Here is a 288,358-nt window from a genome sequence, read left to right on the forward strand (position 1 = left end):
TCATTTTCGCAACGGGTGAAGAACACTTTGGGAAAGTTCTTTCCGTTTAACATGGGAACGGCAACTGGCGGTGAAGTAGACACACGAGAAGAGGATGAAGATAAAAGAAAAAATGAAAAAGACTGAGTCTCAAGTGAGCCTAAGCAGTTCGACTCATAAAAACGAGGCACCCGTAAACATGGAGAATGGCTATTCGGACCAATTTGGTGCGTTCAGAACCGCAAACACAACTGTGAGTGGAATACAAAAATCGAGAGATTTCATGACAATAGCAAATTTGAACATGCAATCAGGAACGACTAGGGTCACCGGATCAGGTACCACACTAGGGGAACTAGAGGTGGAGTTCAAAGGAACTTCGAGACATAGAAGAACAGCGCGAGTTTGGGCCATTACTAAACTGCCTGGAACGAACAAGGTGACGCCACCACTAGAGACTCCATCGATGGACAACGTAGCATCAATGGAAGAGGCCTTGACCAGAATTGTGGATAATTTGCGTGAGCAGAATGAACAGGCTTCAATCAGAATGAATGAACTTGAAAGAACAGTTAATGTTGAGAGATAAAGTCTACGGGAGGAAATAAATCGAAATGGACAGGGGCTAGTAAAAGCAAAAAACGCTTAAAGGAGAGGACAGATAAGTATGCGAGAGGCTGAGGAAAGATAGAAACGATTTAGAGGTGACCTCGAACAACTTCGGAGTCAACAAGAGCAAGCTCTTGTCACTCTCGATACAAGGATACACGCGATGATGGAAAGGCGGACTCAGGCTATAATGGACAGATTAGACGGTCTCCTGGGAAACATGAGTGGATCGAGAAACAGGGGAGGCTAGCAAGAGCCGAGAGTGAACTTCATTGAGCATTCAAACAGAGGAAGGAAGTATGGGTCCACAAGACGAAGGGGTAATTCATCCAGCAACGCCACTGGGAATAACCGGCCTAGGAGTCCCGCGAACATCAGGGGAAGCTCTACTGGCAGATTCTCATGCGAGTGGGAGAAGTGACTCCTCAAATTGGAATCACACAAATCAGGGAAGAGCTCAGCCGAGCGACTCCGACAGAAAGAATGTAAAAGAGCCTCAAAAAACAGATATGGACGGTCAGACAAGATTTTCTCGGGATGCAAGAGCGATGGCCACAGCGATAAAACCGCTGAGCAGGTCCCTGGAGACGTTCCTCACAAAATTGTCCAGGACCAATGAGCGCAGCGAGAAGTCTAAAAGAGTGTTCAAAGTCCAAGATGTTATAAGGATGAATCCGACGGTTGTCTAGGTACCTGGATAGAAGCTGCATTTTGAGGCAGAAGACTTGCAGTGTCTTGACAAAAAGACCAGAATGCAGTGTGCTCACCAGCAACTTGGAAGGGGCAGCCCTGAATTGCGTGATGGCGAAAAAACTTTACCAGCGGGTTACTGCCGAGAAAATTTTCTTGATACTGTTGAAACACTTTGGCTCGGGAGTGCAAGGACACTAAGCAGTAATGCGCTTCGAGAAACAAACGCAACGTGAATATCAAATCATCGACAAGTTCTAAGATGACTTAGAAATGCTGAGAAGGCGTAGTCAACCGTCGAGTCAAACAGCAGGATGAACTTGGCAGTAGCTTCAAAGTTCCTTGATGGTGTGAAGAACAATGAGCTCATGACAATGTTAGCGACGCACAAAACACCTCTTTCAGTCAACGAACCTACACCAGAAAAACTGCGACTGAAGTCCAAGGAAAATTTGTTGCTGAAACCTCCGATGAGATCAGGTTCTTACAAAAATAATTACAGAAATTTTAACAATGGACCTGCAAACCAGGGTAACAAGTGGTTCAAGCCCAGGGATGACATGGACAAAACACGCTCTTGTGCATACTGCAGTTTCACAGACCATCATGTATCAGCATGCCCGACCTATAAAAAGGGCAAGGTTTCTTTTGCCACCTGGAGAGTCATTTTAAATCAGATTGTCCACAATTCTGGGATGCTGTGCCGGACACCAAGCACCCAAGGCATGAGACGGCTTTGTCAGGCGTTAAGGCCAGCAAGGCACGCCTAATGAGCGAGACGGAAGCACGGAGGAAAGAGAAACCGCAGGAGCTGGCTTAAAAAAAAATGCAGTTCGTGCTAGAAAAAGGAATGGAACGGAGCCTGAGACCGCTAACGACTTTAAGATTGATTATAAAGCAGCGGCAAGAGATACCCTGAATAGAGTTCAACAGGAGTTGGCTACAAAGGAAAAGGAGCAAAAACTCAAGCTCGAACTGGAGAACGAGGGAACTCAAGATCAACTCAACGCCTTTGAAGCATCCGTAGTGGAAGAAACGAAGGTTGCGAGCAGTTTGAGCACGAAATTGAATTTGATTTCCGGTCAGACTTTCGGGATGGTGCCGCAGGGAAGCAAGATACAGTCGATAATCTCGGTGGCGGTAGTCACGATTCTAAGCGAACCTTCAGAGTTCACCATGATGCATCTGGACAATTATGAAGATTGTCTGAGACAAGCAGAGCCACGCACTGAATCAAGAGCTGTGCGAGCCTTGTTGAGAACGGGTGGCACTCGAACGATGAGAATTCACGGCCGGTACGTGGAAGTCTACGGACCATATCAAGTAGTGCTCAACATGGATGGGATTAGTTTTTACACCAAGGGTTACGTCAAGACGGACACTGACCAAATAAAACAGATATAATTGGGTCGAGAAGAGCTGAAGTTCCCTAGAATTGTTCAATACGCCACGATGGAACAAGTTGCCGTACACATTGGATACGAAGCAGATGTGACTGCGCATCTACTAGACACCGATGGAAAGAAGATAGGAGTAACAACACTACTAGACACAGGAGCAGTAGTCAGTGTAATTCCGATAAAACGTGGGAAAAGATGAGTCTCACCAGGTAGGAACTGATACCGACGAACTCAAGATTGGCAGCCACCAATCGCGGAGTCATCTACCTGGCTGCGAGAACTCCCATAACAGTCCTCCAGATGGAAGGACAGAACCTTTGGTTGAGTTTTTTCCTGGCGGAGAACCTGGATGATTCGGATCAGTTCATTTTGATTTTGTCAGGAATTTTGACGTGACGATTAACCTTAATAATGGACTGATAAGGATTAGAAACCCAGACAGGAATTATGTTAAACGACCAGAAAATATAATAATGACTGATGAGAATAAGATACCAAGTTTTTTTTTTTGGGCAGAAAGGTAAAATTACAGCCTAGGCAGGCAGTAGTAGCGATCTTTAGAATAATAAAATTAAAGCAATTGAGTGACAGTAAGCAGGTTTGCATAATACCGAGCCCAACTAGTCAAAGTTCAGCCGAGCCCCACTGGATACAACGGTTTCAATCCAGCGTGTGAGGAAAATTGGATACTCTTTGCCAATGAGGAGGACTATGAAGAAACGCCTAACCTGAAGAAGCATCCAGTAAAGAACTGTTCAACTCACACGAATAATGATCTGCTTTTAAAAGGAATGATTGAATTGAAATCTTTATTGAAAATGTTTTCATTGAGATCTGCAACAGATGACGGCTTATCGCGCTGCTCAAAATTTCCAGAACGCCCCTAGTCATATGATTTAATGTCCAACGAACAAATTCCGAAGGAAATTGAGTTTTGAAGAGGTAAGATAGGTGAAGGAGAGTTTGAGTTGCTAAGGGCAGTGTTAAATCAGATCAGAACGCTTTTTTTTTCTTCAAAACTTAAAACGGATTTTTGTTGTTGTTAATTCGTCGAGCACGGGGAAGGAGCAAGGCGCATGACACTGCATAATTCGAAGACGTGCTGAACGAAAACAGAAATTCCGCTCGAGTACAACATGATAGAACCCTCGAAGTCACCTTGGGCTTGTGGTGTCGTCTTAGCCAAGAAGAAACGAGGACAGCTGAGATTCTGTTGCGACGTTCGCTACCTAAATGCGGTGACCATAAACGATGCTTACCCTATACCAAGCTTGGACATGCCAACTTTTTCACCAGTTTGGATCTGGGTTCTACCTACTGGCAGGTTCCCTTGCGGAAACAGGATAGAGAGAAGATCGGATTTGCGTGTGAGTTAGGTTTGTACCAGTGGAAGAGGATGCTCTTCGGCTTGTGCAATGCGACGGCAACATTTCGGAGACTCATGGCTCAGGCCTTGGCTAGCGTGACAAAAAAGTATAAGAAACTCGTGACGTTCTTTGTGGATGATGTAGTGATAGCGACACCCACCTTGGCAGACCACATTGAGAGTCTTGATGAAAATTTTGACTGCATGAGGAGAGCTGGCTCGAAATGCGAGATCCTTAGGCACTCGATAAAGTACCTGGGAAGGAGGTGGATAATCATGGCGTGAGGCCCGACCCCGTTTCACCGGAGGCCGTGTTAACGTGAAAAGACCCATAATCAAGTACACAGCTGATTAGCTTCCTCGGGTTCGCAAACTATTATTGAGAATTCTTATTTGGGTACGCAGACAAAGTCTACCCGATGCAGCAGCTGATGCGCAACAAAGGGAAGGATTGTAATGAAAGAGCCCAGAAAACCGTCGAGAATATAAAGCGGGAGGTGTGCGAAGCGCCAGTGCTAGGCGTGCCTACAGAGAAAGGCATGTACGTTCTCGATACTGATGCTTCAAGGGTAGCCATTGCCGGAATAGTGCACCAGGAGCAAGAATGGAACGGGAAGAACAGTTCTCCGCCCCATTGCATACGGCAGTAGGGCGTTGAGCAACACTGAGATGAAGTACCCTAGAATTGATCACAGCTCCTCCAGAATTGGTCAAAGCTCCACTAGAAGAGCTGAAGGTCCCTAGAATTGGTCATAACGCCATGATGGAACAAGATGCTGTACACATTGGATACGAAGCAGATGTGACTGCGCATCTACTAGACACCAATGGAAAGAAGATAGCAGTAACAACACTACTAGACACAGGAGCAGTAGGCAGTGTAATTCCGATAAACGTGGGAAAAGATGAGTCTCACCAGGTACGAACTGATACCGAAGAACTCAAGATTGGCAGCCACCAATCGAGGAGTCATCTACCTGGCTGCGAGAACTCCCATAACAGTCCTCCAGATGGTAGGACAGAACCTTTGGTTGAGTTTTTTCCTGGCGGAGAACCTGGATGATTCGGATCAGTTCATATTGATTTTGTCAGAAATTTCGACGTGACAATTAACCTTAATAATGGACTGATAAGTATTAGAAACCCAGACAGGAATTATGTTAGACGACCAGAAAATATGATAATGACTAATGGGAATAAAATAAGAATTTTTTTTTTGGGCAGAAAGGTAAAATTACAGCCTAGGCAGGCAGTAGTAGCGATCTTTAGAATAATAAAATTAAACCAATTGAGTGACAGTAAGCAAGTTTGCATAAAACTGAGCCCCACAAGTCAAAGTTCAGACGAGCCCCACTGGACACAATGGTTTCAATCCAGCGTGTGACGAAACTTGGATACTCTTTACCAATGAGGAGGACAATGAAAAAACGCCTAACCTGAAGAAGCATCCAGTAAGGGACTGTTCAACTCACACGAATAATGATCTGCTTTTAAAAGGAATGATTTAATTGAAATCTTTATTAAAAATGTTTTCATTGAGATCTGCAACAGATGACGGCTTATCGCGCTGCTCAAATTTTCCAGAACGCCCCTAGTCATATGGTTTAAAGTCCGACGAACGAATTCCGAAGGAAATTGAGTTTTGAAGAGGTAAGATAGGTGAAGGAGAGTTTTTGTTGCTAAGGGCAGTGTTAAATCAGATCAGAACGCATTTTTTTTTCTTCAAAACATAAAACGGATTTTTGTTATTGTTATTTCGTCGAGCACAGGGAAGGAGCAAGGCGCATGGCACAGCATAATTCGAAGACGTGCTGAACGGAAACAGAAATTCCGCTCGAGTACAACATGATAGAACCCTCGAAGTCACCTTGGGCTTGTGGGGTCGTCTTAGCCAAGAAGAAAGGAGGACAGCTGAGATTCTGTTGCGACTTTCGCTACCTAAATGCGGTGACCATAAACGATGCTTACCCTATACAACGCTTGGAGATGCCAAGTTTTTCACCAATTTGGATCTGGGTTCTACCTACTGTCAGGTTCTCTTGCGGAAAAAGGATAGAGAGAAGATCGGATTTGCGTGTGAGTTAGGTTTGTACCAGTGGAAGAGGATGCTCTTCGGCTTGTGCAATGCGACGGCAACATTTCAGAGACTCATGGCTCAGGCCTTGGCTAGCGTGACAAAAAAGTATAAGAAACTCGTGACGTGCTTTTTGGATGATGTTGTGATAGCGACAACCACCTTGGCAGACCACATTGAGAGACTTGATGAAATTTTTGACTGCATGATGAGAGCTGGCTCGAAATGCGAGATCCTTAGGCACTCGATAAAGTACCTGGGAAGGAGGTGGATAATCATGGCGTGAGGCCCGACTCGGTTTCACCGGAGGCCGTGTTAACGTGGAAAGCCCCATAATCAAGTACACAACTGATTAGCTTCCTCGGGTTCGCAAACTATTATTGAGAATTCATAATTGGGTACGCAGACAAAGTGTACCCGATGCAGCAGCTGATGCGCAACAAAGAGAAGGATTTCGAATGTAATGAAAGAGCCCAGAAAGCCGTCGAGAATATAAAGCGGGAGGTGTGCGAAGCGCCAGTGGTAGGCGTGCCTACAGAGAAAGGCAGGTACGTTCTCGATACTGATGCTTCAGGGGTAGCCATTGCCGGATTAGTGCATCAGGAGCAAGAATGGAATGGGAGAACAGTTCTCCGCCCCATTGCATACGGCAGTAAGGCATTGAGCAACACTGAAATGAAGTACCCTAGAATTGATCACAGCTCCTCCAGAATTGGTCACAGCTCCACTAGAAGAGCTGAAGGTCCCTAGAATTGGTCATAACGCCATGATGGAACAAGATGCTGTACACATTGGATACGAAGCAGATGTGACTGCGCATCTACTAGACACCGATGGAAAGACGAAAGGAGTAACAACACTACTAGACACAGGAGCAGTAGTCAGTGTAATGCCGATATGGCGTGGGAAGTGATGAATCTCACCAGGCAGGAACTGATACCGACGAACTCAAGATTGGCAGCTACCAATCGCGGAGTCATTTACCTGGCTGGGAGATCTCCCATAACAGTCCTCCAGATAGAAGGACAGAACATTTGGATGGGTTTTTTTTTCCTGGCGAAGAACATGGATGATTCGGATCAGTTCATATTGATTTTGTCAGGAATTTCGACGTGACGATTAACCTTACTAATGGACTGATAAGGATTAGAAATCCAGACAAGAATTATGTTAAACGATCAGAAAATATGATAATGACTAATGAGAATACGATACGAAATCTTTTTTTGGGTAGAAAGGTAAAATTACAGCCTAGACAGGCAGTAGTAGCGATCCTTAGAATAATGGATCCCGAGCCCCAATAGTCAAAGTTCAGCCGAGCCCCACTGGATACAACGGTTTCAATCCAGCGTGTGAGGAAACTTGCATACTCTTTGCCAATGAGGAGGACTATGAAGAAACGCCTAACCTGAAGAAGCATCCAGTAAAGAACTGTTCAACTCACACAAATAATGATTTGCTTTTAAAAAGAATTTTTGAATTGAAATCTTTATCAAAAATGTTTTCATTGAGATCTGCAACAGATGACGGCTTATCAAGCTGCTCAAATTTTCCAGAACGCCCCTAGTCATATGATTTAAAGTTTGACGAACAAATTCCGAAGGAAATTGAGTTTTGAAGAGGTAAGATAGGTGAAGGAGAGTTTGAGTTGCTAAGGGCAGTGTTAAATCAGATCAGAACGCATTGTTTTTCTTCAAAACTTAAAACGGATTTTTGTTGTTGTTAATTCGTCGAGCACAGGGAAGAAGCAAGGCGCATGGCACTGCATAATTCGAAGACATGCTGAACGGAAACAGAAATTCCGCTCGAGTACAACATGATAGAACCCTCGAAGTCACCTTGGGCTTGTGGGGTCGTCTTAGCCAAGAAGAAAGGAGGACAGCTGAGATTCTGTTGCGACTTTTGCTACCTAAATGCGGTGACCATAAACGATGCTTACCCTATACCACGCTTGGAGATGCCAAGTTTTTCACCAATTTGGATCTGGGTTCTACCTACTGTCAGGTTCTCTTGCGGAAACAGGATAGAGAGAAGATCGGATTTGCGTGTGAGTTAGGTTTGTACCAGTGGAAGAGGATGCTCTTCGGCTTGTGCAATGCGACGGCGACATTTCAGAGACTCATGGCTCAGGCCTTGGCTAGCGTGACAAAAAAGTATAAGAAACTCGTGACGTGCTTTTTGGATGATGTAGTGATAGCGACAACCACCTTGGGAGACCAAATTGAGAGACTTGATGAAATTTTTGACCGCATGAGGAGAGCTGGCTCAAAATGCAAGATACTTAGACACTCGATAAAGTACCTGGGAAGGAGGTGGATAATCATGGCGTGAGGCCCGACCCGGTTTCACCGGAGGCCGTGTTAACGTGGAAAGCCCCATAATCAAGTACACAACTGATTAGCTTCCTCGGGTTCGCAAACTATTATTGAGAATTCATAATTGGGTACGCAGACAAAGTGTACCCGATGCAGCAGCTGATGCGCAACAAAGAGAAGGATTTCGAATGTAATGAAAGAGCCCAGAAAGCCGTCGAGAATATAAAGCGGGAGGTGTGCGAAGCGCCAGTGGTAGGCGTGCCTACAGAGAAAGGCAGGTAAGTTCTCGATACTGATGCTTCAGGGGTAGCCATTGCCGGATTAGTGCATCAGGAGCAAGAATGGAATGGGAGAACAGTTCTCCGCCCCATTGCATACGGCAGTAAGGCATTGAGCAACACTGAAATGAAGTACCCTAGAATTGATCACAGCTCCTCCAGAATTGGTCACAGCTCCACTAGAAGAGCTGAAGGTCCCTAGAATTGGTCATAACGCCATGATGGAACAAGATGCTGTACACATTGGATACGAAGCAGATGTGACTGCGCATCTACTAGACACCGATGGAAAGACGAAAGGAGTAACAACACTACTAGACACAGGAGCAGTAGTCAGTGTAATGCCGATAAAACGTGGGAAGTGATGAATCTCACCAGGCAGGAACTGATACCGACGAACTCAAGATTGGCAGCTACCAATCGCGGAGTCATTTACCTGGCTGGGAGATCTCCCATAACAGTCCTCCAGATAGAAGGACAGAACATTTGGATGAGTTTTTTTCCTGGCGAAGAACATGGATGATTCGGATCAGTTCATATTGATTTTGTCAGGAATTTCGACGTGACGATTAACCTTACTAATGGACTGATAAGGATTAGAAATCCAGACAAGAATTATGTTAAACGATCAGAAAATATGATAATGACTAATGAGAATACGATACGAAATCTTTTTTTGGGTAGAAAGGTAAAATTACAGCCTAGACAGGCAGTAGTAGCGATCCTTAGAATAATGAATCCCGAGCCCCAATAGTCAAAGTTCAGCCGAGCCCCACTGGATACAACGGTTTCAATCCAGCGTGTGAGGAAACTTGCATACTCTTTGCCAATGAGGAGGACTATGAAGAAACGCCTAACCTGAAGAAGCATCCAGTAAAGAACTGTTCAACTCACACGAATAATGATTTGCTTTTAAAAAGAATTTTTGAATTGAAATCTTTATCAAAAATGTTTTCATTGAGATCTGCAACAGATGACGGCTTATCAAGCTGCTCAAATTTTCCAGAACGCCCCTAGTCATATGATTTAAAGTTTGACGAACAAATTCCGAAGGAAATTGAGTTTTGAAGAGGTAAGATAGGTGAAGGAGAGTTTGAGTTGCTAAGGGCAGTGTTAAATCAGATCAGAACGCATTTTTTTTCTTCAAAACTTAAAACGGATTTTTGTTGTTGTTAATTCGTCGAGCACAGGGAAGAAGCAAGGCGCATGGCACTGCATAATTCGAAGACATGCTGAACGGAAACAGAAATTCCGCTCGAGTACAACATGATAGAACCCTCGAAGTCACCTTGGGCTTGTGGGGTCGTCTTAGCCAAGAAGAAAGGAGGACAGCTGAGATTCTGTTGCGACTTTTGCTACCTAAATGCGGTGACCATAAACGATGCTCACCCTATACCACGCTTGGAGATGCCAAGTTTTTCACCAATTTGGATGTTGGTTCTACCTACTGTCAGGTTCTCTTGCGGAAACAGGATAGAGAGAAGATCGGATTTGCGTGTGAGTTAGGTTTGTACCAGTGGAAGAGGATGCTCTTCGGCTTGTGCAATGCGACGGCGACATTTCAGAGACTCATGGCTCAGGCCTTGGCTAGCGTGACAAAAAAGTATAAGAAACTCGTGACGTGCTTTTTGGATGATGTAGTGATAGCGACACCCACCTTGGCAGACCACATTGAGAGACTTGATGAAATTTTTGACTGCATAATGAGAGCTGGCTCGAAATGCGAGATCCTTAGGCACTCGATAAAGTACCTGGGAAGGAGGTGGATAATCATGGCGTGAGGCCCGACCCGGTTTCACCGGAGGCCGTGTTAACGTGGAAAGCCCCATAATCAAGTACACAACTGATTAGCTTCCTCGGGTTCGCAAACTATTATTGAGAATTCATAATTGGGTACGCAGACAAAGTGTACCCGATGCAGCAGCTGATGCGCAACAAAGGGAAGGATTGCGAATGTAATGAAAGAGCCCAGAAAGCCGTCGAGAATATAAAGCGGGAGGTGTGCGAAGCGCCAGTGGTAGGCCTGCCTACAGAGAAAGGCATCTACGTTCTCGATACTGATGCTTCAGGGGTAGCCATTGCCGGATTAGTGCATCAGGAGCAAGAATGGAATGGGAGAACAGTTCTCCGCCCCATTGCATACGGCAGTAAGGCATTGAGCAACACTGAAATGAAGTACCCTAGAATTGATCACAGCTCCTCCAGAATTGGTCACAGCTCCACTAGAAGAGCTGAAGGTCCCTAGAATTGGTCATAACGCCATGATGGAACAAGATGCTGTACACATTGGATACGAAGCAGATGTGACTGCGCATCTACTAGACACCGATGGAAAGACGAAAGGAGTAACAACACTACTAGACACATGAGCAGTAGTCAGTGTAATGCCGATAAAACGTGGGAAGTGATGAATCTCACCAGGCAGGAACTGACACCGACGAACTCAAGATTGGCAGCTACCAATCGCGGAGTCATTTACCTGGCTGGGAGATCTCCCATAACAGTCCTCCAGATAGAAGGACAGAACATTTGGATGAGTTTTTTTCCTGGCGAAGAACATGGATGATTCGGATCAAATCATATTGATTTTGTCAGGAATTTCGACGTGACGATTAACCTTAATAATGGACTGATAAGGATTAGAAATCCAGACAAGAATTATGTTAAACGATCAGACAATATGATAATGACTGATGAGAATACGATACGAAATCTTTTTTTGGGTAGAAAGGTAAAATTACAGCCTAGACAGGCAGTAGTAGCGATCCTTAGAATAATGGATCCCGAGCCCCAATAGTCAAAGTTCAGCCGAGCCCCACTGGATACAACGGTTTCAATCCAGCGTGTGAGGAAACTTGCATACTCTTTGCCAATGAGGAGGACTATGAAGAAACGCCTAACCTGAAGAAGCATCCAGTAAAGAACTGTTCAACTCACACGAATAATGATTTGCTTTTAAAAAGAATTTTTGAATTGAAATCTTTATCAAAAATGTTTTCATTGAGATCTGCAACAGATGACGGCTTATCAAGCTGCTCAAATTTTCCAGAACGCCCCTAGTCATATGATTTAAAGTTTGACGAACAAATTCCGAAGGAAATTGAGTTTTGAAGAGGTAAGATAGGTGAAGGAGAGTTTGAGTTGCTAAGGGCAGTGTTAAATCAGATTAGAACGCATTTTTTTTTCTTCAAAACTTAAAACGGATTTTTGTTGTTGTTAATTCGTCGAGCACAGGGAAGAAGCAAGGCGCATGGCACTGCATAATTCTAAGACATGCTGAACGGAAACAGAAATTCCGCTCGAGTACAACATGATAGAACCCTCGAAGTCACCTTGGGCTTGTGGGGTCGTCTTAGCCAAGAAGAAAGGAGGACAGCTGAGATTCTGTTGCGACTTTTGCTACCTAAATGCGGTGACCATAAACGATGCTTACCCTATACCACGCTTGGAGATGCCAAGTTTTTCACCAATTTGGATCTGGGTTCTACCTACTGGCAGGTTCCCTTGCGGAAACAGTATAGAGAGAAGATCGGATTTGCGTGTGAGTTAGGTTTGTACCAGTGGAAGAGGATGCTCTTCGGCTTGTGCAATGCGACGGCGACATTTCAGAGACTCATGGCTCAGGCCTTGGCTAGCGTGACAAAAAAGTATAAGAAACTCGTGACGTGCTTTGCGGATGATGTAGTGATAGCGACACCCACCTTGTCAGACCACATTGAGAGACTTGATGAAATTTTTGACTACATGAGGAGAACTGGCTCGAAGTGCGAGATCCTTAGGCACTCGATAAAGTACCTGGGAAGGAGGTGGATAATCATGGCGTGAGGCCCGACCCGGTTGCACTGGAGGCCGTGTTAACGTGGAAAGCCCCATAATCAAACCCACAGCTGATTAGCTTCCTAGGGTTCGCAAACTATTATTGAGAACTCATAAATGGGTAAGCAGACAAAGTGTACCCGATGCAGCAGCTGACGCGCAACAAAGGGAAGGATTTCGAATGTAATGAAAGAGCCCAGAAAGCCGTCGATCATATAAAGCGGGAGGTGTGCGAAGCGCCAGTGTTAGGCGTGCCTACAGAGAAAGGCATGTACATTCTCGATACTGATGCTTCAGGGGTAGCCAATGCCGGATTAGTGCATCAGGAGCAAGAATGGAATGGGAGAACAGTTCTCCGCCCCATTGCATACGGCAGTAGGGCATTGAGCAACACTGAGATGAAGTACCCTAGAATTGATCACAGCTCCTCCAGAATTGGTCACAGCTCCACTAGAAGAGCTGAAGGTCCCTAGAATTGGTCATAACGCCATGATGGAACAAGATGCTGTACACATTGGATACGAAGCAGATGTGACTGCGCATCTACTAGACACCGATGGAAAGACGAAAGGAGTAACAACACTACTAGACACAGGAGCAGTAGTCAGTGTAATGCCGATAAAACGTGGGAAATGATGAGTCTCACCAGGTAGGAACTGATACCGACGAACTCAAGATTGGCAGCTACCAATCGCGGAGTCATTTACCTGGCTGGGAGAACTCCCATAACAGTCCTCCAGATGGAAGGACAGAACCTTTGGATGAGTTTTTTCCTGGCGAAAAACATGGACGATTCGGATCAGTTCATATTGATTTTGTCAGGAATTTTGACGTGACGATTAACCTTAATAATGGACTGATAAGGATTAGAAATCCCGACAAGAATTATGTTAAACGACCAGAAAATAAGATATTGACTGATGAGAAAAGGATACCATTTTTTTTTGGGCAGAAAGGTAAAATTACAGCCTAGGCAGGCAGTATTAGCGATCTTTAGAATAATAAAATAAACCAATTGAGTGACAGTAAGGAGGTTTACATGGTACCAAGCCCCACTAGTCAAAGTTCAGACGAGCCCCACTGGACACAACGGTTTCAATCCAGCGTGTGACGAAACTTGGATACTCTTTACCAATGAGGAGGACAATGAAAAAACGCCTAACCTGAAGAAGCATCCAGTAAAGAACTGTTCAACTCACACGAATAATGATTTGCTTTTAAAAAGAATTTTTGAATTGAAATCTTTATCAAAAATGTTTTCATTGAGATCTGCAACAGATGACGGCTTATCAAGCTGCTCAAATTTTCCAGAACGCCCCTAGTCATATGATTTAGAGTCCGACGAACAAATTCCGAAGGAAATTGAGTTTGAAGAGGTAAGATAGGTGAAGGAGAGTTTGAGTTGCTAAGGGCAGTGTTAAATCAGATCAGAACGCATTTTTTTCTTCAAAACATAAAACGGATTTTTGTTGTTGTTAAATCGTCGAGCACAGGGAAGGAGCAAGGCGCATGGCACTGCATAATTCGAAGACGTGCTGAACGGAAACAGAAATTCCGCTCGAGTACAACATGATAGAACCCTCGAAGTCACCTTGGGCTTGTGGGGTCGTCTTAGCCAAGAAGAAAGGAGGACAGCTGAGATTCTGTTGCGACTTTTGCTACCTAAATGCGGTGACCATAAACGATGCTTACCCTATACCACGCTTGTAGATGCCAAGTTTTTCACCAATTTGGATCTGGGTTCTACCTACTGGCAGGTTCCCTTGCGGAAACAGTATAGAGAGAAGATCGGATTTGCGTGTGAGTTAGGTTTGTACCAGTGGAAGAGGATGCTCTTCGGGTTGTGCAATGCGACGGCGACATTTCAGAGACTCATGGCTCAGGCCTTGGCTAGCGTGACAAAAAAATATAAGAAACTCGTGACGTGCTTTGTGGATGATGTAGTGATAGCGACACCCACCTTGGCAGACCACATTGAGAGACTTGATGAAATTTTTGACTGCATGAGGAGAGCTGGCTCGAAATGCGAGATCCTTAGGCACTCGATAAAGTACCTGGGAAGGAGGCGAATAATCATGGCGTGAGGCCCGACCCGGTTGCACTGGAGGCCGTGTTAACATGGAAAGCACCATAATCAAACCAACAGCTGATTAGCTTCCTCGGGTTCGCAAACTATTATTGAGAACTCATAATTGGGTACGCAGACAAAGTATACCCGATGCAGCAGCTGATGCGCAACAAAGGGAAGGATTTCGAATGTAATCAAAGAGCCCAGAAAGCCGTCGAGAATATAAAGCGGGAGGTGTGCGAAACGCCAGTGTTAGGCGTGCCTACAGAGAAAGGCATGTACTTTCTCGATACTGATGCTTCAGGGCTAGCCATTGCCGGATTAGTGCATCAGGAGCAAGAATGGAATGGGAGAACAGTTCTCCGCCCCATTGCATACGGCAGTAAGGCATTGAGCAACACTGAAATGAAGACCTTAGAATTGATCACAGCTCCTCCAGAATTGGTCACAGCTCCACTAGAAGAGCTGAAGGTCCCTAGAATTGGTCATAACGCCATGATGGAACAAGATGCTGTACCCATTGGATACAAAGCAGATGTGACTGCGCATCTACTAGACACCGATGGAAAGACGAAAGGAGTAACAACACTACTAGACACAGGAGCAGTAGTCAGTGTAATGCCGATAAAACGTGGGAAATGATGAATCTCACCAGGTAGGAACTGATACCGACGAACTCAAGATTGGCAGCGACCAATCGCGGAGTCATTTACCTGGCTGAGAGAACTCCCATAACAGTCCTCCAGATGGAAGGACAGAACCTTTGGATGAGTTTTTTCCTGACGAAGAACATGGATGATTCGGATCAGTTCATATTGATTTTGTCAGAAATTTCGACGTGACAATTAACCTTAATAATGGACTGATAAGGATTAGAAACCCAGACAGGAATTATGTTAGACGACCAGAAAATATGATAATGACTAATGGGAATAAAATAAGAATTTTTTTTTGGGCAGAAAGGTAAAATTACAGCCTAGGCAGGCAGTATTAGCGATCTTTAGAATAATAAAATTAAACAAAATGAGTGACAGTAAGGAGGTTTACATGGTACCAAGCCCCACTAGTCAAAGTTCAGACGAGCCCCACTGGACAAAACGGTTTCAATCCAGCGTGTGACGAAACTTGGATACTCTTTACCAATGACGAGGACAATGAAAAAACGCCTAACCTGAAGAAGCATCCAGTAAGGGACTGTTCAACACACACGAATAATGACTTGCTTTTAAAAAGAATTATTGAATTGAAATCTTTATAAAAATTGTTTTCATTGAGATCTGCAACAGATGACGGCTTATCGAGCTGCTCAAATTTTCCAGAACGCCCCTAGTCATATGATTTAAAGTCCAACTAACAAATTCCGAAGGAAATTGAGTTTGAAGAGGTAAGATAGGTGAAGGAGAGTTTGAGTTGCTAAGAGCAGTGTTAAACCAGAACGCATTTTTTTTCAAAACATAAAACGGATTTGCGTTGTTGTTAATTCGTCGAGCACAGGGAAGGAGCAAGGTGCATGACACTGCATAATTCGAAGATGTGCCGAACGGAAACAGAAATTCCGCTCGAGTACAACATGATAGATCCCTCGAAAACACCTTGGGCTTGTGGGGTCGTCTTAGCCAAGAAGAAAGGAGGACAGCTGAGATTCGGTTGCGACTATCGCTAACTAATTGCGGTTACCATAAATGATGCTTACCCTAAACCACGCTTGGAGGTGCCAAGTTTTTCACCAATTTGAATCTGGGTTCTACCTACTGACAGGTTCCCTTGCGACAACAGGATAAATAGAAGATCGGATTTGTGTGTGAGTTCGGTTTGTACCAGTGGAAGAGGATGCTCTTCGGCGTGCCCAATGCGACGGCGACATTTCAGAGACTCATGGCTCAGGCCTTGGCTAGCGTGACAAAAAAGTATAAGAAAGTCGTGACTTGCTTTGTGGATGATGTAGTGATAGCGACACCCACCTTGGGAGACCAAATTGAGAGACTTGATGAAATTTTTGACCGCATGAGGAGAGCTGGCTCAAAATGCAAGATACTTAGACACTCGATAAAGTACCTGGGAAGGAGGTGGATAATCATGGCTTGAGGCCCGACCCGGTTGCACTGGAGGCCGTGTTAACGTGGAAAGTCCCATACTCAAACACACAGCTGATTAGCTTGCTCGGTTTCGCAAACTATTATTGAGAATTCATCATTGGGTACGCAGACAAAGTCTACCCAATGCAGCAGCTGATGCGCAACGAAGTGAAGGATTTCGAATATAATGGAAGAGCCCAAAAAGCCGTCGAGAATACAAAGCGGGAGGTGTGCGAAGCGCCAGTGCTAGGCGTGCCTACAGAGAAAGGCATGTACGTTCTCGATACTGATGCTTCAGGGGTAGCCATTGCCGGAATAGTGCATCAGGAACAAGAATGGAAAGAAAGAACAGTTCTCCGTCCCATTGCATACGGCAGTAGGGCGTTGAGCAACACTGAGATGAAGTACGTTGCGCAAAAAGCATAAATGTTTGCGGTAGTCACGTTAGTGGAGAAGTACCGCGCTTCTTTAGGGAGCGCTCCCTTGAAATTGTGAATTGACAACCGCGCCTTGTCCTGGTTGAAAACCTCTTCAATAGAGCAGAGTTAAATTGGTCGTTCGATAGTTAGGTTGAATTGCTACCTTATGATATTCGAACACAGGGTGCGTGACAAGCACCAGAATGAGGCAGTCTCAGCAAGAAAATTGAATTTCACGAAAGATTGGAACAGAAGCAGACCAATAAGGCGGAAATCAAGGAAGCGTTCTCGTTTTTAGGCAACAAGGATTATGAAGCGCTTACCTTCATGAGATGGCTGGATAAGTCAGGTCATCCGATACCGGGACACACTGAATTAGTGTTGGAAAAAGCGGTAGAAATTAAGATTTCATCCAAGAAGGACCCGGTGCCCTTGGATCTGTTGCTACGTTCAAACCTGGTCCGACAAGAACTGTCACGCATGAATATAATCAGCATCTCAATGCTGGACAAAACAGTTTAGCTCACACCAGATGTGATGCGGATTCTAGTTGGATTATGGGACAAAGAAGTGACTAGAGATGATCCTGAATGGGCAGCAGCCATGGCATTGTTGACAGTTAGTGAGAAATTACGGATTAAACCATCAAGACGCCAGCACAAAGAAAATGAAAGGGATTGCAGGACAGTAGTTCAGCAACTAGTTTCCTCATTTCCTCAAAGCGTTTAATGAGAACATCGTAGAAGACGTAAAAGCAGGAGATCGGGACTCAGATGACAGTCATTCTCGAGGCGCTTTACCAGAACAGTTAGAAGCCGATTCGAAAAACTCAGAGCAAGAAAATTTGGCCGGGAAACGAAAATTAAAGGAAGCGGATATGCCGAATGACAAGAACAGGGGGTTAAAATTTTGTCCGGGAGTTTGAATGGATAAGTAGATCAATCACAACAAATCTGCAGTGAAGACATGCTCCACAGTAGACTCATCTGTCGAAGACACCTCGAGGAAATCGGAGATTGACAGGTACTCAGACAGGAACTCGAGCACGGGATCCAAAATATCAGTGTTGGCGATTCACACATTGCTGGTGGAGACTCGGGCTGAAAGTTTTCTATAACGCGGCAGATGACTTGAAGATGATAACCGTGTCAAAATGTTCGATGAGCCGTATATTGCAGAGAGATGCGGTTAGGATTGACCCAGAACCATTCAAACAGGAGAAAAAGCCATTCGCAAAGATTTGCTGTGTTATGAAGGTAGATGAAGTACATCAACCCGATGAACTAAACGTCACTTTATTGTCAGGAAGACATACTTGAAGGCGAGATACAGACTCTCGGACTTACCAAGAGTGCAGAGAAATGACCGTATGACAAGTAGCTTGAAAAGGTGGATCGAGAATGAGGCACCAGACAGGAGATCTGGAAGAAAATGATAGTTACCGGATCTTCAGACAGTACTGTTTGCATAGAGAGGGACGCTTATATCTGAATAAGAATGGAATAGTTGCGTGCAAGAAGACAGAAGAGGACAAGCTGCTCTGCAAATATAACGCGATAGTGTTGCCGCAACTCAGACGAATTATTATTCAGGTCACTTGTTCAAATGGGCCATCAAGGGATTGATAAAGTGTACCAGAGGATCGTGAAACACTTTGAATGGCCTGGGATCAATAAAGGATGCGAAAAGTCGGTGACGAAATGTCTGTCATGCCAACAAGTGGAAGTTTCTAGGAAATCACGATTCCCATTTCAGTCAATTGAGTCGCCTCAGTTCAATGAAGTGGTAAAAAATGATCATCAGAAGTTATGTATGACGGACAGTGGCAATAATCAGGAATAATCAGGTCTTGGTGATGATCTACCACTTCACCAACTATGCAGAATCCGTACCCCGCTTAACGGCCTCAGCCAAAGAGACATGCGATTTTCTGATTAACACTTGGGTAGCTAGACATGAAAGCCTGATGACGTTCCAGACAGGCAATGGAGCTGTTTTTATAGGAAAGCTTACAAAAGAGCTCGTGAGATGTTCTCAGGTTGCCGAGGCTCATTGTACAAAGTACCATCTCCAGACGAATGGCTTAGTAGAAAGACAAAATCGGACTTTGTTGTCGATTTTGAGGGTCGAATGTTCCCGATACTTGAATGATTGGGACAGATGTTTGCCACAAGTATTGGTAGCCTACAACAGTACGCAACACTCCAACCCAGGAATTAGTCTGGTGCAAAAATTTACTCATTAGAAGACTACGTGTGGGTTTTTCAGAACGTCATCCCACAAAAAGTAACAAAAAAACTCCTAAAGAATTGGAGAGGGACATTTTTGATAACGGAGGTACATCAGGAGGGACTTTTTGAGGCTCAGTACTGGCCGAGCTGCGCACTTTGCGAAAAATAACCAACTTAACCCATTCGCAGAGGACTGGTCTATATATGTAGACATGAAGGAGGGGACATGATAGACTTGAAAAAGATAGCAAAAGATCTAGCGGCGTCTAGAGGAGATATCGAGAGGTTCTAAAGAAGTCTCGCAGGAAGTAGACATTGTCTATGATCAAAACAACGGATGGCTCGACGATCGGTCTAAGCCTGAAGTAGAGTTTGACGACGAGTAACAGCAGCTATTCCAACAAGAATTGACAAACCTGCGCGTCTTGGACTGGTTGAACGAAATAACGTCAAACTCAAAGGAAACCAGTGTCACGATACAGAACAAAGACCGCGAGAGCATGAAGTACGTAAAGAATAACAAACATGATCCTTACTGGGCAGCCCCTGTTCATTCATGCGTCCAACCTCAACCTAATACCTGGTATGCGATCGCAGGCGACATCGATGGATGTTTTTGCCCGGGGAGTGGGGGTAGGGCTTACCCACAATGAAAAATAATTTTGAAAAAAAAATTGCAAGAGAAACAGAAAGTTTAGAGGCGGAAACAGATGAGGACCATAAGAAACCACAAGAAGGAGAATAAAAGAGTCATAATTTAATCTGCCGGGTGAATACTCGAGTAGAATATTACTAACAGATAGCGATTTTTTACTTACGGATAGGATGTGTGCGATAGCTATCACCTCGGATATGATTTATAGAACAGCATTAGCAGACAACTTCAGAAAAGAGTACTAGAAGAGTTTTTATGGAAGCAAAGGCTAGGAATAAGGGGTGTAGCAGCTTTGCCACCGGCGGCCACACAAATACCAGGGAGCACACATCGACCCTGAATATTTGGTTTTGTCCCTGAAGAGACGAAGAGACTTCTTAGTGGAGAGGAGAGTGAGAGAATTCGCACTTCTGGTCTATCAAACAAACAGAGGACGACTGCATCCTTGGGAGCTGTGCGCACTGATACGCGTAACTTTTTCAAATACCAACCTAGAAGTATAACTACATAAGAAATGTTATTTGAGCATAGGTTGATTGTAGGTTATGTTATGTGTTATGTTATTAGGATCTTGGGTTTCGAAGAAGTAGTGACCACGAATGCTCAAACAATAACGTTCGGAAAACTTCCAAGGCGTGGATTGTCCAATCTTAGATCAGTTTCCAAGATTTTAGATTGAACTGAATTTAATATATTTCAAGATCGTCGCAATCTTGAAATCCGCCGGTTTTTAAAATAGGTTTTTATGTAATTTTGGAGCAAGTTTCACAGATGTGATAGTCATAACCTTGTTTCTATTGCCTGATTGGTCGATTTATTTTCTAAATTTCAACTTGTTATCGAATCCAATTAACGGAACGAAACAGAATGGAAAATTTTGACAAACTGATGGATTAAGCCGATGTCTAAGTGGGGCCAGTCATAGACGAGCTCTATCGTCGGCTACTGGAAAGAGACTGTGCCCAGGGCGGCCCAGAAATAGTCATGTTGACGGCTGCTCTGACGAACATCCTAGAACGCCCCACGGAAGTCTTGCTGATGGCAGCTTGAGGTGAGCAGGGAGTGTTGGACCCACCAAGTCTGCGATTCATGAGTTGGAGGAAGAGAGCACTCTCTGGAAGCGACTTAGCGCATGAACCTGGGGTGAGAACCGCAGGAACGTACCAGCCTGGAGAGATGCCTCTCCAAGCCAGGCCTAGGCCCGGCTTGAGGAGTAGACATCAAGCTTTCCATCAAAAAATGGTTAGCGAGGCTGCCTCGTTTAGCTCCCAGTTGAAAGCTGCTGTGCCAGCCAAAAAAGCCAGAGTAGAAAAAAAACTACAGACGAACGAGACAATGGAAGATTTGAACGAGACGAGAGACGAGTTGGACCGAGTGAGAAAGATCTTGGCCAGAACTCAAGAAGATAGAGGAACTCAAGAAGATAGAGGTAAAAGAGACTGTTTAAGGACTGAAACAAGAAGAAAGGAGAGGAGATAAAATACTTGAAGCAGGAGTATAAAGAGCGATCTGAACGGTTGCGCATAACGAAAACGGAACAACCCTTACCTGCAGGAAATGTCCACGTGGGCAGTCACTATGGGGCTCGTGACGCCTCGCAAGTTGAGTCAGACAAAGGAAGTTCAAGTCCCAACGGCTGACTGCAGCTCATGGAACAATTGTTGATACCGGCAGAGTAGAGCTCTCCTCGGAAGTGATAAAGAAAACAGGAGCTAGAGCTGCTACGACAACGGAGCCAGAAAAAACCTCCACCAGATATATTAGGAAAAATGCCAATGAGAAAGTGTTACGGGTGCTTGACAAACAGAAAACAAACCAGATCAAGAATATCTGGACGGGAGTCCCGGACGCAGACATGCGAACATGTTTTATTAGATCTACCTGGAGTCCGGCAATGAGCATGCAACAACCATCCCTCGGCACGTCACATTTGATATTGGGCGATAGTCCTGTGAGAGCGTTGCAGAATTTGGGAACCTCGTGGATTACTATGGTAATAGCATTCGAAGGTGCCCAGCTATATCGAACAGCTGAGTTGCTGAGTCTGCATAAATGTAGACGTGATAATTTTGATAGGCATAAGCTCAGATTAAGAAGAAGGTCGATGGGAAGCAATGCTAATGTGCAGTTGCGCAGTTGATTTGCCTTCCCAATACTCCAGCAAACCAGTGTTGGGCAGTTGATTTGCTTTCCCAGGACTCAATCAAGTAGATATGGTGTTGGGCAGTTGATTCAGTTTCCCAATACTCCAGCAAACCAGTGTTGGACAGTTGATTTGCTTTCCCAGGACTCAAGTAGATACAGTGTTGGGCAGTTGATTTAGCTTCCCATTACTCCAGCAAACCCGTGTTGGATAGTTGATTTGCCTTTCCAAGACTCGACTAGATGTAGTGTTGGGCGGTTGATTTAGCTTCCCAGGACTGTCAGAAACTCGTGTAAAATGCCGCCACCCACCGAAATTCTTACCAAAAAAGTATCTAAAACGTCCTGCCCTCATCCAATCAATTGCAATCAAAAAAATTGATTGGGTTTCTTATACCTGGTTATGAATAAAAATTACTTTGAATAAACTCTGACCGTCTTGAAAATATACCAACTTTTTTTGAAACTTCCCATTAAAAACTCAAAAGAGTTATGACTTTTCAAAAAAAATACATCAAATTTTCAAAACTGTCGTTCCGAAAAATTTCTCTGATACCTGGTCGTCCACGTGGGCAGTCACTATGGGGCTCGTGACGCCTCGCAAGTTGAGTCAGACAAAGGAAGTTCAAGTCCCAACGGCTGACTGCAGCTCATGGAACAATTGTTGATACCGGCAGAGTAGAGCTCTCCTCGGAAGTGATAAAGAAAACAGGAGCTAGAGCTGCTACGACAACGGAGCCAGAAAAAACCTCCACCAGATATATTAGGAAAAATGCCAATGAGAAAGTGTTACGGGTGCTTGACAAACAGAAAACAAACCAGATCAAGAATATCTGGACGGGAGTCCCGGACGCAGACATGCGAACATGTTTTATTAGATCTACCTGGAGTCCGGCAATGAGCATGCAACAACCATCCCTCGGCACGTCACATTTGATATTGGGCGATAGTCCTGTGAGAGCGTTGCAGAATTTGGGAACCTCGTGGATTACTATGGTAATAGCATTCGAAGGTGCCCAGCTATATCGAACAGCTGAGTTGCTGAGTCTGCATAAATGTAGACGTGATAATTTTGATAGGCATAAGCTCAGATTAAGAAGAAGGTCGATGGGAAGCAATGCTAATGTGCAGTTGCGCAGTTGATTTGCCTTCCCAATACTCCAGCAAACCAGTGTTGGGCAGTTGATTTGCTTTCCCAGGACTCAATCAAGTAGATATGGTGTTGGGCAGTTGATTCAGTTTCCCAATACTCCAGCAAACCAGTGTTGGACAGTTGATTTGCTTTCCCAGGACTCAAGTAGATACAGTGTTGGGCAGTTGATTTAGCTTCCCATTACTCCAGCAAACCCGTGTTGGATAGTTGATTTGCCTTTCCAAGACTCGACTAGATGTAGTGTTGGGCGGTTGATTTAGCTTCCCAGGACTGTCAGAAACTCGTGTAAAATGCCGCCACCCACCGAAATTCTTACCAAAAAAGTATCTAAAACGTCCTGCCCTCATCCAATCAATTGCAATCAAAAAAATTGATTGGGTTTCTTATACCTGGTTATGAATAAAAATTACTTTGAATAAACTCTGACCGTCTTGAAAATATACCAACTTTTTTTGAAACTTCCCATTAAAAACTCAAAAGAGTTATGACTTTTCAAAAAAAATACATCAAATTTTCAAAACTGTCGTTCCGAAAAATTTCTCTGATACCTGGTTGTCACGCATTATTTCTATTACTGTCGTTGTTCTTGGGTAGTTACATTATTAGTCTCTAATAAGTTTTTTTTATCCCCCCACCCCATCTGGCCAAGACCACCTACCTTGTCTGGAGTCCACTATGGGGTACCTTCGCGTTCCAACGCTTGTTTTCAATCTTTAGTGTGGTCAGAATTGACTCTGGTTAATATAATGTAACCAAATCGATGATGCCATTGTGTGGTTACGGTATGTAGGCCCCCTTTTACAATTTGCAACCGCTACCTGTTATCTTAACCAACTCCCTGTCTAACTTCCTCCCTATCAAACAAAAAACCCTTAAAGCACGATGGGTGCTAAACCACACTATACAAAAGCCGTAGAACATGTTTCCAAGCTCTGTTCATGTAAAAACGTTGGCTGAAAAACTGTGGGTTTCCGCTTATTCACCTCTATATCTATCTCTATAGTATCAAATGGAATTTAACGATATCCGTTTGACCCAAAAGCACACTCCGGTGATCCCCTCTAGTGGTCAGACTGCGCTGGTTACACTAATGGTAGTTTCTTCCTAGTAGCGTCTTCTCTTAATTCCCAGATGTCGGTCTTTCTAAGCTCTTCACTGTCTCACTGGTCACCTCTTCCAGTGAAGTCTCCCAGTGGTTATCCCAGGTTGCAACGCAATCTGAAAACCCTTTAAACGCCTCGAATTTGGGCATCTGCTAAGTACTTGCTACTTTGATGGAAAAGATCGGTCTTATTGTAAAACAGTAAAAGAATACTACCAATTAATATAAAAGTTTGATCCACCTAATCTGGAAATCAAAGTCATTGTCCATTTTAACTTTTTATGGTTTTTCTTCCTTTTTCGTTTTTTCATTCGCTTTATGTCTTTCAATAATTCTGTGTTCCTCTAGTGGCCCCCCATACTCGGTTAGCTAAGCCTCGTATCCCAGAGCGCACCAAGCAAAATTTCTCAAGTTTACGCAAAAAGCTATCGTGGTACGACCAGAAGGTGGACACGTTCCATGTGAACCATACCACCGGTTCTCTAGAATGGGCGTCTAACACGGAGCTCTCCAGTGAAGTCTCCCAGTGGTTATCCCAGGTTGCAACGCTATCTGAAAACCCTTTCAACGCCCCGAATTTGGGCATCTGCTAAGTACTTGCTACTTTGATGGAAAAGATCGGTCTTATTGTAAAACAGTAAAAGAATACTACCAATTAATATAAAAGTTTGATCCACCTAATCTGGAAATCAAAGTCACTGTCCATTTTAACTTTTTATGATTTTTTCTTCCTTTTTTGTTTTTTCATTCGCTTTATGTCTTTCAATAATTCTTTGTTCCTCTAGTGGCCCCCCATACTCGGTTAGCTAAGACTCGTATCCCGGAGCGCACCAAGAAAAATTTCACAAGTTTACGCAAAAAGCTATCATGGTACGACCAGAAGGTGGACACGTTCCAAGTGAACCATACCACCGGTTCTCTAGAATGGGCGTGTAACCCGGAGCTCTCCAGTGAAGTCTCCCAGTGGTTATCCCAGGTTGCAACGCTATCTGAAAACCCTTTAAACGCCCCGAATTTGGGCATCTGCTAAGTACTTGCTACTTTGATGGAAAAGATCGGTCTTATTGTAAAACAGTAAAAGAATACTACCAATTAATATAAAAGTTTGATCCACCTAACCTGGAAATCAAAGTCACTTTCCATTTTAACTTTTTATGGTTTTTTCTTCCTTTTTGGTTTTTTCATTCGCTTTATGTCTTTCAGTAATTTTTTGTTCTTCTAGTGACCCCCCATACTCGGTTAGCTAAGCCTCGTATCCCAGAGCGCACCAGATTTCCAGATTTTTTGTTTTTTCATTCGCTTTATGTCTTTCAATAATTCTTTGTTCCTCTAGTGGCCCCCCATACTCGGTTAGCTAAGCCTCGTATCCCAGAGCGGACCAAGAAAAATTTCACAAGTTTACGCAAAAAGCTATCGCGTTATTCTTTTATTGTAAAACAGTAAAAGAATACTACCAATTAATATAAAAGTTTGATCCACCTAATCTGGAAATCAAAGTCACTGTCCATTTTAACTTTTTTTTCTTTTTTTCATTCGCTTTATGTCTTTCAATAATTCTTTGTTCCTCTAGTGGCCCCCCATACTCGGTTAGCTAAGCCTCGTATCCCAGAGCGCACCGAGAAAAATTTCACAAGTTTACGCAAAAAGCTATCGTGGTACGACCAGAAGGTGGACACGTTCCAAGCTAACCATACCACCGGTTCTCTAGAATGGGCATCTAACCCGGAGCTCTCCACTGTGTTCGATCCCGTAATCCTGATGTCGTAGAACACGCAGGAGCACCATTAAAACAGTATGTAACAGTCATCCGTCCGAGATAAAGAAAAATCAACCTTATAACCATTGGCTCAAGGGCCAGGAGCTTCATCTCTTGTGTTTTTGTACCCCATTATGTCGGAGCCATTTCGGTTTGCTTAAACCATGGGGCTAGAAAATCGTGTTACAGCTTAAAAGCCACTACCAAATTACTCCCCCCCACTCTAGAAATATAAATGGCCCATGGCTAGGTCTCCAAATACGTAAAACAAGCGAACGCCGTTCAAAACAGGGCTGGAAACTCGAGTAAACCATTAGTTTCTAAAGGACAGTGGACCTCTGATCCATTTCAGATCAATGAACCTAAAACGCGGCTTATCTCATCATTACTGTGTGAAAATACACGCAAGAAAAAAAATTAAGTTCTCACATAGTGACGCGACTCTAGAAATAAGTAAATCATGTATATAAAACAACTCTAGAAGTCTTAGAGAATAACTTGTTTTATTTCAAGAAATTTGTTGTCCTGGACAATTGGGCAGCTTCACTCGTCTACCTGCCCAATCCACGTTCTCGCTTGTGCAACTATGGCACTCTCGTAAGATTTCGCTCTACTCGAATTGATGATTTCAGTATAATTGCGAATAGCAATTTTACTGTAGCAGCAATTCCGATCAACTTTTCCGCAATTATGTCTGGAATCTTGTGATGTTTTTGATTTCTAACTTCAGACGCCTTGACAAACCCGCGCTTGGCATGGTGGATTCAAATTTTTTCTAAAATTGCTGTTTCTTCCAAAATCAAGGTCAAACTTCAGGATATGACCGACCGACACAACAATAGTTATATGATAATAATGTAGCCCTGATTTTAGGAGTGACCTCGTGGCCTGGGGATACTGAGACCCAGCCATGAGCTGACTTTTTCTGCTTGTAATTGAGTTAATTTTTGCAGTTTGGTCGATAGCCGTAAATTATAATGACTTTGTCGATCCGATGTTGATAGACCACACATTCAACTGTCTTTGGTAGAGATGGTCAAAAGCATGTGAAGCTGTGTTTAGACGATAGCCAATCATTTTAGTAACCAGCTTTGTTTTCCGTCGGTAAGTACTTGCGGGCGAATGTTACAGAAAAGAGTGAAATTGTAAATTTTCGTTTGATTTTGTCGACTAGTGTAGGTCTGGTTTGTTTCCTGAGTGTTTATATAAAAGAGTTTACAAATGTTTGGTCACAGTGTCTTTTGATTTACAAAGAATTGGAAAAATGTAGTCGCTTAGTCGCTTTTAGCCTAATTGTTGTGATAAACTTATTCAATAGATTTGTTATGTTTGATGTTTGTGCCTGTATGTGGAGCGCCCTCTGAGGGATTTTAGAGACAGGTCTGTCAAGTGGCTTTCTGTGGGGAGGTGGGAAACTGGAACTGGCTTGAGGAGTCTGGTGGTGCGCCGCTGGACCTACTGAGCTCGGGTGAGATTGTTCCTTGTTTTTGATTTTTATATTTTAAAATTTAAATTAATTTAGTTGTCTTTTTTTTTATTTGCTGATTTGTAAAATTCCCACTAACCGCTTATCATGGGTTAGTTCAGTCCCCTAAATTCCAGTCAAAATCCTTTTTTTTACCTTTATGCTGCGTCAAGATGAGGACAAACAACAAAGAGTGTACAAGCAAAGATTGCTTAAAACCTTCAGGACTGATAAATTGGATTAGATGTGATTGTTGTTCTAGTTGGTATCATATCAGTTGTGTAAATATTTCTCTTAGCGACACTAAGAAAACCCAATGGTTTCAGTGTCCTTTATGCGTTGATGTAAAATCTGCTAATAAAGCAACAATAGGTAATGATTTAGTGCTAGACAATTATGTTAATACAGCCATCTCAAATGTCCGAGTACTCAAGAGAGTACCAAAAGAATCGCGTGTTCCCTTGGCGGAAAGTCTGTCGGACAAAATAAAGGACATCGTCTACAACGTAGAAGATGTTACAAAATGGCTAATTTTTTTAACGTCGTTCTTGTTTTTTTTGGAGCAACAGAAAAGAAGTGGACGCAAACAGACCACAAGCATGAGTTCTTTGATAAATAAAACAATTCGAACAAATGACGTGTCACTTCCAAAACCCCATACCCAAGTTTCAAGCCCGCCTCTGAGTGACCTCGAGCAGAAAATAAAGTTAATAAGTAGTAAGCTCGATGAAGGAAATTTAAAGGGAGGAATAAGGCTAGCTGCTTCGGATGACAAAATAGCTCCTTTTTCAACTGATAACTATCAAAAAATGTTGTCTAAGCACCCGCAGCGAGCCAAATTTGCAGCTCCAAATCCAGAAAAGTTGGATAGTTTTTCTGTAACCGATTTTGTAAAAGATCTTGTTAGTAAGTCGAATGCCAGTGCAGGACTTAATTTTCTGAAATCGCTTACTAAGCTGATAAACCTCATTGGAGATGGCAAAATACCCGAACCACTAAGACCTTTCGTTTTTGGCGCAAAGCTTATCGCCCTCATAAAGATAGACGGAGGGTTGAGACTGATTGCCATAGGCAACATGCTGAGACGTATCGCGTCTAAATGCGCTGGAAGCAAGGCCCTCTCCAAGCGACAAAATTTTTTCGGAAACGTACAGGTAGGATGCGGTACCAAACGAGGAGCAGAAATAGCTGCGCACTCGTTTCGAAATCTAATTGAACGCGACGACAATCCAAAACCCACTGTTCTTTTAAAACTAGATTTGAAGAATGCTTTTAACTCTTTAAACAGAGAAACAATGCTGAATCATGTTAATTCAAATCGCCCCGAATTGTATAATTACACCCATTGCGCGTATGGTAAACCTAGTTACTTTTTTTTACGGAAGCTCTGTCATAATGTCAGAAGACGGAACTCAGCAAGGTGATCCTGAAGCCCCACCCCTTTTTGCGGAAACAATTCATACACTAGTCAAACAGTTGGAGTCGAAAATTAACATCTGGTATTTAGATGACGGGAATTTAGCCGACGACTATAAGGTAGTACTCCGGGACCTCAAAAACATTCTGAAATCGGAACAAATTTACGGCCTGAGCTTAAACACTGAGAAGTGTGAACTTTGTTTTTTTGGGACCGACTACTAGTACACAGTATAATTCAATTTTAACACAATTTCGAAAAATATGCCCCAAAATAAAAATAAAAACAAAAGAAGAACTCCTCATTTTAGGATCTCCAATCGGCGAACTTTGCCGAAAAGAATTGCTCGACGAAAAAATTAAGGAGCTTGAAAAAATCTCGGATGTCATTGACAAACTAGACGCCCATTATGGTTTTTACCTCCTGAAAAATTGCTTTAGCATGCCAAAACTCCTATATTTTTTGCGTACGAGCCCTTGTTTTTTGCAAAATGGTTTTTTGGAACGCTATGATAAATTACTAAGAAATTCGTTATGCAAGGTCACTAACGTGAAAATGGATGATAACCAGTTTTTACAAGCAGTTCTTCCGGCAGCCATAGGTGGCTTGGGCGTTTCTTCCGCTCGTCTACTCGCTTTACCCGCTTTCTTAGCCTCAGCAGTAGGAGCAAAAGATGCCTTGAGCGAAATCTTTGGTTTGAAGCATGTGGATGGAACCTATGATGATGCGCTTAAACGGTGGTTTGACCTTGGAAAAATTGAAATGGCTTCGGAAAATTAAATCTAAAAAAATTGGACGGAGCCAATTTTTGACAGCGAAATTGCAGACTTGATTTTACGACTCGAACCAACGGACGTAAAAAGGTTCAACGCGTTCCAAGATAGATTTGACTCCCAATGGTTGAACGTCATCCCGTGCAAAAATTTAAGGTTAAAACTGTCGAACCAACAACTCAGAATTGCGATAGGACTGCGATTAGGATCAAAAATATGCGAACGGCATAGATGCGTGTGCGGAAAAGACGTTACCGAGGATGGTTGGCATGGTCTTTCTTGCCTCAAAAGTGCAGGGAGATTCTCTAGGCATTCAAACCTGAATGCCCTTATAAAGCAGAGTCTATCATCTACTCACATTCCGTCTGTTTTAGAACCACGACACCTCTACAGGACCGATCAGAAGCGACCAGACGGTTTGACGCTCGTTCCATGGGCTGATGGTAAGCAGCTCTTGTGGGATGTAACGGTAGTAGACTCCTTAGCTCCTTGTAGGATTAATGCCGGGTCTGTTTGTAACCCTGGTACGGCTGCCGCTGAAGCGGAAGAGCGAAAAATTGAAAGTATTAAGATCTTATAAATGATGGATATCTTTTTCAACCGCTAGCTTTTGAAATTCAGGGCGCGGCCGGCCCCAGCACAGAAGTTTTTTTGAGCAAGCTTTGTAAGAACCTAAGCATAAGCACTGAGGAACCCAGAGCAGGCAGTTTTTTTAAAACAGAGAATCTCCCTGGCAATACAGTTTGCGAACGCCGTTTGCGTACTCGGAACAAAAAATGACAAAATAACTTTCGACGAAAATTTTTACTTGTAACACTTGTATATTATATTATCTCGTGTCGAGTTGCGTGTTCTTATTGAAGAAACGTAACCCGTATCGATTTTAATTGAAAAAGACTTAAACACTTGTCATCTTCTTTTATCATTATCACTTCCATATCTAAAAAATTCCAAGGATTTTGACCGGAATACATGATGAAGGGACTCATGACTGTAACCTCGGTTACTATGATACTTTTGACCTTCTGATTACCAAGAAAAGACGTTCATCCTTAATTTGAGAATTAGGCGAATTGAGAAAAAGCAAGTGTTGTAAATTCGATTACCAGGATAATGTCTGACCTTCTGATTTACGATTTCTAGACTAATCATGTTATCTTTGAAACGAGTTTGTCGTGCTCCGTTTGTAGTGACGCGGAGGACTGTTTTTCCACGGGCCAATGCTGGAGTCAAACCTTCTGTCGGTGAAAATGAACCTGTAGGTCACACCCATCAGAAGTTTGGACCCGAAGACAATCGACAAGCTCGATTCCTATTAAAAGAGAAACAAGTTAATCCAAATTTTGCTATTGAAATGGTAGCTGAAGTACCACCTATTGAAATCGACGGTAATCACGTTTACTGTGACGGTGGCGATCCGGCTTTAGGACATCCGAAAGTTTATATCAATTTAGATAAACCAGGAGCTCATGACTGCGGTTACTGTGGGCTTCGTTACGTCATGAAAGCACACCACCATTGATGAACTCAATCAAACTGCAGACTATTAATAGAATTTTAGTACAAAAATGATTTTGCTTTGTCTCGAGTTGGAATAGCATTGGTCAAGAAAAGCTTTAAGTTTCTGCGAAGCTTGTGTTTACTTTTTGTTTTTCAGAGTGTTTATAATGTACATAAAATGAATGGGAAAGAGAACTTTAAGCAGGAAAGGCAACAGCCTTCTGAAAGTGGAGATGCATTAGGTGATAGATACAGGTTTCAAACTACCTCAACCGAGGCTTCCGGTAGTGGTACAGTTGTTGAAAGTAGTGATTCTGATGCTAATATTAGATCGCAGTGTGTCGCCTCCGTTCGGAGAAATTACGTTACTGATAACGGGGCTTCCTCTGGGCCGCTCAACATGAGTATACTTTTTGTAGGTCTGCTCGAGGTAATTTTGGCTAAAGTCGAGTCTAATAAAGCTGTTCGCGAAACTTTACTAAAAGTTATTCTAGAAAAACTCCAAGAATCCAAAATTTTTCCAAACGTATCAGAAGTACTTGATGACCTGAAACCCCTTCGAAGGCATTACCTGAAAGGTTTCTGGAGAATTATTCAGGAAGCAAGAAAAAATATTACTACCATTGTGCCATTGGGAGGTGCTCAGTCGAGTGCTATAGACTTACAAACTCTCTCATTGCCATGTCCCAAAGATTGGTTTACAGACTATTTAAACGCGTCTCGATATGAGAGTAATTTTGAGGAACTTGGAGTTTTAGGGAAAGGAGGCTTTGGAATTGTTTACCGCGCAAGAAACAGAGTTGATTTAACTCACTATGCCGTAAAGAAAATTTTTCTGAAAGATGTGAAGCATGAAGGGAAGCTGAAGATCATGCGAGAAGCCAGGGTGCTAGCAACACTTAAGCATCCGAACATAGTTTGCTATCATGGTGCTTGGATGGAATTTGTTGCAAAATTGCCAGGGTGTTTCGCTGGAATTTCTCGGAATACAAATTTATCATCAGAGGTGGAATCAAGTTCTGCTCTTTGTTCTTCAAATAAAAAGAATAAAACTTCCGCAACGACTTCAACGTCAAATGGAAATGCAAACGATTCTAATGTTTCCGATGAATCAGAAGGTGGGATTGTTTTTGGCACTGAACCAGCGTCTGCCATAGAAACTATTCAAATTGATCAAATTAAAACAGATATGAAACTCGAAGTTATTGAAATTACAAGCGAATCAGATTGTGAAAGTTCTTCTATTCCTTCCGAAGTTCTTAGAAAATACTCGCAACCACTCGAGACAAGGCAAGCAACTGAAAATCAGTCGAATGGAGGTGCTGGAAGTACCTTCAAGTCTAGTTTGCATGGTAGATATAGAAGCAGCCCCTCTTTCAGCAGATCTTTCAGTTGTCCTAACTCTGTTGATTTGGACAAAGTCGACAAACCAGCAGACACAAATTGTTTAGAAGTTGCTGCTTTGCGTTACTCGAGTTCACAAGAAATTTCAGGATGTTTCGCGCTTTTCATACAAATGGAACTTTACGACGCAAGCTTAAAGCAGTGGGTAAATCAGCGGAACGTACGAGCAGCAGAGTCTAAAAGTTCATGGTCGTTCGTAGAGCACAAATCAAATTTGCATATTTTCAAGCAGATCACAAGTGCTTTGAGCTACATACATAGTAAAAATGTAGTGCACAGGGATTTAAAGCTGCAGAATATTTTTATTGACCCGAAAAGCTTGCACATTTGGGTGGGTGATTACGGATTAGCGCGACATATCGACGAATCCTTTGAAGATAACTCAGAGGAAACAAAAGCAGAGGGAGAGATTCTTCTGAAATCGGAAACCAAAGTATTGGGTCTTTCGGACGGAATCGGATCCTATCCGTACGTGGCCCCTGAACTTTTGAATGGCAAAGGAAGTTACACCTCAAAAGTGGACATGTTTAGTTTGGGTATTGTTTTATTTGAGCTTTACAACCCGTTTTCAACTTCTATGGAGCGGGCAAGAGTGATCGAGCAGTTGAAGAAAACTGGGAAGGTTCCGGACCAGTCTATCAGCAGAAATTGGCCGACCGTTTGCAAATACATTGAAAAATTGATAGCGTTGGACCCGAAAGAAAGGCCCAGTGCAGATAAACTACTAGGTAAATGTTATAATCACAGATTTCATTTAACTAAATTTGACTAGAGATATATCGCAAGAAATCTGTTGTCAAGTTTATACAATACAATTAATTGAAGAGCAAACAACCGAAATCAGAAGTTAATTATGAATTTGTATTTACTTTATTTTGTTACGACTTCGGAAGAAAGTGAAGAGTATTTATGCTCGGGGTGGTTTTTTTTCTATTCAGGCCAATTTGCTAAAGATGTGGGGCGTTTGATCCATGGATCTTCTTGGGCCTCGCAGCGTTCGCACACCACTATATTATCCTAACATGAGTCTAGCGAAACTGCTCGTTTTCTACTTTGATGCTGAAAGTGTAACGCGCATTTTTTACGCGTGGCGTATTATCCCGCACTACCAAATCGTTCCTAACTGAGTTGAATCAAAATAATTGGCGGAGGCGTTGCATTGAGCAGAATGATCTAAGACCAGAACTGGTCTAAGAGCAAAATATTCACTTGTCTAATCACTTTTATAAGCTGAGCGGTAAAGCACATATTAAAATTGTCAATATAATCAAAGAAACAAATAGATGTGATTGCTCAAATGCTTTTGAGTTCCGAGATATCACGTTTGTTCAATATGTTTCAAAATTTTTTGAAAAAGTCTATGAAATAAAAAAGAACTGTTCAAAATATGACTGTTCAACGCCTTTTACTTTCTTAGGTATGATGTTTTATGATGTTTTTGAAAATTTTCAAAAGTGTTACATTTCATATTTGAAATCGTCGTTCCTTTGGTGTGGGTTTAAATTTTACTGTTGGGTTTCTTGTGATATTTTAAAAATTTTTGATGAAACTTACAATGACATGAAAAAAAGAGTGATTTTTGACATTAGTTACGCTGGATTATGAATCCATTTTATAAATTTGATGATTTTGCTAATAAAATTGTTTCATTTTTAAAAATCTGGAACGTGCAGTTTTATGCTGTCGGCCATTGCGGGGTTTCCTCGTTTTTGAGGTAAAACTACGCAGATCTGAAACCCAGTAGTTATTTCAAAATAGTTGAAATTATTTTTATCCTTCAAATTTTGAAATCAGAAGCGTTGTTGGATTTCCCCGTCTTTTGTCGTGGTTGCATTCATTTGGTGTTTTTTTAAAATAAGTATATTAACAACTTTCACGTTCACTTATCTGTTTGAGGCACTGGAAGTGCGTTAAAAGCAAGTTATACTTTAATTGAGTTAATTCATCTTTATTTCCTTGGTAGTACAGTGCTGATTTAAATTAACCAGACAAAACGCGTTAAACTTGAAATTTAAAACCCGTTTTTCTCAAATTGGGTTGAGTTTAGGTGAAAACTTATGAAGACAAAACTTGCTTAAAATTTTAGCAGAATTAATATGGTGTAATTTATTTTGCGAAATTCGGGCCCGAAATTTTACCCCAAAAATGGGTCATTTTGGCTTTTCTTAGTTAATCAAAAATTACGCCAAAAATACCCAGTCGATCACAGACATAATTATATCAAAGTGAGCCTCTTACGTTGCCCACAAACTTTAAGAAGGACATAACCTCCAAAAAATTTTATAAAGTATTTTTCTTTTGTTTGATAGACAAAAAAGGTCGTTTTTACTATATAAAATACCAACTTTTTATTTAAAAACAATTTTTAAACAATTTGCAATTTTTTTTGGAGAAAATACCCTTCTTAAAGTTTGTTGGGCTACGTAAAGGGCTCATTTTGATATAATTATGTCTGTGATCGACTGGGTATTTTTGGCGTAATTTTTGATTAACTAAGAAAGCCAAAATGACCCATTTTTGGGGTAAAATTTCGGGCCCGAATTTCGCAAAATAAATTAAACCATTTTAAATCTGCTAAAATTTTAAGCAAATTTTGTCTTCATAAGTTTTCACCTAAACTCAACACAATTTGAGAAAAACGGGTTTTAAATTTCAAGTTTAACGCGATTTGTCCGGTTAATTTAAATCAGCACTGTAGTTCCAAAAATTGTTTTTGTCGGTTAGTTCAATCAATATAAAATTTGTCTGTTTTTCTGCTCTTAAACCATTCTGCCTAATGACTGTCCGCCATAAGTGGTCTTTTCAATTAACTGCTTAACTCAATCTTTAGCTTTAAAAATTTGATATCAGCTTAAACATCAGTCAACATTTCATTAACCAAAAACTATTCGAGACTAATTAATAGGCAGTCGTTGTAGGAGCATTCAGGGCTTTGCCTTGATACGAGCAGTTGTATTCATGCTTCCTAAGAATGTTTGCTCTGAGTATTCAATAGCAACGCTACTGAATAATTCTTGTTGAAAAGAATTTGTCTTATAGAAAGTGCAATTTTCTTGTCTGAAAAGAGAACAGGCGGATCTAATGAAAAATGCGATGAGGACAATTTAACAACTTTGGCCCGTCAGTTTTCCCGTTTGAAGTCGGAACATCATCGTTTGCGGAAAATTATCTGCAGAATGAAGAACAGAGAAATGCTAAAGAGGAAAGAAAATTTGAAACTGAAGCTACAAGTGGCCAATTTAAAGAAGCGCGTCAAATGAAGCTTCAAACATGTGGTCTGTGAGTGATGAAGCGCAGTTCTTATAGTTTTGTCCTGCAGAGATTGAGCTTGGTCTATAAATCCTGTTCTCTGTAAGATGTTACGAAGTGATCTTGTTTTGGGATTTTAAATTTTTGAAAGTCTATGAATTTTACTTCTATTGATCCGTTTTTTAAGCCGAGTTAAGTCATGGTAAGAGATGATATGACAATACGGCAAACGCATACATTTTATATGCCGTTTTTTGGGTAGTCTTTTTTCCTCGAAATTTGAAAATGCACGATTAATGCATGATTGTTTCGACCACTCTTGCGGAAGGCCGGAATCATGGCGTGCTCTTTCGCACGAGAATTAAGTACCTTTTAATATGCTTAAGGCTATCGGTGTCGAATGTCGCGCTTCACTGAAGACCTTCATCCGGACTGTCCTGTTTTTATTCAAAGGAAGTATGTTGTGATAAAATGGGTGCGGCTTTGACAAACATGATGTAATCTTTTTGAGGTTTTTTGCCGATGTTTCTGCATGTCAGTACAAATCGTACAAATGAAAGCTCCTGGGGTTTTGCGTCTTCTTTATCTGTTTTGTTTTTGAAAGACAGTTATTTTATTTTCAGTATATTAATTGTAAAAATCTCGTCCTCAAATTGACAATAACTCGAGGCTAACTTTTTTCAATTCGTTTTTTTTGTCTGTTCTGAGTTCAAATCAAAAGTATGAGAATTCCAAACTTTACTCCAGGTGATTATTTTTTGATGCTTCGTTTCTTCCATATTTTTGCGTTAACAGTTTTAGCTTTCCTCTTCTTTTACTGCTTTCAAATTCTCGAGTTAAAAAAATTGACTTTTTTATGGACAAAATCCAGATTTTGATTTCAAATACAGCCGCCTGCAACAAGACCAGTGCGTGGGCTGCAAAGTGAAATTGCAAATGTGAGACTGAATTAACTCAGTTTTGCGAATTGGTTCTCTCTTTCATAATGGTGGTATTCTTTATCTCAGTGTTGAAAAGCTTTGCAAAAACTTGCATGGAAAAACTAACTGTAGTCAATATTTTGCCCTTATATAACCTTGGCGATTGTGTTTGTCGACTTTTTCCCCCAAATTAACATTATTCAAGACAAGTGTGCGAAATTTATGGTGATGTAGTTTTTATGACGTCTATCTCTATTGTATCTATTATATATTTTAGTTTGGGATTCGCTATCTCGCCATGTTTAAGCTTTTTCGACGTATTTTTCGCATCTGTAACGAAAGAATTTTTTCACATTTAAGCTATACCGTATCTTCCAAAACGTAGAAACTTTTTCGAATTCCCAATTTTAATTGAGCATTTTGTTCACCAAGTTTGAAATTAGCAACGCAATAGTAGCATGATGTCAGGGTTCACCAGGGGTTGCAAATTTGGCCTTTAAATACGAAAACCCAAATCCTTTTTGGTCACGAGATACGATGATTTCTGTGATTTTTTCAAAAGTTTTCAGATAAGTTTTTGAAAAATTAAAATTAAAAATACCCAACCCCGTAATTGGGCGTTGTCAGGGTACTCTCAGGAATTTCAAATCTTTCCTTCAAATTTGACTGCTCAAATATGTTTATGAGGACATGGGAGTTTTCGAAAATTTTCAATGTGAAAATCCTTGACAAATCTGAAATTCTCATTCCAATAATGGGGTGCTGCCATTGTGATCTCAGGAAATGAAAATTTGGCTGCAAAATTTGACTGCTCAAATCCTGTTATTTTTCAAGATATGATGACGTTTTTCTGATTGTTTCAAAAATTTCCAGAAAACATAGATTTATTAAATAAGAAGTTGATATTCCCAACCTTGTAATTGGGCGCTGTCAAGGTACTCTCAGGTTACCAATGTCTCTAAGTGTAACGGCTCAAACTTCTTTAGTTTCCGAGAAATGACGAGTTTTATGGTTTTTCAAAAAAAAAAATTAATTTAATCCTTAGACAAATCTCAAATTCTCAATCCATCATTAGGGTGATCTCAGAAATGCAATTTCAGTCGCTATATGTTTGGTCAAATCCTCTTAGGCTTTGAGATATGACGTTTTACGATTTTTGAACGTTTTGGAAGATAATTTTGTTGAAACTTATGACGTTTTTTGTCCGAGATATGACGTTTGTTTCCGAGATATGACGTTTTTTAAATAATTTTCAAAAAAATATCAGAAGTTTTAAATTAAAATAACTTCTTGAATTTCAACGCGATCGATTAACGCTCGTTGTATAGAAATTAGCTGTTTTTTTTTACTAGGATAAAACTTGATTTTGCTCTAAAGAAAACTAGTTTTGGATGTTTCCTTAAGCGCTTGTTTGACGAAAAAGATTTTCTTAAAAATTTAAATTATTGTGCAAAAAGATAGAAAAAAGATTTATATTTTTTTTTCGTTTTTTGGTTCTTTATTCCTTTTTTATAGTTATTTACTTTCATTGATGCCTAATTTGACATTTTTATACGCGATTATGTAGTACTTGAATCAAACCCTCCTCTAAAAGCGTCTTCTATTCGAAAAACAGTAAAAAAAAATCTGTTTTTTTAACGAATATGGTCAGAACATTGTGCTACTTGCGCAGCAACCGGCTATCCTTCATCAATTTTTTTAAAAATATGTCATGCGCTATATGGGCCTCATCTTTTCAATTATATTGTTACTTTTTTTGAAATGTAAGTGATTCACCCCTGTGTTGAAACATCTATTCGACCTTTTTGAACTGAGGTTCACTTTTTTGCTCTTGCGATAAGCAATTGGATTGTAATGAGGTAGTGGATTTTTCCTGTGAACAATTTCTCTCACAGAAATAGTTCACATCCTGCTACTCTTCTATCTCACATCTCGGAACTTATCACTGCTGAAATGGTTAATTTTTTATTCAAAATAAATATAAAATAAAATACAAATATAAATGATTCAAATATAATTACTTGCTGGCAAAATTGTGTTTGCCGATTTTAAATACAAGCTCGGGTTTATCTTAGTTTGCTTTATTCATTTTTGACTGATTTCTAAGAGAAAACAGATTTAAATCTTTACTTTTGGGGCTTTAATCTAAACCTTTTCAGTTTTTCTGTATCGTAAGTCATTAGAAGCTCCGCTTTTCCTTATTGCGAGATTTTTTCACGGTTCATTTTCTTCTTCGTAATCATGAACATAAAAAACATCAATAGGAATTGAATAGTCCAACTTTGAAAAATCTTTTATATTAAATGATAGTCTTAATGCGCTTTAAAACAATTTTTCAATTTTCTGTCGCGCAGTTAGTGTTCTGTAGAGTCGTTAGTGTTATCATTTCTAAAACGAGCGATCTAAAAGAAATAAACTCTCTATTGTCGTAGAACAGTCAAATTTAAATTAGGAGCGTCGCATTTTCTAATCAAGCTGCTCGAATGAGTCGATTTCTAGAACAACTTGAAAATATTCAAAGTTTTGTTGCACAATAGCATGGTTGGAAAATAGCTAAAGCCTTTTGCGGACCAATTTGAGCTTCGAAATTGATGTTTTTGTTCAAAAAAAATTTGTTTGCTCATCCGCCTGCTCGAAAAAGTTTAAATTATTTGCGACTAAAATCAATAAAATCAAGCTATGAAATCAACTTGAAATATTTTGAAGGTGTATTGCTCAAAAATTGCTTTGTAATTTTATCTTTTCGCTAACCGATCAACGACGAACCGAAAAACAAAAAATTTCAGTTCATTATTTCAGTGCTCACTAGCTTGCTTGAAAAAACTTAAGCGCTTTAGCGAAAAAATTAAAGCTGTACGCCCAACCTTAATTTCTGAATTTTATTGGTCAAAAAAAGGTGGCTTGAAAAAGACGTATACTTTTTGCGGTTCGATTCAAGCTTTCAAAACAATTTGACATTTTTCAATTTTTTTTTCGAGCATGGGTAGCTCGCTTAAAAAATCTTGAAATTCGTAAATCGTTTTGCTGCATACAGGTTTTTGACTTAGTTTAATTTCATCGCTTAATTAGATTGCTAAGAAAAACCGTTTTTTTCCGAACCGGTTTGTTCAATGTTAAATTTTTCAAAGTTCCGTTGCTTGAACAGCTAACTTTGAAATACATTGCCTTTGAAGTATCAATCGCCTTAATAGCCTGCTTTTAAAATCTTCAAATTGGATTGCTTGCTTTGAAAGTCGAGCTTTCTTCAAACTCTATTAGTACATCTTGCTTAGAAAAACTAAAATTTTCGGGAGCTGATCTGCTCTTTGAAATAACTTGACTATATTTTAATAGCTTAAATAGCTTGCTCAGACTGTTTCGAACAAAATGTGGACGGATTCACGCTATTAATCAATTTGAAAAACTTTGAAATCACCGCTTGAATGGCTTGCTTAGCAAAATTTACACTTTTGCCAATCATTCCAGAAAAACTTAGTTGTTGCAAACCGATTCTCTCTATGAATATGAAGTATAAAGTTTAAATTGACTTTTAAAAAATTTAGATAAAAAAGTTCAAAAGAAGTATTGGCGTGCTCAAAAAGCCTTATCTTTTGCGAGCCTTTTTGCTCTAAGAAATAATTTAAATTCTTTCACAAATTTGAATAACTCAATAGCTTGCTTAGTGAATCATCCGTTTTGCGAATCGATTCACGACATGAAAGAACTAATTAGTTCAAAATTCTTCACATGAAAAAGTTGATGAGAAAATCTGAAGTTTCGTGCAAGCTGATTCGATGTGCAAACTAACTTGATACATTTTTCAAAGTTTCATCTCTTGAATAGCTTGTTTAGAAAAATTTGTTAAGCAGATTTTTCGTGAACCAATCACTCAATGAAGTAACTTATTTTCAGCTTCACGGTTTCAATTTCTCACTAAGAATTGAACTTTTGCTGTTCGATTCACGCTTTTTCTTTAATTTCATTTTTTCAAAAGTTTCAATGCCATTCGATTCACAGTATGGAATAACGAACGTCTCATATTTGTTTCATTGCCTCAATCATTTTTGCCTCAACTTAATAGGATTCGTTCCAGTAGAAAGTTTCGCAAATTTCAACCCTTGATTGGTCCGATCAGAAAGATAAAAACTTTGCGAGTCGAAGTACCTAATAAATACTTTGAAATAATTCATCGTTTCGTCGCTTGAAGACCTTGCTTAGAATTTTTTTTCTTCGCCAACCGATTCGTTCTATGAATAAGATTGATTTACCTCAAAGTTACAGCGCTTAGTGGCTTACTTGGAGAAGTTGAATGCACCTGGAAAGCGTCAAACTTTTATAGCTTGAGTAGCTTACTAGAAAGAACCTTATCTTTTGCGAACCGATCCACGCTATATGTTAGCTTCAGATTTTCCAAAGCTTTCAGCGCTTTATTAAATTTCTGCCGATCGATTCACAGGATGGAAAAACTTCAAAAGTTTTGTTGTTTGAATCGCTTGCTTGGAATAACGTTTTTTTCATGTGAATCGGCTCATTGAGAAGTCAATTGAATTTTTTGAAAGCTTAAACGATTTTTTAAAATCGATTTAAGGTATGAAATAACATGGAAAGTTTCAAAAGTTTAATTGCTTGAACTGTGGCTCAGAACAGTTTTGCGATTCGTGATATCGAGCGGATTGGTCAATCGAGACGAGCTAGTTTTGATTAATACGATTACAATTATTTCAATGAAAAAAAATGAACTTAAACAATTTGGAAAGGGACGGAAAGGTGCAAAGCTCTGCTTCGCCTATGTTTGTTTTGTTCATCGCAAATGATACGAAGCCCCACTTAGCATATCTACGCTTTGATTTAATTTTTTTAGTGCTTTTACTTGTTGTTGCTCTCCGCTGGAGAAGGAGGGGAACTTAGTCTTCTGGCGTGTTTTACTTTTAAATTTTTTTCCAAGCAAAATCAGGTACTACGAATAATCATCGGAATGGACCGAGTGATATATCACATTAAAGATGTACAATAGTAAGCTTCGATTGCAAATTAAGCTGTGAAAACTTAGTTTTACTTCAGTAAAGTTAAATTTTTGAGTTTTTTTAAGCGCCCTAATTTGAAGTTTTTTCAAATCCATAATTTTTTCGAGATCTATGATTACTGGTTTTCATGCCTTAATAGTCAATTTTCGCTCAACTAGGGTCTTTGACTTAGAAAAAAAACAACGACTTTTAAGAAAAAAATCTTAAGGCCAACTTTTGAGTAAATTTTGAGTACCAAGCTTTCCTTCGAGTTCTTTTTGATATGTGCTTTCGTTGAGAAGCCTGAAAACACGCAATTTCAGACACATAGGCCCTTTTTGACAAAAGAACAAAAAACCGCAAAAACCACTATGGCTCAGGTATACTTGAGCAAGTGCCCAAAATGACTCCAAAAATTAGGAAATTGTCAAAAAAAAAGATTTTTTCATCGATCTTCTCGTGCAAAAACCTGTCTGCAAAAACACGTCCTCAATTTTGTAGGGCGAAGCAATTTAATTTATATTTATGGCTGGAAACCTCTGTGAGAATTTTGTTGAATGGTACTTCTTTCATTCTCTAAATCTTGTACTTGTTTTTGCTCTCCGCGGAAAAAGGAGAGGAATTTTGTCTTCTGGCGTGTTTTAGTCTTCATTTTTTTTGCACGCAAAATCAGGTACTACATGATCATCGGAATCGGCTGATGATATATCACATTAAAGACCTAGAATAATAGGCTTCGATTTCGAGTTAGGCAGTGAAAACTTAGTTTTACTTCTGTAAACTTAAGTTTTTGATTTTTTTTAAAGGGCCTTAATTTGAAAATTTTAGTTTTGCTTCAATAAAATAAAATTTCTGAGTTTTTTAAGCGCCTGAAGATTCTAAAGATTTTTATCCATGATCGTTTTTTCGAGGAACTTTGTTAGCAAATCTGCCTAAATTACAATTACTATCGAATCTGCTAAAGTTATAGGCTTTACTTCAAATCCTCCCTTCATACCACGATTACAAAACGACCAAATTTGGAAAAAACTACAGATTTTGGTTTTCTTGTATTGTGGTCGGAACTTTCTGCAACCGGTTATCCTTGTTAGTATTGTATCTCGTTCAGTATAGTTTTTTTTGCTTTGATTATCGTTTTACTTGTTGTTTTCAGGTTATCTTAGCTTTGACCCGCAAAAAAAACAACGATATTAGCAATTTCTCATTTTCGGAAAAAGTTGTAACGAACATTGTGAAAAAATGTGATTCAGGTTTTAAGTACAAATGCCACTGTGTTGCAAAAGAGATGGATTCGTTACTAGATACTGTATTCGCAGATGCTTAACCGATGAAAATGAAATAGACCTTAACGGAGCTTATCTAGCTACCATAAGGGCGAGAGTCGAAGAGTTTTCTGTTTAGTTAACATTTTTAGTTTTTAGAGTTATCTATCCGTAATTTAGGCTTTAGAACAAAATGCTTTATAGATCTAACAATTGTCTAGATCTCACAGTTGTATAATACGCTTATTTAAAACTTCAAATCGAATGGCATTATTGGCAGCATCTGTGTTGGCAAAATGGGAAAATTTAATTATTATTTGCCATGAGAGGAGTATAATGAATAATCATCCTAACTTCTTGCAATTGCAAGCGGCATTTACCGATGTTTTTTGTTTTAACTTGGAATCTGATTTTTTGAGGTACTTTGGTCGAATTTCTTTGTATGAAAATGTATTGACCAACTTGCTGGCCTGATCAAATCTGATTTCTTGCTGAAAGAATTAACTTATATACGAATAATCTGACTGCGTTATTACGTTTTATTACTGTTTTGCACATTTTATGCACACTTGTTTTAAAGTGTATTCAGCTCAGTCCAGCATATTCATTTGTTCAGGCGCTCAAGTTCATTTCAACGAACTTACGTTTGTTTAAAAACGGGTGAGTGGTTTTTACTATGCTTTTCTTCTTGTCGATCGAAATTTTTACTTTTTTTTGCTTATATACACCATAGGACAAGTAAACGCAAGCTAGGGTTCTTAATCTCTAAAAAGTCTATCTTGAAAAAATTTTTGGACAGAGATTGGACAGAGTTTAAACAATTTTCATTATGGCCGAGAGCAAATGATCCAGGCTACCATGTGCGAAAGATGCAATATTTTGTTTCAAAGGCTTGCCAGTTTTTCCTTGCCTGAAATTGCCAGTTTTCACAATCCGTTGTAACTTTAGCCAACTGCATGAATTCTTTCTCAAATCAGCGAAGAGAAAAATGTCCAAGACATCTGAAACAGTTTCAATAAAAAATTGAATTGCTTTGCAAGTTAAAAAAAAACGTTCTTGAATAAGCTGCTTCTTACATTTTCACACCGTTGAGAACCCTTACTGCGGATGGTCACAACAGGTGTATTCAGACGTGAAACTTGTCTCATTCACAGAAAAAAGTCTGTCCCTGGGCTCTGTTCTTTCATGCTAGGCAACATGGGACTTTTGTTGTATAATATTGGTAGTTCAATAGCATGTATTCTCCATTATATTAGTGACTAGTGTTTGGATTCTGTAAGCTCCAATGGCACTGGTCTGTACGGCAGTCACATAATTGGGCGTCTGAGGATGGAGGTGCGAATCCCGTAGGAGTCACATATTTCGCAAAACTTATTCACTTGGTTTTTTTGCCTTTTGATCTTTATACTCTTTTAAAGCTTTTTCTTGGAGATTTTTTGCTTGTGTTTTTGAAGTGCAGCTTCGCCTCTGTGTGAAAAACATGTCATTTGATAGAACCCTGTAATCAGTGATTGAAACTTTCGTAAAGGATAGCTCAGATCATTTGCTCTCGGCCGACATAAACATTTTGTTTAGTAAATGTCTAAGATGTTCCTTGAAAAAATGCATATAAGAAAATGAAATCCAGAGTTTGCGTTTAATTTTGTCTACTAGTGTAGCAGTAGTTTGAGATTTTAAATCCAACCTGCAATCTTCAAAAGTTTTGAAATGTTTTCATTGCGTAATTTCAACTGAATCTGTATCAAAGTGCACAAGTTAAGGCATTGTTGTTTTATTGGCTTCACGGTGGTTTGTTATAAATTTGAAGAGTCTCAGTCGAGAGTAAGACCCTGTAAATTGGAAACTGAGAGGTTAAACTGGATTAAAAATCCCAGATTTCAATAACTTAGTTATTCCTGTACGCCAAGACTTAAACTCAAACTGAACACGATTTTCGACAAGACGAATCATGTCATTTGATATATGATATGTTGGAAATGTTTTTCAGATAGATTTTAATTCACTGAAATAATGGCACAAAAATACATCGGAAAATTGGACGAGATCCTCTACCAGCAGAGTAAAATGACCCCCTACTTCGAGAAGCTGGAGGCAAAGACGGGTGTGAAGCGGACATACTGGGCTCTGGGCTTCGGCGCATTCCTGTTGCTCTACATTGTGTTTGGATACGGCGGAGATCTGATCTGTAACTTGATTGGATTTGTCTTCCCTGCCTACAAGTCCATCAAGGCCATCGAGACTGAGGACAAAAAAGATGACACGCAGGTGCGATAAAGCAGTGTTTTAAGGGATCATGTTAGTGATTGAGACGTGAAAAAAATTGAAGCGTTTCGGTCTGAAGACTAGGTTAAGGATATGTGAGTTGGTGAGCAAGCAGCTAGTTTCATACAATTAAAAATGAGTAGAAAACAATGTAAAAAGAGTTTTGAAATCAATTGGTCCATTGTAAGTGAGATTATAGGTTTATAGTATATGTGAGCATGTATGTGGGTGTTGTTTGCAGTGGTTGACGTACTGGGTGGTGTACTCTTCGTTCATGATAGTGGAATTCTTTTCCGACATCCTCCTCTCCTGGTTCCCCTTCTACTTCCTCGCAAAGGTCAGTCGCCGCCTTCTCTCTTCGTAGACCTATTCATTACAAAATACTATCAAAATATAACTGACAGTTCGGACTAACAACTCTTACTTGATCGAAGACTGTTTTCAAATCAATCTTTAGCATTAGACTTTTTCTACACGTTTTTTCCGTATTTGTCTGTCATCTTATAGATGTAAATAAATGTTTTGGTATTAAAATTGTTTTAAAATTTTTGACGTCTGAAGTTCTAGTTTCTGGATTCATTGTTACAATTTTGCTATTTTGTTTGTGAATAGTTCTCATCTATAAAATGGTTCGATTTGACAACTATTTCCTTGATTGCAGCTGGTGTTCCTGGGCTGGTGCATGGCTCCCTACGAGTGGAACGGGGCTGACTTCATTTACAAGCGGGTGCTGAAGCCATTTGTGAAGAGACACGAGAAACAGATCGACTCATATATCGAGAAGGGAGGACAACTCGCCAGCGAAGGTCAGAATACTAATCGAAAGATAGGTGGTCATCAAAAGGCAATAGATGTTCATTCGAAATTGCAAAGTGCGTTTTGAACGTTTTTTGAAAACCTTTTGTTTTGTAACTGACCGCGGTTCATGCAAAAACATGGAAGCTTTTGAGATTTTTTCTTATAGATTCATTTTAGTTGAAAAAGTTTGATACCTTGCTTACCACAATTCTTTTTCTCTGCTGTGCATGACTACTTTGAATTTTTTGAAAAACTGTTTGGAGAATAAATGTAAGAAACGTGACTGAAAAGACTAATTTTATAGACTAATTATGAATCTAAATCACGGAGTGGGCGAACAGTATTTTCAGTGTTGTTTGCAATCAGGTTGATTTTACTTTTGCAGTACTGATGCGAGGTGAGTGCCTAGCAACGTGACCAATTATAAACCTCTAGTTGAATCGGTATTGGCCAGTCTGTCCATTTCCTAAGGAAAAATTACGCTATGCTATGCCGTTTAAACAAAATTTAGGTTTTTTCCTTCAATTTATTGGTTTTGCGGCTAAAAGTTGTCTTGTGTGGCCAGTCTCAGATGTAATTTTAAAAATTCGTGGTTTTGGTTCTGAATCTGTTGTAATGTTCTATCCAATTAAATGCGCTTCATATTGGGCGTTGTTTCAACGGTTTTTCAAGGATGCGTGGTTTTGTTTCAGGAGCTCACCTAGCCGCAGATTTGGGAACGAAAGCTGCCACTGAGAAAATGATCCACGACGCCATGAACAAGGGCGACGAGGAGAAGAAGGACGAGTGATTGAACAAATTCTATAAAAACTGGCTCAATTTCAATCTATGTCAAAGAAAATTTTCAACTGGTCTCAAAAACGAAAGTAATGTAGCAGGAAAGAACTGGAAACGATCGAAAGACTTATTCTGCGTCAATATAAAGAAATATTATTTGGGCCTGGAATCTTAATTTACCGTCATGGTAACACAATTTGCAAACCCCACAGATGGAATTATTCGAAATGATAGTGTAATTTACGATAACACAGAAATAATCAACAAAATATTTCATTTCCATCAAAATTGAACTTTTGGTCTACCCCAGCTTAAGTCTTCTTTCGCTCAATGAATTGTATAGCTAGCTAGAGGAATTTTTCTTGCGTTGTTGCATCTTTGTAATAAATCATTTTATTTTGAATGCAAATAGAAATGCATATTGTACTTATATTTCTGGGAGTAATGACGCTTTATTCTATTTTTGATCGATCTGTTTGGGCACGGTATATTTTATTATTATCATTATCAATTTACTATCCGGCTGTACCTTTGATTGGAGAATTACGTTTTAAAGGCAAATTGTTTTGACAAAAATTTCGAGGCGAATCACAAAAAAATACTGTCGAGAAAACGTACTATATAACGTGAATGCTTTCTTTACCTCACAATATCTTACAATTTTCCGAATACGTGATAATTTGAATTTATCAAATATGAATCCAAATTAACTGTGCTTTTCTTTCAAGAATATCAGGTATGCGTAGGCTCAAATTAACCTGAAGAAATAACTTCACAACAGGAAGGATACGGATCTCCTTACGAAACCCCCGACCCCAGTATGATAGGTAGTAATGAATGAATAGCCTGCCTAACTATGAACTTATCTGACGGTTAAGCAAAATTTAATATTCAAATACGCAACGAGTTTCTCCGTTTATAATGCAGGGGGATTAATATCGAGATCCATGGAAACTAACAACTTGATAAAATGTTTTGAACGATGAATGAATTTTCTGCTGGTTTCTATCTATCGGCTACATACTTTTATCATATGTGCAGGGAATCATTTGGTAGCGAAACTAATAATTGAGTTTGGATAAATAATTATTATGATAACTAATGCTTGAGTTTGTGTTGATATTAATGATAATTAGATTAGAGTTATAGTGGATCTTCACTTTATCTTATCCATATTTTCGTATCACCGAAGGTACAATCATTTTCGTAATTCTGTCTTCGATAAAGCCAAAAATGATGTTGATGTATTATCAGAAGATATTATGGTGATAGGGTGTACTCGATTAGAAATAGTGGATAGTGGAAACATACATTTGATGTGATCTTTGTCCCTTTAAAAATGAACTTTCGTTAAAAAATTTTATTCGCGGCAAAGGTCATGATAAACTCACTCATTTATGTGCCTATATTTAGTTTGCTTATTTCACTCTAACTCTTTAACATTTGTACATTTACAAAAATAATATCTTGTACGATTGTACTATCGATTTCAATAATACCTTCAGTACTCGAAGTTTTGCCGAGATGATCTCATCATAAGCACCACATCATAAGGGCGGAATACTTATAACTAGAGAAGCAAAAACTGCAGTTGCGAAGTTCAAACTTGCATGAGAACCATTTAATGAATGATACTAGTTTGCTTACTCGGAACTTAGGTAAGAAAACAATTGCAAACTCTTCTCAAATCATAAATTTTGTTTTTCATCGAGTAAGTTGTTGCAACCAGTTGTCGATTTTTTTGGAGGAAGGATTGGGGCAGACGACCACCTCCATCTCAGGGGTTCGACGCCTCTCTACCCAATGAGTTTTCCCTTGGATAATATTGTACGACATCTATTTTAAGCTGATGCTGATTGAGCCTAGAAATTTTTTTAATGTGGCCCTAGTATATATTTTTTTACCTTTGAGGAGAGCGCAAAAAAACGATTTTTTGTTGAATCAAAAACTTCCAAGAATGCTTAAAACGTGTCGGTACAGAAAGTTATCTCAGAATAGCATTGTGATAGTGTTTCAGAGCAATGAACCTAGAAAAGACTCTTCTATAGGTCTTAATTTTTTTGATTTTTTCAGCTCAATTTTTATTTTTCACGGCCTGATTTTTGATTTGTTTTTAAGTTCAGCTTATTTCCATTATTAAAAGAAAGCCAAAATCCACTATCGAACAGCGAAAAAGTAAAGTTCACAAAAAACGTGACCGAATTCTTATTTCGAAAGTTGTTTTTACACTTAAGAAGCAAAGTGTTTTTGTACAATTTTTTTTCCAAACTGAGTAGCAAATATTGGTGCCACTTTTGGGGCACCTTTACAGCTTTTGGATAGCATGTGCTTTGACATTTGATTAGTGAAAAGTTAACACAGCTGATGCATTTTTAATGGTTAAATGAAAGGGACCGAAAAAAAATGTTTGTTTCAAACAACAGTAATAGGATTAAAAGCTCGATTTCTGAAATTTTCCAACTCAAAATATTTCAACGTTTTTTGAAATGCATAATTTATACATAGTTTGACTTTATGCCTTCCAATTTATTACATTCAAAATTGTGTCTTTTTTTGTATTTGGTGCTACTTTTGCTGCATCGAATTGGCAATTTAATAGCATATGTAGCGAATTTAAATTACCTATTCGTCCAGTTTTCTCAAATTGGGTTAATTTTATCCAAAAGCTTTAATCGAATTGTTCCCTCTGAAGTAAAATTTGGTCACGCTGAACTTAAAATTTGGTCACGCTCAATTTTGATTTGTTTTTGCTCTTTGGTTTTTGATTTTTTTTAGAAGTTCAGTTCTTTTCTATTGTTTAAAGGAAGGCAAACTTCACTATCGAACTGCAAAAGTGTCAAGGTCACGAAAAATCTAATCGACTTCTAGTTTCGAAAAATGATATTAATGTTACGATCTCCCGGAAGAATTTAAAGCTTACATAACTTGTCCAGTTGTCTCAAATTGAGTTAATTTTATCAAAAAAGCACCAATCGTAAATTGTTCTTGAAATTCAAAGAGCTTTAAGGGCACACATTTTTTTAAATTCGAAAGTTGATATTTGAAAAAGAAGTCCTTTTTTTGCGGTGCAACTAGCCAGCTTGATGATGCTTTTTTGAACATTAGAGTAGCAGAATTTTATAGACATTTCAGGACTCCAATAACAAGAATTGAAAGAGCTCGAAAAGGGTAGTATGGTATGACTTCTGAATGTGCGATTCATTTTTTTTCCACCAAATAAGTTTTGCCAGCAGAATAAAAAAACGATTGTGGCAGTTTTCTCACTAAGTTATAATTTTCCCCCCTTGCGATAAACAAGGGTATTACAATCGAGTACAAGACTTTTTTGCCCGTAAACAACTTTGTCCAAAGGACTCATTGGACTCCTGATGTACCTTGGTTTAAAATGAATTCAAATTTTGTAGTGCCTCTTGCACATTTAGCCTGGTGCTTCGAATACGCTTGGGATGGCAAAGTTTCTGGGTTCAAATCTGACCTGGACCTCTTTTTTAAACGTTTAATTTTCCAGATCAAAAAATTCTCGCCTAATATTTAGCCGCTTGTTTTGTCGGCTTTGTTGACACATCTAAGACTCGTTTATTTTAACTTCCAAGAATGCTTAAAACGTGTCGGCACAGAAAGTTATCTCAGAATAGCATTGTGATAGTGTTTCAGAGCAATGAACCTAGTAAAGACTCTTCTATAGGTCTTAATTTTTTTTTGATTTTTTCAGCTCAATTTTTATTTTTCACGGCCTGACTTTTGATTTGTTTTTAAGTTCAGTTTATTTCCAATATTAAAAGAAAGCCAAAATCCACTATCGAACAGCGAAAAAGTAAAGTTCACAAAAAACGTGACCGAATTCTAATTTCGAAAGTTGTTTTTACTCTTAAGAAGCAAAGTGTATTAGTACGAAATTTTTTTTCCAAAATAAGTCGCAAATATTGGTGCCACTTTTGGGGCACCTTTACAGCTTTTGGATAGCATGTGCTTTGACGTTTGATTAGTAAAAATTTAACACAGCTGATGCATTTTTAATTCATTAAATGAAAGGGACCGAAAAAAAATGTTTGTTTCAAACAACAGTACAATGATTAAAAGCTCGATTTCTGAATTTTTCCAACTCAAATTATTTCAACGTTTTTTGAAATGCATAATTTATACATAGTTTGACTTTATGCCTTCCAATTTATTACATTCAAAATTGTGTCTTTTTGTATTTGGTGCTACTTTTGCTGCATCGAATTGGCAATTTAATAGCATATGTAGCGAATTTAAATTACCTATTCGTCCAGTTTTCTCAAATTGGGTTAATTTTATCCAAAAGATTTAATCGAATTGTTCCCTCTGAAGTAAAATTTGGTCACGCTGAACTTAAAATTTGGTCACGCTCAATTTTGATTTGTTTTTGCTCTTTGGTTTTTGATTTTTTTTAGAAGTTCAGTTCTTTTCTATTGTTTAAAGGAAGGCAAACTTCACTATCGAACTGCAAAAGTGTCAAGGTCACGAAAAATCTAATCGACTTCTAGTTTCGAAAAATGATATTAATGTTACGATCTCCCGGAAGAATTTAAAGCTTACATAACTTGTCCAGTTGTCTCAAATTGGGTTAATTTTATCAAAAAAGCACCAATCGTAAATTGTTCTTGAAATTCAAAGAGCTTTAAGGGCACACATTTTTTTAAATTCGAAAGTTGATATTTGAAAAAGAAGTCCTTTTTTTGCGGTGCAACTAGCCAGCTTGATGATGCTTTTTTGAACATTAGAGTAGCAGAATTTTATAGACATTTCAGGACTCCAATAACAAGAATTGAAAGAGCTCGAAAAGGGTAGTATGGTATGACTTCTCAATGTGCTATTCTTTTTTTCCCACCAAATAAGTTTTACCAGCAGAATAAAAAACAAACAGTTGTGGCAGTTTTCTCACTAAGTTATAAATTCCCCCCTTGCGATAAACAAGGGTATTACAATCGAGTACAAGGCTTTTTTGCCCGTTAACAACTCTGTCCAAAGGACTCATTGGACTCCTGATGTACCTTGGTTTATAATGAATTCAAATTTTGTAGTGCCTCTTGCACATTTAGCCTGGCGCTAACGAATACACTTGGGATGGCAAAGTTTCTGGGTTCAAATCTGACCTGGACCTCTTTTTTTAACGTTTAATACTCCAGATCAAAAAAATTCTCGCCTATTATTTAGCTGCTTGTTTTGTCGGCTTTGTTGACACATCTAAGACTCGTTTATTTTAGCCGTAAACAATTTTCACTGCAGTTGCTTTTAGCATTTTAAGCATCAGGACGAATCAAAATATGATTTTCACATTGGTTATAAGTTTACCAGCTCGATTTAAAATTGCACTTTTTTAATATTTTTTTATCGGCTTAATAATTTTCTGCTTAATTAATATCGAAATAATAGCGTCTTATTGCGTCGTTACGACCGAAGTTGTTTTTGTGCACGTGTGTGCTCTGAGGGGAAACGGGACTTAACATTTTTATAAGTTTGGAGTATTTTGAATTTTTTCGGGCTTGAAAGGTTTCTGCTCAGGTATTTGTGACTTTGTTACCGCTTGGTAATTATAAGTTCAAATCAAATCAACCATCCGGCACATCTTGTGTAGAGGCAAAACAAAGGCTTGAGACGGCGGGTCGAAACAAAGGAATGCGGGTCGAATCCGGTCGGGCCCTTTTTTGCAAACTACAGTTTTTGTGCTTTTTCGGACTATCGTCCGTCTGTTGGTTTTTGTCGGTTTGGTTCCCGTAGTTCGATGGTTAAGCTTTTTTCCAAGCTGCTGTAACCTGATCCTCATGCTTGAGACTACAAAGCCCGGGAGTTCGATTCCAGTTGAGACCTATTTTTTTTGCTCCTAGAAAATTTTGGCTTATGTAGATTATTATCTGTCTGCTTTTTTTTATGTCTGCTTTGTTTCGTAGAAAATACTTTTTTTCTTGATAACTGGCCTTCTTTATAGCATTCCCAAAGCTCTTTGTAGAATTTCTAGGGTTGCAGGCAATTTTGTTCCGGATATTTTGGGCTTTGTTGCAATTTTTATAGAACAAAAAAAGGTTTTTAGAGCGTAGTGAGTACTCTTAGATAGGTCTTGCTGATCTCTTTTTCAGGAACAAGTCTTAAAATTTATTCACTCAATTTTGATTTTTCGCGTTTTAACTTATGATTCCTTTTCAAGTTAAGTGCATTTCTATATTTAAAAGGAGGCAAACTCCACTATCGAACAGTAAAAGTGTAAAGATCACGAAAAACGTGATCGATTTCTAGTTTCGGAAATGGAAATTAATTATCAGATTTCCCAGCAAAATAAAAGTTTTGCCTATTGATCCAGTTTTCTCAAATGGGGTTAATTGAACAAAAAAATGTCTATCATAAATTGTTCTTTAAATTCAAAGAATTTTAAGGCGATCTATTTTCTTCGAAGTTCAAAAGTTGAAGGTTTTTTGAAAAAAAAAAAAACAAATCAGTTACTTTTTCAGTTTCCTTGCGTTCATTACTCTTTTCCAACAATCAGTTGGCTATGTTTTGAATTTTTTTTCGTTTGATTTTAATCGTAGTCATTCATATTTGTATCGCAAGTGGTGCGAAGCTCAGCTTCGCCTCTGTGTGAAAAATTTTCGAAAGCCAAAGAGATGTAAGGTGATGTAAACTTCATCTGAAATTTTTTTGATTCCTTGAGTTCATTAACTTCAAGTTCATTATATTGAGTTCTATTTTTTATAGTCGCATTCGTAGTGCTATACTACAAATCTTCTTAAAATCCAGCTCGCAAGTAAAAGGGCTCATTTGTTGGCTTTTTTTTGCTGCATAGCCTTAGCAGTTTGATAGTGTATGTTCTATCGGCTTTATTGATAACTAGTGCTTGCTGAATTTCAAGCGACGCGACTAAGGTAAGAATTCGAGGATGTGAGATTCATAAATTCCAGGTTGGTGGTTCAATTGTGGCGATTTTTTTTTTATTTTTCAAGGCTTTTCTTTCTTATTTATTGCAGCTCTCGCTCTCCCTTGTATTTGCGAAGTGCAGTTTTTACTTGAAGGGGGGGGGGCGGCTTTTCATAATTTTTTCGAAAATTTTGGTTTTTTTTAGGTCCGCAAAAATGATTTTCCGAGCTCTCCTAAAGCATTAAATGACTGTTTTGGCCAAATTTTCTAAAAAAAAAACAGGTCAAAGAAGCCGTTTTTGGGCAATTTTTGGAAAATTTTGACAAAAAATTGCGTTTTTTTTTGGCGCGCGCTCCCCGTCAAAGTTAGTATATTTTGGCGCCGAAGGCGCCTTTAAAAAAATTTTAGTGTCGGTCGGCCAAAAATGGATTTCTTAAAAAGTACCAAAGGTGGGACCCTTTGGGTCGGCAGGGGGTCGAATCCCTGAGGGTAGGGGGCGTCCTCCTAAATCCGCCCCTGCTGGAAACAATTAATTTTAGATTTTTATTAAATGCCTCAAGACTATGTAAAATTCCTCCTCAGCCTGAAGTTGCGTTACTGAATCAACTTGGTCTGAAATAAACATCGAAATGTTATTTTGCATATGAAATGATGTAGGTCTCAGTATCATTGCATGTAGCTTAAAATAGCTCACTAATCGTAATTTACGCCCTTTCTGCATAGCAGAGAAGGATGGAACGTTTGGCGATCACTCTTTAATTTGTAGTTCAACATTAGATTGAATCAGCGGACATGAGGGAAAAAAATAAATTTTTTAATAATGCATCTCTGGCCCTAGCTCGTTAGTCATCAAGTTCAAAATCATATACTCAATGACGCCCCAGTATTATTTGAATGAGAAACTTGACTGACTATACTGAGAGCTGAAAGTTTGTTGAACGATCAGAAAAATGTTGATGTTTTTACACCACTGGAAATACTTTTTGTTCGCGTGCATTTAAAACTTGTGGGGGTGCATCTAATTTATTGGAAACAATTTGGCCTTGTTGCTCAATCTTCTAATTTCAATTTTTCTCCTTAGTGCCGGCATAAATTCCAACCCCGAACACCTGCTCTCAATCTAACCTAAAATTGCAAAACGATTGCTGTATCTAACATTTGTATCGTATCAGATTGCATAGCAATTGCCATATCTAGCAATCTAACCTCGTTTCAAATTTTGTGTAATTGCCATTCGTATCGTATCAAATTCAAACCTTTGTATCGTATTCTAACATTCATAGCGTATCAAATTGCATAGCAATTGTCATATCTAACATGGTATCAGATTTTTCACAATTGCCGTTTTATATTAACAGTCAATGAACGTACGGATTCATCACATAGGTCGCTTTAATTTTGTGGTTCATTTTTTTTTCAGGAAATTTATTTCTGTGAAAATTTGATAATGGTAGGGTGGCCACGGTATCAGTGCTGTCAGTGCCATATCAGTGCCAGTTTTTTTTCATCGCGCTTCTCTACTGAATCAAAATCAAAAATCGATACAGGCTTACACAGTAAAAGAGTGTTTTTTTTTTCAGGTAGTATGAGCAGCTGAGAAGAAGAAATTAGTTGGGTAAAAAAATTGCGTAAAAAAATTGGGCCAATGAGTTCGGCCAATGAAAAAAAAGTTGGGTAACAAAGCCAAAAAAGGCTATTTTTTCAAAAAATGTCAGTGTCTGGCATAAAAATTCAGAACGACTCAGATCTTTTTTTGTTTCCTTGCGTTCATTGTCTCTTTTTCAACCGTCTGTTGGCAATATTTAATATTTTTTTTTGCGTGTTTAAGAATTTTGGGTATATTTAATATTTTTTTGTGTGTTTAAGAATTTTGGGTATATTTAAGATTTTTATGATCATTCGGCTTAAATCCGTTAGGTGTAATGCATCGTTTTAGTTGCAACATAATACGACGCTTAAAATGTAGAAAATGGAGATTTTTGGTAACTGAAAGCTGGACATTGACTTTTTTCGACTTGTTTTTTTTTTGTTTATTTTGACATCATTCGAGATATACGTGTGAAATTGTTGACATTTTTTTCAAACTTTTTTTTTCGATTTAGTGGCTTTCGTGTCATTTTCTATCGAGATTCCAATGCCATGTCTGTCTGTGTGTGCGTGTGTGTGTGTGTGTGTGCGTTGTATCGCAAATGTTGCGATACTTTGCTTGGCCTCTGTTTCTGAACTGAAATTCAACTTCTCTATAGCCAGCTGAATGTATCTTTGTGAGTTACAGACGCTTTTGTGAAACATTTCATATAGTCTCGCTGAGGCATGGCCATTTGGTTGTTTGAGGCATATATGGGCACTCGATGGTTTGCATATTTGGTTACCTAGCGCACTGCATGTCACATTTTGGACTATTCGGATCTTGGGGTGTTTTTTCTTGGTACTTTTCTATTGTTTGGACTTAGTACGTTTAGTTTAGGGGCATACCAAGTTCAGCATCAGGTCAAGTTACCCGAAATAACTTTCCTAATGGATTCCACCAGTTTGAAGGAAACTTTTTGTGGTACAAATTTTCTATTGTTGTTAAATCTTTTTTAACCTTCAAGTGACTCCATAGTCGCTGAGGTGTAATATTGATTGGATTAGTCTCAATTTGAAAATGAACCGCCGTCTAAGCAAAAGCTAATTGGTTTGTTGACTTTGTCTAACCGTTTTTGTTACCTGTTATGCCTTAAATGGAAAAGAAACAATACACTCTGCTTATTTCCTTTCTGGTATCCGCCTCTTAATACCCAACGCGGGAGCAATATTTGTTAAGTAGCTCTAGAGACTGGGAGGGTAAATCGCAGCAGCACCATAGCAACAGCTATAATAGAAACGAAAATAAAAACGCCAGTTCACCTGCTAGTTTCCAAATTACCTCAGCAAGGTAAGTACTTTTTAACTGTAAACCAAGTTGATTAATATTAGCAGTTAAACACCAGAGAAAGTAAGCAAAACTGACTGCATTAATATTGGGTTTTTTGATTTCTGTCAGTTAGTTTTGTTGAATGGGTTTGATGTGTTACTGAAAACAGTGAGAACTGGCTGTTTTTCCTCGGTTCAATGGTTTGAGTTTGTCGGTTGAAGCGTAGCCTAATTTTTCTCGTAGATAACATGGCGTAAAATAAGCCACTGAAGATAAATCTTTAATTTTATGTTCATAAGTGGATTTATTTTAAGAATCGTCATTGGAACCAAAATATCATTTTTTATCTGTTTTCCTATATTTGTGTTGATTGTAGAATAATCTGGCGGAAAATAAGCAACTGAAGATAAATCTTTGATTTTAGTTTCCTAAGTAGATTTATTTAAATAGTCGTCATCTGAACCAAAATATCATTTTTATCTGTTTTCCTAAATTTGTGTTGATTGAAGAATGAGCTGGCGGAAATTAAGCAACTGAAGATAAATCTTTAATTTTAGTTTCTTAAAGTAGATTTATTATAAGAGTCGTCATTGGAACCAAAATATCATTTTTATCTGTTTTCCTATATTTGTGTTGATTGAAGAATAAGCTGGCGGAAAATAAGCAACTGTAGATAAATCTTTATTTTAAGTTTCATAAGGGGATTAATTTTAAGCATCGTCATTGGAACCAAAATATCATTTTAATCCGTTTTCCTATATTTGTGTTGATTGAAGAATAAGCTGGCGGAAAATAAGCAACTGAAGATAAATCTTTGATTTTAGTTTCATAAGTGGATTTATTTTAACAATCGTCATTGGAACCAAAGTATCATTTTTATCTGTTTTCCTATATTTGTGTTGATTGACTATATTTGTATGATTGAAGAATGAGCTGGCGGAAAATGAGCAACTGAAGATAAATCTTTGATTTTAGTTTCCTAAGTAGATTTATTTAAATAGTCGTCATCTGAACCAAAATATCATTTTTATCTGTTTTCCTAAATTTGTGTTGATTGAAGAATGAGCTGGCGGAAAATGAGCAACTGAAGATAAATCTTTGGTTTTAGTTTCTTTTTTTATGTAGATTTATTATAAGAATTGTCATTGGAACCAAAATATATAATTTTTTATCTGTTTTCCTATATTTGTGTTGATTGAAGAATGAGCTGGCGGAAAATGAGCACTTGAAGATAAATCTTTAATTTTAGTTTACTGAAGTAGATTTTTTTTATAAGAATGGTCATTGGAACCAAAATATATCATTTTAAATCTGTTTTCCTATGTTCGTGTTGATTGAAGAATGAGCTGGCGGAATTAAGCAACTGAAGATAAATCTTTAATTTTAGTTTCTTAAAGTAGATTTATTATAAGAATCGTCATTGGAACCAAAATATATAATTGTTTTATCTGTTTCCTTTTATGTGTTGATTTAAGAATGAGCTTCAGTTTTATTTTTTTTGCTGTTAAGAGATTTGAAAAATTCTTTTAAGGTAAGTTGGCGATGTTTTTAGTCATTGGCACGCTTGTGTCAATCAGCTAAAGGTTGGGTACCTAGTAAGTTACGTGTTGTTGACATGTCGTATGTCATAGAACATAAAGGAGTCGTTAATCCTCTTGCTATTCTGTTCTCATATTTGCGCTTGCGATCAGCAAGCGTTATCAAATCGGATTATACTTTTTTTTTCTAATTAATAACTAGTTTAACAAAATCACTGGAATCATTTTACCTTTGGTTCATTTTAAATGAAAAGCCAGTGGTTAGTGCATCGAGCTTGGCCTGGAGGTAATGCAATTGCCTTTGAAACCTTATGTCACGGGTTCGAATCCCGGCCGGGTCAGGTTATTTAGTGTCTGTAATTAAAAATTCTGCAGGGAAAAATTGATTAGTCGGATTTTAGTTTTTCGGCTTAAGCGGGCGGAGGATTTGAAGAAAAATTCGAAATTTTATCGACCTTTTTTTTCAGGTTGACCTATTTGATTTTCTGAGCTCTCACAAACTACTTCGAAGACCTTATTTTTCTGCGCCGCAGGCGAAATTAAAAAAAGAAAACAAGCCCAAAAATGCTTTTTTGGGAACTTTTGAAAAATGTCAACCAAAAAATGCGTTTTTTCGGCGCGCGTTCCCCCTCAAATGTAGTATATATTGGCGCCAAAGGTGCCCTAAGAAAAAAATTTTTCCGCCAGCCAAAAATGGAGATTTTAAATTAGTACAAAGGGGGGACCGGTTGATTGGTATATTTGCCGTTTTTTCTTGGTTTTTTTTTTCCGCTTGAAAACTCTATTCGACCTGAATGATTTTGGCTCTTGTTTTGTCAGCTCAGTGAACTTAGTTTGGGTTAGTCTCAGGATAAAAATTAAATATCCGTATTTTTAATACATCAGGTCGGCTGATAGTATAAAATTTTCAAACTTTTTCATCGCTTAAAATTTTTTATGACAATAATTTCTTTTGACACTTGGTTTCGATTTAATTGGCGTCTAACCACGTGTTGTTGGGTTATTGGATGCGCGAAAAATACTAAAAGGTTGCTGAATGCTAGTGTTTGTGTGCTTAGTCTGTTTTTCCGAGATTGAATTTTTTGTATTTTCAAAAAATCTGTTGAATTTATTATGACAACCATTTCTTTAGGCAATTTTGTTTTCGGATCGACTGGACCCTAACTACGTGTTGTTGGCTTAGTGGACACTCAGAAAGTACTTACATATTGCGTAATTGTGGTGGTTGTGTTTCTCGTTTGTGTTCGTGATTGAATTAAGTTTTTTTCCACTTAGTTATTTCCATCTCACTGACCATTTTGTAGCTTGAAGTGGTACGCATTAGGTACGTTTTTCGATGCTTTGAGTTAGAGATGCTTATATATGGGCTTTTTTCTGAATGATTTCTTAAAAGGAGTTAATTGCAGTGTTGTCACTAGTACCTACACTCCTAGAGACTTCAAATTCTTTATTTTTGTTCCGACCATTGAAAATGGGGAGGAACTTTTTATTCGTGTGTTTTAGTTTTTTTTGTTTTCCACGCAAAATCAGGTACCACAAATAATCATATTAAAGCCCTTTCAGGCGTGATTCAAACGACACTTAAAAAATCCGAAATCTTTTTCACGGTGTTGCGAAATACCGGTTTAAATTTTTTTTGATTTTTTGTCTGATTTCGAGCTAATAAGATGACCGTGTAGGCTTATAGTAGCTAATTTAAGCCGTGAAAACTTAGTTTCACTCAACTATAGGTAGTTTTTGGAGGTTTTACCGCAATTCGGGAATCAAAAAGTTAAACATTCAAAAAATTTGAAAAAACATTTGAAATTTTTTCAAAAGTTTAAGAAGTTTTTTTTCGCTTTTCTAGTCATTTTTCTTCAAAAAACTGTTTTTTCAATTGACCTATTTTTACTATGACTCTCAAATATGCCTTATTTCCAGTTTTTTGTTCAGATCTTTTTTTATCAAACATGCAGAAAAAAACGACACCTTTGTATTTTGTATTTTTAAAGACCGTGGTCGGAACATTCTGTGCTACTTGCAAATTAACCGGCTATCCTTGTTTTAAATTAGACTTCTTTCGGCTCATATCTAGTGGCTAACTTGCCTCCCTGCTTCGCTTTTGCCATTCCGCTATTACCTAGACAAAGACACTCGCCTTGAAATCTGAAAAATGTTTAATATTCGCCACAGACCTGTTTGATGAATGTCATGTCTTTGCTGAAAATTTTTCTCGTTAGGTTGATAAACCGTTATTCTTGAAAATGTTTTTTATGCAATCGTGAGCATGTCTTCTAATCGGGAACTAGATTTTTTCCCGTAAACAAAATTCCCCGTAAATAAAGTTGTTTTAGTAGTGAACCTTAGCAACTCCGAGGCTCTTCCCATTTGTTCTTGAGGTAACGCAGTTGTCTTTGTACCCTAAGGTCTTAATTTTTTTCAGTATGTATGAAATTAATTTTTTTCCGGGAAATTTTAAATTATCGTATCTTCGTATGTCTGCATATGTTTTATCGGCTTAGTTGTCACATCAGATAAATATCTTGAGCTATCAGCGTTTTCTCTCGTAAATGCAAGTGTTTTGATTTACCTAATTTGTAAAAATTAATAGCCTTGATTTTGTATATTTTCCTTGGTTTTCTTTTATTATTTTTTAGCTTTGTTATTTTTTTTGGAAATAATAATTGTATCAATTCAAGATGTCCGAACAATTCAAGATGTTGAAATGTTTTTTGCTTAAGTACTATGAAAAATAGCGACAAATAGTTTTTTTTGGTAAATAATTTTTTTGCTCACCAATTTAATCATTCAAATTAAAAGGTTTCAGTTTCAGTTAGCTTGCTTCAACTGAATTTTCAGCGCTCGTAAAGCTTGCTTGAAACAGTTAACAATTGCGCACCAAAGTATTCTTTTAAAACAAATTGCTTGTTTCATGGCATGGTAGCTGCTTTTCTCTAACTTGTAATATAACGTTTTTACACTAGCGTAAGCTCAGTGTTTTATTAAGAACCTCTTTTCTAACCTAATTCGCAAATAGTCGTGCCATTTTGGTGCCTCCTTGCAGCTTTTTGATAGCATGTGCTTTGATGCTGTGAAGTTCAAATAATAATAAGTTTACACAGTTGATGCATTTTTAATTCCTCAAATGAACCAAAAAAAGCTATTTGTTTCAAACAACATAACAATAATTAAAACTCGATTTCAGAAGTTTTCTAACTCAATATATCTCGCAATTTTTTGAAATGCATAATTTATACATAATGCGGCTTTGCGATTTATTACATGCAAAGTTTGTGTGGATGACAGTTTGTGATATTCCATATTATTACTTGCTAAATTGTGTCTATTTGTATTTGATGCCTTTTTTGCTGAATTGCTTTGGCAATTTGTTAGCATATGCAGTTGCTTTATTCGTGACTAGTGTTTGTCGGTGGTTAAGCGTGAGTGGGTAGTGCGTGAGACTCAAAATCTCCTGATTGCAGTAGGTCGCAGATCGAATCCTAGACCTAGCCGAGTTTTTGCTATCTCTATTTTTTAGGCTTAATTCGAGGCTTATTTCTATTTTTTATTGTCTTCTCTATTAGATTTTTGTCATGTTGTCCGTAGTATATGCGAAGCGAAAATTCGCCCTTCTGATAAGAGTAATGAACGTTGTGAAACTCTTATATAGATCTTGATTTTTTTGTTTTTTTTCAGGAAAAAGTTTTCAAATTGGTCACACTTAAATTTAATTTTTTCGCGTTTTGGCTTGGGAACTTTTCAAGTTCAGTGCATTTGCATCGCTTAAAAGAAAGCAAGCTCCATTATCGAACAGCAAAAGGGTAAAGGTAACGAAAAACGTGATCAACTTCAACTTTCGAAAGTGGAATTTAATTATCAGATTTCCCAGCGAATTAAAATCTTTACCTACGTATTGATCCAGTTTTTTCAAATTATTTGTGTCATGAAAAAAAGGTTCATTGTTAATTGGTCTAGAAATTCAAAGAGGTTTAAGGCCATCTTTTTTTTGTCTTCGAAGTTCGAATGATTTCCCTTTCAAGTTTTTTGTTTGCAATGAGATTTTTTCAAAAAACAAGTCAGTTTTTTTCTTTCTGCGTTCATTATTCTTTTCCAATTGTCTCTTGGTTTTGTTTCAGGTTTCCATCGCTTGATTGCGTTTCTTCAGCAAAACTTATTTTTTTTTTACTATAGAAAAATCTGGCGATCAAAACAGTTCGAAATATTTCTAGTTTTAAAAAGTCTTTCGTGCAATCAAAATAAATCTATATTTTCAAAGCGTCGTACCTAGAAAGCTGGCATTAAAAAGTCTGATTTTTATCGAACCAACATTCAACCTATTGAATCAGTAAACAACTTGAAAGGTTTCGGGTTTAAAGCTTGATAGCTTGCTCCAAAATCTTTTAACTTTTTGCACAGCAGTTAAGATCTTCAAATAAAATGAAACTTATCAGAACTTTTTTTGCTTGATAAGCTTGCTGCAGAAAATTTTTTGTTTGCAAACGAATACTAGTTTTGAAATTTTTGCATCACTTGAAACTTCCTTTATTTAAAACCATTTCAATCCATTTTCAATATTTTATGGCGTAATCGTTTGTTTAAAAGGCAAACCTTCTGCAAACCTTCGGAAGCAATGCAACACACTTGGGTTGTCCAGGTTTTCATTTTTTGAATAGCTTGTTTCAAAAATTCAACTGTTCATGCCAAATTTTTTCCAGTCAAGAATTTAATTTTTCAATTTTCAAGTGTGTGCACTGTTGATTTTTTTGTTAAATAAAAATAATTTTTTTAGGTAAATGGAGTTGCTTGTTTTGTGTAACTACTACTCTGAAATAGATCGATAGAAACTGTTAGTAGGTTTGATTATCCTAGTTTATAAATAATAACGTTATTCTGGAATGTCTGTTTAAACAGTTTTTATGTTTTTAAATGTTGATGCAATTAGTGAAGAAACTATACAGGTCGTGATTACTTTTTTTCTTTATCTCTTCATGAAGAAGTCTTAAAAGTTGTTCACGTTCAAAATTCATGTGTCCACGCTCAAGTTTGAAATCTTATATAACAAATGAAAGTCGGATTGCGCTATGGACGCAATGTTAAACTGAGCACAATCCTTAAGAATTATCAGGAGTCAATGTTTAAAAGGCTATCAAGCTTAACGTTTTAGAATCATCCAGAGGAAGATGAACTCGATCAAACTTCAAGGCTAGACAGAACCTGCATGAAAAGAATCACTATGAAACGAATCACTTAAAAACAGCAACCTCAATGCAATGAAAAAAAAATTCGAACCAATTTGGTCTACGAATTAATTTGGAATAGTTCAAAGTTTAGTAGCTTCAAAAGCTTGGAAAAGTTGAAACTCTTCGCGAACCGATTCAGTCTATGAAATGAAAATGTCGTAGTTTTCAAAGTTTAGAATAGCTTCAACGTTTCGAATAGCTTGCTTCGACAAGTATTTTTTTGTGAACCGATTTGTTTTTTTTTTGAATATCTTGAGTTATGTCAAATCTGTGTAGCTTGAACTGCTTGCTTTGGAAAACTTCAACTTATGGCAAAAACGAATCGGTCTAAGAATTAGCTTGGATTTTTTTGAAGTTAATTGCTCCATTAGCTTGCGCAAAAAAATTATTAAAGATTCGATTAAAAAACCTGAAGTCGCCTGAAAAACTTCAACAGAAAATCAATTTGCCATCCGATTTACTTTTTGAACTAACTTATATATTTTTTAAAGTTTCATAACTTTAATAGCTTGCCTAAAAAAACTTTACTTTTTTGCGAATTGATTCGCTCTGTGAAACAAGTTGAAATATTTCAATGTTTTTTTTTCGCTTGAAGAGCCTCCATATAAAAACCTTAAGTTGTGCCATCCGATTTGCTTCATGAAACATTTTGAAAGATTTCAAAGTTCCATAGCTTGAATAGCTTGCTTAGAAAAAGTTCAATTTTTCGGGAACCGATTCGTTCTATGAAACATAAAGTTTTTCAAACCGTTTTACGATATGGTTAACTTGAAATTGTTCAAAGTTTCTTTGCTTGGATACCTTGATCAGAAAACAACTAATTTTATGCGAGCCAATTGGTTATTGTAGGCGGGCTTGCTAGTATTCTTTTAATAATTTGCGCTCAAGTTGTGTTTGTTGTGAAAACCAAACAATGCAAACGAAGACAAAGTACAGAGGTTTAAAGAACCTGCCGGGAGTTTTTAAAAATAGTCGTTGAGGTAACTGGAAAAAGTAAACCAGAAAAAGCAAACGAAGACTAAACACCGAGGCTAGAAGGAAATGCAGGGAATTTTCAAACCCTAAAGAGCCAAAAGAAGGTTTTGACCTTTTGATGACCGATAAGTTGAAAGCTTCAAAAGCTGTTTTTCATTAGCTAAAAAGATGAAGCAAGAAGCAGTGTAGCAAGGAAAAGACGAAAAATATTGATGTCAGTTTTTTTTAGAGAAAATGTTAAAATAGATGAATTTTGTGAGATTTTACAAGGTTTTGAATCTTAATTTTATATAGATTGTTTCAATTTCAAATATGTTTTCTTGAAGATTTCAATCAACGAAATTGCTCCAGTAACGAAAGAATTTTTTTAAAATGTTTTTGAAAAATCATTTTTCCACCCTGTTTCAGAACTCAAAATTAATTAGGATTCTTAAAAAGGATCAGGTTTGTTACCAGAAACGTACTGATCAGTTTTAGTTTTTGTTGTAGTAGCCACGCCCAACGCCATCGTCTGCGGGATTTTGTGAGGTAGCTTCTTGCTTGCGTTTTGTTCTGTTTCTTGGTTGCCATTGATATCCAGTACTTCATCTCCATAGTAGATGAATGTTGATTGGGTTTCCGCTAGTCCCTGCCAGTTCCCTTGTCCCCGGCCGAATGGTTTGGTACCGTTTAAGCACTGGACTCGTTTTGATATTTGTGATCCATATTTCGAAGTCAGCTCTTCGTCGTTGTCGATGTGTGCTGTTTAGAAGTCAGCTTTTTTTTTCGTTATTTGACTGAGATTGGATTCATAAGGGAGTTCAGCTCTCCCGCTCCCTCGTGATATCAAGTTTGAGGAATTCAGTAACTACGACGGGATGAAGCCAGAGGTCTTCAGTAGTCAGGCCAGTCGGGATTCGAGTGCAGTTGAATGCATGATGGACATCGTGCGGCCTCTCATTACAGTCTGGACAGGAATTTTGTACCCCCTTTTTTACGGCTTAGGTTTGAGTTAGTGAGAAGACTGTACACGAAGTGGAGTTGAGCAAGCCGTATGCGCGCTATCAGCGGTAATTCAGATTCCATGTCAGATATTTGAGGCGGTACACGTTCCAAGAGCACTGAAGGCTTGAGGTAGTTTTTAACCTCGTTGTAATGGATAACCTTCAGAGCTTGCCATTAGTTTTTACGACTTATTAAACCGTCATCCAGATGTTGCTGGGTTTCAACTCCGTAGGTGGCGCGGATGGTGGGTTTGATGAGTCGCTCGACTGGATGTTGGGTTGTCTGATAGTCGGAACGTTGACTCTGGTGACATTCGACAAGAAATTTTTTTGCCAGCATATCTGTGAGTATTTACAGGCAAGACTTTTGTTTCCCTGTGAAGGTCATCAATATTTTTCATCTTCACATAATCAGTTATTGTTCTAAGGGCAATGTTTTGTTGAACTTGGAGGTTGTTCCAGTTTGTATTTTTTTTTGATAGAGACGAGATTGGTGCTTCATAGTTAAGCGTACTGCGCCCGAAGGCCTTGTATGTCACTGTCAGTGTTTCTTTGGAACAACCCAAGTCATTGCCGGACAATTTTTTTTAATGAAATTACGCTTTTGTAATTTGTCTGTGGTGGTTTTGAACTGTTCATTGAAACTAAGTAGGCCGTTAAAGACCACGCCTAACAGTCTGGGTTTTGACTTAAGCCGACTAGGTACTCTGTTAATTTCAAGCTTGGGGTCAAAGGATAATTCCATAGTCCAAGTTGCAAAGATGGTTGATGATGACTTGTCGGCGGAGAGTTGCAAGTTCCCATTGGTGAGCCAGCTGAGCAGCTCTCCTAGGCACGGCGTGATTTGGCCCTTAAGTTCATCTACCTTCGAATTTAAAGCCATCAGAGTTATTTCATCACCGTAAGTAACAATTTAAACCCGATCTGGCTGGAGGGGGAGCTTGCTCATGTAAATAATAAAGAGAATTGGTGATAATACTTCTCCTTGTGGTACCCCTTGTTTGACTTTTTTGAGTTCGACTTTTTATTCCGATACTCAACATAGGTGAACCGACCCTGTAATTATGAAGTTTTCCAGCGTTTGGTGCTGTTGAACACATCCGCTTTCAAAACATCAGTGAGTAGTATGTTATGGTCAACCGTATCAAAGGCGGCGGTGAGGTCAAAGGCTACTAAAAGTGTACAATCTTATGGTTTGTGTTTGTTGTGACCTAGCTCGATGTTGTAAGTTATGATTTTCAGAGCTGTTGTTGTTGAATGTTCGACGCTGAAGCCATGTTGGTGTTCTGCTAGGGGAAAATTGAAAAAGTCATTTAGCAGCAGCCTTTCAATCTCCTAAGCAATTAGGAAAAGTATTGCGATCGGTGGGAAACTTTTGGAATCATCGACCGGTTTACAGCGGAATAATCCTTACTATTTTCCACACATTTGGTATGGTAGGTGATCAGTTTTTTTACTTCCCGCTCTTGGTGAAGTTTTTGAAAAAATGAATTATACAGAAATGTACTAGTTTTTCAGGGCATTAAATATCGGACAGAATACTCATTTTGGCTTCAAGGAAGATCAAAGTTCAATTGACGCCGTAGTGTCACCTATTGAAAAAACCGGATTTGAATGGGGCAATCCAAAGAAAACAAGAGTCTTTTTCTTATTCTTGTAAATTTTGGTCATGGTCAGTCATGTACAAATTCTAGGGCCGCGTGATCCAACTCTCAAACTGCTGACATATTACTGTGAAAACAGGACAGAGCTTACGTATCAAAATAAAAAAAAATCATCTATACAAAAGCATCTGTTGGTGTGCCGCAAGGATCAGTGATAGGTCCGATTTTTGTCTATTCAAGTGATTTTTGTCTCAAAATACAAAGACCTATTTCTTGGCTGATGACACCTAAATGTCAACTTCAGCATCAAGCAGCCTTGTATGAAATTGAGAATATGATAAAAAGAAAAAGGTTTAAAACGTAGTTTAAAAGGTGGTTTTTGAAGTGAAAATTTGTCGAACTGATATTGTTAACATGAGTTAATAAGGCAATAAAAATTAACAAAGATATGATCTTCCTACAGCACGTTTATTTATATTCACGGAAATAATTGAATAGATTTTGTGGTTTGGTCTATCAAATGCTCAATAACAAACGAGTTGCAACGACCCAGAAACAAACAAACTTCAACAAAGTGCTTTTTATTTGGACCTAACTGTGTATTGAATCCAAGAAGAAATTCAAGAAATTTAACAACCTGTGAAATTTACATAAAATCTTACTTCATATAAGTAGAAGAAAAATGTTCTGTTGTTTTAAAGTATTTTTTGCTGTGAATTTACCTGAAAATTTCCTAAACGGCCGCGAACAAACTGAACCACCTTTTGTAATTCTTTTTAATCAATGGCAATCTAATGAACATATTGAACCAGGGGCTGATCTAGGATTTTCTCAAGGGGGGTGGGCGGATTTTCAAAAAATTTTTGACAATTTTGACGACCTTTTTTTTTAGGTCGAACAAATTGATTTTTCGAGCTCTCCCAAACCACTGTTTTTCCCCTATTTTGGTTATTCAGCGCCGCAGGCAAATTTAAAAAAAACTGTCATAAAAGCCGTTTTTGGGCACTTTTTAAAAAACTTTTACAAAAAAAATTGGCGCGTTTTTTTTGGCGCGTGCTCCCCCTCAAAGGGAGTATATATTGGCGCCAAAGGCGCCTTTAGAAAAATTTTAGGGTCGGTCGGCCAAAAATGGATTTCTTAAAAAGTATCAAAGGGGGGACCCTTTGGGTCGGCAGGGGGTCGAATCCCTGAGGGGGAGGGGGCATCCGCCCCCCGCCCCCCACCTAAATCCGCCCCTGTATTGAACAGCTAGGTAAGCTAAGATCTCATGATTGTCTTGAATTTTTCTCTTAGTTCTTCCGACTTTAAAAAAAAAAGAATGCTCTTTTTTACATTTTTGTCATCACCGATAAAAATAGAATGGAAGCTTAAAAGTTTTGGATATGAAATAAATTTGCGCTCATAGACATCTGAAATTGGACCAGAAGGACTCAGGCTGACAACGATTGCTCAGGATAAAGTTAAATGATTGTAAATGCGGTTTATAACAAGCATAAACGTTATTTTAGCCTGAAACTAACGTAATGATTTTCATTATCATGATTTTGTTTGCAATGCTACTGTGAAATATAAAACCTTGTTTAGGCGCTAAGTTTTTCATAAGGATTCTAAATTTCATTTTTTTTCTCCCCCACAAAACGACGAAACAATCAACAAAACAAACTTTTCAAAAATCTTATGAGAAACGAGTAATTTTTGTCAAGGTGACACGCCATGAATTGTATTTCGCAATTTTTGAGTGCACCTTGGCTATTTTCAATTCTTTGCGCATAAATAATAATTTGTTTTTTTTTTTCAGGAAAATATTGGTTGGTTGGTATTAGTACAATGGGAGTAGGAGAGGTGGCATACGCCAATTCAAACTTAGTAGTTACTACGGTGAGAAATGAAACATGAACTTCAAATTAAAGTTCGTATGGTGCTTTGACGGAATGAACCGACAATGCCTTTGTGAAAGCTTGCTTCAACGTTTGTTTAAATACAACATGACGTTATATTAAGCAAGTTTTTGTGATGCTGTGCTCATATTTTCTTTGCAACGTTTTGCATTACTTGGTAAGTCGTATTAAAGTACACTAGTGTATATTTATTGATCTTGAGAGCAAATTTATACGCTCTTTCTCACCGGAAAAATTCAATAGTTGCTCGTGTTGGTTGATTTCATTAATACTACGAATTATTTGACCGGATTTCAAAGATATAACTGTTTTTTTTTTGGATGGTAAGTCTCATTGCAGCTTAAAATATGCATATATTCTGACTACTAATTCTTTCTACAACCTATAATTTTTTGAGGTTCTTATACACTAATTTTTACTCACAAAAAATAAGCTTTTTTGAATTATTTTCATCAATTTTTTTTCGCTGAACTCTCATTATTGTTCCGACTTTCGATACAAAAGTAACGGAATATTTGTGCTCGGGGTGTATTTTTTTTCTTCAGACAAATTTCGACTTTTTAACTAGCCATTTTTGACGGAATTTTTTAATATCAGTAAAAAGGTATTGTTGTCCTGAGCTTAAATTTGAAAAGATATTTTACCTGTGATCAATTTTCGTAAAGTTATGGGGGTTTAAAGATTGGCATTTTGGCCAATTTGGGACAATTAACGCGCGATATATTTCGCGCTATTAACGCGTAAGCGTAGATTTAATCCGTCTTAGAAATCGTTCTAAATTGGTTGAAAGAAGCTTATTTGCCATAATTGATTTGTTACTACAAGCTAAATTTACCACTTTGTACTTTATATGGCGTGTGGGGGGTGGTGATTTTCTTAAAAGGCAGTCGGAACATTCAGGGCTTCGCCCTGATACGAGCAGTCTTGTTTAAGTTCTGGACTCTTTTTTTTGCTTCTGAACTATATTTTTGGTGTTCAATTTAATTTTGTCAAGCACATTAAAAGTTAAGGATATCTAATTTTCCGATCGCGTGAAACCTTCCATCTAGTTCTGACTTCGAGTCTAATTTCATATTTCCTAAAGTTAGTGCTCCGAAAATTCTCAGTGTGGGAAGTAAAAATGGCCGATGGTGAGTTTTTCACCGGAATATCAAGCAGCTCCGAGCAAGCTTGTGAATGCTTGAATTTATTCGAAATCGAAAAACTTCTTTCAAAAAGTTTTCTCAATGTCGAGAAAAACTGATACGAGCATTCTGCGCTACTTGCACAGCAACCGGGCTTACAAGTTTTTAGTGTGATTCATTGGTTGTTGTTCCGACTTTCGATACGAAAGCAACGGAATATTTGTGCTCGGGGTGGGTTTTTTTTTCTTCAGACAAATTTCGACTTTTTAACCAGCCATTTTTGACGGAATTTTTTATATCCTTCGAAAGGTATTGTTGTCCTGAGCTCAAATTTGAAAAGATATTTTACCTGTGATCATTTTTCGTAAAGTTATGGGGGTTTAACGATTGCCATTTTGGCCAATTTGGGACAAATAACGCGCGATATATTTCGCGCTATTAACGCGTGAGCGGAGAATTAATCCGTCTTAAAATCGTTCCAAATTGGTTGAAAGAAGCTTATTTGCCATAATTGATTTGTTACACGGAGCGAAATCTATCTTTTTATACTTTGTATGGTGTGTGGGGGGACGATTTTCACAAAAAAAAAATCAAATTTTAGAAAATTATTTCATTTTATTTTTTCTTACATTTATTTTTTTTAATGTTATTACTGCTCCATAAAACCTTAAAAGGCAGTCGGAACATTCAGGGCTTCGCCCTGATACGAGTAGTCTTGTCTTATTTTCAAAACATCAACTAACATCAAATCCTTTCATTCAAAATCATTGAGAAATCCCTTATTACTGAATAAGTTTTTTAGCATTAGTTTTCTTTTTATTTTCCCCCTCATACTCCTGTATGTTTAATATTTCTTGCGACTACTTCATTAAGTGGATAGTTTATTGCTGACGCAGAGTGTGTTTTTTCCAAGGTTTTCCTCTTGTTTTAAGATATTTCTGAAAGTTTAAAATTTTGAGAAGTGCACAAAAACATAGCTTTTGATTCAATTTCATTTTTTCCAGCCATTAATTTTCTCTATTACCAGAACTTTATTCTCATAAATTTCTGGGTGTTGCACTTGAAAACCAGGTAGAAAGTTTCGAAGAGTTCTTGGAAAAAATTTTTTTTGGTAAGTTTCAAGTTTGTTTGACCGTTGAATAAGCTCTTTTTTGATCAATTTCACTGGGAATCATTTTGTTTTCAACATTTTTAGAGGCTTAAAAACGAAAACATTGTTTTTGTGTATGAATTACGATTTTTTTCTTTAGTATTTGTGAAAAATATTTGTCTTCTTTTTATATCGCAAATAATGCGAAGCTCTGCTTAACCTCTGTTTCAGGTTTTCTGTTTGTAATTCTATAATTATTTGTAGTAAATTTAAATGATGATCGACTGTTTTTTGTGGCTAAGCGGAAATGTTTTTGTTTGATCATTTTTGACCATATTTTTGTACACTAACTCAAAACGACTTTACTGTGACTTGGTGTTCTTCTCCGCCTACTTAAAAACCGGAACTGACTTCATTTTACTGGCACTGTGAATTTCGTTGAAACTAAGAGCATATGCGGTTCCTGATGGTGCAATATATTTTTCCAATCAACTTTCCATTTTTTGTAAAGTACAACTGCAAAAACATAAATTATCTCATTTCGCAGTACCCTGTAATTGAACTCAATCCAAAGTTATTTCACTGTTTGAATGATATAGTTGTTTTTAAAGGCCAGATGATTGGATTATGGATGAAATTACAGCGTCAGAAAATAATGATATTGGTATGGATAAATCCACTGTGATGCTACCATCTGTCGCAAGTGACATTGATGTATTAACAAATGATGTTAGTAGCGATTCAGAAAACAACCATCAATATTCCACAGGTAAAGATGGCGATAATTCGATTACAGGCCAGAGTGAATCTGGGGAAAAACTGAACTCAATGGAAGGAAAATTGAACTTGATCGAAGGAGAAGCCAACCGCAATTCAAGTGCAGGGGATGTGAAAGGATCAATTGAACAGCACGTGAACAACATGTCTGATGGTAGTGAGAGTATTACTGATGGACGGGAAACGGAGGAAGTGTTAAAACAGAAAGAACCCAGTTTGAATACGAATTCTGAGTTTGAAGAGTTAGGGATGCCAATTTCACCAATTAGAGCAATGGCCAAAAATGGTAAGTGCTTTCCAAATCATTATTTTTTTTAGCGTGGTGTCTCTGAAAGGCTATTTTGTTTCAATTTGAACTGTAAATTTGTCCCTGAGAAGAAAGGGGATTTTCAAACATAAAATTTTTCATTTTAATTTAGTGGGTTCAGTATTTTAGACATATAGCATATCATAGTTTGAATAATCACAGACGTTTAAATCGGGTCACATTGTCTAATGACGTTCTCGCAGGCTCGAAACTAATTTGATAAGCCTGAAATTAAATTATTTTTGTTAATGATTATTATTATGATTATTATTATTATTATTATTATTATTATTATTATTATGATTATTATTATTATTATTATTATTATTACTATTACTACTGTTATTAAGGTTATTGGATCTACTTAACAATTGCCCCCCCCTTTTTTTAAGAAAGGGGGCAATTATTTAGTAGATTAAAGTAACGCAATTTTGACCAATCAGATTGCACTTAAATTCGAATTTTGAATAAAAATCTCTAGTGCTATTTACTGCTTTTATTAATAGGGTGACAATTCTTAAGCAGATACCAAAGGGAGGGCAATTGTTAAGTAGATCCAGATTATTTTTATCTTTATTATGGTTGTTATTATTGTGAATTTTGAAAGCTTTTTTGTTAATTGGAAGCCTAAAGTTGGATAGATCCAAAAAAAATTGCTGTCTGATTGCCAATTTGACCAACTTCTTTATAGGGTGTTTTTTGCGAAGAGGACAAATACGGGCGCCATGCTGTATGGCATCTCTTAGTTTTCAGACTTTTTCAATTAAAACAAATAGTCCGTTTTATCCCTCTGATAAAAATGATAATTCTGTTTTTCCAACCTTTTGCTTTTTTCTTCAGTCCACTTGCGTCTTTTTCTTGTGAAATAGCACTGAATATTTTGTTATACTAACGATTTATTCACATAGCCAACATGGATTCAGCGCCTCCTTAGCAGATAAATATAAAAGCCGAAACCACATATGCCTTTGAATCAGAATGGAAACCCTATAACCTGATAGTCTGTTAGTTTTTCTAAATTCAACAGCGCGATTTTTTTGTTGACGTACCTTTGATATACACAACTTAAGTGTTCATAAAAGTTTAATTAAGGTCTAGCTATTGCTTGAAGGCTATGCCAATTCTCTATTCTGCAAGCTGGAGGCTGATTTTTATGTAGGCTTTCCTTGTAGACATTTCCTATTTTTCTAAATGCTCCACAAGGAATTGGTAAAAATTCGCATACCATATACTACATCAATGGGATTTAGCGAGTGTTTATCAAATTTGAACTATCTACTGGAGTTTGGAAGCGTTCAGCTGAAAACTTTTAACTATGAACATGGTCCAAAGTAATAAATCGTAACGCAAATTTCCTGTGTCGCTTTCAAAATTTTTGTTTTATATCTATTTTTGTGCTGTTTTGCAACCTAAAAATGCATTTCAAGCAGCTCAGGATTGGTTTTGATTGATTCTATTTTTCATCCCGGAATTGAATCAAGAGCTTAAAAGCAGAGCCAGATTACTAATTTATTTTTTATTGGAACGGTTCTTTGGTTTGTTTTTTAAATGCCTTGGTACATTCCCTCAGAGTCAGACGAATCTGTTTCTATTACAGATACCCCAACTGAGCCTTCATCTGATTTTGTGACGTCAGAAAAGACTAATTTATCGGTGGATTCCTCAAAAATGATCCCAAATTCGGCCAGAAAAAACATGGAAAATCTGAACATGATGTCGCCTTCAGATTTCGAAGCAACTCTAGCAAATGCTGATTCAAAAAGTTGCAATGAGCCGAAAGTTCATTCGGATACCACACGAGCGGACAGTGTGTCAAGTGGCATCTTTTCTCTAGTATCGGCTGATTCGACTACCAACTCGGCATCCCTGTCGCCCGCTTCTTCCACGAGTAGTGTTGAAATGATGGATCTGGAGCTGAACAAACTGAAGACTTCAACTAAATTCTCCTATGCTACTTTGGTGGCTGTTTTACTCGGTGACACATGTCGGTGAGTAATTATGCGGTTCGATTATTAATCCGACCGATTCACGCAGTGAAGAGAAAAAACTATGTCGTAGGGTCGTTCTTCCGCCCAATTTTAAGCACCTGAATGGAATTTCGTTGGAAGTCAAGTGTGATATCATTTAAGCCCCATTAGTCGTGATTCGGGTTTCAAAAAAAATTAAAAAAGTTGCCTCAGTATCAATATAAATTGGTCTGCATCTTTCAGGTTTTCAGACATTTTCTTGAAATTTGATGGCAGACTGCTGAACTTTTGCTGTTTGATAGCAGATAGCTCATTTTTGCTGCTTGTTGCAGAACTTTTCTTGAATTTTCTCACAAAATTATGGTAGTCGGAACACACTGTTAGCAACCGGTTCTGCTCAATAATTTAAGTAGCCGATTTTTTTTCAATTTGAATGATCACTATTGTTTGTGACGCAGTTTGAAGCTTTTGCCAGCCCTAAAATATAAACTTATTAACGTATCAGAAATGTTCTCCGCAACTTGAATGCTAGATACGTGCCTGTCTTTTTGCCGTTCATTTAGTGCTTAGCTCGGATAGGTCATAATTTTTTTGAAGACGTGATTTTGCGATTTGTTTTTTTTTTTCTTTCTTGTAATTTAATTATCAGTTAATAATTCAATCTCGCCAATTTACAATTTCTTGGCGAGATAAATTTACAATTTACCGGTAAATTTACCGGAAAATCGGTAAATTTACAATTTACCGATTTTCTTGGTGAGATTGAATTGTGATTGAATTCAGGCTGAAAGTGGACAATAAAGAGGTACTTCTGCCGAGTGGGGAGGAGTGTTCTAAGCTGCACGAGAAGTACTTGAGGGAGTTCCTGCATGGCTTGAAGAACCACCTGGAACTACCGGAGAGCATAGAACAGACACTCTACTCACACGCACTTGGTTGGCACTAGTTATAGCTAATATCCTGTACCACCTGAGTTCATTGTACGGTCAGTGCAAATGTACTGCGGCTCCGTAAAGGGTCATCTAAAACGCCAACTATTCATAATTTGATTTATTTTTAACTGGGTAATCCGGGCGTGTAGCAATTAGCATGTGTTAATTGCATCAACTGAGTGTGCTTTCAGACAAAAAGCAAATATGCCTAAAATTTTAAGTAATTTCGAAAACCACTTGATTTGCTAGGGGAGTTAAAAATTCACTTTAACTTTATTAAACATTTGGCTGTGTTCAAAATTGTTAAACAAAACGTGAAATAGCGAATCTTCTAAGTACATTATTGATAATGAGCATGCTAATCGGCTCACATGCTAAAAGGCCGGTCCCGGAGAGGTGGGTATTCACAAGTACCAAAATGATAAAAACTTTTCATGAGTAAAAATTTAATTTTGGGTACATTAAAATTTCTGTTAAGTGCAAGATGTTGAAATAGCAAATTTGAGTAAACAAAACGCGAAGTAGCGAGTCTTCAAAATAAATTCTTTAACATGGGCATGCTAATCGACACTCATGCTAATAGGCAGGTCCGATCCCCGATAAGTTGGCTGGTTGAAAGTTTTCGCGCCCTTACACTTGTTATGAGAATACCCAGACCTCTACGGAAAGTAAAATATAAATCTTTATTTATTTTTTGTTTATTAACCGTTTTACAGCTGCATCGAGATTAATTGAAAGTTCCTATTGGAAAGATAATTAGCTAAGACATTCTACGCACGGTGTAATGGCCACCTGTTTTTAAAGGATACGTGTTGAAATGTTTTAAGTTAATAACTAATTGCTTGTTTAAAAAGTTGTGAACCATAGAACACTTTCTTATTTTGAATGTTTTCATTTTCAGAATCTTGTTCGACTGCAAAAGGTAACGAGGGCTTGAAAATTTATAGAGCTGCGGTTTTAGTTCTGACTTTGCAGATGTAATCAACTGAACTTGAGTTTTGGGTTTTCATCCGTCCTTTAATTCGCATATTGTCGCAGTACAAAAAGGTCGCAAGTTTTAGTTTTGAACCGACGAAATGAGCGAAACTTGAAATACATGGCTGAAGTCGGAACTAACGATAGATGGCGCTCTTTAAAAAGATCCTACTGAAGCAAAATTAGAAAAGAAATTGATAAGATGCGTGTAAATTAACTTCATTGCACTAGCCAGCTTGCGAGCATAGTGTATTAGTAGTACCCTACTTTTTTCCAACCTAACTCTCAAATAAAATTGTTCAATTTAGTGGCACTTTTGCTTTAATCACGATCTGTAGCATTGGAAATTTCATAGCATCTGTTCTCTGCTTTCTTTGTGGCCAGTGTTAGGAGATCGCTAAGCGTCCGTGACCGAGTGGGGAGGACGGCAGACTCTTTATATCGAGGTCGCTGGGTCGAAGTCGTCGCGTAGCAACAGTTTTACGAATTTGATGCTTATTTCTAATTTTTTGTGTTCCACCTTATAGAGCTGATTTTTTTTTGTCGTTTTCTTGCTGGTTTTTGCGAAGCGCAATTTCGCTTCTGTGTTAAAATTTTATATTGTCTTTCTTATTTTACTTCGCGCTGGAGTTCAGGAGATCGCGCTGTTGTTATTTTGCTTTTAACAGAAAATTATATTTTTTCTACTCCAGATTTATTACATGGAAGTCAAATTACACGCGCGAATAACAAAAGCACGAATAGCGGGTAAAATAGGGCTTGATTTTCAGTTTCACAAGTGCTTTTCAATTTCTAGTTATCCCAGAGAAAAAAATCTGCCAATCCAATTATCGTAATTTGGGTAACTTTTATCAATAAAGTGACAATCATACCAAACCTTTAGAAAATCAGTGTCTTAAGGCAAATTCGATTTTAAAAAATTGTCATTCCTTTTCAAAAAACTATGATTCGGTTTTTTGTTTTCTTGAATAGTGCGTCAGATTTTGAGCAGTTGTAGCAAGATCATATAAAAAAAACAGAGTTAATTCACATTTTTTGTCGCGGCTATGTGGTCGTTAATGAAGTGTCAATGAACAAAGTGAAGACACAAATTTAGATTGTGTGTTTTTTCATGAAAAATCTTAAAAGTTGATCATGCTCAAATTTTTTTTTTTCAGTTTGACATTTGATTCATTTTTAAGTTGATTTGGAATGAATTTGTTATAAAGAGTTTCAACTCTGTTTTTCCAGTACTTGCAAAAAAACGACAGAAGCGTGAAAATAAAGAAAAATCCTCAGCGAAAAGTCAAGTTATGTTCTAACAATTCATACATCTTTTTATTTAACCTTGCGATAAGCAAGGGTATTGCAATCGGGTACTAAACTTTTCTCCCGTAAACAACTTTGTCCACAGGATCACTCCTAGAGGACCTCCTCTTTACTCTTCTAGAGGATCTTCATTTCTTATGTTAAAGCGTTTAATTCTTAATTGTTCACTTCTTTACTTCTTAAGTGCAAGATCTTCACGGCTTAATTTGCAAGTGCAAGTATTATTTATTCTAGTTTCAGGGTGGAATTGAAAGTATAGAAAAATTATAAAATCTTTCTTCTAGAGTTAACTTTCAGCAAGACATGGGAAAATTTAATGTTTGGCAGACCTATTTTTTCAGTTTAAAAAAATTGATTTATTTTATTTTGTATTTTTGTGTTGTATCGCAAGTGGTGCGAAGCTCGTCTTCGCCTCTCTATTAACAACTCAAATGATCGATTCGCTAATTTCATCGGTTCTAAACAAAATGGCAATTTTTTTTTTGCTCTGCGACTGTAGCTAGTCTACGAATTGTATTCAATGTAGTTATATAAATGCGAATGGATCTCAGCTGATTCTAAGAAAATTACGCATCAAAAACTTCTTATTCACGAAATGTTGGCACGAACGTAAGATGGGTATTAATAGCTCCCAAATTGAATAGCTTCCCTTATGCATTGAGTCATGGCCATTCATAGCCATTCCGTCGCTTAGGCATGACCGCAAATTGCAATAAAGGTTGAATTTCATTCGCTTATTTTATTTATGCTGTTTGAACAGTAAACACTTAGTTCAACTGTTCGTTGTCAAAAAGAATAATTTTGGGACTCATGGGTCTGATTTTGCTTACCGGGAGTTATGAAATTTGATATCTATGGGAATTCGCCGCACAAATTATCCTCTGCAAAAATCCTCCTTTGGTTGCTAGTTTTGATTTTCTTAGTCCCTGGAGTGCCGGAATGTTGGTGGGGTCGTGAGTTTGGAGCCTCCATTTTTTGAATTATTTTGAGACATTTTCCCCAAATTTTGATTCCAAATTAAAAATTTTAGTGGAGGATGGCATGGCTATCATAGAAGATTACGTGCAATGTATCCTTATGGATCCCCATTTTGAGTTCTTGAAAGAGCAGAAAGCGTCATCCTCAACCAAAACTTCTGATTCACAAGCTGATTTGACATCAGCAGAGAAGAAGGAAACGTCGTCAGCTGATGATTCAGGTTACAAGGCACAGAAGGAAGATAATATGTCATCGATATTGGTTCTAGATTCGTTGCAGGTTTCAATGAGGAAAGGAACCTTCGATGCCCGATCAAGAGAGGTAGGTTTGCTTCGTTTAAAATATTCTGGGAAAAAAAGGGTTTATATCAGTTTTGCGTTGACTATCTTATCTCCAGTTCTCCAATTTTATTTAACCAATCAAACAAAAAAGAACACATTACAAAAATCAAGGTTACGTCGAATAATTGTTCGGTCAAAAGGAAATTTCAGCATATACATTCTGAAGTTTTAATTACAAGCCTTGGTGTTTTTGTCCCGATTTGTTTTTGGTACCGTAGAGCCAGAACTAGTTAACGTGTAATATGTCTCTTGTGCTGAATGAAAGTGAAGCAGAGTGAGCCGGTCGTTAGTTGGCATATCGTCTGTACTCGATAGTTAAACAGTGTTTTTACGCTCGCGATTAGCAAGCGTTATCAAAATGGAATATAGTCTTTTTTTTTCTAGTTAACAGCTAGTTAACAGAATCATTTGATAGCTTGCTTTATTAATGAAGGTAATTTTCAGGAAAATGTTGGACCAGTAGTGTGGTAAGGAACGGGGATATGTCGCGAAGGATCAAGAGTTCGAATCCGAGACCATGCCAGTTTTTTAACTCGATTAACGTAATTCAGACTCTTACATAGGTCGCGATGATTGTTTTTTGTTTTTTTTTGGAAAAGTCAGTAAATTTGTTCAGGCTCAAATTTACTTTTTCGAGGTTTGACTTTTGATTTTTTCTAAGTTAGTTCAAGTCCTTTGGTAAAAGGAAGGCAAACTACACTATCGAATGTAAAATCACGAAAAACGTGATCAACTTCTAATTTTGAAATGAAATTTAATTATGGGATTTCCCAGCGGACTAAAAATTTTATCCAATGATCCAGTTTTCTCAAATTGGGTTAGTTTTATCAGAAAATTGCTATTTATAAATTTTCTAGAAATTCGAAAAGGTTGAAGGACATTATTTTTTTCTTCGAAATTTGAAGTTTGAGATTTTTTCAAAACTTAAGTCAGTGTTTTTTTTGCGTTCATTTTTTTCCAACTGTCAGTTGGCTATGTTCATTACACCGAAGACTTTAGTCAAGGTGTTATGGTATCGTGTAACGGTTTTTTTTTTAATGTTGTCTGTTGTCAAGTGTCGACAAATAACGTCCACAGTTATCAATTATCATGTGGGCTGGACTATATCGCGCTATGTCACGTGATTGCGTATGTTTGTTTCTTTATTTGTTCATCTTTATTTATTTAATTATCTGTTCTTCTATTTATTTAATTATGTTTAGTTTGCTTATATTTATTTATAATTTATGTATGTACATATTTATTTTTGTTTATTTTTATCACGTGTTTTGTTTATTTATTTAATTATTCTTTCTTTCATTTAGTTTTGTTTTTATTATTTCTGCGTGTGTATTTATTTAATTTATTTATTTTCATTTATTTATATTATGGGTCTGTTTGTTTGGTTATTTGTTCATATATATTTTTTCATGTCTATTTAATTATTTGTACATTTCACTTTTGCTTTTATTTATTTATTTATTTATTTATTTATGTATTTATTTATGTATTTATTTATTTATTTATGTATTGATTTATTTTTTTATTGCTTATTTATTTATCAGGTGTGTTTTGTTTATTTGTTGATATTTATTTCTATATTTATTTAATTATTCTTTCTTTCATTTAGTTTTGCTTTTATTATTTATGTATGTGTATTTATTTCATTTATTTATTTTCATTTATTCATATTATGGGTCTGTTTGTTTGGTTATTTGTTCATATATATTTTTTCATGTCTATTTAATTATTTGTACATTTCACTTTTGCTTTTATTTATTTATATATTTATTTATTTATGTATTCATTTATGTTTTTATTTATTTATTTATGTATTGATTTATTTTTTTTTTGCTTATTTATTTACAGGTGTGTTTTGTTTATTTGTTGATATTTATTTCTATATTTATTTAATTATTCTTTCTTTTATTTAGTTTTGCTTTTATTATTTATGTATGTGTATTTATTTAATTCATTTACTTTCATTTATTTATATTATGGGTCTGTTTGTTTGGTTATTTGTTCATGAGATATATATTTTTTCATGTTAATTTAATTATTTGTACATTTCAGTTTTGCGTTTATTTATTTATTTATTTATTTATTTATGTATGTATTTATTCAGTTTCTATGCCTTCGGTGTATTGCGCGTAGCGCCTATGTTTATAGTTGCAAGTTTGCAAGTATTCTTCATTGTGTTTGTAGGGGACCTGAAACTTTTTTACAAAATCATTTTTTTTCGCTCAAGTGGTGTCTGCTCAAAAATTGTCGGCTTTGTTTTCGCTTCGTCAGTTTTGTTCCGTTGTTGATTTTAAATTCAAATGTTTTGCTTGGCATGTACTTTTAATGTTTTTTTATGTTTGTTGTATCGCAAGTAATGCGAAGCTCCGCTTCGCTTTTGTGTTAAAAAAATATCGACTCTTCGACGGTTGAACTATTTGACAAGCCATTTTTTTCTTGATCTAAGTTCTTTTGAATTTTTTTGCGTTCAATTTCATTATTGAATTTCGACCAATTTCTGGTTCTGAAAATGAAAAAGTGTTAAAGACAAATGAAAAAGGTTCATTGGTACCAATTTGATCAGTATTGTTGGACTATAAATAAATAAAAAGTTGCATAAGTTCCATAAACTGTCCAATTGGTCAAAGACTACCAAGTCGTATATGTTTCAGCTTTTTTCGATCCTAATTCTGCTTGCAGCTTCCTGGCAGCGAAAACAGGCGCTAATTGTTTTGAATAAAGTTTCTACCTCTTTTGACAAAATTGCAATACAATGGCGCGACTGAGAAGGTCACTATTTTGCTGCTGTTTTTTTTTCTGTTTGATCATCAGACAATAAGTTGAACTATTTGCTGACTGAATATGCGACAGATCAGAATTCGAGTTCAATAATTTTGCGACTTATCGGACTCATTTTCTATTCTGCGCTTTATGAACGTACTGAGAATCTAAGGGCGTACTGAGAACTCACGTGTTTCTAAAATTGTTAGAGCTCTTTATAATTATGTTTACCTTCGATTTAATCGTTTTTTTTAGAGAAAAAATTGAGGCAACTTTGGTAATTAGTGTACTACTTTTGTTGCTCGCTAAAGTTTGTTATGCCAAGTTCGGAGAGTAGTTTTTATGTTTTGACTGATCGAAGTGACAGTTAAAGAAGTATTCCTTGTTTTTCGTGTCAGTGTTCACAGCTTTATAACTTCTTGAGTTCTTGTTAAAGGCGAAAGCAAGTGTCTTGTAACTACTTTTTTTCCGTAAACAACTTTTCTTACATCTGAAGTTGAATTTGAAGTTAATTTTTTTTAGTGAACCAAAGAACCTTCGAGACTGCTTCCCACTTGGCCTAGAGGTAACGCGGTTGTCTGTATGCACTAAGGTCTTGGGTTCGAGTCCTGGCCGGAACTTGTTTTTTTGTTTAGTATTTATCTATTTTAAAAAAATTTCCGGGAAAAATTGAATAGTCGGACTTTTGTTTGTCTGTTTATATTTTGTTGGCTTAGTTGCACCCTAAAGAGTTTTCTTGTGTGGTCAGCAATTGTTGTCGTAGTTTCAAGGATTTTTGTTGTATTCCTGTAATTTAAAAATTAATATCCCTGACTTTGTATATTTTTTTTTGTGTGTTTGTTTCATTCGGCTTGAATATTCTTCGCTTATGTTTTTTCGGCCTAGTTACCTTGATTTATGTTGCTTCAAGGGCAAAAAATGATTGCTAAAAAATCAGGTTGTTTGTCTTACAAAAGTTCAAAGTCTTTAAATTTAATTGTGCAAAAACTTTTCAGGACAACGCTTATTTAGGTCGTTTTCGGCTGAATGAGTAAAGAAGTAAAAAAGTAAAGCTATATTTTACGCTGTTTGTTGTTACTTGACTATTTTGTGTTTTTTTTTTTCACTTTTTCGCAAAATATATATATTTTTTTGATTTCGTTATTCTTTCTCAGTCAAGAGATGCGAAGTTCTGCTTCACCTCTGTGTAAAACTTCGTTTTGAAATGGATGTTTTTTTATTATAGAGAGTTGCAAAAAAGTTGCAAAAAAATATTATAGAGAGTTGCAAAAAAAATATATATTTTTTTGATTTCGTTATTCTTTCTCAGTCAAGAGATGCGAAGTTCTGCTTCACCTCTGTGTAAAACTTCGTTTTGAAATGGATGTTTTTTTATTATAGAGAGTTGCAAAAAAGTTCGGACAGACAGAATTAGTTAAAAAGAGCAACTGTCTAGACATCAACGGAAATTAAAACTGAAATAAACATAACATCGAAATTTCGACATTTGAACTTGGTCTGACAAAAAAAATTGTTGAGTAGATCCGAGTTTCGCTCAAAACCTATAACCACGGCGGGCAATTGCATCCGAAGCGTCGAACTGTTTCATAGTAAAATCTGGATGTTCTTTGCAGTATTTAAAATTGGCTAGCATAATCATCGGATAATCGACGATCTAGCATTTTGAACTTGGTCTGACAAAAAATTCAAGGTTGTTCGGCTTCAAATTTTGCATGCAAAAAAGCGTCGAAAAGCTCTGATTGCTCTTTTCGAACTTTTTGCTAGGTGTGTCCGAACTTTTTGCTAGGTCTGTCCGAACGTTTTGCTAGGTCTGTCCGAACTTTTTGCTACTAATTATAGTACTTGTATACTGAACTGTCTGTATTTTACGATTTTTTCATAAAAGGTTTATCTTGCCTCTAAGATCGTAACAGATATCCGTTCCTTGAAATTTTTTGGGGCTCGTTTTAATGACATGATGGCGACCGATTATTACTCGAGCATCGATTGTGTCATAGTAGATGTGTCCATTTTTTACCTAGTTTGCTATTTCATTACTGTTTGTGTGCAAAGTTATTGTTGCATTGATTGTTTGAACAGCATAAGTTATCTGCCTGCTATATTATAGTTAATGCCAAATTGTTGGCAATATCGGTGACCTTTAATACCGGAATTTAATTGGTCAAAAAATGGTTGTTTTAGGTTAATTAGATATTTTGATATGACTTTTTACGTGCTCAAATAAAAAAAGCATATTCAGGCGTCTAATTGAGCAGTTTTAGGTTCAGATTCGTTGGCTGAAAAGGATATTGCCAAAAATTTGACATTAACTTTAAATTGCTATCCTTGCTGCGTGGTTTGTTAGTCTAGGTAGTGTGAATTAGTGGAATATGGGCCTAATGTAGAAGTATTAGGCGTAAGTTGCCAGTAGTGAGTTGTATGTGGTGTCTATGTAGCGGCATGTTGAGAGTGCGAGCTCCAAATTTTTTTCAAGGCCTAGTTTTGCATCTAATTGCATTATCATGCCTTTCTATTTGCTCATTTTTCCTCTGGGCGCTCAGCTAAGCAGCTTAAAGGATAAAAATTTGAAACGGAAAGTATAAGCAGTAGTGTAATTGAAATAACGTGCGAAAAATTGTTTTCTACGCTGTCGAATTTAAATTTGGAAATGTTTGTTTCAGCTGTGCATGCGTTTGAGCAAGTCGCTCGGATTCTCCCAGGCAGACTACGAGATACACGAGGCATCCTTCGTGGACTTCATGCAGAGTGCAGCTGAACAGTACCAGATGTCGACTGAGGAGAAGAAGGCACAAGAGGCATCCAAGAAGAAAAGCAAGAGGAAAAGGTAACGCTCTCAACAACACTAGGATCTTTCACCCCGTCTCCTACCCGCAATTCTACATAGACATTTATTTTTTTGTCTAAGCAGTGGTTTTAAAAGGCGGTGTATGCAGTCAAAAAGTTTGAAAACTTTACTGCAATTCTGTAGGGCTCCCGAAACTATGAACTTTTGAGTATCTAGACTACCTTTCCATCGAATTAGATCCATAGACCGCCTTGGCAATCATATTTAACCAACTACTGCCTTCATAATTATTTGTTTTTCTAAAATTTTTGAGTATGAAAAATGACGTTATTGTAATTAGATTTTGCTCCAGGTATTTTGCGATTGGATTGGCAGCTGTGGGAGGGGGAGCACTGATTGGATTGACAGGGGGACTGGCGGCACCCTTCGTCGCAGGTACGATCTCTAATTGTGATATCTTACACACCTTTTGTATGGCAGCTCATTTTGTCTGATTTCTTCTTATCTGCGGACTTTTAACGCTCATTTTTGATAGAAACCTGCATTTACTGCTTTTTAAGTCCCGCTTTTTTAGATTATTATTTTTTCCCATTTTCTGAATTGCTTCTATGTCTTAGAAAAGATCTATTTAGCTTGAGCAGGTGTTTGAATTTAAATGTATAATAGTCGAAGCTATTCGTTGGTTTTATTTGTGTTTGTGAAATAGTAACCTATTACTAAAATTCTTACTAAACTGAAACTAAAATAAGAACTTGAATCCAAAATGAATTATCAGATTATTTGCTGAATGAGTTGTGTAACTTGTCTAGTTTCAAATGAAAACGTTACTGATCTTTCGACAAATAACAAAAAGTGAGCAACTTCAGTTCAACTTCTTCATCAATATGGCAAATTTGGGATACCTGTCTCGGCCTTGACAACGCAAATCTCATTCTACTTAAACAACAATGTGTAAACATTAGCCGTCATATTTCGCCCTCTAGCAAAAAATTCATTCAAATTGAAGAAAGTTAACGTAACTAAATGTAAACAAAACTGCTTCTGTCAGAGCGAAGCCCTGATTGTTCCGACTGCCTTTTAAGGTTTATGGAGCAGTAATAACATAAATATCATTAACAAATTAAATTTAAAAAAAAACATGGAAAATTTTTTTTTCTAAAAATTGAAATTTTTTTCCATGAAAATCATCCCCCCACACGCCATATAAACTATAAAAGAATAGATTACGCTCCTTGTAACAAACCACTTATGGCAAGCAAGCTTCTTTCAACCAATTTAGAACGATTTCTAAGACGGATTAACTCTCCGCTGACGCGTTAATAGCGCGAAATATATCTCGCGTAATTGTCCCAAATTGGCCAAAATGGCAATCTTTAAACCCTCATAACTTTGTGAAAAATGATCACAGATGAAATATCTTTTTAAATTTAAGCTCAGGACAACAATACTTTTGGAATGATATTTAAAAATTCCGTCAAAAATGGCTAGTTAAAAAGTCGAAATTTGTCTGAAGAAAAAAAAACACCCCGAGCACAAATATTCCGTTACTTTCGTATCGAAAGTCGGAACAACAAGACTACTCGTATCGGGGCGAAGCCCTCAAGGTTCCGACTACCTTTTAAGGTCTATGGAGCAGTAATGACATAAAAAATTTTAAATGTAAAAAATAAATCTCCGCTTACGCGTTAATAGTGCGAAATATATCGCGCGTTAATTGTCCCAAATTGGCTAAACTGGCAATCTTTAAACCCCCATAACTTTTTGAAAAATGATCACAGAATAAAAAACATATTTTCAAATTTAAGCTCAGGACAACAATAGCTTTAGAATGATATAAAAAAGTTCAGTCAAAAATGGCTAGTTAAAAAGTCGAATTTTGTCTGAAGAAAAAAAAATTACGAAAGTCGGAACAATAAATAGTTTTGTTCATAAGTTTCAGTTCTTCTTAGTATGCTTTACACTGCGAGCTTGAGAGCGTAGTATATTAGCACGAACCTTCTGTTTTCCAACCTAACTCGCAAATAAAAGTGTTCATTAAAAGGGTTCACTTCTATGGTGACACTTTGCTGTGGTTACGATCGGTAGCATCGGAAATGTCATAGCATATGTTTTCTATTTATTTTGTTGCTATTGTTTGTTTATTAAGCGTCTGTGGCTGAGTGCGTGAGACTCATAAACTCTCAGTCGCTGATCGCATCGATATAGAGCTGCTTTCCTTGTTTGTCGTGTTCTCGCTAGAGTTTGCGAAGCGCAGCTTCGCCTTTATGTTAAAATTAATCGCATCTTTCTACGGGTTGAAGGCGTGGGGCCTATTTCTTTTGCCGATGCAGGAATTTTTGCATCTCTAATGCTTGATGATTGTGAAGATTCTTTCGCCTCAATGATTGTGAAGATCCTTTAGCTTCCTGGTGACCTAGAAGATGTAGATGTAGCGTTGTCATCTTGACCCTGCTGGGACATGACTGGGCTTGACTCTGGAGTGGCGGGCTTGGATGGTTGGGAGAATATGACTGGACATTCTCTGAGGTGTATTTCTTTGTTCTTGAAGTTCATTAGCGGACGACAATAGAACCAACTTTGAAAGGTCTGAGGTTGTATGTACAATGGGCTTTGTCTACTCTTTCAAAAAGCTGGTTTTTTGATAACCTGTTTCAGAGAAGATTTGTTGTCCTGGCTTATACGGTTGCTGGCTCTCGTTTGGCTGCTGAGTACTGATATGGGCCTAACTCGATGTAGGCTTCTCGGTTGGAGAAGATTCGGCTACTGGTATAGGGAGGAATCATCCCTCATGAACTTGATGAAGATCGGTTGAGTTCTACTACTGGAGCTGATGTGTGCCTCTGGTCGATTTAGGATCGATTGCGCTGAACTTCGAAGTTAATTGCATAAGTGGAGGCGGGTTTGATGTGCTTGACTCGCCCATAAGTCCACGTTTTGGGTGCCTTGTATGAAATTCGGGTGTGTTCCCCTGGCTATGTGAATGATATTTCCGGAAATTTTTTGACCTGTACTGCGAGGGGCTTCGAACTTTGATCTAAAACTGTTTGACAGTTTTTCCTTATTCTAATGGATAAATAATTTTTTTTTTCTGTTAACAGTCTCTTTATGTGTTATATGCGTGCTATTTGTGACTTTTTGAACTCATTATTGCATATTTTAAATCATTTTTACCCCTATTTCCGGTCCGAAACTTTCTGGAATACTTCTACTTTGGCTCACAATTTTAACTGCGTTTTGTTGAAAGTAATTGCTGAATATTACTATTTGACAAAGATGGCCCAAGTGTGCCTGAAAGGATTCTCATTGTTCCTGTCGTGTGTTTGTTTCGGAGTGATAGTGCTAGCACCTGACTTTGGTCCATGAGCGTCCTCAACGCTTTGACTGATTCCTGCGACAATATCTCCTTTTGAGCGATATCTATCCATTCTTTGGCTGTTTTAGTTAAATTCCCTAGCGCCTGACAATGCGGGGTGTCTGATCTTACTTTGAACCGGGGCGAAACTTCTCCGTGCTTGATTGTCCCTATCGAATCATTTTTACTCTAAGCCCAATTTCACAGGCTACTTGCCTCGGTCGCTCTTCTAGGGTTAGCTTATCTCTTGTGAGTTTTTCTTGATCTAAATAATTTTTCACTTGTATGTCTTCACATTTGCCCTGAAGTATCGAGAGTAAAACAGCCAGTTAAAGAGAAGTGACGCAACTTGTTGTGTGGGTTTTCCTGGCGCGAACAAAGAAATATGTAAAATTTGGCACAATAATGGAGCTCATAATCGTTTTTATTTCAGTTTTCTGTGGTTAAAACCACTATTCAAGGGTATGAAAAAAACTAAATAAATAATTTTCAGTGTCCGAAAATTTTAAACGTCGTTTTGTTATAGTATAGGTAGTTGTAAACAACCTTTACATAGTTAAATCGTTAAAACTACTGCTAGCGTTTAAATAGTATTAATTTCTGTGGCGATGAAAAAGTAACTTGCTCCTCCTTAGGTGGCATCGGGGCTCTGATTGGGGGCGCGGGTGCTGCTTTCATGGCGTCCACTGCGGGACTGGTGGTGATCACGAGTATCTTCGGCACTGGAGGAGCGGGACTCGTTGGCTACAAGATGAAGAGAAGGGTGGGAAATGTGGAACAATTCGAATTCACTTCTCTCTCGGACAAAGTTGGTTAGATTATTTGAACTGTTCGTACATGTAAAGCGAAGTCTATTACGCAGCATCGTTATTCTACAGCGCAATTTTGATGCATCCCAATTGCGCGCCAAAATAACACTTTTAATTTTTCAATTATTATGAAACCATTATGACGGCATAAATTATGCTAGAAAATTATGCAGATCAATAACTGTTTTAATTTTCAATAATTATGAAACCCTTTTGAGAGCATATTTATGCTCCAAGTTACACATAGCATAAAATTGTTTCTGATTGCTGAATGGTAAGTTTCCGAGACAATGGGAATCACATCGATTAAATGCAGTCAGTGAACGGGCGCCGTATTCACTTGTTTAAAATCTAGATGCAACGTGTTTGATGTGTTAAGGTCTACACGTGGCCATCGCGATTCCCGGCTGGTTGCGAGAGGGAGAGGTCATTTCTCAGCAGTGGGCCGCCTTGGACATATCACCCGAACAGTACTGTCTACTCTGGGAAACCAAGTTTGTTCAACCAAGTTAAATTTTAAGGAGGGCTGCAAACTCTTCAAACAAACATTTAAATAATTTTGGCTCCTCTGAATTCCCGAGGAGCTATCAGTAGGCCTTAACTTGTGTGTTTAAGGATAGTCCATTAGTATCGTTTCCCACACTTTCGAAACTGAGTTATTTGTTTGGTGAGCGAAGCTTTTTTGCGACTCGAAGCCGTCTTTTTATACATCTAGATTTTTCACGTGTTACAACTACTGCAGCCGAAATGGACCAGGCTGTGGTAGATCTGAAGCTAGAGGTCAAGAGAGCTCATCCTCCCACACTATGATTATCATGACCGGGAGTCGAATACACGATCTGACGTTCTGAAAGTGAACTCCTTACCGCTATGCTAAGTGGTTTCTAATGCTCTCTAGCTTAGTAGGATGCTCAGAATGTTTAATAACTTATTCGATTCTTGCTTTAAAGTCGACTAAATGCAAATTTGGTTGTCCAGAAACAGTACGGAAACTATTATTAGGCTGTATGCAATTTTTCGACGACCTAAGACGAAAATGTTGTTTTGAAAAGTTTTTTGACGGAATTCGGAGACAATTTGGTAATTTGGTGTTGTTGATTGGCTGCACTGGATAATTTGACAAAAATTTGGTTTTGGAATAGCTAAAAACTTGATACAGTTTTCGAACTCCTTTTACGTTGATCTCTCCTCTAGGTACCTGTTGGAGTTGGGATCCAGTCTGCAGTACTTGAAGGACATGGTGGTCAATGCGGCCATGAGCCAGGCTCTGAAGCTCACTGTGCTCAGCAGTGTCATGGCAGCCATAGCATGGCCAGCAGCTCTCCTCAGCGCATCATCAGTCATTGACAATCCATGGTGAGCAGAAACAAAGTCGACGCACTGATAATTTAATAATCTCGTTGCATAATCAATAAAGTTGACGCAACTATGCTAATTCGTGTCTCGATTCGATACGTCGATTGAGTTGTTGCAACGCTCATTTTCGCCTTTTTATCTTCTTGTCATGATACTTCACTTGTGATAAGTTTTCAATCGTCATTGCAAGGCTCCTCTGATATGAATTAGGACAAAAACAGAAGGTAGGAGCGTTTTTTTATATATTTCGAAAAAATGGAAGTGTCGTTTCCTTTTTAAAATTTCATAGGGTAGGGTACGGATTCTATTTCATGCATTTCTTGCATTTCTTATTCATCCTTCATTTTATCTTTTCCACTGTTGTTCAGGTCAGTGGCCAATAGTAGGTCTGTGCAAGCTGGTAAGCAGCTGGCAGAAGTGCTGCTCACCCGGCAACACGGCTGTCGTCCGGTCACGCTGGTAGGGGTCAGTCTGGGCGCCAAACTCATCTACCAATGTCTCGAAGAAATATCATCCAGAGGTAGATTTGTTTATTCGATATTCTATGGTATATAAAAGTGATTTTTTTGTATAATTGATTGAATTTAACGCCATATCCGGTCAGTTTATTGAGTATAATGAAAGACTTGTATAACCTAAAATCGTAAAATCCAACTAACGTATGACGTATAATTTTTTTTTTTCATTTTTTTTCTGTTTTTGTTCAATATGAAAATTAACGTTGTCGGTTATGCCTTGCTAAGTTTCTACTCGATAGCATAGCTCTTGAATCATGAATCACGCCAATCACTAAATTAACATTAATTTGAAGAACAGTAAAAAAAATCTATTTTGTTTTTATTTGGTCGGAACCTTCTGTACTACTTGCACAGGAACCGGCTAGAATACACTAAACCCCACATAAAAGTAATTATCTGCCTATTGAATTATTTAGTACAATAGAATGATGGGAGCTATGAGAGGGTTTGATACTCTGGATTTTGGTTACTCTGGAGTTCCTGTTCAAACAGGGGTTGTGTTTCATCTAAATTTGAAGTTGATATTTTATGATTAGGTGCTTCTGCTTTGGGCATAATCCACAACATAGTGCTCATTGGTGCTCCCTGCAGTGGCCGGCCAGAAGACTGGGTCAAACTGGCTCCTCTCATATCAGGACAAGTGAGTAGTCGTTCTCATCCATATCCTCATCACACCTCACTGGTTCGTTTATTTCGCGCGGTGTCTCACCTAATCACTAAAGAGAAAAGGTGTTGATTGAAGGCTGACCCATATCTTTGACCCATATCTTTTTGTCCCATATCTGGTTAACACACAATCTATAGTAGTTTTTGGCTGCTATCTGACACCTGCATTTATAAGTGCGATTATTTATTATCTTCTGCAGCATGCAGTTTGTGGTTTAATTTCACTGGTAGTAGGTGTTCTGTGGCATAGCGTATTTTAAAGGAACATATTTTGTTGAGCACTACATGTTCTTCAGGTCATCAATGCTTTCTCACAAGGCGACTGGATGTTGAAGTTCATCTACCGCTCCTCCTCTCTAAGGGCCAAAATAGCAGGATTAGGACCCATTCCACTGGAGCCAAAAATTGTCAACATAGACCTCACAGAAGTCATTCAGGGACATCTGGACTACCTGGAACGGATGCCAGAAGTACTCTCATTTTGCGGGGTCAAGTGCAAAGCGGTCAAGCAGATGCTGAACAAGTTTTCACTTAGTGGCAAAAATTTGGCGTTGGAGTCAGGCGAAACAGCAGGTTCTTCAGCATCAAAATCAGAAAAGGAAACCTCAAAATCAATGAGAAACTCCACTTCTTTTAGTAATGCTAAAACAAACAAAACGACTGATGGCAGCGAAAAAATTGTGAAAAGCAGTTCTTATAATTAGAGACATATACTGTTTCATATCCATAAGTTTGCCTCAAATTTATGGCAGCTGTAAATTCGGCCTATCTACGTGTAAAGATAGTTAGAATCGGTTTTTATCTTGATGGTGCTGTATGCTCAAGTTCAATGTTAATATATATTCTTAATAACTTAATTCAATTGCCCTAGCGATTAGTAAATGTAATGCAACCTGGTTCTAGAATTTTTTCCAGCTAGCACAGTTTCACAGAATTCTCTAGCGATTGAGTACATGCTTCATTACCCTTGTGATAGTAAGGTTATTGCAATCGGTTAGTAGGATTTTTTCCGTAAATAACTCTAGGCACAGAATGGTCAAACTTATATATGGTAAATTTAGGTTCAGTTCTTAATTCATTCTAATTTCTTTGTCTCTCCGGCACACTTGGTCTGAAGGTAAAGAATACGCGTGGGACCTTGAAAGTTCCTGATTTCGAATCTGACAGAACTTGTCTTTGTTTCAAACAAGAAATATTCTGTTTCGCAAAAAAAAATTGTCGGCTCATTGTTTGTCTGCTTATATTTTGTCAACTTAGTTGTCATTGTTGTAGAATTGTTTTTTTTTACATAATAGTTGCTTTAAGTGTTCTAATTTACATCAAAAACCTTATGCTGCCCTAATGATTTCGGCGTATTTTTTATTGGCTTAGTGATCTAATTTTAATTCGTTTCAATGAAAGCAAAAATTTTTTGCTCACTTTGAATCGCACAAAATGCTAAAAATCTTATTAGAAATTCTTTCAAGTTTTTCATGACCAGGTTTTTTTCGGCTGTTTTGGTTTTTTCTTCTACTTTACTTTCGGCTTGATAGGTTTTGACCTATATTATATCGGATCGGTTTAATGGCCAGTTTTGCTTCTGTATAATAAGTTCAAATCCAGGTCAATAAGTGCAAATAAATTCAAATCAAGAATAGCCAGCTGCCTTGCAAGTAGCACAGAAAGTTAGAACTTCACTAGTTAGATTTCTTATCTGAACAACTGCTTCAGCGATTTTCAAAAACTGATAGCAATGGAAAAACTGGCTACTACTGTGCGTCTTTTTTATTCTGTTTCCACCTCACTCCAACTTCAACTGCTTTCGATAATTTGAACTGGGGGTCTATTTTTGAAGAGTTTTTTTTGAGTTTATAACTGTTTTTTGGAAGTTTTGACTTTTCTCGAAACCTACCCTGCCAAGTCTGATGTCGAAGTTTTTGCATAATGAATCGTTTTTGAAATCTATTCTACAACAGCTGATTTACCCTATTTTTGTAGGAAGAAATTAATTGCTTTTGCAAATGTCAAACTTTTGAAACATTGACTATTTATTAGACAATTTTTGATTTTCTCGAAAATTAAAGCGTTAAAATTTAGGTTAAGGGTTCTTTCGAGATACCCGTTTGTATGTATTCTCTCTTTTTGGGAATTTTCCAAGGCTTCTACAAAATTTTTGGCCTCAAAAAGGCCAATTTTTTTGACATTTTGGAAATATTTGAAATTTTTTGAAGTTTGCTCGAAAACTACCCAGACAAATCTAGGATTTAAAGCCTAATCAAAAAAAGATTGTGCGATCTTTCCTATAGAAACGGCTACACCCTAATATTTAAGTTGAAAAAATTGACAGTTTACGCGATAAGGTCAAAATTTTAATCATTTGACTTTTTTTGTGAAAACTTTTTGACTTCTCTCAAACTACCCTACCAACTTCTAAATAAATAGTTGAATAGACGAATTTTTTCAATACATAGGCTGGTATGCCCTGTTTTCAGAAAAATCAATTTGCTTATTTTTGGAACCGTTTTTCCGAATGGTTTTTACTATTGTCAAAAGTTACTCCAGCAAATCTGAGACTGAAAGTGAGCCACTTTTGTTTTAACCATAACTATTTATCTACTGCAAAAAACAGAGTTTTGTTGCAAACTTTGCCCTGCAGAAGCTGCTGTTCCTTACTTTATGAAAAAGTGTTAACGTCCTTATTAAAATACCAGTTTTCGAAATGTTTACCAGTTTTGCAAACTTCACTATTTTCGAAAACTACCCTGCCAAATCTGAGGTTTAGATGTCAATTGAAAAAACCAGTGCTGATAATCTTCCTTTTTTGTGTGCCTCTTTTAAGTGCTTCCGCGATTTTAAGTTCAAACGAAAAAAAAATATATGTTAATTTCTTTGAAGCAGCTCTGCTATTTTTTTAGAACGTTTTAAATTACTTTTGAAATTTGGGTTTTGTTTTTTTTCTCAAGTACTGCTCTGCCAATTCCGAGTTTAATAATTTATCTTAAAAAAACTATCGACAAATTTTTACTGCATAATCCGTGTTACCTAATTTTAGTAGAAAGGTAGGTATTGTTTAAGACAAATCTACTTCGAAGTTTTTTTGTTTTCAGTAATTTTTTTAGCTTTTATTATTCAAAATACGCTTAATTTCATTATAACATGTTTCAAGTTTGCAATTTCGAATTTTAATTTTTTTCCGGACAGTTAAAATGAATACAGCATATCAGCTTACATTTATATCAGCGATTGTTTGATTTCCTTCGCAATTCACTCTGAACAGCTAATCTCAGCTAATTGAATCTGCAGGCAGAAATTTTATTTCAAGAGCATGAGATTTTCAATTTGGTCCAGACGGGAGACAAAAATAGTCCACATTACGAGGCCAAACTGTGCATTCAGCGCACTGTAAGCGGATTCAGCAACAAGTCCAAATCATATCTGTCGCAGAATCCGCAACCTTGCTACATTTCTTTGATCTCCTTTGCTGTTTTGGATTCCACAAACAAAAACCTAAAAAACTAATTTTCAAAATCGCTCGGAAAATAGGCGAATTTGCGGAATCCGCAACATTATTTGCGGAATCCAGAACAATTTGTGGAATCCACAAACAAATAATGCGACATGTGCATAGTTGAATTGAGCTGTTGCGGAATCCGCAACTGTAAGTGAAATCCGCAAACTGTAAGTGGAATCTGCATTTTGTTTGCGGATTTCGTTTACATATATGTATGTGCTCCCAAATACTGAATCTCAATTACAAAATCTCAAATACTGAATCTCAATTACTGAATCCCAAATACTGACCTAATTCGGCGATATGTCAACCCAATAATGAATTAACCCAAATACCGAATTCACCTAATGAATTTATTGGGTGTTGTAATTCCAAAACTATGATCCTAAAAACTGCTTGCAAATACTGAAGTGTGACATCCATCGATTTACTTAACCAATGCTTTAAGATTTGTTCGTGGATTCCGCCGGCAATGGTTAAGTCCTTGCTTTTAAATTCCTCAAGTGCATATGCAAGTTCAGTAATAAACAAATTTCTGAGTTCCTTTACAGTTTGCTGATTCCGCTTCCAAGTTTTGCGGATTCCACTTACATTTGCGGATTCCACTTACATTTTGCGGAGTCCACTTACAGTTACGGAATCCAGAACAACTAGCTATATTTGATGGTTGCGGAATCCGCAACAGGTTAAATGCGCCGACAGATTTTACGTTACAAGTATATGTACGCGGAATCCACCTAAATATTGTAAGTGGAATCCACTTAGATTTTGGAACATGTTTAAAAACTTGTCTCTGGAATCCAGGAACGAACAGACACAAAATTAAGCGCCCATCCAGTGCACAATTTTGCCTCGAAATGCAATTGCTTAGTTCTTATCAATCGGCCAACAGTTTTTCTATTCTGCATAACAACAAATTCAAAAGAGTGTTTGTTATGAAAAACGATGTTCTTTTTCGAGAATTGATCATTTTTACACACTTTATTTGTTTTGGCAATCTTATCAATTTTCATCAGAATGCACAATGTAAATGTTGTTAAAGTTTTGAGTTATAATATTACATAAATTTTTTGATGTTTTTCGATTGAGTGAAACTCTGAATAATGTGGCGTAGCAAAAAGTATGCGCAAAAAAAGGCCGTATGTGCTGCTTTTTCTTTTATCGTAGTGTTAATTAGTTCATATTTTTCCTACTCCTCTTTCACTTTTCTTTTTTCAGTAGTCCAGATTGAATTCGTACGTATTTAATTAGAATCGCTTTATTTGAGTGACTCCTAATGTTTGCAGTTTTTATCAATAAAATAGAGTTTTATCGAGGTTAATTGGTTAAGTTCATAAGGTTTTTAAAAAAATTGAAGATCAGACTCATCATCAAACGCTGCCGAAAAATTTCTCGTTTTTCGTGGACTTCGTAAAGTTTCCTGTAGAGATCAGATAAGTTTGTATTGGGTATATTTAGGACGACTGAAGCTGGGGAAAAATCGATGAATTTAATTATGAATTACAAAGGGTTGCACTGTTTAAAGAACGGGTGAAATGCTGGACTTTAAATCTCATTTGATTAGGTTTTCAAAACTCTGTTTTATATAACGACCCTATTTTTCATTAAGACCATATATTTTTCTATAACTCATTGACAAACGCGTTTTGCCTGTTGAAACTTATTCAATTAAAAGTCGCTGGATTCAAGGGGTGTTCAAAGGAAGCTAGTCATTTTTTGTCGCTGGAATTTAGATTCCTTGTAGTTTCAAAATCTGTCAAAGATTCTCAGAAATTATCGTTCGATTCTTCAAAAATACTAAAATACCATGGAATTGCAATATAAGTGTGCCAAGTTCAGCAAAATGGCTAAAATGCACTGACAAACTCTGGAGTCCGGCGAGTTTTTTTAAATAAAAAATATAAGTACTTCATTAGACACAGCACTTGGAATTTAAAACAAGCATGACTCAGCATTTGCCTGCAAATTTTTTTTCTCTGGATTCTAGAATTTTTCTCGTTAGCCAAAATCAGCGTAGGGTTTTATCAATTGTCCTTTGATTCCATTATTGTTCCGACTTTCGATACGGAAGTAACGGAATATTTGTGCTCGGGGTGGTTTTTTTTCTTCACAAATTTCGACTTTTTAACTAGCCATTTTTGACGAGATTTTTTTTTACCATTCGAAAGGTATTGTTGTCTTGAGCTTCAATTTGAAAAAGCATTGAGAAAGCAACCAGATTTGACGTATTGACGACTGAGTGTTTAGAAAAACGATTTTAGGCAGAAATTTTTGAACAGCTTCTTTTATGCACATTTAGTAGTAAGTTAAGTAAGTTAAATCCAACCATCGTGACATAGAAAAAGTTGTCAGCTCTGGTAACGAAAAAGGGAGTGTGTGATCTTCGTTTCGTATATCCTCCAGTGAAATTTCGATTTGAGTTTTTGGTTTTCCAGATTTATACTTCATAAACTTTGGCACGCTTCTTGTTCTTTTAAGTTTTTTAGCTTTTCTGATTATTTTGTGCCGGTTTTCGCGCAAGGCAGAATTCTTTCTTGTGCTATCTAAGTTGCAATAGTAGAAACTTCTAGGAGAGAATGTAGATGAAATGTCGATCGGCCTAATTGCTCTGGGCGTCCACTCTTCTTCCCTTGAGATAAGTTTCGAGCCAGAAGGAATTTCGATGCTGTTGTTTTCATTTTTGGACAAGACAAAAAATCTAAATTCTTTTCTTGCTGCTGCGGCTATTAGAGAAAATGATAAGATTATTGGCACTGAAAACACCAAACCGCAGCTCTTGCCCAAGAGCCGAACTTCCAGACAACTATCCAATAAATTACCAATCATCATTATAGCAAAAGTCAATGCGACGTATAATTTAGACGGCTTGAAACTTTTTTTCTCGTTGTATCGACATAAATACAAAGCTGCTACACTTGGTACATATATAGACCACTGGTCTATTCTAAAATGCACGGGCGTCTGGCAGAGTGACGCAGTTGAATGAAGGTGAGATATTATTAAGAAAAAAGGGTTGCGATGGTTTAACCCCTGATGGTTCAAGGTTCTTTGAAATTGGCTGTTAAATGTGTCAAACCTAATAGCTGGCATGGTAGGAACGGTAGTTTCAAAGTCCAAGAAATAAATTGCATCATGCAAAGATATCAACTTCCGATGATCAAATCCCGTTGGTACTGTTATATAATTGATTGCAATCTCCAAAATTAAAAATCCCAAAGTGTACAGTAAAAGGGACCAAAATGACATAATTTCAATATGTAAAAGAAAAGCTATTATGATTATACAATTATACAAATCGGCCAAAAAAATTCCCAAGTCTTTTCCTTCTAGTAGATAATAGGAGGTAACGAATAATCCGCCGATGATAAAACTAGGAATTAATGCCAAGGAAAAGCGTCTGCATTTTGAGAAGTAGCAGCGCAAAACCCGAGTGTAATTAACCAATCGGATCCACAGGAAAAAAGTCGAAGCTACAAGTGCAATTCCGAACGAAGCCCAATATATGTATTTCATAATAGCCACAACAAATCCAGTTAGGACAAAGATTAAAGCGAAGGCGACTAGAAGACAAATTACGGAGATTATGCCTAGCTTTGCTATGTAGATTGTAATCGGACAGTCAACTGAATTTGAATGTTGGTGATACGGGTACTTGATCCTGCCCTGCAGAAAGTAAAACCTGAAAAGATGATTTCATCTGAATTTTAAAGTTATGAAAGAATTGAAAAGTTATGATGTGAAATGAAGCGAAGTTACGCTTGAAGTTATAATTTTTAGTTTTCGAGATTTTGTTTCAAATTTAAGTTTTGAAAATTATGGTTCATGAATTAGACATTGTAAAGAAATGAACAATTGTGCAAAAACTCTCTATTTGCAGATTTTTTTTTCATAATTTTTTTTCTGATTTACTTTTCATTTTCTACGTTTTCTTTGATTGTGCACATTACATTTAGTGAAAAGATTATTGGCCACGCACTTGGATTTTATATTCAATTTAGCTGAAAACGGCAATTTGAAATAAAAACAGTTTCCACGACTTTTCCATCGTGCTTATTTAATATGTAACAAAGTTATGTATACTTATATGTTGTCTGCTTACAACCGTATTTTTGATAGATTTTTGTTAAACTAGGGACAAGTAGCAAACTTTTTCCTATTCAATTTAGGTCAATGGATACTAATTTTAGATGCCCTTTCCCGAGGAAATAACAAGCTCTGTTCGAGGGTTTTATATATCCGTAAAAATTTATGAACTTTCAGCGCATTTTTTGAAAGAATTTTCAGAATTTTACACTTGTTCCGACTTTCGAAGATAACGGAATATTTATGTACGGTGGTTTTTTTTTATTCAGTCAATTTCCACCGATCGAAGTACTAGTTTTCGACTAAATTTTTTTCAACCCCATTGACGATAATGACTACCTGAAATCAAATGTAAACTGATATTTTACTTCCAGTCATTTTTTGCAAAGTTGTGGGAGTTTGAAAATTTCCAATTTGGCCGTCCTCTGGACTAATTCATGTGAGTCTTGAATATTTTGTTGATAATGCGGAAAACGTTACGCAAGTTGTTTATGCGTGTCGAAAAACCCCGCAAAAACAAACGCGATCCAATTTTAATTGAGGCTAACTAAATCGGATTAATTTCTTACGACTCAAGTTTTCACACTTGATCTTTCATATTGTCCAAATTTTATAACTTTTCAATATTTTCTTTTGCCATAAACTATAGGATATGGGTGAAAGGGCAGTAGGAACGTTCATGGATTTGCAGTCTTGTTGTTCCGACTTTTGATACGAAAGTAACGGAATATTTGTGCTCGGGGTGGGTTTTTTTTTCTTCAGACAAATTTCGACTTTATAACTAGCCATTTTTGACAGAAATTTTTTATATCATTCAAAAGGTATTGTTGTCCTGAGCTTAAATTTGAAAAGATATTTCACCTGTGATCATTTTTCGTAAAGTTATGAGGGTTTAAAGGTTGCCATTTTAACGCGCGAAATAATTCGCGCTATTAACGCGTAAGCGGAGATTTAATCCGTCCTATAAATCGTTCCAAATTGGTTGAACGAAGCTATTTGCCATAATTGATTTGTTACAAGGAACGAAATCTCTCTTTTTGTACTTCATATGGTGTGTGGGGGGATGATTTTCATTAAAAATTTCAAATTTTAGAAAAAAAAATTTTCATTTTATTTAATTTCATTTAATTTTTTTATGTTATTACTGCTGCTCCATAAACCCTAAAAGGCAGTCGGAACATTCCGGGTTTCGCCCTGATACGAGCAGTCTTGTTCCATTAGAAAACCGATCAAATTTGGGATCTAAATGATCGAAAGTTTTTACACTCGAGTTTGTGAGCGAGTTGCTTTTTTCTGTAAAAAAAAAACAGTCGTAAAGTGTACTTGCTTAAGGTCAAAGTCAAGCTTAAGTCAACAGTTAACTTACACCCGCCTGTCATGAGTGCCGACAAAATACGCTATGAGAGTCGTCCCCAATTGAATGGAAATTTTCGATCCAATCGCAATGATACTAGACCACGCCTCTCTCTGGAACCTGGGATCCGCAAACTTAGCTTTGACCATCAACGACTTCTTAAGTTTTCCTTCCTTCCTGCTCAACATAAAATCGCTTATATTGTTTGTGACGGATGTTGAATTGCCATCAAAACAGATTCGAAATGTAAAAATAGCATATGTTAACTTTAGAGCGGCCATTTCTGACTGTGTCTCCAAATAGGGGTAGAAACTGCAGTCGGCATCTGGAATTAAAAAGTATATAGTTCCTTGCATGTGTCGATTTTTGGCTTGGTTTTCTGCGAGAATGTTGACCATTTCCGAAATTTTTATGGGGCTTAATGCGACGATGATGTTCGGCATTGTCTGTATTTTCTTGTCTCGAGTCGTACTCCTGTTTTGTTTGGGAGCATTCTGTAAAAAAAGGTCCAAGGATCAGTTTTTGCTTTTTTTTCAGGCCCGAGGACCAGACTACAAAGATCTGAAACTGAGGATACTGACTATTTTGAGGAACATGGAGCTACATTTGTGACCGTGATTTAAAATTCCACACTTTGTAATTCACTATATTAAGACTTGGTTTAAAGGAAAAATTCCAAGTTACCACTACAAAATTGAAACATATCCAAAGAATGCATGCAAATAATTGAAGAAAAAAAATTCATTCAAAAGCTAAAAACAATAAAGACTTTACAATCTGAACAAAACAGGACGAACTCGATTAACTTTCCTTTTTAAAGACTTAAATTAGATTTTTCCATTTTACATGGAGCGCAATTTGATGTCTTGTCTGTAGGTCACTGGGTTCCAGAGACAAGTCTTCAAACATTTTCCAAAAAGTAGGTGGATTCCAGTTACAAAATTTTCGTGGATTCCGCGCAAAAAAAAACCAAAAACTCAAATTTTGTCGTCACATTAGTCACATTTGTCGTCGCGGATACTTTCTAAAAGCGATTACAGCTACTTGTTCCGGATTCCACAGGTGTAAGTGGATTCCGCAAATATAAGTGGATTTCGCTGAAAACTTCTGGATTCCGCTGACCACATGCTGATTCCGCTTGCAATTTCTGACTCCACGACAGCGTAATTTTAATTTATATATGTATTATTATTTGTTTCTGGTGTCCACAAACTTCCAAATTCCGCAATTTTTTTTTGCATATTCCACAAATATTGTTGCGGATTCCGTAAAATCGCCTGTTTTTGAAGCTATTTGTCCGTAAAATCTAAAACTGTAAAGAAAATCAAAATGAAATAGCAAGGTCGCGGATTCCGCGACAAATCTGTTTTAAACCTGCTGAGGGATCTGCTGACTTTTCTCAAAACATGCAGTTTGGCCTCGAAATTATGTATAAATATGCAACTATTTACACACACACACACACACACACACACACACACACACGCATATATATATTTATGTATATATATGTAATTACAAGGTCAAACTGTATACTTTGTGAAATGTCAGCGGATTCCGCAGCAGGCTGAAAAGAGGTGTGATAAAAGAATCTGAACAAAAAACTAGAGCTGAGGCGAATTCGAAAGTCACAGTAAAAAAGTTAATTGGAAAACAAACTTTTTTTAGAAAAATGACTAGAATTACAAAAACAAAATTTTCAAAATTTTTTTCAAGTTTTTTTTTGCAGATTTTTGATTTTCCGATGTTTTGCTTTCAAAAAGGCGCTAAAATACTCTTCGAGCTAAAAGGCGAAAAAATTTTGCTTCAGTCGAATAAATTAAATTTTTACCGTTTAAATTAAGCTTTTATAATTTTTTAAGTGATTAAAATAAACTATTGTAGGTCTGCTCGCTCACTCGAATTTAAACGGAAAGTTTTTAATGTCGTTCGAATCACGACTAAAAAGACTTTAAAATGATGTATCACTCAGCTGTCCAATAATTTTTTGTGGTAGCTGATTTTGCGTGGAAAAGAAAAAAAGAAGAAAAACTTAAAAAAAATCCGAATACAAAGTTGCTCCCCATTTTTCAAATGGTCGGAACAATTAAATTTACTGTTTATAACACGCTGCTTTAGTTTACTTTTTGGTTTTGCCAGGTCAATTTGTTTCGGTGAAATCTGTTCATAGTTTCCCATAGAACATGACTACTGTTCGTTTTTGACTTTTACTTTTGTAGCAAAAAAAAAACAAATTTATTTCCCCGCATTAAAAAAGCAAGATTACAACTATAATTTTGCATTGATTTTGATAAATCATTCAGGTACGAAATATTTAATTTCTTTTTTCATATCTTGAGATCCTCAAGTTTGGTTCATTTAAAGGCTCTCTGTCATAGAAGACCCCCCAGCCTAGTAGCAAAAAATTAAAGACCCCCACACTATGATTTTACCCTTATGAGGTAGTTTGATTTTATCATTATGGTTATACTTTACTTGGGACTACAAATGGATGAGAGGACAGATAAGTTAAAAAACCCAAAAATTTCAGTGGTTTCGCCGAAGTGTTAAACGCGGATTGGCTGAATCTGAGAGAGAAATTAGACTGTGTTAGTTGCCTTTCAGGGAGCGCAGTGTCTAACCGGTTTTATTTTTTTGTAATATATTTCCCCTGGCGCTCCCATTTTTTTATAATGGGGTCCAGGGGCGAAGCAGGCGTCGCATAACTGCAAATCCTCTTGAGTTGCTGTATCATGCACGGTCACTTCGCAGAAGGTCCACTGGTCAGTCAGCACCTGGGAGCCAACCAGGTGCCGGTGAGTCCAGAGGATCCAGATGAAGATCTGAAATTGTATTTAGGGTTTATTTCTGCATTTCTGTTTATACTGGAGAAAGAACGTATCGCAACCAAACAGTTTTCAAAACTGATAAAAATCGCTATCAAACCTTGTATTCAGAAAATCGATTCATTCCTTGCGTGAAAAAAAAATCGCTGGAAACATTTTTTTCTCTCACTCATGAATTAACAGAAAAAATTGAGATCTGACAGACAGTGCGCCCCTTAAATCAAAAGAACAAAATTTGTGTATTTTGATCCGAAAAAAAAAAATAAGTACTGAAAATTTTCATTTTTTTATTTGAGAAATGCAGCTTCACATCTTGTTTTCTCGCACGGCGTAGAAACTTGTGCAAAAACTGCTGTAAAATTTTCAATAAAAGTCTTAAAAAATGGGCTTTTTTAGTTATTTTTTTTTGAATTTCTCAAAATTTTTGCAATTTTTTCAGAAAAAAACTAGGCATATCACTATCTAGGGGCAAAAAACTAACATAGTATTATCAATTTATTTATTCTGTTCACAAAACTTTCTCTCATTTTGTTTTTAATTTCTCCAGCTGCGTTACTTTTTTCTCCACAATAAAATATTCATGTATGGTGGAAAAGCTCTAACTGAAAAATGGAAGCAAACAGAGGGTTTATACTTTCAAACGCTTTTGTTTTTCAAATCTAGAATTTATGTCAGAATATTGCCTTTTGCGTAGAAACATCGTGAAAAAGCAGGCGCTCTGCTGAAAAAACACTTCACCTGTTTATATAAGCAAATCTCCATTCAATTAGTTGAAATCACGACAGCTTTGTTAATTTACTTATTAAAATGTGTTCATGTTTAGAATTAAGTATTATATAGTGCACATTTTAATGTTGCATTGCGCTACTTGGGCATTCGTTTCAAATTATTCGGTAGATAATTACCACCCACACACTTTAAGTTCTCAAAAAGAATTCAAAGTGAGATGAAGGTTACGGCAAAGTGTACACTTTATAACGAAGGATGCTTTAGTTGAATTAGGATTAGTCAACTTGCGTGAAATTTATTGTAGGAACAAAACTAGTTAATCTGCAGCGTGCATTGAATCGGCGTAAAAAATATCTTTAAATGCACGCTCGCAAATGAGCCTTACAAGATTGTTTGCGAAGACCAAATGTGTCTGTAATGCCTAATTAGTCTGCATGTCAATTTTCCTGACAATCGGACAATGTGAACAGTAGTTTTGATTCTAAAAATTTGCAGGTGGGGAGAAAAGGAAAAAGAGCCGTGTATAGAAAGGACCCACTGATGCAGTTTTTTTCAAAATGAATTAATATAACACAAAAATGTCAATCGTAAACTTTTCATGATAAACGGAAGTTTTACTGTCAAACTTTTATTTTGAAGTTCGAAATGTACAAAAATTAAAAAAAAAAATCAGTCGTTTTTTCAGTTCTCTGCGTTCATTGACTCATTTCTAACTGTCTTGCGTTGAAATAAATTCGTTCTGGCTACAATTTAGCATGAAACTCTACTCTGTTTTTTAACTGAATTGAGAAAACAAGTCGAAATCATTCATTGAAAAACATCAGAAATAAAACACATAGGATATATAATCAGTAGAAAACTGTCAGTCAGACATCTTTTTCTATCTTCACGTTCAAATGCCATTCAGTTTTTTTCTCGCCTACTAGCGTCTGATGGCATGGTTTTCTGTTCTTTACATAGGAAAAACTGAAAATTCCAAAAAGCAATAATAAACGTTTACAAAAGGATTGTATGCTATCTGTTACTTAATATATTTAATAAACTACTTTTTATGTTTTTATGACTGATAAAAAATTGGCAAAATAATCAATTGATACTCCTCAATACGAGGCCAAACTATGCACTGGATAGGCCAACATTTGTTATCTGTAGGTAACTGGAACCCAAAGACAAGCGTTTAAAGATATTTTAAAAGGTAAATGTATTCAGTTTACAAAGTTACAAGTTTGTCGGCACATTTTTTGTCGCGAACTCGGCATTGAGTGACCATAGCTAATTGTTCCCGTTTTCGCAAAAACTATGCGTTTCCTCAGGTGTACTTGAATTCTAGGTTTTGCTTATCATATTGAACTACAGCAAAATTGGCGTTAACAATTAAGATTTTTAGCCCAAATTTTATCCTAGCAAATAAGGAATTTAAAAGCAGGGCTTTCACTTTTTTCAGTGGAAATCAATAAGCAATTTTAAGTTTTGGCCTAAAAAATCGAAGAAGTACCCTTAGTATTTGAGATGACTATCCCGCAAGCTTTTCTAGCGATTATTGTTTTTTTGTTTTGGAAACAGATCATTGTATTGAATGAGCAAATCTTTGGAATTAGCGAGTTTTGGTCGTGACTTGTTAAAAGGTATGTGATTATAGCTCTTAACTTTGGCCTAGTAATTCGGTTATTCTCAAAGTTTTGATCTAAATATGTTGCCGTATCAGCACAAACTATTATCCTTTCACTGTTCTATGCCAAATCTGTCAGTTGTCATCGTTTAATTCGATATGAAATTTGGACTGAAGTTCAAAATAGAATAAACTTCTTGGTCCAACTAAGACCTTTCAAATGTTTTCAACTGTTTTTTGTCAGACTCTTAATGCTGTATCTTGAAAGCACCTGAAGAAAAATTCCGTTTTTTTGATCGTTTAAATACAAAACATATAAATTATATGTCCAGGGACTGTAGTTCGCTTAGGCTTTTTGTGATTCGGGATGATTTTTTGATTGTTTTTTTTTCAGAAAAAAGTCTTAAATTGTTTTTTGAAACTTCAGAAACGCATTTATAAGCTTTATTGCGTTTGTCACTGCCTCTAGGTATATGCGCAATCTTTGATTTCAAGTCAAATTCGTTTCCTAAATTGTAGGCAAACTGCGCTCTCCAATTACGGAAGAGAAAAAAATGGCACAAAAAACATGATCAATTTCTAGTTTTAAAAGTAGATTTTAGAGTTTAAATTTCCCAGCAGGAAACAGAAACGACTCATTTTTGCAGTTTTTTCAAAATGAGTTTCTTTTATCAGAAAGTATCAATTATACATTGTTCATGATAATCAAAAGGTTTTAGTTCCATATAATTTTTTGAAGCTCTAAATAGAAAAGTTGTTTTTTTTTCGTAAAAATTTGTTTTTTTTTCTCAGTTTTTTTTTGCATTCATTCGCTCTTTTCCAATTGTCTATTGGCTTTGTTGTTAATCATTGAACCCAATTATGTTTTGTTTTGCGTTGAAATGGATTTGCTCTACTAAAAATTTACATGAATTTCTACTCTGTTTTTTAAGTTTTGACTGAATTGAAAAAAAAAACAGTCAAAAGCATAAGATTTTTTGTCAGTAAACGTGATTGAATAGCTGGCAGTGATAGAGATTGAATTAACCTGCGTCGAACTGTTGTCAGTAAAGGAGATTGAGTTGTTTGCGGAATCATGAAACCGAAAGATGAAACAGAAAGCGGTTCAAAAACTAAAATCTACAAACAACACCTTGTAGGATTTTGATAAATCTATCTGAAACATCTCCCATAAAGTTTTTGCTAATTTTTTATTTATCTGACCTATATCTTACAAATTTTAGAACCCAATTGAAATCATCTTCATTTATCATTTTCAGTTATTTTAGAAAACAGAGTTATTGTGCTATTATTTACCTGGTTGAATGAGCGAGTGAATAGCAATGAGTCAGGATGAATTTAGAAGAGTCAAGAGAAGCTAAGGTGAGTGCTGGGTTTCGGAAACTTGTACCTGAACAGAAAAAAGACCTCGGAAAGCGTTTCCTTTCACGCCCGGAAGAGTACCCTGAAAGTAAGTGGTAGTATTTCAGCGACAATGTTTGAAACAATTAACCAAAGAAAACCTGATACTGAAAAAGGAAGAAAAGATCGAAATGGAATTACACCAGGGCCAACTACACCACGAAAAACCGGCTGCAGAAGGAAGAGATGAAGGATACGGAAGAGAGCGATTGACAAACAAGTCTACACGTGTTGATTACATTCATGACTTGGCAACGTCAACTGGAGAACTGGACCGCGCTGAAGAGTTGTAGGAGCTGTCCGTCATCTCTCCAGGAGAAGGTGCAGCAACTGGTTCACCAACGAATCGAACAATGATGCGCAGTGAACCAGAGAAAAAGCTTCTGGAATCTACTTAAAAGCAAAAAATGATTGAAAGTTCTCAAAATTGAGTATTTGATACGAAAAAAGTTTCTGCAAAGATGAGACCTAAAAAAACTGGACAAAAAATTTTCTCTGGAATATCTTCGATAGTGTTTGTCGCCATTGTTCTCACTCATTTGACTTCTCTTACTTATTTAATTCCTGCATATATTGTGCTATGACTTTCCGTAATAAAAACTGACTATTTTTGTAAATACAGCTGAAACAACCAGAATATTTCAAAATATTAGATAGATTCTACAAATGCTAGGAAGCATAACGTGCACCTAAAAACTAAATTCAAAGAGGCAGATCTAAAAAAAATTGTATTTTAATGCATTTTCATTCTTTTTTTTAAATAATGTGCGTCTATACTTTTTTAAGGCACATTTTTCATGTTAAAAACATGAAATTTTTTTAAAAATAAGAATAGGCGCAGATTATTTAAAACAACAATACGCATTACAAGCCTAAACTCATATCTTTCATATAGTTATAACTAAACAAGAGCAAAATCAGCAAAAGTATCTTTTTTTTTTGTTTTAAATATTGATACCTTTTTGAATTATTGAAACTTAGTCGTAAAATGTAATGTCAAACTTAGTTTTAACGAAACATAAGCAAAGTCAGCAAAAATAAATGCTTTTTTTTGTTTAAATATTGATACCTTTTTGAATTATTGAAGCTTATTCGTAAAATTTCAATTTTCGTCCGCAGAAAAAATAGGTACTGGCAGCAGCATTCATTTATTAGTCGAAACTGCTACTCAAATTTAAGCTCAATATCTCTTCTGTCTCACAAAGTTGATAGAAGTTATATGCCTCTATCAGCCTCTCTAGAGCCTAAAATTTCACGGAACGACAGCCACTAAGTGACAGCAGAAAAATCTTAACTTGAACCAGTTTTCATTTTTCTCAAACTCGCCATTGAAGTTTAAAATCAAATTGTAGTCAGTAATACAAAAAAGGACGAAAGATTTTCTGTGTCTCAGATTTTCATGCCTTTGGCAAAAACGGTTCCATGACATTCTACCCTATACCAATCTACCCTGTGCTAATCTACCCTATACTTTTCTATCCTACATACCAATCTACCCTATAAAATTTAGACTCAAATGAATTAACACGTGCTGTTATCTTTCCGATTCTAATTAGGACTTCGAAAAATTACATTAATTATGCGCCAAATCGACACAGGTTAAACTGGTATATAGGGCAGTTTAGTATAGGGTAGATTAGTATAGGGTAGATTAGTATAGGGTAGATTGGTATAGGGTAGATTGGTATGTAGGATAAAATGGCATAAGGTAGAATGGTATAGGGTAGTTTGGAATAGGGTAGATTGTCCTGCCACCGGCAAAAACTGCTCCATATGTTTAAATTGTTGACACTTTTGACCTTGTGATCTGTATTGCTTTGCGTTTAATTATTTGTTCTTTAATTTAAATTCTATAATGTCCAAACAACTAGTTGATTCGTTTTATTCAGAAAAAAGGTTTGAAGCTGAATTACATTGATAATTTTATCCGTTTTGAAATCAAATTTTGCTATAACTTGAAATTTTCCTTCAAAAAAATCAAGTTTGAAAAATTAATGAAATTTTTTGCCTTGCAGAATAATTGTGGATATTTATTTGAGTTTCATTCATAAATTGATTTTGCTGATGCATATTTGACAAAAATTGAGATTTTTATTCGGGTCATAAGCTGCAACTACGTTGTTTTAGTTTTTGTGAAGTAAAGTATAAAGAGGACTTTTACAAGGGAACACTCTACACCCGGTACATAAACAACTTTCAACAAATATGTGGACTTTTTGGTTCTTGGTGAAGGCTGCTTTGCTTCACGAGCATAACTAAAATTGAGTGAGTTGCTGTTCAAACATTCAACTGCCTTGTTGGCAATCCGTCGGCCAGTGGTAACACATTGAATGCAACTACGTTGTTTTAGTTTTTGTGAAGTTAAGTATAAAGAGGACTTTTACAAGGGAACACTCTCACCCGGTACATAAACAACTTTCAACAAATATGTGGACTTTTTGGTTCTTGGTGAAGGCTGCTTTGCTTCACGAGCATAACTAAAAATGAGTGAGTTGCTGTTCAAACATTCAACTGCCTTGTTGGCAATCCGTCGGCCAGTGGTAACAAATTGAATGCAACTACAGATGTCAATGTGAAATTTAGTTTTTGACGTGTTATATTTGCCGTCAAGAACTGACCAGTGCAATTATCCTCAAAATATTAAAACTTGGGTGTACAGTTACAAGGGATGTTTTCTGGAGAGTTTTATATGCATTGGAAACGTCTCTTACCGGAAAAAAGCAATATTTGATACCATTTGGATATGCTCATGGAGTTCTGGAGCGAATTTGAAGTTATGATTGATTCCAGTAGGATAAGTTTGACGTCAGACGTTTCAGCGTTTTTGAAAGTAGCAGTTTTTGTACTTTTTTTATTTCTAAGAAACGCTTTTCGGACCTTTTTTTGAAATCAAGGTTTCTTGTTTTGGAAAATTCTATATCGAAACAGTTCAAAAACAGACCGTAGACGTCTTTTTTTTGGAAGCAATTCATACTTAATAAGGTATACTGTACATCTAAACAGATTTGTAGAGCCAATAAAATTATAACCTTTCAGAAGAAATCAACACTGTGGTTAGGAAGTTTTAGTCTCGCGAGAGCGGTGAAAGTTGATCTATGCTTCGTACCATCAGGTCCAGAGTCATTATAAAGGACATTTTTCTCAATGCAAGTCACACTCAAGCAGTTCGGGAGTTTCAAAGTTAATTAAAGATTTCGACTCCTGCATTCTGGGTCGTCTTTTGTGCTGAAATATGTTAATGGTTCATTTTCCAATATCTCTTCGGACGGAAAAAATTGTTTTACGTAGTGTCTCATCTGCAGAAACTGCTTGAATTATAAGGGCTTATTTTTGGTTTCTCAAGGTCGGCTGGAACGGGTTAATGAATGCGATTTTTTTAAAATTGTGACCTTGCGCGCACATGGCCATTATTACGTATAGATCCAACACAGTGCATCAGAATTAAGATGTCTGTCGAAATTCGATATTTGAAATATGCAAGGTAATCAAGAACTCGCGACGGCAGAAAAATCATAACTTGCATCAGTATTCCTGTTTTTGCTCAAAATCGGCATTCAAGTTCTAACGCAAAGTTTTTTCCGTCTTGCAAAAGTGGATGAAAGGTCATTTGTGTTCCAGACTTTTGTGTCCTTGACAAACTTGTTCCAATTTTAAACTGAACTTTACATATGTGTCCATAGTGAAAATGCCTGAAATTTAACTTTTTAATGTTAAGCTTGTGATCTGTATTGATTTTTTTGCGTTTGCCCAGAGCGTTGAGTGAATGTTGGTGACAGTTAGATGAACTGTGGAACGCGTATCTTTTTCAATTTCATTCTCGCAAGCAAATTGAAACTTGGGCATACAGGCATTTCATTTCAAACGAGTTTTCCTGCGACCATTAAAAATTGGGAGCAATTTTGTATTCGGTTATTTTTTATTTTTTTCTTTGTTCTTGTTTTCGACAAAAAATCAGATGTCACAAGTTATTATTTCAATAGGTCCTTTAAAAACTCTTTCTTATGAAGTTTTGGAAAGAAATTGATTTTTTTGTGCAGAAGAAGATATAGAACTTTTTTTCGAGAATTTTTTTGTTTTTTATCTTCTCAAGACAACAGTTGTCGATTATGTCTAATTTAGTATTTTGATACGCGTTTTTATAGTTCTCTCGTCACACCACGCTCAGGTACGGACAAAATTTTTAAGAGAAAAGAACCTTTTTGTTATTTTTAATGAAAATGGTTGGAACATTCTGTGCTACTTGCCCAGGAACCGGGGATCTTTGTTATCGGTGCAGATGGTATGAAAGACAGAAATTTCAACAAAAGATTTTAAAATCTCGGAACCTTTTTTTAGACATTATTTTTAGTAATTTAGACGCATTTATGGTGGACATCATCAATACATGCAAAGTATAATAGTTAACAAAGATAGCTGGTTACTATTCCGACCATGCTCAAAAAACCTGAAAAAGCTTTTTATGTTTTTTTTTCAAATTAGTTTAAGTTGTTGTAAGTCGTGTGATCAAAGAATCTGTCAAAAACATAAAACGAGATTAATGAACTTCTGATGATGTTTTACAGAAACTGTTTAAACATAAAATACCTGTTTTTTACTCTGAAGTTATGGATGTTTTCGATTCGTATACACGCTCAAACTCTTGTCACAACTCGGCTCAGTTTTTTGTCGGCCATATTTTTATCATCTGGGAGTCTTTTTTAAGATGAATTTTTTCCCGAATTCATTTTTGAAATCAAATTTGAAAACTGCAGTTTTCAATCAGCTACTTCTGCAGCATTTAACAGGTTCAAATGACTGGAAGAAACATCAACCATTTTGCAAGTACGTGTTACACATTTTATGCAGCTATTTTAGCAATAGTATATGCCTTCTGTGCTGCTGTATTGTATTGAATTCTACCTTTAAAAAATTAGTCGTACATTTAAGCGCACATCACGTCATTTTAACTCAATATTGGTTGTAATCTATCATTTAGAATTTTATTTCTGGCCGGATGACTTGCATATATTTTGAACAACGACAAAATCACGTAGTTTAAAAAGTTTTTTTTTGTCAAAATTGCTTTTTTTGATACGAAGTTTGATTGTTTCTATAACTTTATCGCACAATGCCGGTGCCACGTATGCTCGCCCAAGATGTTGAGAAAGCGTCTGAAACAAACGAGACCTTCGAGAACAAAATCCAAGAACTGCCGAGTATCAAGTTGGATCCGAGTTTGGAAGGAGCAACATCACTTGCATTTATCGGGAGTTGCAGTGAGGCCGAATCTAAGAAAGGAGTTGGCGACAGGAAGTTCGTTTGTGGACATGGAAACGGTGCTATAACAGTTAGTTATCTTTCATATGTAATGAAATAAGTATAACTTATATACAACAATATATAACTTGAAAATAATAAGCTAATTGGGTTTATTTTTCTTGATAGAAGACTATACATTTTTTTCGTTTATCTTTCTGAAACAATAATTATGTGAAACGAGCAAAAACGTATTATCAAACTTTTTAAAAGCATTGCAAAACTATCTCCATTATCTTGAAAACAGGTCCCGTAATTCATTTATTTTCCTAGTAGAAACGTAGAAAAGTTTTGTTCAAGTGATTGAATTGTTATGAAATTTGCCATGATGACCAAATTATGAAAGCCAAACATATTTTGTCTCATTTTTGAATACTTTTTGAAAAGGTTTAGCTCTCAAATTGAAAAACTAATTTGTACACGAGTTGGAGGAGAGGGGCGCTAGCAAGTTAACCAGTTGTTGTTCAGATCTTCAAATGCGACGCTGCCACTCGACAAAACCCAGTACAAACTCTCAAACTGGGCTCATCATCCGGACTGCCAATCATGAAGGTGCTGCCTCACCCCACAAATCCAGATCTAATTTTTTCCGCGAGTGTGGACGGAAATATTTATCAGAGTAGCATCACAAAACACAACACGTCGATTTTTCATAAAGGTTAAAAAATTTGAATGTAAACATTACGACGCCAAGATTACTTACTTTGGTAGTGTTCTGGATTCTGTATTCATTGCATCTGGAATCAGCATAATTTGTGTTTGAATGTTTTTACATTTGGAAAGTCCTGTGAAGTCAAAATCGGAAAGAATTAGAGAAAAACAAGACTGCTCGTATCAGGGCGAAGCCCTGGATGTTCCGACTGCCTTTTAACGTCTATGGAGCAGTAATAACCTGAAAATTAAAAAAAAAGTTCTAAGAAGTTATATTTTCAGTTTCTATAAATTGAAATTTTTCTTGAAATTTGAAATTTTTGTGAAAACATCCCCCCGAACGTCATATTCACTACAAAATGATAGATTTTGCTCCTCTTAACGAATCAATTATGGCATATAAGCTTCCTTGAACGTATTTGGAACAATTTCAAAGACTCATTAAGTCTCGCTTACGCGTTAATAGCGCAAAATATATCGCGCGTTAATTGTCCCAAATTGGCCAAAATGGCAATATTTAAAACCCCATAACTGTACGATAATGATTACAGGTGAAATATTTTTTCAATTTTAAGCTCAAGACAGCAATAGTTTTCAAATGATAAAAAAAATCATCTGTCAAAAATGGCTAGTTAAAAAGTCGAAAATTGTCTGAAGAAAAAAACCTTCCCCGAGCACAAATAATCTTTTACTTTCGTTACGAAAGTCGGAACAATTATTAGGCACTAGGCGCTAAAAAAGGCACTGGCTTTTGACTAGAGAGCAAAAATATGGAATCCATATATAATGCGGTTTTTCTAAATTCTTTTTGGGCGCGGTTGTTTTGGATCCCACAAACAAACACGTTTTAGTAATTGAAGCGAACTGTATTAAAAAGTTTCTGGATTCCACAATTTGTTAGAGGGTTAACATTCAGTTTTTGTTTTTTTTTGTTTCTGAGTACACTTTTGGTCATTTTTGAACCCATTTTTCATCTCTTTAACTAATTACATCAATTACAAAAAAGCTGCAATTGAAACACATTAAGTCTCATATTGTTCAAAAAAAAATTTTCCTTATAACTTGTCTTATAACAAATTTCGACTTTTTAACTAGCCATTTTGGACCGGATTTTCTTATATCACTCGAAAAGTGTTGTTATCTTGAGCTTACATTTTAACAGATATTTCACCTGTATTCTTTATTTGTAAAGTTATTGGGGTTTTAAAATAGCCATTTTGGCCAATTTGGGACAATTCACGCGCGATATTTTTTGCGCTATCAACGCGTAAGCGGAGGTTTGTTCCGTCATAGAAATTGTTCCAAATTGGTTGAAGGAAGCTTATTTTTCATAATCGAATTGTTATTAGGAGGGAAATCCATCACTTTGTACTTGATGGCGTGTGGGGATGATTTTCACTTCTCTTTTTATTTTTTACGTTTACTTTTTCATGTTATTACTGCTCCATAGAGCTTAAAAAGCAGTCGAAGTATTCAGGGCTTCGCCCTGATACGAGCAGTCTTGTTGTTCCGACTTTCGATACGAAAGTAAAGGAATATTTGTGCTCGGGATGGGTTTTTTTTTCTTCAGACAAATTTCGACTTTTTAACTAGCCATTTTTGACGGAATTTTTTAATATCATTCGAAAGGTATTGTTGTCTTGAGCTCAAATTTGAAAAGATATTTCACCTGTGATCATTTTTCGTAAAGTTATGGGGGTTTAAAGGTTGCCATTTTGGCCAATTTGGGACAATTAACGCGCGAAATATTTCGCGCTATTAACGCGTAAGCGGAGAGTTAATCCGCCTTAAAATCGTTCCAAATTGGTTGAAAGAAGCTTATTTACCATAAATGGTTTGTTACACGGAGCGAAATCTATCCTTTTATATTTTGCATGGCATGTGGGGGGATTGGTTTTCACAAAAAAATTCAAATTTAAAAAAAAATTCATTTTATTTTTTTTACATTTAATTTTTTAATGTTATTATTGCTCCATAAAATCTTAAAAGGCAGTCGGAACATTCAGGGCTTCGCCCTGATACGAGCAGCCTTGTTGTTCCGACTTTCGATACGAAAGTAATGGAATATTTGTGCTCGGGGTGGGTTTTTTTTTTCTTCAGACAAATTTCGACTTTTTAACAAGCCATTTTTGACGGAATTTTTTTATATCATTCAAAAAGAATTGTTGTCCTGAGCCTAAATTTGAAAAGATATTTCACCTGTGATTATTTTTTGTGAAGCTATGGGTGTTTAAAGATTGCCATTTTGGCCAATTTGGGACAATTAACGTGCGATATATTTCGCGCTATTAACGCGTAAGCGGAGAGTTAATCCGTCTTATAATCGTTCCAAATTGGTTAAGAGAAGCTTTTTTACCATAATTGATTTGTTACAAGGAACGAAATCTCTCTTTTTGTACTCTATATGGCGTGTGGGGGGATGGTTTTCACAAAAAATTTTATGGTTTTCATTTTATTTTATTTAATTTAATTTTTTTATGCTTTTACTGCTGCTCCATAAACCTTAAAAGGCAGTCGGAACATTCAGGGCTTCGCCCTGATACGAGCAGTCTTGTTTCTTTTGTGTTCGATTTTAATAGTCACTTTCATTTTATCCTCCTTTGAGCGAATTTAAGACATCTACATTATTAAGCGACATCAAAAGTTCACCTTGCATTTAAAAGGCTCAAGTTTAATCATGGTGAGTTCCTTGTCTCTCAATTCCGCATAGAAAATTTTGCGCAAGTTTTTTTTTTAGTTCATTACTGTGTTCAGCAAATCCACTGACTAAGTGTGAAATTTAAACTTAAAAATTCGTGATGTGGACATGTAATCTATAGCTCCCAGTGTGTTTCAGAAGAGGGAAACGAGCCAATGTCTCTCTGTTTCTGTGATGACGTCACTGTCCTCATATCAGCCGGAAGAGACACCCATGTCAGAATGTATGACCCAGTCACCAATCAGGTAAAAAGGGGAACCCTTCATAGCTCATTGACCGCACAAGTGAAAATCAGTCTGATTTGGAAATTTAAAAGCTAGCGTCGATTTAGGAAGAGTCTTTGATAAAGCTTTGCCCGCTGAATCTTACATTGATTTGAAGACAGTTGATTGTTTTTTTTTGTCTTCTGTAGCGATAACAAGGATAGCCGGTTGCTGTACAATTAGCACAGAATGTTCGAACAGTATTGATCGTCGACCAAATTGAGAAAAACGAGTTCAAAATTATCTTTTTAGTTCATTTTATCCGTTTTTTTTTTAAATTCAGCGTTATAAAAGCTTGTTCAGCACACAATTCTGTAAAAACTCGATAAAGCGCAAAAAAAAACGTGTGAACAAGTTGTCGATTTAAATCTTTGACTCATTGGCTCAAAAAAGCTACATCTTGGGCAGTGGAACCTGATCTAAACTACATTTTATGATTGGATAAATTAGATATTTTACCAATGTAAAGTATTTAATATTAACCAATCATGATCCATCTAACTAACAACCCACTTATTTGTAAGTGCTGAAGTTACTTGTAATTTCAGCACCAGAGAGATTTGAATTTAATTTAGAAATTAGTTGGACTCTCCCGAGCACTTCAGCAGCCGCAATAAACCAGTATACCCTAGATCTATTGAGCCTAGCAGAGACTAGTTAAACAACCTGAGACTAGATAGTATAAGAGTAAGATTAGGATCGGTATTAGACTAAGAAGTTGCACGAATCTATCCGGCCGAAAATAAGATAGCGTGACGAGCAGACGGTGTACCCTATCCGAAATTACTCTATGAGTTATACACTCCAGCCCTAACTCATCTGGTGCGACCATAAGTCTCGAACAAGACCTTAATAGCTTAGAATTAACCAAAATAGATTAGAAATTAGACAAAAACATTTACAAAATGTTATACGACAATAATTTAATCGAAATGTCTCTACGACTCAATAGATCAGAGCCAATATTCCGAACCATAACAGAACTACCCGGAATTGGAAGAAGACCTCGAACCAGAGACGACATACGACAAAGTAGAAACTTGCCATATAGCTATATGATAGTTAGGCAAAAACCAGAACAAACTTTTATATTTAGAATACTACTGGCAATGAATTTAGATTTTCATTTGCAAACATAAAACCTTGAAGTTAATCTTCAAAATCATTTCAGGCGCTAAACAAAATTATTAATATACAATAACGATTGATAAAAAGATCTAAGATCGTTTTCCTAAAACTCTGCAGTAATATACAAAACATGTTTGAAAAATAATTATTGAAAAATAAAAAATAAAAATTAGTAGCATGACAATAAATGGTTAGTAATCATAAATCATCCTGTTGTTCCAGCTCCATCACCTAAAACATAACAGCAATCACAAACCCACTAATATCATCAAAACACTAAATCTTTCCTTTACACACATTTAAAATTTTATTAAAACTTAAATTCACTTAATTTTAAAACCAGATCATCAAGGCTTATCCTTGGATCTTAAATCATTTTCTACTTAATTAAATTTCAAATTTGATCATCAAGGCTTATCCTTGGATCAAACAGAACAACTTTGTTCTCCCCCACCTACTTAATTAGTGTCTAACGACCTCAAACGTCGATTCACTACCCAACCCTTTCTAAAGACCTAAGACTAATAGAAATTTTTAAACAAAACTAATCATTCAAATTAGGATAAACAGTGAAGAACTTCGGTTATTCATCCTTCACTTGACCCCCCCTCTTACCAGACCCAGGATAAATCTTAGACTTAGTAAGTTTACAATAGTATCTAACGAACTACTCGCGTTCTAATTATACCTGAACCTTGTGGATCGATTTACGATTCTCCAACCCTTGAACACAATCACTACCCCTAAGTAAGATTAAGTAAGTTAACACCTTAACTTATACTAGCCACGAGAAAGTAAAGAATCATTCTTCGGAATCGATATACTTTTCTCTCCAACCCTGAACAAATAGACCCAGGTTAAGCTAACCAAAAAATCGTAAGAACTAACAGTTTAGGAAAATAGAAATCATTTAACAACCTTTTGCATCCGTCATCCTAAACCTTATGTCATTTAAAAACCTAGGAAATAAACAAACAATCGTTTTACACAATTGTGAAATAGATAACAAAAAATACGACCTTGTAATCACACCTCATACACAAACAGTTGGATACATTCGAACAAAACGACAAACACTAAAAAGAAAAATAATAACGAAACAAAGACAAATAACACGAAAAAGATTTTCAAAAAATCGAAACGCATTTTCAGAATCAGAAACCAACAGTTTAGACGAACTTTACAAACTAAAAGAATCAATAGATAAAAATTGCCCACTTCACGATCAATTATATTTTTCTGACTCAGAAACAACTTCAAATTCATCAAAAAGAGGAAAAAGAAGAATAAAAAAGCAGTATAAACACAAACCAGTACATTTATACAATTGGAATCAACCAATTCGACACATTAATAATTACATATTAACAGTCATCGAACGAAAAAATGAGCTCAACGCACACCCCAGGTGACGAAACCCCAGATGATGATGAAATCTTTCCTTTTATAATAGATGCAACCACTGATAGAGGACAGCATATATTTTGCAAAAATTTACTATTAAATTTATTTGAACCCGGAATCAGTCCCTGTAAAACAGAGTTCCCAGATGTAAAAATCAAAAGACAAATCATAGACCACTACTTAAAAGATATATGCAACATAACACAACAGTATGGAATCTACTCCATAGAATTCACCTCACCAAACCATAATAATAGAAAATATACAATTCAAACAGACGATCTTGATTTAGAATTTTCAAAAGTTTTTTCAGAATATATAAAAAGCATCCAATATCATAACTCACAAAGAGCAAACTCCATATTCACCAATGAAGTTTTCGCAATAATATATAGTTATATTTCGATATTAGAAAACGAAATCCCAATAACAAATGTCTCACCGACAGAAACATCTAAACATTTAAGAGTACGACATGAAATCACACTACTCTCTAGTTATTTAAACATCATTAAAGAAAATTTCACGAAAGACGACGTTTCACAACATACAAAACACGATCTACAAAAAATTTTGGCATGGTTCATAATAGATTATTTCACACACAATATTGATTTAATTGCACAAGCAAGAAAAAATTTTAGACCCCAAAACTCGAACGATGATACCGCTATCACAGAACAATCAGATTATGTTTGGGACCCCGAATGGTCTCATCCCGCATTTATAAGCTTCCCACAATCAATCTCAAGTCAAGCAATAAGTACGATATCTTACATAAGAGATTATGTAAAAATAATACCATTCACCATTGATGCAACACCATTAAACTATCATACATTTTTGCCCGATACACAAAATAATAGTTTAAACTCTACAGTCATACACAATGAAAACCTCAATGGAACTAGGAATCTTACTCAACAAGATATCCAGACACCATCACACTTCATAAATGAAGAAATTGTACACACAACAACTACACAACAAAGTATTTCACCAATACGCCCAAATTTAACAACACCAAAAAATACAAATCCTTCACAAACACAGGTAACCTTACAATCAACCGTTAAACCTTCGGTTGCCCCTAAATATTCACATATGGATTACCAAACATACAGACCCATGACAATACCATCAAAAACACGCAAAACATTCACTAGAAACAACTTTACAGACCATAATTATAATTATACACATCCATCAAAAACATATAATCAACCACAAAGAAATTTTAACCAATATACAAGATCTCGAAATTGGGATAACCCAATGACCCAACCTAATTCAATAAATTTCCAAACAAATCCTCCACAGGATCACAGTGAAAATTACCCATTTTTTCAACAAAATAAAAATAAAAAACAGACATCTTATCAAATGGATTATTTATCCTCAGATGTTGATTTCTTACAACCAGATATATTTGCACCAAATACTCAAGAATATCGTAGACAAGGAATACAGAGAACACGTACAAATCATAGAAATTTTTCTCCACAATCAATAGATGCACAACATCAACAACCAATTCAACAACAAAATCTAATTAATACACAATCTTTTCAACCAATTCAACAACAAAATCCAATGACTGCACACTCGTATCAACCATCACAAATGCAAAATGAAATACCACTCCCATATTATCTCCAACAACATGAAATAACAAGAAACCAACTTTCAAATTTTTCTCAAATGCCAAATGCAGCAGAATCATTACAAATGACAATGAATCCATACCTTATGGGTGGATCATCAATAACATCAAACAAACCTTTAATGGTTTTCACAGGAACAGACCCTGAATACTCTGTAGAAGATTATTTAAATGCAGTAACAGCAAACCTGATTTTAAATATTGGACCTGAACCAATTAATACGCCACTACATCAAAACTGGATACATCGACGCACAGCGTTAATACAAACAACTTTAGATGGCGCAGCCCAAAAATGGTTTTCAGTACTACCTCTAGAAATAAAATCAAACTGGAAAAGGTTTACACAGGAATTTTCAAAAATGTTTGACTCCGAAAGAAACAAACAACAACAAAGAGTTTTATGTAATGAAATTCGCAGATTACCAAACGAAACCATCAAGCAATTAGCAGTACGAATCGAAACACTAGTTCGAAAAGCATATTCACTAAATACACACGACTATAAAAACACAAAGATGACAGAAATCTTAATGATGACCTTAACACCACAATTAAGGAAAATAGCAATAAAAAAGAGAGCATCCCATCCTTCTTCAATTCGAGAACCCGATTTAGATTTTCGAAAACTAGTAGACAAATTAGAACAAGCAGAAATCACGATGAAACTAGAAGAAACGGAAAATCTGAAATTACAATACGTTAACAGAATTGAAACGACTCCCACTAATATTAATAATATACAGGAATCAGAGACAGACCTCGTTGAAAAAATCACTGAAATACTCAATATTTACGAAAAGAACCCAAACTTTAAAGGCAAACCATCTTTCAAAAAATGGTGTAATTATTGCCGACGATACGGACATAGTATTTCCGAATGTAGACAAAAACAGCAAGACAATCAAAATAAACCTCAAAAATATAAAGAACCAAATAAATCATTCCATCAATACATGAAAAAAGATCAAAACCTACCGAACAAAACAGTCTACAGCAACAACAGTTCAGGAAAACCACTCCCGAACAATACAAATTATACAAGAAATCAATCACCATATAACTCAAGTTATAGAGGAAGATCACCAGAACGAAGAAACACGCATAATTCATCACAAAATCACTACAATAGACCAAATAGTCGAAATAACTACTCCAGATCACATTCAAATACACAACGATTTGTTTCTAGATCTAATTCCCAATCAAGAAATAACTACTATCCAAACAACCAATCACGAAATTCATCATACAATAGGAATAGAAACTACTCCTATAATCGAAATAGAAGTTATTCAAACAACCGAAACCAGAATTACCCGAACAATCAATCAAGGAATAACTCATATAATAGATCGAACTTTAACAGACCAAACAATAATTCCCAAAACAGATCGCGAAATAATTCACAGAATCGACACTCAAGTTATAATAATCGTTATAGAAATTATTCCCAATCACCACACCGGAATAATAATAACTATAATAATTCTAATAATCGCCACAGAAGTAGTACACCTAAACATCAAAGACATATTAATCAAGTACAATCTAATCCAGAAACAACATCAGACCCTCCAGGTATTGATGACACAGTAACTGATACGTTACAACTCAATCAAATAAACTGTACATCATCAGATTCAGAAGGTGATACTGAAAACACTCTTTCTATCAATATGATAAAAGTCGAAAATGACTATGAATCTGTCATATATGAACAACCTTTTTCATCACACATATATGAAAATCAATCAGAATTTCTTCAAAATTATTACACTACACCCATAAATTCCACACCAACGACGCAAGAAACAAATGAGATTAACACTACAAATCAAACCAATAAAAATATCAAAACAAAATGCTTGAATACAAACCACATTTATCAAAATATACAAAAAGAACAACCCAAAGAAAAAATTTGGACAATACCATTTCTCTTAGAAAGCCCAAGAAATAAAGAATTTCAACCACCAGACCTTGAAATAGATTTTTTAATTGATTCAGGAGCAGAATCAAACATAATAAACATCCCCACATGGAATGAAATAAAAACTTTACACCCAAAGCTAACACCCCTTGAAACCTCCAGTAAGTTAGCAACAGCACAAGGATCAACATTGATAAACTACGGAAAAATCCAATTATTTCTCCTCCCCACCAGAACAATGGAGCAAAGCAAAATTTTAAATAAGCCATTTAAACAAATATTCCATATCACTGATATTAAATATAATATCATTGGAATACCATTTATTTCGAAGTATATACCAACAATTAACATCCTAAATAGTAAAATATTAATCAAAGATAAATATACAAAAACAAAAGAAACATCCTTAACATTTTTTCAAAGATTAAATAAACAACCACCATTCTTTTCAAAATTCTACCCGATATTTAACCAACAAAGAAAACACCTAAAACCACTATCAGGAAATATCTATAATTTTTCAATCAAACAAGTTCACCAATATGATAAAGAACAAAACAAACAAAAATTTTATATGTCAGATTTTGAATTCAAACCTATTCACAAATTTTTCAAAATCACAATCTCATCCATAAAATATTTGAAAAATTCGAATTCAGATATCATTTCCTTACATGTCTATAACAACACACCTTACCAAGTAACATTACCTTTAGGACTTTTAGGATATTGTGAAACCAACGCTACAATATCACCAATACACGAAAAAGCCTATCGCGTAAATAATATACTCCAATTACTAGATATTTGCCAATCTACAATTCTTAATGAAGAATTATCTATAAATAATATAATAAGTAACGAAAACAGAAATACGGATTATTTCACAAAAAACTCCATATTTCAAACCTACATTCAACATAAGTAACTACACAGAGGACCAACAGAAATTTTTAACAATGTTTAATTTCCAACATTCACAAATAACACAAGACGAATTCGAAAAGTTAGCCAAACAGCTAATTAAATATTCATCAGTCTATGCAACATCAAAATTCGATGTTGGAAAAATCAGTTCATCACTACATCTCCCGTTAAAACCAGACGCAGTTTTCAAAAAACAGAGAGCAAGTAAAGTACCAATTCACTTACATGATAAAGTGAACAGATTACTCGATATTTTAGAACAATACAACATTATATCACCAGTTAATAAAGAAGAACAACCAAAAGGGAACACATTTATCAACCCCGTTATCATTCTAGCTAAAGGAGAATCATTAAAAATCGTTCTCGATGCTAGATACCTCAATTCACTTATAGATGAATCAAAATGTAATTGGCCCATTGAACCAATACAAGTTATTTTAACAAAAATAAACGGCAAATACTTTACAACCGCCGATATGAATAGTGCATACAATCAAATGCCACTAGATGAACAATCACGACGTTTAACACAATTTGTTATCGGAAACCAACAATATGAATTCAACCGTTTATTCTATGGAATATCCATAGGACCAGCAGCATTTTCAGCTTTTATGAGCAAAATTTTTAGACCACTAATACTCAAGAAAAACGCAATCACCTATTTAGACGATGTTTTTATGCAATCACAAACAAAAGACGAGATGTTCAATGTTTTAGAAAAATATCACCAAATACTTCAGAACGAAAATCTGAAGGCCGCCCCCGATAAATCACACTTCTTTTTGACAAGAGTTAAATTCTTAGGACATAATATAGAAAGAAAAACAATCACTCCATTGAAATCACGCATTGACGCTATTCAAAAACTTCAACCACCAACAAATAAAAAGAAAATCCAAGAATTTCTTGGAATGTTAAACTTTTTAAGTAAATATGTTTATAAAATGCAATTATATCTACGACCATTTTATAACATCCTTAGACAACAAAATAATTTTGAATGGAACACAGAACATCAAACACGATTTGAAGAAATAAAGAAACTTTTAACTGAACAAATTTCAAACACAATTCCAGATTCAAATCAACCATTTTATGCAATGTGCGATGCTTCGAACTTTGGCATCGGTGCAGCACTATTACAATCACATAATGGTACAAATAAAATGAACCTCATATCAGCAAATTCTCGATTATTCACTCAAGCAGAGCTACGACTCTCAACTCTAATGAGAGAATGTACAGCCATAATATATACACTGACAGAATATGAATTTCTGATACTTGGATCAAAACACCCCACAGTTTTATTCACAGACCATAAACCAATCATCTTTCTCTTTACACAAAAATCTAACCCAAACCACCGAGTTTACAGATTTCAACTAATTCTAATGAAATTTCCAAACTTACATATAGTTTGGACTGCAGGAAAAAATCTTGCATTACCAGACACTTTAAGTCGAAATACACCACCTGAATTACTTACTCGAAAAACAACAGTTGAAATACCCAAAAACATAAAATTCTACCTTGCAGAAAACGAAACATCACCCCGATTGGAATGCAAATATGCAGTAAAAACTGATATTGAACAATCACAAATAAATAGTTTACAACATTTCCCACTTTATTTAGATTGTCAAAATAATCATTATGAAGTTGATCTACTTGGAACATCAACTTTCAAACCAATCCCATATTCTCAATGGATGAAAAATAACAGCCAACAAAAACGAACAAAACAACACCCACCTAAGAAAGACCATTTTCCACTAATTGAAAAAGAAGATTTAACTGATAAAATAAATTTATCAGGACCACAAACAAATGATTCAAAATACACAATAAATCAAGTTTTTGACCTCCACGACCCACTTGATACAATACCCTTATCTAAATTCGAAATTGAAAACATTTTTCTCCCTCCAACACAAACGATTACAATTTCAACACTGAAACAATATCAAAATCTTGACCCAATAATTAGACAACTAAAATCATGGCACAAATATAAAACTAAACCTGTCAAGGCAGATTCAACCATTCTAGGAAACAAAACACTCCTCCGATACTTTCGCAAATTTAACAACACAACAATTAACGAAAATACAGACCTTTTAGAGTAAAACCTGAATGAATCTACAGTTCCCTGTCTCCCTTTAAGTATGATTCTTATAGCTTTTAATATTTCACATACACAAAATATTAAAGGACACTCTGGATCAGAAAAAACATATTCAAATTTTATACAAAATTTTTACTTCCCAAATGCACCAATTTGGATAAAAGTACTATGCAATGATTGTATAGTATGTCAACTAAATAAACCTTACCCAAATCAAAAACAAATAGCACAAAAACAAGATTTTAAAGGACAAAGTTTGTACTTTAATCATCGTATCTCATTTGATACCAAAGGACCAATTTCACCCTCATCCGAAGGAAACTCCTACATTATGGTAATTGTTGACGCATTTACACATTATGTAGCAATTAACCCAGTACCACATTGTAACGCTTATTACGCTTACACAACACTCTATGAACACTGGATAGCAAAATTCGGACTACCAGAAATTTTAGTTACAGACAATGGTACAGAATTCATAAATAATGAAATTATCACACTATGTCATTTATATAACATTAAACACAAACCACGTACATCTCATGCACCTTGGACAAACGGTTTAGTCGAAGGTATGAACCGTTCATTACAAGAATATCTTAGATGTATCATCAACGGAAATGATACAAAATATACCGAATGGTCAGCAGATGTAAAACTATTTCCCTTAGCATATAATTCACAAATTACGACAACTTTAGGAATGTCACCATACGAAATGGTTTTTAACTAAAAGCCACGCAAACCAATAATGTTTACAGCAAATTCTCATAAAAACGCACAAGGTTATTGTCAACCAAATAAAGACTCAATTTGTTATAACCTACCTTTACATACACACGATGAAGATCATTTTCATCACCCACAAATTCTTAAACTAGCCTCCGGTACACACACCGAATGGATTCTAAATAGAGATAAAAAACACAATGAAATTTATCAAAAAATAACAAAAAAGTTATTACAAAGACAAAACATTAATGAACAAATCAATTCACGTTTTACACCAGCCTCCGAATTAAAAATTGGAACATTTGTTTTAATACCTAATTTTAATACTCAAAAGGGAATTTCTAAAAAATTACAACCCCTTCGAAAAGGACCATACCAAATAATTGCAAGACCCACTGAGGTCACATATAAAATTACCGACTCAAACAAAAAAGAAATCGTTCAACATCGAAACAACCTATTACCTTATTACCCAAAAGAATACGCACTCCGCGAATTAACTCAATTATATTCTTTCACAGGATTAAAAATCATTCAAAATGAACCACATCTGAAAAACACAGAACAAAATGATAACCCCACCGAAAATCAAAACACAAAACCAACCGCCACCAAAAACAATACACAAAACCATAAAGAATCCCCAAAACAAAGAAAAAATAGAAAAATGACCGAACAAATAATACCCCAAGAACAGATCGACAAATCAGAAAATCGAAAAACAACAAGACTCCGAAATCAACCACGTAAAAACTATAAAATATTCATCCCCCAATCTAAAATTTTAAAGAAAGTGGAATTTCAAAAGTAATTTTAACATTATACTTCACAACCTTGAAACCTCCGAAACATTTTTCATTTACATTTTTCAAAATAACATGCTGACAAGTACGCAATAATTCTAGTTCAAAATAGACCAATAGGATTCATCCAATCCGTCACTTTCTCTAACTCAAACTAAGACCAATTAGACGAATCATATAGAACTCCAGGCACATCTATAACTATAACTTTACGACCTCCAGGTCAAAAATAAGCAAACCACTCCAACTTGACAACTAAAATAAATATCACCATAATACCATACCCCTCCCTTATCTAATAACCCAAAGATCAACAATATTTCCCCAACTCAGACCACGAATACCCCCAAAACAAATTTGTTAACTTAGCCTAAAGTAACAAAATGAACATTTTAATTAGCCTAAAGTATAAAAATCTCACCATACCCCGGATCATTTGACAAACAAAAATAAAGAAAAAGACGACCTCCCGATCACCATGAAAATTGCCCCCAACAATTTTTTACAAAACTCAACCCACTTGTCAAAAAACTAATAAATAATCCGACCACACTTGAAAATCGCCTCAAACAGCAAAAAATATTCGACCAAGAGATCATTTCTTAAATGCTCTTCTCTCAATCAGTTACTCAAATACTCATAAATCTTAAACATTTTTTTACAATACTTGAAACCTTTATAATATTTCTTTTTGATATACTTGAATCTTTTCTAATAATCCTAATCATTTTTTGTAACATTTTTTTAATTTTCTACACTATACTCGAACTATTCCTCCAACTTTCCAAAACCCTTGATTATATCCACAGGTACGATTTATACAACTTGTCTAAATGATACGAACAATTTTCAGTAGAACTGATATTTTTTTATTGTTTGTAATTTTCATAACATTTTTATCATCCCTCATTTTGACAATATGCAAATGTATAAAGAAAGCAATCATCACATTTGCCCTAGCAACAATTTTTCTAATTATTTTTTTGGAAGAATATTATAATAAACATAAACCTTCCCACTAAAGTAACAATTCAAAAATCCATCAAAAATTGCTACCCAACAGTCACAGAATCAGTCTTCACCGACATCATCCCAAGATAACCCAACACCACCTTCAACTACTCAAAATCCTCAAACATCTACACGAATTTCTTTTCAAGACAATCCATACACTTTTGAAGAACGACATGCTCGTTTATCAGAACCACTAGAACCAGTTCAACGACAAGCACCTCTAAGCGAACCAACATATAACCTATACCCAACACTACCACAAGAACTAAGTAGAATAAGAAATCCTAGTCAAAACCAAAATACAGTCGAAATAAATAGACAAATTATACATGCTCGACGAAACAGAAATTTTCAAACTCCCCGAGTTCATTTTGATATACCTCAATCCCCATCACAAAACACTCCAGAAAACCCCATTGGTATATTACCAGAAACCCCTACGCTTCTTTCACAACGTAGCACCTCAAGCCTACCATCAGATTACTTAGGTTCAACACCAACATCTGAACAAATACGTGAAAATCCCTTTAACCCCCCAAACCAGGCATCACGACTACCATATTGGACAACACATTCATTTACACAAGGTGAATTAAATTTAGTCAATAATCCAATAGATATTTCTACGGATACAACAACATCCTCATCACTACCAGAAACATTATCACTACCATCAACACCATCAATAAGCCAGATTTCACCACCACCTTTTAACTTAAATTTTCCAAATAATCTCGACGCCAGATATCGAGAACAATCATCAATAAATATTCCTTTAAGACTAGATTGGAATACATTTATAGCACCTCCACCATTATTTGGACAACATCAAGAAAGTAACCGCCTTCATAACTGGGCACTTAATAGATTACAATATCGCCAAGATATTCACAACGATATCCGTGATCACAATATTCAAATACTCCAACAAAACAGTTTACAATTAAAGTTTGAAATCACAGTTAAGTTAAACAATATTACCCAACATCCCTACCCATTAAACCCACCTAACATAACAGCTCAATCACTACCACCACCGTTTATAACTATTGAAGTAATATACAAATACGACAGATATACCAAAAACACAATTGGCTACATTACATTTTATAATCCATACTCAGGATTATCATACACATGTATATTCTAAAATTATTAATTTTTCTCCAACTCCTTTTTCTAGTAATCTCAAATCAAAACATAAACCCTTCCCCTCGTACAGGACCACAAGATTTATTAGTAACACATTACGATTGTGAAGAAAATGAACAAAAAACACTACATAAATATGCAATAAATCAAGTATCACAATGTGAAACAGAACCACAAGCTATAGAAACCACAAATGTAATAGCAACACTCTATTCAAAAGCCCGAGCAACAACAGTTACAGGTTATAAATTCACAGCAACATTTTCCGAAAAGAAAGTACATTGTTCACAAGTCTCGAACGGAAACAAAAACCGACTTGACCATGAATCATTCTATCAGAGTAATATAGAACGTCTTTTACATCTCAATCCCGACGATTGTAAAAATGAATTACTTAGACTAAACATCACACAAAATAAAAACTCCGAAAGAAAGTTAGTTAACTTTCAAGTTTTTTCAGACTCTGTACATCAATCACAACTTGAAAGACACCAAGGACATATAAAACTAGACGAAAAATACCCGTATAACGGCGCACACGGACGATTAACCTATGACCTACACGATAAACATTGGATACCACACATTGGTATAAATAACCCATCAAACTGCAAAGCAGACACAAAAAATAAAGGATACCAAGAAATAATGTTTTTCGATTGGAAAATACAACTCGAAAAAATACAACTAACACGAGATTTATCAGATAATACAATGATCTATCAAGGAATCCGATTACCTTGTAAAAATGATCAAGGTTATTGCGACCCTACAACGAGAACACAAGCAACAATTGTTTGGTTCCCCGAAGATACATGTACAACATTTCAAGTAGCAAGAATACACGCTCGTATGATAAAATTTCACGAAAAATACTTTATACAATCAATTCCATATGAACAAGTACATCCATCACGAAAACAAAGTACTAATTTTAGAAAAATACACAATATAGAAAATAAATTGACACGTTTTCAAATATATCAAGAAACAGAACTTGCATGTAAATACAGGAATCCACTTCACAGAACACAATACTCTGAAATATTAGTTGAATACGAAAAAGGATTCGACATGACCACTGGAAAAATAAAACTTGACCCATATGCCACAGGTCATCCTCCAAACGAAGGAACATCCTATATACCAGTTAATTTTGAAAAAAGCAACGGACAACCTGGTGGACATCTAAAACCCCATGACACCAGAAGCACACGCTTACAAGAATTATCACTAATGAATACTACATATTTCGGTAATATCCACTATGATATTCATTTAGATATGAAACTAGATTATACAATTAGCCGAATTTTTCAAGAAATGTCACTCTCCGAATTAGAAACACTACACCAACTATGCGAATTAGAACGAACACAAATATTACAATCACTTGCACTAGCAGTATTAAAAATACCCTATGCAGGATACTTATTATCTGGAAATAGATCAAATTTTTTAGACTATGAAGGAAACATCTTATGGTTTTATACTTGTACTAAAAAAGTATCACCACTATACGTTTTTGAAGATAAACGATGTTATAAAAGAATCCCTATCTTTTATAAGAATAAAGTACATTTCGTGGATACACTTTCACGAAGAACCTATTTCTGGGATACCGCAGTCCCATGTGGATCAGAAAACAGCCACAATGTAGTACAACTAAACCCTGATGAAAATAAATATTATCTTCTCACTCCATATCCCACATTAATGCAATCACTCAAAAAATTTTCACCAGAAAGCATTCGCGCTATTGCTCGAAACCCAAATATAGACTTACAATCAATAGGAATCTATTCAAAATCAGATATTCAACATCACATTAGAACACAACAATTCCAAGAATTATTAACACAAATGGACACTATACAAAGACAATCAATAGACCAAAATTTACGCAAACTTGCGGAAACCGCAGGATTTGCCGATATCTACACGCAAGACTATAGCGGATATTTTAAAGACATTAAAGATTATATATATCTAAACGGTGAAAAATACCGTCCCCAAGATATATCACCAATTAACATTTTTAGCTTTGTTACACTCAAAAATGAGATCCTCGATTTTCTAGGATGGCCCTACTACATCTTAGAAAAATTGACTATTTTATACGCAATGTTTAACTTTATTGGATTTCTTTTCTCACTTTTAAAAGGAATCTACAACACATGTGCTATACACACACAAGTAAACAGACAAGCAAGCGTAGCACGCATACTCTTTGCAGGATTTTTTGGAATCTTTTCTACATCTATAAACAAAATTCTTTTAGACGCACAAATAAAAGAATATAACACAAAAATAGCAACACGACAAAATACATACGACGAAGAACATAACAATGTAGACATAACGCCAACGGCACCACAATTACCACCCCTACCAAATAACCATCCACTATCCCTAGTCCCACGAAATTTTCGAAATTTAGCCATCACACATAATCCAAATTTTCGACTCACCACATCACAAAGTCCCATCCAACATATAATGACACACCAGTCACAAGATGATAATACTTATGAACAAATTATTGAACAACCCCATACCACCGCTTTTCAGTCTCAAAATAATCATTTTTTTAGCCCATGATGAGCCGCCAACTTGGATCACTACACCGATCAAATTCCCACCCAACCAATCTTACCTCTCCAATCCCAATAATACCACTTTTTGCTTTTCCGCCACCCGATTTTCCATCTAGTAATGTAACATCAGGCATGAATTCCGACACTAATTCACACATCTCAGTTTTATATTCCATCTCACAACTCAATAACCCGAATATTGAAACCCCCGATGAATTTGCCGACTCAGAACCATCCCCATCCAATAATTTTCATAACTCTTCTAATTTTTCTCAACCCCCTTTTCAACCCATATTATCCAATAACCCTGACCCAATCACTTCCACACCCTCTTATGCTTCCCAAGTTACCCCAACCTACTCCTCACTTCATTCTGACCAATCATCTCATTCTCCAGACACCCCCGAATCTCCCCAGAGCTAGATAATTTTATTACCCTTCAACAACAACCCTACCACCTCCATACCCCAACAATAAACCAAATCTCCTCCACAATAAATTCATCCAACCCCCCTACCCCTACACCCTCTTCAAATTATACTGAATCATTAGCACCATCATCCACATCAACTGAATCTTCACTCAACACTAATAGAGCTTACCGCACTTTTAAAAGAAAGTTCCCCAACCATCCTTTCCCAGCAAAACCAGGAACAGCCCGTGAATACATCAACCACCCCAAGCATACTAACACAAAAGAATTTTTAGCCATCACCTTACCCTCATTCCCACAATACACCTTAAACACCCCCCACGACACTAACGAAACACGCAACTTTGTAGATGAATACGTTTTAATGCCCACTCTCTCTTGGACCTCATATTATCATTTTACTAACCCTCTTTGCTTACCTTTATCTAACACTCACATCGATATAGAGCGAAATACGGACATGCTATATCGACTCACTACACCACTAACAGCTAGACAATTTACTTACGTTGGATATAAAAAATCACTAAAAACACACACTGCACCTAGAGCTAACGAATATACACTCGAATACTATGATCACAACATCATCAGAGCTAACCAAGATCAATTCTTAGACGACGATCGCTTCGCTAATCCACAAATTACCGAGAAATTTTTCATCAAGACACCATATATATTTACACTAAACATCTTCGACCGAAAGTTTGATCACATTATTTCAGAAGCACTAACAGACACACAAGCATACGAAAGTTTTAAAGAACGCTTCCAAATATTTTCACTAACCTTTCATTTCCTTGCACCACACGAAAGAGATTTACACTGCTCACACGATATTATGTTGCGCACTAAACAAACCCACACATATAGTTATTATCGCTTCATCCAAAATCACTTTGACCTACACACACCCTCTAGACAACCACACCATCGTTTTCAATTCATTAATTCCAAATACACTTCACCATTTTTCCTAAATTTCACATATTGCATTAAAGATACTAACCTTCATGGTATTCTTCGCAATTATGATCCCATAACCCAAATGTACATCTTCTGTCCCATCACCAAGACCTTCAACGCCGAAGAATCCCGACCCTTCCTTATCCCGCACGAGTTTGTACAACCTATAGAAATCCCAATTTTAGAATTCATCCACAACACTAAATTCAATCACAAATTATATAATCTAATCCAAAACACACCTTATGAGTTTGCAGTTGGCACTGAAGAACTAACCACTATTAAGGCACTTCAATTGCTTTGGCCACTGCTTCAGACTAAAAATATCATCCGCATCTTAGCTAAACTACTAACAAATTCCGATCTCATCCACGACATCTTCCCCCACGGTTTTTTCCCCGACGACTAACAGGTAAGTATGAATTAAATAAATATTACTAACTAATTAAAATATTAAAAAACTCACCATACTTTATCCATGTTTTCTTTAGGTTTTTAGCCTTCATCCGACAATCACCTACAAAAACCACAAAAGACAAATAAAAATCGCAAATTTCATCAAACAGATTTCAAAAATTCTATTAATCTCTTACACTTATAAATTTATAAATTTAATACCAATGCAGTAAATTCATTTCTAAAATTTTCCCCACAAGCAGTAAATCTAATTATGATGAAAATTTGTAACTTAAAATTCCCCCATAACTAGCAGTAAATTTCCAAATTCTATGCAGTAAATTAATAAAATGCAAATGCAGTACTAACCTTTTGATATTCTCATTCATTCGCACAGAAATTCTATCCACACTCGCACAGCTCGCCCACGAAGAATTGTTTAAAATAATGAATTTCAGTTTCAAGTTTTCACACTCAACAACTCTAACATATAATAACATGTTTCAAACCTTCCTTTAACCCGGTTGGAAAGGAATCATATACTAAACAAAACTAACCAACGCAGCTTACTAAATACCACAAATCATAGAATAACAGCATGACTAAGAAAAGGAAACCAACGGTACCCAAACCGGATTAACCCAGTTTAAAACTGGATAATTTATTCTTTTGAAGACTATTATAAAGTCTAAGAAAGAAATAATAAAACACAAAAAAGTCGAAAGACAAACCCATACCACGAACAATTTGCTTTTTGGAAAAAGGACATAACCAACAAGACATAAGAAAAACCACAACAAACCCAACATAAAACGTTGTCACATAACAGGACCCCTCATAAAAACCACATGAAATCATACTCCCACTCCTGGCCTAACCCACCAGGAAGGACGTCCTGAGCATGCTCTATAGCCGGCCTAACCCACCGCGCTACATCCACGCTTTGTGACCACACCTCTATTTTTAATAAGAGCTACTCAAGGGTGAGTAACTCTTCAAAATAACCGAACTAAAACAAAAAGCTTTTGTGAAAACAACTAACTAAAATCATAATTAAAAAATATTAAACTAATAAATGTTTTATAAAATGTAAATTACATTATGCAATACATAGATCAGAATACAACACCAAGGACGAACATCTAAAGACAAAACGACCCCACTACACTCGAGAGAGAATGACCAACCACAATCGATATGCCACTCACAATCACAACTCAAAGGATTTAGAGTACGACTTGACTTCGCAGAAAAGGACTTCATTGAACTAGACCAATGACCACCTCGATGTTCAAGTATACGTACAGATCCGAGTAACCAGGCATCCCCTCCACGCACAATCTCCACGCCATTCCCAAACTAGATCAGACACAAAAGAAGTTCTCCACGCAGAACAGAAAAACCTGACATAGCCAACCATTCTGAAATCAGATTTGAGTTTGTTGCAAAGACTTAGTCGTTGTCACTAGAAGACACAACGTCTTATGTCTCTAACTCCAGCTTCCTGGAACTTCTTTAACAAAGAGGAAACGGAAGAAAATGATGTTCGCCAAAAACCAACGTCCATCATCCATCCTTCGAATCGCAGAAGAACTATTCTAAAAAACTCTGTAAAACCCGGATGGGTGGAACCTGATCTAAACTACATTTTATGATTGGATAAATTAGATATTTTACCAATGTAAAGTATTTAATATTAACCAATCATGATCCATCTAACTAACAACCCACTTATTTGTAAGTGCTGAAGTTACTTGTAATTTCAGCACCAGAGAGATTTGAATTTAACTTAGAAATTAGTTGGACTCTCCCGAGCACTTCAGCAGCCGCAATAAACCAGTATACCCTAGATCTATTGAGCCTAGCAGAGACTAGTTAAACAACCTGAGACTAGATAGTATAAGAGTAAGATTAGGATCGGTATTAGACTAAGAAGTTGCACGAATCTATCCGGCCGAAAATAAGATAGCGTGACGAGCAGACGGTGTACCCTATCCGAAATTACTCTATGAGTTATACACTCCAGCCCTAACTCAGCAGGTTTTCCCGAAAAAGGGTTTTTTCGTAGTGTGATTCATCGTGAAACTAAATGGTGTATTACCTAATACATCTATCTGAAACACCCTGTATACACAGAAGCATTTAGGTTATTTGTAAAATAAGTGTTAAAACTTGAGTTTCCGCTGTATTACAAAGAACCAATCATGTGTGTTGCAGATCACACGTGCATACCATGGATCCAAAACTGACAGGACATCCAGCTCGAACAGCAGCACTTGCCGTCCCTCTAAGAAAGTGTTTGCTCTGAAAGAGTCCCCCTCACACCCTCACTGTTTCTACTCAGCCGGGTGGGACAACTCCATCAAGGTCAGTTCTATGTATTGTAGTTTATTACAACCACTCACCTCCTGGGGATGAAACATTTGGTATCGACTCACATAATCACAAAAGTACAGCTTAGTTTTTAGTGGAGCTGAAAACGATGTTCGGAATAAGAAAACCGCTCGTATCAGGGTAAAGTCCTGATTGTTCCAATTGCTCTTTAACTTGATTTGGATTCTTTTTTGCAAAATTTTTTTTGGAATTTGATTTTTCTGGTAAAATTTCAAAAAAAAAAATTATAAGTTATCTGATTTCACCATTACTCACTAGAAAAAAAAACATTTAATTCTCTTCTTTAGTTTTTGGCGCCTTTTTTGCTTGTGTTTGAATCCTAATCCAAGGAATGCGAACTAAAAATGACAACATTAACATTGACAATAATTAAAAACATTAGCAGCTACAAAATGATTATGTTTGAGTCATTTAAAATTGTCTCAAATTTTTTTGAATTGAAACTTGAGCGGTTTAAAAATTGAAATCATTTGCCACGCTCAGATTTGCCATTTGGACGCTAAACATTGAGCAGTATAACTAAAACAAGACAGCTCGCATATCAGGGTAAAACCCTCAATGTTCCGACTGCCCTTTAACTGCAAACTATTTTTGCCTGCCTCAATTCAAATTAAAAAGATTTTTTGTTGGAAAGAAGTGGGAGATAATTCGCCACGCATAAATAATTTAGGTTAAAATTTCAATATTAAAGTACAAAAAAACGAGCAGTTTGGTGGGCTCGTGGCAGGATGATATAACGGTGGGCCCACTCGGTAGGGCCCACGAAGATCCAGAGATCGCTTGCCCAAGAGGAATTTGTTCTAAAAAAATTTGGTCTAAATAAAAAAACTACCCCGAGCAAATAAATTTCACACTTTCTGTGACATTACGAGGCCAAGCTGTGCAGTGGATAGGCTCACAATTTTATGTCTGCGTTTTCCTGGATTCCAGAGATAAGTCTTTAAACATGAGAAAACTTTGTCGGAACGATCAAAGAAAATGAATGAACAACAAAAGAACAAAGGGAGCGTCCTTGCTGCAAAATCCGCTTACAATTTACAAAAAGCACTGTTTGGCCTCGTAATGGAAAGTCGGAACAATTATATCACCAATGAAATTGATTTTAATTCGGAATATTTTATATGTGAGATAATATTGCGTATTGCCTTCCACCATCATTGATAAAGTCTTTAAAGTAATAAGCCAGCAGTGTACATTAGCTAAAAGTGTATTGATGATAGTGCATAGCACAGTGGCTCGAATTTAGGTAGATCTTTTGTTCAATTCTCACTTATTAACTTTCTTTCGAAAATTGGACTGACTGTAAAAATTTTCTCAAGCAATATAGTACTCCTTTTTGTCGAAACTGGGAACATAAAATGCATATAAGTTGGGCTTTTCAAACCAAAATGACAATTTTTAAATTTTATAATTAAAAAATTAAAATGCAGGTGAAATATCTTCAAAAACTTTTATCCAGAATTTAACATCCTCAGCATCATACAACCGGGTCAAATTTTTTATCAACATTTTTTCAGTGGAAAAACCGAATGATCCCAATTTTTAGCGCGACTGGTCCTAGTGTTATCACACAAAATGTGGACCCAAGAAAGCCTAGTTTTGAGATTAAAACTTAAAAGATTGCGCTCATTTGTCCCCAATAAGGACAAATTGGCAGCATTCGAACCAACTGACTATAAAAGTTTTCTGTTCTTATCTGTTCCACCAATCCTTAGAGTGACAATTGCTGATTGTTTTCAAACCTACACTAAAGAAGCACAGTTTTTAGAAAAATGCAATGGCTGAACCAATTTTTAGAAAATTGGAGTCTTTCGGCGCCTCATGCTGAAAATTAAGCTAACTCAGCTCCTAATTTCTGAAAAGTGGGCTCATTCAGCGCCTGTTTAAAATTTTGATCGCATGCAGATTATACTAAAAATGGGTACCAATAATTCAGCCCAATTTACCATCAAATTGGGCTCATTCAGCTTACTTTGCTTAAATAGAGACTCACTTGTCTCGTTTTTCTAAAATTTGGGCTCATTAACCATCGTTAACAAACCTAAAATACACAATTGGGATAACAGCATTTCCATTTAAATAACTTTGTGTAGTGTAAATAATGTAACATTGAAGTTTAATTGGAATAATTTTGAACCAATTTTGATAATTTTAGCAAAATTTTGGAACAAATTAGGGTGATTTTTGTTTTCGCAACAAAATCGGTACAAATGAGACTTTACCTATCAGTACTTATCTGAAATCATTTTCAAGTAGTTACTCATCACTAGGTAGTTTTGAAAAGTCACAGCTCAGGGTTGCTGCATTTAAAATAAGGTTTTGAAAATTATTCGCTTATTAGATTCGTCCGTCTGCTTGATTTAAGGGTCTAATCAGTGATGTGGGCAGATTTTTTTGAGGATAGCGCAGGGGCGGATCTAGGGTTTTCTCCAGGGGGGCGGGGGGCAGGCAGCGTTTCAAAAAATTTCGAAAATTTTGTCGGCCTTTTCTTTTTAGGTCGACCAAGTTGATTTTTTGAGCTCTCGTAAATGGCTATAAAGACCCCATTTTGACCAAATTTTCCGCGCCGAAGGCAAAATTCCTAAAAAACAGGCCAAAAAAGGCGGTTTTAGGCAACTTTTGGAAAGTTTTTCCCAAAACATCGCGTTCGGCGCGCGCTCACCCTTCAAAATTAGTATATATTGGCGCCAAAGGCGCCTTTAGAAAAATTGTAGGGTCCGTCACCTAAAATGTATATCTCGAAATAGTACAAAGGGGAACCCTTTGGGTCGGCAGGAGGTCGAATTCCTAAGGGGAAAAGGCGGTTTCACCCCCCCCCCCCCATCGGCTCTAAATCCGCTGGTGGGGGAGCGGTTTTTCGAAGAAAAAAATTGAAAGCTTAGACGGTCTTTTTTAAGTCGACTTCATTAATTTTCTGAGCTACCCTTAAACTCTCGAATTCTATTAAGCTTTGTTTTGCCAAAACTTTCTGCCCCGCAGTCAATTTGCTGAAAAAAACAGGCCGAACATGACGCTGCAAGGCACTTCCTGGAAGGTTATGACCAAAAAAATTTTTGTTTTTAGATGCGAGCTTTCCCCTTTAAATTTTGTGTATATTGGAGCCCAAGGCACCTTTAGAAAAGTTGTAGGATAGGTCAACAAAACTGGTCATAAAAAAGTAACAAAGAGTAACTCTTTGGAAACCTCTTTGTCAACCAGACTTTTGTGTTCACTTTTCTATTCCAATTGGGTTGCAACTTCTTCCAAATGTGGTCATTTTGGGATTTCGGCAGAGCTCGACAAATTCCAAATGGCTGTCCTAGAAAAAGGTTGACACAGTTTTTTTCAGAAATCGAAATAGAGTTAGATAATAATCAAATTAGAGTTTGAGTCTGCTCTGAACGGTACAGCAAAATATTATTAAATCCAATTTGCTTAGAAAAAACTTAAACTTCGTTTTCACCAAAATATTTAGCTTTACATTGATATTTAGGTTTAGATCCAAGAAAGTTTGTACATTCACCAAACTGTTTGCCCTGATATGATGTTAATTTGTTCATTCGTCTTTGTTTGCTTATAAAACTTTTGACCTCTTAGGGTTAAACCGATTTATTAACAGATTATTGAAGTGTAATTTCTGTTCAGATGTGGGACTGCCGTACTTCTGAGGGCGTTATCAGCAGCATGAGTCACAAGAACTCCCCGCACGTTTGTGGTGACGCTCTCGACGTCAAGGTCAGATTAGTCAAACATCGGGCAAAAAAAACAGGATTTGTTGTTTCGATCGAAGCAATAGGACGACACTTTAAAGCCTCATCATGATTCGTATTCATTGGTTGCAATTGAACACAGAAAAGGCCACAAAATAGCCTTAATAGCTTAATAGACATTAACCCAGGATACAAATTTGGTTCTTCATAAAGCACCAAATATCTTTTTAGCTTCACCTGATTGCTGCTTTACCCGATGAAAAAAGTAGTAATAATTATTTACGAGGCTCAATATCTACTGATATTTAGGAAAAAGCAATTTCACATTAGTTGCTTGGTTTTTGAATTTTTTGGGGGTATTGCTTTTAAGTTATTTATAAACCATTGTAATCTTTGAATGTAACCTTGGTCAGAGTGTACCAACTGTCTTGAACTTTAACGTCAATATCGTTTCATATCTTGCATTGTAACATCAGTGGAAGGTTTCAACTTTATGTAGCAAAATAGTTCAAGTTCTTGGCGAGTATCAAGTTGTCAATCAAGGTCCCAAGATTTCTTTTCTAGCTTGTCATTTCAAACCATGTAAATTGCAAAATATATATTTTTTAAATGTTTGCTGGTGCGGAGGTCAACTGAAAAAAAACATGATTGTCTGTTAAAACTTTGTCAGTTTTGTCTTTTGAACTGCAGTATTCGACGACTGCAACCCAGTCACTAAGCTCAGTGCAAATAATGAGATTTTGATAAGAAAAACTTTTTAAAAAAGAGTTTAAAGAACAACGGTAAAATGAAAAAACATCCTCAAAAAATTCAAAACGGAACTTAATTTTTTTTTAATTTAAAAAGAATGGTGCACTTTTTGAGAACACTAGCTTACAAACTCTCAGCTCGACTTCGTGCAAAACCAAGCATGAGCATGTTTAGGGAGCCACCTCGGTCATTTTTCTAATTTAAGTGCAGAAGCCCTTACATTTTTTTCTAAAAGCATTTGCATAAAAATTGATCCTGAAAAAAAAAGTTATACAAAATAACCGCTAAGACACTTACGACCCCGCCCCAATTTGATGGGCTAGAATAAGCCAATCGATTTTCAGCACCATTTCAAAAAGTTTTGTTCATAAATTTAAGTCGATTTATAAACAAACCGAATTGGCCAAAAATAATATTTAAGAGTAAAACTATTCATGTTGGTTTCAAATAACCTGCAAAGTTTTACACAGACCAGAAAAAAAAACACTACTAAAATGCAAATTTTTACATCTGCTCAAAATTCGGTCTTGCTAGAAATCGGCTAAAAATTAAAATAATTGCATTTGTGTTAACCAAACGAACCAATGCGAGAAGCGTTTTGTTCGGTTACGCAGCAGCATTTAGACAACTGCGTATTCATAGTAGTTGTCTGCTTACTGACGAGCATGAATACGCGGTTGTCTAAATACAGACCGCACTCTGTGTTTTTCTTTGCAAAATTGCAGAATTAGGAAATATGGGAATTTTTATTTTACAACAACCAAGAATTTTTCAAATTTTTAGGGTTTTTAAAAACAATTACTAGCATTTTTTTTCAATAGCAAAAAGCTTTTAAATTAAACAAGGATTGAACAGAAAGTTCCGACCATAGTCTTGAAAAGTACAACAAATTTTTTTTCAAAGTAGTGTCTTTTTTCTGCGTGGTGTGATAGAAGAATCTGAACAAAAAATTAGAGCTCAAGAATATTCGACAATCATAGTAAAATAAGCAAATTTGACACGAGATTTTGTAGAAAAGTAACTGGAAATACAAAAAAATTTAAAAATGTATTCAATTTTTCTGCAGTGTTTTGATTTTAATTTGATTTTTTTTGAGACTAAAAATCGAAAGTTTGAGAAAAGCTAAGCTTTCAGGCGTAAGTTAAGCATGAAGAAGCTACTGTAATTCTGCTTGCTCGCTTTATTTGTAATTAGGACTGAACAGCAAAAGTTTTAGTTCTGTTTTTCTCGATACCAGAAGAACTTTCTGAAAGTTCTGTAATATCGTTCGAATCACTTCAGAAAAACTCTAAGCTGATTTATCACCGGACCCATTTTGATGATTGGTGGTAACTGATTTGTCTGGAAAAAAAATCCAAAGCACACACGAAAGCAAAGTTTTTCACCTTTTTTTCGAAATTCAAAACACACATTGAACATTTATAGCTGATACGCAACATGTATTGATATTGAAGCTCTTTTTTGAGATAAAAAATTAAAACGAAAATTTTTGTCAAATCGTTATCATATATTTTCATACTATGAAAACTATATGACTTACTTTTCTAAATTATTTTTTCTTCCTCGCATAATCTTATCTAGAAAAAACCAGCTTTTTCCAAATAAATAAAGTTTTGCATGTATAGTTGGATTTTTTGTCTATAACGTAGTTCAGGCTCAGTTTTTTAATTTAAAGGGAACAAAAATCAGAATATATATAAAAAATTTTAAATGTAAACTTGGAACTTGTCTATAACGTAGTACAGGCACTGTTTTTTTCGCGAAAAAAACAGACAATAATTATAGTTAAAAATTATCGTTCGTATGTTCGCTGTCAGTCAAAAAAAAGGACGCGATTTACAAAAAGTCCCATTTTTGAAGAAGTTGATATTTTCAATTTCAATTTGTTCAATTTGGTTAGGTTTTTCAAACTCATCCTGGAAAAATATTTGTTTTTTTGGTCATATGTTCGTTTCGCAAGCTTTAATCACATTTACTGCGGGAAACCGTGCGCTTGGCATTTGAATATTTAGTTTTTGCGTGAATAAGGTTTAATTTTGTGCCTTTACATGTTTTTTTCTCAAAAAATAATTTGCGCTGTTTAATCACTTCTGATTTTCTCACACTGTTTTTAGCAAGGAAAATAATGTTTGCTTATTCATCTAATCATCTGGAGACAAATAATTACATTTTTATTCTAACCCGCGAAAGTGGAATCAAACGTTGCCTTTGGGCGTGTTTCGTCCATAGTTTTGGCAGTGTCAAGAAAAACTTTGCTTTTTTATATTGTCATAATTAAACGTAATTTTATTCGATTTGTATACAGTTTGTACATTTTCAACCAGCCTTAAACACAAAAGTTGAATATAAATACTTACAGAGAATCTGAAAGAACAAAATGTTTTTTGTTTTTCTTTCAAAAAAATTAGGAAAAAAACAGAATGTAAAATTTCTTGGTTTCTTAGAAACTTGACTTAGTTCTTTGATATTGAATGATGATATTGATCGGAACATTTTGTGCAATTAGCACAGCAACTGGCCTGGCTGAATTTGATTTAATTTATATTCTATACAGCACTTCATTTAGCGTATGTCATGATTTCATCCCGTACTCTAGCATCACAGTTTTAAGATGAATAGTTGAAGCAGGACGCAGACAATCCATTGATTTTAAGTTCCGCATCGTAATTTTACTCTTGTTGCTTCAACTTATGAAGAAAAAAAAGGGAAACGATTAAGCTTGGGGGGTTATTTCTTCAGTCAATTTTCGACTTTTTAACTCAGCGTTTGAAAGCAAACTTTTTTATCTGAAAAATTTTTTGTCCGTAACTCCTATGGGAAAATCAGATTTTCACGTTTAATCAATTTATGGTCTTTTTAGTCTTTTTATTAGGCTTTGAGACGCTAATTACATTTAACAATTACGTCTGGGGTGATAAGAAGAGTTCCACAAATCTTTGCATTATATATATATATATATGTTATGATTTTTTAGAAAACTCTTTTGATGAAAATTTTTTATAACAGCTGGAAGAAATTGCTATCAGGAGCTCAAATGAAACTGGAATAATCTTCAACTGTGATAAAATTATGTGGTTTTAGAAAATGCAAATGCTACTTGGCCGATTTGGGACAATTATTGCTTGATATGTTGCGTTTTTGTAATACGCGTAAGCGCCAGACCAAGTGGTTCAAAATGTTATTTGGTCTTTTATTAAAAGACAAGGCGCTAAAAACTTCTCTTGTAATTTTTTTATCATTTGTGTAGCGATAAACTGGATTAAAAACATTGAAAAAAAAACTGTGTTTTTTTATTTAGTCAATTTTTCAGCTTAAAAACCTATAGTTCGGCCCTAAAATTCAGTCGGAATTTTCAAAGCTTCGAGCTGATATACAAGCAGTCTTGTGCGGTATTAGCTTTTGGTTTCAACAATGAATTGATTAATCCACAAAAAAATAGATAATACATCGATAAACAGCGAAATTGAAAGTTAGCATTAGAAACTAGGAGCATTTTGCGGAATCCGTTCTCATTTTAATTAGCCTTATGTTTCAATTCAACGTTTTTTAGTTTTTGGGCCTTTTTTGAGGCAACGTTTTATAGTCAAACAACCAATAAAATCCTTTGATATGCAAATAATGAGTGATAGCCCGAAATCTCCCATATTTACAGAAGCAAGCTGGTCGCCTTAAAATTTTCAGAAAAAAAATAAGGAACATAAGTTTCTGCCCAGTTTGTAATAGAAAAAATTTATTCAGACAGTCTAGTCGAAACAAATTACAATTACAAAATTATCAAAAAAAGCTCTAAATACTGATTTTAATTGTAATTGAAAATAACAGAAAAAACGCTTGACCGTTTTTCAATCATTTTAGTTGATTTAATGGAAACTGTTCATTTTTACTCTGGACAATTGTTTTTATTCATATTTTAACACCGTGTTTTTTCCCGGTGACTTATTTATATTGCCCTAAAGCAAAATATCAGTTTCATTTAACAGATTTTTTTACCGAGAAAAATTCAAAAAAAATGCTTTTTATTTTGCGGCTTAAAGTTTACGGCGGAAGCTCCGCACGGTAAGGATTTATTCCGATTTGAGTTTTATTCCGATTGGGCTATAAAAGTACCGCCACACTAAATTTTGTTTGAGCTGCCAAATTTTCCAGGAAGACCTCCTCTTTTACTTTTTTTCAACGACATTTTCATTGACCAACCCAGCTTTTTTTCTTTAAACGCCTTAGACAAATACCAAATATGATGGGCGGAAAAATTGCACCTTTCAATCAAAGCACCCCCAAAATTTCTAAAATATTACTTGTAGCCTGACTGTTTTCAAAATGTTGTCTTTATAGGTTGATACGCGAAAATGGGGAAGGGGCGTCTTTTCAAAATCATGGAGAAATTTTTTTTTATCTGAAACTGCAGCTAAGTATCCTAAGAGTTGTGTATTATTTTCTGTCTACAACAGGTAGCCAGGAAATCGAAACTTGCCAGGAGAAAAAATACCCCGAGATTAAATTTTGCGTCACTGTTTTTGTAACTGGATCAAAAAAAAAATCCAAGCTGCCGTGGTCAAAAGTTGGCATAGCAGACTGAGATCCTTTTTTCGGAAAACGCGTTTGTTCAAAATTTCATTTCATAGATTTGAAAAGATTCCTATTCCACAAAAATTTGCTGATGTAAAGCTGATCAAGAAAAAGTGTCAAACTCACACCTATTTATCATTACGAGGCCAAACTGTAAGTTTTGTCAATTTCAAGTGGATTCCCATGTGAGTGGCAGTGAATTTTTAAACTTATCTAATGCACTTTAGAACCCAACACACCTTAATGCAATTTGACTTGAAATAAAAAAACCCACCAAAATGATCGTCACGACAGTTCTGTACCGTTTTGGCGTTTTGGGTAATTAGGGTGCATTAGGTAATTTTAAAAATTCAATCCACCTCATATGAAATCTTCAAAAATCATTTTAGATTAGACTTTCAATAATCCTCAACCACTTTAATTATCTCAACCACTTTCAGGTCAAACTGTGCACTAAATAGACGCACAAATTGGTGCTTGTTGATCTCTGGAATTTAAAGACAAGTCTTCAAACATGTTAAAATTTTGTTGAAGCAATCAAAGGAAATGAAAGTACAAATGAAAAACAAAGAGAGTTTGATTATTATACAATCTGGTTGCAATTGACGAAATTAAGTTTGGCCTCACAATGATAAATAGGTCTGATTTTGACCAGTTTTCGTGACCAATTTTACATCACTGAATTTTTGTGGAATCAGAATTTTTTCAAATCTATAAAATGGGATTATGAACAAACAGCTTTGAAATATAATCCTGCCTAAAAACTGTGCAAACCAATTGTATTTTTGAGTTTATTCCAAAAGCATACTTTATACAGAGGTAAGTTTCAAAAATATTACGAGGCTGGTGTGGAAGTTCTACGGTTGGTTACTTAGGGGAGGAGCTTGTACGGCTGATCCGGTTTCTATTGGTAATCTGCCGTGCATACCGAAACTATTGTTCCAGAAACTTAAGTCATTTTAGTCTTTCTTAACTGATCTGCCGTTTTGTTCGGCTCCGAGCAAAGTGAATGTAATTAAAGTGCAAACTAACAAAAAAGAACACTAAGAAAACCAGAAATAGTTTTACCTTCAAAAATTATTAGTTGCCCATATTTAGCCGTAAGTTAGCATGAGTATTAACAGTTTGAACTAACTTTTTTCAAGTGAAAGAAAAAATTTTTAGTGCCAAATTTAGAGTGGGAGGCACAAAGAAAAAAATAGATATTCAAATACGATAGTTGAAGTACATCAAGCTCAATGAAAAGAAATAATTTTAAAAAAAGTAATAGTTTTTGGAAGACTTGATGTTATTATTCAACTATTGTGTTTAAATAAAAAACTTTTTCTTTTTTGAATGCCACCTTAAAATTGTCACCGCAAAGTTTTTTCTCCCAGCTGAGAAGAAATTGATCGACTTTTGTTGTTAATGTTCAGGCTAAACTACCGTTAAAGATGGGACTAATTATTTTTTTTCGCTGTTTTTTTCAGACCTTTTTAAAATAATTATAATGTTCCGAATCTCAAAGAAAGGAAGGCATGTTTATTTTCATTGTCGTTTTTGATTTATTTAGATAAAAATTTGCTGTTAAAATTGGCAAATAATTTTCTTATATTGTCTGAAAGTCTAAAATGTCTTGAGCTCAAAATTGAAAATACGCTGAAATTTTCTAAAAATTTTTATTTATTTTTTATTTTAAAAATTTTCTATAAAAGCCCTTAAAGTAGGTAGTAATTTTGTTTAAGAAAACTGTTCGAAATTGAATTGAGACAAATTCAATTGTTTTAAATTTTTTGACATAAGGCGTGTTCAGAGATTTTTGGCATCTTTTGTCGCAGGGAAAACCCCAGAATGGATATATTTTTAGTCTCCGCGTAGCTCAGTTACCGCTAAAACAGTAACTCTCATCCAAAGCATCTTAGGCAAAGCTTTAAGCAAAACTTGGAACTCTGAGGGCGTCTTGACAACAAAAGATGAAACAGTAATTTAATTTTTTTCGCCCCACTCACCAGAAATTACATTCATTTTTTTCTGAGTAACCGTGCATGCTTTGTAGCAATTTTATTTTTGAAGCATTTCTAGCAAGGACGAAAATGCAACCAGTTGGAGCAATAAGGCATTGTTTAGTTAATTGCGCACCAAACGGATATTGAATTTGAACTGGTCATGAATAACTCAACCCCAAAGTGAGTTAGCATGAGTATTAACAGTTTGAACTAATTGCAATTGACGAAATTAAGTTGCAATTGACGAAATTAAGTTTGGCCTCACAATGATAAATAGGTCTGATTTTGACCAGTTTTCGTGACCAATTTTACATCACTGAATTTTTGTGGAATCAGAATTTTTTCAAATCTATAAAATGGGATTATGAACAAACAGCTTTGAAATATAATCCTGCCTAAAAACTGTGCAAACCAATTGTATTTTTGAGTTTATTCCAAAAGCATACTTTATACAGAGGTAAGTTTCAAAAATATTACGAGGCTGGTGTGGAAGTTCTACGGTTGGTTACTTAGGGGAGGAGCTTGTACGGCTGATCCGGTTTCTATTGGTAATCTGCCGTGCATACCGAAACTATTGTTCCAGAAACTTAAGTCATTTTAGTCTTTCTTAACTGATCTGCCGTTTTGTTCGGCTCCGAGCAAAGTGAATGTAATTAAAGTGCAAACTAACAAAAAAGAACACTAAGAAAACCAGAAATAGTTTTACCTTCAAAAATTATTAGTTGCCCATATTTAGCCGTAAGTTAGCATGAGTATTAACAGTTTGAACTAACTTTTTTCAAGTGAAAGAAAAAATTTTTAGTGCCAAATTTAGAGTGGGAGGCACAAAGAAAAAAATAGATATTCAAATACGATAGTTGAAGTACATCAAGCTCAATGAAAAGAAATAATTTTAAAAAAAGTAATAGTTTTTGGAAGACTTGATGTTATTATTCAACTATTGTGTTTAAATAAAAAACTTTTTCTTTTTTGAATGCCACCTTAAAATTGTCACCGCAAAGTTTTTTCTCCCAGCTGAGAAGAAATTGATCGACTTTTGTTGTTAATGTTCAGGCTAAACTACCGTTAAAGATGGGACTAATTATTTTTTTTCGCTGTTTTTTTCAGACCTTTTTAAAATAATTATAATGTTCCGAATCTCAAAGAAAGGAAGGCATGTTTATTTTCATTGTCGTTTTTGATTTATTTAGATAAAAATTTGCTGTTAAAATTGGCAAATAATTTTCTTATATTGTCTGAAAGTCTAAAATGTCTTGAGCTCAAAATTGAAAATACGCTGAAATTTTCTAAAAATTTTTATTTATTTTTTATTTTAAAAATTTTCTATAAAAGCCCTTAAAGTAGGTAGTAATTTTGTTTAAGAAAACTGTTCGAAATTGAATTGAGACAAATTCAATTGTTTTAAATTTTTTGACATAAGGCGTGTTCAGAGATTTTTGGCATCTTTTGTCGCAGGGAAAACCCCAGAATGGATATATTTTTAGTCTCCGCGTAGCTCAGTTACCGCTAAAACAGTAACTCTCATCCAAAGCATCTTAGGCAAAGCTTTAAGCAAAACTTGGAACTCTGAGGGCGTCTTGACAACAAAAGATGAAACAGTAATTTAATTTTTTTCGCCCCACTCACCAGAAATTACATTCATTTTTTTCTGAGTAACCGTGCATGCTTTGTAGCAATTTTATTTTTGAAGCATTTCTAGCAAGGACGAAAATGCAACCAGTTGGAGCAATAAGGCATTGTTTAGTTAATTGCGCACCAAACGGATATTGAATTTGAACTGGTCATGAATAACTCAACCCCAAAGTGAGCTAAGGACAACAAGAGTGCTGGATCCAACAAACTATGAAATTTGAAGTTATGCTAATTAAGGTTCATTGAAACTTCAGTGAAAATCGGACCTTGCCCACATCAAATTACAGAATAAACATGGCTTGAACCTTACAAATAGGCAATGTAAATGTTAATGTCCGGACGGTAGCTCACCGTTCATTGCAGCTTCCATAAGTTTGACCAATCATCGTCAATCTCTGTCGAACACGAGGTGAAATATATTCTTTTTTAAATAATGAATCAGTTCTTATTTGAGGGCATAGTGATATATGTGCGACTATTGCAATAAAGGTTTGAATTAGGAGTTATTTATCAAACGAAACACAATTTAATCTGTAAACTTTTCAAAATTTCTTCAGAATCACTTAATTGAAAAGAGAAGGAAATTTTTTTAAACATCTTGGTAAAGATTCGGCGACGAGGAATCATAAAAAGCTGCAAATTTGTGTAAAAAATATGGGGAAGAACAACCAAAAAAAGTCCACTTCCTTCGTTTACATGGGCAAATTATTACTTCGCCCATTATGTCTATTGCATCGAGGGGCGGGGGGGGGGGCGGATTTTCAAAGTTTTCGAAAATTTTGTCGACTTTTTTAGGTCGACCAAATTAATTTCAGAGCTCTCCCAAAGCACTAAAAAGACCTTGTTTTGGCCAAATTATCTGCGCGGCAGGCAAAGTTTTGAAAAAAGGCCAAAAAGGCGTTTTAAGGTACTTTTTGGAAAATTTTGTCGAAAAAAAACATGTTTTTTTCGGCGCGCGCATCCCCTTCATAAATATCAAACATTGGCGCCAAAAATACCTTTTAAACATTTTAAAAAGCCTGCCAAAAATGAGTTTCTCAAAATAGAACGAATTGGTTAATCTTTTACGACAATAATTTTTGACTGACTGGCTCGAAATTTTATCTAAAAGAGCCAAATTTAGTAGTTTTAAGGCGCGAGCTCATCTCCAAAAAAAAAACATGATTTTTGCTCAAATTCTTTCACAAAATTTCAAAAAAACGACGTTTTTGACAGTTTGGCACAAATTTGCCTGTGGCGCAGAATTATTAGGAAAATTAGGGTCGTTAATAGTCGTTATGGTATTTTTGATTTTAGAAAAAATCCGTTAAAGTGCTTGAAATTTTTCTAGACATGTTCTTGCAACCAATTGCTTGTTTGGTGTAAAATTTATTTGCTTTGAGAATATCTTTGAAAACGATTTAGCCTCGAAATGGATTAATCGGTCCGATTCATTATCGGCAAACAAACCATTTCGCTGAACTGTCACTTTCTCTGAAGATCAATTTAGAAACCCCCAAATCAGTTCGAAAGGTGGGATTGAATTTCGGATTTCAAAAGATAAGATTAGAAATTTTCTCATTAGCCTATTTTGCACGACCCTCGAATCTAATTTTATCTTTTGAAATGATGTCAGCGAAACTAGTTTTGCGGCTTAATCTCTAATTGTTTACCAAAAGATTTCACCAAATATTTACCAAGCGTGAACTTCGCTCCACCTTAATAAAATCAGAGCTCCATATATCCGATTAAAATTATATTACAAGATCATAACGCGTTGTTAAGTTATTCAAAAATAATTTCGACCCCAGAGTTTTCTAGATTTCAAAATACAGTTCAAGTTTTAACCTGAAAGGCTGAGTTTTCATCCAAAAACACAACAAATCAGACCATCAATCAAAATTGATAGTTCGATAAACTTCTGCTAATTTGCAAAACGCACACAAAAAGTCCAAAATTACCTCTAATTAGTAAATTGAACTCCTACTCAAAATCATTTTTAACTAATTTCGAACAAATTAAACTGGGCTCTAATTTTCTTTTATTCGCCAAAATTGTGTCAGCGAGTAGAGTATTACTTTTTCAAAAATACAAATTATCTTAAAAATGGGAGTCAGTTGTAAAATTTTGCTTGTCGTAAAGTTGCTGACAGGTGTTTTACTCACAGTCGGAAAACCGACAACAGTACAAGATAATGTATTCTCCTACAGCTGTGCTGACATCCCGCGACAACCAGACGAAAACTGGTCCGATTCGGAGCAGTCTTTCAGATCAAGCACGACTTCCGCAGTGTATTATTGTCGTAAAGGAAACTTTAGAAATAGTTCGGGCGATAAAACCAATTTTGATTTCGAAATCGTTCGCCAAAAATACTCGCCATCCTCTGATAAACCCGACTCGATTGAACTGACCGACTGCGTGGAAAAATACTTCAAACTTACAATCAACAAAGCCTGTAATTTTGACCTCAGTGCAACTCCATCTTGTGTGCAGAGATGCGTGATGAACAAAAACTGCGTGAAGACTTCGGATCTGTGCACGAAAAAACTGGACTTTGTCATTTTTCAGCCGTCGCTGGACTTGAATGAATCACACAAGGCGCTGTACAATTACCAAAATACCCTCGTAGACCACTGCATGGAATCACTTCAGAACGAATTCCCAACTGATGATGACATGCCATGCCAATTGTGATGAAATTGTAGCCGAAATTGCTAAAATATCTGTCAAAACTTTAGAAAATTTCTTCAAACTTAAAAAAGAAGTTAAAAAACTTCAAAAACTCGACGGTTTCATTTGAATTGATCTGAGCTGTTAGATGGGATATAGTTTAATAGTTTCAGAGGTAGTTACTTGGGATCAAGCTAATATATTGAAAATGCAAAAAAAAGATGCAAATTGAAATTGCAAAGAAATAATGTTACGTTTAAACTAATGGTGCTAACTTGATATGTGCTATTTTATAAAAAAAATCGATGGAAATACCAAGTTTATAAAAAAATTGATTCTTTTTAAAAGACACGATAAATTCGATTCATTTTTAATTTACAGTTCAATTTACATTTTTACCAATCTGCAATGAAATAGTAGAGAAACCTATTCGAAAGGATCTTTTACGACCGGCAATTTTGTCGTTAAATAGTCTTAAGTATTCTTTAAAAAGTAGTTTAGGTTATTGTTCCAACTATTGAAAATGGGGAGGACTTTTGTATTTGGTGCGTTTTAGTTCTTTCTATTTTTTGTTTTCCTTGAAAAATCAGGTAAAGCGAATACACATTGGAATGGGCCGAGTGATATATCATATTAGAGCCCTTTCAATTGTAATTCGAACAACAATTGAAAATTTTTCCGAGTGTCGAGAAAAAATTTGAGATTTAGTCTAGTTATGAGCGACCCGTATGTAAGAAAAGTGAGAAGAAATCAATTATAACGGATTTTTCTGGTTTAAAATGATATCAATATAATCGACTCCCATGCTATTTGCAGACAACAAAATAGAATAAAAAATTAAGTGTAATCCTCCTTTAATATCAAATCTAAACTTAGTTATAATCCATTTAAACTCAATTAAAATGGAATTGTTTCCAGGTTATTTTTTTTTTTGTAATTCGTAATTGCCAAAGTTGCAAAATGGGTGTACGGCTTAGTCGATTTATAAACCTAAGCTGTCTCAAATTTCAAAAGCATTCCATCACTTTTCTATCCAACGTTTGCCGTTTTGCCCCTTATACATCCACCCCTCTAATGTTAAAACCCCATCGCTTGCCCCCCTGTCCCGTAGCCCTCTGTCCCGAAAAAAATTGATTTAAAAGAAGTTTCATTGTCTTCAACTAGAAGTGAAAAAAAATTGATTGTAACTGATTTGCAATGTAATTTCATCATGATCTATTTTTGATTCATTATATTGGGTTGTTTTTCAATTTTATAAAGACTGACAATATAACTCCAATTTAATTGATTTTTTTTATAGAACTCCATTGCGGGGAATAATGCGGTCAATTACCGCTCGTTATATTGAACATTTTTTTTCAGCCATAATTTTTTTCATTTTTTTCTCTTTTTTGTTTTGTTTTTATTTCATTTTTGGAACAAAAATTGTCGACCATGCCTAATTTATTAATATTTTAGGCAATGGTATGTTTTTTGAGCTACATCATCTGCTAAAAACGACACTAAGTTAAAAACAAAAAGAAAAAAAAGCCCTTTTTTCCATGAGTATGGTCGGAACATTCTGTGCTGCTTGCACAACAACCGTCTCTTTTGATAATTAGTTTTAGTTCCTTATCTAAGTTCCAGCTTCTCGTCCACACCCAAAAAGAACAGAGAAAAGTATTCAATTGCAACTCCCGAACAAGACTGAAACCTGAAAATGAAAGAATCGCCGTATGAATTCAATATAAGATCATGATATTTGGCTAGAATATCGATTCCAATGGACTAAAAAAAACGGACTCAAAAAATTTTGCTTAAGTTTTGCATTATGAGTTTGCTCTGCTGCAAATTTTAATTGTTGATTAAAAATGAAACACAAAGTCTAGACTAGTGAGATAAGCCAAATAGACAAAAACCAAACAGACTGATAAACTTAAACCGAGACATAAAAAAACTTAAGAAGAATCATGTGTTGATAAATCTGCTTCATTTGTATTTGGCTCGTGATTTGCGTGTCAGCGGAAAAAACCGTTGTCTGACCATAACTTTTAAAAAATTTGTTATTTTTTGAGCCTCACTTGTCTCGCTATCGAGTCATTTTTTTCACTTTTTTTGTCTATTAAAAAATTACAAACTTCAATTTTTTTACAGAGCCTCAGAGAAGAAATCAGGATAAAACTAACAGATTATATTTACTATTTTTTCAATTGGCTATGAAAACGCATTTGGCAAATTGATTACAATTCTAACAGAACTATTTCACGACTTTGTACTAAATTTGAAATCAAGATGCGGGACAGGAAAAGATAAAACTACCAACAAAAATTCAACACAGAGGCTAAAAAACAAACTTTCAAATTGGTCAATAATGTACCCGGTAAATGTAAGTCGACAAATAATGATAAAGTTTTCGATGAAAGAGAATTAGAAGGTTTCAATAACTTTTTTTCATCACTAGAAACAAAATTAGTAAAAGAGATGAAAAAAACTAGCATAGCAAAGAAGGGGCGACAAAACGTTCAAAACAAATTTCTTGAGGCAAGTTGAAATAGCTGAAATTATTAAAACCTTACAAAATTTAAAATTAAAAAATGGTACAGATGGTTTCAGTTTGAACTATAATTTCATAAATTAAAAAAGTTTTCCAGTATTGAAATTTTTTTTCAAATGATTGTTTTCCAACTTGCTTAAAATTGCAAAAACAGTTATAATTTATAAAAAGGGATCTTAACGTTCGCCGGAAAGCTTCAGACAAATTTCATTACTACTGCTGTTGGTAAATTATTCAACAAAGTAGTTTGTAATAGAACAAACGAGTTTTTTAACGTTCAAAATTTTCAACAGATTACACAGCTTGGCTTCGGACAAGTTCAAAAATCAATTGATGCCGTTATGTTGCTCGATGAAACGATCTGCTCGAAGGGGACAATCAAAGAAAGTGACAGCAAGATGTTCTAGTTATCTTTAAAAAGCTTGCGACACGGTCGATCAAATGCGACTTCTATAAAAATATTCTTGAGTGGCCCTGTTTTTGAAACTTTGACATCCTACCCTGAAAACAGGACTAAGCTTACATATCTTTACTAATATAAATCTTCCCTGAAATTTTTTAGGGTGCCAGAGGGCTTTGTTTTAATTTCAATTCCTTTCATTATCTTAATACAGGATTTATCCTCAAGTAAAAAAACCTAAGCGAAACTACAGCGACACTGGATTTTTAGTTTTAGCTAAAATTGACTCATTGGCTTAAGAATATCAGTCAATGACTTTGAAAATTGGCTTATAGGGAACATGCTCACCCCCAAAACCAATAAAACAAAAACATTTTTTTTATAAAGCAAAAAAAAACTAAAGATTGTGATTGAAGCTTGATTGTATCAAATCCTGTTAGTACTTAGGAAGAACAACAGACGATGATATGAATTTTGTTCGTCACAGTTCTGTTTTCAGGAAAAAATTAAAACGTTTTTCGTGTTTTCTCTACCAAATAAAAAGGTTTTAAGCACGAAACATCTGACACATATATACAAAGCATTTTTTGGCGTTTTAATCAATTTGGATTCTTAATTCATGATACTGTAAATCACTGAATAAAAATCGCAAGAGACAATATAGAGTAATTCTATCTAAGCGTAAAATTGACTAAAGATTAGCACTGGAAACACACGAAATATATGCATCTACCGAACTCCACACTTTAAACTCTAACAAAAACACAAAAATAAGATAAATCGAAAAAATTGCTGAGAACATACTTTACGCAACGCAATGACAGAAAAATTTCTAAGTAAAATATCATAACAAAGAATAAACTCAAAGTTTTAACAAAAATTCCAAAAAAAATTCATTGCTTATCAGTTCAAAAAATGCTGCTTCTTGAACAATTGAAAAAATTGGTATGTTTTGCCCAAAATATTACCCAAACAGCATCAAACAGAACTATCCATTTCTTCTTGAAAAACATCATTTTTAAAAAATGGAGCTTTTGAATATAAAATTTAGCTGGGAAATTTAATAAATCAACTGCACAGGTTCATTTTCATATTTACTCTACTTTTCTTCTTTTTTAAAGCAAGATTTTTAAACCTTTTTGATTTTTTTGCGTTAGAAACCGCAGATTGATTCTGTCAAAAGAAAGAGAAATTGTTAAACTATCATTAAAGGCCTTGACTTTGTATTTTACTACTTTCTGTATTTTTTGTTTTATTTTGTTTGACAATTAGCCTAATAAGATAATTTTTTTGAGAGTAAATAAGAATCAGTAGTTTATATTTATGTAAAAGGATGATTGAAGGGCTCAAAATTTTTTTCAATTTTTCTTATAAAACATTGCAAACAGCCAAACGCATATGCGTGCACGCCACACTCTTGTACAGACCAGAAACACTAAATGGGGATCAAAATAATCGAAAAAACACGTACAAACTGCGGGCCCTACTTTTTTCAGCCTGGGCAGCAATGCTTCAGTCAAGTTCTGTATTTGTGCCGTCAGATCATTTTGAATCCTCATCAAATGATTCAGCCTCTGGTCCGTTTGCCTCAGCAGTCTGACCTGTGCGTAGGACGCCACCGATTTACACGCCACTTGACGGATACGGGCCCCCAGTACGCCTTGTATTTCGCAAAGAGATCTATGTCATCTCCTGCGCCTCACTCTAGCTGTTTTAATTGTCAGCTCCGCGACCAAGCTCCGGCTACAGAAATTGATTGAATTTACCAAGTGTTTCATATAGTAGTAAATCCCTTTGTTTGTACAACCATGTTTCAAATCCGATATCGCCCAGGGATCGGAGTTGCTCGAGAACTCCTTCAGGTATTCCTTGATGTCTTCTATGAGGCTTTTGAGTTCGGCTCTACAAGCCACCCGGAGCTGGAATGGCAGCATTTGTCGGTTTATATGGCTGAACATTCTAGCAAGGGTTGTGTCCGGTAGTTTCTAACTCTTCTCTACAGGTGGCTGGCATGCTGGTGAACTCGCTCATAGCCCATCCCGTATCTGGTTACGTATCACGATATGCAGTGGCTTGCGCAGAAATTTTTCTAGGGGGGAGCGTTTTTCGAAAAATTTTGAAAAATTTGCGGATCTTTTTTTTTAGGTCGACCAATTTGATTTTCGAAGCTCTCCGAAAATACTCTAAGGACCCTATTTTGTCAAAAATTCTCTGCGTCGCAGCAAAATTTAACAGCCCAAAAAACGGCGTTTTTGGAAAATTTTGACGAAAAAGAGATGCGTTTTTTGGGCGCGCGCTTCTCCCTCAGATGGATATCGTAAAGTTATACCAAAGAGGGACCCTTTGGAAAAATATGGCAACCAGAATTGAGGGGGAAGGGCAGTCGCCCCCACCGGTCCACTCCCCTCGGAACGCTACTGACGATATGCAATTTGAACCTCCCAATTTTTTTTCAAACCTCAGTAATTTTTTTGCGGGAAACGGTTATAAACCCTGGAAAAAAACGCTTCTAACTATTTGGTTTGGTTCAAATAAAAACGCGTAGAATTTTTGCAACTACCCGCATCAAAGTTTAGGCGTAAGTAATCGATAATAATGGATTATTATGATGATTTTTTGACAATTAAAATTGATTATAATCAGCAAAATTAAGTCTTTAAGGGATTTATAATTGATTATAATCGTAATATTTTCCAAGAGATTATAATCTCTTATAAAGGATTATAATTGAATATCGTTCTGACTAAAAACCCTTAAAATCAATTATAATCGATTATAATCGATTATAATCGATTATAATCTCTTATTTTGCCGAAGTTTTCCTATATTCGAATTATATCTTATGGGTTATATTTTTTGTGTCAATAAAAAAACCTCTAGAAGAGAAATCTCTTGAACACTTTGGTTCATCTGAACACAAAGTTTTGCCACGAAACAAAAGTTTCATAGAGATCCTTTCATATGAGTGGAAAGATTCTCGCGGTAGATGAAAAATAAATTTTCCGAATCATTCATGAAACTAAATCAATTTGCTGATGTTTTGGTGTTTAAAAAAGCTTAAAATATGCATCACAAAACAACTAATGGGGAAAAATGAGTAAAAAAACTTATAAATTTGAATTAATTGAAAAACTTTATTTTATTTTTCTCATTTTTCATAGGAAGCAACGTCCACAAAAAGCATAAAATATAAGCACTTTAGATGCAACTTTGAAGACAAAAATCGACAAACAAAAGGGATTAAAATCAATTATAATCGATTATAATGGATTTTTGTGCAAAACTAATGAAATAGAAATTTAAATAAAACTAATGGATTTTGATCAATTATGATCGATTATAATTGTATCGAAAAATAGACGAATAAATAATCGATTATAATCGATTATAATGCATTATAATTAATTAAAATTTGATTTTAAAAAGACTGATTATAATCGATTATTAATTGATTAAAATCAATTGCTCTCAATTTTAGTGAGACTGGTGCTAAAATCGTAATATAATCGATTATTAACGCTTGAAACTGGATGCGGGAACTTCATCTTCAATGCTTTGGCTCCTTCCATCAATGTATGTAAAAAGTGTTTCCCAAAATCAGGGATCGGTATCATTACGAGGCCAAACTGTGCATTTTGTCCATTGTAAGCGGATTTCGCAACAAGGACGCTTCTTTTGTTCTTCTTTTGTTCTTTACTTTCCTTTGATCATTCCGACAAAATTTTAACATGTTTAAAGACTTGTCTCTGGAATCCAGGAACATACAGACACAAAATTGTGCGCCTATCCAGTGCACAGGTTGGCCTCGTAATGATTTTTATATAAAGCAGAAAACCAGAACTAAAGTTCCAGGGCTTGAGGTTATTTACTAGAGTCTCTTGAAACTACTTTTACAACAATAAATTTTAATCCTATTGGCGGTATCAGAGTTTAATTCTGGCAACTGTAGTTATAACTCTTTTGAACCTGAGCTCATTTGGATCTTTCTGTTTGTATGTTTCATTACCTAAGTTGTTGATTAAAGTTGAAGCTAATATGGGTATAAACAGTAGAATTCTTAAACGTTTGATGAATTTAAGTTTTCTCAAACTTTGAAGAAATCAAATTTTCTCAAAAAAATTGGCTAAAGCATTTAAAACCAAAAGATCTCAACCTACAGAAAATCGAATATTACTTATTGCGAAAAACGGATATCATTGTCAGAACTAACTGATAATTTCGATCAATTTTTTTTTACAAGCGGATGTTAATTTTCATTTGATGAGTATAAGTTTAAACAAATTAATCAAATATGAAAATTTTGGCAAGAAGTACAATTTCAGCCACAATAGCTAAACTGTGTTAACTTTACATATTGCTTCCTCAACGGAGTAGGTAGTTTTTTTATGGAAATAAACATACCACTTTAAGAAAACTTCATGTTCAATTTTGCAATTACAGTTACAAATTTCAAAGCCTGGTTTGGTTCCTAGAAAAAAGTATTTCGGAAAATGTTCTCAATTTTACGACAAACGATTTCAATTTTTTGTTTCTAAGATCAATGCTCAGTGAAAGACTAAATCAGTATTTTTTTATCATACGATAATGTAAATGGCATCCAACACCTTAAACAGCGTAAAACGCGGGTAAAAAACTTAAACCAATAAGATATTCGTAAAAACTTTCTTTACTCTGTCTAAACCATTTGCAACAGCAACTGTAGAATTGGTAATTCTAGCAAATTTTCGACTTAGCGTATTTTCTGCGCATTTTATCCTAACATGATAGTGAAAATATTAGTAAATTTGGTTCAAAATCGGGTTATGGTTAGTTTATTGGGGTCGTATGACTTTGTTGCTTGGGTCAAGATTTGACACCGAAGTCAGATGTTATTTAAGTAAGTAGCGAAGGGGGGATTTAATTGATAAGAATCATACGACTTCGATACTTACCCGATTTACGATGCCAACCGCAGGGGGATGTATTTAAAAAACGCGAACAAGTCGATAAAAACCCCGGACTTGAGACCCGTCAGCTTTGACAGGGGGAGTAGGTAAAAGGGAAAAACCATAGGGGGCAGTTGTGATTAAGGGGATGACAGCACCGATATGAAGTGGCGTGACATCAACAAAAACGGAGCACAAATAGAGATAAGAAGAAGTGGAGGTTAGAGAGCGGATTAAAAAGAGAACGAGTTAACGAGCGTAAGATTCAGTAGGTCCCAGTTGTGGTCGCTATCTGAACTCATCTGTTAATTGTTTCACAGCGAGTGAAGAAAGAACGTAAGTCGAAGTGCCTTGTGGAAAATTAGTTAGAGCAGAAGTTAGTACAAGTCAGAGAGCTTAGTCGACACGTGTACTGATCAAGTACGCAGAGAAGAAATTGTTAAGTGTGTACGGATCGCAAACCATTCTGTTGTATATTACTAAATTATATGCTGGCCGAATTAGTAGGCCCTTTGTATTCATTCAGACTTATACATATATTGAATTCATTTGAGAGAAAGGAATTCGTTTTACGCGACTTCAAGCGAGATATAGCAAGCAAGAGCATCACTGACTAAGGGGGAGCAATAGAATACAGTAGAGGACAACTCACCACTAAAAATAACCCTTTCGGGATTGTCGTTAATACCGAGCCTTAGTGCCCCCCTGCTTTAGCACGGTAAAAGGGATAGCTTCGCAAGACTGTGTGTGAAAATCCTAAAGACGACATTGGCGCTCCTGGGTGGGCTTTGTCCTAGACTGAAGTTGCAAACGAACGAACAATCATCCCGTGAGCAAACACGATGATGAACAACGACGATAGAGCTGCATTGGCAGAGGCTGCTGTGGCGGCAGCGAATGCTTTGGACAGGCAGCAAGGAGTCTTTGGCTTTGGCACCATTCGCCCCGATCGGTTTCCCTCCAGTAGCTATCAAAACTGGGCCGACTGGAGGAAGCATTTCGCCTGGGTTGCGGATGCTAACAGATGGGAAGATGAACAGGCTCGGATGGTGTTGCCTACGTGTCTGACAGGATGGGCTCTGGATGAATTTACCAGCATGCCAGCCCACTTCAGAGAGGAGGAAGACGGTTTCCCAGCGCCAACACTTGCACGGATGCTGGCCGAACTAGACCAGCGTATGATGCCTTTCCAAACTCAAGCAGCGGCTAGGGCGGAGTTCAAAAGTCTGATGCAAGGAGACAAGGAGGGTTTGAGGGAATTCTCTCGGCGAATTCGATCACTTGGAGATGTTGCTAATGGAAATGTGGGAGCTCAAGCTCGAGACGATATGAACCGAGAACAGTTCATAGACGGGCTATTTGACGTGGACCTTCAAGACCTACTTCTGCGAGAAGATCTTGGAAGCCTAGCGCAAGCAGTTGCCCGTGCCCAAGCCTTGGATCTTGTGAATAAAACGTCCAGGGCCAGGAACCGGAGAAAGTTGCACCTTGCGAGGGTTGCCGAAAATGTCCCAGAGCCGGGTGCTGAGGCTGGTCGGAATGTAGGCGGACAGATCCCTCGAAGCCAACCAGTGGGAGCTGGTCAGGGACGTCAGCAGGCGAGCAATGACCCCCGCATCGACCAACTGGTGAGTGTCCAGAATGATCTGTTAGCTCAGATGCAGAACATGACGGCCATGATGGGTAGGTTTGTTAATTCTATCATCCCCGTTCCCCACCCGGAAAACTTACCGCGGTCGGAACCTTCCCAACGACCCCGACAACTATACGAACCCCAACCCGGCGAGAATAGATCGAACTTATCTCCTGGCCTTGGAGGTCGTTACGGAATAAAAAACCAGATCCCCCGTGGGAACTGTTTTGGCTGCGGCCAGCCGGGTCATTTTGCGAAGGAGTGACCCCAGAAGAATTCGGATCATTTAAACTACCAAGGGCCGGAGCATTGAATATGCATCAGGGAGGTTTTGTCCCGGCCGAGATAAAGAATCAACAGCGAGTAAATTACCCATCCGCCACTTCCAACCCCTCTATGTACCGCTTAGACCCCACGACGAGCCCTCAGGTGCAAATGAGAGGCGAAAGCTTTCGAGGAACAGAGCAGGTTCAGACTTTATTCCACCAAACGACCCCCAGTCGACCGGAAGAACCTAAACAACTCACGAGTATCCAGTGCCAGACAGAGAGTTCCTTGGAATTCGTGAGTGTTTGCCGAGTGCCCGAAGCGCCATTCGGGCTAATAGCGGAAGCGATTTTGGGCGGGCTACCGGTAAAAGCACTAGTGGATACGGGAGCTACGATCAACCTAATACGAAGCGAGGTGTACCATAATTTGACTACAGCCCCACCGTTACGGCCCTACAAAGGGACACTAGAAACAGCGGATGGAAGGCAAGTGGGAGTCGAGGGATGGGTGACGGCTAATTTGGAGCTAGGGTCAATCGACGATGAGGTCGAGGCCCTGGTGGTGCCTGAGCTGAAAGCGGAGATGATCATAGGACTTCGGTCTTTGAAGGAGCATGAATGCTCGTTAGATTTCCAGTGTGACAACCTCTGGACGGGACGGAAGGAGGGATCTATAGTTCCCCTGCAATATGAAATATTGAAGGTGACCTCATACCCTAAACACTCGCCAGAGGACGATAATTACTGGGATGTAAACTCGTCGCATAGTACCCCCTTAACCGAACCACACACTTCTCTTGGTGGGTCAAACGTCGAGTCATCATATGCCATGGGGGATGTTGTAGAAGGTTTGCCCCCCGTAAGTCAGGACCACGAGGTGCAGGGAATGCAAGAGGAAGGGTCGATGGACTTTCAGGTACAGGCTAAACGACATCTAGATGAAGATATAGAGAAGATTCTAGAACTGGCAGCTCCCGAGGTGACAGGAACGGAGAGGGACCGGCTGAAACAGTTGATCAGTACTTATAGATCAACTGACGGCCACTTTGACAGATGCCGAACTTGGCCAAACTAAATTGGTGACACATCGGATTGATACTGGAGACTCGGCCCCTATCAAGATCCCCCCCCCCCATCGAACATCTCCCGCAAAAATGCCGATCATCAGGGACGAAGTTAAGAGCATGCTGGAGAAAGGGGTGATTCAACCCTCAAAAAGCCCTTATAGTGCACCAATTGTCTTGCAAACGAAGAAAGACGGGAGTTGGCGGTTCTGTGTGGATTATCGGAAGCTGAATGATGTAACGGTCAAGGACGCATTTCCGATTCCGAAGATACATCAAACGTTCGATGCTCTTAACGGGCAGAAGTACTTCTCTTCCCTCGACCTGGCGAGTGGGTATTGGCAAGTGCCAGTAGCCGAGGAAGACCGACACAAGACAGCCTTTGTGACACCGGATGGAGGATGATTCTATGAGTACGTTATGATGCCCTTTGGGCTGTCCAATGCTCCAGGAACGTTCCAGCGGCTCATGAATGAATTGTTTCGGGACCACCTGTGGAAGTGGGCCCTAGTATTCCTCGATGATGTGCTGGTGTACAGCAAGTGCGAAGACGACCATTTTGCACACCTGAAGGCTACCTTCCAGCTACTACGGGAGGCAAATTTGAAACTGAAGCCGAAGAAATGCAGGTTGGTACAGAAGGAGGTGACTTATTTGAGCCAGATAATTGGAAATGAAGGTATCCAAGTGGATCCCAAGAAAGTTGAAGTGGTTGAGAACTGGCCAGTGCCCAAAACAGTTAAGGGGGTGAGGTCTTTTCTCGGATTCTGCAATTACTACCGTCGATTTGTGAAGGACTTTGCCGGGATTATGAGTCCCCTGTCTTCTTTGACGAAAAAGAAGGTGCCCTTTATCTGGAACGACGAATGTCAGATAGCCTTCGATAGACTACGGAAAGAACTTATTACGGCCCCAGTTCTGGAATTTCCTGACTATACGGGAACCTTCATATTGGACACGGATGCGAGCAATACCAGCTTGGGCGCTGTACTCTCGAACGTCATCAACGGGGAGGAGAGACCACTTGTGTACGCTAGCAGGGTACTATCAAAAACAGAAACGAATTACTCAACGACAAAAAGAGAAGCCTTGGCTGTAGTGCAAGCGGTGAAATGGTTCAAACCCTACATCTGGGGGGTAAAATTTGTCCTTCGCACCGACCACTCCAGCCTTCAATGGCTCTTTAGGCAGAAGGAACCCGATGGAATGACCTTCCGAATGCAACAGCAACTTCAAGAGTTTGACTTCAATGTAGTCCACAGAGCTGGGGCTAAACATGGAAATGCGGATGGCCTTTCCAGGATGCTAGAAGAAGGGCCCGACTGGATGCCAGGGGAGAAGGGGAAGGCATTCGGGTCTTGCCCAGAGCCTATGTCTCTCGAATTGGCCTTACAGAAAGCAAAGCAGCACCAAGTCGAAACTGTCACAATGATCAGCGAGACCCAGGAAGAGGACGAGGAAGAAATGATTACCTGGGAACGGACGCCCTCTGAAATATCGACTCTGCAAAGAGAGGATGACGCGATGTCTCAAGTGTTCTATTGGGCGGAGTCGAGAGGCGACGCGGGTGATATGCCATCTCTGGGGACAAACCTCATTCCCAAAGAGCAGGCGATACAGTACGGACCCGAGGCCCTAGTTTACTGGTCTAGATGGAACGAACTAAGTATCCGAGGGGGGTGCTTTATAAAAAATGGTTCCCAAGGGATGACTTGCGTCCGGTATTGCAGACGATTGTTCCTGCAACCGGGCGGAAGGAGATCCTCAACCAGCTGCACTCCTCGCAGATTAGCGGCGGACACTTTGCAGTTGAAAAGACCCTCGCTCGAATTCGTCAACGGTTCTGGTGGCCCACTATGAGGACAGACGTGGAGAAGAAGATACAATGGTGCCTCACTTGTGCAGCGCGGAGCACAGGAGGAAAAAAGAGGGTCGCTGGGCTTGTCCCGTTTAAAGTGGGGATCCGATTCAATACATTGGCGGCGGACATCCTAGGGCCCGTGACGTTGGCAGCAAAGTCTCGTGCGAAGCACATCTTAGTGATGACGGACTTGTTCACGAAGTATGCAATTGCCGTCCCACTTGTATCCATGGATTCGGCAGAGGTGGCCCGGGAGATAGTCGAGAACTGGGTACTCAAGTTTGGGGCACCGAACATTCTGCATACCGATCAAGGGAAGAACTTTGGGAGTAATCTCATCCTCGAAATGTGCCGACTGCTGGGGATCGATAAATCCCGCACTTCCCCGTACCACCCCCAAGGCAATGGACAGGTAGAACGTCATAATAGGGTAATAGCGGATGTCATTTCAAAGTACTGCGCGGACAACCCCGGACATGGGATACAGTATTGCCCTACTTGAATTTCGTCTATAAAACTACCGTCCACCGAACAACCGGTGCGACCCCTTTCAATCTAGTACATGGACAGGAATGCCAGTACCCAATCGACCTGTTCTACCCAAAACCCTACGACGAAGTTCCGACACAGGATGGGTTTGTAGAATGGCTCGACGAGCAATTCCGGGACGCCCTTAGCAGCGCTCGAGAGCTACTGGGAACTAATCAGCGACGCCAGAAGGACCAATATCGGAAAAGAGTTCATGGAGAACCGTACGCGACGGGAGACAAAGTGTGGGTTTGGGCGAAAGAGAAGATAAAGTCGAAGAAGTTCTTCCTACCATGGGATGGGCCCTATGTGGTCTTGGCCAAAGTCTCTGAAGTGAATTACAAGGTGGCCAAACCCTCCACCCCCGCAAAGACCCGGTATTTGCATTTTAACATGTTGAAGCCGTATGTAGAGGAGAACATGCAATCCAACGAGACTTCCCACCCTAAGCGTCCGACCCCTTCACGGTCGGTCAGAGTCTTTGACGACCCTGAAATTAGAGACGACGAGTTGGAAATGGCTATTGGAGAGACCCACGAGTTGAGACCATTGAGGTTACCTGCCTCACGACTACCTCCGAATGCCCGGTTGAACGACAAACCCCTAGAGAACCCTAACCCAATAGAGGATCCGAACCAAAACGAAGCCGAAGTAGTGGAGACTTACGACGCAGCCGAACTGGAGACCAGAAGGGAAGACGATCATCTGAACGCGCCAGCGGACCAGGAACTCGCTCCGCTAGAACCTAACGAGTCCTTGGAGTTGAGGGGAGAGCACGAGGCAGAGGGCGAGGGCCGACCTAGTCGTAGACGGCGACCTCCTGTTCGCTTTGGGATTGATGAGTTCGAGCGGGGCTAAATCCAACACCAATCAGACAAACACTATTAAAACTTTGTTTCCCCGTTATACTTATTAGCTAGATAAATTAGGTTGTAGAAAGCAAAAAAAAAAAAAAAATTTTTGCTATAACTTCATAAGGGGGGAGACCAAAACTTAAAACTTAAGGGACATCTTTAATCAAACTAATGGTTATACTTTAATGGTTATAGGCTTCCCAAATTCCAGGGGAAAATAGATACTTAGGGATGCGATGGTCTTATTCATTTAGTCTTTCTTTTTTTTTATTATTATTGCTGTTTAGATCGTAAATTGTAATCTACATATGAACTCATGGCTGGTCGGGCTGGCAATCCTCTTGCTACTTGGAGTATGGCCCTCATCGGCAGTGACGATCAACCATACCGCCGGAGCAGTGTTCATGGCGGAGACTCCCCTCATCATTGCGAGCGCAATGGAAACTTCTTGGGTTTCGGTACCATTCCCCGTGGTCCCTGCGATTAATCGGACACTCCTCGATATAGCCTTCCAGGAACATCAGTATAAGTTGGCGGATCGCTGGAAAGAATGGGATGGCAAGATCTGCGGTGACAACATCACTACGGAAGCATTTGTGAATCTAACCTACCAGGCATTCAAAGGCATTGAGTACGAAATTAGTGAAATAGAGGCCGTGCTCTACGAGATGAAGAACCGAGCTACGACGTTCGTCGACAAGCACGAAAGGAGCTCCACGAGAGTAAAAAGGTGGATCAAGCCAGCGCTGGGAGGAGTTGCGAAGGCCATAGTGTTAGCTCCGATACTCAAGGAAGGGTTTTGTCACTACTTCTCCTTCTTTGGTCTTTGTGACGGAGACTCGAACTTGGATGAGCTGGGCAAAGAAGCTTCGTTCTTGGATGGGGCTGTCCGGACCATCGTACTCGAGACTGGGGAGAGGTTGCATCTTTTGGGCCACTCTCTTAACAAGACGCAGACCCAGCTGAAAATGATATCGCACGACTCGAATGCAAACTTCAAACTGTTCAGGGGATTATTGAGGCATGTTCTAGGTGGGACTGACGACCAACGAAAGGAGGAAAGTGCCTGTAAGATGTATAGGTGGAACTCCCTCTATGGACAAACATTGAAGTATTCCACAGTGATTGCGAACCACTCAGCGACTTTTGACACCATCAGAGCCGAACTGATAGCGTTCAAAATGGCGGTACACAATTACGGGTATATCTTGGACGATGCGTTGAGTTCCTTGACGCGAGGATATATTCCCGCTACTCTTGTTCCCCCGGAAGTACTGACGAGTATCTTAGATGGAATTCAGTTGGATAAGATGCAAAAGGCTATACCCAGGAACGAACTGATGAACGAACACAGGAACGAACTCATACGATAATGTAAATGGCATCCAACACCTTAAACAGCGTAAAACGCGGGTAAAAAAACTTAAACCAATAAGATATTCGAAAAACTTTCTTTACTCTGTCTAAACCATTTGCAACAGCAACCACTCATAGTGTTTTCCAAGTGCTTTAAATTATTTTATTTTATTTTTTATGCACAGGCATAAATTCAGTGATGTTATTATTTTTTAAAAGTTTCGAGCTTTTCATGCGAAAAAAAGTTTTTTTTTCAAAAAAATCTTTTGCACATGAAGCTTTTGCAAACAAAACTTTTATTAAAATTAGAATAACTTTTACACAAAGGTTCTTAGGATAATTCTATACGTTCGTTATGCGAATATTTTACAATTAATGCCAAACTGTTGGCAATATCGGTGACATTGAACAACTTGATCGTTGAAAGAATGATGCTTTCAGATTTATTAGATAATTTAACACGGCTTTTACCTGCCCAAATGTATGAAAAGTCAGTGTCCGACGCCAAAAAGTAGCAGCTTTAGATTAATTACCTGCGTTAAGAATCATTGACGAAAAGGATTTTGCCAACCATTTGGCATTAAATAAAAAACTATTCTCAGGTATGTGGTGGAATTGGGTTGGAGACCATCCTGACAGCTTCCTGGACATCCAAGAGGGCACTGCAACTGTGGGAGCCGAACAGTGACAAACTGCTGCGAAGTGTGCGCTTCCCCAGCAGAAAAGACGACGGCGAATATCTCTATTCGAGTCGATTCGTCAACGATTCAGTAGTGGTGGCCGGTGGATCCGGGTCTAAAGATGCCGTCTTCATCAATTTTCACACCTCTGAGGTATAGTAAAAAGTTTTGTTTCCGCATGTCACAGAGGACCCATCTAAAAGCTTGTAGTGTGTCTAATAACTGTACTATTTACGTTATCTTTCCCAGCTCTTCCAAAGTATTTATGCAACTCGTATACCCTTCTTAAAATTTGTTGGGCTACGTAAGGGGCTCACTTGGACATAATTATGTCAGTGATTGATTAGATAGTTTTGCGTAATTTTCGATTGGCTAAGAAATCAAAAAAGATCCTTTTCTTGCGTAAAGTTTTGGGCCCAATTTTTGCATCTAATTTGCCCAAAAATTTTTGCATCCTTTTAGTTCTGCTAAATGTTTAGGCATGTTTTGTTTTCATAGTTTTCACTCAAATTTCATTTCAATTCGACAGCAGAAAGCGTTTTAAATTTCAACCAGACTGCTCGTATCAAGGCAAAGCCCTGAATGTTCCGACTGCCTTTTAAGGTTTATGGAGCAGTAATAACATTAAAGAATTAAATGTAAGAAAAAATAAAATGAAATTTTTTTTTTCTAAAATTTGAATTTTTTTTTATCACAATCATCCCCCCACACGCCATACAAAGTACAAAAGGATAGATTTTGCCCTTGTAACAAACCAATTATGGCAAATAAGCTTCTTTTAACCAATTTGAAACGATTTCAAAGACGGATTAACTCTCCGCTTACGCGTTAATAGTGCGAAATATATCGCGCGTTAATTGTCCCAAATTGGTCAAAATGGCAATCTTTAAACCCCCATAACTTTACGAAAAATGAACACAGGTAAAATATCTTTTCAAATTTGAGCTCAGGACAACAATACCTTTCGAATGATATAAGAAAATTCCGTCAAAAATGGCTAGTTAAAAAGTCGAAATTTGTCTGAAGAAAAAAAAACCCACCCCGAGCACAATATTCCGTTACTTTCGTATCGAAAAACGGAACAACAAGACTGCTCGTATCAGGGCGAAGCCCTGAATGTTCCGACTGCCTTTTAAGGTTTATGGAGGAGCAGTAATATCAAAAAAAAATTTAATGAAATGAGGTAAAATGAAATTTTTTTTTTCTAAAATTTGAAATTTTTGATGAAAATCAATCCCCCACACACCATTAAAGTACAAAAAGGCAGATTTTGTTCCTTGTTACAAATCAATTATGGCAAATAAGCTTCGTTCAACCAATTTGGAACGATTTATAAGACGGATTAAATCTCCGCTTACGCGTTAATTGCGCGAATTATATTGCGCGTTAATTGTCCCAAATTGGTCAAAATGGCCAAAATGGCAATCTTTAAACCCTCATAACTTTACGAAAAATGATCACAGGTAAAATATCTTTTCAAATTTAAGCTCAGGACAACAATACCTCCTGAATGATATTAAAAAATTCCGTCAAAAATTGCTAGTTAAAAAGTCGAAATTTGTCTGAAGAAAAAAAAACCCACCCAAGCACAAATATTTCGTTATTTTCGTATCGAAAGTCGGAACAATATATAGTGCGCTGTATCTGGATAATTTAAACCAGCACATTTGTATTATCTCTCTTAGAAATCGTTCCACACAAAATTGAGGCACTCTATTTGGTCTATTTAATGCGCTTTGTTATATGCAAAATATACAACTCTCACTTGACAAATAGTGTGGGGAAAGTTTTTGAAAAAAAATCTCAAAAAATTTCAAAATTTGTTCTTTTCTTTTTTGAAATTTTCATAATTGTTTTCAAATCGAGCACCACACCGTAGAGCTAAAAATGCAGTGGAAAAGCTCAAATTTTCATTTTTGTCTCAGTTCAAGTCCAAAGTCGCACTGCAACTGAGCTAAGACCGGCCGCAGCCAGAAAAACATGAGATTGTTGAAGACAATGTACGCAAATTTTGACATTTGATATCAATTTGGAAGGCGACTACGCAAAAAGTATCATTTTAGTTCCAGTTTTTTCGAGCAGTTTTTTTCAATTACTCAAAAATTTTAATGCTTTTGGTTATTTTTCAAATCAATTTCTGAAGTTACGTTATAAAACACTCAGTTATTAGTTGTATTTAGTTGTAAAAAATCGTTTCCTTTATATTTTAATTTTTTTACCTGTTAATTTTTTTGCCTAAACAGTCTAAAAAACAAGTGTATCTTAAAAAGAAGAAGATAACCATGACTCTGACAACTTCTACTCAAAAGCAAGTCATGGACCGAAGCAAAGATATTATATGGCAGAATTAATTGCTAATACTTTATAAGCTGGGAATAGCACAAAAAGGGAATGAATTAGTTTCTTTTTGATTTTGAAGCAATTTGTTGAAAAATTTGAGGCAAATTCTTTTATCGAGAACCAAAGACCACCGGAGAAAAAATACGCTCCAATCACAAATATTGATTAATTGTTCCGACTTTCGATACGAAAGTAACGGAATATTTGTGCTCGGGGTGGGTTTTTTTTTCTTCAGACAAATTTCGACTTTTTAACTAGCCATTTCAGACGGAGTTTTTTTATATCATTCAAAAGGTATTGTTGTCCTGAGCTTAAATTTGAAAAGATATTTCACCTTCGATCATTTTTCGTAAAGTTCTGAGGGTTAAAAGGTTGCCATTTTAGCCATTTTGACCAATTTGGGACAATTAACGCGCGGTATAATTCGCGCTATTAACGCGTAAGCGGAGATTTAATCCGTCATAAAAATCGTTCCAAATTGGTTGAGCGAAGCTTATTTGCCATAATTGATTTGTTACAAGGAACGAAATCTCTCTTTTTGTACTTTATATGGCGTGTGGGGGGATGATTTTCATAAAAAAATTTCAAATTTTAGAAAAAAAAATTTTCATTTTATTTTATTTCATTTAATGTTTTTATGTTATTACTGCTGCTTCATAAACCTTAAAAGGCAGTCGGAACATTCGGGGCTTCGCCCTGATACGAGCAGTCTTGTTTTCTTTGAAAACGAAAAAGATAACTTTTAAATTTTTCGGCTTTACTATGTGCACTTCTCTAGATTTGAGAAAAAAATTGAAGTTCTGACAACCAAATGAATAAGGTTGAATTAAATTACGGGCCAGTGTATGGGTTGAATTTGTAAAAAATTACCTTAAAGTATGTTTGTCCAAAACATAGCTTATTGAAGAACTAAACATTTTGTTTTCTAATTGATCATTTGAATACACTCATATTAGCTACAATATGAAAATGACCCGTATTTAGACAAAATGTTTGTCATATAATTTTAAAACGTGAAAAAAGCTAGTCACTTATGTCCCTACACTAAAATAAGTAATAGAAATATTATGCATTTTTCTAGTGAAGACTTTTATTATGAATGATGGGAAACTGAATGATGAAATGATCACAGTTTGAGCCAATCAAAGTTCATTATTTGAAAATCTCAAAAAACCGAAAAACTAAAAGTAACAAATAGATCTAAGCCATAAAATTTAATATTGATAGACTCGATTACAAAACAAGCAGATTGCAGAAGCAGGAATTTTCAAACAACGCTAGATAAAAGAGGCATTACAAATTTGAATTTTCACAGATACGGATTGCGGAAAAAATTAAAAAAGAAAACTCAAAGTATGTATTAACACTGATTGTACATGCGAAAATCAATTTGCAATTTCTGACCTCGGTGTCAGTTTTTCAGAAGTATTCGCCAGATTCTACTAATTTTGATTGGTTGATAATATTTTGTTATTTGTCTTCCATCATGAGAATAGCCAAACATTTTTGCATAACAAATTGGCTGATTAATAAATTTTGTCTGCAAATTGCATTTGAAGACTCGCTTGGCCAGTTTTTCAATTGACGCTTATACAGTTTTGATACAAAAATGTAACGATTTTGTGTCTGGTTAGAAAATCTCTACCTTGAAAAAAAATCGGCAGTAGAAAAAAGTGGCCTATTTTGTGGCGCATTTAATTTCTAGAAATTGGTCTGAAATTTCTACCATCAGCATTTTCTCTACATTTTGAAATTGTGCTGTTAGCATTTTTTCTGGACTATGAAAGTGCCCGACTAGCTTTGTCTCCTATTTTTGACAAACTTGAAATTTATCTTGCAATAGGAAAAATTTTGAAAAAATTTCTGGTTTCGCAGAAAAACATCTTGACTTTTTTGTGTGAGAAGACTCTGCCTAGAGTGCGTATTAGACAAAAAATACTCTTAGAAAAAAGAATAAGCGTAGAAATGATTTTGCGACTAAAGAAAGAACGACATTTTTTTCTTATTTTTTATAGGTTTTTTTTTCAACGAGAAAGTGCTATTGTAATTCTATTAGTCCGAAATTGTAGGTATAGAAATGTTCATGAAAAAAGTCCATAGTGGCAAAATTTGATCTAATAAGGCTCTAGGTAAACAACACGATAAAAGATTTAGACGACAAAAATGTTTTAGAATTCAAATTTGCCTCCTCAAAATCTTCAGTATTTTACTATTTCGACTTTTAAAATAGCTTGAAACTAGGTGAAGACGTTGAAAAGCTTGTCGATTCAAGTGGGTGATGAATTGTTCCAGTTTCGAGGAATCACCGTAATTATCCATATTTTTTCAGACACCTATCCTAAATCTATTTCATTTTCAGCCCCTACTAGCTGTTGGATCCGGTTCAAACCCCATAACCGCGATTGATAATGACGTCACAACTGGACTCACGCTGATTGGGGGAACAAATTATGACGTCATCCATCTGACCAAAACTGAAACTGCATTTTAGTCTCCCGCCCTGATTATAATAACTACTGTAGTTTGATTGATGTAGATAGTCTGAAAAAACGCGGTGATCTTGACAATGCTTTAGTGAACTTAGTGATGATTTTACAGTGAGAGCTTATTGAAAAACTTAATTGAAGAGTTTTCTTCCGATTATTGAAAATGCGGAGAAACTTGGTCTTCGGTGCGCTTTTGGTTGGTTTTCCTCGCAAACTCAGGTTCGCGAATAATCTTTGGAATGGGAGAAATGGATTTTTAAATTAAAGCCCTTACGTAGTGATTTGAAAAACATTGAAAAGTTCAAAAGGTTTTCCCGGAGTCGGGAAAAACGGGTTCAAAATTGTTAAGTTTTAATCTTATTTCGAGCGAGTGCATGACTTACACAAATTTACAATATATTTCTTATTTTCGAACTGAAAATTTAAATTAACTTGTTTATCTGATGCTGAGATCCGTCCAGTGATTACTTAATTGATTTAGGAGAGTAGTCTTGCAGGATCTTGCAAGAACCTTAAAAGTTTCTTCATAAGATTATGCACCTCTTTACAAAACTTTGCAAGATTTTTTATCAGACGATGCATCTCTTTAGAAGATTTAGAAAGATTCTTACGGCACGCATGCAAATAGGCCGGCCCACATTGCTGGATTGTAACCAGTTTGCCTTTCTGCCAAACCAATTATATGGAAGCTTAAAAATTAAACTGATTCTACATATCTGATGCCTGGTTTTGTTGTTTCACCGTAATTTTTTCACGCAACCAGGTTCAACTTTTGAGGCTAAAGGCCCCCAGAATCATCACAATATCTGCACCCTGATTCTATTACCGCTGTTGGTCTTGTTGTTTGTCAAAACGCACTCACTGATTTGTTGAACCGGCATAGCAGAAATGAAAATCGTAGCCAAAGAACCGATTAACCCGATAGTTAGTTTTTATAAGAAATATCGTTTTTAATAGCAGAACGCAAATGAGAACCATGTGAAAAATTTAATTACATCGCAAGCATTCATATTTTTATTCTTAAAGTTTTCGAATTAATTATTTCTATCTTAAAATTTATGTTAATTATCTAAAAAGAAAAATTAATAGCTTAAAAAATAATCCGGTTTGATTATGACTTATCAAAAATTCTTGAGAGAAGGTCAATGAATGAATGCATCAATAAAAAAGGTCAAAAAATTCTGGTAATTTCTTTTGATACCCAGCGTACTCTTGACCTTTGCTTCAAGATCAATATTTAAAACTGGAATAACCAGAACATAAAAATCGCAGCTCAAAAATTCTCTAAGTATTTTGAAAAAAAAACCGATGAAATAAATGAAGAATATTTTTTCGAAAAATGCATTAAACTTGACTAAAACAATAACTCTCCTGGATTCATTAGTATTTTTGAGTTCCTAATTGAATTGAAGGGAAACAAAACTGCTTTTTATCAGGGCACAGCCCTGAATGTTCCGACTGTACGTTACTTCACATCGAATAGTTTTTGGGAAAAGAAATTAGGGAAAATTTCTAAATTTTGGACAGTATCTATGTGTGAAATGTTGAGCCGTATGAAATCAAAACAGCCGATCCAAATAGCTAACCTCAATTCAAATTGGGACGATTTTGTTGTGCGGGATAAGTAGCCACGCATAAATAATTCGCGTTAAGCTCTCAGCAGTAAAAAAAAATTCTTCAAAGCGCGCATAATTTTTTCCAGAACATGGCCAATTCGCCAACTTTCAAACTCCATGAACTTCCAGAAAATAATTGGAGGTAGAATATCTGTTTAATTTTTTAGCTCACGAAGTCAATATCTTTAATGTGAAATGAAAAAATTTGTTGAAAACTATTTTTTCGATCGGCGAAAATTGACTGAATAAAATAAACCACATCGAGCATAATATTCCGTTCTGCTCTAAAGTCGAAACAATAATTAAGTTACAAGAAATTTCTTACGTACGTCTTCAACAGCTGTAGAAACCGAAGATCGCGGAAAAATTTTTTCCCGGAAGCAAGGTCTTACGACTCACAAAGATCTAACTTCTCACATTAGTCCCTAAGCATGAGCACACAGTTTGACCCAGAATTTTTTCTGTAAAAAATCAGCTGGGAAAAACAAAAAAATAGCCGTCTAACCTTTTCATTTGAAAAAGCTTACCTGCAAAACTCTAGACACACAGATGTTAATATCCGTGGGCTTTCGTAGCACCTTAGTTGACAGGTTAAAATTTTATTTCTAAATCAATCAATTTCAACGCAATTAATTTGTTTTAAAAACCCCTCCACATACTCAAGCACTTAATACTTATTCTACGTCTTGTCTTGTAAGTTCATAGAAATCAAAAATTTTGTTTGAATTCAAAGTGGAACGATATCTTCGCCGGATTAAGTTGCCGCCCATGAGTTATTAGAACTTGCAAAACAGCACGCACTACCCATATCAATTTTTTGGCATAGAATGGTAAAAATTGGAAATGCTAAAGTTAGGTTCAGTTCCTAATTAATTCTAATTGCTTTGATTCTCCGGCACACTTGGTCGGGAGGTAACGAATACGCCTAGGTTCTGGGTTTGAATCTGACGGGACCTAATTTTTTGTTTAAGCAAGAAAAATTCTGTTTCCCAAACAATTGTCGGTTCTATATTTGTCTGCCAATGTTTTGTCGGCTTAGTTGTCATATTGTAGATTTGGTGTTTTATGAAATTTTTTTTATTGTAGTGCTTTAGTGTCCTGATTTATCTCTGGTGTTTGTAACTTTACTAGCCTTGTTTTTTATGTTTTTTTTTCGCTTAAAACTTTTATTCAACCTAAATGATTTCGGCTTAGTGACCTAATTTCGATTCGTTTCAAAGAAAACAAAAATTTCATGCTCATTTCTGGATTGCACAAAAAGCTAAAAATTTTAACAGACATTCTAGTTCAAGTTTTTTATGACAACAACTTTTTTCCAGCAATTTTTCTTTTCTTTTTCTTTTGGCTTGATAGATTATGGCCTATATTATATCGGTTTAATGGCCATAATGCGTGTTTTGACGAGCAAAACAAATTTGTTTGTAAGTGTTTGTGTTTTGAGGTTGAAGAGGACTTTTTTTATTAGTCTTTAATTTTTTTTAGTCTTTAATTTTTAATATTTTTTTAAAGATTTTTTCTTATTTTCCGTTTTTTTTTGGTTGAATAGGTTTCGGCCAGTTTTACACCGGCTTAGTGGCCTCATTTTGTTTCATTCGACGTGCAAATATATATATTTTTTTGTGTGTGTATGTTGAAGGGTTAGAGGAACATAACTTTTTTTTGACTTTTTTTGGCTTAAATGGTTTCTGCCAAGGTGTTTTCCGGCTTTGTTACCGCTTGGTAATTTTTTCCGATGTTCATTTCACATTCCATTGCCTTGGCTTGTTTTTTATTTTTGAAAATTAGCCTAATTTTTTTGATAGATCCTGAACTTTTTTGACCTTTTTGAATTTTGTTCTTACTCAGTGGCTTTCTTTTTTTTGTATCGCAAGTGACGCGAAGCTCAGTTTCGCCTCTGTGTTTAAAATTGACCTATTCTTTCACGAAATAAGCGGATCGGAAAAAAATTTGAAACATTGTTAGATCAAAAACGCATTAGAAACTTGATTTTTTCACAGATACTGATTGCACTAAAATATTAAAGACTAAATATATATTTGCACAATCTGTACATGCAATAATCTATTTTCTGCAAATTTTGACGTCGGTATTCTTTTTTTGCAAAAGTGTTTTGCCAAATTTCTACTGATTTTTATTGGCTGATAATATTTCATCATTCGGTCCCTCTATCATAAGAATAGCCGAGCTTTTTGGCATAAAAATTTGCCCAATTAGCATTTTTGTCTTTAAATTATAATTGGAGATTCCCCAGGTCAATTTATCATTTGTTTTTTGCCCAATTTTATTACACAAAAGGCAGGTTAGAAAAATCTACTTTTAAAAGAATCTGCTGTTGAAAAACGTGGTTAGTTGTGACTACACACTTGTGACTACACATGAACAACCGTTGTGAATTGTGGTTATATAATCAGAAAAATTGAGCAGTTTTTAGGCATAAAAAATGTTGCAAAAAAACAACAAAAAACATAATTTTTCACCAATTTGCATTTGTACGATGTCGATTTTTGTTTTTACGTAGAAAAATGCATATAATACAAGTTTCAATTATCGTTTTTTTTCATATATGGAAATGTAAGATAAGCAATGCTTACGTGACTAGTCGAATTTCCGAAATTGAAAAGCAAAGTTTCAAATTGCGGAAAAATTACTTTTAGTCGGACAATCTGATCAATGCAGAAACAAATTTTTCCGCTCAACCAATTTGCATGCAAAATTGTAAAATGTGGTTATTTACTTAGCGTACTTTCCTACCAAAATAACTACAAAACAAACCCGAGCAGCCAGCAAAAGCTAGTCATAAAACTTCACTTTTGAAGGAACCATTTCTAGAAGAAATTTTTTTTGATTATTGCTTAATACTTTCGTGTTTTTTCCTTTTTTAAACAGATCCAATATTTGATACCTTAGAAAAATAGAAAAAAAGTTTCTGGTTTGACACAAAAAACACACGTTCTGATTTTTGATTTTTTTTTGTGTGAGAAACATGTGTCTGGACTGCATTATAGACAAAATAATTATAATTTTGAACAAAAAAACGCATAGAAAAGATTTGGCGACTAATTGCAAGAACGACATTTTGCTTTTCCTTTTTTGGAAGTCTTTTTTTTGAGAAAAATAGCTGGTCTTATTTTCCTTAGTGTGAAAACACAAGAACTGCATTTTTCGCAAAAAAGCCGAAAAATATTTCGCAGTGTGTTAAATTGTTTTTATGAACATTACTTGAGTGTTTTTACAGAACGTCCTCATATTATTTTTTGTACTCAAAATTAAATTTTTCTGCTATTGTGGAAAAAAAACTCTTTTGAAAAAAAAGTCATTTATACTATTCTCATTTTTTGAAATTGTATGGCCAATAATTTACCGAAGGCTCCACATAAGAAATTTTGTTGTGCGGATGTCAACCCAGGCAATTAATCCTTTATTTGCAGTCAGAATTCTGACAACTTTTTAATACGCATTTTCCAATTTGTTGGTTTTAGATCATCATTATCAATAGCAAAATTTTTGAACAATAATTGATAAACTAAAAGCAGAAATACTTGTAAGCCAAGCCAATGGAAAGCAAAAACGGCAAATTAAAGTGGTTGCAATCTAAGTTGACTAACGGCAAATATTGATCTAACACGGTTTAAAAGAGCATGAAACTAAGTGACGACGTTTAAAAGCTTGCTGATTCAATTATGGATGAATTGTTCCAGTTACGAGAAATCACCGAGGAATCTCCATAAAAACTGAAAAAATGCTTTCAACTTCATAGTTTAGTTCAAAATAATTTATGAGCACAAATAATTAAGTTATTTTTTCAAGCAAGATAATTGAAAGTCTTCAACTTAATTTAACACAATTTTCCGTCTTTTCCAGACAAAGTCTTTTTAAATTTCAGCCCATACTAGCTGTTGCATACGGTTCGAGCCCCATCATTGCCATCGTTAATAACGTCAGAACTGGAATCACGCTGATTGGAAGAGCAAATTGTGACGTCATCCCCTGACCAAAACGGAAACTGCTTTTTAGTCTTCTACCCTGATTACAAATACCAATGGTGTTTTATTGATGACGCTAGTCTGGAAAAGCGCGGCGATCTTGGGAAAGCTTAAGTGAATTTAGTGGTAAATTTTTACAGTGAGAGTTTGATGAAAAATTTAATAGCAAAAGTTTTCTCCCGGCCATTGAAAATGAGGAGAAATTTTGCCTTCGGCGCGCTTTTAGTTTTTCTCGCAAATTCAGGTTCGCGAATAATCCTTGGAATGAGTGATATGAGTCATTATATAAAAGCCCTTGCATAGTGAATCGAAAAACATCGAAAGTTTCAAAAGGCTGTCCCTGTGTCGGGAAAAACTGGTTTGAAATTGTTAATTTATAGTCTAATTTTGAGCGAGTGGTTGACTCACAATACTACACTATATATTTTTTTATCTAGGTTGGGAAAATTTAATTTTAGTCCGAGGAAACTCGTTTTGGAAGCTTATTTAGTGCTTCTTTGAGCTGGTTCGAATCCTGCGTTTTATGTCCAATCTTTTGCGAACAAAAAATGGCATTTCGAGACTTTCACGACCAAAAATGAGTTAAAATGGCAATTAATTGAAATACATATTTCTAAACTAATTCTCAAATCCCTACTCAATTACAGCAATGCTATACCTCCATATACCGAAAATGCTTATCTGACAATTCCCTAGACCGAAAATGCTTATCATACAATTTCATACATTCCATGTATGGAGAAATGCTAATCTTACAATTTTCATACAATTTCAAAAAAATCATTGAAAAAAGATTTGAACTAGTTTCTGCGGCTATTTGAACCAAATAAAAACAGTCTGGTGATGAAAAAAACGATGTTTTTTTTTTTGCAAAAAACGGTTATCATACAATTTCCATATACGAAATTTGTATGACTAGCATTTTTTTCTGGTGGCGACAACAAAAAATTTTTCAAAGTAAAATTGAAATAGCCCATTTTTTTCAACCGCAAGTCGAATGTTTTACTCAAACAAACACTTTCCAAAAAAAATTTTTGCATGCAAATTTTATTTTTTTCTGCATAACGTAGTCCTGGATACACAAAATTTAGATTTTTTCCGTTTCTCTGGTAATTTGTTTGAAACTGGCTAAAATTATTATTTCTTTTCTATGTCATGTTTGTATATGCCTTGATTAATGTCTGATAATTTGAAAATACTAATTTTAAAAATAACCATCTTTCAAAGTTCTTGAAAAAATTAAAAGTTTGATGCTTTCAGTGTATGATTTGTGAAAATGTCTTTTATATACTGCAGGTCGTTTCAAATGCATTGTAAATGCCAGACGATCAACCCTTTGGTGACTCTAGTTTCGAGTAAACCATGGGTTTAGTCACTTGTGTTCGGTCACGAACACATCTTAAAAATTTTGAGAAATAAATGTTTAAAAAAACAAACTTTGATTTATGAAAAAATGCTTGTCCTACAATTTTGCATATATGAAAAAATGCTTATCTTAAAGTTTTCTTAACATTTTCTGTATCTATGGAATTGTACGAAACTGTATGATAAGCGTTTTTTCATATATGAAAATTGTAGGACAAGCATTTTTGGTCAACCCGGGAATATTCCACCCCTTCTTTTCGAGTAGCATCCATCCAGGTCACCTAAACTATATTGAACGGCACTGGAAATGAATTTTACCGATAAAAAAAAACAAATAAATTATTCATCCCAGGCTTTCCGAGAGAAAATACTACGGAAGTCAAAGCAAACCTTTCAAACAAGTTTTTCTAGCATACAAAAATTACAGAAAAAAAAAAGATTACTCAAAGGACCGTTAGATGACACAATTAAATGAGTAGAACCGAGTTAAAAAGCAGCATGAGAGTTGTCAGTAGAAGTGATTTTTTAGTAGCCCGTGGTGATATTTTAATAGCAACTTAGGTTCTTTCAAAGATTTGAAGATCGAATAGTGTCTCAAAATGCCTATTCATGTTGATACCTCAAAGGAAAAAAATCACACTTCGAACTTCCATCTGTTGCGTACCTTGAAGGTCAACACTATTCTTTTACTTACACTCGGAGCTTCTGATGCTTTTCTGTGATTCGTCCCAAGAAAAACTGATGAAAGAGAGAAAAACGTTACGATAGCTTGAAGTAACGAAGCAGTACCAGAGCAGATTGAGACATAATTGAGAACATCAAATAAACAGTGCCCATTCAGCTAAGTGCCCAGAAACTACCATTTAATCCCACTTGTTTATCTCATGCTAAGATCTGTCCAATTGTTCCCTAGTTGACTAAGGAGAGTAGTCTTGCAGGACTTTGTAAGAACCTTAAATGATTCGTTATAAGAAGATGCATCTCTTTAAAAAAACCTTGAACGATTTCTTATCAGACGATGCATCTCTTTAGAAGATTTTTCAAGATCCTTACGGCGCCCATGCAAGAAAGCCGGCCCGCATTTTTGGCTTATAACCGGTTTGCTTGATTATACCCAACTGCTGCCTGCCTTTGTTGTTTCGCAGTAATTGCTTCACGCAACCAGGTTTGTTTTTTGAGGCTAAAGACACACAGAAACTTTCAGTAATGGCTGCACCCTGATACTATTAACTTTGTCGGTCTTGTTGACTTTCACAACGCACACATTGATTTGCTGAACCGACATATCAGAAATGAAAACCGTAGCGTATGAATCGAATAACTGGCTAGTTTATTTTATTTGAAAATATCTATTTTGATAGCAGAACGCAAATGAGAATTTTTTGAAGTAATTAGTTACATCGCAGGCATTCACATTTTTGTTCCTAACGCTTCTGGTTAAAAACTTATGGATATCAATCTTAACAAGTTTCAGGTTTTGATATCAATCTTAAAAATGATGTAAATGGTCTTCAAATAAAAAATTAATTGCATATAAAGTAATCCGTTTTGATTGTGATGTGAGTTATCAAGCATCCTTGAGATAGGGTCAACCATGAATGAATCAAAAAAAAATTTCAAAAACGTTTAATAAGTTTTTCGATACAGGTCGCACTCTTGTACCTTTGATATTTGGATCAATCTTTAAAACCGGAAAACACAGAACATAAAAGTCGCAAACTTGACTAAAAAATTCTCAAACTTGACTAAAAATAACTCCTTTGGATTCACTTTAAGTTCAAATTTTTTTTGAGTTCATAATTGAATTGAAGGGAAAACAAATGGTGTGCACACAATATGTCGTCAATTAATTTAACCCTTGATTTTTTTCATCCGTACTACTGATTACAATTAGTCGACAGGTCACCGAAAAATTTAATAGAAAGACGTCGCAAGAGTTTTTAAGCCAACTTCAAATAACTTCAAGGCTCAGAGATCAAAATAACCGTCTCATATTTTTAAAAATTTAGCGCCAGCTTGCCCTTTCAGAAATAAAAGAAAAGTACAGATATGCCCATTGTTAATCAATTTGTTCTGAGATTGCATATCTGCCCTGAACTGCAACATACATAATCAGATCTGGATGAAAAAATTTTTTTATAAATTATTTTGAGAATATTCAAATTGATTTCAAGTTTTTTGTAAAGTATCTTGTTTGGGTAATTTTTACTTGAAAACAGACCAAACACTTTGAAACTTGTTGAAAATCACGCATCTGTAATGAGTTGTAACGTACCAAAAATAATGAAGACGTTCCGTATGATTTCCTGCCAATATTTTTTTTTGCAAATTAAGTGGTAGTTTAAGTACTAAAGAATGATTGGCAAGCAGACTTTGTTTTTGTTAAACTACAAAAAAATCAATCTGAAAGAAAAATTAATTACCTGAAAACTTTTATGCGGGCCTTTAGCTTCAAAAGTAAAACTTGCGTGAAGCAATTACGGCAAAGCAACAAAGCCTGGCATCCGATATGTAGAAACATTTAAACTTTTAGGCATTCTTCTAATTGGGTTGGGAATCAAGCAAACTTGTTGTAATCTAACAACTTAGACTGGCCTAAATGCATGCATGCCGTAAGAATTCTGCAAAGTCTACTAAAGAGATGCATCGTCTGATAAAAATTGGAGCTAAAGAGGCGCAGAGAAGTTAAAGAGGTGCATCTTCTTATAAGGAGTCTTGTAAGGTTCTTCCAAAACCCTGCAAGACTACTCTCCTTTTAGAAAGCCTGGGATGAATGTTTCATCTCTTTTTTTATCGTAAAATTTATTTCTGATGCCGCTCAATGTGGTATATGTGACCAAGATGGATAGTACTAGAAGGAAGAAGAGTAGAAGAACCCGTAAAGCATTGCTGATGCCGAGTACTGAATTGAATTGGTATAGAAATTTGTATATCAAATTCTTGTCCAGTCAAAAACGTTTCCACGCTAGTCGCAAAAACCTCAACGGTTATTTTGTTCGCAAATGTCCAAAAAATATAAATTGTCACAAAGAAGCATAAAATAAGCTTTCAAAACGCCTTCTCCTAGTAAAACTAAGTGTTTTGCTGCTACTTAAGAAAAAGGTATAGTTTAACAACGTGTAAATCATACAGCTGCTCGAGATTAGAACAAAACAAAGTTTCAAAGCGGTTTTTCTCGACACTGGGACAAGTTTTTGAAGTCTTTTAGGTGTTGCTCAAATTGCGATGGAAAAAGGCTTGCATTTGGTGTTCCCGCCCTCCTAATCCAAGTATTAGTTGCGAAAGTGGATTTTGCGAGGAAAATTAAAAAAAATTAAAACTCACCCAAAGAAAATATTACTCCTTTTTCAATAGTCGGAAAAAGTTTTCAATTAAATTTTTCAAATAACTCTTACTCTAAATATCTGTAACTAAAATCATTGCAGTAATTTTATAATCACTGCACTTTTTCAGACTAGCGTCATTAATCAAATTCCAGTGGTTATTTTAAACAGGACCGGAAATTAAAAAGCTGTTTCCGTTTTGGTCAGATAGATGACATCAAAATTTGTGCCCCCAATCAGCGTGAGTCCAGTTGTAACGTCATTATCGATGGCGGTAATAGGGTTGGAACCGGATCCAACAGCTAGTAAACACTAAAAGCTAAAAAAATATATAGTTTCCTGAAAAAAGATGGATAATTATGTTAATTGATGTTGAATTAAGTGATTTCAATGATTTTGCTTGAAAAAATATTTTAATCAGCTGTGCTCAATTTTTTTCGTAGCAAAAATATGAAGTTGAACTCAATCTTTTTAGTGTTTGTATTACGCTGATTCCTCGAAACGGAAAAATTTATCATATAAATTTATGAGCAAGCTTTTAAACGTGGTCACCTGATTTTAAGCTCTTTCAAACGTTGATTTATAAAAATACTGAAAAAATTGAATAATAAATTCTGAATTCTAATATTTTTTGTCGTCTAAATGTTTTGTCGCTTTATTTACCTAGAACCGTGTTAAATCAATGTTTGCCGTTAATCAACTTAGATTGCAAGCATTTCAGTTTAACGCTTTTTTTCCTTGGCTTGGCTCATGAGCTTGGCTCATGATTATGATCAATTATTAATCCATTGTTTTTTTGATATCATTGAAATTAATTATGAACGATTGTAAGCAAGTAATTGTATTCCACTTTCTAACTCACTTGTTTTGCTCTAAGTTTTATTGCTGCTACTTGCTTGAAATTGGACCAATACCTAGTTTCAAACCGATTTTTTGCGACACTGGTACAGGCTTTCGAAAAAATTTAGTTGTTGCTCGAATTGTCATGGAAAAGGCTTGAATTGGATGTTTCCGCCCTTTCATTCCAAGTTTTATTTGGGGGAAAACCAAAAAAATTAAAACTCACCCGAAGACAAAGTTCCTCCTCAGTTTCAAGGTTTCAAGGGTCGGAAAAAATCTTCAATTAAATTTTTCAGTAAGCTTTGGTAGGGTTCAATTTCAGTGCCGTTGAATTTAATTTAGGTGACTTGGAAGGATTCTTCTAGAAGGAGGAAGGGTTAAATAACCCGTTTAGTTTTCCTGAAGTAGAGTATGGATTTGAAATGTTCATGAAAGTCAAACGTTCGTCCACATCAAAATTTTAACATAAAAAAATCGACGATGGTAGCGCTGGTTGGCTTGTGTCTACTGCTAGTATATGTCAGTGATGCAAATTTTACGATACAAATCTTCTGAAAGTTTGTATCTTAGCAAGCGCAATTCTTCTACCCGGTGTACCAGTCTCAATCTGTCTAAACTAGTGTCGCAAGTTTCAACCAACTAATGCGTCCCAAAGTGGATCAGTTTTTAGAAACTGTTTTGAAAAGTTTGTTAGTTCGATGCAAGATCCCGTTACAAATATAGTGGAGACTTCCCGGATCGTATAAATCGATCATTTTCTACCTACCTTTTTTCTCGTGTCGTCTAAGCCTTGAGGTAGAGCTCACACAAAAAAAAGGAAAACAATTAGAGTTAGTTCTAAAAGACTGAAACCTGATTGAAAACATGACGGTTTAGTAATTCGATAATTCTGATAAGGTTAATTTCATAAGAATAACTTACCTGAAAACTGCATTTGAAAGGTATGGCTGATTTCCGTTCTCCAGTGCTCATTTTAGTCTGCTTGATTGGATGGAAGTCACATTGACAAAAACTGGGGCAAAATGCGTAGTTTCTATCCAAATCTATATATCGAAACCGAAAGTATTTGAAATCAATTAAAGTCAAGTAATTGAAAACCATGCCTATGATTAATCCCGCCCATTTATGAAAGTAGCAAATAAACAACAAAAATTGTGTTCGGCTGAATGAAGATAACCTGGTGGATAATTGCACAAGCTTTTGATTGATGTAATTTAGATAAGGCAATGGAGGAAATGAAATGACTTAGAAAGTTTTTTCAATAACTAAAAAACAAATTTAAGGGCTTGTTCAGAGTGAAAAAAGGCAATGAAAATCATTCTTTGGGAAACATCCGGACAGTTTAATTACTGGCCGTAGTTTCTTAGCATGAGGAGTCTGGAGTGTCACCGATCTGACTGTTCTGTCGCTGGCTGGCTGAAAATCAAGAACTTCAGCAAGAGGCCAAATACCCCGTGGTACATAAACTTCTAACAAACAGACAAGATTATTGACTGCCAATTTTTAAGAGACCGTGTTCCACTTAGTTCGAGCTTGTCGTTTTGAAAGTTTATCACGAAGAAAACGATTCCAAATTGTTGAGCAAGAAGTTGCGCGATTTTCTACGATTTGAAAAGAATGACTGGTTTGCCAAAAAAATGCCAGGGGCTTATTAGTTAATGACCTATCGAGGAGGAAAAGGTTAGAGGTTATCGGCAACGCTTCATTTATCTCCGCCAATAATTGAAATATCTGGAATATCGATAGTTTTTATGGTAAATCGTAAAAAGTCTTATGAAGCTATGAAGTTCAGTTCATCAGTATGAAACAGAAAATGATTTGCTGTCGGTAACCGCTCTTGTGGCATGTCTGCCATGAAGGGTGCTGAAACCTCCTGCAACCTTCTACAACAACACAAGCTGGTTCGAATAATCTGACTTACATTTAGGCAATAGTTAGGATCCAGTACTTTTCCATGAGAATACTACGCATTTGTTCATTTGTAGCATGAGTGTTCACAATATGGGTGTTTTTTACGAGAAGTTTGACGATGTCGTTTAATCCTTCTAGAATAATTGGAAGTAACCAAAAAATTCTTAGGACAAACGACCTCTAGCGCAAACATGCTCTTAATCGTCTAAGTGAGGGCACAAATTTCGAAGCCTAGTTGATTGAGAAACTTGACTTTTCTTCTTGAAGTCAGCTTATTTTACCGAGAAGTCAGGTTTTAACATGACAGGGTTAGTTTTCGCAAGATGAAATATTTTTACATGCAAACATCGCTTCCGAAATTTGGTGACGGCCAATTGGCAGAAAGCAACTGAGTGATTGAGCCTGTTCCAGTTGCTAAAAAATGTGATCGTCGATGTAAAAGCGCAAAGTTCGAAGTCCACTTGATGAGGAAACTTGACTATTTTTCTTGAAACCAGAGTATTTTACCGAAAAGTCAGAATTTATCATGTAAGTGTTAGCTTTCACAAGATGAGACAACTTTTGATGCAAACATTGCTTGCTAAAATTGTCGTCGGCCAGTTAGCGGAAAGCAACTGAATGAATGAGCTTTTTCCAGTTGCCAAACCTGAGCGGTGTGAGCGTGTGACAGCCTTGAACAGTAAATTTGTTAGCCGGCATCATCTGCACTGTGGTTTGATTTAGTTGAACCAGATGTTGTTGCGGCGAATGAAGTTGGTCCTTGCTAAAAATTGTGCTCCCCAAAGCCAGCGTGACTGAATTGTCATTTTTTCAACCGTAAAACCCCGGGTGCCGCCATCTGCCGGATTGTGTTTGGTTCAAACTCATTTATAATTTTAGGGGTTGCAGATATGGAAAATCCTAGCTAAGTGGTTTGTCGTGAAGACTTCGTATCAAACTTGAGGCGTCCTGAACCAGTTCACAGCCCATCAAAAAATTGAACGACACGGCATTGTTTTTGTAAGCTGTCCTGAGAATAAGTACAGCGGAGCCAGCAATCTTTGATGCGTCTGTAAAATCTGGAGATCCCTAGATCGTTTTTTCTGTTTCCTTGATAGGTTTCGAGGAACGTGAGATGATTCAAAAACTTGAATTTTGTTTATCCATTCAATTAAATCTGAAATTGAAGAATGTTCGATTACTTTGTCCTATTTAATTCCTTGGCTCCAAATTGATTGATGTTTTTTCCTCAAATGAAATGCGAGAGTGTCAAAAGATAAAAGTTTAGACAACAAAACCCAAGAAGGTCATGTATGGAAGGCAAGAATTTCAAGGAACCCAAAGTTGATTTTTTTGGGCTGAAATTTTTGAAAAAGTCTCTTTTTAAGCACCTCAGTGTCCGTATTAGAATCCCATGGAAGTTCGAGATCACGTTGCTGCTGCAAATTACAGTTTTGCGGGCCACAAGTTACGCCGAATCATTTCTAGCAACGACTGATCGTTTGAGTTCTACTATGTGAGGTTTAAATGCCCAAAGGAGAGTACTTTGAAAACATCCGATTTGATCAGATGATCTTCATCTGGCGTAGAAGTCGACTTTAAAATCGTCCATGTCAAGTTTTTTTTCAATAACTTTTCTGACTTGAGGTTACTTATCTTGACTGTCAAGTGCTCAACGACGTAGTGCATTGCGCGCAACTCATGGGGAGTCTGTAGCTCCAAAGATGCGACTCGTATATTTGTGGGTCTTGATTTTTCCTTTATCGTACCGCACGTTTGGAAGTACAGCTTTATCTCCAGGATCGGCTTTAAGCTCCTATGTCTGCAGAAAGGGCGACGACGTTTTTCCTGAAGTGGATTATGGCACCATTAAAGATGTTTTTGAAAATGAGGCCCAATGAGATGGTTTGAATTCAAGGACTGGCCAAGAAAAACACTAGACCCATTAGATAAACGGCAAAACCTGCCTGGTTTGTTTTTTTTTTGTCACCGGATGATGAAGCAAACACCAGATTGTACTGGCAATCTTGAGCCTTGAGTTAACTTTGGCAACATACCCTTGGCTTGTATTTTTTTGGACGGTTGCCTAGTTCTTTTCTTCAAAAAATTGATTGTTGTAAATGCAATAGGGCTGTTTTATATGTAGTTCCGTTGCAACCGAAAGCACTAACGCGTTGTGCAACCTCGCGTTCCAGTAGTGACTGTAATTGAATTTAATTTTCGGTATCACTCAAGGGTGCTTGATCAATAGTGGTATTGAAGACATCGAGTCAATATAGCCAATTTTGAGGATCAGCGTCGTATGTTGCAGTCTATAGCTTAGGTACTGACTTTTTGAAGCATTGAGACATTGCATCGTGCGCAAAAGTCGGGTGTATAATCCACTGTGTTATCTGTGCGTTGCTGAGAAGCCATGGTAATGTCACAATGGGGATCGAAGAGAGTTATCGATCTGACCAAAAGTTTTTAGAGTGGAAAATCGAATTTGATTTTTCCCGTGTGTCCTTCGAACTCCGCGCAAAACAGTTCTGATTTGCTCCATGAGCAATACCATAATCAGAAGGCTGTAAGTTGAACATTAATACAAAGTTTGTTGACGGTGGTTTGAGTGCAGATATAGTTAAATTGTCAGTTTCTGAGTTGGAAAAAGTTTTGCGATGAGAGTTTGTTGAAAATAATCCTACTGAGGGAGAACTATCCAAATCTGCATTTTAGAAATTTGGGGAAGCAGTTAATCTAAATCTGATATAGGGGCGTCATTTGATAGCCCTTGGTTTTGAATGCTTGTGAAGATGTTCTGTTGTCGTTGTTTTTCATTGAATTTAGCTTGTATTGATTGAACTCAAGGCAACACTGGCGAACTGTTTGCTTTTGCTGGCATAGCCATTGTAAGTTATCATTAAATTAAGGTTTTGTAACGGGTATCTTGGCACAACGCGTTCAGTTTATCTATTTTTTCTTTATTCTTCATCAGAAATCGTTCATGTTGAGTCTCTGGAATACCCTTCAACAGATGAGGTTGGTTGACACATCTTAATTTATTAGTCATCTCGCTATTATTAGTAATGAAAACGTTTAAAAGCAAAACCTATTCCTTCTTATACCCATGATTTTGATTTTTGTTTTTACCACGTTGCCATCGCTCTTTCAACCCGCTAGGCCGTTTCGATCAAGGAAGGGACGTTTCCAGCGTATCACGTTTCCAATTTGAAATACGAAAAGCTGTTGATATTTCGAGAAATTGATGAGCGAAAACTTGTAAATCAGGGCCAAAACACCGACCAAAAAACTACTCACCAGTGGCCCACCAACTATGTCGATTCTTAGGACGTCAACTTAGCCTAGTCCCCGCCAGTTTATACCAGAGGGTAACAAGTTTACCAGAGCTCTTTTATCAAGAGAGCTAGAAAGGTTCTGACAAAAGGGGCCGCGCTCATCCACTGGGAGCTACAGCGAAATCGGTACCAAACCAAAACTAATTTTAAAAAGTTTTTGAAGTCGCAAGAACAGAGCCTAATAAAAAGATGTCGCCGTGGGTCCAGGTAAACTAGACAGAGCCCCAATACGAACTCCGGGGGCCCTAACATAAAAAAAAGGAACAGCATCCGAACACAAACATCGAAGGTTCTTAGCGTAAAAAGAACAGCGCCCCAAATATTCCAAGAAAAATCAAAACAAAAGGGAAAAGGAAGTAAAATTGCAGAAGAAAACAACGTTGTTCCTTGTAAATTTCAAAATGTGTTTTCTGTACCATTAAATTTCAATGTTTTGCTATAATTCTTTTGAACGTAAGCTGAAAAACTACTTGTGAACTGTATTTTCTCTTTCGTTTTTGTTTGTTGTGTTCAAATGGAGGTCACATTGACAGAACTTGGGCAGACCGCTTATTTTTCCATCCATATAAATTTTTTCAAGTCTTGGTCTCGAACGCAAATTTGAAATTAAATAAAATCATGGTAGCAAAAGTCATGGCTTAGACAAAGTTTGGTTTTTGTGTGAAAAAAATTTCAGCTCTTTTTGTGTTATTTTTTGTGCATTTGCATGCAACTTTGTATTTCTTTACAAACAACATTTTCAGCTTGTATATGGTTCAGCCACTAGAATTAGAATTTAAAAATTTGTTGTCGCTTTTGGAGTTATTTTTTGAAAAACCCCCTCTCGAAATGTTTTTTTTTTGTATGGTAAGTGTTTCTTAAGCAAAAGTTTTGACAAATGAAGGGTTCACTTATATAAATATGGCACATAAAACTTGTTGTTCCGACTTTCGGTACGAAAGTAACGGAATATTTGTGCTCGGGGTGGGTTTTTTTTTTCTTCAGACAAATTTCGACTTTTTAACTAGCTATTTTTGACGGAATTTTTTTTTATCATTCAAAAGGTATTATTGTCCTGAGCTTAAATTTGAAAAGATATTTCACCTGTGATCATTTTTCGCAAAGTTATGAGGGTTTAAAGTTTGCAATTTTGGCCATTTTGACCAATTTGGGACAATTAACTCGCGATATAATTCGCGCTATTAACGCGTAAGCGGAGATTTAATCCGTCTTATAAATCGTTCCAAATTGGTTGAACGAAGCTTATTTGCCATAATTGATTTGTTACAAGGAACGAAATCTCTCTTTTTGTACTTTATATGGCGTGTGGGGGGATGATTTTTATAAAAAGTTTCAAATTTAAGAAAAAAAAATTTCGTTTTATTTTATTTCATTTAATTTTTTAAATGTTATTACTGCTGCTCCATAAACCTTAAAGGCAGTCGGAACATTCAGGGCTTCGCCCTGATACGAGCAGTCTTGTTCTCTTAGTTTTCTAAAAAATGTGTTGGAAAAACTTCTGGTATTGTGTATGGAAAATTGCCTGTGATAACGCTGTCATAAATGGAAATCGTAGGTTACGCATTTTTTCTATAGACTCCATTGATGTAATTGTATGATAAGACTTTTCTGCAGATAGAATTGCGGACGCTATTTGCTGCTTGAGTTAGTTTTTTTCCTGTAAATGAGGAGAGATTTCAAGCCGTCCTCCAATAATGATGTAGGGATAGTGCACATTTTTTCGCAATTTTCTCCTACTTTTCGACCATCAGAAATAGCTTCTTTGCTTGTTATCAAAAACTCCTCGCCGAACTTTATTGAACTCTCTCTGTTAAACAGTCAATATCAATCGAAATGTAACAGCTTTCATAATATTAGAAACAGAGATTTTCTGATGTTTATATCTCTCTCTCAACCTTCACAAAGATTTCATAAATTAAACAAATCCTACATAAAAAAGTATATTTGAATAAATTTCATCATGTTTCTATTGGATCAAATCCTTACTTTGCAGCAAAAATCAAAATTTTGAATCTTTAACCTATAGCTTCTTACTTCTGTAACTACTCGTATTTTATTTTAGAAAATTATCCCTTCAAACTGTTTGAATGGACGAGTGTGCAAATTAAGAAAAAGTAACCGCCTTGAAAACCATAAAAATGTCCGAAATTGGAAAAGAGGATGGCTTGAATTTAATTAAAACTGAAACTAATCAAAACAGAGTTCACTTTAACAAAACTATTTTTCAAGCCGTCTTTTTGTTGCCTTAAAGCTTCGGATAGCATTTTCTAAAAGTTAGATAAACTTGGATTTTTAAAAAAGTGACGTTGTTCTTCTCTGTCATTAAATTTGTTCTGATGTCATTTTTTCTATTCAGTTTTCAGCAACTTTATGTTCATACGCGTGAAAAATTTTGAATCAGCAACCAATTTGTTTTTGATTAAAGCAGTAAAAAAAGCCCAACAATATTCAAAGGAACATATTGCATTATCTTTTTTCTTTTGTCATTTCAAATTGGTGGCTGTACGTTTGTTGTGTCGCTAACGCGATAAAGCATACCCACAATTCTGTCCTCTCTTCTCACTCTATGCTGCTTATTCTTACCGTTTTTAATTTGTCATTTGCTCAATCGAAATGATTGGAGTGTTTTAATCGGATGTTTCCCGCTCCATAAAGCCTTTTAAAAGACCCTCCCAAGCATTAGCTTCATTTGAATATATGATAATTGGAATTGGATAAAATAATCTATATACACCCGCAAGAAAGTTACACTTCGTTCAAAGATGAACTTCAAAATCGAAGCCTTCGCCGATTTTACTCAATGTAAGTCAGTCAGTTCTTAAAGTGCTCGTCAGTTTCTTAGAATAGTTATATGCTAACTTTGAGGGGGTGAGTTAGGACTCGTGGGTATAACTCATAGAGTAATTTCGGATAGGGTACACCGTCTGCTCGTCACGCTATCTTATTTTCGGCCGGATAGATTCGTGCAACTTCTTAGTCTAATACCGATCCTAATCTTACTCTTATACTATCTAGTCTCAGGTTGTTTAACTAGTCTCTGCTAGGCTCAATAGATCTAGGGTATACTGAATTATTGCGGCTGCTGAAGTGCTCGGGAGAGTCCAACTAATTTCTAAGTTAAATTCAAATCTCTCTGGTGCTGAAATTACAAGTAACTTCAGCACTTACAAATAAGTGGATTGTTAGTTTGATGGATCATGATTGGTTAATATTAAATACTTTACATTGGTAAAACATTTAATTTATCCAATCATAAAATGTAGTTTAGATCAGGTTCCACCCATCCGGGTTTTACAGAGTTTTTTAGAATAGTTCTTCTGCAATTCGAAGGATGGATGATGGACGTTGGTATTGGGCGAACATCATATTTCTTCTGTTTCCTTTTTGTTAAGGAAGTTCCAGGAAGCTGGAGTTAGAGACATAAGACGTTGTGTTCTTCTTGTGACAACGACTAAGTCTTCGCAACAAACTCAAATCTGATTTCAGAATGGTTGGCTATGTCAGGTTTTTCTGTTCTTCGTGGAGAACTTCTTTTGTGTCTGATCTAGCTTGGGAATGGCGTGGAGATTGTGCGTGGAGGGGATGCCTGGTTACTCGGATCTGTACGTATACTTGAACATCGAGGTGGTCATTGGTCTAGTTCAATGAAGTCCTTTTCTGCGAAGTCAAGTCGTACTCTAAATCCTTTGAGTTGTGGTTGTGAGCGGCATATCGATTGTAGTTGGTCATTCTCTCTCGAGTGTAGTGGGGTCGTCTTGTCTTTTGATGTTCGTCCTTGGTGTTGTATTCTGATCTATATATTGCATCATGTGAATTTACATTTTATAAAACTTTTATTAGTTTAATATTTTTTAATAATGATTTTAGTTAGTTGTTTTCACAAAAGCTTTTTGTTTTAGTTCGGTTATTTTGAAGAGTTACTCACCCTTGAGTAGCTCTTATTAAAAATAAAGGTGTGGTCACAAAGCGTGGATGTAGCGCGGTGGGTTAGGCCGGCTATAGAGCATGCTCAGGACGTCCTTCCTGGTGGGTTAGGCCAGGAGTGGGAGTATGATTTCATGCGGTTTTTGTGAGGGGTCCTGTTATGTGACAACGTTTTATGTTGGGTTTGTTGTGGTCTTACTTATGTCTTGTTGGTTATGTACTTTTTCCAAAAAGCAAATTGTTTGTGGTATGGGTTTGTCTTTTGACTTTTTTGTGTTTTATTATTTCTTTCTAAGACTTTGTAATAGTCTTCAAAAGAATAAATTATCCAGTTTTAAACTGGGTTAATCCGGTTTGGGTACCGTTGGTTTCCTTTTCTAAGTCATGCTGTTATTCTATGATTTGTGGTATTTAGTGAGCTGCGTTGGTTAGTTTTGTTTAGTATATGATTCCTTTCCAACCGGGTTAAAGGAAAATTTGAAACATGTTATTTTATGTTAGAGTTGTTAAGTGTGAAAACTTGAAACTGAAATTCATTATTTTAAACAATTCTTCGTGGGCGAGCTGTGCGAGTGTGGATAGAATTTCTGTGCGAATGAGTGAAAATATCAAAAGGTTAGTACTGCATTTGCATTTATTTAATTTACTACATAGAATTTAGAAATTTACTGCTAGTCATGGGGGAATATTAAGATACAAATTTTCATCATAATTAGATTTACTGCTTTGGGGGAAAATATTATAGATGAATTTATTGCATTGATATTAAATTTAGAAATTTATAAGTGTAAGAGATTAATAGAATTTTAAAATTGTTTGATGAAAATTGTGATTTTTATTGTTTCTTTTGTGGTTTTTGTAGGTGATTGTCGGATGAAAGCTAAAAATCTAAGGAAAACATGAATAAAGAATGGTGAGTTTTTAATACTGTAATTAGTTAGTAATATTTACTTAATTCATACTTACCTGTTAGTCGTCGGGGAAAAAACCGTGGGGGAAGATGTCGTGAATTAGTTCTGAAGTTGTTAGTAGTTTAGCAAAAATGCGGATGATATTTTTAGTCTGAAGCAGTGGCCAAAGCAATTGAAGTGCCTTAATAGTGGTTAGTTCTTCAGTGCCTACTGCAAACTCATAAGGTGTGTTTTGGATTAAGTTATATAATTTGTGGTTAAATTTAGTGTTGTGGATGAATTCTAAAATTGGGATTTCTATAGGCTGTACAAACTCGTGCGGGATAAGGAAGGGTCGGGATTCTTCGGCGTTGAAGGTCTTGGTGATGGGGCAGAAAATGTACATTTGGGTTATGGGGTCGTAGTTACGAAGAATACCATGGAGGTTAGTGTCTTTAATACAATATGTGAAATTTAGGAAATACGGTGAAGTGTATTTTGAATTGATGAATTGAAAACGATGGTGTGGTTGTCTAGAGGGTGTGTGGAGGTCAAAGTGATTTTGGATGAAACGATAGTAAGTGTATGTATGTGTTTGTTTAGTGCGCAACATAATATCATGTGAGCAGTGCAAATCTCTTTCGTGTGGTGCAAGGAAATGAAAGGTTAGTGAAAAGATTTGGAAGCGTTCTTTAAAACTTTCGTATGCTTGTGTGCTTGTTAGTGCTTCTGAAATAATGTGATCAAACTTTCGGTCGAAGATGTTTAGTGTAAATACATATGGTGTCTTGATGAAAAATTTCTCGGTGATTTGTGGATTAGCGAAGCGATCGTCGTCTAATAATTGATCTTGGTTAGGTCTCATGATGTTGTGATCGTAGTATTCTAGTGTATATTCATTAGCTCTTGGTGCAGTGTGTATTTTTAGTGATTTTTTATATCCAACGTAAGTAAACTGTCTAGCGGTTAGTGGTGTAGTTAGTCGATATAGCATGTCTTTGTTTCGTTCTATATCGATGGAAGTGTTGGATAAAGGTAAGCAAAGAGGGTTAGTGAAATGATAGTATGAGGTCCAAGAGAGAGTGGGCATTAAAACGTATTCATCTACATAGTTGCGTGTTTCGTTAGCGTCGTGAGGGGTATTTAAGGTGTATTGTGGAAATGAGGGTAAAGTGATAGCTAAAAATTCTTTAGTGTTAGTATGCTGGGGGTGGTTGATGTATTCACGGGCTGTTCCTGGTTTTGTTGGGAAAGGATGGTTGGGGAACTTTCTTTTAAAAGTGCGGTAAGCTCTATTAGTGTTTAGTGAAGATATAGTGGATGTGGATGATGGTGTTAATGATTCCGTATAATTTGAAGAGGGTGTAGGGGGATTGGAGGAATTTGTAGTGGAGGAGATCTGGTTTATGGTCGGGGTGTTAAGGTGGTAGGGTTGTTGTTGGAGGGTAATAAAATTATCTAGCTCTGGGGAGATTCGGGGTGTGTCTGGAGAATGAGAGGATTGGTCAGAATGGTATGAGGAGTAGGTTGGGGTAACTTGGGAAGCATAAGAGGGTGTGGGAGTGATTGGGTCAGGGTTATTTGACAATATGGGTTGAAAAGGAGGTTGAGAAAAATTAGAAGGGTTATGAAAATTATTGGATGGTGAGGGTTCTGAGTCGGCAAATTCATCGGGGGTTTCAATATTCGGGTTATTTAGCTGTGAGATGGAGTATAAAACTGAAATATGTGAGTTAGTGTCGGAATTCATGCCTGATGTTACATTGCTAGATGGAAAATCGGGTGGCGGAAAAGCAAAAAGTGGTATGATTGGGATTGGGGAGGTAAGGTTGGTTGGATGGGAATTTGATCGGTGTAGTGATCCAAGTTGGCGGCTCATCGTGGGCTAAAAAAATTATTATTTTGAGATTGAAAAGCGGTGGTATGGGGCTGTTCAATAATTTGTTCATAAGTATTATCATCTTGTGATTGATGTGTCATTATATGTTGGACGGGACTTTGTGATGTATTGAGTCGAAAATTTGGATTATGTGTGATTGCTAAATTTCGAAAATTTCGTGGGACTAGGGATAGTGGATGGTTATGTGGTAGGGGTGGTAAGTGTGGTGCCGTTGGCTGTGTGTCGACATTGTTATGTTCTTCGTCGTATGTGTTCTGTTTTGTTGCTATTTTTGTGTTATATTCTTTTATTTGTGCGTCTAAAAGAATTTTGTTTATAGATGTAGAAAAAATTCCAAAAAATCCTGCAAAGAGTATGCGTGCTACGCTTGCTTGTCTGTTTACTTGTGTGTGTATAGCACATGTGTTGTAGATTCCTTTCAAAAGTGAGAAAAGAAATCCAATAAAGTTAAACATTGCGTATAAAATAGTCAATTTTTCTAAGATGTAGTAGGGCCATCCTAGAAAATCGAGGATCTCATTCTTGAGTGTAACAAAGCTAAAAATATTAATTGGTGATATATCTTGGGGACGGTATTTTTCGCCGTTTAGATATATATAATCTTTAATGTCTTTAAAATATCCGCTATAGTCTTGTGTGTAGATATCGGCAAAACCTGCGGTTTCTGCAAGTTTGCGTAAATTTTGGTCTATTGATTGTCTTTGTATAGTGTCCATTTGTGTTAATAATTCTTGGAATTGTTGTGTTCTAATGTGATGTTGAATATCTGATTTTGAATATATTCCTATTGATTGTAAGTCTATATTTGGGTTTCGAGCAATAGCGCGAATGCTTTCTGGTGAAAATTTTTTGAGTGATTGCATTAATGTGGGATATGGAGTGAGAAGATAATATTTATTTTCATCAGGGTTTAGTTGTACTACATTGTGGCTATTTTCTGATCCACATGGGACTGCGGTATCCCAAAAATAGGTTCTTCGTGAAAGTGTATCCACGAAATGTACTTTATTCTTATAAAAGATAGGGATTCTTTTATAACAACGTTTATCTTCAAAAACGTATAGTGGTGATACTTTTTTGGTACAAGTATAAAACCATAAGATGTTTCCTTCGTAGTCTAAAAAATTTGATCTATTTCCTGATAATAAGTATCCTGCGTAGGGTATTTTTAATACTGCTAGTGCAAGTGATTGTAATATTTGTGTTCTTTCTAATTCGCATAGTTGGTGTAGTGTTTCTAATTCGGAGAGTGACATTTCTTGAAAAATGCGGCTAATTGTATAGTCTAGTTTCATATCCAAATGAATATCATAGTGGATATTACCGAAATATGTAGTATTCATTAGTGATAATTCTTGTAAGCGTGTGCTTCTGGTGTCATAAGGTTTTAGATGTCCACCAGGTTGTCCGTTGCTTTTTTCAAAATTAACTGGTATATAGGATGTTCCTTCGTTTGGAGGATGACCTGTGGCATATGGGTCGATTTTTACTTTTCCAGTGGTCATGTCGAATCCTTTTTCGTATTCAACTAATATTTCGGAGTATTGTGTTCTGTGAAGTGGATTCCTGTATTTACATGCAAGTTCTGTTTCTTGATATATTTGAAAACGTGTCAATTTATTTTCTATATTGTCAATGTTTCTAAAATTAGAACTTCGTTTTCGTGATGGATGGACTTGTTCATAAGGAATTGATTGTATGAAATATTTTTCGTGAAATTTTATCATACGAGCGTGTATTTTTGCTACTTGAAATGTTGTACATGTATCTTCGGGGAACCAAACAATTGTTGCTTGTGTTCTTGTTGTAGGGTCGCAATATCCTTGATCATTTTTACAAGGTAGTCGGATTCCTTGATAGATCATTGTATTATCAGATAAATCTCGTGTGAGTTGTATTTTTTCGAGTTGTATTTTCCAATCGAAAAACATTATTTCTTGGTATCCTTTATTTTTTGTGTCTGCTTTACAGTTTGATGGGTTATTTATACCAATGTGTGGTATCCAATGTTTATCATGTAGGTCATAGGTTAATCGTCCGTGTGCGCCGTTATACGGGTATTTGTCGTCTAGTTTTATATGTCCTTGGTGTCTTTCAAGTTGTGATTGATGTACGGAGTCTGAAAAAACTTGAAAGTTAACTAACTTTCTTTCGGAGTTTTTATTGTGTGTGATGTTTAGTCTAAGTAATTCATTCTTACAATCGTCAGGATTGAGATGTAAAAGACGTTCTATATTACTTTGATAGAATGATTCATGGTCAAGTCGGTTTTTGTTGCCGTTGGAGACTTGTGAACAATGTACTTTCTTTTCGGAAAATGTCGCTGTGAATTGATAACCTGTAACTGTTGTTGCTCGGGCTTTTGAATAGAGTGTTGCTATTACATTTGTGGTTTCTATAGCTTGTGGTTCTGTTTCACATTGTGATACTTGATTTATTGCATAATTGTGTAGTGTTTTTTGTTCATTTTCTTCGCAATCGTAATGTGTTACTAATAAATCTTGTGGTCCTGTACGGGGGGAAGGGTTTATGTTTTGATTTGAGGTTACTAGAAAAAGGAGTTGGAGAAAAATTAATAATTTTAGAATATACATGTGTATGATAATCCTGAATATGGGTTATAAAATGTAATGTAACCAATTGTGTTTTTGGTATATCTGTCGTATTTATATATTACTTCAGTAGTTATAAACGGTGGTGGTAGTGATTGAGCTGTTATGTTAGGTGGGTTTAATGGGTAGGGATGTTGTGTAATATTGTTTAATTTAACTGTGATTTCAAACTTTAATTGTAAACTGTTTTGTTGGAGTATTTGAATATTGTGATCACGGATATCGTTGTGAATATCTTGGCGATATTGTAATCTATTAAGTGCCCAGTTATGAAGGCGGTTACTTTCTTGATGTTGTCCGAATAATGGTGGAGGTGCTGTGAATGTATTCCAATCTAATCTTAAAGGAATATTTGTTAATGATTGTTCTCGGTATCTTGCGTCGAGATTGTTTGGAAAAGTTAAGTTAAAAGGTGGCGGTGAGATTTGACTAATTGATGGTGTTGATGGGAGTGATAATGTTTCGGGTAGTGATGAAGATGTTGTATCTGTAGAGATGTCTATGGGGTCATTGACTAAATTTGGTTCACCTTGTGTGAATGAATGTGTAGTCCAATATGGTAGTCGTGATGTTAGGTTTGGGGGGTTAAAAGGATTTTCACGTATTTGTTCAGATGTTGGTGTTGAACCTAAGTAATCTGAGGGTAGACTTGAAGTGCTTCGTTGTGAAAAAAGTGTAGGAGTTTCTGGTGTGATACCAGTGGTGTTTTCTGGAGTGGTTTGTGATGGTGATTGAGGTATTTCGAAATGAACTCGGGGAGTTTGAAAATTTCTATTTCGTCGAGGATGTATAATTTGTCTATTTATTTCTGTTGTGTTTTGGTTTTGACTAAGGTTTCGTATTCTACTTAGTTCTTGTGGTAGTGTTGGGTAAAGATTATATGTTGGTTCACTTAGAGATGCTTGTCGTTGAACTGGTTCTAGTGGTTCAGATAAACGAGCGTGCCGTTCTTCAAAAGTGTATGGATTATCTTGAAAAGAAATTCGTGTAGATGTTTGAGGATTTTGAGTAGTTGAAGGTGATGTTGGATTATCTTGGGATTATGTCGGTGAAGACTGACTTTGTGACTGTGGGGTAGCAATTTTTGATAGTTTTTTGAATTATTATTTTAGTGAGAAATTTTGTGTTTATTATAATATTCTTCCGAAAAAATAATTAGGAAAATTGTTGCTAGGGCAAATGTGATGATTGCTTTCTTTATACATTTACATATGGTCAAAATGAGGGATGATAAAAATGTTATGAAAATTACAAACAATAAAAAAATATCAGTTCTACTGAAAATTGTTCGTATCATTTAGACAAGTTGTTGAAATCGTACCTGTGGATATATTCAAGGGTTTTGGAAAGTTGGAGGAATAGTTCAAGAGTAGTGTAGAAAATTAAAAAAATGTTACAAAAAATGATTAGGATTATTAGAAAAGATTCAAGTATATCAAAAAGAAATATTATAAAAGCTTCAAGTATTGAAAAAAAATGTTTAAAATTTATAAGTATTTGGGTAACTGTTTGAGAGAAGAGCATTTAAGAAATGATCTCTTGGTCGATTATTTTTTGCTGTTTGAGGCGATTTTCTAGTGTGGTCGGATTATTTATTAGTTTTTTGACAAGTGGGTTGAGTTTTGTAAAAAAATTGTTGGGGGCAATTTTCATGGTGATCGGGAGGTCGTCTTTTTCTTTATTTTTGTTTGTCAAATGATCCGGGGTATGGTGAGATTTTTATGCTTTAGGCTAATTAAAATCTTCATTTTGTTACTTTAGGCTAAGTTATCAAATTTGTTTTGGGGGTATTCGTGGTCTGAGTTGGGGAAATATTGTTGATTTTTGGGTTATTAGATAAGGGAGGGGTACGGTATTATGGTGATATTTATTTTAGTTGTCAAGTTAGAGTGGTTTGCTTATTTTTGACCTGGAGGTTGTAAAGTTATAGTTAGAGATGTGCCTGGAGTTCTAGATTATTCGTCTAATTGATTCTTAGTTTGAGTTAGAGAAAGTGGCGGATTGGATGAATCCTATTGGTCTATTTTGAACTAGAATTATTGCGTACTTGTGAGCATGTTATTTTGAAAAATGGAAATGAAAAATGTTACGGAGGTTTCAAGATTGTGAAGTATAAAGTCTTAAAATTACTTTTTAAATTCTACTTTCTTTAATATTTTAGATTGGGGGATGAACATTTTGTAGTTTTTACGTGGTTGATTTCGGAGTCTTGTTGTTTTTCTATGTTTTGATTTGTCTATTTCTTCTTGGGGTATTATTTGTTCTGTCATTTTTCTATTTTTTCTTTGCTTTTGGGATTCTTTATGGTCTAGATTTTTTGTAGTGTTTTTGGTAGCTGTTGGTTCTGTGTTTTGATTTTCGGTGGGGTTATCATTTTGTTCTGTATTTTTCAGATGTGGTTCGTTTTGAACTATTTTTAATCCTGTGAAGGAATATAATTGGGTTAATTCGCGGAGTGCGTATTCTTTTGGGTAATAAGGTAATAGGTTGTTTCGGTGTTGAACGATTTCTTTTTTATTTGGGTCGGTAAGTTTATATGTGACATCAGTGGGTCTTGCAATTATTTGGTAGGGTCCTTTTCGGAGGGGTTGTAATTTTTTAGAAATTCCTTTTTGAGTATTAAAATTAGGTATGAGAACAAATGTTCCAATTTTTAAATCGGAAGCTGGTGTAAAACGTGAATTGATTTGTTCATTTATGTTTTGTCTTTGTAATAACTTTTTTGTTATTTTTTGGTAAATTTCATTGTGTTTCTTATCTCTATTTAAAATCCATTTGGTGTGTGTACCGGATGCTAATTTAAGAATTTGTGGGTGATGAAAATGATCTTCATCGTGTGTATGTAAAGGTAGGTTATAACAAATTGAGTCTTTATTTGGTTGACAATAACCTTGTGCGTTTTTATGGGAATTTGCTGTAAACATTATTGGTTTGCGTGGCTTTTGGTTAAAAACCATTTCGTATGGTGACATTCCTAGTGTTGTCGTAATTTGTGAGTTATATGCTAAGGGAAATAATTTTACATCTGCTGACCATTCGGTATATTTTGTATCATTTCCGTTGATGATACATCTAAGATATTCTTAAAAGTGAACGGTTCATACCTTCGACTAAGCCGTTTGTCCAAGGTGCATGAGATGTACGTGGTTTGTGTTTGATGTTGTATAAATGACATAGTGTTATTATTTCATTATTTATGAATTCTGTACCATTGTCTGTGACTAAAATTTCTGGTAGTCCAAATTTTGCTATCCAGTGTTCATAAAGTGTTGTATATGCGTAATAAGCATTACAATGTGGTACTGGGTTAAGTGCTACATAGTGTGTGAATGCGTCAACAATTACCATAATGTAGGAGTTTCCTTCTGATGAGGGTGAAATTGGGCCTTTAGTATCAAATGAGATACGGTGATTAAAGTACAGACTTTGTCCTTTAAAATCTTGTTTTTGTGCTATTTGTTTTTGATTTGGGTAAGGTTTATTTAGTTGACATACTATACAATCATTGCATAGTACTTTTATCCAAATTGGTGCATTTGGGAAGTAAAAATTTTGTATAAAATTTGAATATGTTTTTTCTGATCCAGAGTGTCCTTTAATATTTTGTGTATGTGAAATATTAAAAGCGATGAGAATCATACTTAAAGGAAGACAGGGGACTATGTATTCGTTTAAGTTGTATTCTAAAAGGTCTGTAGTTTCATTGATTGTAGTGTTGTTAAATTTACGAAAGTATCTGAGGAGTGTTTTGTTTCCTAGAATGGTTGAATCTGCTTTGACAGGTTTAGTTTTATATTTGTGCCATGATTTTAGTTGTCGAATTATTGGGTCAAGATTTTGGTATTGTTTTAGTGTTGAAATTGTAATTGTTTCTGTTGGAGGGAGAAAAATGTTTTCAATTTCGAATTTAGATAAGGGTATTGTATCTAATGGGTCATGAAGGTCAAAAACTTGATTTATTGTGTATTTTGAATCATTTGTTTGTGGTCCTGATAAATTTATTTTATCAGTTAAATTTTCTTTTTCTATTAGTGGAAAATGGTCTTTTTTAGTTTGGTGTTGTTTTGTTCGTTTTTGTTGGGTATTATTTTTTATCCATTGGGAATATGGAATTGGTTTAAAAGTTGATGTTCCAAGTAGGTCAACTTCATAATGATTATTTTGACAATCTAAATAAAGTGGGAAATGTTGTAAATTATTTATTTGTGATTGTTCAATATCAGTTTTCACTGCATATTTGCATTCTAATCGGGGTGATGTTTCGTTTTCTGCAAGGTAGAATTTTATGTTTTTGGGTATTTCAACTGTCGTTTTTCGTGTAAGTAATTCAGGTGGTGTATTTCGACTTAAGGTGTCTGGTAATGCAAGATTTTTTCCTGCAGTCCAAACTATATGTAAGTTTGGAAATTTCATTAGGATTAATTGAAATCTGTAAACTCGGTGGTTTGGATTAGACTTTTGTGTAAAAAGAAAAATGATTGGTTTGTGATCTGTGAATAGAACTGTGGGATGTTTTGATCCAAGTATCAGAAATTCATATTCTGTTAGTGTATATATTATGGCTGTACATTCTCTCATTAGAGTTGAGAGTCGTAGCTCTGCTTGAGTGAATAATCGGGAATTTGCTGATATCAGGTTCATTTTATTTGTACCATTATGTGATTGTAATAGTGCTGCGCCGATGCCAAAGTTCGAAGCATCGCACATTGCATAAAATGGTTGATCAGGGTCTGGAATTGTGTTTGAAATTTGTTCAGTTAAAAGTTTCTTTATTTCTTCGAATCGTGCTTGATGTTCTGTATTCCATTCAAAATTATTTTGTTGTCTAAGGATGTTGTAAAATGGTCGTAGATATAATTGCATTTTATAAACATATTTACTTAAAAAGTTTAACATTCCAAGGAATTCTTGGATTTTCTTTTTATTTGTTGGTGGTTGAAGTCTTTGAATAGCGTCAATGCGTGATTTCAGTGGAGTGATTGTTTTTCTTTCTATGTTATGTCCTAAGAATTTAACTCTTGTCAAAAAGAAGTGTGATTTATCGGGTGCTGCCTTCAGATTTTCGTTCTGAAGTATTTGGTGATATTTTTCTAAAACATTGAACATTTCGTCTTTTGTTTGTGATTGCATAAAAACATCGTCTAGATAGGTGATTGCGTTTTTCTTGAGTATTAGTGGTCTAAAAATTTTGCTCATAAAAGCTGAAAATGCTGCTGGTCCTATGGATATTCCATAGAATAAGCGGTTAAATTCATATTGTTGGTTTCCGATAACAAATTGTGTTAAACGTCGTGATTGTTCATCTAGTGGCATTTGATTGTATGCACTATTCATGTCGGCGGTTGTGAAGTATTTGCCATTTATTTTTGTTAAAATAACTTGTATTGGTTCGATGGGCCAATTACATTTTGATTCATCTATGAGTGAATTGAGGTATCTAGCGTCGAGAACGATTTTTAATGATTCTCCTTTAGCTAGAATGATAACGGGGTTGATGAATGTGTTGCCTTTTGGTTGTTCTTCTTTATTAACTGGTGATATAATATTGTACTGTTCTAAAATGTCGAGTAATCTGTTTACTTTATCATGTAAGTGAATTGGTACTTTACTTGCTCTCTGTTTTTTGAAAACTGCGTCTGGTTTTAATGGGAGATGTAGTGATGAACTGATTTTGCCAACATCGAATTTTGATGTTGCATAGACGGATGAATATTTAATTAGCTGTTTGGCTAACTTTTCGAATTCGTCTTGTGTTATTTGTGAATGTTGAAAATTAAACATTGTTAAAAATTTCTGTTGGTTCTCTGTGTAGTTACTTATGTTGAATGTAGGTTTGAAATATGGAGTTTTTGTGAAATAATCCGTATTTCTGTTTTCGTTACTTATTATATTATTTATAGATAATTCTTCATTAAGAATTGTTGATTGGCAAATATCTAGTAATTGAAGTATATTATTTACGCGATAGGCTTTTTCGTGTATTGGTGATATTGTAGCGTTGGTTTCACAATATCCTAAAAGTCCTAAAGGTAATGTTACTTGGTAAGGTGTGTTGTTATAAACATGTAAGGAAATAATATCTGAATTCGAATTTTTCAAATATTTTATTGAAGAGATTGTGATTTTGAAAAATTTATGAATAGGTTTGAATTCAAAATCTGACATATAAAATTTTTGTTTGTTTTGTTCTTTATCATATTGGTGAACTTGTTTGATTGAAAAATTATAGATGTTTCCTGATAGTGGTTTCAGGTGTTTTCTTTGTTGGTTAAATATTGGGTAGAATTTTGAAAAGAATGGTGGTTGTTTATTTAATCTTTGAAAAAATGTTAAGGATGTTTCTTTTGTTTTTGTATATTTATCTTTGATTAATATTTTACTATTTAGGATGTTAATTGTTGGTATATACTTCGAAATAAATGGTATTCCAATGATATTATATTTAATATCAGTGATGTGGAATATTTGTTTAAATGGCTTATTTAAAATTTTGCTTTGTTCCATTGTTCTGGTGGGGAGGAGAAATAATTGAATTTTTCCGTAGTTTATCAATGTTGATCCTTGTGCTGTTGCTAGCTTACTAGAGGTTTCAAGAGGCGTTAGCTTTGGGTGTAAAGTTTTTATTTCATTCCATGTGCGAATGTTTTCTTATGTTTGATTCGGCTCCTGAATCAATTAAAAAATCTATTTCAAGGTCTGGTGGTTGAAATTCTTTGTTTCTTGGGCTTTCTAAGAGAAATGGTATTGTCCAGATTTTTTCTTTGGGTTGTTCTTTTTGTATATTTTGGTAGATGTGGTTTGTATTTAAGCATTTTGTTTTGACATTTTGATTGGGTTGTTCTGTAGTATTTTTTGCATTTGTTTCTTGCGTTGTTGGTGTGGAATTTATGGGTGTAATGTAATAATTTTGAAGAAATTCTGATTGATTTTCATATATGTGTGATGAAAAAGGTTGTTCATATATGACAGATTCATAGTCATTTTCGACTTTTATCATATTGATAGAAAGAGTGTTTTCTGTATCACTTTCTGAATCTGATGATGTACAATTTATTTGATTGAGTTGTAATGTATCAGTTACTGTGTCATCAATACCTGGGGGGTCTGATGTTGTTTCTGGGTTAGCTTGTACTTGATTGATTTGTCTTTGATGTTTAGGTGTACTGCTTCTATGACGATTATTAGAGTTATTATAGTGATTATTATTCCGGTGTGGTGATTGGGAATAATTTCTATAACGGTTACTATAACTTGAATGTCGATTTTGTGAATTATTTCGCGATCGATTTTGATAATTGCTGTTTGGTCTGTTATAGTTCGATCTATTATATGAATTATTCCTTGATCGATTGTTCGGGTAATTCTGGTTTCGGTTGTTTGAATAACTTCTATTTCGATTATAGGAGTAGTTTCTATTCCTATTGTATGATGAATTTCGTGATTGGTTGTTTGGATAGTAATTATTTCTTGATTGGGAATTTGATCTAGAAACAAATCGTTGTGTATTTGAATTTGATCTGGAGTAGTTTCTACTATTCGGTCTATTGTAGTGATTTTGTGATGAATTTTGCGTGTTTCTTCGTTCTGGTGATCTTCCTCTATAACTTGAGTTATATGGGGATTGATTTCTTGTATAACTTGTATTGTTCGGAAGTGGCTTTCCTGAACTGTTATTGCTGTATACATTTTTGTTTGGTAGATTTTGATCTTTTTTCATGTATTGATAGAATGATTTATTTGGTTCTTTGTATTTTTGAGGTTTATTTTGACTATCTTGCTGTTTTTGTCTACATTCGGAAATACTATGTCCGTATCGTCGGCAATAATTACACCATTTTTTGAAAGATGGTTTGCCTTTAAAGTTTGGGTTCTTTTCGTAAATATTAAGTATTTCAGTGATTTTTTCGACGAGGTCTGTCTCTGATTCCTGTATATTGTTTATATTAGTGGAAGTCGTTTCAATTTTGTTAACGTATTGTAATTTCAGATTTTCCGTTTCTTCTAGTTTCATCGTGATTTCTGCTTGTTCTAGTTTGTCTACTAGTTTTCTAAAATCTAAATCGGGTTCTCGAATTGAAGAAGGATGGGATGCTCTCTTTTTTATTGCTATTTTCCTTAATTGTGGTGTTAAGGTCATCATTAAGATTTCTGTCATCTTTGTGTTTTTATAGTCGTGTGTATTTAGTGAATATGCTTTTCGAACTAGTGTTTCGATTCTTACTGCTAACTGTTTGATGGTTTCGTTTGGTAATCTGCGAATTTCATTACATAAAACTCTTTGTTGTTGTTTGTTTCTTTCAGAGTCAAACATTTTTGAAAATTCTTGTGTAAATCTTTTCCAGTTTGATTTTATTTCTAGAGGTAGTACTGAAAACCATTTTTGGGCTGCGCCATCTAAGGTTGTTTGTATCAACGCTGTGCGTCGATGTATCCAGTTTTGATGTAGTGGCGTATTAATTGGTTCAGGTCCAATGTTTAAAATCAGGTTTGCTGTTACTGCATTTAAATAATCTTCTACAGAGTATTCAGGGTCTGTTCCTGTGAAAACCATTAAAGGTTTGTTTGATGTTATTGATGATCCACCCATTAGGTATGGATTCATTGTCATTTGTAATGATTCTGCTGCATTTGGCATTTGAGAAAAATTTGAAAGTTGGTTTCTTGTTATTTCATGTTGTTGGAGATAATATGGGAGTGGTATTTCATTCTGCATTTGTGATGGTTGATACGAGTGTGCAGTCATTGGATTTTGTTGTTGAATTGGTTGAAAAGATTGTGTATTAATTAGATTTTGTTGTTGAATTGGTTGTTGATGTTGTGCATCTATTGGTTGTGGGGAAAAATTTCTATGATTTGTACGTGTTCTCTGTATTCCTTGTCTACGATATTCTTGAGTAGTTGGTGCAAATATATCTGGTTGTAAAAAATCATCATCTGAGGATAAATAATCCATTTGATAAGATGTTTGCTTTTTATTTTTATTTTGTTGAAAAAATGGATAATTTTCACTGCGATCCTGTGGAGGATTTGGTTGAAAATTTTTGGAATTATATTGGGCCGTTGGGTTATCCCAGTTTCGAGGTTTTGTATATTGATTAAAATTTCTTTGTGGTTGATAATTTGTTTTTGACGGATGTGTATAATTATAATTATGGTCTGCAAAGTTGTTTCTAGTGAATGTTTTGCGTGTCTTTGATGGTATTGTCATGGGTCTGTATGTTTGGTAATCCATATGTGAATATTTTGGAGCAACCGAAGGTTTAACGGTTGATTGTAAGGTTACTTGTGTTTGTGAAGGATTTGTATTTCTTGGTGTTGTTAAATTCGGGCGTATTGGTGAAATACTTTGTTGTGTAGTTGTTGTGTGTACAATTTCTTCTCTTATGAAGTGTGATGGTGTCTGGATATCTTGTTGAGTAAGATTCCTAGTTCCATTGAGGTTTTCGTTGTGTATGACTGTAGAGTTTAAACTATTATTTTGTGTATCGGGTAAAAATGTATTATAATTTAATGGTGTTGCATCAATTGTTAATGGTATTACTCTTACATAATCTCTTATGTAAGATATTGTACCTATTGCTTGACTTGAGATTGATTGTGGAAAGTTTATAAATGCGGGATGAGACCATTCGGGGTCCCAAACATAATCTGATTGTTCTGTGATAGCGGTATCATCGTTCGAATTTTGGGGTCTAAAATTTTTTCTTGCTTGTGCAATTAAATCAATATTGTGTGTGAAATAATCTATTATGAACCATGCCAAAATTTTTTGTAAATCGTGTTTGGTATGTTGTGAAACGTCGTCTTTCGTGAAATTTTCTTTAATGATGTTTAAATAACTAGAGAGTAGTGTGATTTCATGTCGTACTCTTAAATGTTTTGATTTTTCTGTCGGTGAGACATTTGTTAATGGGAGTTCATTTTCTAATATCGAAATATAACTATATATTATTGCGAAAACTTCATTGGTGAAAATGGAGTTTGCTCTTTGTGAGTTATGGTATTGGATGCTTTTTATATATTCTGAAAAATTTTTGATAATTCTAAGTCAAGATCGTCTGTTTGAATAGTATATGTTCTATTATTGTGGTTTGGGGAAGTGAATTCTATAGAGTAGATTCCATACTGTTGTGTTATGTTGCATATATCTTTTAGATAGTGATCTATGATTTGTCTTTTGATTTTTACATCGGGGAACTCTGTTTTACATGGACTGATTCCGGGTTCAAATAAATTTACAAGTAAATTTTGACAAAATATGTGTTGTCCTCTATCAGTATCTGCATCTACTATAAAGGGAAAGATTTCATCATCATCTGGAGTTTCGTCACCTGGGGTGTGCGTTGAACTCATTTTTTCGTTCGATGACTGTTAATATGTAATTATTAATGTGTCGAATTGGTTGATTCCAATTGTATAGATGTACTGGTTTGTGTTTGTACTGTTTTTTTATTCTTCTTTTTCCTCTTTGTGATGAATTTGAAGTTGTTTCTGAGTCAGAAAAATATAATTGATCGTGAAGTGGGCAATTTTTATCTATTGATTCTTTTAGTTTGTAAAGTTCGTCTAAACTGTTGGTTTCTGATTCTGAAAATGCGTTTCGATTTTTTGAAAATCTTTTTCGTGTTATTTGTCTTTGTTTAGTTATTATTTTCCTCTTTAGTGTTTGTCGTTTTGTTCGAATGTATCCAACTGTTTGTGTATGAGGTGTGATTACAAGGTCGTATTTTTTGTTATCTATTTCACAATTGTGTAAAACGATTGTTTGTTTATTTCCTAGGTTTTTAAATGACATAAGGTTTAGGATGACGGATGCAAAAAGTTGTTAAGTGAATTCTAATTACTTAAACTGTTAGTCCTTACGATTTTTTTTTGGTTAGCTTAACCTGGGTCTATTTGTTCAGAGTTGGAGAGAAAAGTATATCGATTCCGAAGAATGATTTTTACTTTCTCGTGAATAGTATAAGCTAAGGTGTTAACTTACTTAATCTTACTTAGGGGTAGTGATTGTGTTCAAGGGTTGGAGAATAGTAAATCGATCCACAAGGTTCAGGTATAATTAGAACGCGAGTAGTTCGTTAGATACTATTTTAAACTTACTAAGTCTAAGATTTATCCTGGGTCTGGTAAGAGGGGGGGTCAAGTGAAGGATGAATAACCGAAGTTCTTCACTGTTTATCCTAATTTGAATGATTAGTTTTGTTTAAAAATTTCTATTAGTCCTGGGTTTTTAGAAAGGGTTGGATAGTGAATCGACGTTTGAGGTCGTTAGACACTAATTAAGTGGGTGGGGGAGAACAAAGTTGTTCTGTTTGATCCAAGGATAAGCCTTGACGATCAAGTTTGAAATTTAATTAAGTAGAAAATGATTTAAGATCCAAGGATAAGCCTTGATGATCTGATTTTAGAATTAAGTGAATTTAAGTTTTAATAAAATTTTAAATTTGTGTAAAGGAAAGATTTAGTGTTTCGATGATATTAGTGAGTTGATGATTGCTGTTATGTTTTAGGTGATGAAGCTGGAACAACAGGATGATTTATGATTACTAACCATTTATTGTCATGCTACTAATTTTTATTTTTATTTTTCAATAAATATTTTTCAAACATGTTTTGTATAATACTGCAGAGTTTTAGGAAAACGATTTTAGATCTTTTTATCAATCGTTATTGTATAATATTAATTTTGTTTAGCGCCTGAAATGATTCTGAAGAGTAACTTCAAGGTTTTATGTTTGCAAATGGAAATCTAAATTCATTGCAAGTAATATTCGAAATATAAAAGTTTGTTCTGGCTTTTGCCGAACTATCATATAACTATACGGCAAGTTTCTACTTTGTCGTATGTCGTCTTTGGTTCGAGGTCTTCTTCCAATTCCGGGTAGTTCTGTTATGGTTCGGAATATTGGCTGTGATCTATTGAGTCGGAGAGACATTTCAATTAAATTATTGTCGTATAACATTTTGTAAATGTTTTTGTCTAATTTCTAATCTATTTTGGTTAATTCTAATCTAGTAAGGTCTTGTTCGAGACTTATGGTCGCACCAGATGAGTTAGGACTCGTGGGTATAACTCATAGAGTAATTTCGGATAGGGTACACCGTCTGCTCGTCACGCTATCTTATTTTCGGCCGGATAGATTCGTGCAACTTCTTAGTCTAATACCGATCCTAATCTTACTCTTATACTATCTAGTCTCAGGTTGTTTAACTAGTCTCTGCTAGGCTCAATAGATCTAGGGTATACTGGTTTATTGCGGCTGCTGAAGTGCTCGGGAGAGTCCAACTAATTTCTAAGTTAAATTCAAATCTCTCTGGTGCTGAAATTACAAGTAACTTCAGCACTTACAAATAAGTGGATTGTTAGTTTGATGGATCATGATTGGTTAATATTAAATACTTTACATTGGTAAAACATTTAATTTATCCAATCATAAAATGTAGTTTAGATCAGGTTCCAGGGGGGCATGCTGCATAAACGCAAAGCTGTGATCGGAACCTCCCGAAAGTTGAATCTGTTGGGCGGGTTGGGGAGTTTTCGAGATAATGCTAATCTTACAAAACGAAAATCATTTAAACAAATTTCAGATGTTAACCACAAAAACAGCATTTCGACCATTAAAATTATGAGAAGTTATTACAATATAGGTTTCTTGACAAATTTCTGTAAACTTTACTTCAGTTCTGGTTAGTGAGATTTCTTTTTTGCTGGAAAAATGTTTTCTCCTTAACAGTTGCAATATTGTTTAGGAAGTTTTGAAATAATTTTGTTAGAGATCTATAACGATCTAGAGGAATCTTCAAAACATCCCAGAAAAATAACCAAAAAAATTGCATGTATTTCTTAAGCAGGGGCACAACAGCGGTTCGCCGTGATGGGCTGTACAGCTCGTATGTTGGTCCTATCCCTCGTGGATAAAAAAATTGAAAATCTTGAAGATCTTTCCAAGATTGCAAGAAAATTTCAAATTCGCTTTTCGGGCTGAAGAGCCATCATACAGGTTTCTGGGGATGTGTTCATGGCTTTTGGACGACTAAAATCTTATAAAGCACACATATATTTTTTTAAAGATTCTTTGCTATCTTGATAAATTTTCAAAATTCTCGAAGATTTGTGCAAGACAATCAAGATGGCTAAACCTGGCTGGTGTAGGGGAACGGATGATTGGTTTGACGAAGAATAGCTATTATTAGACTTCACAGATTTACTTATCTCGTAGCATGCTAGATAGTTTGAGGAAAAAATTAGAAAACACCAGAAATCCGCAATACAAAAACTTATTGAGGAACAAAATAGTTTGATTAAATCATGCAATATTACAATTATGTTTTTTTACGAACAGTTATTTGGACTCAAACAGATGGGTAATCGCTGAATCTAATTAAAACGGATCTAATTAGAATTGGTTCGGTACCATTCCAACGGGGAAAAAAGTTTTACCGAGCATTTTCAGTCCCGTTAACCTAATTTCAGTTTTATGGATTCGTACTGAGGGAGAAAAATAACTGCCAATGAGTATAATTTTCAGTTGTCAGCAGTTTCTGTATAAACTCTCAATTAGTTATTGTTGTGATCATTTGAAAAATGGAGAGGAACTTTGTAATCGGATGTGTTTTGAAATTTTCGACTTCTTAATTCGAGCGAATAAAGCGTGCGAGCAGACTTGCAATTGTTTATTTTAATGGCTTAAAAGCTTCCAATAGTACAAATGTAAAACGTAAAGTTTTAATTTTACTCTAATAACATTAGTTATTTGAGTGTTTTAGCGCGTTTTGGAATCGAAAACTTCAAAAAATCAAAAAGCTGCAAAAAAGTTGAAAAAAACTCGATATTTTTCGTTTTTTTTTGTCATTTCTCAACAAAAATAGTTTTTCATTTTACTTATTTTACTATGACTGTCGAATATGCCTAGAGTCTACTTTTTTGTCCAGATCCTTTTATCACGCCACGCCGAAGATACGACACTATATTGAAAAAAATGTGTTGTTTTTTTAAGACTATAGTCGGAACATTCGGTGCTACTTGCACAGTAACCAACTATCCTTGTTTTATTTTGCATTGTCGTGAAGTTTTTCTTTCAAAACTGCTGTAACACTTTCAGCGTGTATGTGCCTCATTAGCTGCACTCGCATAAGAATTTTTGGCAGGTGACAGTTCAACTTGATTTGGAATTGTGTTATGCTTTCGTTCAGTAATTTTGGCATTAGAATTTGATGTATTCGTTAGTAGGTAGATACGGGGCATGGATCACTTGATCCTCTGTATGAGCCACGCACCCTTAAGGCTAGAGCAGCTGCCTTATTCGCCATACTAATGAGCATTACTATGTTACATCAGGGGCGGTCTAGGATTATCTCGAGTGGGGGGCCGATTTTCAAAAAAAAAAATTCGAAGTTTTTTTTAAATTCGCCCCCCTCGAAAAAATTCTAGATCCGCCCCTGATGTAACTTAGTAATTCTCATTTTTGTTCATCTTTAGATTTTCCGAGTTCTCCCAAAGCACTACAAAGACCCTGTTTTGGCCAAAATTTCTTCGCGACAAAAATTTGGAAAAACAGTCCAAAAAAGGCGTTTTTAGGCACTTTTTGGAAAACTTTGCTCAAAAAATAGCATTTTTTCGGCGCCCTCCTCCTCAAAATTAGAATATATTGGGGCCGAAGGCGCCTTTTGAAAAGTTTTAGGGTCCGTCACCAAAGATGGATATCTCAAAATGATACAAAGAAGGGACCCTTTGTGTCGGCCGGGGGTCGAATCCCAGAGGGAAAAAGCGTCCACCGCCCGCCCCCTCCCCCTAAATCCGCCCCTGTGTTACATGACAGCTTTTCAATTTTGTTTTGCTCTAGAGATACACCAAAAGTCATTTAAAGTACTGCTTTTCGCACAGATTTATTACGTTAAAAAATATTTCTAGAGTAAGACAATATAAACTTCGGAAACTAGTGGTTGGAAATTTTGGCCTGTTTTTTGAACAGATTTCCAGATTTCCATGTTCATTAATTAAACTTTGGCAGCCACATTTTCAAAAGCTTAAAACAATTATCAGATAAAATATTCAATTAAAATTTTTAAACTAAGTATTATATAACCCGTGAGTAAGAAAAACACGATCGCGCAAAAATTAAAACTGAAATGCATATTTAATTCAGAAATAGTTGTCAAAAATGATACGTGCGTTAGGGGAAATAGTAAACAAGGTCCAAAAGGGGAAAAAGGTACCAAGGTCCGGTTACGTAGCAGTATTTAGACAACCGCGTGTTCAGACACTGTATTAACCAATCAGAAACGAGACAAGGAAGCTATGAAATTCCATTACGAGGCCAAACTGTGCACTGGATAGGAGCACAATTTTGTGTCTGTATGTTCCTGGATTCCAGAGACAAGTCTTTAAATATCAGAAAATCTTGTCGGGTGGATCAAAGGAAAGTAAAGCACAAAAGAAGAACAAAGGGAGCGTCCTTTTGCGGAATCCGCTTACAATGCACAAAATGCACAGTTTCTTCTTTGTATTGAATCATTTCTTCTTTGTCTCGATTCTGGTTTGTTGATACAGTGTCTGAATACGCGGTTTCTAAATACAGACCGCTCTCCCCAAGGTCCAAATATTGTACAGTAATCAATTGTAGCAAGTTTTTCACAGAGAGCGGGCTTTTGTTTTATTTCGGAGAGTTGTTATGACCGTAACCACCCGCACCAAATTTTCATCGAAAATACTCGATTACAACGGATTACATCGGTAAATTTAATAAAACCATGAAATGGAATTTTAAAAAGACTTTAATCATTTTTTTGAAGTTTCAAAACCCATTATAATCCATTATCATAGGTTATAATCCATTTTTTATTACAGCGTAATTATCATTATTTTTTAATATTAAAAAAAAATGATTTTTTTTGCAAGTAAAATGTTTATTCTACTTTTTAAAGAGCGTTCAGCAAACCTAAAACACGATTCGACATGCTCATCCACGTGTACCCCGACGCCCCCAATTTTCACGCCGCAACACCCTCAACACCCGTGTCCGCATCACACCGCAATTCGCACAATCTCCACTCACACACAACCTCACACCCCCCAGTAGCAAAACATCATTCCAGACCCCCACACGCTTTTCCACACCCACTCCCGCACATCCTGCCACACCCACCCCCGTAAAAAAATTACGAGGGGGGAGGGGCTCGAAAGAGGCTTAACATGGGATGAGGGAAAAGTAGGGAATGAAGGACGGAAACTGGGAAGAAGTCGGAGAAAATCAGTAGAAACTAGAAAAAAATTGAAACACAAAAAATTGTGATTTTGAAGGGAAAAATTTGATAGAAAAATACGCTAAGATAAGTTTCTCTAAGCAACTTTCTACTAAAACGTGCGGTAACTCAAAAGCTCAACTGCGAGTTTTTTTAATACTGCACTGTGTTGAAAATTTCAGTCTAGTTTTAGAAAAAAAGTATAACTGATACATTAAAACCAATTATTAACATATAAAAAGGATATATTGATTTGAATGAAATGGAAAAAGAAATAAAAAACATTTTACTATTTAAAAAACCTAATTGAATGTTCCAGCTGTTGTTTGCTAAAAGATTTCAGCAATTCTAATTTCGATGTTGTTTTTATTCTTTTAAGCAGAAGCAGCAAACTGTTTGAAAAAGTTTTTGATATAGGCTTTGTAGGCGAGGTGCGTCCATAATTGCGTTGCTTTTTCGTCGATAAGACTTCGGAGTCCAATTTGTAGTCCTTATTGTCGCTATGTTTGTCAATGCCCTTATTCTTGTAAATAAATTCTCCTCAACTATCGAGACAACAAGCCGACGGGACTTCAAGCCGAAGGGACTCCAGGCCGAAATTTAAGCTTTATATAAACCTCAAATCACTATTTTTTTTATCTGTGAAACGTTGCTTCTGTGAAAAATTTTAGGCAAGCTTAGACTAGAATAAATTCATGAAAATAAATCACTTGTGACTGGCATCCGTTAATAACTTCAGCCGGTTTTTGAAATGCATAAATTATAAACAAGAAAATTGCCTTCAACTGTTATATTTTTCAAATTTCCAAAACATCATTTGGAGGCTTAAATTTCATGAAAACGCCAATAACTACTAAAGAAACATCATAAAATTGAGTAATTCTTTAAAAACGTATTCAAATTCATCATATTTCATGACTTGATGGGAAAATTTTTGACTTGAACTCCCTAATTTTACGATTCGGCTTGAAGTTTCATCGGCTTGATGTCCGGCACCCACTTTTCATGGACTATTTTTGAGTCGTGTCGGAGTAAAATATGGCAAACACGATAAATTTATTGGCGTTGTTTAGTTTTGATTAGTTTTGGTATTAATTATGAGATAAATAATCTTGCAACAGTTCCGAATAATTTCATGATTTTGATTTTGTTGATTATTGTACCTTGATGCCAGGGTTTCAATGTATAAAACAACAGTGTTTAAGACACTGAATAATTAACTGTTTAAAACAACTTCCCCTGATTGGCAGATTTTCTTGTCTGCTTTAACTAACTGAACTGTATTTGTGAAATAATCTACTCGATGGATTTTGTGAACGAGGTATTGAACGACGCGAATGGCTCGAAAGTGCTGAGAAGCGGCGAAAAGCTTTTTCCTGGATTCATGATTTGCTGCGTTTCTTTTTGGATCCAACTTTTTCGGAGTCGACTGTACTGAAAGTAGAATAAGAAGAACACTCAACTTAAAAAAGTACGGTGCATGCTTAAACTACATATAATTTCAATGTTTTTTTTTGTTTAAAACAAATTTAAATTGTTTTAAACGTTTTAACCTTTTTTTTTAAACCGAAGCTAGTTTTTGTTGCAACCCTGCATGATACATAGTAATAAGTTCTCCTGAATATACACTCTTATTAACAAAATTTTAGAGCCTCTATAAATTTTAGATAGCCCAGTACCAATTAGGAATCATCATTGTCGCGATGCTTGATTTTATAGTTGCCAAACATCGATGTCTGATCTTAAAAAAAAGCCAATAAGTTTTAACTCATCGCCTTTAATACAATGTTTTTTGTTCGTCCATATCATATTGCCGTCGCTTGACATCGGAGATAAGAACTTTCAATGATGTTGTCTTTTTTTCTACCGAAATTATCTTCCTCGTTGCTCAAAACTGACGACACATTAGTTTTAATCATACCTGCGACTCATTATTTCTCAAAATAGGGCAATGTAAAATATTCAATACGAACGAAAATTTTTGAGCCTAAGATGTTTTTGGTTTCTTCAAGTAACCCCAGTAGCTGAAATAGGGGGATATGAACGCCCTCTCTGAGACTCGACCCCATGCCGACCCACAAAACATCCTGTTTGGTACTATTTCAAGACATCCTTTTTATGCTGACATATACTAGATGTTTCCTAAAGGAGCCTTCGGCGCCAATATGTACTAATTTTTGTAAAGGAGGATATTATTTGCAAGAAAACATAGAAGAAAAAGATTCAACGAAATCCGTATCTTTTTGCAATGTTTCCTTGAGTATCATACCCACGCATTTTTTTACCTCTGAAGCATAAAACTGTGCCTCATTCTTTAGTAGATATAACGGTGAAAAGGTATTAAATTAAAGTCTGATGGGAATTGCTAGCTCATTGATGTAGATGGAAAAGCACTTTTGACAGTACTTAGAACTAATTCCATTTCAGGTTACCGCGGTTCTGAAATTCTTGTTGAAATCTACAGCACAACACCACGAGATTTTTTCCCCCAATGTATTGGCTCTTTGAAATATATTGGAAGTTAATCAAAAACATTTGTTGCTTATCATTTTCAATGCTTTTGTCCCTTGGCCTGTTCAGTCATTTCTATATTGGGTTAAAATAAAAAAACACAGAATTTCCAATTGTACGTGACGAGAAAGGCATTTCTTTGAAATGTGGGAGAAAACATGGAAGCTTTGTAGAGTATAGGTTATCAAGTAACTTCCGCGCTAATCTGGCGGTTCTGCCATTTGATTTTTAATTAAATGTCACAAATGACTTTTAAATCCCCTCTTTGCTATATCCATATATTTTTGGACTATCAGTGATTCATTTATAAAAGCTCCTCAATCACTGTCTGCCTCAATTCGATTTTCAGAGCTCAAATGGTAAGTATTGACTGCAAAATAAGGAAAACTGTCTGTCGCAGTTCGATTTTCAGAGCTCAAATGGCAAGTTTGACTGTAAAACATGAAAATTTTTGCCGTTCAATTAAAATCAACGTATCATTTTCAATAATGTTTGACTGTAAGTTTTTGACTACATGTAATTTAGTATTATTTAGAGATAGATAAAAGTTTTTGCAGATAAACTACAATAATAGAAAATATTCAAATTAAATAGAAGTTTTAGACTACCGTGTGATTTTTAGATGACGACAAAAATAGCTGAAATTTTAGATTTTTAGCCAGCAATTTAAAAAAACTGCTTATGACGACAATGAAATTTGACTCTCGAAGTTAACGTCAGAAAAACTTCGAAAAAGCCTAAAAATAGGTCACAGCACCACCCGGGTCGAGGTGTTTGATTTATGTTTCGACTTTTTCGACCGACAATTGGTATGTTTTGATCTTCTCGGCCCAATAAAAGTGCGCGATTTTGTTCGACCGAGTTCCGATATATTTCGACTTTGGCGACCAAAATTCGATATTTTGGCTTTATCGACTGTCTCAACTGACCTTTTAAAAAACATATAAGAGCCGCGCATAGATATGTTTCGACTTTCTTGGCCAAAAATGAATATTTTCGACTTTATCGACAAACAACAGATTTTAGTAAATTTTTTTGATCTATCGTGACTTTTTTGAATTTTAATTCGTTTCCAGCGTGACTAATAATGGGATGGATGTGAAAAGTTTATCTCACTTCTCGATTCAAAATGTGAGCTTAAATTTGAATTCTCAAGAACTGTGGCAGAAAATGAAAGTTAAATAGTCAATTTTTATCTGGTTGAAGTAAAACTACCCGAGTCCAAATAATTGGTCACTTTCTTTGACTGTACTCGACCTATGCTTCGATTAAGCTCTACCTAAATTTTGACTTCCTCGACCAAATTCAGGTATGTTCCGTCTGTGCTCGACCTGCTTCAGCTGTGCTCAACCTATAGTTCGACTGTACTGTAATTGACTTATGTTTTGACTGTTCTCGACCTGCCTTTTGACTGTGCTCGATCTATAATCGACTTTATCGACCAACATTGGGTATGTTCCGTCTGTGTTCAGCCTGATTCGACTGTTCTCGGCTTATGATATGATTCTTAAAATTGCTTCTCGACCGCTGAAATCAGTCGCAAAACTGCACTTGCTCAATTTTACCGTCGATATATAAGTTGAGCACCTCCACCCTGGCAGTGCTCTCGGAATAAAAGTCTTTAAAAATATTATGAAAAATTTTGGCCAGAAATTTTGCAAAAATTACATAATTCTTGCATTTTCTTGCAAAATACTTGCAAGATTTGCATTCATTTTACCCGTTTTGTTTGCATTCCATATGCAAGAAATAAGCAAGATGTTGCATTCTACTACAAAATATTTTAAGCTTAGTTTTGCAGCTTTTGGTACATTCTGTGTTTTTTGAAAGTTCTGTTAGTCTCTAGCAGACAAAATGAAAATTGCACAGCAGAGACTGCTGAGTTTTTATCCTCCACGGCGAAGTAAACATACAAAAATTGCCAAAATACGTGCAAGACCAAGGTTCTCAAAGATATTTACATTCTTTCCCAAAAATGTTTCGAAAAGTTGTAGCATAAGTGATCAGATGATTTTTTCTAATAAAACAGAATATTTGGCAAAAACGTGAAAAATTGCAAGTTTAGATGTTTTCTCGAAATACATAAAATATAAAACATAAGTAAATATTTTTTGTGGCTATGGAAAACTAAATTTGGCAGAAACCCTGGAAATTACTTGCAAGATTTACATTCCAATTAAAGATTGCCTTTCTCGCAATTTTATTGCACGATTTTACCAGAAATGCCTTCAGAATTATGAATGCAAATCTTGAAATATTCTTGCCAGATTTTTGCAAGATTAGCATTCCTATGCAAAATGTTTGCAAGATTAGCATTCCAAATACACTAGGGATACATCTACCCGAGTTAGTCGAAAATTGGGATATTCATCATGAGTCTGGGTTGGATTTTAGAGAAAAAAGCTGCAAGTTTTACTGTTGGTAAAACTTGTTAGGACTCAGTAGTTTAGGGGATGAAGTGTGAATTTTTTGTAAAATGACAAAATGAAAGATTTTGTGGGGGACATATCAAGTTCAAAGGTTTTTACGAAAAAACTATCACTTTTTTCAACATTTAGAAGAAGTTGTTAGTTTTTGCTCCCTGTGAGCTTCTGTGATCTTTCTTTATTGATGAACCACGCTAGATATTATGTGTAACATGAAAAGACTGCTCGTAAATGAGGGCAAAAACTGAACATTCGGACTACCCTTAGTCAATATTGAAGAGTTGTTGGTAAAAAATAGCAAAAGCCATAAGCAATGGACAGTATTTTTTAACAATTTGAACAACTTGAGTCCAGAAAAAATGCGACCAATTAATTTATTTTGTTTTAAATTGGAAAAGTTTTGAAGTGCGGGATAGTTCCTCCGTATTAAATAAACCGTGTATCGATTTCAGCATCACAAATAAAATTTTCAGAGCCCACATAAGTTAGTACAGAGCATGGCGAAACTAGCAGCTTTTAATACCAGACTTCTACAAAAGTTAATTTTAGTTAAATCTCAAGAAGTCATTATTTTCAACGGGATATAGTAAGAACTATTTTTTTGATCGCCAAAAATTAACTAGAAAAACAAACCAGACGAAACATTAGATTTTTCCCAAATTGTTTAATATCGAATGCAGTTTTTTTGTTGCATTTTAATATCTGGCAAGTCAGCGTTTGTCATCGAAGCAGCAAATAGATGAAAAAATACTTATCTCATCCAAAATATATTTTTTTCTTTCTATAGGTAAACACACACTTAATGCTTATTTAAAAAAATAGCTATAAACTACTGTAATGGAATTATTTTGTTTTCCATGAAAAATACTCACAATTAACACCTTTTTCTTTTGTTGATCCAATTTTCGAAGCTGAAAGCCGAATTGTTGTTCCGATCATTGAAAATGGGAAGGAACTTTGCATTCAGATAGGTTTCAAATTTTTTATCTTTTTTTGGTTTTCCACACAGGATTTAGTGATAAATCATATTAAAGCCCTATCACTCGTGATTCGAACCAAAATAAAAAAGTTCCAAAAACTTTCCCAGTGTCGTGATAAATCCCAGAGTGAGTGATAAATCATAATAAAGCATTTTCAGTCGTGATTCGAACGACATCAACGTTTTCCCGTTGTCGAGAAAAACCGGTTCGAAATTTTTGGTTTTTCGTCTAATTTCGAGCAATTGAGCAGGCTTACATTAGCTTGTTTATGCTTAATTTAAGCTTTGAAAATTTAGTTTTACTCAAATGAAGTTAGTTTTTGGAGTTTTAGCTCCATCTTAGGAATCCAAAACTTCAAAAAATTGAAAAAAAAATTTGAAAAAGAATATTTAAAAAATTTTCAATTTAAAAAAAATTTTTTTTTGTTCTTTTTATTATATGTCTTCAAAAATTGTTTTCCAATTTGCATATTTTACATGACTGACAAAAATGCGTCAGCTTTTCTTGTTTGCTCAGATTTCTTTATCATATCAAGCCGAAAAAATTAGTCTAATTGGGAAAACAGTTTCGTTGTAAATTTGTAAGACTGGTCGGAACATTCTCTGCTACTTGCACAGTAACCGGTTATCCTTGTTAAGGTATGGGGTTCTTTTTCCCAATCAATTTGCAACTTAAAAATTAAGCATTTTGTGAAGTTTAGCAAAACTAAAATGTTTATTCGTCCTATACCTGCCTTTGGGTGTAACTTATTATCTGAAGTAAAGCATAACCTGAAGGCGTTGATGATTTTCGGATCATTAGGTTTCGGTTAATAAAGCTAGTCATCGCACTATCAAAATCAAATACTGTGTTCCCGGAATGACCAAAACGTGCAACCACACGTCGCACCCTTCATTGTTCCATAGAAAACATGAAAAGTTGTCGACAAAATTTTTTGTTAAAAAAAAACACATTTCCCATGCATAGCGCGATGAATGGTTGCACATTTTTTTAAATAATGGGGGACGTCAAGTTACACATTTTGGATAGTTTTATCAGAGCTATTGAGAAAAGATATGACACCATGGGTGCTTGCATTGTATGGTTTACATGGTATCATGCGTGGCGCGACATATTAATACCATGGAAACGACGCATGGTTACCATAGCAACATTCATGGCGCGACGGGTGGTTAACAAGAAACCAAATATGGTAGTTATCATGGGCCTCCAATAACTGTTCTGAGCGACCTCGAAGATGTTGGTAAAAAAAATTTTTTTGCCGTCACTCAGTGCAAAAAATTTGATCCCAAGCAAAGCAAACTATTATCCGATGTAGAAAGTTTGCCGCCTGAAACATATCTGGTGACAGTTGAAAAACTTTCATGAAACTGCATAAAAAACATTACAAAATGCGAAAAATTAGTAATTTAAGAAACAACTTTATAATCAGTATATAAAACACAGAGGCAAAGCAGAGCTTTTCATCACATGTGAGACAGCGAAAGCGTAACACTGCAAATGTTTTTGAAACAACTCTATGTGCTACACATGATTAATTATTTTCCATGCAAATCATGCATGGATGTGTATGGTTGCGCATTATCTTTTATGGTGGGCAACCCGTGTTAAGCGGCAGAGCGCAAATGAACCACTGAGGAGAAATTTTTTTTCTAGAGAAACATGATACACTGAATCAGTGTTTTTTTAATGATTAAAAAACAAACGGTACCGGATTCACGAAAACATTTTCGGCAGAATGCGGGCTAAAATTGGCAGAGGGCACAAAAAATTGTTTCTCAACTGTTGATCCATTTGATAGGGGTGAAAACTGTAAAAGCTAAAAAATGAACGGTATTTAACAGTTTTGAATTGAATGAAACCATATAATCTACAAAAATTGATCAAAAATTGTAATAAAAAACATTGCCAAAAATTTTTCATGATGGTTTGGCATACATGAAAGCTGTACTTTGGCATACATGGAAACTGGACATTTTAAGTATTATTTTTTATTATTCAGCAGATACTTAACGTTCTTTATTTTGATCTGTAAATTGTGATCGTTAATTATTGTTCTGACTTTCGATACGAAAGTAACAGAATATTTGTGCTCGGGGTGGGTTTTTTTTCTTCAGACAAATTTCGATTTTTTAACGATTTTTTATCATTCGAAAGGTATTGTTGGCCTTAGCTCAAATTAAAAAAAAAATTTTCACCTGTGATTATTTTTCGTAAAGTTACGGGGGTTTAAAGATTGGCATTTTGGCCAATTTGGGACAATTAACGCGCGATATATTTCGCTCTATTAACGCGTAAGCGGAGAGTTAATCCGTCTTAGAAATAGTTCCAAGTTTGTTGAAAGAAGCTTATTTGCCATAATGGATTTAATACAAGGAGCGAAATCTATCCTTTTGTACTTTATATGGCGTGTGGGGGGATGATTTTCATTTAAAAAATTCAAATTTAAGAAAAAAACTTTTCGTTTTGTTTTATTACATTTACTTTTTAATATTATTACTGCTCCATAAACCTTAAAAGTTAATCGGAACATTCAGGGCTTTGCCCTGATACGAGCAGTCTTGTTTTCTTTTCAGATTGAACTGGCGAAGAATCACAATGACCCTGGTTTTGAAAAAGGATCTGAAATTAAAAAAATCAAGATAAGTTTTGCGTATAGAAAAATTGATTAATTCTTTTAGCATAACTTTTTAGTTTACGAGACTTAAATTGTTAATTAACTGAGTTTTATTTTTTCTGTTTGCTGGCGTTTTATGTAGCTATCTATATAAGAGAAAATCCCTTTAAAATCTTTGTTTAGAATTTGTATTCTTCATTTGCTTACATCCATGTCAGACAGCTATGTGTTGTTTTATCATTCTATCTCAATCAACGGTCAACTTTGGTAGAGTTTGATAACGACAAACATCCAAAACATGGAACGACGCCACAGTTGAAAAAATTTGTACCGGTTTGCGTTCCACGGACTTTGTCTTTTTCCGGTTAAATTTGAACCGAGTTCCGTATAAAATCGATGAATTATTAAACATTAGTCCAACTTGTTTATCAACTTATAGCTCTGTGTTACTGCAACAAGCATTTCGTGAAAATATTGTGAAGTCATTTTTGTTCCGACTTTCGATACGAAAGTAACGGAATATTTGTGCTCGGGGTGGGTTTTTTTTTTCTTCAGACAAATTTCGACTTCTTAACTAGCCATTTTTGATGGAATTTTTTTATATCAATCGAAAGCTATTGTTGTCTTGAGCTTAAATTTGAAAAACTATGTCACCTGTGATCATTTTTTGTCAAGTTATGAGGGTTTAAAGATTGCCATTTTGGCCATTTTGACCAATTTGGGACAATTAACGCGCGATATAATTCGCGCCATTAACGCGTAAGCGGAGATTTAATCCGTTTTAGAAATCGTTCCAAATTGGTTGAAAGAAGCCTATCTGCCATAATTGATTTGTTACAAAGAGCGAACCTATTGTTTTGTACTTTATATGGCGTGTATGGGGATTATTTTCATCGAAAAATTTTCAAATTTTAGAAAAAAAAGGTTTTCCTTCATTTTATTTAATTTAATTTTTTATGTTGTTTATGTTATTACTGCTCCATAAACGGTAAAATGCAATCGTAACTTTCAGGGCTTCGCCCTGATACGAGCAGTCTTGGTCGTCATTGAACTCCATTTAAAAAAATCACAAACACATGTAGAAGTTGTGTCTGTGGAGTCCAAAAGCGAGCAAGCACAATTCTGTGCTGTGGTATAAAAATGATTTTGGCGTCGTACGGATCATCAATTATGTTCGAATGTTTATCCATTATTGTTCCGACTTTCGATACGAAAGTAACGGAATATTTGTGCTCGGGGTGGGTTTTTTTTTCTTCAGACAAATTTCGACTTTTTAACTAGCCATTTTTGACGGAATTTTTTTATATCATTCAAAAAGTGTTGTTGTCGTGAGCTTAAATTTGAAAAGATTTTTCATCTGTGATCATTTTTTGTTAAGTAATGGAGGTTTAAAGATTGCCAATTTGGCCAATTTGGGACAATTAACGCGCGATATATTTTGCGCTATTAACGCGTAAGCGGAGATTTAATCCGTCTTCGAAATCGTTCCAAATTGGTTCAAAGAAGCTTATTTGCCATACTTGATTTGTTACAAGGAGCAAAATCTATCCTTTTGTACTTTATATGGCGTGTGGGTTCGATATTTTTGTAAAAAAAAAATTCAAATTTTAGAAAAATTTTCATTTTATTTTATTACATTTCATTTTTATAGGTTATTACTGCTCCTTAAACGTTCAAAGGCAGTCGGAAAATTCAGGGCTTCGCCCTGATACGAGCAGTCTTGTTTAAATGTAAATCAGGCAAGTTACTAAATTCAGATTTTCTAAGGAAACATTTCGGAGCAAAACTCTCAAACAAAACTGAAAAATTAAATTGGTGAGCCTTCAGATTGAAAACCTATGAGTTCAATTTTACAAAAAAATTGATTTAAATCTTTTTTTCTGAATACTTTATTTTATGATCAGTTTTTGATTTTCTTCATTCGAATCGTGGTGCGTCAATCTTTTTTCGAAAACAAATGGTAACTATTTTTCAGTTTTTGTTTCTTATTGTTAATACGCTATAAATTTTCCTCTAGTTCTCTAATTACCTTCGATAACGTGAGTCATAATTTAATTTCATGGAGGTATGAGCTACGGATTTAGAATATTCAGTTTGTCTTCTCATGGTCGAACTTTGACAACATCAGTGAACAGTGTAGTGTGCCTACAATTCCGACAAAACAAATAAAATTCTTGGTAATTGTTCAGACTTTCGATACAAAAGTAACGGAATATTTGTGCTCGGGGTGGGTTTTTTTTTCTTCAGACAAAGTTCAACATTTTAACTAGCCATTTTTGACGGATTTTTGTAAATATCATATTCAAAAGGTATTGTTGTCCTGAGCTCAAATTTGAAAAGATATTTCACCTGTGATTATTTTTTGTGAATTTATGGGGGTATAAAGATTGACATTTTGGCCAAAATGGGACGATTAACGCGCGATATATTTCGCGCTAATAACGCGTAAGCGGAGAGTTAATCCGTCTTAAAATTGTTCCAAATTGGTTGAAAGAAGCTTATTTGCCAGATTTGATTTGTTACAAGGAGCTAAATCTATTTGTTTGTACTTTATATGGCGTGTGGAGGGATGATTTTCAAAAAAATATATTCAAATTTATAAAAAAAAATTCATTTTATTTTATTACATTTACTTTCTTAATGTTATTACTTCTCCATAAATCCTCAAAAGGCAGTCGGAACATTCAAGGCTTCACCCTGATACGAGCAGCCGCGTTTTTTTTTATTTCTCATTTAAATAATTGTTATATTAAGCTGACGATTGTTTTTGTTCGATACGAAAGTAACGGAATATTTGTGCTCGGGGTAGATTTTTTTCTTTAGACAAATTTCGACTTTTTAACTAGCCATTTTTGACGGAATTTTTTATATCATTCAAAAAGTATTGTTGTCCTGAGCTTAAATTTGAAAAGATATTTCACCTGTGATAATTTTTCGTAAAGTTATGAGGGTTTAAAGATTGCCATTTTGGCCATTTTGACCAATTTGGGACAATTAACGCGCGATATAATTCGCGCTATTAATGCGTAAGGGGAGATTTAATCCGTCGTTTAAATCGTTCCAAATTGGTTGAACGAAGCTTATTTGCCATGATTGATTTGTTACAAGGATTTGTTACATTTTATTTTATTTTATTTAATTTTGTTACGTTTTTGCTGTTGCTCCATAAACCTTAAAAGCCATTCGGAACTTTCAGGGCTTCGCCCTGATAAGAGCAGTTTTGTTTTTATGAGGACCGGTTGTTTCATGTGATTGTTTTATAACTTTTGTTTTTGTGGAGATAATTTTGTCGTTATCTCAAAAAAATAGCCAACATAATTTTTGGGACCAGGTTTTTTCGGTGGTTTTGTATATGATTCTCAAATATGCTATTCTAGCTAACTGCACTTCAAATATATACTGGATTTTTTTATTAATGAAAACTATTTTACAGTTTTGCGTGCAAAAAATCCGACAACGAAATCAAATTTTAACTGTTTCTTGTGTTCGATTTTGTATTGACCAACACGACTTTATATTTCGACTTTAGTTTCGAATGTGCTGTGTTTGCGTTCGTCTTCATGCTTCGATCAATTCGAATGTGCTGTAAATTTGTCTTCGACTTAATGTTTCGACCAACTCGACTTCATGTTTCGACTTTGTGTTAGACTTTATGGCTCGACCGACTTGACTTTATGTTTCGACTGTGAGTTCGACCATAAGGCCTTCTCGGCTTTGATTTTGTGGTCAAATTCTGGTATGTGCTTAACCGGTCTTGGTCAAAACATTAATAAAAAGCGTCGAATAGGGAATCGGAATAAATATTATTGGAAAATAAGATAAAAAGTTGTACACAAATTGATAGTTTGCTTTGAAAATGATAGAAGGCGGTATCCCTGTTTGCTGTCAATTTCAAATTGGTACATAAAACAAACTGAATCAAAATTGAAAAACAAATGCTACATAAAACAAATTCAAACAAATGTTTCTTTTTTGAATTTTTTTAATATTTATATTTTATAAATATAAAACATAAATACTTTTTATACAGAATAAAAACTATAATAAATTATACAAATAACTATTTTATTAAGACTTAAGGAAAGAAGTGTTGAGTGGGTATTTTCATGTTTGCTCTATGGGTTTTTTGTGTTTTCAAGTGGGTGTGTTAAACACTATCCTCAGTGCTCTTTAGAAGACATTACTTATGACGTCAAATCGTAACACGAAGTATTATCCCGCACACAGATTTATTCCGAATTGGACTAAGCTAATTACAAGACTTGATTTTTAGTTTTATATTTATAACTTTTCAAAGTTTTTGGTGACAAAAATTATTAGAGATATTACGAGGCTAACATGTGCACTGGATAGGTGCATAATTTGGTGTGCGTACGTTTATGGAATCCAGAGAGAAGTCTTAAACACGTTAAAATTTTATCGGAACGGTCAAAGAAAAGAAAAAAAGAAAGTCTTAGAGCGTGTCCTTAAGTTCGTAAAATACTCAGTTTGGCCTCGTTAGGACCAATAAATGGACATTCAAGTTTCTATGCTTAGATATACGCTCAGTTTTTTTCTCCGAATTTTGAGGGATTTTTGCGGAATTTTCCTTTACCAACTGAAAGTATCAATATTCTGTGACTTTATTCCGACCGTAGACCACTGTAGTACCTTGTCTTCTATACAAAATTACCTTATTCCACTCTACCCTATGCTATCTACTCAAAATGTTTCACCCCCAAATAAATTAGGAAAATAACTCTTACTGAGTTTTGACAACAATGCCATGTAAACACAAAGATTGACCGCCGCAGTTTCAGCCCTGTAACGGAGGCTAAAACTTTACCCGAAAGATGAAAAGCGGTTATCGCCGCGAAGCTGCGACAAGCGCGAAACGCGCCCACCAGTGACTTAAAAAATAAACTAAGTATAGGGTAAAACACACTATGTATTTGTTGTTGTTAGGCTGCTGTTGTTGTTCCGACTTTCGATACGAAAGTAACGGAATATTTGTGCTCGGGTGGGTTTTTTTTTCAGACAAATTTCGACTTTTTAACTAGCCATTTTTGATGGAACTTTTTTTATCATTCAAAAGGTATTGTTGTCCTGAGCTTAAATTTGAAAAGATATTTCACCTGTGATCATTTTTCGTAAAGTTATGAGGGTTTGAAGATTGCCATTTTGGCCACTTTGACCAATTTTGGGACAATTAACGCGCGATAGCATTCCCGCTATAAACGCGTAAGCGGAGATTTAATCCGTCTTATCAATCGTTCCAAATTGGTTGAACGAAGTTTATTTGCCATATTTGATTGGTTACAAGGAACAAAGTCTATCTTTTTGTACTTTATATGGCGTGTGTGGGGATGATTTTCATTAAAAAAATTTCAAATTTTAGAAAAAATTATTTCTTTTTTTTATTTCATTTATTTTTTAATGTTATTTCTGCTGCTCCATAAACCTTAAAAGGCTGTCGGAACATTCAGGGCTTTACTCTGATACGAGCAGTCTTGTTTTTTTTTTAAATTGGAAACTAAGCAAATGTAACAAAAAATGAAATAAGCTGCTTGTGCTTCTTCATTTTTGAGGTGCTTATTTGGAAAAAATTGTTTCTTATTACACAAAAACTACTAATCTGAAATTTTGCAAACGTTGAATTAAAATGTCTTTTTTCGGTACAGCATCTCGCAGAAAATTGGGAAAAAATTGAGTCATCGACTGTGCAAACTGAACTGTGGAAAACTACCTTTTCATAGCAATGAAGTAAAGTCACATATTTGACGCGTGTTTGTCGACTGCAAACAAGATTTTGATATTCAAATGTTCTGTTTGAAACAATTTTAATGTAATCGTAAAATAGTCAATCGCAAAAGAATTTGTTATTCAAGCTGAAAAATGACACTTCTTTAAATTTTTTTTCATAATGTTCATTAAAAAGTAGATTGAGAATGATTGCGTTTGAATAAATTCTTCACAACTTATCAAACTGCCTACCACAAAGTTGAGAAAATTGATGAAAACCTAAACAAAAGCGGCGATTGCCGCATCAGACGGCGTAATCCTTAAACCGAAACTTCAAGCCGCTCACAAAGTAACCGATAATTTGTTTTCATCATCCAGTTTGATTGAAAGTAGTTCATTGGATTTTTTTCTGAATCCAATTTGATTGGAAGTGGTTCAATGGTTGATAGGTACTGAAAGAAAAATTTATGGCACTAAAACAATAAACCTGTTCATTGAATGAAGCAGCATAACTGGCGTCCTTCAAAAAAATAAAAAATTTTTAAATGCAATTTTGCTTTCTTTAAAGCATGGCGAAATGTCTTCACAGAGAAAAAATGTTTTGACACAAGAAAAATCCTTCAAGTTGAAAATGTTTCTGAAATGAACATAAAAAGGGTGGTTTTTAATTTTTTTGCGCATTAGTGTTACTGAGTCTAACAACTCTATAAGTTTTCAATTTTGCCATATCATTTCAGTTTTTGAATAACTTTCACAGGGCCAAGAAGGCTGAATCAGTTTTGAGTGGTATGAGACGCTTGGTGCTAAAAATAGAGTTTCAGCTAATTTTGTCAAAAATTTGTTAATTTTTGATGGTTAAAATAGAAAAGAGGCAAATTTTTTTTTTGGAATTTACGCTTACGCTTTTTATGCAAGGGAAGCTGATGTCGATCATTGAAAAATCTTTATTTTTCCTCTTGTCGTTATGAAACGAGCCTCACTGCCCCTGATTACGGCGGTTTTTATTGAACTCTACGACTTTACAAAAAAGCCTCAAATTTTGACGCGTTCATTGGTCTAATAAATGTTTGTGTCTCAACTGCTTGTATTTTCTTTCCATCGAAAAAACACTTTGGATTGTTGATGGTTCTTAAGTAATTGCTTGCAATTAATTTTTGACAGCCCTCGAGCCTGTTGAAATGACCTTTTATTGTTTTGAAATTCGATCAAAGACAGTTTTGAATACTTTTGGTGTTTTTTTACCAGTATATAAAAAAGTGTAAACTCGGATGTTTTCATGTTTTTTTTTCTAGTTTTTTTTTGGGTTTTGCAGCAGCGTGCTCTTTTAGTTTTTTGTAGATTTTTTATGACGTAAAAATTAAGCAAAAAATTTCACCCCGCAGAGAGATTCGTTTCGAATCAAAATCATCTAATTAAACGACTCAGTCAATGTTGTAACAGAGGCTGGGACGCTACACGAAAAATTAAACCGTTCAATGCCGCGAAGCGCTCTCACCGGCTAATTTTAACGAGAACTTAATTAAAGGGAAAATTGCAGGGCATAGAATAGATTAGAGTATGAGGTGGATTAGTATAGGGTAGAATGGCATAGGGTAGTTTGATAATGGGTAAAATATCATAAAATTATTAAGTTATTGTAATAGCAACATATAACTCCTACTTATTATAGCGTGTGGCGGATGATTTTGAAGGAGGTTTGTTTTTTATTTTTTAAAGAAATTTTTCCTCAGAATATTTCAATTGAAAACCAAATCAAAGAATCCTGTTGCAGTGCAGGTAACCCAAAAAGTTCTAACCCTACCCATAAAAAATACCTAAAAAAGCTTTTTCACGATTTTTTCAAATTAGCGTTGGTTTTTGAGTAATAAAAAGACCTTACAAAAACATAAAATTTGGGCATATTTGACAATCACAGTGAAAAAGGCAATTGGCTCAACATTTGTAGTAGAAAATGACAAGAAAAAAAAGTTTTGCAGATTTTTCTTTGTTTAGTAGTCTTTTCCAAGACGGCAATAAAAAACCTTCAAAAAAACAAATTTACTGGAATTAATGGCTTATCTTTCTATTATAAGCATGCCCACCTGCTTTGCTGGCTGGAAATTAGACTAAAACTCAAAAATTTTACATAGGTTTTTCTCGACACTAGGACAATTTGTTGAATATTTTAACGTCGTTCGAATCAAGGCTTAAAAACGGCTTAATTTGATTATTAGTCCAGCCATTACGATATTTTTTTTCGGTAATTTTTTTGGGTGAAGAATAAAAAAAAGCAGGCTCGCTCACATTATTCGCTTGAAGTTAGACAAAAAATCAAAGATTTTAGGCAAATTTTTCTCAACACTGGGGAAAATTTTGTGCGAGCCACGACTGAAAGAGCTTTAATTTGATATAGCACTTTGTGGTAGCTAATTTTGCGTGGAAAACAAAAAAAAGAGCAAAGAGAAAACTAAAAGACCCGAATACAAACTTTCTTCTCATTTTCAATGGTCGGAACAAATTACAAAAATTGGTTAAGCTTGTTTTCCGTCAAGTTTGAATTTCGAAATGCTCTTGAAAAAATTGCTAGTTAACACACAAAAATTATTTGTCTGAAAATTTTCAAACTTAACTATCCTTTTTGGTACGGTGCACATTGAAACAATTGAGTCTTTGGAAACCGATTTGAGGAAAGCATTAATTTCAGCTAACTACGAAGCAAAGTCACATACTTGACGCGTGCTTAACGACTGCAAACAAGATTCTGATATTCAAGTGTTCTGGTTGAAAAAATTTAAAGATAATCGTTAAAATTTTAATCGCAAGAAAGGTTAACTTCTGGCTAAAAATTGACAGACACTTCTTTCAATTAGTATCCTTTTTCCGACTAAGACTGATTTCTGAAATCTTCATCAAGAAGAAATTAGATTTAGAATAAGTGCGTTTTAATAGCTCCTTCTATACCAACCAAGCTGCTAACCGGAAATTGGAGAAAATTGAGGAAGGCAAATAGATGCGACAATTGTCGCATCAGATGGCGTTTTCGTTGAGCCGAAATTTCAAGTCGCACGTATTTTACCCGCCAAATCCTTCATAATCCAATTTGATTGAAAAATTGAGTTCATGGTTTTCTGAAAAGGTTCTGAAAACAGTATAAGGAGAATGTTTACTTTGCAGCAAAATTTTGCGGTTTAAATGTCCGTTATTTCATATTAAACTCCGATTATTGTTTCAATCATAATAGTTTCAGTTTTTTCTTTGTATTTTTCTTCAAAGCTTCCTTTTTCTAATTAGAGGTCGTCTTAATGGCATGCCAGGATATAAATGCCTTTAGTACCGCATAAAATATCTCGCCTGTGCGGAAAAATGGTTTCCTTTTTCTTCTGCCTAATTTGTTATTTTTATTTGCTAGGCTGATGAAAAATACCAATAACATGTAGCCCAAATGTCGCCTACGCCCAAAGAAGAGAGAAGTGCTGGAAAAGCAACCGGCGGAGTAGAAGAGATCAAATGCGGCCCATTAAACAGATTCGGAAGCAATAAAGAGTCAGACCCTATGGGAACTTCAAGCGTAGACGACCAAATGGCCAGCTGTAGCCTAGCCCAGCCGAATATTAATGACAAGTTTCTATCGCCAACCAAGAGAACCCACGTGAGTAGATTTTATTATTTCAGAAAAAGTAGCGAAAAACCAAAAAAGCAAAATAATGTTTTTTTTTTCTGAAATACGAAACCCCAATAATTTTGTTAGGAAAAATGCTGTTTGTTTCTCGAGAAAACCAAATCAGAGCCTGTTTTTTTTCCGGCAGCTCTGCTCATTTTGCTTCGTTTTTTATGGAAAAAGTTTGCCCAATAGAACCTAAAAGTTAGCGGCTTACATACAGAAATTTTTTGACGGGGAAAATTTTTTGGATCAAAATGTCGGCTTTTCTTAAGATGAGACAGACCAACCATATTTGAAACCAAACAGACTGGGAGAGGGGAGGGGGTTGATTACTTGATCTGGTGAGCCGTTTATTCTTGAAAAAAAATAATGTTCAAACGCAGTTCAAAATGATGCTTCCAAGCGAGGGTTCGTTATATATTTTTTTTCAGGATTACAATGCCAAACTAACCGATCTGGCAGCCCACTTATCCAACCGGAGATCATCCTGCTCCTCCCTGCCCGGAATCAGAGAATCCAGAGTGGAAGAGACGGAGCAGGAAGCATCCGCATATGCCTCCCCCTCATTCGCCCTTCTAGGGGTGAGGACTAGAAGTCAAGAGAGGTCAAATTCGTTCTGTATGCCCCTACCGAAAAGACACTTGCTATTGGGGAGGGGCACTCTATTCCACGAAAATGAAAATTACAGCGACGGAGATGAAGACGCAAGCAAGCCGTTCGGACTAAGCCCTCTCATTCAGAGCTCAAACCCATCGTCAGGTTAGGCAACAAACATGCTTCACTTGTTAATAGACTCTCCTAGCAAAATTGGTGCTGGTTTCTTTCAAGTTTTTAATCGGTCAAGTGGCTTTTGCTGTGGTTAATTATGTTTTTGATATTCTACCACGAAGTTGGTAAATGGTAAATGTTGTCTGAAACAACTATTTACCACTGTTAGGATGTAATAAAGGTCGTGTAAAATGGGTTTCGAAAACAGCGTCAATTGTTTCACAAAATTTTTTGAAAGTATCGACGAAAACTTTTTGAAATTGTTCAAAAAAGCATTAATTTTTTCTCAGAAGATTGTCTGTTCGACAAAAATATGTCTTTCGCTGCAGGCATATTTTCGACGAAACGCAACGGAACACTCCTTGTTTTCGGCACCCCATTACCTTTAGTACGTTCGATCAACCAAATCAAATTTGTGAAACAGAACTAGAAAAAAGCCCCTGATTGGTATAAAGCATCGAGTTCCTAGGGAATGATTCTGAATATAAATCCATTGCCTATAAACTGCGCTTATCGCAAAATGGTTTTTCCAACAGTTTTTGTTCACAAGTGTTCAGAATTGATTGAATTGAGCAGCCTTTAAAAATTGTTAATAAAAAGGATCAATTGAGTAAACCCTACCATTCCCGCGCGGATGGGGAGGTAGCCCAATAAGTACGGTACTTGATGCATTTTATAACCACTTGAAACTAGTTTAAATTAAAAACACTCATGCACCAGATTCTCCAACGAATGAGGGACTCTAAAATCTCAATATCATAATCCCAAAAAAATCAGAGTGAAAAAATGACCTAATTAGTCGCACAAGCAGCCGATTTTTTTCTTTTACAAATGTAAAAAATGAGCGGTTAAGTAAAATTTTAAGGTTTCGAAGGAAACAAACTTTCATTTTAAGTATTCAGTTAGAGCCCTGGTAACTAGCTTTCTTTGAGATAATACTCGCCCAAACAAAAACAAATTTTAAAAAACAATAAAAGAAATTACTATTTTTGTCAATTTTTTTTTCTCGACACTCGTTTAAACAAAATATCAGTCAATCATGTAACTACATGCTAGCTTCACTTCAATTCCTTGCTTGTGTTTGATTCGATAACACCTATGTTGGTTTTGCCGTTTTTCTGGGTGAGATGGCTCGATTGATCAATACGGTGCGAGGGAGACTTTTCAATTGATGCAATAACAAAATATGCATTACGAGGCCAAACTGATCACTACATAGGCGCACAGTTTGATGTATGTAGGTTACTGCTGAAATTGAAAAACAGTTCTTTGCACATGTTCAAAAATGAAGTGGATTCGCTATACAAAATTTCCGTAGATTCCGCGCACAAATACCTGTAAAGTAAATTTTGTCAGCAACGAGCGAATATAGCTAGCTGTTCCGTTTTCTGCAAATAGAAACGGATTCCGCAATTTGTAAGCGGATTCGGCAAAATTATGCGTAATCCGTTTGAACTTTGGGGATTCGGTGACATTTTGCCGACTCGGCTTACAGTTGCTGATTCCACGACAGCGGATCTTTACTATACGCATCTATTAGGTTTGTTTGTTTGTAGAATTGGCAAACTGCTCATGAATCTGTAAGTTTTGGTGCTGGATCCGCAAAATTTGTGGCAGATTCCACAAATTCGCCTGTGCTTGGAGCAGTTTTTAGCAGTACAGTCATTTAGCTTCCAATTCGTGAAATCCAAAACAGAAAAAAAAATAAAAAAAACTTGCAATGTTGGGGCAAATTTGATTTCGGTTTCTTGCGGACTCCGCTTGAAATTCACAAAATACACAGTTTCACCTCGTATTAGGCTGTCTGATATTCAATTTTAAAAATCGCCCGACTCATCCGTCCCAAATTGGACAAGCGGCGATATACAAACACCCAAAGGTCTTCTAACGACGGGTGGCAAAACATCTTTTTTGAGCTTTGGGCTTGGGTTAAAAATGTTTTTCAATTTGTAATCATTTTTCAAATACAAGACCGTTTGCAGATGGGAGAAAAACTTGATTATTTTGTTTTTCCTTCAATTTGTTCCAAATTACTTTATGAATAACAAAATTTGGAGCAAAATCCATTGAATTTGGGTTTTTTTGGTCGTCCCCACCGCGCAACAATTATTTGAGTCCAGCAAAAAATACCATGAATCCAATAATTTTTTTTTTCAAAACACACTGTAAGGATTTTGAGTGTTGAATATTTTGCACTTATATTTTCAGCTTCATGTTCTAATAGCACGCACAATTTTTTTTAGTATTTCGCGTTTTTAAATTTCAACAAGAATAGCTGGTTTCTGTGCAAGTAGCAGAAAACTTTCCGACCAAAGTCCTATAAAACAAACAAAGTTTTTTCAAAAGATCACGTTTTTTTTCTGCAAGGTGTGATAAAAGGGTCAGAATGAAATGCTAGAAGGCATATTTAAGAGCCATAATAAGTAAAGCAAGTTTGCCATTTCGGTAAGTTTGCAAGTTTTTGAAGAAAAATAACTAGAAAAAAAATTTGAAAAAAAAAAAGATACAAATGTCAAATTTTTCAAAAATTTTCATCTTGAAAAAAAAATTGCAAAACGATAAATCAATCGTTCCATTTTTATGATTGTTTATGCTGCCTGATTTTGCGCAGAAATATTGAAAATGAAGTTCAGCAACTTTGACAAAAAACTTATTATAGCATAATTATTTTATTACCCTTGTGGAGAACTTGGGCAATAAAATATCATGCTGAAATTATTTACGCAACAATCGGAAAAACAGTTCTTAATGTTCGTCTATGAGAGCAAATGTTTCAGCTATCGTGTATGGTAGTTTTAATGAATACAAAACTAGTGTTTATTTTGGCAATTTTAATGAGCCTAGTAAACTTAATCTGCCCAGATATTTTTGTTTTGTTCAATTTTTTTTAGGAAAAAAACTTTTATACATGGATACAGCTGAAACACATCACAGTTTGATGTTTCCTGATTCATTTTGAAAAAACATGATTCAATGTTTTAAGTTTTTAAGAGTGTAAAAATCGGTTGCTTCCTTAATCTATTGAAAATGGTTATCTTGCAAGATCTGGCCCTCTGATAGTGAATATAAGTTTCCTTGTGCGTGAACAAACAGTTGCGAAACTTTTACTGCACCTTATCTACTCTATATTTTTCAGACTTACTATCATATCTGAACGCAACATATAGTTTTTATTAGTCAAAACAATCTCAAGTTACTTTTGACCGCTTGATTTGTTTAATGATTGACCAAATCTGGTTGTCGGAAATTAGCTTGCGGTTGTTTAGGCTAAAAATATCAACTTATTTGAGATGTATCTTATGTAGCGTTCAAATAAATGCGATAGTAAGTCAAAAAATCTTAACATGCAATATGTAAACTAATTTTCACCTTTCTCTATTCATTTTACTTTTTTTTTAAGTTTCGTAATGTAATCCTTTTAAATTGATGAGAAATTTGAATTGTTTTTTTTTGTTTCCTATCATAAAAATTATATTATAGTTGCCTATCAAAAAATAAAGCCATACTTTCTGGATCGATCGCAAACGTATGGGAAATAATTAAATTGAAACCTTTTCACGAACGATTTTTGAATGACTCGAACGTCACCAACTTTGTTGATAGTTTTTCTAAAAGTGGCAGAACTTTGATGAAAACAATTCCATTAATAATAGATTTTATTTTGCAACAAATTGCGGCGTACGAATTTTTATTTTTATTGGTAGAGTTCAAAGTATGAACAATCAAGAAGTTCCCGCAATGGCTAGCTGAGCAGATTGAGCGGCTTCGTCGATTTTGGTGTCCTTCAAAATTTCTCTAGATACGAGGCACGAAAAGTTGCTTGCCCAATGTTTTGTGGCTAGCGTATTTTTTTGAATGAACAAAATCTTTCATTCATGTTAATTTTACAAAATGAACAATTAAATTGTTTCCTTGGCATAATTGAGTGAATTAGCGTGTCAAAGGAATCCTTAAAAGCGTTTAAAAGCTGATAGAACAAAAGAATTAATCATAAAAAATTAGCAAGCGGTTACAGGGTAGGTTCTGAAGACATTTGCTGGGGACATGAATTGAAAAAGCACATTGAAAGATGAATGAAGGAGACGTTTTTAATCACTTTAAGATGTTCTGAAGATGTTTTTTAAGATCACTTTAAGAAAATGTTCTGAAAATTTTTTTTTTCGCATGATTTCAATTGCAGCAACAACTTTTAAGATAGTAGTGGCTTCGGCATTGTTTGATGCCTAAGTGTCACAGTTTTTTGTTGTTTTTTTTCTTCTAAAAAAACGGAACTATAAATCGAAGAAGATTAACTATTAACCTTAGTGAATAATTTTGTGAGTTTTTGGTTAAAAAAGTGACCTAACAAGGTACTTGGAACTTTTCGTTGTGCCCGGAGCACAAAATATTTTTGCACAACAGAGGATTTACTAGTCTTCTGGGAGTTCAATATAGTCGAATGATGTCATTTTCTGTGAGAACTTGGGAGTTTAATGTTGTCGAATGAAAAAATATTGGCTAAATTTTCGATTTTCAGCGTCTTTTTACTCCGCTTGAAAAAATAAGAGATGCATGTCTTCTTAGGTTCACCCAGTGTTGATCTTCTGGAGGTGAAAGACTCGGACGGAGGACCAGAGGGGTCCAGCAGAGTGCAGTCCAGTCGCACTTGGCCTCAGAGTGCCATCCGGAGTGCATGTGCGATCCACGAATCGGTACTCGCAGCAGGAGACGACTCCCCTAGCTCCAAGACCTCAACCTACTGTGGATCACTCACTCAGATACCCAAAATAAGCGTCAGTCAGGAGGACGTGGGGGAGGCCATACAATGATTCCCTGGTATCATATATCCAACAAGACCATACCAACAAATCTGATGCTCTAAATAAACGCCATGCAAACATGGAAGCTGAACTCATATATATTTAGGAAAGCAGATTACAAAAGGTATGGATCTTTTGTGATGGTTTTTGTATGAAAGCCAATCGAAGCGACCCCAAAGTTGTTTGTTATAAAATTAACATACGATTTTAATTAATAGAAACGAAATTTCATATGAATGTTTAAAAGTCTGTAGTCTGTGTGTCTTTGGTCCATGATTAAATTTACTCAAAGAACTGTGCTTACTAATAATCAGCACTAATTATCTTTCATAACCAGTGAAGTACGTTTGTTAATCGGATTATAATCTAAACTTAAAATTTAATTTATGTAGATCTTAAATCTTGAAAACGTAAGGTTACCGTTGTTTTCTTATGTTTTTTATGTTGCTGTCTGAAATGAAGTCCTTGAAAAAATTTAGTATTAATAAAAACCATTTCAAAAACTGTTTTGACCTATAGGCTGATCAGAAATTGGCACACGGAATTGGCCAAGAACGGGTCTAGGGTTTTTTTCAAGGGAAGATTTTCGAAAGAAGTTCGAAACTTTTTGTCCAATTTTTTTTTCTAATTTTTGTCAGCCAAAGTCCTTTTTGAAACTCTCCTAGGACACTCTCCGAAGGATTTTGTAAAATTTTGTCAAAAATGCCATGTATGGCACTTTTTTGAAAAATTTTGACCGATTCCAAATTGGTGCCAAAAACTATTAGGTGGCAAGGGAGTCAAATTGTTCAAAAAGCTTTCAGCCAACAGAATTTTAATTCTAAGGCTTTAGTATCAATTTTTTTGGACCGCCATCATTGTTAAAAGATTGTAGAATAGCATTTTTTTCATTGGTTGGTGACTGAGTAGTCCTGGATTTTTCTCTCGCTCAAGTCTTTCTGGCTTCGAGTCTGCGAGTATTGAAATACATCGCTTGCCTAATTCATATAAGATAGTAATATCTTACTCGATCTAACAAGAACCTTGCAACTTATAGGAATCTTCCACATACTGCAAGACAAGGCTTATTTTGCAAGAGTCATAAATTTTGCTAGTTATTTTAACGGAACCTTGCAATATTTGATAAAAATCTCCAAAAGTTACTAAATTTTCTTAATGACCGCCAGAAAACAGCATGAACCTTATTTTGATACAAAAAAATGTGATTTCGAGTTGTCTCGAAATTTTCAGTTGGACCATGATTAATTTTGTGTAACAAAATATTTTTGTCTTACTCCATAAAAAATGTGATAAAAGGTTGTTTTTATAGTTCATACATTTTAAGCAAAAACTCCAGAGTTTCAATTTGATTGTTTTTTATAATAACTCTTCCAATAATAATTGTATCGAGAACAATTTATGACACTTTTTAAAACAGCAAGCTTGTTCACCGGTCTTTCACGGAAAAAGTATGCAATTTAATAGACAATTGATGCATTAAGTTGTTTGAAGTGCTTTATAGTTTTAAATTTTTATATCATAAGTTAAGCGTAAAAGTCTACATTTGCGCTATTCTTAACGTTGATTAACCCGCTGGATGTTGGTAGAAGATACTATGGTTTTTTGAAAAAAAAATAGCCTTCCTCTAAAATCTTCCTTAATCGACCAGTGCTTTTAAGATTTTATCTTTACGTATACTAAAAGTATAGATGGGGTGTTTCTAGTTTTTTTTTCTAAAAATGACAAAATGATTTTTTTGCCCCAAAATCTGGGTAACTTTTTGTGCAATTCAAAGTTTGGCAATTTGAAAATTGCCCAGAAAAACTACAGTTATGCAGGTTTTGAAGACTTGCAACCCATTATCCGTAAATTGAAATAAAGTCGATCAAACTTTCTGAAATAGTTGCAGAAAAAATTACATAAATAAATGATTGTCACGAAAACTACAATATAATGCGCTATAATTGCACGTTAAAGCCAAAACTTGTATGCGGAACCACACAAACTCTGACAATGATGGCTGAAAACATTATAAATGCTCTGCACCAGTTGATTACAAAACTTTGGTGCAATCAACACTAATGTATTGTAATCAACGGCAAAGATAATACTAATGTCCCTATGAATCTGCTCAGTGATCAGGTTGATCAAGTTAATCACTTTGAGCACCTCACCAGCTCTACATCATCTGATAGAAGACCTGATAAGACTATCTTTATAGACTCTTGTTATCAGATGATTCGACCTTGGTAGACTGGAAGCGGTTACACAACGTGTTAAAAGAATGTGTCGAAAGCTAGAGAAGAAAACCGACATGCTACTAAAAGAACTGAATGAAAAAAAACGCCACTCGCAAGAAACAATGTAGGAGAAGGGTTCAATGAAACTCTTCCTTTAAAATATCGGAGTCGAATTTAGCCTCATGACCAGGCAACGTTCTACATGTTCCCAGGCAACGTATAGATCACTTAAGGACAGATCCAGGACTAAAATTTGTATGCGGCTAAGGAATGACTTTCAAACCATCTACGTTTGGACAACAGAGATTGGGTAAAACGACAATAGGGTAACCAAACCAATGAGGTGAGTCAATCGGAAACACGAGCGACCGATTCGAGACAACGTTTAATTAGCAGGCAGCATCGTGGATTTTTGGACATTGAAATTGTAAGACCTTTAATTGAATAGAAGTAGTCGACTTAGAGCAATTTATGCTAGAGCGGAGTTTTGACGTCCTGGAATTTTGCGAGACCCAACTAAACAGCGACGAAGTCTCTGGTCATGGTAGAAATCATGCTATTGTGTGCTTGAGTAACCACGGGAGAAAAGATAGAAACGGACTTGCTCCCATTTTCAATTTAAGGAAAATGAAACCAACCAGGCGCAAGCGCCCAAGCGACCAAGATATGGTCTTGTGGTTAAAAAGTTGCTTTAGTAGCGAGACATTCAAACAAGTCATTTGTCACAGTCACAAAAAATCCGATTATGAAAAATAGTCAAAAGTGGGTTAATTGTTTCTATGCTGATCTCTACAGAGAATTGAAAGAGGGCATACCCAGCCGTAAAATCGGTTAACAAACTCTGGTTTTCGGTGATGTTTTTGCAGGAAACAGCAAAGAGCAATAAACCGAATGCCGAGTAAGAAACAAACTCAAAGGATGAAAAGTTACGTTTGACACACGATGTTAAAATTGTGAACCTGTTTTTCAACAAATCTTCAATAAGCTTATAACGTGGCGTTATCCCAGAGGCTCCTGTGCAGTCGTCGATTATATCTTTACCAATCACATTACGGCTTGAAGGAATATGAGAGCCAGTTGCAGAGCTTGTTGTGGGCATCACTCTGTTCATGCAAAACTACTCGGTGTGAACCTACCACGAAAGAGAAAAGCAGAAAGTTGTTTGAAAGTGAAAACATTCCCAGAAAAGTTTTCAAAGTCCAAAATCAATACCTGTCTGAAATCCGCCTAAAGACTAAATTTCCTCACATCAGATAACCGCCTGTCTCACACTGACTCTATAGAGAACTTCAAGAGCACCCTCACGGAGTTGGTGTGCAATGTCCATGCCAAGTTACAGGAACCGGAACCTGAAAAAAATGAAGTACTTTTTTCGAGTTTTAGCCACCGCGAATCATTTGGTTTATAAAGAAAAAAAGTTTACAAAAAGTCATCTTCTAAAAAACAGAACTGAGGTGTTAATTGCAAAATCTAAAAGACCAAATCTGAAGGGCAACATTTTGAGGAGTTAAGACCAAAACAAGATGTGGGAGAGCTGACTGGAAGAATTTTAAATCAATCACTTCCGCCGCAAATGCGCAAAACGTACAAAGTGTTGTGAGAGACACTTCGTAGTGTTCTTTTGATTTGGTTGGAGAGGAGGAGCAAAGATGAAGTCAGTAAAAGCCATAAAATGGATACGTGTATAAACAGACCGGCGGGGAAAAGTTTGTTGAAAAGTCACGTCCAATTGCGCATATTGGACTTCTTTAAGGGGCAAAAAGACTACTAATTTTGAAATAAAACAATGCGGGCGAGGCTCCTGGCGAGATTCAGCTAACCAGTGAACTTTTCAAGTTGCTTGAGAAAAAAAATTCTTAATCCACTTACAAGGTTTATCACTGATATCTGGCTCAGACTAGAAAAAATTCCCCAAACTTAGAGGGCCGAAATCTGTTCAAAGAAGGAAGCAAAGCATAACCGAAAAATTACGCGAGTATTTTCTTTCTTGACCAAGTCATAAGAGTGTCAGGTAAGGTCATTGCAAATAGGGTAAACAAGCAGCTACCCAAAACCTCATCCAAATTTTTGAGTTAAGAAGCAACGTGTCAGACGGCAAAGCTATCTTTGCAATTGGACGTTTGCCTCAAACAAAGATTGAAATCATTGAACCTCTTTGTATAATTTTAATCGACCTGAATAAAGCTTTTGATATGGAAGTGCTGTTTATTGTCTTGAGTGCTAGGAGATATCATGAGTGCCATTGAAGTGCTCCACGCTCAACTCAATCGATCGTTAAGCTCAATGAAGATAACTCATTTGTAGTGAACCGAGGAGTGCGACAAGGGTGCGTTTTTGGTCCATTGTTGTTTAACATCCTTTTTGATTTTGTCCTATGTAAGATTAGTGGAGAGGAAAGAAACATTGCATACGCTGATGATCTTGCTCTGGTCTCTGATAACCAAGAAAATGCTACCAAATGAGATGGCAAAATCTTTGGATTGGTTCAATTGGAAAAGTCTGTTGAGAAAACTAAAACAAAAGTAATCAACATCAAAGACAATTCTAATGTCCCTAACAATGTTCTCAGTGATCAAGTTGACCAGGTTAACCACTTTGGATAACTCGGCAGCATCATATCATCTGATGACAGACCTGACAAGGCTAGCAGCGCTCGCATTTCTAAGTCAAATTAGCAAGGCTACGTCTAAGACCTGCCCTGGCGTCAAAAAGACTGACACTCAGAAACAAAGGCCTCCCTACCGAAAATTTTCTTAAGCCAGTCCTCCTGTAAGGTTTAGAGACACTTGCGATCCTTGTATTGATCTTAGCAGACTAGAACCTGATAAACAGTGCTAAAAGAATGTGTCTAGAAAAGAAAAACGACACGAATTAAAAAGGTGAATAAAAAATATTAAAGAAAACGCCAGTTGCACACCAACTATACTGGAGAAGGGCTGAACTGTACGCTTCCTTCAATTAGGTTGCGGTCGATAGCTGCAGGAGTTTCTTGAAGAAATTAAGGTTTGACAATAAAGATCATACAGCAAAGGGCTGATCTTAACAACTAGGGCTCAAGACAAATTGTGACCAGGACGACTATTTACACAACCCAACAAACTAACTGAAGTTGTCATATAGTGGAAAATTTAGAGCAAAAACTATTGAAAGATGCAAAGAGCTCAATGTACTAACAAAAACTGTGACCAAAGGTTTCATAGGAAAAAAATGGACAGTCAACTCAGAGGTAATCATTCATATTGATGAAATTGATATTAAACTGAAAATGTTAAAGGAATGGAAAATTAGTGAAGATCCGCCAAGAAACGCATTTTTGATGGCCTCTTACCGGACTTTAATAAAAGCTATGGAGGCACTAAACACAAGCAAAAATGCAACCCGCATGTTAAACTTATCAGCGGATCAGAGCTGACCGTGTCAGCACATCAACTGAGTCGACGATCCTTCGAATCAAACTAAGACACAAAGAGATGATGAGGCGCTACAGTGTCCCCTCTGCTCTTATCGTTTCTATTTTAAGAGTTCAGCGGTCAAGCACTGCTATGTGAAGCACCGATATTTGTGAGTCAAAGCAAGGCCAATGCGGGTCAGGCCAAGTTATCCCGGTGCTTATAATCAGGAGGCAAAATAGTGCAGAGGGTGGTAGACTTTCATTCTCTTGAAAAAATGTAATAATTTGATGGAGTCAAAACATTTGCCCCCGGCCTTTACCAGTGGAGGTCGAGATGAGAGGATATTTTACTTTGAAACCAGGAAATACTTGGTGAAACAAAAAAGCTGACTATCACCATTTTTATGAAAAGCCACTCTTGAACCTTAAAAGCTGAAAGTGTTTCTCATAAAAACGTAGTTTTTTTATACTAAATTAAGTTTCACTCAAAACTAAAATGTATTGTTTTTTCTTCACCATCAATTAAACATCGTTGTCTGCTTCAGTTTTTGTCAAACCTCCGTTTAGGATCATGAGTAAGAAGTGCCGGTTCTTGGTCGTGGTTTTATATTCAGACTGTGTGGACCAGAATTTAGCATGTTCAGACCGTTGGCACCAGAATATGGAGTGTTCAGACCATGTCGACCAGAAAGTTTTTTGTTCAGACCATGTGGACTGAGTGAATTCGTTTTCAGACCGTGTGGAACAAAAAAAAAATCCGGATTCAGACCGTGTGGACTGAAACAAGCTGGTTTCAGACCGTGCTGACCAAATGAATTTGATGTCAGACCGTGTGGACCGACCAAATATGAATTTTTATTGTCTGGACCAAAGAAATCCGGTTTCAGACTTCGTGGACCGGAACTTCTGGTTTGTGTTTTTGGACCTCGTGAACCAAAACAAACTCGGCACCAGACTGTTTTTACTCTTTAACTTGTTTTAAGACCAATATGTGCAACAAAAAAGGTTATGCGGAACCAGCCTACCCGGAGTTCATTTTTTATTGGAGAAAACGACTTAAGACTAGATCGTTTTTGGCCTTTTTTCACCACTTGCGTCAGATTTCATCCATTAGGATTTTAGGTTTGAGACTTTGACGTTACCAATAGAGCGTTTGACTTGTGTTGACATATTTTTGAAAACAATACGGAAGAATTACCCAAACTTTTAGGTTGGGGTTGAAAATGGTTCATATTTATTCGACATCCCATTTTGAAAACTTTCAGCAGAGGGTTTTGATTGCAGCCCCACTGACTGCTTTTGCGGCAGAGTTCATCCAATAGGAATGTAGGTTTGACACCTAAAGCAGGCGGTCTTCTAAAGCAATCAGTGTGGCTGCAATCAAAACGCTCTGCTGAAAATTGTCAAAATGGGATGTCGAATTAATATGAACCATTTTCAACCCCAACACAAAAGTTAGGTTAGAATTACCAAAACTTTTGTGTTCGGGTTGAAAATGGTTCATATTAATTCGACATCCCATTTTGACAATTTTCAGCAGAGCGTTTTGATAGCAGCCACACTGATTGCTTTAGGAAACCGCCTGCTTTAGGTGTCAAACCTACAACCCTATTGGATGAACTCCGACTCAAGTGGTGAAAAAAAGCCAAAAACGATCTAGTCTTAAGTCGTTTTCTTTCTCCAATAAAAAAATGAACTCCGGGTAGGCTGATTCAGCATAACCTTTTTTGTTGCACACATTGGTCTTAAAACAAGTTAAAGGGTCTAAACAGTCTGGTGCCGAATTTTTTTTGGTTCACGAGGTCCAAAAACACAAACCAGAAGTTCCGGTCCACGTGGTTTGAAACCGGATTTCTTTGGTCCAGACAATCTAAATCCATATTTGGTCGGTCCACACGGTCTGACATGGGATTCATTCGGTCAGCACGGTCTGAAACCGGCTTGTTTCAATCCACACTGTCTGAATCCGGATTTGTTTTTGTTCCACACGGTCTGAAAACGAATTCACTCAGTCCACACGGTCTGAACATAAGAGTTTCTGGTCGACATGGTCTGAACACTCCATATTCTGGTGCCAACGCTCTGAACATGCTAAATTCTGGTCCACACAGTCTGAATATAAAACCACGACCTAGACCCGGCACTTCTTACTCATGATCCTAAACAGAGGTTTGACAAGAACTGAAGCAGACAACGATGTTTAAATGATGGTGAAGAAAAAACAATCAATTTTTAGTTTAGTGTGAAATTAATTTAGTATAAAAGAAAACTAAGCTTTTTTGAGAAACACTTTCAGCTTTTAAGGTTTAAAATTGGTTTTCAAAAACAATGGTGATAGTCAGCTTTTTTGTTTCACCAAATATTTACTGGTTTCATCATTGCTCCAAAAAATGCTTAGAGTTTGCTTTGGGACCATGCGAAGGCCTTCTCGAGGCGTTCATATATATGAGCAGCAAATATGCTGTTCTAGGGGTAACTGCCCTTTAAAACACCTGAATACCGGATTATTTGGCTAATTGCAACTGTTTAACAGTTCCGCAAGCAAAATAATTTGATAATAAGATCATCTTTTTTATGAATTTTTGTTTGTGTTCGACTTTGTTTCGACTGACTCGACTTTTTGTTTCGACTTGGTGTGCGACCCGTCTCGGCCAAAATAAAAGTCGCATACGTCGCAGGTATTCGACCCGCCTGTTTGTTCGCTTGTGCTGGAGCCACGTTCAGACTTTGCAGCAATATTAGACTTTGCAGATTTTTAATTGCGTCGCGGTTATGAAATTTCGATCCCCACGCGAAACGAATCAGACTTGTCATTTCTAATTCTAAACATTTGACCCGTGTCTACACCAATTTTTTCAGAGTTTGTGTAGCGTGTTGAGGTTTTTAAAAAGCAGTGTTTTTTTTGCATGCACTCTCTATTCGGCGTTGCATGCTTTACAAAAGTGCCTGATATCATTTGTCAAACTTTGGTCAAATATATAGGTCAATTTTGTAAAATATTCAGTTCATAATTTGTTGTTCCGACTTTCGATACGAAAGTAACGGAATATTTGTGCTCGGGGTGGGTTTTTTTTTTCTTCAGACAAATTTCGACTTTTTAACTAGCCATTTTTGACGGAAATTTTAAAAATCATTCGAAAGGTATTGTTGTCCTAAGCTCAAATTTGAAACAATATTTCACCTGTGATCATTTTTCGTAAAGTTACGGGGGTTTAAAGATTGCAATTTTGGCCAGTTTGGGACAATTAACGCGCGATATTTCGCGCTATTAACGCGTAAGCGGAGAGTTAATCCGTCTTAGAAATTGTTCCAAATTGGTTAAAAGAAGCTTATTTGCCATAATTGGTTTGTTACAAGGAGCGAAATCTATCCTTTTGTACTTTATATGGCGTGTGGGGGGATGATTTTCATAAAAAAAATTCAATTTTTAGAAAAAAAAATTTAATTTTTTTTATTTCATTGAATTTTTTTATGTTATTACTGCTCCATAAACCTTAAAAGGTAGTCGGAACATTCAGGGCTTTGCCCTGTCACGAGCAGTCTTGTTGTTCCGACTTTCGATACGAAAGTAACGGAACATTTGTGCTCGGGGTGGGTTTTTTTTTCTTCAGACAAATTTCGACTTTTTAACTAGCCAACTTTGACGGAATTTTTTTGTATCATTCGAAAGCTATGGTTGTCCTGAGCTCAAATTTGAAACGATATTTTACCTGTGACCATTTTTCGTTAAGTTACGGGGGTTTAAAGATTGCCATTTTGGCCTATTTGGGACAATTAACGCGCAATATATTTCGCGCTATTAACGCGTAAGCAGAGAGTTAATCCGTCTTAAAATCGTTCCAAATTATGGTTGAAAGAAGCTTCTTTGCCATAATTGATTTGTTACAAGGAGCGAAATCTATCCTTTTGTACTTTATATGGCGTGTGGGGGGATGATTTTCATTAAATAAATCAAATTTTAGCATTTTTTTTTTTCATTTTATTTTATTACATTTAATTTTTTGATGTTATTACTGCTCCATGAAACCTTAAAAGCAGTCGGAACATTCAAGGCTTCGCCCTGATACGAGCAGTCTTGTTTGCATTTCAAAACAATACATTTAAAGTATGAAATATATTGAATATATTCCTCGTTTCCCCTCGTGCCTTTGCTCCATGATTTCCCATGCTGTGAATTAACTTTTCATTTGCAGCCGTCTACACAGATACTTTTGCTATACAATTTCCCAAAAAACGTTCAGATCAAGCTGGATTTCTTCGGCCTGAATTGTGTTTTCCACAGTTTGAACAAAAATCCATGACCTCGATCATGACATCGACCATGAAGTTGTCGAGGATTGCAGCAGCGGATTTAAAAGGACGGCTCATCCACTGTCTGAGGGAGTTTTATAATAATGCAGGTTTTTGGACAAACTTTTCGAAAACTCCCTAAAAAACGTCTCTTTCTCAAACAAAAATGAGCAGAAAGTGTTTAGGTAAATGTGTTTAGCGAAACTAACTTATTAATGCTCTTGTTTTAAATAATTTTATATTTAAAAGTTTTAAAATTATTACTAATGTTTCCAGTTGAAACTTTTGGGCTGGATTACACTGAATTTTTTTAAGGTTTTTGATGAGATCATTTTTTGAAGGAGCTACAGTGCTGATTTAAATTAACCGGACAAAACGCGTTAAACTTGAAATTTAAAACCCGTTTTTCTCAAATTGGGTTGAGTTTAGGTGAAAACTTATGAAGACCAAATTTGCTTAAAATTTTAGCAGAATTAATATGGTGTAATTTATTTTTCGAAATTTAGGCCCGATATTTTACCCCAAAAATGGGTCATTTTGGCTTTTCTTAGTTAATCAAAAATTACGCCAAAAATACCCGGTCGATCACAGACATAGCTATATGAAAGTGAGCCCCTTACTTAGGCCAACAAACTTTAAGAGGGGCATAACCTCCAAAAAAAGTTGCAAATTGTTTAAAAATTGTTTTTAAATAAAAAGTTGGTATTCTATATAGTAAAAACGACCTTTTTTGTCTATCAAACAAAAATAGGATATTTTATACAATTGTTTGGAGGTTATGCCCCTCTTAAAGTTTGTTGGCCTAAGTAAGGGGCTCACTTTCATAAAGCTATGTCTGTGATCGACCGGGTTTTTTTGGCGTAATTTTTGATTAACTAAGAAAAGCCAAAATGACCCATTTTTGGGGTAAAATATCGGGCCCGAATTTCGCAAAATAAATTACACCATATTAATTTGAGAAAAACGGGTTTTAAATTTCAAGTTTGACGCGTTTTGTCCGGTTAATTTAAATCAGCACTGTATGGAGTATAGGCTTTTTTCTCGTTTTTTTAATGCGTCAAGTCTATCATGAATTTGATTGAAACAGACATTTTCAGTCGGAATGTTTTGCCATTTAAATTGGAAATTTAACAGACAATGAGACCATTTTCCGATTGTTCTGTTCTTTGCTTGAAACGCATATCATAACCTGTTGAACTAGTTTAAAACTAGTATTCATATCCAATTATATTCTTGCTTACTAACCAATCATGATCCAGAACTAACACTGACGATTATTTATAATGCTGAAACTACTTGTAGTTTCAGCACAAGAACAATTTAAATATAACTTAGAAGACAGTTTTTCTCCTTTGCAAGAAATTCCAGATAGCTAACCCGCAAATACCAGTATACACTGGATCTATTGAGACTAGGATGTATCAGAGTAAGATAAAAATTGGTATCAGACTAAAAAGTTGCACGAATCTATCCGGTTAAAAATAAGACGGCGTGACGAACAGACGGTGTACTATATCTGAAATTACTCTATTGGTAAAGCTACTCCAGGCATAAACTCGTCTGGTGGGACCAAAAATCTCGAACAAGACCTACTAACAGATTAGATTTAGCAAAATAGAATAAGAAACAAGATCAAAATATCAAGTTCAAAAGTGTAACATGTTAGATAGCATAGACATTCCAATAGATAGTTCTCTACGTCTGGATACGTCTAATCCAATATTTCAAACGATACGGCAAACACCAGGTCAAAAACTGAATAACAAATTGAGCTTTTACATCGTGACAGGACGCAAACTGCAACGAATTTTTCTCTACAGAAATCTGCAGGCAGTAAATTTTCTTTCTCTAACATGAAATTGATTTGTTTGGAGAAATAAGATTCTTTTCCGAACAATATTTTTCTCGATGTTGTTTTTATCATAACGTATAACCATAAAAATGACTGATAAAAAGATACACAAGACTTTCCTTTCAACAAAATCTGCAGTAATTTCGAAAAATTTTGTGAAAGAAAAAATATGATAAAAAAAATTAGTTAGTAACAAAATTAAAGTTAGTTTTATTAAAGCTATCGAAGTACCTTGCTTCTCATGGGACCTGCTCTTTTCACCTTTTTCAATTTCTCCCATCCTCTTTATCCTTGTTTCCTCATCTTAATTAAAACCATTTTTATTCAAAGTTAGTATATCATTTAAATTTTCAACCTTTAAGTCATTTCTTTTAAACTCTAATCTTTTTAATTAACTTAAAATTAAAACTCAAATGTTATCCAAGTTTAAGCTTACTGTGTTTTTACTTAAATTTCACTTAAACTAGATCATCAAGGCTATCCTTGGATCTCTAACTTTAAGTTTTATTTCACTGAAATCAAAATTATTCGATCATCAAGGCTTTCTTTGAATCAATCAGAACAATTTTGTTCTCCCCTCCCACTTTTTTATAGTGTCTAATGACAACAAACGTCGATTCCTTTTCCAATCCTAATCAACGATCCTGGACTAAATTTTTGTTTTGAAAAACTAACAACTTTAATTAAGATAAGCAGTGAAGAACTCAGGTTACTCATCTTTCACATGAGCCCCTCCTCTCGCCTGACTCAAGCTAAAACAATCATAACTTTAGAAAGATTCAAAATACTATCTAACAATCTACTTCTGTTCTGATTGTAGCTGAACCTTGTGGATTGATTTTCTATTCTCAAACCACTCCACAATTATTTATTTCAACACAAAATATACGACAATGTATTTACACCACATAGACAAAAAATTGGATAAAATAGATCGAAAAAATAAACAAGAAAAAAGACAATTATAATGCACAAATTATGATTACAAACACAAATTATTAAACGAACATTTTCCAAAACATAAAATGCAAAACAATACTTCAAGACCTAAAGGACTCAATTGACAAAAAAACTAAAAAACGAACAAAAATTTCTCTTTCTGAATCAAAATCTGCAACACCATCATCAATTAAAGGTACACAAAACAAAAAATTCATAGTATCGTATGCCAGTACGACTATACAATCGAAATAAACAAATAGGACACCTTGAAAGCTACACATTAACCGTGATACAAAACAGAAAATGGTTCAATACGACAAAAAATTTTGACAATGATTCTTATCTTCCTTTTGTCATTTACCCACCAAGCGATCCCGCTAGACTAGTAGTACAGTTTTGTTTAGCAAATTTGTTCGAAAAAAGGAAATAGCCCATGCAAACAAGAAAATCCCGAAGTGAAAATCAAAAGACAAATGTTTGATCACTATCTACCAGGTATTAGTAATATCACCTAATATTACGGAAAATTTTCTATTGAAATCTTGCCACCACAAACAAATAAAACACCACATCGAATTCAAAAAGATGACATAGACCTAGACTTCTCGAAAATTTTAACAGAAAATATTAAAAAGATTTAACACCAAAATTCAGAAAGAGCAAACACATTATTCACAAATTATGTTTTCTACACCATTTATAGTTATATTTCTATAATAGAATCAAACGAACTTTTAAATGTTTTACCACCTCAAACATCTCAGCATACACTAATAAGACGTGTAATCAACCTTTTCTCGCAATTTTTAGACTCAACTCCGGTCTCAATTCACCGATAATGGTATATCACAAATGGTAAAAAATGATCTACTTAGAAATCTAGCATGGTTCATAACAGACTATTTTGTACATAATTTAGATTTAATTTCAACAGCAAGAAAAAGTTTCCGAGCCTAATCATGAAACGATGGAACCATATTAGCAGACAAAACAGATTATGTATGGGACCATGAATGCTCCCTTCTATTATTTGTCTAAATACCAAACGATATTTCAAGTGCAGCAATTGCCACTGTCTCCATGCACAAGAACTTTTTAGGAATAACTCCACTCACCATTGACGCAACACCCTTAAACTTTAAAACCAAAATTTATTGATAGAACAAGTAATAATAGTTTAAATTCAACATTTATAAATACACAGTAAAGCCTTAATGGTAGTAGAAATCTGACACAACAAGACATTCAAACCCCATCGCACTTTATTAACAAACAAGTAGTTAAAAATTACCTGCAACAGCACTGAAAAGTTTCGCTCCTATTCATCCAACAATCACAATCACTACAATCAACATTTTAACCATCCTTTAATCCAAAATAATTTCTTATGGATTATCAAACTTGTAGACCAAAAATTAAAACGCGACAATCAAACAAACAAAAATGAATTTTATTGCAAATCATAATTATGTTTTTTTTCTCAAACAATAACACTAGCAATCCAATAGCAAAACCCCTTTTTACAACGCAAAACCAATCAGAAGAACATAATTACACTAAACAAACACAACATTCAGTTTCCCTGTCAGCATTTTTTAATGAAAAACGAAAAACTCCTGCAGACCGCAATGGAAATTATCCATTTTTTCAACAAAAAAACCTTACAAACAAGCAATTCACAAGAAATCAACCACACTATTCTGAAGATGAAGATTACTTCAATCAAAATTAACAACAATACAAAAAAATCTCACGAAAAAATAAAAGGAATTTTGTTGACCAACCACATAATTTTTATCAACTATTTTTTTTGAACCCTAGTTGAACTCAGAAGAAACATGACAAACACAGCAACCCCTTCCTCAACGACAAAAGTTTGCTCAATCAAATGAAGTTATACCATCATAAAATCAAAGTTACCAAACAAATCCAATGCAAAATGAAATCCCATTACCATCTTATTTACAACAACACGAAATTACAAAAACCCAACCTGAAAACTTTACACAAAAATCAAACACAGCAGAAACACTCCAAATGACAATGAATTCATACCTATTATGATCATCTATTAATTCCAAAAAAGCGCTCACGGTATTCACAGGAACAGACCTTGAATATTCAGTAGAAGACAATCTAAAGGCAGTTACAGCAAATTTAATTTTAAGAATAGGTCTAGAACCAGTAAAAACCCGGTCGCACTGCAATCAGTAGATACATAGGGGCGCAGCAATAGTTCAAACCACTCTATATGTATCACTCTTACATATTGACATTAAATCTGATTGGAAATGATTCACACATGAAGTTTCAAAAATTATTGATTCTGAAAGAAGTAAACAACACCAAAGAGTTTTATGCAACGAAATTCGAAGACTTCTAAACGAAACAATAAAACTACTCGCAGTAAGAATTGAAACTCTAGTACGAAAAGCATATTTCCTCAACACACATGATTACAGGAACACGAAAATGGCCAAAGTTTTAATGATGACTCTAAGACCACAATTACGCAAAAAAGCAATGAAAAGGGAGCATCACATCCATCATTGATCCGAGAACCTGATATAGGTTTTAGAAAATTAGTTGATAAACTAGAGCAAGCTAAAGTCACAATGAAATTAAAAGAAACAGAAAATATGTAAACAATGTTCAAACAACAAACTAACATATCAACAATAAAACAGACTCTAATGAAGAGGTAGCAGACAAAATGACTCAAAGAAAAAAAAACATCTATGGAAAGAATCCGAATTTCAAAGGCTAAGCATCATTCAAAAATTGTTGCATTTTTTGCCGCAGATATAGACAGAGCATTGCTGAATGCAAAAAAAACAACAAGACAACCTAAATAGACCACAAAAACAGAGAGAACCAAGTAGTCATGAATTTTCACCTATCAAAGAAGTAAAACATCATCACAGTGCATGAAATTCTTTGGCCTCTGCTTCGCACTAAAAACGAAATCCTCATGCTCGCCAAGTCTCTCATAACATCCGACACAATAAAAACAACTTCCCCCATGGATTTTTCCTAAAACAGAGCCCTCGTAAGTATGAATTTCAAAATGAACCTTAACAAATAGAACAAAACTCAACATTATTACACGTTTTAGTCTTATCGTTTTTTAGATTTCACCAATCAATCATCTAAAACAAAAAAAATGCAAATAAAAAATCACAAACTTTTGTTATAATTTTGTAATTTAAATCTAACAATGAAACTGAAAAATCCAAGTGGAAAAAATTTCATAACCAATGCAGAAAATTAATATTAAAATTCAAAAAATTCTAAGTAGTAAGTTAATAAAACGCAAAAAAATTACAAGCAACAAATTTTCTTACGTGAATTTCTCTTATAACTGGTTAGTTGTCATTTCCTTGACCACATTTTACACAGTCTATCCAGCAAACTCGCACAATGCAACCACGTAGAATTGGTTAATAAATGAATTTTAAGTTTCAATGATAATTGATAACAACTCTAGCTTGTTTTCACGCGTTTCAAACGTTCCTTTAACACGGTTGGAAGGAATTATAAAAAAGTTCAAATTAACCAACGCAGCTTACTAAACCGCTTGTATAAGAAAGTCCCACGATACTCCAGATTAAACCCAGGTGAAAAACTGGATAAATTTTTATTTTGAAAACCACTTTCAACATTGATTGAAATCACTTGAAATCTTAAAAACTAAAAAAAAACACAATTATCAGTTTTTGATAAAAGGACACAACCAAAAAAACTAAAATACCTTATAAAAAGGACAAAACTTGAACACAAAAAGAAACTCTGCTCAAATGGACGGTAAAATTACACTCCATTCTGGCCTAATCCACCAGAACATGACGTCGCTCGAAGTACAGGCGCGCACTTTGTGCTACGACTCCGATTTTCATTTTTTGCTAAGAGTGACTCCAGGGGAGCAACTCTTCAAAATAACCGAAACTAAAAAAAACGCTTTTTAATAAACATCAACAATTAATAAACATCATACTATAATTGATCTCACTAACAAGATATAAATTTAATATGCAATGTAAAAAATTATATTTTTTAGAGCAAACGGAACGAGCAGCGAAGGGAGATGAAAACTCGACGACATTCCGACTCTGGAATGGCAAATGTTTTGGTTTTGCCGTAGCTACAACCCTCACAGGATTTGAAGTATGGGCCCAACAATGCCGCAAAGGAACCCATTGAAGACGAACAATGGCCAACTAAGTGTTGACTTCTTATACAGACCCTAGTCACTTGGCGCTTCACACATAAAGGTCAATCTTCATGTTGCACGTAGTCTCACTCTAGCTTAACGAAATCAACACATCACTGCATCAATCTGATACGATCACTCAAGACGATTTAGGATAAAACGAGACCCACTTCTGGAACACGAACAACTGGCCTTCTTCTCTCCACGAAGACAACTACATCTCTCCCTCCTTCACGCATCACTGCTTCAAAAGAAAACGATTCTAAAAAACAAAGAAATCTCTCCATCCATCCTTCACTACAAAAAACAATTTGAAAACTAAAAACGCTCTAAACCTCGGATGGGTGCAACCAGTTCAAAACTAGTATATATAACCAATAAAATTCTTGATGAAATCATCTCAATAAAATATTTCGTACTAACCAATCATGATCCATAACTAACACTGACGATTATTTGTAATGCTGAAACTTCTTGTAGTACCTGATCGAATATCTGTGGCTGATACCGATGATCATTCGTTTTTTCATGGCCCCACACTGATTAGATTATCCAGAATATCATCTTTCATAATTTTAGCCAAGCAACATTTTGGACTTCTGTCGATCATGATATTTTTTAGTCAAGCTATCATGATTTCGTTTTGTCGCTATCTACGTCAGTCAACGTCCTCTTTTTTCTACAGAGCCATCTTATCTTTTTGTCCCAATTGCTTGCTACAATTTCACAATTTTTTTCTGATTCAATATCTTTCAGTACTTCAATCATTTTATAGCATTTCGTTCAATAAAATTGCTTCAGACCCCAAAATCTTAAGGTTGGCATCGAAGGCTTGAATAACCAGTTCTTCTACAGATTATTTAATGGTCTTTACCAGGGGCGGATTTAGGGGGTGCGAGCGCGGGGATTTGACAAGAAACGCCTCCCCTTCAGGGGTTCGACCCCTCACTAACCAAAGGGTCGCACATTGTGTGTTATTTATTGGCATCCATTTTAAAATTTCTCTAAAAAGTCAAAAAAAGGCAATTTTACCCGTTTCTTCAAAAACTGCCGGCGGCGCGATAAATTTGATCAAAACAGGGTCAGTATAAGGATTTAGGAGAAGTTATTTTATTTGACTTTAAAAAATTCGACATATTTTGTAAAAAAATTCCGAAAGTCCGCCAACTCGAGAAAAACCTGGATCAGCCTAAGTTCTACTAAATGTACAGAAGAAAAATAAAATATATATAGCTTTTTGCTATCAAACTTTTAATTGCCACATTTTGCACTGATCTGTTTATGATCTTCCAGTTTTTTCAAAAAACTTTTCTTTTTTAAGGCCCGATTACACATACAATGTTTTTGAGTTTTGAATTTGTTCACTTTTGTCCAGAACATGTTCAATCGTTTATATTGCTCCTTTGAGGACAATAGGCGTGAATTCTGAAAAATTTTGGTTCAGATCGAAAATATGTCATTGGTTTAATGGTTCGCTCAGAAGGACTCCTGTCTAACATTCTATTTTTTTTCAGATAGCATATGTTAATACAAACCGTGAAGGTCAATTGCTTAGACTTGGTAACAGCAAAATTCTCACCATGCGTAAAGCTATACTATTCAACAACCACTCGCCCTATATCAAATCAAAATTCAATTAACTTAACTCAATATCAGATAACTTAAGTTATGCATTAATAATTAGCACTATGTTTCATCTTGTTTCATCTAAATTTCAATAGGTACAAATGTGACGCGTATCGCAGTTAAAAAAATTTTTCATCCAAAACATAAGAGGAACAAATGTAATGCATATCGCAGTTTAAAAAAGTTTAAGCTAATTTTATCATTCCTGGGTCATTGAATCACCTGCCGCAAATTTCAAGGCCTTCTAATAACATTAGTTTATCTATTCTCTTCTTTGCTTATTGTCCGTCTTATTCATCAACAGCCTTCTTTCTCGTCACTCTTTTTTCCCCTGCTGGCTCATGCTCACTCGCTTTCTGATTGCTCATTAGACCGCCTGCTCGCTCGGGGATACGTCGTCGTATGCGTACAACGGGTCCAGCTTCTTTTTATGAAAACAATTAAGCATACATACTGATTGCTCTCAGCGCTTTATCGCTTGTCAAGTCCACTACTCTCAGTTTTCCAGACTCAAGGACGCACATCAAGCCTCTGCCTCTCATTGCTTTTGTGACACAGTTAGCAATCATCATGGAGTTTGGAGCTTAGTGAAAATTTATTTTTGCTTACCTGACCATGGACCCAGCAACCGCGATATATCGTCATGGTATTTTCACATTGTTGTTAAACTGTAGTGAGTCTAAGGTTGACTTTTTTCAATATGTAAACACTGTGAGTTTGCCAATGTCTCTCTCAGCTCTGAGTAGTAGACTATCGTCTTCCAATACAAACACTCCTCGCTGCTATGGTCAGTTTTTCGGCAAACGGTTCTATTCTAAAGACATCCCTATAAGTTCGTCAGACTATTTTTTGACTACCAACCCGGGATGACCAAAAATACTAGTCATACAATTTCCATATATGGAAAAATGCTAGTCATACACTTTCCATGCAATTCCATACGTACAGAAAATTGCATGAAAGGTCTATGATTAGTATTTTTTTCATATATGGAAATTGTATGACTAGCATTTTTTCATATATGGAAAGTGTATGACTAGCATTTTTTCATATATGGAAATTGAAAATTTAGAAACTTTTCATATATGAAAATTTTATGACAAGCATTTTTTAACAATTAGAAATCCAGCAAAATGAGGCAAAAAAACTACTTTAAAGAGCGAATAGCCAACGGTGTCGAGGGATTGCACTATGGTTATTTATATGATCTTTTGAAGAACCCAGTCTGGGAGATCGTCGTTTATGCCTGAAAATTATGCCTGTTTTCAGATGTCTCTTAGCGCAAAAAAAATCCCAATGTTAATTGGGACTTCGGTATAATATCATCATTATATTTTGCAACAAAACTCATTTTTTAAAACTATAAAATTTGAAATTTGAAAATTTTGATGAGAATAAAAGCGATGAAGGAAACCACTACTATGAAAAAAATCAGAACATTATGTTTATTAACTCATTTTTCCCTATTATTGCGGTCTCTAGATACCTATTAAGAACGTCGTTGATTTCATTTTGTATCATTATGCAAATCATTTGGAAGAAGTCGGAAATAGATTTAGAAAGCAATTGAAGAATTTTTGAGTTCTTTAACAACTGAAAATTTAATGTTTTTTGACTTTGACCACTAATTTTTTAGTGTCACAGACTAACAAAAACTTCACCTCTAAAAGTGGTAGAAACTATTGGCGTAAATATTCTGTTGAAATGAAATTGATTTTATACAAATTTTGAGTGTTAAAACTCTGTATATACTTTACTACGTACTCTTAAGGAATCGTTCAAATGAGTGTGATGTGAAACTTAAAACCGAGTCGTGATTCATATTTGAATGAAATATCTGAAAAACTGAAAAGTATTTAGGTTATCAAAGGTGATTTTTCAAAGACAGAGAGACAGAGAGAGAAGAGAAAAACGAGGGAAGTTGCTTGCAATAGCTTCTCTGTTTTTCATCACACTTGAAGCTTTTCTGAGATCATAAGTGTATTATTGTGCCGACGTTCGATACGAAATTTACGGAATATTTGTGCTCGGGGTGGGTTTTTTTTCTTCAGACAAATTTCGACTTTTTAACTAGCCATTTTTGACGGAATTTTCTTATATCATTCAAAAGGTATTGTTGTCCTGAGCTTAAATTTGAAAAGATATTTCACCTGTGATCATTTTTCGTAAAGTTATGAGGGTTTAAAGATTGCCATTTTGACCAATTTGGGACAATTAACGCGCGATAAAATTCGCGCTATTAGCGCGTAAGCGGAGATTTAATCCGTCCTATAAATCGTTCCAAATTGGTTGAACGAAGCTTATTTGCCATAATTGATTTGTTACAAGGAACTAAATCTAACTTTTTATCCTTTATATGGCGTGTGGGGGGACGAATTTCATGAAAAATTTCAAATTTTAGAAAAAAAAATTTTCATTTTATTTTGTTTCATTTAATTTCTTAATGTTATTATTGCTGCTCCATAAACCTTAAAAGGCAGTCGGATTTTTCAGGGCTTCTCCCTGATACGAGCAGTCTTGTTGCTTTTTGTTCCGACTTTCGATACGAAAATAACGGAATATTTGTGCTCGGGGTGGGTTTTTTTTTCTTCAGACAAATTTCGACTTTTTAACTAGCCATTTTTGACGGAACTTTTTTATATCATTCAAAAGGTATTGTTGTCTTGAGCTTAACTTTGAAAAGATATTTCACCTGTGATCATTTTTCGTAAAGTTATGAGGGTTTAATATTGCCATTTTGACCAATTTGGGACAATTAACGCGCGATATAATTCGCGCTATTAACGCTTAAGGGGAGATTTAATCCGTGTTATAAACAGTTCCAATTATAATCAATTGCTTAAACGAAGCTTATTTGCCATAATTGATTTGGTACAAGGAACGAAATCTATCTTTTTGTACTTTATATGGCGTGTGTGGGGATGATTTTCAAAAACAAAACTCAAATTTTAGAAAAAAAAATTCGTTTTATTTAATTTCATGTAATTTTTTTACGTTATTACTGCTGCTCCATAAACCTTAAAAGGCAGTCGGAATATTCAGGGCTTCGCCCTGATAAGAGCAGTCTTGTTTCCTCTTGGTATCTGTTAAGCAGTGAGTTCGTCTCTCGACTAAAAGCCTGCTGGCGAGAGCGCTTTTCTGATCTGACTGAATACTACTTTGATGAGAGTGAAAACAGAGCCAGGCAGGAGTATTACGCTGCTCTTAGAGTAGTTACAGAACAGAAGGATGAAACAGGGAAGAGAGAAAACGATTTTTAATCTCTTAGTGGGTGGTGAGAACTACTGGCTAGAATTTTGAGAGCTCGTTTTTTATACTGGAGTTTGTGGTGGGGTAGAGGGGGGGGGGGGGGCTAAATCCGCCTAAATCCGCCCCTGTGTAGGAATACGTCAGTAGTTTGATGAAATTGAGAAAAAAATTATATTTTTCTCATATAATTTTTATTTTACATGATCGGAGTCAGAGTATTCTGGGCTAGTCGCATAGCAAAAGGGCATGCTCGTTTGGCTCTCGGCATAACAGCAAGTCAATGGGCTTTGCTGTTGCTGTCGGAACACCTTTATCAGATTGAATCATTTGTGCAAGCAGTAAAAATCACAAGATCTATTTTCTTAAAAACGAATTCGCTGTATTAGATTATCCGGACTTCCAAAAAAAGGTGACATTAGATAAATTTTCATGGCGCTTTTTCCTTAAGAAAAGTTTTAAGATCAAATCGCGGAAAATAAATCAATTTTACTACAATTCAACCTCTATGTTGGCCGCAATACTTTATGTATACAATTTTTACGCTATTGGCGTGGTAGATGTGAGCATTATATGCGCTTGTAGATTTAAACAATCATTTTTTCCCAACAAAAATGAGCAATCATTTATTATTGTTGGTCATATATGATTGATATATGCTTTTTGGTTTAAGTACGTGCATTGTATTTTTTTGCTACTTCAGACCGTTTTCAGACCAATAAAGCGCACAGTGTATAAACATACATTTTATTTTACAACAATTTCACCAGCATATTAGACAAAATATGGATACATCTTTTTTTCTTTTCTGTTACATTTAAAACATCTTCTGTATGCTACTGAAGTCTGTTTTTAACAAGAACATGTCCATCTAAATCAACAAAAGAATGAACAAAAAATAATTTAATATTCCATTTTTAATGAAAAGTTCCGGTTTGTTCATAAAGTTTGACAATATTTATTATGTTTCAAAATCCTAGCAAATTAATTTAAAATTTTTTGTATCGTTTATTGACGTGATTATTAAAATTACTTGTGACAGTTGAGTCATTTTGTTTGGTATTTTTTGAAAAATTAGCGACAGATGGCGAATTTCAATGGAGTGAACAACAACATGTCCGTCACAACCGGTTATGTTTGTATGGATAATTCTGTTTCTGGACATCCCCAAAGTATCCAAACAAACAACAAGCTGGCAAACAACTCAGTAGCTCAATTTGTAGAGCCTCAAAATAACTCAACCATAAAAATCGCTTATATTAATTTTCCAAGAGTGCATCAAGCTTTCGACAGGCCTCGAGACAATTTAGATTCGAATTATTTTCCTCCAAACTTTGCAGTTATTCCGCCTACTCACATTGGCATCGGGCAGCAGTTTTTAGGTGAGCAGTTTGGTTTGTGTTTTCGGCTGCGGTAGTTTTAGACACTTTTAAGGGAAGCGAACCCGGGTCTTTTCTGTAATACTAAAAGATGAAAAAAGAAAATGATTTTTTTTTTGAAAAATTGGACTGACTTTGTTTACAAATGTAGGGGTGATATCACGAGCGATAATACAATCTAGAAAATCGCAAAATTGTAAATAAAACGACAATTAAAGGCGCATTTCAAAATAAAATTTAAGTGCAGAAAACGCCAAAAAATGGGGAAAAATGACAAAATGTCAATTTGAAGCTAAATTAAGGAAGTCTGCTTCATTTTTACCAATCTGATAACAAAATATAGCATTTTAAATTAACTTTCTCCCAATTTATAACAGAAATAAAACCGAAAAGCTGATAGTCTTTACTTTTCTTCAAAAACAGATATTATATTTATTTAAAAAGCTAGAATGTAGTTTTTGATACGTCCTCAAAAGGACCATTTAAAAACACCCTATCTCCACAGCTCTGTTTTAAATTAGGGACTACTTTGACGATTTTATTTCAAATTGGGATAATAATACGTCTTATATTTTGTTCTTTTAAACCGTAAGCGGCAAACTGAATGTTCCCGAATTGTACTGAGGCAAGAAACTTGCTCATATTAAAGCGTTTCCACGCTGAAGTGATATCATTTGGTGCTTTACCTAGCTTGTGAGGAGCGGGGGATAAGTTTCAAAAAAGTGTTTTTTTTTTTGATTTTTTCTATAAGATTTTTTAAAGCAAAAAGCTTGTATTCGACATGGAGCAGCAGAAAAGATTTTCAATTCTACGGCCCGGCAGGTTCCAAACTTTTGGGACCTGCCAACTATAATGTATCACCCAGACTTGTTCAGTGTTCTTGACTCTAATCACTTGTCCCGTGGTCAGACTACTTTTATAACTCGCGTATCCATAGAATTCTAGTTACCATTTCCCTTGCTACTTCTTTTGAAATCCAACTACCTTTATAATGGTCGTCTTTTTAATAATCAGCCAAGGTTGTTAAGTGCAGGCATCACACTCCATGTTGGCCTGGTAATTATTAGACCTAGTATTTGTTGAGTCATTTCGCTAAGTGCAGTCAGATTAAAAAGTTCATTCGTTGAGTTTTTAGTGACCGACGCTGCCAAGACTAGAAAATCGCTAGCAAATGTCATCTCGTTGTCTGCCGCAGAAACAAACTCCTGGATCAGCATAGTGTCTTTTATCACTGGTCTTACTACAATGAGTTCGAGAAACTCGAAAGTTTGGCGTTTTATCAAACCCGATTTCAATTCCTCAAACGCTCTTCTGAATGTATCCGTTTTTGTTACTCCGCCAAATAAGACGTCGTTTCCATGCACTATTAGCACTTCTATGCAATCCCACTTTTTATTCTGTCCAGACAAAAGGCAGTGTTGCGTTAGACATTCGGTGATCCGATTGAAATAAAACCAAGTGATCAAAGTAGATTTATACGGGTTTTCCACTCAAGCTGGTGAATTACTTGCAATTTTTTTATTAGACTGAAAACACTGCCTAAAAATTTTGATACGCAGTGTTGCTTGGCTACACTTGGGTACCACAACGTACAGTGCTCAGTCTCATTTTTTCAAACGTGAAATGACCTGAAGATGATTAAAAAAGCCAGGGTATGCAAAAGTTTTGAAAAGACTTAAATGGTACCTTAACTCACAAGAGTGATGTCCTTGATTCATGAGGTTGGCTCGAAATGTACTGAAGTTTAAAAACCAGGCAATTGGCGTTTCTGTACTAGAGCTAATGGCTTAAAGATCTTATTATAACATCCGTGGCGTGTAGCAGTTCATTTACTACTACTTAAAGTAAGAAAATTTTCTAAATCTCGCAATAAAGCCAGGGGCAAGCCGTGATTATTGTTTTGTATTGCTTTTTCAGTAACTATCAATCTGAAGTGTCTTTTTTAAATACAGATTAAGCAAAAAGTGCTTGCTACAAAACATTGCTCGAAAAAACATTGATTGAGATATTTAATGCGTTGCGCCGCTTTTTTTTTCAATTTTTCCACTTCACTTTTTTTAATAGGTCAAATTTTCTCCTTCAAGCTAATTTTGACAGAATCGGAAGAAAAATTGCATTTAAATCTATAGTTTTCAAAGCCGCCCATCCTCTATGGTGTTTGAACAAATACAGGCGGCTCGAGTATAAGCAAAACAAAATTATTTCGATAAAATTTTAAGAAATGAATTTAAATCACTTTACTATCTTTAAGAAAAATTTTGTCATCTGATAAAAACTCCTATGAACGTAGTTGAATTATATTCAAGACCCATACCAACCCAACTGAAAAAAAAACTACTCGAAGAAAACTACTTGAAAACTTCTTTTAAAATACTCCCAGAAATGAGACAAACAAATCCAACAAACTACCATACATGTGCTGACAGCAATTGTATTTCAACAAATTTTATGCAGATGGCATAGCAAAGACCTAAGAAATTATTGCAATTCAATTAGTTTGACACAAAATTGTAGCTTTACGAATCAATTTAAATTCATACGAAATCAATTTACACCAAATTTTGGCAATTCTTTTGGTTTCGTTACCATACGGAGAAACAAAAAATTGATTTTTTTTTCGTTTTTTGTCCTTTTTTGGTTTAATAGTTTTATACAGATTTTGTACAGTTTATTTTGAAATTTTTTCGACAAACAAAAAAAGAATATTTAAAAAATATAGGGTAGGCTTTTGAGTTAATTTTTCGTTCTGATATTTGAACTGAAAATTACAATGAGTGTAATAAATTTGTAAATTGTTTCTGCAACAAAAAAAAATCACTTTTTTAAGCTGTTTTTTGCATATTAAATTTGATCTTTAAAAGTTATTAATCAGAAACAGAGTTTAAAAAAATTGCATTAATTTACTTTATTGAGCCCTTCGATTCGCAAAAATTATTAGGGATTCTCTTAAACTCAAAATTTGCGCTTTTAAACACTTCTGAAACCTCTCTTCTCTTACAATAAAACGGTTCAAAAACAAATTGAAAACTTGAATCGTTAATAATAACAGATTTTATACAAAAAATGTTCTGTTGCCTGTAATGTTTCTATTTTTTGATACATACACACCTGACAAATTTGAAATTGAATTGAACTTTAATGAAAAACTTTTCAGCGCAAAAATGCGTCAAGAAATTGAAACGTTAACAACGAATGTTTTTTTTATAAAATCTGTTTCAAACAACAATTCGAGTTTTTGATTTTTTGAACAAAAGTTCTCCATTGGAACTGATTTAATTAGGCGGTGTTGAGGGTTCTTGATGTGCACATATCTTCAGGTATAGTTGTGTCGCATTTTCTCTCAATCAGTTTGTTTTTGTTCCGACTATTGAAAATGGGGAGGGCCTTTGTATTCGGATGAGACTTAGTTTTCCTTTTTGTTTTCTATGCAAAATCAGGTAGAACAATTAATCATCGGACTGTCTTGAATGAAAAATCAATTAATGCACTTTCAGTCATGATTCGAACCACATTTAAAAACTCTTAGAATCTTTTCTAGTGTCGAGAAAAATTGGCTGAAATTTGCGATTTTTTGTCTAATTTTGAGCGACGAAAGCCAACAAGCAGGCTTATTTACGATATTTAGTGTAGGCTATTTACAATAGCTTTTTTATGGTTTGTTTTATTTTTACTCGAGTGAAAGTAGGTTTTGGAGGGTTTTAATGCCATTTTGGTATTCAAAAATTTCAAAAACTACTGCAAAAAAATTGAAAAAAGGTTTGAACTTTTTTTTTCATACTTTTTTGATTTTATAGTAATTTTTCTTGAAAAAATGCTTTCCGCTTTGCCTGTTTCAACATTATTGTCTAAGATGCCCTAATTTTGCTTTTATGTCTGATTTTTTCATCTCACCACGCAGAAAAAGCTACAATATTCGAAGAAATATTTTTTGGTAGATTTTTCAGAGACTATGGTCGGAACACTCTGAGCTTCTTGCAATTTAACCGGCTACCCTTGTTTAATTGTGTAGTTAATTTTTGCATGCCCGGGTCTAGTCGTCTCTAGCATCAGTCAGATGAGTTTCTTAAAGTTCGTTTCATTAGTTCCAATTTTGAGGGGGGATATCACATCTTATTTCTTCTGTGTTTTCAGCTATAGACGGGAGTATTTATTTCAAGATTCAAACAATTTCGAGGTTGCTTACTTGTTTGCTTTTCTACTTATAGTATTGATCACTGAATACCGAGCTACATACTACTCATTAACCTTCACTATACTGTATGCATTTCTCCAGGTAAAACCTTCAACCGAAATCTGAGTTTGGCGAAAGAATCTTAGGATCACCGATCCCAAATTGTCAAAACTGTATCATGCAAATCAAACAGTCAAATATTTTAAAAGCAAACGTTTTGTTTCAACTAAATTGAATCCCGTTTTTTTTTCTGAAAATGCCAGAAACTGTTACCGTCAAATTATTCACGTTACATCGTAACCGGGAAGGCACTGATTTTCAATTGCCAGCTAACTTTACAAAGCACTGGGGGCTGCTAATCCATTTTTATGAAAATGGGGAACTTGGTTACGAGGAATTAATCGAGGGTTTCTGTAATGACAACGATAATACTCTCGAAGCACACCATTTTCGGTACGGCAAAAAAAAAAAAATGAATTTGAGGGCGATCCTGGATACAAAAAAATTGCGCTGCAAAATGAAGACCAGTTTCATGAGGTTCCAAATGAAAGTTTTGTTGATGCATTCTGCGTGAATTTCAACAAGCAACAGGTACGCTACCAAGCAACAAAAGATGATTGCCAGACTCTGATATCGCGCTTTCTGGCAGAAGCTGGTCTAGAAGCCGCACTGGAGTTACTTCCAGAAAGCGGACGCCAAGCAAAGCAGAACTTAATTAAGGTATTTTGAAGAATCAAATAGAATATGTTTCAGGCTGTAAAAGTAAACCTGTCCTCAATCAAAATCATTTCAATGCGCAATGATTTGTAGATCTGTAGGATAAATAATCTCTTAAATATCCTTGAAGCTACCACAGTAATAACTAATACTGTTCAAACTCCAACCCGACAAGTATTATGGTACATTGCGCACTTTTCCGCGTTTTCCAATTTTCTCTACTCGAATTCTAGTTTCCTTCTGTTTTCGATGTTCTACACGCCATTGGATTGGGGGGGGGGGGGGGTTGGGGTTAATGTTTTTTGTTGTTTGTTGTCTGGGATGCGACCCCCTGCCGACCGACTGACTTAAAAGCTTACGACTGATCTGCAGAAAAATGGAAAAATGTATGCTTAAGTCTTGTAAGCATATTTTTTTCTGCCGATCAGTCCTTTAAGCTTTTTAAGTAAGTTGCTTGACAAACTATATTGATAAGATATTTAATTCAAGGCGAAAAATTAACCATAAATGCCAGTCGATGATAATACATGAAATTATAATCAAATTTTTTACAATACAGCCTAAAATCGAAAACTCAGGGGAAAAGTTCAAAGGAAGAGAAAATCTGATCTCTCAATTAAGATTATTTCATGCCTGAATAGACCACATCTGACTGAACAAAAATTATGATTGCTGGCATTCATCCAAGGAAAAACCATGCTTTTTCCTCGAGATTACAATTCATGTCGTGTTCATTGAGTTTCAAATGTTTCAGCGCTCCTCGTTAGCTAGTTCCAAGATATGCAGCGGAGTTTTGAGCAAAAGTCTTCCAAAGCTGATTAAGGCTGCTACGCCAGAAACATTGAAGCAATGTTTCAAAGAAATCAAGACTGGTAACGAGATGATGGATTCAGTTTTGAAGCAGCTGGTCAAGATTTTGGGCGCAGAGATGTCAGAAAACTTGGCCAGAAAATTAGCGGGAACTACATCGCCTTGGCAACTGTTGCAAATCCCGGCTGAAATAATCACTTACGCGATTTGCAAGCTAATCGGAAAAGACGAAACCTTCGCATATGGAACGAGTAAATTAGCGTCATTTGCTACAGCAGCGGGTGTCGGGCTTTGTATGGGTGGACCCGGTGGTTCAATGATATCTGTCATATTTTGGTTTGCTGGTGAAATTGTGGCTTGGCTGATCCGCAAGTTATTTGATTATGCCTCAAGTGGGGGATACTCGAAGAGGTTTGGAGATTCGCAAACCGAAGCACTGCTAAAAGGTATTGGAATTAACGTGAAGACTCTTGCACTTGGCGTCTGGAATTATTTGACGGCTATTGTGAAATCTGAAGCTCGTTGGATATCTTCTTTGGCAAAAGCGATCGAAAATAACCCAAGTGTGACAATTTGAAGGAAAAACATGTTATTTCATCTTAATCCCATATTATGTAAGCAAGAAAAACCGATTGAGAACAATATCGAAATAGTAGGGACTCAGCTTAACTGCTTAGTGGAAATTTGTCTGTGCTTTTATTAATGAATTATAACACACATCTGAATTTTGAGGCCTTCTATACTACCTGTAATCTTTTGAATATCTCCCGCTGTAACCTCAACTTAGATAACCAATTTTGTTTTTTCATATTTAGTACAGTTTTGGTATTATTGGAACTATAACTGACTATACCATTTTTCTGATAATACTAATGCTTTACTATTGATGATAAAACGAATACGCTAAAAAAATGTTGATTCTTAAAAAAACTTTCCAACCAATACTTTAAAGTTCTGCTTAAGTGCACCATGTTTTTTTTATTGTCGGGGTTTTTATTGTGTGGGCTCAATTTTTTTTTAGAATCAATCCTTTATTAGCGTATGCACGTTCTGCATTGATTCAATCAATGCGATCGAACTTAATTAATACTACGAAATAATAACTGTATATGTCATGTAGCAGAAGGGGCGAATTTAGGGGGGGGGGGGCGAGCACCCTTTCTTTCAGGGATTCGACCCCCTGCCGACCCAAAGGGTCCCCCATTAGTACCTTTTGAGAAATCCATTTTTTTGGCCGACCGACCATAAAGTTTTTCTAAAGGCGCCTTTGGCGCCAATATATGCTATTTTTGAGGGGGAGCGCGCCATAAAAAACGCAATTTTTTGTCAATATTTTCAAAAAAAAAGTTCCCAAAAACGGGCAGAATTGTATTTTCACTTCAGTTTAATTTTTGAGATTATTGTACCATTCAGCTTTTTAAACTTTCACAAATAAATTGCAACTGCATTAAACGGTTAGATTTTGCAAAAAAATAGTAAGATACTTGTGCATCACTTGATCACTTGTCGGATATGTTTATATATTTTGAGAGTATAAATGATCAAATGAATGAATGAGCCTTTAAAATGACTGAGGCTAAGTCGTTTGTAAATCCAAAGTAACAAAAAATTGATGGTGAAGCGATTTAGATATTGCTTCGACTTTCGGAAAACTTGAAATATTGCTCGGCTTGGTTTTTTCTTCAGACAAACGTAGATTTTTAACTAGCTATTTTTAAATCGATGTTAATACCATTTGAACGATATTAACGCACTGAACTCAAAAATGAAACATTATTAGACAAGTGAATGTTTTCTGCTAAGTCTGGTGGCTTGAAAATTGACAGTTCGGCTAATTTGAAACAGCTGACCTGCTATTGAAATCATTCAAATAACGCGCGAGCAAGAGTCTAATCCGGCTAAAAAACAGTTTTCATTTAATTCGCGGCATAACATTTGGAATTATCAATCAGTTAAAAGAGACTCTCATTACATCAGTTTGTTTTCTGTGTTTCTGAGTTTAATTTCAAATGTCAAAAAAGTTTTTTTTTCAAAAAGTTGTTAAATTCTAACTTTAACTTTAAAATAAACTTATTCTGGTTGAATGCTTAGTAATTTTATCCTAATTTATAAGTCTCGCCTTAGATCGTCAAGTTGTCTTGACAAAAGTTAGAGTAGATACAATAGTTAGAAAAGGTATGAATTAATTAGCTGGTTAAATACAAAGCACAGGTTTATTAGATTTTATAAACGAATCGAACGGCTTAAAGAAATAAACCTATGAGAGGAGGTTGAGTTAATCTTAGTTCGCTCATCAATAATTTATCTTCTTGCTAAGGTTTATGATTATTTAGTATTCTTGGGTCACCCTTGATTGTGTCCACTTCTGCACTTCCGGCTGGTCGTCTGTATTGTCCTTGCTGTAGTCCTTTTAGTCCTTATGTTCCAGATTTCCTCGGTTGTGCGTATCTCAATTTATAAATTTATCGAATTTTTAACCGAGCATTTTTCTCTATTTTATTTGAAAAAAAGGCTATTTTTATGTTATTGTTAAAGTGGAAACAAAATTATTTATTTTGAAAAAGAAGTTGTTAAGAGATCTGACTTGCTGCTGACTGAGCAAAATGAAACACTGCAGATTTCAGGCCAGTCTTTTTGCTCGTAAGCATAAACCGGCGCCTGATTCAATCTTTAATTATTCAGGTTTCACCTGCTCCTTAATTCTCTCTTTCTTATAAGGAAATTTTCAACTAGTTTTTATTTGATTTTTTTCTAATCAAATATCTTTAAATTATTAGTCCTCTTTGATTAAAACCGCAGCCTTCATTTTTCTCTGATAAAAAGTTCATATTATTCTCTCTGATGTATCATATTGCAGGTGCATCTCTGCTTAATCGAAGCAACGAGAATTTCAGTGCAGCCAGCAAGACTGCTAAATATTTATCCATTTTGTTTCAAGTTAAAGTTAAAAAGGACATGTTAATAATTGCCGCCCTTTTAAAATAGTGAGCTTGAAAAAATGAGAAAATTTGGACAAGTATTTAATAATCAGGCGATTTTCAAAACAAGATTTTATAGTCCTAATAAGAGTAAATCAGTCAATATCTGATTTAGTGACAAGAGGCTTTAATTTAAATGGCACGCTCCAATTTAGAATTGGGTCGTTAAAAAAACAATTAAGACAATGTTCTTTTGTCTGTGTAGTATTTTCAATAGTACAAGTCACCCCTTTTTTAAGAAAATTAAGCTGTTCGATTCCTACAGTTACCATGGTGAAAATTTAAACACTTTAATGATTAAATGCTTTAGTTATAACATTTAAAAAGAACATCAACTGAAATAGTTATGAAGATAAGTTAAGTTAATGGACTCAAATTTAATTATCGTTTTTGTACTCAGAGCTATAAATTTCGTCTAGAGCTTCCTTCCTGCTTCTAGTTCCACATTGTACGCTCTGAGGATCGCTATTTTCCTCAGTGAAGCCTCGAGTTTTTGTTGTAGCTTGATGATTTTCTTCTTCTTGATTTTATTCTTAATTCGCCGTCTGCTCATCCCGTCTGTAAGCTCTTTAATATCGTCTTGCTCTTCCTGCTTGCGTCTTACATAGTTTGGGAAGGCAGTTATTCCCTCAATTGGGACGGTAACTTGCGTTCCCCTGCTTTCAGGATGTAGCCCTGCTCTTCTCTCTTCTTCAGTTTCCAGAAGTTGGTTTCCTCCTTTATCACCACTTCTTGTTGGGCTATAAACTCGACAGGCATCATCGCCTTTTCCATTGTCGTCGATTTGACGACTTCAATAAACGATGGCAGTTTCCATCTGTTGTAGTTTTGTTTTATTGAATACTTCAAACTCGTTATAAATCTAGGGTTTTCTGTATACAATTTTACTTCTCTGTTCTTCTGCAGTTCCAATCTTTGATTTAGACTGGGGAAACTTCGAGGGTTCTTATTTAATCCGTCGTCAATTGACAAGGGTTGTACTACAGATTTTAGTTGCTTCTTTCTGAGAGGCAATTTTCTTTTGAACTCCTCGGGTGCTGGGTCAGCATTTCGGCAGTTCCAATTCAAAATTTTGTCATGTTCCATTTTGCTAAACATCAGTTTAAAATAAAAAATTTTTTAAAATCTCAAATTACATTCGACTACTAAGGCTTATTATCAAGTTTGAATAATGATGAACATTTATAAAAGTGTAAAGTTGTATAAAAAAAAGGTGGAAAATATAATCTTGTGGTTTCATACAAACCCACCACGGAAAACAATTGAAGAAAGACGATCATGGTGTTTATTAACCACAGGAATAAAGCATTTTAAAAGACTGAGTTAAGCTCAGATATTAAACTTATGTAGTTAAAGCAAAATTGGAAAATTGGGCATTAATTAACCCCTAGTCTTAAATGTATGTCCACCTGGTTGTCATATCCAGCAATTTTTGTTTCATTTTTGATAAGAAACAGAAAAGAATTGAATTAGAATCAAATCAAAACGAAATACTGAAAACAAGGAATATTAAAAAGACAAATTACAAACTGTATAACATTCAAAAAGATAAGTGGATCAGTTTTTCTTGGGTTTTAATCCCCTGCATCAATCTATGTCCACATCTTTAGTACAGAAAAGTCTTAAGAAAATTTAACGTAAACAACCTTAATGATGATGGGGTCCAATTTTCAAGGTGTTGCTTCTGAAAACTTGTTGTTTTTAAGGGTTTAAATGCCTGCGTGTTGTGGATTCTAAACTACCAAATTAGTAATGTGGCCAAAATTTTGAGGAGTGAATCATGAGAACCTCAAAGGCTGCATACATCCATCAACAATCATTTGCGTTGGTTAAAAGAAATTGGTACCATGGGAATTGAAAAGCTACATAAAGCCACCAACAAATGCTGGCATAAATCTGCGGAGGGTCGGGTCGAAAAGCGTTGTTCGCCCATTTTATGATAAAGAATATTGATGAAAGTTTTACTCAATGTGTTGAGAAGAAAGGAGGTGATATTTCCCTTTTTGATGAAATTCTTCTAGTTTGCATGTTGTAACTTGAAAACTACAAAGATAATAAATAATGTCATCGGTCCCTACTTGGGCTCTAAGAGGAATCCGATGGTGCAAGTTAACTTCGCAGAATGAGTTTGTTACAACTTTACATTGGCTAGTTCTTTCATCAAAGGTTTAACTCTATTAATTCTCGTTATTGTACGTAGGGTAATTTGACATTCCCCTTAGTGTAATACTGAAATTTCAGTTAATAAAACCGCCTGAAAATGAAATTATTGTAGACTCGTAAAACTGTAATATTTTAAACTCCTGGCCTTTTGCAAATTTTTTTTTGCAATTATGTTGAAGTCAAAAAACATTTTTGTCTGAGCCATTGGATTCCGATCCCTCTAACTTTATTCGATTTTGAGGATGGTCCAAAATTATTAGCGTACTTGATTGTTTTCGATCTCAGTTAAGAATTAAATCCGTGTTCATGCATTTTGGCATATCCTTTTGGGTGTCATGCAGAACCGCTAATCCTTGTAGTTTGTTTGTAGGATAATATTCGTAATCGTTTTTTAAAGTATTATTAAAGTAAGTTTACTGCTCAGTATACAAAATGTTGGTTTAACTTCACAAAACTTTAAGCGTTATAAGAGCTTTAATGAAAAGTTGACATTTATAAATATTTTAAAGCAGGAAGAAATTGGTTTATTTTGATTCTATGTTTTCAAACGTTTGGCCTATTATACCTTTGTTTATATCTACTTTTGATTCTCTGAAATTTTTTAGTACGATAGGCATTGACTAATTTTCATTTTTACAATAAGTGCTTTTTGCATTAATGGCTTTTTGTTCTAAGGACTTATCAATTCTAAACGATGTTCCTACTTTGAAAATTATGCCTGCAGGAGAAATTGAAATTACGCGGGATGATTTTGGTGCAATATTTATGTTTTTATCAAGAAGTACATTTTGATAAAAGCTTAGATATGGATAACTTTTGCTTCTTATAATACTGATAGGAACTGTTATATCTGGGTATTTTTTTAATTCTAAGTTCAAATTTGGAAAGTTTATTGATTTAATGTTTTGAGAAAAGAAATCTATTCCTCATTTATTTAGATCGCATCCATCCTTGGCTGAAATCCATGCTTTCATTTTTACCGGATTATCAGTGTTTGTCCCAAAAGTTGAGTCAAAATTAGTATAACCCATAAGTTTAAGTTTTTCTCCATTAACAGCAACTGTTTTTGATCTAGATTTATTCAGCTGTAGAGGCTGTAATTTACAATATTGTCCATAACTGTCAAAATTAATAAGCGAACATTTTGCTCCAGTGTATAGTAAAAATTGGGTTTCCAGACCGTTATTTTTATTTTTGTTTCCGACGGGATGTTGAAATAAGTTAATATACAATTGTACTTTTGGTTCAGTCGGAGACTAATCTAGTTTAAACTAACAAGTTCACACTCATTATCGGTATAGTTTCCTGAAATGTCATCATCACTAAAATTGTGGATCTGGTAAGGTTCATGATAATCGTTATTTTCGTTGAAGGGTTTTTTACTGTTCGACCTGTCACGCGATTGAAAACTTTCATTGAGGTTTGACAAATGCCTGACTTCTTGTTGGGGATTTATGTCATTGAAATCGTTGTCTACTCTTGACCTACTCCTATTTTAGTTATGGTAACTTCTGTTTGAAATCTCTCTTAGTTGAAGCGATTCATAATTTTGCTCCTGTTGATCGTTATATTCAAAGCAATGTCTTATCTTATGGCCTGACATGCAACACCAGTTGCAAAACATTGGGTTTTTTTGTTTGTTTTTATGCTAATGTGGGGTATAAGCTGCGTTTGTTTTATGATCCTTCATTTGTCCTGTTAACTCTTTAAGTTGATCATTTAATCTCTCTGTTTCCAATTTATTATCTATGCTACTGGATGCTGTTTCGATAAAATCACTACTTATTGCAAAACTCAAGTCTTTTGTAGCAATATGATCTTTTAATTGTTGCCAAGTTGCGGTTGGATTCTCAGTTAGGAATTGATGCGCTTTTTGTTTCAAGCCTGGCGGGCTCCAGCCGCGTACAAAGAATTCGATTTTTTTTTGCTGTTCTCTGATCATCATTAAAACTTGGATTAGGCCATCCACGGTCTACTGCGTTGCTTAATCTATGTATGTAACTTTTAATAATTTCATCAGGTTGTCTTTTTTATGTTTTCTGCTTCTATTCGTCTCCTATATTTATCCTTATTATCAGTGAATCTACCTATGAATTGATCTCTTATCTCGTTCCAAGGTAAATTTGCTGCTAATCCCTGATACCATTGAGCGGCTGGACCTCTTAATATTGAACCAAATAAGGCTTTTTGTCTGTTATCATATGCGTCCTGTTCGTCACCTGCGTCTGCTGGTCTAGTGCCTAGGGAAAATGCTATTTCAAGAAAATCTCTTGCATCTTCATTTGGATCTGAGCCGGTAAACTTTTCGAGAGCTAAATTCGGGTATGCTATTACATTTGCTATCTTTGTTTAATTCACTCAAAGTTTTGTTAACAATATATATATATATATATATATATATATATATATATATATATATATATATATAAAGGGTTTGGATGTGTTGTGTACTGATCAATTGTAAGGACTGAAATAACTGTATTTGAATTACTGTGAGATTTGCTGGGTTCAATGAAAAAAAAATTTTTATTAGATAGATCAAGAGTGCTATGGGGCTGTTTAAGTTTTTTTTATATATAACTTATCTCTGGGTTATTGCTGCGGGAGAGAATAGTTATTTCGTGAATATTTTTGTGTGGGTGTTTGGACAAAATTGTGATTTGATCCTTTTGGATATTGGTGATATACCAAATAATTTTCGTGGATTTATTTTTAAATTTTAGTTTTGAATTAAATGCTGTTGTATTTACTTAGTAAAAGGTGTTCATAGCATTCTTCATCATTTTTGAGTTATAAATATTTATCTAGGTGATGACAAACAATATAAGGAATATTTAAATTTTTCTTATGAACTTGTTCTGATTTTGTATTTTGTTGAGGAAAAATTTGTGTTTCTAATAAAAAACAATTAAAATGCAAGTAGTTTTGTGCTTGGGTGTTTTGTGATATCAAAAAGCAATCGGGAGTGAAGCAATTAATCGTTCTTGCGGTAAATAAATTAAATTATTTGGTTTTTTTATTTGCTGAAGAATTGTGTCAATTTCTGGAGTATATCGTCAAAAAAAGACGTATAATTCGTTTTTATCGTCTTTAGGGTGTTTTGCTAGTATACTAAAATGATCTTTTTTATTGTTAGTGATATACCATATGATTTTAGAGACTTTTTTTCCTTGTTTGAGTTTTCAATTTATTGTCAATTTTAAAATGTGTTGTCATTAATTTTTACGGTGTTTGTTTTCTTTTTCTTGAGCTATGTTGTACTATTTGTTTAGTATGTTTTAGAGTTATAAAAACCTCCTAGGATTTATTGATTATTAACAAAGGTTATTAGTAATGGAATAAGAAAAAAAAATTCTTTGGAGAGGAAAAATGTTTTTTTAATTTTTTAAGTTTTTAAATTTTTGTTCGCTGATAGCTTAGCTGAAACCTGAAACTCTGTTCAAGTGAAATTTTATTGATGCCTTTGTTACGATTAACAAAATAATCTTATGCCTCTCTAGGTTATTAATGGCTCAAAACTTTAATTTTTTTGCTAAAATTAAAAAAAAAAAATTCCGAAACTTTAATCTGAAACCTGAAACTATGGTAGCTGAAGTTAAGTTTCGTTATATTAAAGTTGTCTAAATGCTATAGTATACTTTGTTTATGCTTAAATATGCAAAAAATTTTGAGAGAAATGAATCTTTTGATATCTTAAACCTAGGTTTTGAAATCTCAAACCTAAAACCCTTGAAATCTCTCAAACTCGATGCATGAAAATAAAAAGTTCGTTTTTGATAGCTGGTCTAGTGTAATTTAGAATTCTGAACAGGTTTGTATTTTCAAAATCACAAATTTGTTTGCGTAAACCTAACTTTTTGAGGCTGAAACTATGATTTCTAGAAGTGAAACTATGGTTTGATCACTTGGTTTTAGAAAGTTGGGATTGAAAATTTAGGTTGGTATCTCTAATATATATCTATTTCAGCAATAAAATTGCCAAAAAGATGAGAATTTTAGCCTAAAACGACGGTTTTAGTTTTCTGAAACTATAAGTTTGAGGGCTCAAACTAACACCTCATAGAAGTTTTTTGAGTTTAAAAATTGGTTAGTGCAATAAGGATTCCTATTATCTTTCAATAGTTCACAAAAATTTCACTTGAGAAGTAAGATTTTTGGGTCTGAAACCAAAAACACCAATTCCGAAACGTACGTTTGAGCCTTAGGATTCAAATTTTAAAATTGGTTTGGTGGGATTTAACACCGTTAGTTTTCTCTAAAAAGTCAAAATTCGGCGTTCGGAGCTCAATTTTGAGACCACAAACTGAATTTTTGTGTTCTGAAACTGAAGCTAACAAAAACTTACCATTTAAGACCAGGTTTTGACTTATGGTATCAAAATTTGGGTTTGACTAGTTCAACTTTTGCTGTTTTACCCAAATCCGTTTACAGAATCTTAAAATTGTGACCGCAAACTATACTTATTTTAACTGAAACGTTTGACCCTATAACTGAAACCTAGACTAAAACCAAAAATTTTGGCTGGTAAAAATCAATTTTTAGTGCTTAGGCTATCATATGAAACCTAGTTTGGACTTAATTTTTATTGTGAAACCTGATATTTTTGTGCTGAAACTAAAACTTGGTGTTTGGTGTTATGTGGTTAACGTTTAAGATTGGTTTTGGTGCGTATTCTTATTGTTTATTAGGTGTATAATTAAACTGTGTCATAAAAACTAATGATTTATTAAAAAACACCCAAATCCGTTCCTTCCTTTTTGGTTTTTGTTATTTTCTTCCTTAGTTTTAGTAATTGGCAGCTTTACTGATGGATGGCTTAGGTTTAAGTTACGTTAAGGTGGATAGAATTAAAACTAGTTTAAGAAAAGTTGAGGATAAGTCTCGAGAAATGATGAAGGATTAGAATAAATAGCAACAAGCGTGGATGGTTTGGGATAATGTGATGCAGAATTCAATTTATCATACAATTCAGGGTACTCTTAGATCGCACATATTAACCCCTCGAAAGAATAAATGAAGATATTTAATAAATTTTTGAGCACTTTAGTTTAATACAGAATTTCGTTAATTTTAGTGATGATAACTTTAAACTGAAGTTTTGGCAAAAAATTAGTGGATTACTGGACAAATCGTCTGTTCATGAGCTAATGTCAGTTAGAAAGCCGTATAATAGACCTCGAGGTGGAGGAATACCGTGGGCGACTGTTAGCGCAGGGAATACTTATCGCAAGAACCCTACTAGGAAGGTCTGTCAAGTAGAAGACAATGAAATTCAAGACAATGTCAAGTAGAAGACAAGTAGACGACAATGAAGTAGAAGACGACGAAAGACACCCATTGTCTCGTGGCTTTTTGAGGCTGGAACCTAATCTGACAAATACTCACAGATCCTAATATTCAAATTATTTTTTGAATTTTAATAGCTGTTTCGAATTTGTTGGAAAAGGAATTTCTTAAGGAGTAGTTCTCTGCTGCGGTGGCACCAGTTTTTTTAAGCGTTCATTGCTGGTTGAATGCTTAGTAATTTTATCCTAATTTATAAGTCTCACGTTAGATCGTTAAGTTGTCTTGACAAAAGTTAGAGTAGAAACAAAAATTAGAGAAGGTATGAATTAATTAGCTGGTTGAATACAAAGCACAGGGTTATTAGATTATATAAACGAATCGAACAGCTTAAAGAAATATACCTATGAGGGGAGGTTGAGGTAATCTTATTTTGTTCATCAATATTTTATCTTCTTTCCAAGGTTGATGATTTTTTAGTATTCTTGGGTCACCCTTGATTGTGTCCACTTCTGCACTTCCTGCTGGTCGTCTGTATTGTCCTTGCTGTAGTCCTTTTAGTCCCTATGTTCCAGATTTCCTCGGTTGTGCGTATCTCGACTTATAATTTTATCGAATTTTAAATGAGCATTTTTTCTCTATTTTATTTGGAAAAAAGGCTAGTTTTATGTTATTGTTAAAGTGGAAACAAAATTAGTTATTTTGAAAAAGAAGTTGTTAAGAGATCTGACTTGCTGCCGACTGAGCAAAATGAAACACTGAAGATGTCAGGCCAGTCCTTTTGCTCGTAAGCATAAATCGGCGGCTGATTCAATCTTTAATTATTCAGGTTTCACCTGCTCCTTTATTCTCCCTTTCTTATATGGAAATTTTCAACTAGCTTTCATTTGATTTTTTTAAGTCAAATATCTTTTAATTATTAGTCCTCTTTGATTAAAACCGCAGCCTTCAGTTTTGTCTGATTAAAAGTTCATATTACTCTCTCTGATGCATCATATTGCAGGTGCATCTCTGCTTAATCAAAGCAAGGAGAATTTCAGTGCAGCCAGCAAGACTGCTAAATATTTATCCATTTTGTTTCAAGTTAAAGTTAAAAAGGACGTGTTAATAATTGCCGCCCTTTGTAAAATAGTGAGCATAAAAAAATGGGAAAAATTGGACAAGTAATTAAAAAGTACGGAACATTCAAAACAAGATTTTATAGTCCTAATAAGAGTAAATCAGTCAATATCTGATTTAGTGAAAAGAGGCTTTAATTTAAATGGCACGCTCCAATTTAGAATTGGTTCGTTAAATAAACAATTAAGAACATGGTCTTTTGTCTGTGTAGTATTTTCAATACTACACGTTTCTCTTTACTTCTCGCATAAAATAATTTCTTAAAACAAGTGATTCGTTTTGGAAATTGTCTCGTTTCAACTTCCATCTCAGTTGCTGACAAACATACAACTTGGATCTCAATTCCTTCGATCCCTATTCCTGTTTTTTTTCCCATCAAGCCAAAGCATCTTTTTAAGGTCGGAGAAGATCATGGCTAATCGATCTCAAGCTGCCATATGCTCCATGATACTATCCAGATCACAGCTACCTACTAGTTGAATTAAAAAAACAGACAAGGTAAAAATCTAACGTCTTACCACTAGCCAGAAACTGAATTATGCACAAAATAATCAAGAAAAATTACAATTTGATCCGAACAGAATCGAGAAATTATCAAGTACGAAAAAAGAAAAGTGCAAATATTTACGACTTAAGCAATGGTTTTATGTTTTTTTAATGTTACTTTTTCGTTATGGTGCAACTTCATTTTAAGCCCAAAAATTTGTTGACCCAGTTCTAATTTATAAAATTCACAGAGAATTATTTTTTAAACTCCGTTATATTAAAATCGCCTGAATTGCTTGTCGTCCTATTTTTTAGACCCTTACTTTTTTCAGATTCTTGTAAAAAGTTCGTTTAAATAGCCAAACCAGAATTGTGTGTAGAGAAAAAACCAAACGAGCACAAACGATTCAGTGCAAGAACATAGAAAAAAGTAGGTGATCCAAACAGCTTTTTTTGGAAATAAGGTTGTTACAAAAACCAAAATAAAATTCAACATTGAGAACCTCAATTATTGAGCATATAGAGAAGCAACCAATTCATTTTATTTGAAGCGGTATCAAGCAAAGAAGACAATAGTAACTTCTAAGCAAACTTTCACATAGGCAGTTAAGAAAAGTTTTCTCAAAGTTTTTTGCTATTAAAAATGCTGGAGTCCCAGTGAGACTTGATTGGAAGCACAAAATGACGTGCAATACTTACAATGCATTTGGTGCTCTTGATCAGATTCTGTTTTTTGCCACACTTCACTTGGGCACTTTTTTGAATCAGCGCATAAACAATCCGCCACTATCATTACAAGAAAATCGAAGAAAACTCACACACATCAAAAAAGTAGCGACAGACCCGTAGAGACGCGATGGTGATAAAATTAATTGATAATTTTATCTCTTTGGAATAAAAATTAGTTTTTTATCTCGAGTTAGTTACGTAGGTTATCACACCGCGATAGTGGAAGTTTTAATTTGAACTATTGTTGACTGTTTGTTGTTTTTTGTTGACCTGTGACCACGATTTTGAACCATCGGTTCTTTGGTTTTTAATTAGGAGTCATATGGATCAACTTGTTGTTCCTTCTTCCACCAATGGGTCCTGCCTTCCCTCAATTGCTATCACTAGATCCTCGTTTTATTGGCGAGGATACTGCTTGAGTCACTTACCGGATTTTCATTTCAGAGCCAACGCAAATCTGTGATCCCTCGCACGGACCCTCAAGCAAAACGTCATTGCATCAAGTTTTACCAATCCTTAAGGATTGTTTTTTTTTGGGCGTGAAGAATGCTTTTTTGTGTTCTGAATTTTTTCTTCCCAGTTAGGCCACCTTTAGTAGTCTTTCTCCGAAAAGTTTATCTTCTGAGATATCTCGTATCGAGTGTTTTACTGGATCTCCGAACCGTTGAGGTTTCTTGCTTTTTGTTGGCCCGGAGCTTCTCCTGAACCCCATGTCCCCCATACTAGAATCATCGTTTACTGCACTGTCATCATTTTTTTCTCTGATTTCTTCAGGACCACTTCTTTTTGCATGTTTGGGCCGCTCGTTGACTTTGCCCCCCCTGTATTTGGTTTGGCCCGTTTTACCGCCAGATTGAGTCCCCCACCAGTCTCTGTCTCTTTGAACGTGACTATTGTCTGATTGTACTGAAATCTTTCATTGGGAAACAATGAGTCCACTTGCTGCGACTGCAGCTGATATTCCTCTTCTGAGACACTCTCACTAGTCGTTCTGGTTTGTTAATTTTTCGTAGCTTTTTTCGGATCGGCAGTTGGAGCATTGCTTGAGCTCTTTGCTGGTTCGTGCGTGAGGTGGATTTTTGCTGACGCAATTTCGCTTATCCTAAATATCGATCAATCGGTTGTTTTTATTGTTCCATCAGACTCTGAAGCAATTTTTCATTTTACAAATTTTGTTAGAGATTGCTCACTCTTCCTGTGGTCGCCCCTTCTACGGGTCGTTTTCTTCGGCGAAAATGATTGTGCCTCTTCTTTGTTTTCGATAAGGCCATTCTCCCAGGAGTAGATCAATTTTTTTTCTGAGTTCCGGGTCTGACCTTCCTGTCACATCTACAATCCGCCTGATGTCAGTTTTTGCTGCATCTCTACGTTCACCAAAGCGTTTGCCATATGTTATTCAATCATAGGTTATTCATAGGTTATACATAGGTTATTCAATACCTTTGTCCTTTCCTAGTCTCGTGCTTTCGTTCAAAAATCGTGCTCGTGTCTCTGATTGAAGTGCCTTTTCTGACTTTTTTCAGAGCTTCCTTTGATTGGTCGAATCTTCTTTTGAACTACGATGCAGTCAGTGCTGATCGTTCCAGATATTCTTTGTCTAAATACTCAAAATTAGCTAGAAATTTGTCTCTAATTATTCGAAACTCATTCTTTGGCAGTTTTTCGAAGTGTTTTTGAACTGGTGAGACTTGAATTGTTTTTGATGGCTCCATCTAAGATCACGGATTATTGTGTTCAAGCAAAACTATAAAGAAAGTTTTTTTCTGGTAGCATCACACCCAATCTTCGTTTTATTGTTTGTAATCTTCTCTCTACTAATTCGCACCCTCAGTGGTCCCCCAACGGGCATAAAATTTGTTCACTTTTATATTCAATGTAAATATTAATAGTATTTTCCCCTTGAAGCCTTAAAATTGATCCGATCTTTTCGATTTGGGGTACCATGGGTATCTATGTAAATTCTCACCGTTTCTTTTCCGCTTGTCAATTTGGATAGTTTGACTAACGGAAATTTCGAGACTGGTCGATTACTATTATTAGATATATTTTCTTCATCTTAAGATTTTCCATTGAACCTGCCTAATCTAATTGATGTTCTTGACGCGGGTGCGTGAGCAATGGAATAGGTTTTGATACTGTTTTTGGGATAAGATATATATTGCGTTCTTAATGTATCTAGTGCAACTACTGAACTCTTCCGCAAGGTTCACAATGATATATAATGCAATCCTAACAAATCTAGTGCAACTGCAGTAGATATATTCTCCCAGATAATTCTCCCAGTGCTCTTCCGCAAGCTTCACAATACCCTTGTGCATATGTTGCCACCACAATTATCCTGATACTCCTTGCGTTGTTCACCTCCGGGATGCCCTCTATGAGTTCTGTTCATCACTGCTGGGCGTAGCTGTATTGTCCAACTTTAATCAGTCATCTGTTACCGGCATTTGGTTCCAGAGAAGATTTGTAAAAAGATTTAAAAGCTCAAATCTCTGCTTATCACCTCTTTCAACAATTCTGAGCCTGTCCACCCAAACATCTTCCGAGATGAGCTCTGCGAGAAGGCTCTTGTCAAAAAATGTGGACACCTCCCTCCCTCAATTGCTCCGACAGTTTTGTATTGTCCTTTCTGGAGAAGTGGCTCACGCGGCATATTGACTTCATTGCATAGACCTCCGTCCTCGTTCTCTTCTTTCGGTGTTAAATCCACCTCTATTAATTGAATGTCACTCTGAGTGGATTCGTCCGATATCGCAGGAGGTGTTGTTCTTTTTCTGTAGAGTTCTTCCCCGTGGCTGCCTCCAGCTCGCATGTGTTGCTTGGTGGAATCCCACCAATCAGCTGCCAGGAAGATATCAGTCGGGTATCCGCTTCTTTTCGTTTGTCCTCTGAAATGGCCCTTTTCACTCTTGGTTGTTGTAATTTCTAGTATAATTTTCCAAACTGTCTCGGTTTTCCTACTATTCCTGATTTTTTTGCTTGTCCTCTGCAGTGTTTTTGTTACTTCCTCCCCTTCCGACCTATCTTTGGAATTGTTTTCGATCTATTCTAGCGGGGTTCCATCAGGTTTTCTTCCCTAACCTTGCCTCTCAATCTGTCTTGTGGTGATTCCGACGACCAGTCGCACAATCAGCTGCGCTGCTCGCTCCTTCTCTTCGTAATCCGATGCATGATCTTTGTAGCATCTTTTTCTGGCTATTTTCCGGGTTAAAAATGAGAGATATGATTTTTATGCAGTAGGTTACCGCTGTTTAGCTGTTTGTTCGTATTTGACCGTTTTGGTTGCCAAAGAAACCGTGAGGCAAGGTGTTCAATTTTTCTTTTGTTCTAGATTATTTGGGAACGTTTTCGTTCCGGTTGAGCGGAAATTCTTTTTCTAGTCTTCTGCTCACGCAGTCTAAAACTTTTTGAAAGGAGTCAACCACAGCCACTACAAACTTTTCGTCTAACTCAGATTCGAAAAGTTTCTGTTATTCGGCACAAATTGAGCCGTCAAATTGGTCTCCTGGATTTATCTATGATTTGTTTTGCTGTTTCCCTGTTTAAGAATGAGTACGGGCTAACTGTGTCTAAAAATAGTTGGATTATTTGGTTTTTTCGTTTCGAATAATTCAGTGATTTCACTTTGAATCTCTGAGTAAGATTGTTTTTTGTTTTCGTTTAAGAATTGTTATTCTCCTCCCCTTGTTTTGATTTGGGCGAAAGGGAAATTGAGTTTTGATTTCAGAAAATGTTTTTATGAATTTCGTTGTCTCTCAAACATATCTCTAAGTTATTGTAACAACTTGTTTTTCCAATCTTCTGACTGCTTCGCTTTTGGTGCTGGCCTTTGAGTAGTTGATATGCCTACTTGACCTTGGAGGTCTAGACCCATTATGCGTCTGGTCCTACGTTATGAGACTACGAATGTAGCTCCCTCAACCTGCCAGACTGCTATTCGGCTGCCTATTGTAGTCCACAAAATGAGCCGTCAAATTGGTCTCCTGGATTTATCTATGATTTGTTTTGCTGTTTCCCTGTTTAAGAATGAGTACGGGCTAACTGTGTCTACAAATAGTTGGATTATTTGGTTTTTTCGTTTCGAATAATTCAGTGATTTCACTTTGGATCTCTGAGTAAGATTGTTTTTTGTTTTCGTACTTCTTCTGAATGCGATGTCCCTTTAATTTTTCACAAGTTCTGTTGCTCACATACCTCGGGAGTTTCTCATCCACTGGTTTGTCTCTACAGAAAAATTTTCGATCTCTTTGCACAAAAATCTTCCGCTACTAAACTACCTTATTCATCCGACCTGTCCGAATTTTCAGTTATTTCGCTCACCTGCTGCAAATTTCCGCGAAATGATTTAGTTTGTTGCAATTCTTACACGTTTTTCCATTTGCAGGGCAAGATTCCAAATGACCGCATTCAATTGCGCGCCAGCAACGATTACAAGGTTTGTTTTATCCGTTCAAATTTGTGTTTTGATAACTTGTTTTTTTTCTTTTTGAAGTATCTTTTAAAAGGTTAATTCCTGTTCCCTCCGTTTGAACTTCTTACTGCCATTATCGGTTCACGTTTTAATATGATTATGTGTCGTCGCTGCACCTGCAGTTACTGCTGCATCACTTTTTGGAACGCTAATGTGGTTTATTAGCTGTACTCAAATTTCATGGCCCTTTCAACTACTTCCTCCGGTGCCAGAATTTCGAATGTCAAAGTATCTTGGGATGTTATGTTTTTCATTTTTGAAATTATTAAGTCTTGGAAAATTTTATCCTCCGAATTCTCCAGGTCCGATCATGCTGCTTGTGCAGCTAGTGAAGCGTGAAATGCTTTTAAAGTCTCTCACTGTTCCTGGGTTTTTGTGAAGAGTTTGTATCTTTTGTATGTTAGACATTTTGTTTTTTGAAATGAATAGCTCCATCATCCCATTGATTGACATTTTAATACCTCCGCGTGAGAATTCGTTTATAGAAAATTTTTATTTTCTTCAGTTCTCAGATAAAACAACAATCTGGATATCAGTTTCTTTTGCACATCATTGGAGGAGTATTGTGGACAACTCTCGGGCCTCTGGTTCTTCTCTCTTCATTCGTAAGCACGAGCTTGTCTTAAGCTATTTGGTCTTTGCTTTCGGATTTTCCCCATCCCTAAGTGTTTCTGGTTTTAGGGGTGGTTAATTTTTTCCTTGACCGTGATCACCATTACAAATTGTTCTACTGAAACTTTAAACTGCCACAGTGGTTATAATTTCGCTGATGCCAAAAGTACTGATATTACCTTGTCTGTGCAATGCTGAGAATCCTGCAGGCTGCGCCAGGTGATATCCTACGTAAATGACTGGAGATAAAACTAATTTATAATTCCAACGAATTAAATTTATTTGTAGCAGTAGCAGGCAGTACCACACGTGGATTCTGTAGCATCAAAAACAAAAGTATCAGAAGTAGCGTTTTCAAGCCGAAGTGCTCGAATTGGCTCAAGTAAGTGTCTTTAAAGAAAACTAGCGAGGATAATGACTCTCAAATCTCATATCTGGAACTGGTTTATTCGACCTGAACACAGACAGGAAAAAACGGCAGCTGCAGGTTCGCCCAAGCAGAGTATTACAGAGGATCAGAGCGAAACAGAGTTTCAGACAGTTCAAGTGTTTTCGAGCACGATACCCTCGGGGATACTTTCGGGGGGTATGAAGTGGAGAAATATTGTTCAACAATACAGTGCTGATTTAAATTAACCGGACAAAACGCGTTAAACTTGAAATTTAAAACGCGTTTTTCTCAAATTGGGTTGTGTTTAGGTGAAAACTTATGAAAACAAAACTTGCTTAAAATTTTAGCAGAATTAATATGAGTTAATTTGTTTTGCGAAATTCGTGCCCGAAATTTTACCCCAAAAATGGGTCATCTTGGCTTTTCTTAGTTAATCAAAAACTACGCGAAAAAAACCCGGTCGATCACAGTTATAATTATATCAGAGTGAGCCCCTTACGTATCCCAACAAACCTTAATAAGGGTATGTTCTCCAAAATATTGTATAAGTTATTTATTTTTGTTTGATAGACAGAAAAGGTCGTTTTTACTATATAAAATACCAACTTTTTATTTAAAAACTTTTTTTAAACGGTTTGCAATTTTTGTTGGAGAATAAACCCTTCTTAAAGTTTGTTAAGCTACGTAAGGGGATCACACTGATATATTTATAGCTGTGATCGACAAGCCAAAATGACCCATTTTTGGGATAAAATTTCGGGCCCGAATTTCGCAAAACAAATTACACCATATTAGTTCTGCTAAAAGCAAATTAGACGGGGGCACTTAAAACGAAATTAGACGGTTTTTTGAAACTGCAATTGTGAGAAAATAGACGAAAGTGAGAGAGATTAAAATTGTTTGCAGACAAACTGCAAGTGAAAAATAAAAATGTTTGCCGACAGTTGAATATCGGTAGCCAAAAATGCAAAATTTCAAAATAGTTTCGTCGAAATATCGATGTGGACAAAATCTTATTACCAATGAAGGTTATAGATTTAAAAAAGATAGCAAAACCAAATTTGGTTGTCATTATTGCTGTGTTATCTCCAATTGCTTTGGAAGATTAATGACAAATTTGGAAATTGCAAAAATTATTCGAAAATCAAGCAACCACAGTCACGAACCCGACCTTATCTTCAACGAGGAAGAAAATCCAAAATGACCGAAATCCAAAATGATCCCACAAAACCGGTGAAAATGATTTACGACGAGCAAGTTAAACTGAATTCGGAAATCGAAAATCCAACGGAGTATCAAAAAATTAGCAGCGGGCTACTAAAAAAAACGAAATCGAATTTTGCCGAAAATTCCGAGAATTTTACAGAATGTGAAAAGAGATGTTATGTGGAGTAAAACGAGCGGCAGACAAGATTTTGTGTTACATCAAAACATTGGATTAGTGATTTTTTGTTCGTTAAAAAACCTGCATTTTTTGCAAAAAAGCAAAAAATTTTGTGTGACGGAACCTTCAAGACTGCACTAAAACCGTTTCGTCAAATTTTTACAATATTCATTGTAGTGCAAGATCGCAAAGTTTTGTCAATTTGGTGACAAAATTGATGCTACAAGTCTATCATTTGGGCTGTTATTTTCATTATTCGCAAGCAGTTTTCCGAAAAATTCAAAATTTTGGTCTTATTATTGCCTGCATGAATATTCGTCCATTTCAATTACTTTGTCGCAAAATCTTCAGCCTAGGATTTTTGCCAATCGACCATGTGATTACAATTGTTGACATTTCAAAACAATCTGGTTTATGCCGAAGACTGAAAACTTTCTTCCCAAAAGTCGACGATTTGGTCAATTATGTCGAAAAAACTTGGATCCAAAAAACTGGAGTTTTTATGTGGAACGTTTTTGATAGACCTCAAAAATTTCGAAAGGTGAACCTCCACCCAAAAATTTCGAAAGGTGAACCTCCACCACCACAGAAAAAAGTGGCGTTTGCTCAATGCCAAAATCCAGCAATTGTAGAACAATTATGAGGAGAATATTATCAGTTTGGACATTTATTGGAGCTATATAGGCGTTATTTGCCGAAATTTGTAAAAAAAAAAATGAACGTAAATTTTACATGTCAATTCCGCATAATTTATTCAATTGAAAACTGTTCTGTAATATTCGGATTTGACATTTTATGTTCTTTTAAGTTAATTGTTTCGATAGGTATTGTCATTTTCTTTTCGTATTTGAAAAACTTTGACTTCTAAGAAAAAAGTTTGTTGGCCCTTTTTTTGTAATAGCAGCAACGTCTGAAATGCGTGATCTGTAACAAAAATTCCGTTTAATTTAGTTTTTGTAGCATCCGTCTAATTTGCTTATCGTCTATTTTCCTAGGCCCAATTCATAACCTATGTTATTGCTAGCCGTGAAATGAGCAATCACTATTTTGACAGACACTGCTACACTTGTCTGTCTAACCGATTGTGCTAACAACCCCTTTGACTCTCTTCAATTGTTGAAAAATAACACTCAAAAATTTAGATTTCAATTGAGTTTAGTTTATACTGATCCTTCCCAAGGCAGTTGATTCTTTTTTTTCTATAATTGATTCATGGTTTGAGCTGAACTATGCATGTAAATGATTTTGAAAATTTTTTGACATTTTGCAGGGTTGGCGATTTACATTCAAGTTTTTCCAAAACTTCAACAAATTTTCGGCCTTCCTATTGATGATTGATCCAAAATTTTCTGAAAAAAAAATTAAAATTCTCCAAACTTTTGGTTTTAAAACACAAATATAGAACATTAAAAAACTAGACTAATTATGAATACAACAAAGTCAATTAAAAATAAAAAATGAAAATGCACAATGAAATTTTAAGCAATCAGTTAAATTTTGCGCATAACTAATAATCAACAGAATAAAAATCAGAGCAAAAAATTTCAAAACTTTCTGATGATCATCAGCCTTGAAGCAGTTTTAGGCAAACAGATAAGGTAGATTAAGTCACCAAAAAAAGCGCCTATGAATCAATGAAATGAACTAGCAATCATCAGTTTTTGGCGAAGAAAAGTTTTGCAAAAATCTTTAATCGTTTCACGATTAAAGAATTTTAAAAATTTTTGGGGAAAATTTGAGAAAATAATGATGAATTTCACTTCAATAGTTCTCTAGGGCAGTCATGAAAACATTGTAGGAATCAAATAAAAATTTGGAATGAAATTATAAGAAACATCGAACAGTGTCAAATTGAGTTTTAGCGAAAGTTGAGTTTTTTTCAAAAATTTTTGATGGTTATCCGTTTCAAAGCCATTTCAGGCAACCATCCTTATTGTCTTGCTAACTTTGTGATTAAAATGAAACATCAGAACCAAAAAAGATAAGACAATTGACAAGTTAATTTACACCAAACACGTATTCTTAAAATTATTTTAAAAATCTTTTCTCTGAAATCTACCATGATTTGGTATTTTAATAGTGTTTCGGAGAAGCTTGACTAAGTGTTTGCCCAATAATTTGCTATGAATAGTTTTTAGAAAGAATAAAAAAAATTGTTTGGATATCTTTAAAAATCTTGAAGATCTTTTCAAGATTGCAAATAAAATCAAATTCCTCTGTTGAGCTGCAGGAGCGATAGTACATGTTTCTCAGGCTGTATTCATGTAATTTAGACACTTAGGCACCTTGGAAAAAGCCGGAATTATTTTAAAGTTTCTCTGCTATCTTTAAAAAACCTTAAAGAAACTTCAAGAAATTGGCAAAATTTTCAAGGTGACTAGACCTAGGCCATGACCTTAAAAAATTGAGCTCAAAATAATAATTTTTGAATGATAAGCAAAATTCTGTCAAAAAAGCTAGTTAAAAGTCGAAATTTGTCTAAGGAAAAAAACACCCCGAGCAAAAATAGTCCGTCACTTTCTTCGAAAATCGAACAAAAATTTGAAGCGTAGATCAGACATAGACAATTCTGAGCCATATATTTTCGTCTGTTGAACGTATTCTAACTTTTTGAAAATGCAACATGAAAAAACAGTGTTACTCGTATCAGGGCAAAACCCTAAAATATTCGACTACTCTCGAATAGTTTTTGGTTAAGGAAATATCGACAAACTATCAGTTTTAAGCTGAATATTAAGAATCGTGTAAACAATTGAAGATCAATCAGCCTACCTCAATTTAATTTGGAACGATTTTGTGGTGCGGGATAAATCACCACGCGTAAAAATTGTGCGGTAAATTTTCAGCATCAAAGTATCACAGCGCTCTTATAATGACGCTAGTCTGTTAGTCTATAAGTGAGTGTGTTACGGCAACCTTTAAGTCGAGGACAGTGTAGTGGGGAGCGCGACCCAACTGGGAACACAAAATTCCATGAATTGATCCCTCGAGTGAAATGATTTTGAGAACTGGTTTAAAAAAAACACCTCGAGCACATTTATTACACCTTGGTTGACATCGCACACCCTATTAGTGCTGATTTAGCTTCACTATAGCAATGTTCAAAGTTTTGGTGCAGCAACATAGATCAAATATAGAATGGTTGAGCCAACTAAATTTATATAGAAGAAATTACGTATTGTCATCAGTAGCCGGTTTTATGATCAGACGGTAGCGACCAGACTGCCGTGACCGAGATTGGATTTTTTCAGACCGCCGCGAC

At 35.7% G+C, this 288,358-nt stretch overlaps 5 protein-coding genes across 9 annotated transcripts; all 5 read left to right on the top strand.

The window, feature by feature from the left end:
- The first annotated feature begins 31,318 nt into the window (after window positions 1-31,318).
- Window positions 31,319-36,095, top strand: LOC134841103 (eukaryotic translation initiation factor 2-alpha kinase 1-like). Its single transcript, XM_063856883.1, has 2 exons — window positions 31,319-33,415; window positions 35,727-36,095. Exons 1-2 carry the CDS (start codon window positions 31,462-31,464, stop codon window positions 35,945-35,947), a joined length of 2,175 nt encoding a protein of 724 aa, XP_063712953.1. The 5' UTR covers window positions 31,319-31,461; the 3' UTR covers window positions 35,948-36,095.
- A 7,541-nt stretch (window positions 36,096-43,636) lies between these two features.
- On the top strand, window positions 43,637-48,460 carry LOC134841104 (receptor expression-enhancing protein 5-like). Of its 2 annotated transcripts, none has more exons than XM_063856884.1 (5): window positions 43,637-43,760; window positions 45,088-45,365; window positions 45,604-45,699; window positions 46,024-46,168; window positions 46,853-48,460. In XM_063856884.1, exons 2-5 carry the CDS (start codon window positions 45,111-45,113, stop codon window positions 46,948-46,950), a joined length of 594 nt encoding a protein of 197 aa, XP_063712954.1. In that variant the 5' UTR covers window positions 43,637-43,760; window positions 45,088-45,110; the 3' UTR covers window positions 46,951-48,460. The 2 variants fall into 2 exon arrangements, with proteins under 2 accessions (XP_063712954.1, XP_063712955.1); XM_063856885.1 differs by having other exon boundaries at window positions 43,657-43,760; window positions 45,092-45,365.
- Window positions 48,461-68,833: 20,373 nt separating this feature from the next.
- LOC134841258 (transmembrane and coiled-coil domain-containing protein 4-like) lies at window positions 68,834-91,856 on the top strand. 3 transcript variants are annotated; one of them, XM_063857119.1, is made up of 14 exons: window positions 68,834-69,077; window positions 71,746-72,197; window positions 73,816-74,206; window positions 74,969-75,120; window positions 76,019-76,039; window positions 78,431-78,699; window positions 84,140-84,303; window positions 84,617-84,699; window positions 88,252-88,428; window positions 88,805-88,919; window positions 89,620-89,781; window positions 90,150-90,301; window positions 90,836-90,939; window positions 91,262-91,856. In XM_063857119.1, the coding sequence occupies exons 2-14, from the start codon at window positions 71,762-71,764 to the stop codon at window positions 91,667-91,669; spliced, it is 2,634 nt and encodes an 877-aa protein (XP_063713189.1). In that variant the 5' UTR covers window positions 68,834-69,077; window positions 71,746-71,761; the 3' UTR covers window positions 91,670-91,856. The 3 variants fall into 3 exon arrangements, with proteins under 3 accessions (XP_063713189.1, XP_063713188.1, XP_063713190.1); XM_063857118.1 differs by lacking the exon at window positions 68,834-69,077 and adding an exon at window positions 69,084-69,243; XM_063857120.1 differs by lacking the exons at window positions 68,834-69,077; window positions 76,019-76,039 and adding an exon at window positions 69,084-69,243.
- A 19,567-nt stretch (window positions 91,857-111,423) lies between these two features.
- On the top strand, window positions 111,424-171,330 carry LOC134842338 (uncharacterized). The gene is made up of 7 exons (XM_063858624.1): window positions 111,424-111,782; window positions 112,220-112,409; window positions 115,239-115,345; window positions 134,869-135,018; window positions 138,670-138,759; window positions 166,342-166,572; window positions 171,119-171,330. The coding sequence occupies exons 1-7, from the start codon at window positions 111,564-111,566 to the stop codon at window positions 171,248-171,250; spliced, it is 1,119 nt and encodes a 372-aa protein (XP_063714694.1). The 5' UTR covers window positions 111,424-111,563; the 3' UTR covers window positions 171,251-171,330.
- An 18,655-nt stretch (window positions 171,331-189,985) lies between these two features.
- On the top strand, window positions 189,986-237,064 carry LOC134842238 (uncharacterized). 2 transcript variants are annotated; one of them, XM_063858493.1, is made up of 4 exons: window positions 189,986-190,399; window positions 230,809-231,048; window positions 231,492-231,819; window positions 236,392-237,063. In XM_063858493.1, the coding sequence occupies exons 2-4, from the start codon at window positions 230,842-230,844 to the stop codon at window positions 236,634-236,636; spliced, it is 780 nt and encodes a 259-aa protein (XP_063714563.1). In that variant the 5' UTR covers window positions 189,986-190,399; window positions 230,809-230,841; the 3' UTR covers window positions 236,637-237,063. The 2 variants fall into 2 exon arrangements, with proteins under 2 accessions (XP_063714563.1, XP_063714564.1); XM_063858494.1 differs by lacking the exon at window positions 189,986-190,399 and adding an exon at window positions 215,603-216,035 and having other exon boundaries at window positions 236,392-237,064.
- The last annotated feature ends 51,294 nt before the right edge of the window (window positions 237,065-288,358 follow it).

The sequence above is a fragment of the Symsagittifera roscoffensis genome, chromosome 3 (genome assembly GCF_963678635.1).
Source record: "Symsagittifera roscoffensis chromosome 3, txSymRosc1.1, whole genome shotgun sequence".
In the NCBI taxonomy this organism is placed as follows: domain Eukaryota; kingdom Metazoa; phylum Xenacoelomorpha; order Acoela; family Convolutidae; genus Symsagittifera; species Symsagittifera roscoffensis.

What these genes read in the sequence shown, in the direction of transcription:
- LOC134841103 (XM_063856883.1), top strand. Translation starts at nt 31,462, where the DNA reads ATGAATGGGAAAGAGAACTTTAAGCAGGAAAGGCAACAGCCTTCTGAA. An exon ending in CAGTGCAGATAAACTACTAG is followed by an intron (nt 33,416 to 35,726) that starts GTAAATGTTATA and finishes TTTGTCTTATAG; the next exon opens with AAAGTGCAATTTTCTTGTCT.
- LOC134841104 (XM_063856884.1), top strand. Translation starts at nt 45,111, where the DNA reads ATGGCACAAAAATACATCGGAAAATTGGACGAGATCCTCTACCAGCAG. An exon ending in ACAAAAAAGATGACACGCAG is followed by an intron (nt 45,366 to 45,603) that starts GTGCGATAAAGC and finishes TGTTGTTTGCAG; the next exon opens with TGGTTGACGTACTGGGTGGT. An exon ending in CCTTCTACTTCCTCGCAAAG is followed by an intron (nt 45,700 to 46,023) that starts GTCAGTCGCCGC and finishes CCTTGATTGCAG; the next exon opens with CTGGTGTTCCTGGGCTGGTG.
- LOC134841258 (XM_063857119.1), top strand. Translation starts at nt 71,762, where the DNA reads ATGGATGAAATTACAGCGTCAGAAAATAATGATATTGGTATGGATAAA. An exon ending in TTACTCGGTGACACATGTCG is followed by an intron (nt 74,207 to 74,968) that starts GTGAGTAATTAT and finishes GATTGAATTCAG; the next exon opens with GCTGAAAGTGGACAATAAAG. An exon ending in CTCCTCTCATATCAGGACAA is followed by an intron (nt 90,940 to 91,261) that starts GTGAGTAGTCGT and finishes CATGTTCTTCAG; the next exon opens with GTCATCAATGCTTTCTCACA.
- LOC134842338 (XM_063858624.1), top strand. Translation starts at nt 111,564, where the DNA reads ATGCCGGTGCCACGTATGCTCGCCCAAGATGTTGAGAAAGCGTCTGAA. An exon ending in ATGGAAACGGTGCTATAACA is followed by an intron (nt 111,783 to 112,219) that starts GTTAGTTATCTT and finishes GTTGTTGTTCAG; the next exon opens with ATCTTCAAATGCGACGCTGC. An exon ending in CACGTCGATTTTTCATAAAG is followed by an intron (nt 112,410 to 115,238) that starts GTTAAAAAATTT and finishes AGTGTGTTTCAG; the next exon opens with AAGAGGGAAACGAGCCAATG.
- LOC134842238 (XM_063858493.1), top strand. Translation starts at nt 230,842, where the DNA reads ATGTCGCCTACGCCCAAAGAAGAGAGAAGTGCTGGAAAAGCAACCGGC. An exon ending in CGCCAACCAAGAGAACCCAC is followed by an intron (nt 231,049 to 231,491) that starts GTGAGTAGATTT and finishes ATTTTTTTTCAG; the next exon opens with GATTACAATGCCAAACTAAC. An exon ending in GAGCTCAAACCCATCGTCAG is followed by an intron (nt 231,820 to 236,391) that starts GTTAGGCAACAA and finishes ATGTCTTCTTAG; the next exon opens with GTTCACCCAGTGTTGATCTT.